This window comes from Calonectris borealis, chromosome 1 (assembly GCF_964195595.1).
Source record: "Calonectris borealis chromosome 1, bCalBor7.hap1.2, whole genome shotgun sequence".
NCBI lineage: Eukaryota > Metazoa > Chordata > Aves > Procellariiformes > Procellariidae > Calonectris > Calonectris borealis.
In genome coordinates, this window is record NC_134312.1 from 211,770,282 (window position 1) to 212,058,639 (window position 288,358).

Genomic DNA, 288,358 nt, shown 5'->3' on the forward strand with positions numbered 1-288,358 from the left:
CAGGTGACAACAATCTTCATGTTTATTTTTGAAGAGGTTTCTAGAGCTCAACCACTTGTGTCATAGGAGAAATAAATCTGTTGAGCACCAGTCAGTTTTTCCATTGTCTTAATTTCAATTCCATTTGGCAAAAATTAGTTTATAAGAAGATGAATTACTAAACTGAGAGCCTGGCTTTAAATCAGTAATTTTAGTTGTCTTCTGAATGGTTTGCTTTTTTGAATTTTCCTTAACAACTATGATGTTTATCAAGAGCTGGACATTAAAGTCTGTTCATTAATAGAACCTTCATCCTTAATTTGGCACTTTTTTGCTAACTAGGAAGAGTGTATTTAGACATGTTTGTATAAGCAATTATGTACCTAAACCTAGTTCAGAATCTTAATATTTACATTTTTAACCACGTTTTCTAAGGAAATGAAACCTAAACGGTCAGACTTCATATGTATATCCATCTTCCTCTTTGTGACTCTCACTAATAACTTCTCAACCCTCTAATTTCAATCAAATCTGACAGAGGTTCAAGCACATTATAGTCCTGCAGATTTCACCACGCCCACATGAGATAAAGCTCCTATCATTGCCCTCATTAAATGAAAGCTGGCAGCAAGAATTCAAACCTTTATAAAGACACTGGAATTCTGCACAGGATAAAAATATCACAAGTGCTCTGAGCACAGAGAAATGGTTCATTTACATTCATATCTTTTCAAAAACCACAGAATCTAATCAATTCTGCTGCTCATGGAACAACTTGTTATTGCATTAGAAAATAATTTTCTTCACATTAATATGGGACTATTCCTCTTTTTTGTTGGTGATATATGTTAACTTGAAAAAAACAGAATTAGAATTGAATTTTAAATGCATAAAAGCGGTATTTTCCATCTTGCTGTCTAAACTAGCCTTGTACCCCATTGTATTTGAGCACAGATCTGGGATTCTCCAGGGAAAAGAGCATCTGCTATCACAGAGGTATAGTATGTCTGTATTGTACCTCTGTGTATAAAGTAAACACTGCCTCGCTATGTGGAATTCATGTTCCATAAACAAAATAATTTACTTTATTAAAGACAAATTAAGGAGTGGGGAAGTTGCCAACTGACAGTATTTGATTTTGCATAAGCACAAAAATGATCACAATTTTTTTTTTAATTCCTTCTAAAATTGCGTAATTTATAATATTGGTTAATTAACAGAATTTCTGAAGTTGCGTAGGTCTATGTTCAGCATTCCAGTCAGAGGTTGGAATGGTAAAATAATGTCAGTTGAAGGGATCTGGAGAAATCTACTCTGTCCCCGACACTCAAGCATCAAGCAGGGTCATGTTGCTCCAGTCAAGTTTTGAAAATGTCTAAGAACATCCCCACAAGCTCACCGGGCCCTGTTGCAAAGCTTCACCACCCTTATGGTGAACAGTATTTTTTTCTTGTGTCCAGGTGGAATTTCCCCTGCTCTGATGTCTCCCTGTTGTTTGTTGTCCTTGAGCTGTGCGCTGCTGCATCCAACTACACCTTCTCCATCACCTCCCACTAGGCAGATGTAGACAGTAGTAAGGCCCCTGTCCCCTTCTCTTCTCCGGGATGAACAAGTCCCAATCCTGAAGCTTCTCTTCAGATGGCAAGTATGCCAGCCCTGATCATCTTGGGGGCCCTCTGCTTAACTTGCTCCAGTTTATTGATGCCTTTCTCAAACTGGGGGCCCAAAAGTGGATACAGTCCTCAAGATGTATCTCACAGGTGCTGGGTAGAGAGGAAGACCGATTCCCTGGACCTGCTGGCTCCATTCTTGCTGCTGCAGCCCCGTGCATGGTTAGCCTTCATTGCTGCTACCTCTCCTTCCAGAAGAATCGTCCAGTGAAGAATGATTAATGCTTATCCATCCAGACTATCACATCCTAAGGCATTATAATACAATAGCATTAAGATCCAACGGTTCACTATTAGAACAATCTTTTTTAGTCCACTATAGTCATATGAGTATTTGCTTTTTAAAGAGAAGAAAGAAATATGACAAACCACTGTTTGATTTATGCATTCATCCAAGCTAGCCATAATCACCTAGGAGACAAATAAATAAACAGAGCTTTCACACTTGGATGGTCTAGACTAGAAACCACAGACCTCACACCAAAGTGTGAGACAAGAGTCTCATAAATAACAGTAAAATGTGACTCTCTCTTCTTTTTAAACTGTGTTTTAATTGGCTTTCAACCAACAGCAAAACTTTCCAATATAAAATACAGAGTGTGTGGAATAAAACTTCGGCTCAACAAAAATTGGTGAATTCATTTGGATACAGAACTAGAAATCTGTAAGAATACTATAAGAACTAGAATATAGACTTTGAGATTAAAATTGATGAAATGTTTCCATTTCACCCTATTTTGCTATTCTTGGCCAGTATGGTTTGTGGGCATTGTAGTCAGAGAGAGTGGTTACCTGTAGCTGCAGAGCTGTGTTGAAGCACCTGGGCATCCACACTACATCTTTTCTTCTGTTAGCTTCTCCCCTCCACCTGACTATCTCTACCGAGGTCCCATCCATCTCCTCAGGCGATGTCCAATGGTCGCAGTCCTACAGACTCTGAAACTAATTGCATAAAGGCACGAAACAGTGCTGAATCAATCAAACACCAGCACGCTAATAGAGGCAAGATAGGCAGGTCAGCTGCCTTCAGGCGAAGTCTGGATCTAGGGAGCAGAATTAAGCTCCTGCTCCCTGAGGTCCTCGACGTCTGGGTCCTCTCACTGACATGATGTAGTGACATGGCCAGACACGCTGAGCTGCCTGCAGCTGACTTGGCTTAAGAGATTACAGACTCTCCTTCACACAAGCAATTCAGGTGCAGCAGCTGAGCCAGCACACGACCAAAGGCAGGGAGTGCCAAGTCCTCTAAATTCCCAGGTATGAAATGCCATGAGACAGAAGGAGCTCCTGGACCTGACACTCCCCAGGGCAAGCCCAGCCCAGCCCCAACAACTATGGGCTCCTCTGAGAAGGTACATCATCTCCCGTCTGTAACCTTCTTTGGGACCTGTCTCTCTCCTTTGTGCCCAGCCCTTGGAGGTACCCACTATGTGTCTTATGGTCTTGAACATAGGGAGGCTTTTGTTCTGTGGCTCACATTTCAGGTTAATCCATTCTTCCATATATCCTCATAACTCCCCAAACTATCGCCGTGAAGTAAGAAGCAGCTGACAGTTTCTCCCTCTGCTGCTGAGAAGAATGGGTGACAAGTTTTATAATCACAGGCAATGAGGAAGGAATTAGCACTTCACAGAGGTAGTAACCCCAAGGAAGAACTCCTGAATACAAACGTAATTGATTTGAAGCCATTTGTATTCAATGCCACTAGATTAGAATGACTGCAATAAAAGAGATGAATAATATTAATACTCCATTAAATAATTACACCATTAAAAGTGCACTTTTAGTTTCCAAATTAGTTTTGCCAGTCCCCAAATCAGGACAGATGGCTCCCTGTAGCAAACGGGGCTTCAGAAAACACAAATTTGATTCAGAAACCTACAAGAATCCCCTCAAAATGAACATTTCTAGTTATAGAGTTTTTAATGTCAGGACATAAAGAGTAACAATCTGGTAACATGGTTTCTAAGCATTTCACATGAATTTGCACTTACAACAGAGTTTCTATGAAAGACAAGCAACACAAACTCACTTGTCAACTCAGTTCAAAAACTGATTGTGATAGAATGAGTTTTTTCTTAGTAACGTGGTCTAATCTAATATAATCCCTTGTGCATAAATTGAAGGAGCAGAAAAGGGAAGAAGTGTGTTGTTAACCAGTCCCCAACTTTGCAATGGTCAGCTCTGGCACAAATCAGACTAGACCCTAAGTGAAGGTCAAGATTTCAAATACAGCTTATGTCCATGTTGCCAGATTTCATTTGAACAACTTGTCAGAGACATACGATTGGCACAAGAGCTAATTCTGCTGGGAATACAAGCTTTTTCTCTCCCCTTCTCTCCACAAGGGGAATTCTCCATTGTTTTTCTGGAACTAAAATTGTCCTTGACTATCTGAACCGCACAGAGGGACCAGACCATAACATTGAAGCAGACACAGCAGGTCCTAACTGCATCTTCTGTCCTGCACTTAACGTGTTTAAATTTACAGCATGTCAATGAGGCAGAGATGGGAGGTGGACAAAGGGAAGTGCAGGATCAGCTGGAGGGAACCTGGTGATGATCAGGGAAGGAGATGAGGAAGCCAACAGCATGGATCACTGTAAACAGGGATTACCAAACCAAGGGATCAGATTACAGCTCCTTCAGAGTTATGCTTTGCTAGAGGAGGCTGCCTGGAGGACATGGCTGAAGCAAGCATCTTTTGCTTTGCAGTACTCGGACTGGAAATACTCAGGTGTGGTGGCTCAAACAAAGAGGAGGTAAGTAAGCACTGAGAAGCAAGAGTGTCTTTTTTCACCATGTGAGTATGGCACTTTCTGACTGTCCCTTAAAATACCACAGCAAATGTTGAACATTACCAGCCCATCTAAGAAAAGACAAAAACATTTCATTTCATCCTGTTGTTTAGGTCTTGTTGTATGAAGTACCACTGCCACGTCGCACTAGTCCTGTCAAATGCAGGAGTCAAGATTCCAGTCTGAATATCCAGGTAACTTTCCAAGTTACCCAAACAGTTGTTGCTCCTAAGGACATACCCACAATTCAAAACTAAACAGACTTTGCACATAACGTAGTATGTAATATTTTGTTAATATTACCTATTGAGGCAGGTAGATTGAATGAGGACAGCCAAGAAGATGGGCTCTCACGTCAGACAAACCCTTTCAGTCACCCCAATCTATTCAGAGAAATCGTTTTGGCCTACAGCAGTACACCGAGCTTCTGAGTAGGACCAGAGCTAACACTGAACGGGATAAGACAGCTTGCTCCAAGGTGAATCGGGGTCAAATTCTTCGGGCTGAGCTTGGACAGGGCTTCTGGGGTTTGGCTGGGCTGGAGGCTGCGGCCATGCTTGCAAGTTTTGCCAGATCGAGTGAAAGTGCTCAAATCCTAGGAAGAGAAACATTTCCCACTCAGATTACACCTATTTGTGATATATGGCTTAGTCACACTGTCCATTAACCGACTGTCAAACTTCTGATGTCTGTCAAAGTCAAATCCTCTGCTCCCGTATTTTAGTACCACACCAAAAGTTATCTGAAATTCTTCAGGTTTCTACACAATTCCTCTTTATCTTTCACACCATTTGCCGCTCAAGCTTCAAAGTCTTTCAGAGATATCCCCAGAGATTTCATGAGTAACTTGAGACACCCTTACACAGTGCTCTTCACTATATCTGAGATTTTCTTTCAAATTACGTTACAGTGAAAATCATGCAGGAAAAGAGAGTGAAACTGAATTAGAGACTTTCTGCAGAAGATAAGAGCTGAACAGTGTTATATTTTGTTTCCTATCATTAGCTGCCTTGCTTTTTATTAGTTAAGTCTAAAGTTTTGTGGTCTCTAAAATTTAAAAAGGGATTTATTTGGTTTAACCTGGGTGTAAGAGATATAAGTCTGCATCTCAGGAGTAGGGACACCTTTTGTTTTCCCCGTCTATTTGACAGCCACAGAAACCTCAGCTGCAAACACTGCAGAGATGTTTCATATCATTCTCTCTCTAGCTCCACCTCGACAGCCTGCAGGTGAGTGCCCGGCAGTGCTGGGGTGCCGGGCAGGAGGGTGATGCCCCATCGTGGGCAGAGCTGCCCCGCACAGCCCCGCTCCAGGCCAGCCACGGGCTCGATTCCTGCTGCTGGCAGCACAGTGGGGTTTCAGCAGCAGCATTATTTATCCAAATCGGTGTCAGCCTGGGATCTTTTTGCTATTGAAACAACACTGCATGATCTTCATGAAATGGTTATGTGTAAGTCTATATGTGTTGCTATTCTGTCTATGAAGATTTTGAAGGAACAACAGAAATACAAAATTCAGTAGCCCTGCGCTTTTGCCTTCCCAAGCCAAAAAATGCTGTTTTCTTACTCATAATACTATTTGTGGCTCCTCTCCATCCTGTCATTTACCCCAGCAACAGATAAAAAAGTGACTGTACTGTCATGGTTTAACCCCAGCTGGCAACTCAGCCCCACCCAGCCACTCGCTCACTCCCCCACAGTGGGATGGGGGGGCAAATCGGAAGGGTAAAAGTGAGAAAACTCGTGGGTTGAGATAAAGACAGTTTAACAGGCAAAGCAAAAGCCACACACACAAGCAAAGCAAAACAAGGAATTCATTCCCTACTTCCCATCGGCAGGCAGGTGTTCAGCCATCTCCAGGAAAGCAGGGCTCCGTCACGCGTAACGGTGACTTGGGAAGACAAACGCCATCACTCCGAACGTCTCCCCCTTCCCTCTTCTTCCCCCAGCTCTATATGCTGAGCATGACGTCATATGGTATGGAATATCCCTTTGGTCAGATGGGGTCAGCTGTCCCGGCTGTGTCCCCTCCCAATTTTTTGTGCACCCCCAGCCTCCTCGCTGGTGGGGTGGGGTGAGGAGCAGAAAAGGCCTTGACTCTGTGTAAGCACTGCTCAGCAGGAACGGAAACATCCCTGGGTTATCAATGCTGCTTTCAGCACAAATCCAAACCATAGCCCCGTACTAGCTACTGTGAAGAAAATTAACTCTATCCCAGCCAAAACCAGCACACTGTACCCGTTCTGCAGGCTGTGAAGCTGAGGCAAAGCTTTGCCCGACTCAAGACAGCAGAGGCATGGTTGGCACCAGAGGCAGCCCTGCTCTGCTCACTCCCACCATCCCTGCTTTGCTCCGTGGTGTGCTACAGCTAAAACCTTACCCCTTTGGCTAAAATAGCACACAAGCTATTTGCCCCAGAGGCCAGTACTGAATTAGTTTAGGTTTTAATAAAGGAGTGTCCTGGTTTCGGCTGGGATAGGGTTAAATTTCTTCCTAGTGCTGTGTTTTGGATTTAGTACGAGGAGAATGTTGATAACACACTGATGTTTTCAGTTGTTGCTAAGTGCCCTCCTAGTCCAAGGACAGCTCCTGTGCCTACTGACTGAGCTAGGTACACAAGATGGGAGGGAACATAATCAGGACAGCCAGCCCAGCTGGCTAATGGGGTATTCCATACCATGTGACGTCATGCTCAGTATATGAATGGTAGGCATGATCCAGGAAGTACCGATCGCTACTTGATTATTGGTCAGCGCGGGTGGTGAGCAATTGCATTGTGCATCACTGATTTTGTATATTTTATCATTATTATTATTTTCCCTTTTTCTGTTCTATTAAACTGTCTTTATCTCAACCCACGAGTTTTTCTCACTCTTACCCTTCCGATTCTCTCCCCGTCCCGCTGAGGGGCGGGGGGGAAGTGAGTGAGCGGCTGCGTGGTGTTTGGCTGCCTGCCGGGTTAAACCACGACAAGGAGCTTGTGTGGTTTTCATTTTTTTTTAATTTTAATTTTTGCTCTAAATTTTTGAAACTTTAAAATACACTAACGATAATCGAGAGCAGAGAGGGCCATGTGATTATGTGAATCCGGGAGTGTGAAGCACCATAACTCTGCTGCTTCAAGTTTGTGAGAGGCTGAGGTAAACATCAGACAACGACAACACTAACCTCTGACATTAACAGGCAAACAATTAATTTGAGTGTGTGCAAGCTGTCCAAAAGATTTACGTGTTTACCTACATATAATTTGTTATATTTAAGGCCTCTAAAATGGATTTGGAAAGGATATTTTAAAAGCATTTCCCCACTACCACCACCATTTATAAAGTAAAGCATTGCAACAGTTTCCTATAGGTTACAAATCACTGCGCATGGGGAATTTCAGTATCTGGCATCTGTTAGGAATATGTTACATTGGGTAACAAAGCTGATCCCTGGATAGCTCATTTATTTAATAAGTAAAGATAAAGACTTTACTAAGTTCCTCCTGCCGTAGCACTGAGATGGCAACCTCACTACTCAGCTATCCCAGCAATGCTTTTAACCCTTAGCCCTAAGGCCGGCATGTAGACATTGAATTTTCTGCTCAGCTGGCTCTGTAATAGTTCAACCGCAGTGTGGAGTGTACTTCTCTGTGTTGTGCCAGGTTATCTCTGAACACCACGCTTATGTTCAGAGAACAATATCTCATTAATAGTAAGTTCTATTAATCAGAAGCCACCCTTATGCATCATGCTTTTCACTGTGAGTTTCAGCAATTAAAAATTAGCCCATTTGAAGATGCATTTGTTCTTGAAATGGAGGACAATGTGTAATTCTGTCATACCCCACCCCAGACGTGCAGAAGTAACTATTAAAGCTTGACTATTAAAAATAAAAGTATACTGTCCTGCTTTGGAAGTAATCCTGCTTGTCTGAATTGCTGCACTTAGCCACTCCAGCCCACTGCTGAGCAGCATGCCCTGGAAAATCAATTACCCAGTCCTTACCTGTTGTGTACACCCCTGGTAGAAGAAACGGGTTCTAAAATTAGAGCAAAATCTTCCCCAGAATTGACTTGGATCCAGCAACAAAATTATGTGCATATTCAACTTTAAAATTACAAACCGTAGTACAGCTACTGATTAACTGTACTTCTGCAGAGCTACCAGTGAGCCATGAATGTTTTGCGCTCTGGGTAATTTAGCTATGGAAGACCCATCCGTACTCTATTAAACAAATCAAGAAAGTATATTGGGAAAGCTGGTTTAGGGTATGAATAAACAGATGCCAGAGTCTGAATTGTTGCAACTTTACTGCTGAGCAACTTGGAGGCGATCGCTGTTAGGCAGCCACTTATATCTTCCTAGCATGTTGCAAATATAAAATGAAATTAGTTATTATATTTCAGGGAAGTTAAGTAACTCAGTTTCTCAGCAGTAAACCGTGGGGCCACATTAACTCATTTTCTTGCAGTCATATGTACATGCTTTTAAACTGCAAATCTTTGAGAGTTATAAGAATATAAAACTATCTATATCTCCAGCAAAAAAAAACCATGAAATATATTGAAAAAGAAAACCCCAAGATATGCCATCAGTAATAGATAATAAATAAAAGGACATTTGGGAATTAAAAAAATAATAATTTTAAAAAAACCCAACCAACACCAGCATGAATAAAACAAGGGCAAAATTTTGACTAACAAACAAATCACCAGGTAAGAAGGGAATGATTTTGTTTCAGTAGAAATTAGTGCATGATGGAAGAGCTACATGTTACTGAAGACTTGACTTTTGAAATAAAAAGTGTTTTCTGGCTTTTGTCATCCCAGGAACAGAAGACTGACACTCCTGTCACAAAGGGACGCTCCTTCCTGTGGAGGTGGCTGGAGAGGGGGTAAGGTAAACACTAAAAGGATGAAGTGTTGTCCCATAGCGCACAGCTGGACGTTGCAAACTCAAGCAGGCTGACAAGCACTGGATCAGATAAATTATATCCCAGAGATCTGCAGGAAGCCACAAGGGACAACAGAAAGCCTTAGGAGGAGTTTTTTTGACATAATGTTTTGCATGGAGGGGGAGGAACTAAGTAATGGAGCCAAGGACATAATTCATTTGTGTTATGTTAAATGCTCTCAGCAGAAGGCTGGAAAAGCAGCTACACATTGAGAGGGAGGAACAAGTGCCATGGTAAAGAGGTTCACCTTGAACTTACTTTTGTTTCTGAGCCCTTAAACTGAGCGAGGCATTCATACCATGAGTTTCCTGAGCAAAAACTGGCCCTGAAGTACAGGCTGCCTAGTTATAAATAAAACAGTTGCAATTACCAAAATGACTGTCCCTGCTAAAGATGTGCATTCCAGTTCTCTGGTCAGCCACACAGAGGTGGGCACCAAGCAGGCAGGAAAGCAGAAGCAGCACATTCGTTACAGCAACAGTGACAGTCAGTCGCAACATCAAACTTCAGGTGCCGCTCTGCCTGGAAAGCTCATAACCTACAAGCAGGTTTGCAGAAGATGCTGAAGTAGACCACCATGGCATGGTGAAATAGGCTGGAAGAAGAGACAGGCACCCACCCACTCTCTCGGCAGCCCCATGCATCACGTACAGATATTTTGGGTTGTAAGACACATTGGGTGAAGAACAGGGTTTTGACAAAGGAGGACCATTTTTGGCAAGCTGGAAAACATGTCAGGATTAAAAATGTCTGTAAGGACATCATCAGGGTCTGTAATGATGTTGAGAGGCAGCCAAGCACTCCCTGAGATGAGACTTAGATGCCTGGGGAATAACACACCGTTGATAACACCAATATTCATAAAGTCCGATACGGGAACTGGCTTTTGTGATCTACACAGGAAAAGCATGCTCAACACTTGGCATAAATCAAGCCCCTAGAGAATCTACTGCTCAGGTCTCTGTGTGTCCTCTGGCTGCCCCCAGGGTGACGCACAGCAAATCTGACGGAGAAACAAAGACAAATGTTGATGACTTTGAGGATAAACACCTTACGCCTTGTGTGGACACAGCAAGAGTTCCCGAACAACGCAATCCAGCTCAGACGGAGCTAATTTAAGAATTTATTGGGCATTCATTGTTCTGTCTGGAATCACTTGGTGAGCAAAAAAGGACATCAGCCTAAAACATCACAATTACATTTGTTTGGGAGGGGATTTTTTAATTTTCCATTTCTTCCCTATTTTTAGCTAGATGTGCATCTAGTTTTATCGGAGTGATGTCCAAATCACCTCTCATGAAACTTGCTAAGTGCAGGTCACAAGCCGGGTTTTAGCACTGTCTGTAATCAGAATTCAAGTTGCCTACATGCATACTGAGGGGCAGCCAGCATAAAAAATGCTCTTAATATCCTCAGTTTAAATTGAATTAAGAGCGCATAGACCTTACTTTATCAGAACAGCTACTAATTTCTCCAGAGAAAACCTATATACATTATTTTTGTAAGGTTAAAGCTCGTTCTGGCTCAGCTATAAGAAGGTAAGTGAAAACAGTTGGACTGAAACAAAAGAAAATATCTACAGGATCTTGGAGAACGCTGGTGTTTACGCCTCTGAGCTCCCATCTTCTAACACATACATGTGCCTTGTCAGTCATGCTTGCTGCATTGGATGCAAAATTTTACCAGATAAGGCCAGTTTTGCACAAGTAAATTTTAGGCTTAAATCCCTGAAGTTTTCACAAATGGCAGAACAAGAAACAAGCACTCTTAAGTGATCAGCTTAACAGACACACTGTCCGCCACTCTTAAAATTCAGCTGGTTTATACTAATTGTCCTTTCAAGACAGAAAAAGTGCTCAGCAGCCATCCATTCTGCTCAGGCCAGCAGCAGTGAAATCCCAGCTCCCTTCAAATATCATTTTTCATCTTGTTTATAAGGTCTGCCAAGTTCCCAAAGAATTAAGTTCTTACTCGGCTTTGCCCTGATTGCAAACAGATAGGGAAGAACATTAGCAGCCAGGAGCCCGTATCTGTTTGCATCAAATGTTTTTGTGTGGGCACAGAATATCAAAAGGCTCCTTCACTCGTCCGTGCAATCGCTTGGGTCTGAAAGACAAACCCTGCCTGTGCTGCAAGGGCAGAGAAGGGGAATTTTTCAGCAGTGACAGTGCCTGTTGACGCTTCCACTAATGTGATGCTGAAACATCTTCCTTCAGTGGGTGCATTAAATAAATCTAAGTAACTACCAGGGAGGCTAAAAAGGTATTCTACTTTCTACTTACTTATATAAGAAAATATATAAAAATATTTATATATATAACTTTACATACATACATATATATATAAAAAAAACATCATGTCATTTGGATTTTGACTTTTTGAGGAAATATTGTCAAGTAACCATCAACTGCCTGGAGCCACAGGAGAGTGAGTTACAGTAATACATTGGTCTCTGTCATGATAAAGCTCCTTTTAAACTATATCTTACCAGACACCATGGCAGATTACTAGGGGACTTTTTATCTGTGAAATCTCCCTTCACACACAGCAGCCTGACAGAAACAGAAAAATAGAGTTTGGTCGGTTCATCCAACTTCTTCTGTCATTTTAGAATGTATTTATTAAAAAGGAACAGTGTTTCTGCCAAAGGTAATATTAACATAAGTTAACATGCATTCCTGCAATTAAATCTCCCTGAGAAACATTGTGAAGAAACATCCTTCTTCAGTGGTTTTAACCCAAAAGCACATCCATCTGAAAGCAAATCTGACTGGAAAAAAAGGTGACAAACCGCTTGGTTTCCATTCTCTGAACAGGGACAAAAACACTAAAATAATTATGAAATTGGTCCAGCCCAAGGGAATGGAAATGAAAAAATGTTAAATAGTTACTCAGCGATGATAACTGAGGGGAGGGAGGGTTTTGTGTCTGCTGAAGGTAAGGGCAGGTCGCACGTGGATCTGCAGGTGGAGGCTAAGGCTCACCCACAGGCAGCCAACCTACGCCAGCTTCGCAGAACACGTATTTCTGATTTCGGGAGAAGGCAATTCAGACCCCCTCTCCCAGCCAAAAAGGTTGTTTTTACTTGTATGAAAATCAAATTAGAAAAGAAAGCCCCAGCCAAAACCACAAAACTCTCCTGGTTTTCTGTTACAACTGGATGAAGCCACCACTCAACTTCACGTGGTTTCCACACAAAAATATAAATTATACTCAGGTTTGGCAATAGGAAGAAGAACATATCCCCAGTTTACGGTTAAAAGCATATGAAGGCTGCGTGTTTATGGGCTTCCTCACAAAGCTTTTCTACAGCTGTATTTGTTTTATAAATAGAACTAGTCAAATTAGTTGTAGAGTAATATCCATTACAAAAGTGGCCCTTCTGTATTTTTCCACCAATTCATACTAAATATTTTTCATAAAAATCGACTCTTTGTTTGAAAGTTTTTTGCCAATATCTTGTTTAAGCACTTGTACAGTAAAAACCAGGACTCTTTCTAAATGGCCAATGTGATAATTCATTATTTTTTATGTGTCAGTAACTCCAAAATCATAAAGTATTATCTCTACTCTGAGAGTGGTAACTGAAACACCAGAAGCTAAAGAATGCTAAGCTATGAACAGTTTTCTGGGGTGACTTTTCCGATGAACTGTTCATGCAAAAATCCACAAAACTTTCAGGACTTGTAAATCTTTTCAAATATTAAAAGCAGTTTTCTCAGCATTCACAAATAACAAATAATTTTTTAAGCCAATCTTGGCATCATTATTTGGAAAATACTAAGCCATTCTTTCTACTGTCAAATTAATCCTATATGCAAGTGTGTTTATTCCTTAAGTCTTAAAAATATTGTATTATATCCTCTGACTGTTATGGTGTTATAAACAATGACAAACTTCTTTCAAAGTATTTATTACGCTCCTTCAAGCTGGAATTGTAAATAGAGAAAATGAGGCAACAGGGGGATAGGGCTTTTTAGCCAAAAATAGCAAAATAGCAAGAATAGCAAAATAGCAAGTTATTCAGCAAGCTGACCTAGAAACCAAGCAACAACACTCCTTTCAGTTGAATAACGCAACCATCTACTACACAGAGCTGAGGTTTGAGGTGGGGCCTTCAGCATTGCATTCGCCTTGCGCTCACCTGTCGTTGCCTTTGAAGGATAAGCAAGGTAGAGAAAATAGCTCCTACTCAGAGGGGACCGGCCAAAAGGCCAACTGGATGCCTCCAAATCTCACAAAGATCGCCAGAGCGAGGATCTTCCTGCTCACTTCAGATGGGATATCAGGCCCTGAGATCCCTTGATCCCGGGCTATCTGAGAAATGTACCGGTGTAAAGGAGAGAAACCAGCATTTACTGAATATATACAGACCTAAGTCACAGGAGACCTTCTTAGATCTGGTACAACCCAGTCTCACGTCCCGCACTTTTCTGTCTTTACAGCAAATAGCTGTAAATTAGCCTCCAGGTGCAAAGACCGAAGGAGCTGCCCAAATGTAATGACTGGTGAAGGATGTTCCAAGTGAGCCCAAAGCATCTCAGTCACTCGCAAGCAGTGAGGCAGGGAACAAATTACTGTTGCAAAAAAAGCAGAAGAGAGCCATGATTTGATTTGCTCTCCGTATAGCCACAGCCATTTAATAACCCAGATTGCCACACCGCAAATTCAACAGATGCAGAGTGGTGGAGTGTTCCCAGGCCTCTTTTCATAGGGTTGATTAAATGCTCAAGGAATTAATAATGACTGAGAGAATTGCTGCTTCCAGGGCAGCAATAGCTTTGCAAATAGCATTTGTGTATACGTGCGCCCCATAAAACTATTTGATGGGAAAGTTAAGACATTCCCGTATACATTTACCAAAAAGTTTCTCTGAGCTCTAAGCTCCTACACAGGAGTCAGATAACCTCAAAGGTTATCTGACTCAAAGGTCAGTGCAACAGGTCTGTGGTATCAACAGAAAGAGGAACTTTTCTTTTTTCTCTGGGTCCTGTTCTATCCGTATCGTTGTCTGTGAAGTCTCCTAGAGGAGAAAACCCCACCAGGGATCAGTGCTCACAAACACCAAGGAAAGTTGGCTCGTGGCAGGAACAATTCCCCATCAGTGAAGCATTGTGAGGATCCCTGTGGTGAGATGAAGGATCACCAAGTCGAAAGAGCAGAGATGGCTGTATGTGAGGCGAGTCATCCCAGAGGGCAAGAACTGGGTTAGAGCAGCAGGCAAGGGCCACGGCTGAGCCCTCCATGTAGTGACCAGGGAAAACCAAGGATGAAGGAGAAACTGGAGAAAGCACAGTGTGAGGCAAGGGTTTAGCTGCACAGGAAAACTAAAGCCTTTGTGGGTGGAAGGGAGAAGTTGGGGTCAACATAAGTCCAAGCCCCCAAGACTGAAGGAAGAAAAGGATGTTCCTGATATCAGAAGGGAGAGCAGACCCTGAAAACAGGCAATATGGGAGACTGAAGGGAAGCACCTCCCAGCATACGCAGTGGTTCCTCCTCAGTTTTTACACCATGCCATGGTGTGTTACCGCATGAGTTAAAGGATCAGACCATTTCCCCAGGATGGAAGATGTCTGTACACCAACTACATCAAGAGCACCAAATATGAGGAAAGGGCTTGGTGAGAGACCACCACCTCAAGTCAGACCCTGCTTGGGTGAAAAAGGACACCCACCGGTGGGTAGTACTTCTCACACACGTGTTGTTAAGTGCACACAGAGGGCACAGCAGAGCAGTTGTTCATAATGGGCTATGACTAATTATCTTCATTCACCAGCACATTTGGGGCCATATTTCTTAAATAGTAAGTTCTCGAATGGTAACGAGACCCGAGGGTATTTACCACACCACTTATCTGTTATTAGAGCACACTACTAATGTGTCTGTGGGAAGATGAATATTAACTGAGGGGCTGGAATAAAAGGTCATGCAAATGCCAAGAAAAAATGAAATTAATTGCATAAAGGCATGAAACAGTGCTGAATCAATCAAACACCAGCACGCTAATAGAGACAAGATAGGCAGGTCAGCTGCGGCGGGTGTCCGCCCTTCAAGCGAAGCCTGGATCTAGGGAGTAGAATTAAGCTCCTGCTCCCTGAGGTCCTTGACGCCCGGGTCCTCTCGCTCACATGAGGTAATGACATGGCCAGACACGCTGAGCTGCCTGCAGCTGACGTGGCTTAAGAGATTACAGCCCCCAGCCTGTCCCCAGCCGCTTGCCCCCACCTCTCCCTCCCACTACATCTGATGCCAGTTACTACGCCTCCAGAGCCACCAGCAACAGTGTGCTCGTATCCAGGTTTAGCTGTAACATTTTAGCACGTTTTACTTGTTCTGATCTTTAAAGAGGACATTTTGGCAGACTAAGGCTAGGAAAGACTACTCCAGCAGATCCTAGGAGGAAGACTGGTCACCAGGATGGTGGGCTAAGCCCTTTTACACCAGCTCAGCTATGGCCAGATCAGCTCATGGGAGTACTCACAGGATTAACTCCTCAGAGAGTGACCTTGCAGCATCACCAAAGGGAGGGGACACAAGCATCTTTTTTTCAAGCTTCGGGCCTAATTCTGTCTAACCAGGGACTCAGATGGTTCCACCACTACTGTATTTGACAGCCAGAATGTCAACGCTCTTCTGCTTCCATTTCTGCCACCAAAAGGAAGGCCCAGAGTTTTTGGTTTTTTGAGTGGACCTACAAGCAATGAGATATCTGCCTTAGAAATCCAGGTGAAGAGGCAGGTTAACATAGGATGTGGAATATTGTAGATTCATGGGTTGTACTTGTGACATGGAGATTGTGCAGTACAGAAGGGGATCTCCTCTACAGCCAAGAATGTCCTTCACTGATCAAAATCATCCACAAAAGATCCCAGCTGGGAAGCACCATGGCGAAGTCAGGACAGCGTGACAGTACTGTCAAAGCTGCTGCTATACAAGACGCGGCAGTCCTTGAGCCACAGCTGAATGGCATTCAGGCACTCTCTTGTATTCCACTTCACTCCAGCACATGAAAAACAAATCCAGAAACAGAATTAGCTGAGAGCAGAGTGCATACAACATCAGAAATGACTGTTTGAGATCTACCATGCTGATCCTGTGGGAGAGAAGACTGTTTCTGTGCCATTGCTGGGAGGTAGAATGTCACGCAGAAATTGGGACGAACAGGCTGGCAGAACCCAAGCAGAACCTGAACCTGCTGCAATGCACCACCTAGCATTGCAGGCACTGCTGCCACGCACAGATTTCTGTGAGCACTTGCATATCATACAGCCCACAGAGGATCCTGCAAAGTCTTTATTTTTCATGGTAGAAGTGTCAAACGTGCTCTCCATTCTATCTTACACTGCATGTGAAAGAGGGTTTGCTATTTGATTTAAATGGTACCTTTAATGACTAAAATTTTACTACTCTCTATTTAATCACACACAAATGCTGGCCCTGCTGACAATTGGTGATCTGGTCCAAAATCCAAAGTAGCAAAATTAAAATAGAGTCCAGATCATCAGCAGCTTTGGCTTTATCTGATGAACTAGAAACTTGATGCAGTAAAGATTGAAGATGTATCTATGGTTTTGCAGTGCTTCATGATACCCGGTTGAGCTGGTCAGACGTGACACCAGTGCTCTGCCATGGGCAACTCCCATTCCTCATCTTGCATCATCCTCTCTGAAAATTCATACGCTCCTGTTTTCTTAACTGATATTCACAGAAAGCAGATTTCAGTGCTGCGTGCATGAAGGCAAGCTGCAAAACCTGGATGTAGTTATACATGCGTTGCAGGACAGTACAGATACCGTGTGATTCCCTAGCCAGTCATGACAAATCCCAAGTAAGATTCATAGCATTTCTATAACAATCTCTTCAGAAAGTGGTTTGTGATCTGTTCGTGGGAGGTGTCATTGCCTGCATTTTAAAGCCAGGAAGAAACATGGCACTGAGAGATCTGGGATCACGAGGGCTACTCGAAAGCTCCAGATTCGCTCTTTAGAAATGGTGTGAAAAATTCCAACATCAATCTTGAAAACAAGGCTGCTAAATTGGCCTTCTATGTACCAAAGGCAATTCACCTGAAATAAACAGTTTAAAAACATAGTAGCGGCACTCTCTACTTCCCTTGCCAGGGTTTCTACCCCTTGGAGCAGCCACGGCTTTGGTATTCGGCTCAGCTCAAGGGGTGAAACATTTCCTGGGGAGCAGAGAGGGAATCAAGGCCTGGTGGCAGGAAGAAAGGGGAGAAGGCTGGGAGATCTGCAGTTTTGTGCCAGGCCCCTGTTCCTCAAGTAGCAACTGTGGTTTAAGAAGTTTTTGCCCTGCACCTTCCCTTCTCTGCTCTTCAGTAGTACCGAGGGCCAGGGAAGCTGTTTCTGTGGCCGTGCAGCAATGTGACGATTGCAGGAGAAAGAGCAACCTCTTAAAGTGTTAATGACAAGCTAAGTCAGCTATTATTTCTGAAAATAAAAAAATCACCAAGCTGGTTACCATTTAACAGCCCTATCTCAAAGCAAACTGAGGAAAAGGAAAATCTATCCATGGACATCCATGAATTATTATTTTGCCTGATGTGCAGGTGATGTGTAGATGTGAATCCCAAAGACATGGCCAGAGTAGAGCCCAGGACCCCTCATTTCTGCTCAAAGTACCCCAGGGGTTTCCTTGACCTTTTGTAAAAAGGAATCAGTTATTGCAGTTAAGGGCAGCAGCATAAGCCCCTCAAAAACATAAAGAAAATATCCCACAGGCAGAAAGGAATCCAAATTTGTCATATAAATGATTTACTGTGAATTTTTGGCTCAGCTCTGCAACTCAGATTGAAATTCACCCCAACAGGCACCTTCCATATGTCTGAAATCGTGTGACGCTCATTCTTGTCGGTACAATGCAATAATCGCTAACTGGCAGGTTGACCAAATACTTTCCATAATCGCAAAGAACAGATGTTGCCCCATCCCCTCTGGCTATTAAAGATAGAAATAATCGGTCTTTGTGCTAATATACTGACTTCTATTGCCCCATGATCTCAACACTCTTTCATATCCCTACCGTCTCCTATGAAATAGGAACAATAATCCATTAACACAGTAAAACAGGCTGTATTGGCTAAAAATACATTAGGAGAGGGCAGGCAAGCACAGGAAACTTTTCCTTGGCCAGTTCAATTACTAAGGTCTGTTAATCCTTGCAGCATTCAGTTCTCCTCCAGAGAGCTCAAGACTGAATTAGGCTTTTAAAATAAAACAATAAAAAAAAAAAAAAGTAGAGTGTGTTTTACAGAGTTCAGCTTGACTAGAATTTTACTTTTTGAAATATTTTGGTTGGTTTATTTTCATCTTGTGAAAAACATATTATAAATCACCATCTATCAAAGCCATTTTTCTGCAACAATTGAATTGCTTTAGAGAGTTTGCTTTGTTTTAAATTAAACTGAATAATCTCACACAACTATGAGTTACAACCCTGACACAGATCATAATTTCTTTTTTTAAATTAAAATTTGTTTGGAAATTTTGAAACATATATTTAAAAGATAATAGAATTGACTAAGAGAAAAATAATCCTTATTTTAAAAAAATAAATTTGATTAGTTCTATTCCCTAAAAATTTCCGGAATATCACTCTTTTTTTGCATTGCCCATGTAAACCTCCTCCCATCTGAGCAAAGCCATTGAGGTAGCTTGGTCTGCCTTTGTAGGTCCCTTAGGGTAAGCAAGGATATCTTTCCCCTAACACACATGTGTAAGCTTCTAGCTGCAATCCAAATGCCTGTTTGTTTAGGTTGCATGGATCTACAGTACATTAGGATGAGTCCCAGACAGCCTGCTGCTTCAAGTATCTAAAGACAAATAAATTTCCCATGTTTAACAGCAGTACTACTAACATGGCACGGCAGTTCAATTATCAGACATATTGTTTGGTTAGCCATCAAACCTTAAAATATTTCTTGTGTGAAATCACCCCAGCATGAGAAGTTTCAGTCCAAGTATCAGAAGCGTATTAAAGACCTAAAGCCAATTTCTCTTCTTACACACTCCAGCATGACCAAGTATTTATATGTTAGCCTACAGCCATAAACACAGCTCTGGTCATAACCAGCCTTTTCCCAAAAATAAGACTGCACATCTGCCACTTCTCTCCCTGAGGAACAGGACATCAGTTTGGAGGCAGTCCTGCAGGGCACGGATCACTCTGCCCTGCCTAAAATAGTTACAGATGCTTATGAAATTGGAGGCTTGAGCTACAGGCTGAACCCTAAGTGAGGCCAGCAGAGAAGCTGCTGTTCACAAAATCACAGAATATTTGAGGTGGGAAGGGATCTTTGGAGATCATCTAGTCCAAGACCCTGCTCAAAGCAGGGTAAGCAAGAGCAGGTTGCTAAGGGCCAGGTACAGCTGGATTTTTAGTATCTCCATGGACTTCATGCTGGTGATCACAACCCTTCTACCCCAGTAGTTAGGCCAGTTTTCAGTCCGCTTCCCTGTTTCTTTTCCTACCCTGTACTTCATCAGTTCGTCTATGAGAATGTTACAAGAGACAGGGTCAAAAACCATACTAACGTCAAGATAAACAACATCCACTGGTGTCCCCTCATCCACCGAGCTCGTTATTTCACTGTAGAAGGCTCTTAGGTTGGTGTGGCATGACTCCCCCTTCTTTAATCCATGCTGACTACTCCAAATCACCTTCCTGAACGTAGAATGTTTGGAAACGGTTTCCACAGCTATTGTCTTCACTGCCTTCCCAAGGTGAGGCTGACCAGCTTGTAGATCCCTAGATCCAACTTCTTGCCCGTCTGGAGACAGGAGTGACACTGGGTGAGAGAAATAGCAAAAATGAACCAAGAGAGCATAACTAGCCAAGGCATCCATCCTGTTTTCCTCATCACCGAGGTTTGCTGCTGAGCTGTCTCGTTACTGTAAAAATTGGAGCTGTCCCAGATAAGCAAGTTAAAGTGTATTCCTCCTTTTTGCCCTGCACTGGACACAGTTAGACACAGCTGTGCATTGATGTCTGTTTAGGAAACTCACAACTCCTTCTGTCTGCTGATTGTTCCTCCAGGAGACATTGGGATGGTTAAAGTCCCCCATGAAGATCAGGACCTGTGAATGTGAGACTTCTTCCAGTTGTCTGAGAAAGATTCAATGACTTTTTTCTGATCAGGTGGTCTGTAGCAGACATCTGCAACAACAGCACCTTCTAATCCTGACCCATAAGCTCTTAGTTTATGGCTTATCACCTATCCCAAGGCAGAGCTCCATGTACTCCCAATGCTCTCTCGCATAAAGGGCAACTCCCCATCCTCGCCTTCCCAGCCTGTCCTTCCTAAAGAGCCTGTATCCAATCTCTAGGGCACTCCAGCTGTGTGAGCTATCCCCCCGTGTCATTGTGATCCCGAAGAGATCTTAGCCCTGCAACTGCCTGCAGACCTCTAATTCCTCCTGTTTCTTCCCTGTGCCAGCACTTCAGAGAGGCGCCCAGTCATACTGATTTCCCAGAAAAGGCATGAGAGCTTTCCTACCTTAAAGCTCTCTTCACCAGGTCGGTGAAGACTCCAGTGTGTTGACTCCAGTGAGTTTTGCACTGGTTCATCAGCGCCCATTTCCCCATAGCAGTCAGGGTGATGACAGGGCGTGCACAGGAGGATGTTCCCCAAGACCTGCACCTGTCTAGAAGGGCTGAGCAATGAAGAGGATTTGCTCTCCTGCGTTGTCCCATTTATTAAGCCCTTGACCACCTCAATGTTCAGAACAGGTCTGTGAAATTTTGCCACTTCTAAGAAAAAGTTTCATCTGGTGCCTTTAAAACATCGCATCTTTCTGCACGCTCCTGTTTTGCCAATGTGGACATGATCCTACTGAGTAATTTCACACTTAAAAAACCTCCCACCACTGACAAAAAAACAGATTCATTTCCCCTTATGATGTGCATGAGCTATCAACATCCTCCTGTTTGTTTTTATCGGTATTTCAATCCCATTTACAAGAACTAGGACCATCACACAATCCTGATGTGATCCTTCAGGGGCACAACCTACCTGGCAAGTGTTCTTAAAAACAAGGAGGTGAAATTTATTTCAGAAGAGGGATGCTCAACGGGTTGTGGGCATTCACGGAAACTCATTGGCCACCTTGGGACTGAACCAGTCAGACTCTAAGCCACTCCCATGAGGCCTGAATCTATTCTCATTTATATTCTAGAAAATACTGTTGTTTGAGATTAAATATCATGCATAAATAAAAGAATGAATGCGAGATGTAGATTCTCAGCAGTAGATGAAACCATGAAATGTAGCTTATCACTGGATTGCTCCGTGCATTTCAGTGATGTTAAATCCCAGACTACAATGAACAGAGAACAAAAATCAGTGAACAAAACCCACACATTTCAATGAGATTTTCATACCTGATCATTCCTTTGAAATAGAAAGATAAAAGCACAAAGCTTTATATGTATTTATACAATGCCACCTAGTGTCATATTGATCAAGCTTTTTTAATCCAAAGATCACCCAATATTTTTAAAAAAATCAATGTCTGCTGGCATATTGTCACGAAAATGCTTTTCAGCTACTGAAAACCAGCAGCAAGATGATACGTTCAGAGTTCATTCATTATCTCCATTTTCCACACGTTGTTTGTTAGGGTGCACGTAGGAGTGTGCCTGTGAATGTATAAAAGGCATTTAATTCTTATTGTTCTTAATTTGCAGCTATTTTATAAGCCACTTTCTGATGTCACACACCAAGAAACATGATTTGTATGGCACCCCTGTATCTAGAACATCTTTGCAGTCATTGGAGAAAACCAGGCACTCCTAGGGACTATGTCATCTCACTATAAAACAGATATATAAGATAGGACAGAGGAATCACAGCCTCAGAGTGCCTCTTTCTGCTGACTCTCTCCACTATTCTGCAGTAGAGAAGCAGGCAGTGTCTACCCCTACTATCAAGGTAAGCAAAACCTCTGGAGAAGGGGAAGAGTGGAAGCTAGTGACGTCTGACATCTGACCCACCTAAGCGCTTACAGCTGCAAAATGGATTCACCACCATCAAAGCTGAAGGGGAGTCAGATGTGACTACAAGAAAAAGACCAGGTCCACTTAGCCAATCATGCAAGACTACCAGGAAGAAATGGCGAGTCAGGGGCACCTGCCTGTCAACCTGACCAAACATCTAGAGAAGCTTGCAGTGTGCCATAGGCCAGGATCCAGGATGTTGTGGAGGGACTGCCAAAGCTCGTCTGGCCCTCTGACTACTACCCTCTGCTGTTATTCTATGAACGATACTGCCAGGGGAAACCTGGACAATATCAAAAGTGACTACAGAGCCCTGGGGTTAGTAGTCAAGGGCATAGGGACCCAGGTGGTGTTCTCGTCAATCCTGCCAGTGAGGGGAAAGGGTGTGAGGAGAAGGGCACTGATAGGACAAGTCAGTAATTGGCTATAGAACTGGTGCTGGTGTCAGGGTTTTGGGTTCTATAACTATGGGACCCTGTCTGCAGAATAGCATCTGCTTGGAAGAGATGAGATCCACCTCACTAAGCAGGGTGAAGCTATTTTCACCAACAGGATGGTTGACCTCATAAGGAGGGCTTTAAACTAAGGATAACAGTGGAGGGAGAAAGTAACCAGCAGTCCTGTGAAGGAGTGATGGACAGAATCACTGAGCAAAGGGCATGGGGTGATGTGATGGAAGGGATCACAAGGTCAATAAAATGAGTGGGATCACCTCCAGCATGTAAGCCAGGAAGTGCCTACAAGGCACCATTATGGAGAAATCCCCCAAACCCTCTCCAGGAACTCAACATGCTGGGGAACCTCTCTAAAGTGCCTGTATACTAATGCCGCAGTATGGGGAATAAACATCCTGAGTTAGACTTGTGGGGCTACGATCTTCTTAGGATCGCAGCGATGTGGTGGGATGGGTCCTATGACTGGAGTGTTGCAACAGAGGGATACAGGATCTTTAGGAAGGACAGGATGGGAAGACAAGGAGGGGGAGTTGCCCTTTATGTGAAAGAGCAGCTGGATTACATGGAGCTCCACCTAGGGATGAATGAGTTGTTGATGGAGAATTTATGGGTTAGGATTAAAGATAGGACAGGTAAAGATGACATTATAGTGTGTGTCTGCTATAGGCCACCTGACCAGGAAGAACAAGTGGATGAGACCTTCCTCTAAGATAGGAGCAGCCTCACATTTGCAAGCCCTGATCCTCATGGGAGACTTCAACCATGCCAATACCTATTGGAGGGACAACACAGCAGGACATAAACAATCCAGGAGGTTCCTGGAGTGCATTGGTGATAACTTCCTCCTCCAAGTGACAGAGGAGCCAAGGAGGAAAGGTTCTCTGCTGCACCTTATACTCACCAACAAGGAGGGGCTCATTGGAGGTGTGAAGATCAGAGGCAGGCTTCGCTGCAGTGATCATGAGATGCTGCTGTTCAGGATCCTGAGGGCAAGGTGGAGGGTGAAAAACAAACTTACAACCCTAGACTTCAGGAAAGCATACTTTGGCCTCTTCAAAGATCTGCTTGGAAGAGTCCTGTGGGATAAGGCCCTGGAGGTAAAGAGTGCCTAAGAAAGCTGGCTAATATTCAAGGATCACATCCTCCAAGGTCAAGATTGTTCCATCCCAAGAAAATAGAAGTCAGGCAAAAATGCCTGGAGGCCTGCATGGTTGAAGGAGGAGCTCCTAGCCAAACTCAAACAAAAAAAGGAAGCATATAGACCGTGGAAGCAAGGACGATGTCCTGGTTTCGGCTGGGATAGAGTTAATTTTCTTCCTAGTAGCTGGTATAGTGCTGTGTTTTGGGTTTAGTATGAGAATAATGTTGATGTTTTAGTTGTTGCTAAGTAGTGCTTACACTAAGTCAAGGTCTTTTCAGCTTCTCATGCTCTACCGACTGAGAAGGCTGGAGATGCACAAGAAGCTGGGAGGGGGGCACAGCCAGGACAGCTGACTCAAACTGGCCAAAGGGATATTCCATACCATATGACGTCATGCTCAGCATATAAACCAGGGGAAAGCTGGCCAGGGGGCTGCTGCTCGGGGACTGGCTGGATATCGGTTGGCGGGTGGTGAGCAATTGCACTGTGCGTCACTTGTTTTGTATATTCTTTTATTATTATTATTATTATTATTATTATTATTATTATTATTATTATCCCTTCCTTTTCTGTCCTATTAAACTGTCTTTACCTCAACCCACGAATCTTACTGGGTGTTTTTTTTCCCAATTCTCTCTCCCATCCCACTGGGGAGGAGGGAGTGAGCAAACAACTGTGCAGTGTTTAGCTGCCTGCCAGGTTAAACCACGACAGACGGGTGACCGGGGAGGAATACAGACATATTGTCTGAGCATCCAGGGATGAAGTTAGGAAAGCCAAAGCCCAGCTGGAATTGAATCTGGCCAGGAATGTCAAAGACAACGAGAAGGGCTTCTCTGAGTACATAGGAAACAAAAGGAAGACTAGGGAAAATGCGGGCTCATTGTTCAACAAGATGGAGGACCTGGTTACACAGGACATGGAAAAGTCTGAAGTGCTGAATGCCACCTTTGCCTCAGTCTTTACTAGCAAGATCAGCCTTCAGGAAACACGGTCTCAGAGACCAAGAGGAAAGTCTGCAGCATGGAAGATGTACCCTTGGTGGAAGAGGATCAGGCCCTGATGGGATGCACCCACAAATGCTGAGGGAGCTGGCAGATGTCACTGTGAGGCCACTAGATAATCTTTGATCGATCATGGCGACTGGGAGAAAAGCCATCGTCACTCCTGTTTTCAGGAAGGGCAAGAGGGAGGAGCCAGGGAACTACAGGCCAGTCAGCCTCACCTCAATCCTTGGGAAGGTGGTGGAGCAGCCAATCCTGAAAACCATTTCCAAGGACAAGAAAATCTTCAGAAGTGGTCAGCATGGTGTCACCAAGGGAATATTCGATATAGTGCTTCACATCCTAAAGCAGGGTCTCCTGAAAGAGGAATTATCAGGATAACAAGAGGTCATTACTGCTGTTTCTCAATAATCAGTCTGGGCGCCAAGCCTATTTAATGCTTTCATTTTGCTGTTGCCCTGTATCCTGCTAAATTCAGCATTGCCATTGCTAATAAAAGGCCACAGGGTTCATCCTATGTCTGCAAGGCCTCACAACTTGCCAGGCTTTGTTCAGACGTGTCTTGGCTTGCCTAAAGTTTTGCTTTATCTTGTTCAGCTGTAACAGCATTTTTTCTAGTGACCATGGTAGCTATTGCCTGATTTGTTTCTTTGTAATAATAATGTGGTAAAGCCGTAATTTTTTGTACAGACAATACTTATTCTGTACTAAATTAAATATTTATGACCCCAGGATAGTGATGCATGTACATGAAAACAAGCCTGGTGTGATAACAGAGGCCTTGAGAATGGGGACATGGGATGTGGTGTCGACAGGCAGGGGGTGATTGGAGAAGGGACGCACCTTGGCACTGGAGACCCCCAAGGCTATAAACAACTCACCAGTGGTCTGTTAAAGAGATGCACACCTGGAGCTGGACAAAACAGGTTTAAGGGTAACAAGAAGACCAAAGAAGTAGTCTTTTGACTTAAGTCTCATTGATAGCTGAAATTGTCATCTGCTAACCTGGGCATTGATCTAGAAAAGCTCTTAAGCCTATGCCTAACTTGAAAGAGCACTAATGGAAATCAAAGCTTAAAGCAAGCAGGATTTAAGCAGAAGTTTAAGTAGCTTGCTGAACTGAATGGGTTGTTTATATAAAAATATTGCAGCTCTGTGAAGCTGAACAAAGTTTTCCAGTTCCCTCATGATGAAGTAATATTCCAAATACAAGAAGAATTATGTTCTCAAAATGTATGTATAGCTGTGAACACAAGATTATAAATACTTTCTTATTTACTAGGTTAATGATCTGTCTTCACAGTTACACTCTTTGCTATCTACCTACTTAAAATTTTATGGTCTCAGTCTAAATGTTTATGATTTAAAAATCACATGCTTAAAATAGTAGTGCCAAGGACAAGCTAGTGCCTTAGAGAAACTCAGTCTCAAACCAGCTTTTTTCCTGAGGATTCATTGATTTTTATAGATTGTGAGTTTTTTCTTTTGAAAATGAGCTGTTCTCTCCCCCAGCCTCTATAGTACAGATGTGTAGCTTCATGAGGCTGAATCACGCTCTTGAGCCAGGTACAGCCCCGGTGAAATGCTACTAAAGTTAGCATCTAGTGGGGTGAATTGCATTTAAACGAGATGAGAATTCAACTGATTTCAGTAGTTCTGATTTACTAAAAACAAGAGCAATCAGGCTGCAGTTTCTAAATCTTTTCCTCATGAAGATAAGCATCAATCTGTCTCTTGTGCTCAGACACAGAGAGTTCAGTACAAGTCCTCAGCTGGCACGAACTAGCACAACTATGTCAAAACTCCCAGGCAGACCCCTCCCAATCTGTACCTGCTGAGAGCCAGTTCCAGAGGCACTAATGTCCTGTGATGACAAATGAGACCTCAGGTCTATTGAGTTGTTTCATTGCTGGTTGTCCTAGCTGTAAATTCAGCTGTTATGGGATTGGAACGGCGGTGGGTGGGGAGGGAATTGGGCAATATGACATCCTTTGGGGCTTTTTCCTGGCTGATAAAGTACTGCCATTTCCCATGTGGGTGTAATTATGCAGTGCTAACCTTTGAGCTGTGTCTGGTAATCCTCTACCAACATTAGAAGAAATTCCCATGTTGGGCACATCTTGGTCTTCTGACATCCTGGATGACACACTTTCAGTGCACCAGTCACTAGTGGGTTGGCAACGAACAAAAAGCAGGAGAACTCATCTATTTCAGGCCAAGCAGTGAGAAGTGGATGAATTCTGTATAGCCCATATTAAAAACAGGTCACCTCTTATTAACTGTGTTTGACTCTGACTACACCTTTACTTGCACTACGATTCTTCTCCCACTCTCAGAAATATCTATTTCTGCCTGTAGTTATCAGCTGCATAAAGTAAAGAAGAATAAAGCACGGAAAAATCTAACCAGAAATTAAGAGGATCTTTTATTACCACTGGCAAAATCTCACAGCCATCAAATGACCGGATCTGGGCAGGGAGCTGGGCCAGATGACCTCCCATGGTCCCTTCCAAACTACATTACTCTGTGATTCCCTGACAGCAGAACCTCCTTCTGTTGTACAACTGCGTAATAAAAGATCATCTTTAATCCAAAAAAACCCTCATTATCTGATCCAAAACCCACGTGCTTACAGTTAAAATGAAGTAGCCTTTAGAATGAACAGGGCCAGACAAGACATGATGGACACCGAATGAAAGAGGAAGCAAAAGAAAGACATTGAACAGCTTTGCCTAATGTCGTAGAAGAGGCTGAAAGCAGAAATGGAAATGAAACACCATGCACAAGTCAGAATAAAGAAGGAAATGGGAGTTTTGAATCACTAAATCAAGGAAGATTGAGGAACATGATTGCTGAGGAGGGAAGGTTTCCAGAAATAGCACTCTGCATGCGACAATTATTCCCTAATGCTGCCTTCCAGACATGTGTCCAAAATCCCCTTAAAATCCCCATCTCCCCTGGAACAAGAGCTGTGTCATCATGACTAATGGTGGCTCAAGACCTGGCCACGTGCTGCAGAAATTCACAGACAGGCCTGACCGTGGGGAAAACCCACCCGACCGCTCGCCAAGCCATAAGGGGAGAAAGGGACCCACGTTTTGCTCATTTGAAGATCTCCACTCAGGAATTTGTCTTCTCTTTCTTTAAAGCAGGATACTCAGGATAGGTGGCCTGGGGACCACGTCCACGTTGGTAAACAGAGGAGGAGCCATGCCTGGTCCCTGGGGCTCCTCTTCCAGCAGCAGAGACATGCCCGGGAAGGCCACACAGCAGCAGGGTTATCACCATACAGCTACATTTCCATAATATCCAAGAGCCCCAGCAGCCCACTCAAAGATGCTCATCCCCCCCACTGCCTGGGGGGAAGCCCCACGCCTCCCAACACCGACCGCAGCACAAGGCAGGCTGGATTTTAGGACAACATGCAGTATGAACGTTTTGAAGCTACTCGAGGTGCTGGCAGGCCTGCATCCCTGGCTTGCCTCGTCTCCACGGGTGCTACACTGTGGGTGACCAGTGGCCATCATACAGGTTTCCAGAGCAGAAGGTGATGGGAGGTGGTGCGCCATGGATGGGCTCTCCCTTGGGGATGCCAGGACCCTGCCTGTGGGACAAGCCGCAGACTAGAGTGGGTAAAGCTTGGCAGGAGCATTGCCTAGGAGAAGTCTGCTGAACCATTTTTCTTGGTCCTGCAGCTCATCTGAGCTGACTTCACAGCCTCCTCAATACACTGGCCTCCTGCCTTCTCCTCTCCCCAACAGCCTCTCTCCTGGTTCCACCACCACCCAGGACAGAGCCCTCCAAGCTCCAAAATGCAGCAGGAGCCAAGGAGGACAGGGAGAAGGAAGACCAAAGATATCACATGGAGAGCCGTCGACTTGGGCCACTTCTCTTTCATGATGTGAACATGTTCAGTGTTGCTGCTTGCCAAGGTACCTATAGTAAATATCTCATTTAACCTGATTTTTTTTAAAAAGTCGTTGACCAAAATCTCTTCTATATCCAGTTTTCTGATGAAAAATTAGCATCTCCTGGGAAAAAAAAAGTGCAAAAATATGGCTTTTAAAAAAACTGTTTCAGCGGAAAAAATGAAAGGACAGCTGGAGCCCTTCCAAAGAGGAACGGGAAGCAGGGCAAGTCAGGGAGCCTTGTGCAGCCTCCCGAGGTCCAGAGACTCTGCAGGACGCTGCTGTCCCCATGAGCCAGGGGATGCTCTCCTCCACTGTCCTCTGTTACCCTCCCACCTGCTGCAGAGGAAGAGCATTTCTTCCCTAAACCTTTACACAGAGAAATACATCAAAAACTTCAAAACAAAGCCAATGCAATGAAAAAATCCATACCTCAATTCTGCAAGTTGGAAGTTGTTCTGCTTTCTGGCAGGGAGTAACTTAGGTTTCTCCTTGTTCACCTGCAGCCTAAGGAAGCGAGCGAGGATGCCTGTAACGGGCTAATTTGGACAAGTGGGCTCAGCTGCTCTCTGAGCCCACGCGCTCCCAGCCCGGGTTGCTGTAACCTGGTACTTGGGGTCTTCTCAGAATAGATGCTGCTGACAGCAACTGGCACAGAGTATCCCAGCTCACATTCCCACGGGAACTAGGAAATAATATCTTTCCAATTATTTCCAGACCATATTGGCTTTTAATCTGGTTATTCAGTGATTAAAAAAAAAAAATAAGTTCCTCTGCAGGCTTTGATTTGTCTCAGTGTCAGGGCTGCTGAACATTTGTCCAAACTGATTGGCACCTATAAAAATACAAATTACTCTCCTGTTTCTCCTCTCTCTGTCATCAGCAAGCTTGCTTACTTCTGGCCTGTCTGGTCTTGCCCTCCAAATACAGGGAGCAAAGGATTGCTCTATTTCTATTTCATTTCTGTCAGCTATTTCCACTTCTTTCTTCTTTTCCTTCCTCCTCCACAATGTTCTGACGGATCTTCTAAGCATTTCCAATTGTGTGTAATGGTTTTGAGATATTTCACTGGTCAGCTGCTTGGCTTGAGACCCCTTCAGGGAGTCTGATCTCTAAGATGCGAGGAATCAGCACTAACTACTCCATTGGTTTTATGAAAGGTCACCCTGGGATTTTGTAGGAATCCATAAAGGAAAACTTCCAGAGGTTTGGGGAGGCAGATCTTGCATTTTGCTTGTTGGTTTTTTCCCTAATATAAGTTCAGCTCCATGAAAGCCTTTTGCTCATCAGCTGCACAATTATAAAGGAGGTAGAGGCAGCACAGATTGTCACAGACTCCTTCCAATGACTTCTCCCACCTTAGCTCTCGATATGTTCTGACTTTGAGGGTGCAGATAATTCCCTAGGATGGGTATAATCTTTGATGCTTCTGGCAAAAATTGCAAAAGAGCCTCCACCCTCTAAATTAGCCTCCAAACGTTATCTAAATCTCGTTTGGTGCCTTAAAACCCAAAGGCACAACCTCTGTCTCAGGGATTTTGTAAGTTCTACTACAGAAGGAGACTGGGCACAAAGTGGCTCTGGGTTGGAAAGTCTGGGAGTAAGAATACTCAGCAAATGCAGTGTGGGACCAGGATGAAATTCTTGGTGGTACTCAAGTTTGCCTTGTCCCGTGCACCCAGCTGTGTCCCCGCTGGCTCTGTGACCCAGGGCCGTACCCCCGCAGCTGCTCAGCAGATCAGGTCACTTCAGCCAGCTGTGTCTGGTACCTGGAGGGACGGACCAGACCACAGCCATGTCCTGCAAAGGGCCCAGCTTACGCAGAGTGCGGGAGAGGCAGCGGTGGGAGCCTCAGGCTTCGCGCGTGAGCATCAGCGGGGCCATGGTGGTGGGTCTGAGCCCGCGCTTACACCGTGGGGAGCAGTCCCCACGGCAGGACATCGATGTGGCTTAGCACTCTGTTATGGTGAAGCAAGGGGAGGACTTGTTGTACCAAAACCTTTCAATGAAGTGCAGCGTAGCAGATCCAGACCTTGGAAATATTTCTTGGGTACTTTTGTTCTCGTGTGAACTCCAGCTGGGGTTCATCCTGCAAAAATAAGAGACAACTCCTCTCTCTCCTCCCATGATGACGCTATGCCCTTTGGCTCAGTGCATCCCTGCCATGGGCAACCCAGGGCTCGCAGACCCGGGTGGGGGTCTCACCTCCATCTAGGGGGTGCAGGGAGCCAAAATGTGGCACTCACTGCACTGAAAAGCACCCCAAAATCAAACCCGTGAGCACCCACTGGCACCCTGGTACCTGCCGTGTGGGGAAACCATGCCAGTGGGAGCCCCTGTCCTGCCCCCCGTTCATCAACAAACTGCAACCAGGCCAGTCATTTGAAAATGAATTAACACAGACATCAGATTAGATCTCTGGTTTTTGGAGTGTGTTATCAACAGTTGCAAATCACGAGGTTTTTATGGTCATCACAGAATGAGCGTGAAGGTTTCTGAAGAGATGGGTGGGCTTTGGGTCAGGCTTAAGCACTGGATGGGATCCAGGTCCCACTGGAGTGAAGTCTTTTGCAGCTGCAGCAGGGGAAGCTGCAGCCAGAGGAAAACCTAACTCATACTCCTTTGCTCACCTAGAGACAACCCAAAAATCAGAAGGTAAAATTTTGCCCCAGTGAATTAAAAAACTGCAGGACTTCATGCAAAAAATCCTTACTGAAGATGGACTGCCGAGGAGGGACAAGGAAGCATGCATCAGTGTAAGAAATGAGTCTTGACCACTATTTATTTGACAGAGACAATTTAGCTGTATGTTTTTATTTCCTATGGTTCGTTTTCAATAAAAATTTGTAACTTTACCGGAAGAAGATTGGTATCAACAATCAGCAGTACAGACTTTTATAAAGCATTGATGGGAGAGGAATACATACACACTTCACCTCTGTTAAAAATGCTCTTCCTTTGTATTCTCTTTTGGTTAAAAAAGAAAAGCCAATGTCCCTTCTCACTGTCACATCACATGGAATGACATGCAGCAAAACTAAGCAAAGTCAGCAAAGTCCCAAACCTTTTGTAACCCACGCTGTGGTCATCTGTATCTCTGTATGTGCCTGCGGGTGTATTTTTATATACTCCTAAGCCATCTCACGGCATCAGGGCAATTAGGGATGTGAAGGATTCCTGAGTGAGGAGTTTTGGAAACATGTTTATTGATAGGGAGGTATTTCTCACCTTGCGATCTGAGCACTGCGTGCAGTAAAGAGCCCTCGCCTTCCACGGGGGAAGGCCAAGCAGAAAGCAGGGCTGGACGATCACGTGTGTGTTCAAGACAATCACGTAGGCAAGGGGCTGTGTGACTGGAGAGTGTGAGCAACCAAGTCTGTAACAAGAAACTTTATTTTCTTCCGTTCTTTCAACTGGAGCAAACCTTTAAAAGGAGACAAGAGCAAAGGCCAAACCCCACGGCACGTTGCAGGCATCTTGCAGGTTTGAAGAGTGAGCTTCTCCCAGAATACCTGGATGAGAGATGGGTGATTTCCCCCAGAAAGGGGCAATCTCTCAGACACAGGGATGGCAGGAGAATAGGAGCAGCGATCCCCTGACTGGCTCAAAAGACGATGCCACGTTCATGTGCTGACGTCCCCATCTCTCCTGCAGGAGCAGAGCTGCTCAGGTCCACCCGTGCTGCCTACCCCTTAATGCTGATCCACTTTTTCATGCATGATCTCAGAGCCTGCTGCACACACTGAAATTAAACCTGTGGAGCAACATTTCCACTGCTTCGCGTGCCGCTGCAGAAGGAGGAACCCCAGCCAGTTCACAAGCGACATTAGAAGTGGCAAACGCCTATGAGCAACCTGCAGTCGGCGGCAGCCCTTCCTCTGCTCTCCAGTCTCTTCTCTGGCCAGGCTGTGCAACTTTTGCTGCCTCCTTAGCACAAAATGTACTATCTTCCCTGTGGAGTTGAACATGGGCCCACCCAGCCCATCATTAGCTTTTTGGAAACCTTATATATGTCGGGAGGGGCTGTTTTCCCTCACATGGTAGCGACTTGTTTTCCTCCTTCATTTCTTGAGCTTAAAAGCATAAAGGTGTTTTTGTTTGAAGGAGAAGCAGTGGAAGGATGCTGGCGAGAGCAGAGAGGGCTGCTTGGGAAGTCAAAACACCACCAGACCCAAGTGGTCAGCCATTGCAGTACGTCCTTTCGGCAGGATGAAGATACCCCTCTGGAAAATGAAAATGCTCCTTCTGTGCTGCAGGAGGCACCTCTGCCCTCGGCAGCACCTCTAGGAAGGGCTTCTCTGGCCGAGGAGGGAGGGCAGAGGTGCATCTCCTGCCCCAGGACACCCGCCGCAGCAGCCCCCGTGGTGGCCCTGCCCGGGACACGCTGGCTGCTGTTCCCTGCAGCCTGTGTGCAGCGGGGACCGCGGTTAAGCACGGCTCTGTTAGCAAAATAAACGTAAGCCTGTGAACTTCCCAGTGAATTCGCGGTGATTTCCAGAGAGCAGACCGAGGGGTGAGTGAGAGGAAACGGGCACATCCATCTTCGCTCCGCACTCATCCGGTTTCCTCCCCTGCTTTGTCCGCGTAGTAAATTATGGAGGTTAAAGCTATAAAATGCATATCACCCTGTCCAATCCTGGCCCTTGACAAAGCAGCGCTGCTCCCTCCTAGAATGATTGCCCACAAGGGAAACATGTTTATATCCATTTCTGGCTCGGGCAATTAATTTGCAGCCATGCTAATGAATCTGAGAGCTCTTTGCCCGATTTCTCCCTCGCTGCCAGGCGCTCGGCTGTCTGGGCAGAGTCCCTCGCAAGTAATTTCTCTGCATATCTCCCCAGGCCAATAGGAAACTCCATGACTCACTTTCCTCCCCTGCAACAGCAATAAGCGGTGGCTGGGAATCAGAAACTTCCTGTGAAAACAAAGGGACAAAGCCTTGCCTTGACAAGTCCCATCAGGACTTAAACTTCTAAATCACAACAAAATCTTTGCAGATCCGCCGGTTAAGGCTGCCGCGTCTCTCTGCTGAGCCCCTCTCGCTGCTTTCTGCTCTGCAGCGAGCACAGCCGCAGCCCCGGGGCAGTGCTGGGACGCGGGAAGCCCCGTCCCTCCCCTTGCATCGATGCTGCGTCCGTATCCATAAATTGAAGAGTGCCAGGGGACGTTGCTGGGCCAGGAACGGGCGGGCTCTCAGTGCTAATTCATTAGCAAGCTCCTTGGCATTTGTTGGCCAGGACCAATCAATAGATGGCCAGCAGGTCCTGGGACACGTCCAGGAGTTTGCATGGGCCAGACCTCGTTCCCTCTGGACAGTTTTCTGGGTGCCTTGGAGGTCTGGCCTCGGCAGAGGGACACCCGCATCCCCGTGGACATGTGGGCTGAGGACATCCGAGCAGGGGGAGCAGCAGCCCAGAAGGTCCTTAGAGATCTTCATATCTGAAAAAAGCACACAAATGGCAAGTTAAACTGCAGCTGGGGTGGAGATTGAGAATCATAATTTGAGGCTGAAGCACCAAAGATGAGAATGAGACTCCTAAGTCCTCTGGGAGTCTAGTCCATGCTCTCACCTACTGCAGGAGAGAGCAGACAGGAGCGGAGGGACATCTTTCTTCTACCTGATGGCATAAAGTGCTTAAATTGTCAAGTCTTGGGCAACATTTCCCAACACAGCAAGCAAAAGGTCACTCTTTCCTTACAGCACAGAAAACTCTTAAGGATCAAGAGCTCAAAGAAAGATTTGGTCTAAGGATCTGAGCTGAGTTAAGGACTGAAAATCTGGCCACAACTCCCCTAGGCTCCCAGGAAAATTACTTTGCATTGTTACGCTGTTTTATTTGGACTCATTCTCATCTCTGTGAGAGTATTCTCCTCCCACCCCAACTTATTAAAGCAAAATAATTTCAAAGTAATTCATGGAATCAAAAATTAATCCCATGCTGAGTGGTATTATGATTGCTGGAGCAAGCAGTAATTCCTGTCCAGCATCCCTGTCTACGTACAGATCAAAGCCAGCATTACGGTCAAACGCGTCCTCGGCTGAGAAAGGCAGCCCCACTGCTGCTGTTCCCAGCTGAGCAAAAATGTGGAGCTCGGCCCGTTGGATCATCTTTGGATTTTACATGCCCTGGAGCAGGGATGCAGATAATCTTCAGCGGCTGTAGGTTACTGTGGGGTTGAACGAGAACGGTGAGGGTGAAAGGGGACAGACAGGTGAGCAGAAACACCAGCTGGGGTGAGCAAGACTTCAGCATACGGCTTCCCACAGGAGCACTGCAAATGCCGTTTTTCAGGCTCTCTCTATTTCCCGGAGCTGCAAAGCAGCGAACGTGAAGCCCCAGGTTGGGCTCAGAAGGCAGCTGATCATCGGAGGCTGCACGGAGCCAAGCTTCCAGGCAGGCCAACATGTGAAGAGCACTATCAAAGGGGGAGGTTTTTCATCAGTGCAGCTTTGTTCCGCATGCTGCAAATTGCAAATTGCGGGAGGCCGTCGGGCACGTCTCTGACGGCAGCAGCGAGTCTGGCTCAGTCCAGTTCGTTAGGACTGATCTAATCAGCCCGGTCCGTCGTCAACTCCAGCAGCTCCTTGAGAAACAGACTCCCTAACGTCAGAGGAAGCCTTGGTGGTGAGTGGTCTTGGGCTTAATGATCCGGAGTTTGGTTTCCTGCCCTGGTTTCAGCAGGCTATGAGTGGGCAGATGAAGGTGTTCTGCTGCTGGTCCCATCCAGAAAACCATGTGTGAAAGTTGATGACTTTTCCTCCTTGTAAGCCTGCAAGCATGAAGTAGAGTTATCAAGCCACTTTTTCACTTCCCTGATATACCCTGCCTGAGCAACACTGCTTTGCTTTTGGGACCAAGAGCAGGGACAGAGCTTACGCTTCACTGAAGGTTGTGGCTATGGGACTGACCCACCTGACTAAAGAGGGCTGATCTCCAGGACACCTCCTTGCTGTCAATGTGACCCTGCAGAGGATTCAGCTGAACTGTTGTAAAATAAACCACCTGGATTTCTGCATCACTCCTGGTGTGTTGGCTGGGAAGTCAAGGTCACGTGCCTTCAAAGATGCAGTCAAGCCAAAATTTGATAACCCCTCACAGAAGAACTTTCGGGTTGGCAGACACAACAGCAGTTGTGACAGAGCTTCATAGTCTCCTTCCAAATGTGACCAAGCAAAGTTCCATTCCAAGCCACCCTGAAAATAGACCCAACTTGGCTGATAGTGGGAAAAATGCATTAATAATAAATTTGGGGCTACAGCTAAGAGGCCTAGATCAGCTCCATGCAGAGGACCAGTGCACTCCCGTAGGAGACCCCTGGCCAGGACGCCTGGAGTTTCCTTTACCCCTGGGGAAATAATATTCCCAGCATGACGCGGCTGACACAGAGCACTGGGTAACAGAAACATATGGAGGGAACAGGTAAAGGTGCAGGGACAGGACCACCTTTTTGGGAGGCACTACTGGAGATGGGGCTGGTGGAAATGTACCTGGTTTCCCTCCGTGACTCCACAAGCCGGGAGCACTGCAGGCATCAGCCAGGGCACCTTCTAGGAGTGGGGAACCATACCCAGCTGGTGGATACCTCACCAAGCTGGTGAGAAATAGTGAATTTTACTGCTTGCAGGCCATACCCTCCCAGGGACAAGCGCTGGTGCCCCCGGTGCCTGAGGAGTTGCTGTGGGCTGATGGTGTCCCACCAGTCCTGCTGAGCGGGGCCCGTGGCCAGGCTGTCCTGGGACGTGACTTCTGTCCAACTGCCCGTTCCTCATTACACAGTACCCAAAGCTCCTCTAGATGAATGTCATGCACTGGTAATAGTCTCAAACCCACGCGGCAGCGATGGCAATGGGATGAGAATTGCACCACGTGAGCCACTGCATTTTTAAGCCTTTGGGTGTAGTTAGAGTTGATCTTTTGGTCACTTTTTCAACCCCTGTAAATGAATCATAGAATCATAGAATCATTAAGGTTGGAAAAGACCTCTAAGATCATCGAGTCCAACCATCAACCCAACACCACCATGCCCACTAAACCATGTCCCTAAGCACCTCATCTACACGTCTTTTAAATACTTCCAGGGGTGGTGACTCAACCACTTCCCTGGGCAGCCTCTTCCAAGGCTTGGCCACTCTTTCAGTAAAGAAATTTTTCCTAATGTCCAATCTAAACCTCCCTTGGTGCAACTTGAGGCCATTTCCTCTCGTCCTATCACTTGTTACTTGGGAGAAGAGACCAACACCCACCTCGCTACAACCTCCTTTCAGGTAGTTGTAGAGCGCGATGAGGTCTCCCCTCAGCCTCCTCTTCTCCAGGCTAAACAGTCCCAGTTCCCTCAGCCGCTCCCCATCAGACTTGTGCTCCAGGCCCTTCACCAGCTTCGTTGCCCTTCTCTGGACACGCTCCAGCACCTCCATGTCCTTCTTGTAGTGAGGGGCCCAAAACTGAACACAGGATTCGAGGTGCGGCCTCACCAGTGCCGAGTACAGGGGCACGATCACCTCCCTGCTCCTGCTGGCCACACTATTTCTGATACAGGCCAGGATGCCTTTGGCCTTCTTGGCCACCTGGGCACACTGCCGGCTCATGTTCAGCCGGCTGTCAACCAGCACCCCCTTTTCCTCTGGGCAGCTATGGTCACAGGCAAGGAGTTCCCCACTTGAGTTACATGTCAAGGGAGGGGAAAAGTTTCTTTTTTTAATTTGTTTTAAGTTTGCTTAAACTTAAGCTTAAGCTTCGTTTGGTGCTGCCGGGTCTTACAGTGGAGGAGATGGTGAGCGCCTGCCCCACGTTGCTGTAGAAGAGGCCAGACCTCGCTTCTGTGGAGCCAGCGCAGTCAGCCGAGAGCTGTCCTCTCCCACCGGGCTACAGCACCACCCAGAAGATGTCACGGGTGAACCAGGGCGTCACTTTCTGCCTCGGTTTCAAACTGTTTACAGGATATTATTTTTTTTGTGTCCAAGGAGACGTAAGAGCATCTCAGTGCAAGATGGTTTGAGATGTTAAATCGCTTGTGAATATAATAACAAGTGACCTGGGCTGGAAATGCCTGATTTTTTTTTTTTTTTTACAGCCAATAGACAATGAGCAAAACAAGATTTCTGGGATGTTCAGGACTCTTTTTACGGTGAAGCAGCAGCATTTTAATGTGGGACTCTCTCACGCCAGGTCTGTTCACCCCAGCCCAATCTGCCCCTTCTTGCGAACTTGTACTGCCTGCAATGGCAAAGCGGGTCTTCACTCTTTAAAATAATAGGAAAACACAGAAAAAAGCCTTGTGATCAGGTCTTCTGTAACCTTCAAGCAGTCCTGGGAACAGTCCCGTCAGCCCCTGCTCCGACAGCCACGGCAGCGTTTTTTATGTCTCCGTCGCGGCAGCTGAGGGGAAAAAACATTGATTGGATTCCACCGGCGTGAGAAGATTAATCGTCCGTCTGGATTTCCAACCAGCCTCTTCCACCCTGGGTAAAGCCTTGGCATTAATATTTAAAATTCTTCTGACCTCTCTCTGTTTTAATTAGCAAGTGGAAAACTCCCTGGCCTGCGCCAGGAAAAAAAAAGTCCTTAAGATCAAAGTGGGCTCTAATTCACGTTTCTGCTTGCCACGTTCGAGGGAGCCTGTTGGTAAAATGAGTGTCGCGTTTGATGGAGATGGAAGGACATAATCCATCAGCTGCAAAAGGTGGGTGCTGTGTCCTGAGTGAAGCAATCCCAACTCAGTGTGGCCAAAGGCAAGGGGGAGCGTTGGGCGATTTTGCCAGTACATCCACAACGGTGATTTTAGGCTCCTTGTGGGGGAAAAAATATCCTTCCCTCAAATATTACTGTAAATGTATCTACAGGATAAATGAAACATTCAGGATCTTCTACTAAGTAATAAGAAAACCCATGAAACCGCGTAGCTCAAGGGAAAGCGTCAAATTCTTCCGTTGTATCCTCAAAGGCGAGGGAGAAAACTATTTGTGACTTGTGAAAGTGACACCCCCCCAAATTGAGTCACCTGCAAGTACCCCCCAGTGCTGGCTTCATCCGGGTGCAGAACAAGGGCTGAAGCGAGGGAAATGCCAGTGTCCTTGGTGAAGGACTCACTGCTCAGAAACACGAATCTGGAAATGGAAACCTCCAGACCAGTATTTAGGCACAAAGCTATGGCCACCAAAATGACTGGGCTGGCCCCAACTGCATTTTGCTATGTATCACCCTCTCCCTGGTCCTACGTTTCTTCTGCGTCATGGCAAGGATCATAACCCTGACGCTGATGTAGAAAGCCCGGGCCCTGCCTCTGCTCCGTGTTAAAAGTAGTTGTGGGAAAAAAAAAAAACCCGAACAAAGTAAAAGCTCAGTTTAAGCATCACTGGTTTTCTTACTCTGTCTTTTTGTGCCTTGACAGTGCACCCCCCTCCCAGGACCACTCGTCCAGAAATATTTTCCTCTGGCAGAGTTGGAAATTGAAGCATTTTCCCACAAGCTGTCCTGAATTTTTAACTTGCCAAGCACAGGGCTGAGCTCAGACCACAGCAGACCTCTCTGCCTGGGATGTCACCAAGCATCTGGAAGGAACCCCTTCCCGTGGCCTCGAACAAACGCAAAAGCACAGTGGCCTGGGCAAAAGGAAGGGAAACTCTCAAAGGAGAAGGGGAACAACCCAGCAAGTTTTCTGAAAATTATTTTTGAGCCTTACTGACAGTTCTCAAAATGTCCCATCTAAGACGGCTGGGGTAGAAGGGTCCCAGGTCTGCTGTGAGAGGTGTGGGAAGCTACTAGGAGAACAGGTTGTCCGTATTGTGGAAGGCATTTTGGTTCCCATTGTGGTTGAGAAACGATGAGGAACGTGGAGCTTCTTGACCACACAACAGAAACCCGTATTTTCTCAGAGGATCCTTGCCTGGAGAGATGTCACCTGCAGAAGGCAGAGCTTCCGAGATCGTCCTGGAGACCCAGGTGTGAGACAATACAAGGAAGCTCAAGCTTTTACCTTCAGCAGTGAAATCACTCCCTCTATGCTGAAGCAGTTCTGATGTTTTACTCATCTTCCCCATGAACTGAGACGGCGTTATCTATAAAAACTAAAAATGTGTCATTGTAGGCACTCTTTGCTTTTATTATTAGCTCTCTAAAAGATCAAAATTTCCATATGCCTTCATGCGCTCCCTGGTGGAAGTATCTACCACTCACGAACCCAGCAAATCTGCACTAATCTCAGCCTTGTGCTAGATTTAAAATGATTCTGTACAAAAAAAAAAAAAAAAAAAATCTCCTCTCCTTTAGTGGATCTCAGTGGCAGATGTCAAGACCTTCATCATCACCTCCAACAAGGACTGGGAATAAGTGATGAAGATCTGCAACGGGAGCAATCTCATGCGGCCTGAAAATCAGCTGAAAGATGGCAGGCAAAGGATATTAATGAGTATCCATCATAAAAGATAAAAGAACGACCGCAACCTTCACGTTGGGAGGTTGCACGTGTATCTTAGGCACAGCCAGAATGTCCTGGAGGGGGAAACTCTAGATCTGGATTCTGCTGCTCCTAAAGCAGCTCTGCCGACCAAACGCCAAGGGTGGTAGCAAAAGCTGGGGTGCACGGGGGGACATCCCCGCCCCAGCGCTCCCTCGGGTGGGAGCAGCACTCCCCGGGACGCCCAGTGCAGGAGCGGTTCTGGAGGAGAAGCAAAGGGAGGCACCCCAGGGCTGTAAACGGAGCTTGCAAGGCTGAAGGGAGGACAGGGGACAGCTGACGCTGGGCTGGGTAGAGGGGAGGGAGGGAGGAAGAACGAAGAGGAACTGGGGCCAAAGGCTGCGATCTGGCGCAGGGAGCATGGGGGTCTTGGTGCAAGACGGGGACTACATAGAATCATAGAATCATAGAATCATACAGGTTGGAAAAGACCTCTAAGATCATCGTGTCCAACCGTCAACCCAACACCACCATGCCCACTACACCATGTCCCTAAGGGCCTCATCTACACGTCTTTTAAATACCTCCAGGGATGGTGACTCCACCACTTCCCTGGGCAGCCTGTTCCAAGGCCTGACCACTCTTTCAGTAAAGAAATTTTTCCTAATGTCCAATCTAAACCTCCCTTGGCCACAGCCACCAAAACCTCCCTACAGCCACAGAGGGAGCGAGACGCGCAGTAAGGGCGGTGCGGTAAGAGCGGTAGGGATGGCGATGAACTCTCCAGGAGAGCCGTGCATGCAAACTACCTCAAGGAAGGGTGAAAAAATTGCCTCCCACAGGCATATTCGCTCCCGGCTCCTGGGAGCCGCAGATGAGGCAGCAGCTCTCGGCGCAGCCTCCCGAGATGCCTGCGGGGAGCCGAGCACCGTCTTCCTGCGCAGCCCCCCTAAGGACACCCAAACCTCTCTCGGGGAACTCTGGCATTTCAGGTTGACCCACCATCTCCTGAGCAAGTCTCCCCCTGTATCCCTCTTCGCAAAATCAACTTCTTCTGCAAGAAGTTCAACGTGACCAAACATACGACCAAAACAATAAACAGCCGTGCCACGTCAGGTGGTAGGAAACGCTGCCGTTTCGGTCACACGAGGCCCAACCGCCCGGCCACGCGGCGGGCAGAGCCGGAGGCGTGCAGCTTCTCACTGCCTGGCTATGCGGCTTTCTCTGTTTAAAAAAGAAACATTAAATAACGTCAACCCATACCGCATAATTACCTACGGAAGTGCAGAGCTGAAGCTGTCAGCTGAACTGCTTTGGCATTACCTCTTCACTCACGCTGCGTTAGGACTTTATCTTGTAACAAATACGTACAATTTAAATGCTCAGTCACAATCCTGGCGTTCCTTCACCACCGAGTATCACTTCACTGATGACTCCAGGTGGCTTATTAACAACAACATAGACAAAAAGTCACTTTTTCAAGCAGCAACTGTTTATTATTGGGAAAAACATTAGGACTTTATTTTTTTTCTCTTACATATACTTGATTTGAATAAAAATAATTTAAAATTTTTTAATTTCTTTTTATATTACACGAAAATAACTCGAAACAAGGACTGTGAATTTTGGAAGCAAGAAAACATAGACAAAACTGTTGTTTAGCTGCTGAGATGTAGTACTTGGATTTTTTTAAACTCAAATAGAGAAACAATCACAATTGTCATTCCAGTGAAGAAAATTAGTCCACCTAAAAAATATCTTGAAGTTTGAGAATGATATATAGTTACACTAGAAAGTATTCATAATATAGTGTGTGAGTTCTAACATATTACCTAAAATATATAACTTCTCAGACTTTACAAGGTCAAGTATTTTAGACCATATTCCAGTGGAAAAACACTACAAACCTATTACAATCCTTTTAAAGTTCTTGTTGAAATAACTTTTATTTCCTTTTGAGGAATTTTAATATAATATTTCAAGCAATAAAATATTGCATACAAACTAGCTTGCACAACTTTATTCACACTAACTTGGACAATCGCTGTTTTAAAGGATGAAGCACCTTTAGTAACAGTGACAAAGCATCACTGTTACAGTGGCTGATGAAGAAGCAGATTTTGTGCACAGATTGGTACAATTTTCATGACATTTCTGTAAATCTGATAAAAACTACTGTGTATTCAGTAATAAGAAATTAAACTAATGGGAATTAAAATATGCTTAAGGCTGGGGTAGGATTACAGTGTTGCAAGACAAAGATTCTATTAATTAATCTAATTCATATAATCTGACAAAGACTTCCAATAAAACACTGATTTATTCTTCTTTTTTCTTTTTAAAATACATGCAACCTACTGCAATTTCCGTTCCCTGGCTTACCTCGTCTTTTTTCAGTTGAATGTGAATATAGTTCATCTTTTCATTAAGTTCTAGGGTAACAAACACCATTCAGCATCACCTGAATGGATTCTAATAAGAAAAAGCCCCCAAAAGCAAAAAAAAGCAATTAGCATGTCAAGGTCTCGCTTTAGAACACAAACTATTACCTGGAGAAATACGCAGGGTAAAAATGAGATGGAATTTGCATAGGTAGTTATTTGCATTGAGTACTATATTAAATTTAATGTAACTGTCCCAGTCGTGGCTGTCTGATGGACCGACAGAAAACCACTCTTCACCGAGTACAAGGAAAAAATACTGTTAACACCGTCAAAACTGTTCTCTTGTAACAGTCCAACCTCAGGGGTCAGTTCTCTTTTAAAGAAATGCTTGAAATGCTGGCTGGTGTTGCAGCTTGACAAACAACCCGATGCCATCTAAAGCGACAATGTCAAGCCCTTTAAAAATAAACATTTAATTTCAGTATATTTTGGGGGATTTTTGTTTTGTTTTGTTTTCTTCTTGGCTTTTTTATTTTTGTAACTGTCTGCTGTTTCCAGCACCATCTCAGAGGCTGGAACGTTTCATTCCTTCCTCTGCCGGTTTTGTCATTTTCCACTTGGCAGATACTGACCACCACACCCCGCTGCTCCTCAGGGCGCAGCAGTCACCGGTACCGCCGCCTTATTTTCCTTGTCTGTTATCCATATTGTCAGTGGGATTTACAGTCCTGGAATGTGATTTCTGAATTAATACGCATTTTCTTTTCCTAAGGAATACCTTATTTTGCGACCAGAGCTGTGTAAAAACACTGTAATTTTAAATGATGAGTGGGCCGTGGCTGTTTTGAGATAAATCAGTGATGCAACTGAGAAAGCCAAGCAGGCATTTTCACCCGACTGCAATAGTTTTAAGATCAGGTAAAATTTTGGACCTAAACTATGCCATTTGTCTTCCTTTGTAAATTAAGAATTGCTTTTAGTTTTACCAAGAAATATTCTACTGGTATGAACTACAGAATTTCTGAAATTATTATGCATATTATGTTTTACATCTCTTCTCTAAATATATTACTCATTTGCTTAATTCATTCAGCAATCTACCATACTGTCAACCAACTACAGTAACCCAGAAATATTTTCTGTGTACGGAAGGGGGCTTAATCACTAAGCCACACCTTCCTGCAAAGCTTCAGTATTTTTGATTGGTAAAAAGCATTTCTCATTGAAATAATACTGAAGTGGAGCCCAAGCCCTCCTCCATACATACGACTGTTAAGTTAATTAACTTCTCAGGACAAAATGCTGATCACGTTCAATGACAAGATATACTATCGTTTTCAAGACAGCTCCAGCGGTGGCTCTGGTGGTACAAGCGTGTATCTTGGGTCAAGCTTAGGTGTGAAATCCTTGAAGTTCTTAGATGCTTCAGTACCAAATACATCTAAAACTTTCCTGTTCATGAGAGCAAACCTGAAAAAGAAGAGACATGAGAGAGTGAACAGATTTTTCATTTACTTTTGAAAAAATAAAATTATTAAAAATTGTTTTATCTTTTAAAGTTATTAATTGAATTTATTTATAGAATTATTAAAATTATTTAACTTCATGAAAGACTATCCAAATCTTTGAAATACAGGCTTCAGCCTGCACTGTTTAGAGACTACAAGTTTTTCATCTTGGGCAATAAAGATTTAAAAAAAAAAAAAAGATTTGACAAATCTGATCAGTAGTGCTTTGTGTAGATACACTTTATATAACACAACTTGTGGAAAAGGGGAAAGGAGAGAGTCCCCTTCTACTTTTAACGTTACAAAAAAAGTCAAACCAAAATATACTCCTCCTCTTTCTCACCCCAGCCTCGCAAACTCTGTCCATGCCTGCTCAAGAGCGGGTAACAATTTTATGGGTGTTACAATCTATTTCCATCCCTTTAGTCTTCAAAATTGTTGAGTGAAAGACCTATGAAACGTCAAAAGAATCTACCCCTATGGAGACAGTGTCAAAATTACTATTACAGAGATTTACTTCAGATAAAATAAACGAACAGAATAGAATTTCTTTTCCCTCCTCTCTTTCAACTACAGCAATCTTAGGATTAGCACAAGAGGGAAAAGTGCAGCCAAAATCGGACATCTGCACTGACATCATCCCCTGCATCGTGTTTGTACAGCCTCAGAGGTTGCCTGCAGACTGCCTGCAGGCATCTCAAGGAAAGCTTCCCACCACGTCTAGCAATGTATTCAGTCGCCTCATGTCCAGCTAAGAGCGTTCTGTGCCTTGGGGAGCGCAGGTTCAACATGCTCCAGGACTGGCCTCTGATTTCACTTCTAGTTTTAGAGTCTGGAGAGCTCAGGGTCACGACAAACGTTACCTTTTATAATCCCATTCATAAACTGATCCACATCATGATTTGGATGCCTTGTTTCTGCCACACAGTGCATCAGTATAGTAGTGTACATTTCACTAAGTTGTGTTTTTATAAATCAGATACAGCTAAATCTGTTTTAGAAGGTAAGCATTTTAGATCCCCGCAGCAAATAAAGAAAAAATATCCAATAAGATATTACAGTGTAAATTTATGGTTATAATCAGTGAAAATTTTTCATTAGTTTTCCAACTGAAATAGATGTCCTTTCCCAACTGAAATAGATGATGTCCTATAAAAAACTACTGAATCTTCAAAGTATTCTTAGGAAATACTCTGACATTTCTAGTAATGCTTTTAAACATGTAGTAATACCGTGTTGTCGATCAGCATACATACTCAGTGATTTCTTCAACCCGTACAGTTGTTTACCAGATTCTTCATATTCCACTGAAATCTGAAAGCATTCCACCCTCCAAGTGAACTAAAGATAAAAAAGCCTTCAAGTAAAACACTCCTCTGCTAAATAATCTTAGCTAGATTTAAGCCTTTGCTCCTGTCATTAGACTAAACCTAGCAGTGTCGCTTCAGCAGCAAAGAACTTCAAGTGGACTGGAAACCATTTGAAAAGCAAAGTAAATACTCAGGAAATTAGCCCATACGGACTCCCACGGCTCTGCTGTTGACAGCGAATGACATAGAAAGCTGAATGTGATCAACGGCGTGTTTAGACAAGCCATAACATACTCCCAATTACATACCTGCCCTTTGTTAGTCGTAAAAGAAACTTCCAGTACGAAGGTCTCAGGTTCTGAACTTCCATGACAGCCTGCAAGGAGAGTATTCTGTCAAAGCCAGCTGACAGCGTCAGGCAAAAGCTTCATCTGCTACATTACGTTGCCAAAACCAGTGAAAGGATAGTTATGGAATTTTTTTTTTTTTTTTAATTTTTTTAAAATCATCTCATGATTCATGGACTGAAAGCAGCTGTGATCACCTGCCAAGGTCCAGCGCAGTCAGCGCACTCACAGCTGAATTCGATGCTCTATATGACCACCACCAGCACAGACTGATATTCCCAGGAGACTATCTTTCAAAAGTGGTGGCAATTAACTTAGATCTCACCGCAAACAAAGCAACAATAACCCTTATTATTCCTACATGTGTGATTTTGCACTTGCGGATGCCAAATTTACCTGCTATTTTACCCCCCACTCACTCTGCATTTTGTGATCTACCATTTCCTGGAGTCAGTCATTTCACGTTACATATCTTAAATAATGTTATATAACCAAAATTCTGTCTTCTCTCTATTCCATTACTTTTCCAGGTCACTTATGAATCTAGTGAGTAACGAACATCTCAGCATAGATCCCTTTGCTAATTTCCCCCTCCTTCCTCCCTCCTAAACCTAGTAATTTACTTCCAGTCTTGGGCTCCTTTTCCAACTAGTTATTAAGTAATGGAAAAAGCCTTTCCTCTTTTCTCGTATTAACTTTATTTCTGTTAGCCTCATACGATGGTCCTTGCCAATAGTATTTTGGAGATTTCAATGCTGCAGACCTTTAGGCACATCCCAAGCAGTAAAATATCAGTTCACTTTGATACTAGAATGAGAAATATTCCCAAACGTATGGGAACAATGAGGAGGAGGAGTGGAACTGTCCGGTTAACCACAAGACAGCAGAAGCCTGCTTTAGGGACGTTTTGTATTCTCTTTATTGAGGGAGACAAAAAATACATATAGTTATGGAGGTCCAGAAAACATTCAGTGGGAAGCTTCAGCAGAAGGTCTAGAAATGGAGAGATGTAGTGGAACGGTAGAGTAATCTGGGTACCACTGAAAAGGAGCTTTTCTAGCTGATGCAGCCGATAAAAGGACTGGGGGTGAAGGCATGTAATTGACTTGGAAAGTGCAAAAGATGATAACTACAGCTTGTTTCAAACATAAAACTTCAGATTTTCTTACTAATTTTTGCAGATTCTTTCAAATAGGCAACTTTAATTCAAGTTAGCTGAAAGTGAAAACTTCTAGTTGATTAAAAAGTCATAAAATATTACAATATATTGTTTGAGAAACAGTCTATTCATATGCTTATGAAAGCCCATACATTTATATTCATCTTCTCGGGCAATGCATTTTGAGATCCTTTCCAAAGAATTCAGTGCTTTGTATAATGTAATCAGCTATAAGCATACGAGAAATTTGAGTCCTAGAAACGATCTTCCCACTGTGACACTCAAAAGCAGGATGCAGGAGTCCCAATTCACAGCATCTTGCTGGAATCGCTATATCACACTCTCTTTTCTATATCCCTGTATCCCTGTATTCCTCATTTCATTCAACATTTGACTTAAACTAGAAGAGCTTTGTGTTCTGTTAGAAGACAAGGTACTTACTGCCTGAAAGCATATCGATGTAGAAATGGCATAGATGATGCTGTCTGCATGAGGAAAATAGGGAACCTTCCCTGCTTCAATGCCTTTGAAGTACATAGTCTATGAAAATAAACAAGAAATGCTGAACGAAACAAAATAAACAAAGTAAAAGTAGCTTTTTACTTTTTATTTATTTTACCTTTTCAAAGTAACATGTCAACATTACTAACCTATGCTCATATATTTTTGTGTATGTCCACAAACGTGACATTGATTGAGAGAGCTTATAGAAGTTATCCAAAGTCAATAGAATAAGAGGCTATGAATGTATAGAACAGGACCTAGCAACAGCTTAGGTGTTAAAAGGGTAGTATAGATCTTAAAGATAAAAAAGGGAAAGTTTGCTGTGTTAAATGCTTCATTTTAAAAAAGCAAAAGAACAATGCAAGAACTATTCCAACAAAGTGAATATTCACTGTTCTTAAACAGCTTGAAATCACATACTTTTCTTTCTGAGAAAACATGTAAAGTTTATTTTCCTGAGCACAGCTTGACCTTCCAAAGCAGCACACGCCTCGTTGGTCAGTTACCCTTTGCTTGCGTAAGATGATAAAAGTAGTAAAAAAAAAAAAAAAGAAAGAAAGAAAGAAAGAACACACAGCACTTTTCTTATTTCACTCCAGCCACAATGTCTCAAAGTCCAGAGAAAACCATCAGCAATACAAGATAATATTGTTTTTTTACAACTGGTGTTCTAAAAGTCAGTATGGATAAATCAGATTTGCTTTTATATAACCAATACGTGAACTACCTTCAGAGCTTGATCTAGGATTACAAGGAGCAAGAATAAACAGAGTACATCTTCCCTTTTTATGTTTAATTTTATACTTAAAAAAAAAGTTCCTTTTTTTTATATTCTTTGAAATGAATTCTGCTCTGGTAATGGAGGTGGATAAATATCACTAGGGAACGAGGCCCTCAAGGTCTGCAGGAGAAAGTTTTGTGATTCGGGGATGATGCATAATAAGAGAACGCTCTCAACTTATTCCAGTGGTGCTACTGGGGAAATAACCATGACTAAGTCCTGATTTTATGGAAAAATCACAGTCAGAAATCAAAAGCTGGTTAGCAAAGTATAATCAACATACCCAAACTCTACAAACTTTTTTTTTTCCTGGGCTCCTAATTTTAACAAGTTCATAGAAATAATTCAAGCCTGAAAAATAGTAATTAGAACGAAGTTCATTGCAAAGCTGGGAATTTAATCAGTTGAAGTATACCGACAAACAACTCCAGCTATAGACTAAAACCTAAGCTATTTTGAGTTATCTTAGATTGTTGAATGCCAAAATTAGGGAACAAAGGCAGGAAGTTAAGCTGTAGCTTTTGGCAATAAATCTGCAATTAAGGACTAGGTCTGATTTATGTTTCTGGCAGAATAGACATTCTTGGAACTTTCAGATTCAAAAAATCTGCAAAAGCTACAAAGCAAAGGGCTATCAGGAGATTAAAAAAATTCATGGAGAGTATACATGGAGAACAGTGGATAAAGGACTTTTAAAATGAGTCACAGAAAAGAAAATAAGAAAGAAATGAGACCACAGAACGGCACTGCCTCTTGGCACACATGTACTGAAACACACCACCGCCACACAACTTTATATTACACTGAAATTGTCTGACAAAGCCTGTGAAGTTAATTTTCTGTTTCTGCCTTGAAAAAATAGATGAAATGAAGCACTCTGTTAGGAGGGTAATATCTTACCTCTACTAATTTGGACACCAGATACATAGAGATAGTAGTACTTTTGTAAAACATCATAGAAATTCCTGCTAGACACCCTGTAACAATTAGAAAACAAAAGCATTGTTAAGATTGTGATTTATTGTTGCTGTTGCAGTATGTCAGCTCAACAGACACTGCGTAAGATTATTCTTTCTGTTGCTACAACAAAGTTCAGTGATGTTCCTGTGTTGCCCATCAAAATATGGTTTATGTCATTAAAAAAAAGACAGTTTTGAAACCCTGAAATAAATCTGTAGTTCAGTGCTCAGGAGCACAGCATCAAATTTCCTCTCTCATCCCGCAAGGAGGAGAGACCTCTGAGATTCCAATACGTGATAGAGGCACAAACAGCAGGGAAGGGCTTGCACCACCACACAGAATTCATGGCAAAAGGGGATCCTTCTTCGGATCCAGTGGAGCCCATCCTTTCAAAGGTGTATTCTGTCACGTATGGAAGAGTCAGTATTTGAACCTCTCATCTCTACAGTTGGAAAATAAAGGACAAGTTCACATTTGTGCATACAATAATATATTGTCCCTGAAGCTGACTGTAAAAAACACCATTTGATTGAATTTGCCTTACAATTTTAATTGCAACTCTTTGTTTGAAGCTACTTGAAACAGCACTGTCGCTTTGACACAACCTTGATGTACACAGTCCTATTTTCATCACAGAAGCCTGAAAAGGGAATGGGAGGACAGACAAGAGAAGTGTTTGCAGAGTCCCAACAGAGGCAATATAAACTTCTTGTCACGGACTCACCAGCTACAAGTGCATGAAGCTCATCATCTAGGTTTCGTACCCAACGCAGGAAGCAACTAGTACCCTGTAGGTGAACAGAGAGCAGGATTAGCCCTAGTTATTTCTCTTTCATAACGCATAGACTGAATGTCCTGGTTTCGGCTGGGATAGGGTTAAATTTCTTCCTAGTGCTGTGTTTTGGATTTAGTACAAGGAGAATGTTGATAACACACTGATGTTTTCAGTTGTTGCTAAGTGCCCTCCTAGTCCAAGGACAGCTCCCGTGCCTACTGACTGAGCTAGGTACACGAGATGGGAGGGAACACAATCAGGACAGCAAGCCCAGCTGGCTAATGGGGTATTCCATACCATGTGACGTCATGCTCAGTATATGAACGGTAGGCGTGATCCAGGAAGTACCGATCGCTACTTGGTTATCGGTCAGCGCGGGTGGTGAGCAATTGCATTGTGCATCACTCATTTTGTATATTTTATCATTATCATTATTATTTTCCCTTTTTTTCCCTGTTCTATTAAACTGTCTTTATCTCAACCCACGAGTTTTTCTCACTCTTACCCTTCCGTTTCTCTCCCCGTCCCGCTGGGGGTGGGGGAGAGTGAGTGAGCGGCTGCGTGGTGTTTGGCTGCCTGCCGGGTTAAACCACGACAGTCCTTTTTGGGGTCACGATATTCCTTTATAAGATAGCAATATAGCACACAGTACAAATTAGGAGTCTAGTGTGATAATTCCCATAATCCACAGTACCTAAAACATTTCAGTGTTTTAATTAACAGTTTACTGCTACCATTTCTTTCAAAATCAGAGAGCAGATCAATCTAATTTGAATACCAATCTAATTCCAAAGCTAATCTTGAATTCACAACATCTTAATTTCTGGAGTTGTCTAGACTCTTTCCCATGATAAAGCCTCTTTTCAACTACACACCAAACACCTTGAGATTTTTCCATACATCCAATAAATTCTGGAACCAGGAAAACACATTAATCTAAAAAGTTAGAACTGCATATGATTAAAAGACACAGTGAAACAACCTGTTTGTTGACACAGACAACAATACACCGTGGTTCAGGCCAGAATGGATGTAAGTAATTGTGGCTCAGGCTGCATTAAAATATATTTCATTTGGATGACTGCAGGTTAACAAATGATCCAGATTGTTCCACATCTGCCATCTCCTCTGCATTGTTTTTTTAACTGTTTTGGAAATCCATACTTTTTCTCCAAATTTTATCCCTGGTAAATTTCTGTTTGCTTCTAAATGGTTCGTGATCTGCTTAGTAAGGCCCAATCCAGTACTGACGGCACAGAGAGAACATTATATAATTCAGTATGACAGTCCGCTGATGTCTGCTTTGAGATACGTGTGTCAGCCTCTTAATCCCTCTAATGTGTGCTTTTCATGGAATCAAAGAATGATTTATGTTGGAAGGGGCGTCTGGAGATCATCTGGTCCAGCTTGAAGCAGGTCTAATTTGAGCAGGTAGCTCAGGAATTTGTCCAGTTGAGTTCTGAGCATCTCCAAGGATGGAGACTACACAGTCTCACTGGGCAACCTGTTCCAGTATTTGGCCACCCTCACATGAAAACGTATTTCCTTATATTTCTTTGGAATCTCCTGCATTTCAGCTTGTATCCACTGCCTTTCAACCTATCACTGCACACCTTCAAGAGGTGTAGGTAGCAATAAAATCTCCCCTGAGCCTTTTTTCTCCAGCTTAAAATCCAGTTCTCCCAGCTTCTCCTTGCATATCATATGACCCAGTCCTCAAATCATCTTGGTGGCCCTCAGGTGAACCCACCCTTGAAAAAGACATTAAAATTAAAATGAGTATCTATAGAAATAAATTACACTTTGCAATTGGAGCTTTTAAAAGACATCAAAACAATTTCAGCTTTTGCAATTTAAATACTCTTTTCTCTCAAGGCTATTTTCTTAAAGGTTGAGCAAAAATTTGATTTTCAAATAAACTCTGAATGGCCCATTTGCACTTTGCCATCAGAAATTTTAAACTCTGTAACCTTACAAATTCTTGTCTCTCAATCTGACTGCAAGTCAAGTGAAATGCTGTTTTGTTTACAAATAACACTTGTTTTTTTTTAATTTTCAGTAAGTAATATTTACCCTGAATAATACAGAATTATCTTAACTTTGCAGAGCAAGTAAAGTAGCAGTTGAAAAATGACACGTGTGATTAAGCATATAAAAGTGCAAAAGCCCCTTCAGCACTGCACTATGCAATATATTCTCCCTTAGGGCGTGTGCTTCGTCACATTCTCTTGGCATAAATAAACATAATTCGATTAATTCCAACAATGCTGTATGAACGTGTCTCAGTTTGCAATCTGTCATCTTATAATGGTGTAGAAGGGTAGATTTCCCAGTGGTAAGTGCAATGTCTCCTCAGCTGCACATGATATATGTTCTGCAATCTCCTGCTATTTAGCATCAAGCAAGAATTCCAGATATTTGAGCCAAAAAAATCTGCAAATGGCTTCTCTCTGGCAACACTGCTGCTACTGCAGTCACTACTTGTGTCTACACTAAAATGTTTTTGTGTAACAGCAAGTCCCTTTGAAATCTGAATTCACTTTCTCCGAAGTGCCCTCTATCTCCTGATCTTGATACCGTGCTGCAAAATCCACCTGGTTTACTCAGAAATGATAGAAAAAACACATGGAATTGGAAGACTAGTTTTCTATTTACGATTTGATTACTGCAATACTATAGAATTTGTCGGTGACACGCTGTAGCAAACAGTATCAGTAATCTTAAGCAGCTAGACTTTTTAGCTCTTCGTGATATTCTGAAAAGTGAAATAAAAAACATGGCATTCGTCATTTCCATATGTTATAAACTTACTTTGTATATACTGACGAAAGATCCCAGAAAAGCTCCAAGCTGGAAATTTTCCTTGTTGTAGAAGAGGGAAAATAGTCGGGATGGTTCTGTAAACAGATGCCGGAAAGTGGATGGAATCCGAAGGCAACACTGGATCAGGTAGCCGATGCTAAACATCCTAATGAAGCCCTGGAGAAAAGAAAGAAAGATTTTGTGGTAAGAAACCACAAATTCAGAAAAAGGAAAAGCAAAAACATCTACAGAAGTACTTATTTTTGACATCGAGCAGTTTAAAACCCACTCTGCGGATACTATGTAAAATGAATCCTCATCTTCAAACTCAAGACCAGTTTTTTCTCCTGATTCCCCTGTAAAATAGCAGAGGCAATAAGATCATAGACAATTGACTCTCCTTTAATTTCTATGAATATCTGAAAAGCCTCAAGGGACAAACTCTATTTCTCTTCTGCTCCAAAATTCTGTCCTTTGAAATAATCCTGATGACTTCATTTCCAGGTTACTGACCAGCTTTTAACCACAAATGGGTATACGGAGGAAAGTAATGCCGTGGACAAAAAAAGCACTTCTACACTCAAATGTCTGGAGAAAGCACTAAAGGAGGAAAAAGTCCACAAAACATAAATTTCAGAAAGTGTGAGAATTAGAAATTGACCCTGATGGCTTGGCACATGCTCCCTCAACCAAACTGGAGGCTGAGTGACGCCTGCAACAAGAGAAAGGGCAAAACTGGAAGGAAGATTATGTGCAGAGCTACTGAGAAGGATAACATGGGTTCCAATGAATTTTTCTTACTACTCCACCTTGGATACAGATCTGCTTTTTCATACCATGTCACAAAATCACACTGACTTTTTCTTTCCAAATTCTTCTCCCCAGTTTCTTATAAATTCCTCCAAAGCTTCCTATCATTATTCTTACCCTATGGCTGAACTTCTCTAATCATTCTTAATAAAATCTATCAATTTTTTGGCTGGAAGATACCTTATCCGAAAACTGTCTATGCATTCACCATTGGCAAATAAGGCAGGCACCCAATGCTCATGATTTCTGTAGTTCATTTTTCAGAAGATACTCAGGGACACCGAGAAAATTCCAGTTATAGGGACAACTGGCAGAGGGCTTGATGGAGCAACCTTTCAAACTCAGAAACTCGAAACATTTTTGCCTCCTACAGACCTTTATAATGCATCATAAAGCTCACAAAATTTTATTGTGGTTAAAAATCCAGTAATAAACTCTTCCTGAAGCAATTACTCTCCCTGCTACTCAAGAAGTGGTTTATGAGAATCAAGTGGAAGAGAATATATTGTGTCATTCAATGATCCAGTAGCTATGAATGAAAAATTTCCCCTTCTTCATCTGCTACTCTTGTATGTAAATTGTACATACTGAACAGCTAACGACCCAGCGTTTTCTGATGGTGCAATGAAAATGCCTACTGAAAAGTATGCGAGGTAGGCAGAGATGTAAATACACTGTGAATTTTGTGTAGTTAAAATGTCAAAATTGAGATGAGCGTGTATTCGCCCCTAAAATGAAGAGGTACCCTAGTGTGAAGTACATAGCCCTCGTCTTCCAAAAAGATTAGATGATTATGATACCAGGTACAATTATATAAAAAGAAAGTCCTAAACCCAGCAGTTATGAACAAAGCCCAAAACAAGAGAACAAACAGTATGGTATGTTTGACATTTTCACCCAGCTGTAGGAAAGGCTACTCTGATGGGGCGAGGAAACACTTAAATAAATTCCAACTGGAAACACTCAAATATACCCGTGATTTTATTTTTATGAGTAGCCTACTTAGAAGTGCTGAACTGAAGGACTGAGGCTGTTTTGATGAGCACCAAACAGCAATAAGTAGTCCACAAAATCTTCCTATTTAGCTCATTAAATCAACCAGGTGAATCCATATCACACTTACAGGTGTTTTTCAGAGTCACAGAAAGTATTACAACTTATAGTCAATGCACAATTTTGTAACTTTTCTCTTCCATAAAAAGATCTCAAATGATAACGGAGGTAGAGAACAGTAGAGTATACGCAGGACACTATAATAAGCATAAGTGAGTGAAGAAAAATCTGCTAAGAGCCATTCCTCCACAGAGATTTTGAGCTGGGACTGAGATCAGCCAGAAGTAGCAGCACAGTGAAACTACATATCTGCAAAACTCATGGAATAAACCTTTTTTTTTTTTCTTTTTGAGAAACAGATTTCTTAAAAAGTTAATAATACAGTCAAGATATTGGCTATAACTCAAATTCAGAAAAGCACATGTACGTAAACAGAGTTCAGCAACATACCAAAACTCAGTCAACCTGTTGCAACATATTAGGAATTAGTTAAAATAAGTATTTAAAATAAATTAATTAAGATATTTAAGATTTGTTCTGGGTATACGGTTGCCCATGTTCCTTCAAGAGACAGAATGCAGTGATTACAATCACCAGAAAATCATCTCATATTCTTTTTGGTCATCCTAGTCATTAGGTAAGTTGTGAGGGTCATCTGGTGTCATCCACAGCATCAGCAGAAAAAATGGACAGTTGGATTACTACTGCTGGCTAATGTCTCCTCACTGTAACCAACTGGAATAACAAGAGAGGAAAAATACTGTTTGACTGCTTCTGGTAGCTCTTTTCAGACATTTACAAACCCAAAGCATTTTAAGTATTTAAAATTTGAAGGGAAGTCTATGAAATCAGGTGGTATGTCATTACTAAATGTTACATAAAAGCTATCATGGATTATGTCAAGTATCTAATGTGCATTTAAATATGAAGCAGGAGAAAAAGAGCATGCAATGACAATTAAAGCACAGATACAATAATGAGAAGACAAGATGTTCAAAGGTAAGGGAAAATATAGCACAGAGGGGAAATCTGGCAACAAGCAGCTCATCAGATCATTACCAGATTTGAAAGCTCCCTTACAGATATGGATTACAAAAACATGCTCAAATCATGTCAGCTGACAGTTATTACTGATCGACTCTAGGAACAGCCATGGAGAGAACTAAAAATGCCTTAAGAATTTTGGATCTTTAAAAATCCAAATACATCAAAATAAAATTCTTCACTCATGTTTTAATTTAAAAAGAAGTCACAGGAAAGACAGGAAATTCAAAGATCTGGCTGCCACTTCAGTGATATTTCCCTGATTATATTATTGTAGTCAAGAATAATTTATACTAAGATGCTATACGAGACTGGTACAAGAATGAAGTATTGTTCAAATGCACATGTAGAATGTCTTATAAAAATGTCTTTTTTTAAGTTATTATTTTTAGTCAGACTTAGTTCAGCTTCATTATCAGTTGGGTTTTCTTCTCCCCTCATCCCCTTTCAAGGGTATATGAAATGTGAACAAAATGATGCTGAATAAAGAACTGAATAGGACAGAGACTCCTAAATATTCCATTTTTGTTTTCCTGTTCTTTTCATCATTAACACATCTTCCTACTCACCTAAAAAAGGATTGAAAGAGTAGCATCAGGACGGTCTACTGTAATCTGAGGAACTCACAACCTGGAATCAGATTTGGGTCACTCCACTACAGCGACCGAACAAGACTAACTCTTATTTCTTGGTCACCTTTCTATTTTAAAGGCATTTCAAGCTCATTATATTCCATAACGGTCAGATCACCTCTCTCTTTACCCATGAAGTCACACACACAATCATTCTTCCAGCAGGTTATGACAGTTTTCCATGGAGAAGAGGCATCAGTTCCATTACAAGTACTCTAACAGAAATCCTTACTTGTTTGTTCTAACTGCGCTTGTAAAATAATACAGTGTTATGAGGGTACTTACAGATTTGACTGCTGAGCAGGCAGCACAGAATGCATACGGATTTTGTGCGAGATTAATAAATAAGCTCAGGAAGCAAGTCTGGACTAACAGTAGTTAAGAGCTAATTACTGTAAAATATACTTAAGTAATGAAAGACAGCACTTTACGTAAAAGTGCAGCAGACTGAAGTTATAACAACGCACCTGTGAAAAACGATGCACTCTAGGAGATACTACCATCAGCAGAGATCTGGAAATGCAGCATATCAACCCATAAAATCACTTCTGCTTGATTTTAATCTTTGTTTTGAATATAATATTCACTGCAGTCTCGGACATTGATTCTGAAGGCCAGACACTGATATCTATGGGGAAAACACGGCATACTCTGCAAATGAAGGACAGGGAATGTTTGCTCCCCAGACGATGCTGACCAAACATGAGCACTCAGAAGATGGGATTCAAAGTGGGCCAGGAGGCAGCAAACAGTAAAGTTACTGGGCAAGGCACTGAACAAGCACAAAGCAAATGGAAAGTCTGTGTCCCCAAAGACGTTATGCTTTGAAGAAAAGAGCCCATGAATGAAACATTAAATGGACTGAGATAGTGGTGAGAGGTTGTAAAATCTTAATTTTAATCTGGATTCTGTTAAATGTATGTCATACCTACAACAGAAAAGTGACATAACTACCCTGAACTATTTGTGAATGCTCTACTGCATATTCTCATCGTAATTCAGCAGAACGCTTAAGCACCATCCCAAATCCTACCAATTCCAGTGCAGCTTATATCCATGTTACACAGTGGTACGCTGACATACTGCAGTGTAAGAAGAGTGTTAATACAACACAAAATGATGTTGTTAATAAACATATATGAATAAATGTTGTGCTAGACCTCTTCTGATGCTAAATTTAAGCATAGCTCTTCTGAGATAACATTAACTGTATATAAAATTCTAATTTTAAAAAGTTATTTTTCAAAGTAATATATATGAAAAGCATCTGAAGATACTCAAATCCATTTTTGCTGCTCCATATATAAAAACGGGTAAATTAAGTGATTGAGATCTTCTGGAGTCTTACCAATGCCTAAAACAGGCACAGCAGGTGGTACCACCTGTGCCAACCCAATGCCAGCCAAAAAAATTCTCTACACAGTACTCCTCTGAAAAAAAATGCGCTGATCACATTAATAATGGAGGATGAATTATGCCACCGGACATAAACAGCTCTTCCCGGGTGCAGCAACTGTGACCAATCTCTCATTACCCTGAGCCCTTAAAATAAATGAACGGAGGAGCGAGCCCAGCGCCCGGCAGCAGCGTGCCAGACCCGCGCAGCTGCACGTGCGCCAGACCCGCGCTGCTGCCGAAGCAGCACATTCCAGGTGCTCTATTTAGGGTGGAGTCACAAGTGGGCTCAGCCGTGAAGTGCATCACATAGTTAAACAAGTTCCTTGCTCGCTAGTCCATTTTTTCCCACAGGTTTTATGTTATTCATTCTCTCCAGCTAATCTGAAAGACCGGAGAACTTTAACCCCACCACCACCCCGTCCTAAATTGAGAAAATCTGTTTTCAGGCTTGTCACATTTTCAATACAAGAAGAATGAGTAACAGGCTCCTTTCTCACTTCCTAAGTATATGCTTTTTCTGACTAAAGACTTTTACCCTGTCTTTGCCAGAGTTTGTCAATCTAATTTTTTGTGCACTTACTTTAATACAATATGAGATGCAATTATCTCCATAGTGTTTACAGCACCTATGCCTTGGGCCGTGTTTGCACCTGCAAAAAGCACAATGAAACACATATTAACTCGTAGCTGTTTTCAGCGTCATCAACAGGAGACTTCATAAATTTTTCTTGCCTAAAAATACATAAAGTGCTATTTTCCCACCACTCATTCTCCCCATTACCCATTGAAGGGCACTGTGAATTTTTATGATGCCATAAAAGGACAATAAAAACTAACAATACTTCAGTTGTACAGCAAGAAGTGTCTGCACGCTTATTTGGATCCAACCTCTTGCCATGCTACACATTAAATACAAAATTAAAGAACAAATTTTCTGCTCTGGTCAACAAGGAGAAGTGATGTGACCCTTCCCAGTCTGTCTCTGCTTTGTGGTTCTGGAAGGTTATTTGACCAAGCATCCGTTATCTGTGTCCTTACATCTTTGTAAGGTTCATTGGAGGGCAATGCAGAACGTACAAATGCACAGAGATACCCTGTGAGACTTCTCTCAATTACAATCCTTTCACTTCTGGGCTATTTCTTCTACTGTGTTGATTTTTATGTAGCTCTTACTTCGGACTGAGAATTTGACCTTAAGCATTTAAAAGAGACTGGCTTGGGATGGTGGGACGCGTGGATTGTACAGTTGTTAGCCCTGCATTATGTAGAATTAAAAGAAGTAATGTCATACCAAGTCTGAATATTATATTTTGCTATAGCCAAGTATTTAAGTTTTAATGCAAAATAAATTACACAATTTATATACTGTGCCAAATATCTTGGAAGTTTTGAATCGTGTACTATAAAGTCTAATGGCCATAAATCATCTGTGAGGTCAGTTTATGTAGCAAAAATTGTAATGAGAATGTGATCAGGTTACAGGCATTTAGACTCAATTATATTGAAAAGAACCATATGGAAGAGAAACCTGTGAGAGCATTAGGACTGAAAATTGAAAGTTTTCTGAATGTCCGAGTTGGGAGTTTCAAAACCTTAAAGAAAAAACGCTCTTCTCCACCCATAGTCCCTTGATCCTTGTATGTAATGAACAGTGGAAGAGCTATGAACTAGCAAACTGAATAAGGGGTGTTTAAGACAAAATAGGTATAAGCAACTCAGCTAAAAGAATCTGTATATGGCTGGAACTGCCTTCTCCTTGTAGGTCTTCTGTTGTCTAATACAGTTGTGCCTGAGAAGCCACTGCTGACTTCCCGTATATTTTTCAATTAAAAACCACAGCAAATCATAGGAAGTTGCCATGTGATGTAGGTCACTTCATTTTTGTTCATTATCTGAGCAAGTAAGATAAGCCACTACTTTGAGAACAAAATGCAGTTGGAAGACTTGTTTCTCTCCCGCATGTCAGCAGGTAAAGATCTGGTCATAAAACTGCTCCTGGAGAGGTCAATTTTTTATTCCATCTTCCCTGAAAATGAATGACTCCTTGTGGTACCCAATGTGCCTGAAGCAGACAAATCAAGCACAGCAGAAGTACATCATCTGAACATATGAGCCTGAAAAGCTATCTGATGTCATTTCTTTAAGCTCATACTAAAGGACAATAAATTGGATCCTGTAGACTGGGCGGGAACCTATCTTACCTAGCTTCAGATGTCTAGGTCTCACCTCGTGCAAAACAGCTTTAGACTCACTCTTTGCTTTGCAATTTCCTATTTCCTGACAGAGGAGGCAGGCCAGGTGCTACCCATCCTGTTCTTAGGCAGTTCTCCTTTATGAAATACAGGGATGTAGGTCACCAAAAAGATGATGTTACGGTCATTTAAGGTGACCTAAGTAAGGTCTGCTGCTGTGCAATTTCCCCTCCTTAACATCACTACTAGCACCAGCAGAATCATGCCGTAAGCTGGTTTTGCTGAAAACTGCAGAAAAAGCAACCACCACTCTGCCACTCAGAATTGGTTGAATTTACTCTCCCTTGTTAGACAACTGCACGTTGCACGTCCTTGCTATGACATACAGGTCTTAATGCTTTCATTAGAGTTCATCATTTGTCACTGCTAACTACCCAGTAAAAAGGAAATGCAAAACGCTTAAATGCAAAGCAAAAGTATTATAAAACATTATCAAATACAATGTAACAGAACATTAAAACGAGCTAAGTAAGAATGATTCATTTTGTTTTGTTTTTCTTTTGTTTTGACTCACACTTTGTCCATGAGCTTTTTTGTTAGAGCCAGTATGTTCATTGGCTGCGGTATTTTTTCACAATGCTTTATCTTTTTATCTATTTTTGAAAACACTGCTTCAGGTGAAAATGAGTGAGTGGGGATTTCTTCTTTCCCTACAATGAACCTGAAAGAAAAAACAAAACAGAGCAAAACAACAATTATATAAATAGCTCAAATAAATATATTAAGCCCAATATAAGTCTCCAAAGGATTTAAGACAAGCTTGAAGTTATTACCCACAGGTCTGCAAAAGAAAATGCATCCTATACAGCTGCCAAACCTTGTATCTCTTTGAAAAGATCAATTCACCAACATATATTTAAACTTCAGATAATGGTCACAATTGCTGGTAGGAATTTTTTTAAACTAGAAACAAAAACATTACTGGGGAAGTCCATCTCTCACACAAAGCAAGAACACCAAATGAGAAGACAAAAAGGCACATGAAATATGTCAATTATCTCCGGCAAAATGGGGTTACATAAAGGTTGATGATTACTATAATATTTTTATAAAATATCTATTTTGTAAAATCTTCAAAATGTTTTCACTCCCACCAAGAGCATCAACTTTGTTTTGCTTGGCTTCATCTTCAGCCCTCTTTCTTCACCCAGAAGTTGGTATTGTCAATATACCGGTTCATCTTAGGTGTAGAATTACTGTATATCAAGGGCAAAAGAGGTCATAACACCAAGATGTTTCTGAGCACTTTGCACTATAATCCAAATTACACTGCACTGTGGTAGTCTTGCCGAGGGCGATGAAGGTGTAAAAACTTTGTCATTCGGTATGTGACTGGTGATTTCAGAAAGCACTGTTTCTGCACGTTGCCAAAGTGCAGAGTGTTTCATGTCCTTATTTCTGGACTATAGACTGAATTATTTAACTATTGGCACGTTATATCAAATTCCACAGCTGTTTCATAGCTGAAAACTCTGTAAAATATTTTCCACTACCAGTAACAGCAAGTCTGTCTTGCTTGACTTCAGCTCTTTTCTTCACCTGTGAGTTGACACTGTCCATGCACTGGGCTGTCTGAGTGGTAGACAGGTAGCAGAGTATGTAAGGGACAGAAAAGAATAATGGGTCTTTACACTTTTGACACAAGAAACAAAGATGGGAGAACTTTGTATAACTACAACAAATAAGTGAGTAACACCAAAGAGTCCCATCGTGAAGTAAATTCTAGGAGAGCCTGGACCACTAGGGCAGACACAAGGTCTAGTGGCACGTTGAGGATATCTCGAATGAATTTCTTGTATCAGAAATAGTGTGGCGAGGAGGTGATCGTGCCCCTGTACTCGGCACTGGTGAGGCCGCACCTCAAATACTGTGTTCAGTTTTGGGCCCCTCACTACAAGAAGGACATGGAGGTGCTGGAGCGTGTCCAGAGGAGGGCAACGAAGCTGGTGAAGGGCCTGGAGCACAAGTCTGATGAGGAGCGGCTGAGGGAACTGGGGTTGTTTAGTCTGGAGAAGAGGGGGCTGAGGGGAGACCTCATCGCACTCTACAACTGCCTGAAAGGAGGTTGTAGCGAGGTGGTTGTTGGTCTCTTCTCCCAAGTAACAAGCGATAGGACAAGTGAAAGGAAACAGCTTCAAGTTGTGCCAGGGGGGGTTTAGATTGGATATTAGGAAAAATGTCTTCCTCGAAAGGGTTGTCAAGCCTTGGAACAGGCTGCCCAGGTTGAGTCGCCATCCCTGGAGATATTTAAAAGACGTGTAGATGTGGTGCTTAGGGACATGGTTTAGTGGCGGACTTGGCAGTGTTAGGTTTACGGTGAACTCAATGATCTTAAGGGTTATTTCCAACCTAAATGATTCTATGATTCTATGAATCACAAATGGCAAGTTTTAGAAAGATAAAAGATTAACGCTCCTTCAAAAACATGCAACCATGTGTCTGCATTTCCTTTCAATAATGGTCCCAAATACAAAAAGATCCCTCCTGTGCCAGCATATTATGCCTTCTTCAAAATACGCTGTATACCCCCAAAGTTGGAAGAGTTTTACAAGAGGATGATTTTTCTCCCGAAAACTCTTTTCATACAATGCAGCTGTCACTGTGCACAATTCCTCAAAATCTTCACTTTAAGCTACGTACTCACAGAAACTTTACTTACTTTAATGCAGAGTATGTAAATCCTTTCAAGCCATCTTTGCACCTGAAACATAAAAAACAAGTTATTGCTATAATGGGCTGCTTGCAATATAAAGTGTTATAGAGTAAATATTACGTAGAAGGGCTGCGGATGAACACCAGCTTCTCATTAACAGAAAACAGCACGTCTGTAACAACTCTGTGGCTATCCTCGACTTCACAGTTGTCACCACAGCCTTGCGACATCTCAGAAACAAAGGGTACAGCATACAAATGCCAGTGCTTCTCTCTTTTATCCAAACCAAGAGCAGAGAAATTTTTAAAGGATGGTGACAGAATCACTGGGGTGACAATGGAAGATTTCATGCGACAAAGAACTGTTACTTTATGGAAGGAGGTCATGATGAGTTTTACGAAACAGAAATGTTACTGTAAGGACAGAAAGGAGGGTTGGACCTCCATAAAAAACCCACCCTCTTGTGAAGAGCTGAAGGAAATAGTTATTCTGACTTTGAGATAAACTGTCCTACTTCACACATTGCTGATCTCTGCAGCTCGTTACTTTAAGAAAACTCTCAATCTGAAAGTCCCAGTTTTTTCATTATGTAGCAGTTGTTCTCTTTGCCCAGAGATCACAGCGAATCACTGGCAGAACTACAAACAAAGCCCAAATGCACAGGGTTTACACATACCTGCTCTGTCCACAGAACCACAGCCCGGTACCACGAGTTTGATTTTAAACCTCCAACTGACTGCAAGTTAAATGCCCTTTGAGTTAAGGGTGTTCAACACATTACATCTGCAAGCTGCCAGCTCAAGAATAGGGCCTTAATTTCTACTTTTCTTTTCCAGTAAATTAAAACTATACACAAACTGAAATGTAAACACGCGTATCAGTGTTTCTAGAATAATATCGAAACAGAAAAGTAATTACAGCATGAGCATAATGATGGTTTTGCCTTAATCGCTCCAATGCAACTGCACTTTGAGTTGCAAGTGTTCAATTATTCCTTTGTTGCGCCACCAGATGTCCCTACCCAACTAGTGCTGAGACTGACCCAACCTCACTGATGCCATCCTGCAACTCATTGGCTTTAAACTCTCCTCAAAGGAATTGTCAGTCAAATCCTTTCTTCACTAATATTGAAAATCAGAAGACGTCGAATCACTGAAGGAGAAAACAACACTCCAGCCCTCTCCTCATTACTCCAAGAAACATGAAAAAGATTTCTAATGCCTATTCTATTTACATGATTAAAGTCAATTCTATGCAGTAAGTATTTAGTGTATTGGAATTTTATTAGTTATTCTTATTTTTCTTATTTTATTAGTTATTCTATATAGTTATAGAGCAACAATTATGAATCCCCCTGCAAAATGCACCAAAGTTAAACAACATAGTTCAATACGGAAGTAATGCTAAAGATACAATTCCATTTTTTCCCATTAACTTCCTAATTTTTTAAATTATTACACAGTATAAAAGTGCAATTTAAGTTCTTAAATAGAACATAATTCATGCTGCTTGCTGTCTAAAATGTCTTGTGTAAAGTCATTACGCAGAACTCATGGGTATGTGGAAATATTGCGTATTAAGGGTTTCAAAAACAGGAGTCCTAGAGAAACAATACTTTTGATCAAGAGTAATTTGCACTGTAACTTCCCCTTCTCTGACACGGCAGCTTTGCTCTTACAAATGAAGCTGCAACCAACAACAAAACTGGAAATCTAATTTTTGGCTTTACATCATGAATTCAGTATATTAAAGGCTTCAGAACACTCGTCTAGAGATTGAAATTGTCTTTTTTATTTACTCATTAGGTACGCAACACTGGCAGCAACAAAAAAAACCCTCCACACTGACTCCAGACACGCTTCTTTTTGGGGACCACAAAAACCCATGCGGGGACAGCACGGAGACGTCACAAATTCAGCAACTGGTCTCGATGGTGACTCCTGAGGTCCAACGCTAGCTGCACGTGGCACGTTTCATGAACATCTGGCTGCTAATAACTGAACTAAGACTAATGATTTGCTTCATACAGCCACTAATTGGTAATAATAATGCCACCACTAATTGGTAATAATAACTTTTACTCAGTGCTTCATTGCTCAAGGGGTGAAAAAGTCTGCACTCTGCTGCTGACCCCCACGAGCCATTCAAGCTGCAAATGAGCACAGTAAAATGCATTACATGTGTCCAGCGTTGCAGATACCCCTGAGACGGGAAAAATCTCGATAGTGTATTATAAGCTTGGTTTTAAGGTTTTATTCAACCTGGAAGGTCTGAGATAACGGATGAGTCGTATGCCGCTAGAGGTACTTGGTGTACCTCACCTCTGCTACCATTCCCACCACCCTGAACGTCCCAGGGACCGAATCCCAAGCGGCAGGGGGGCTGCACCATTTTTTGCCCAGCCAGCAATAATTTAAAGGGCGCATAATCTGGTTACATTTCCCATCAGAGAGGAATTTGTCCCTGGTACAAAGTCAGCGGCACCAGCAACTCTGCTAGCTGTCCCTGTTGGGCACCGCACACCTGATCAGATGGCAGAAATGCTCTGCGCCGCTCCAGCTTGGGTTTGGCCAGAGCCGCGGTTGGAGCCGGAGGAGCAGAAGAATCAAGGAGCCATAGCAATAAATTGGGTTTTTCACATTCCCCTGCTGGGACAATTTTGGCACATGAGCAAATAGGGTCGATTTTAATCGTGCATATTTATAACATAAATTTAACTTATGGCCACACACATTTATTTTTTCATAAAGAAAACAGCAACAGTGGAATAGAGCCAAGGCTTGATACTAACTATACTTCCAACAAGACGCAAACGAACTCTAATTATTTATGTTTGTGTATGTAAAGAGGTGCTGTACATGAGTTTATACTCCTCTCCCTCCATCCTGTGGAAGGAGAAGTTCCCACACTGAACTGTAAGGCTGGATGCCAGCAATTACGTTTTGGGTTTTTTTGTTAGTATGTGTTGTCATAACTCTTCTAGAGATTTTCTCCATGACCAATTGATATACCCTGCACAAGAAGGCTCCTGAGGAAACAAGTCACTTTTCACCCAAGGAACTGGTAAGGAGACAGCAGCTCACTGCAACAACATATGCCATGTTTAACAACATCCCCATATTGCTTATGTTATCCTTCAGGGTAAGAGTAAATTAGAAACTCCTATATGCAGAGCTCTCATTATGGCCACGGGGGAAGGAAACACTGCAAGCAGAGGACATGTGTTGGCATATTGCTGCAGCACATCTGCCCGTAAAGATTGGCTGGGGGTGGGACCACGTTTTCGAGTTAAGGTGTCTTGTTTTATGGAGAAGGGAGGACCAGAGTGATGAAACATGACTGTGTCTGAACACACAAGCTACATCCCTTGCTATTAAATCCCTTGCTATTAGCAATTAAAGGCTATCTACGCTCCTTTGTGAGCTGTGCTGACTCTAGAGAATAATCCATTTTCTGTTTCAAGCTACTTAGAGAGGTTACTATACCTTCCTCCTGTTTTTCTATCCTTCATTCCTCATCTTCTCCCCAGTGCTAACAGTCAACAGCAATTCAACTCAATTTTTCTGAGATGTCTTCTGTATCCTTCTCTCTTCTTCCTTTTCCATCTCCTCTTTTGCTCTTTCTTCCTGCAAGTTGAACTCCTATTTTGTATTTCCCCCCAATCTGTCCTCTAAATGTTATTCTCAAAAGCTCATTTCTTTTTCTTAAAAAAAAAAAAAAAAAAAATCCATCAGTACCTTCTCCATACCTCCTCATGGTCTGACACTTTCCACCATGCTAATCAAGTGGGTTGTGACTACGAGATTGAAAGTGCAGAATAAGCACCACTGAAAAAAGGATTATAAAGAAAATTCAAGACTCAGGGACACACGCTTAATCATTCTGAAACAGAGAAATGGAAGAATTAGTTCAAGCTCAGTTCTAAATTGTTTTGAGACTAATTTGTTCATGTAACATAAAATCACATTTTGGAAATATTAGTTTTCCAAAAGGCTCTGGGAACAAGAACAATTCCAAACCAGTAAGATCTTCCTCGCTGATGTAACTAGGTAGAAAAAAGCTACTTTAATTTTAAGTATTTTATATCTCTGGATATTTTATACCTCTGGATATAAAATGAGAGCTAACCCAGTCAAGTCTGATAAGACAAAGGAAACTGAAACCAAAGGTTGTTCAGAAATGTGTACCACTAGTATTTTTCCCAGAGGAAGAACACACATTTTCATTTTTAAGTGGAAAATACGATTTCTAAAAATTACGATCGGACGTGCCACAGAATCTATTTTGACTTGTCATTACTTAGTTGTGCTGAACTTTCCAACTATCTAGATCCTTCTCAGTGACCAAAGAAGAACATGATTATTGTGCTAATCCCAATGCCCAAATCCATCGAGCTGTCAGTGGTTTATGATGAGGCTGCAGAAAGACATTTTGGTCCTCATTTAGATACATCTATGGGAAACTGGATCCTAAAGATTTTTGTAGATACGGTTATACAAGAGTCTTCTGACTTCAGGAACTACTCATGACTTTCACATCAGCTTAAAAAAAAAAGAATACTCTGCTTATATATTTTCCTATCAGAAATAAAGTGCATCAAATCTAAAATTGCACCCTACTTGGAAGCAGAGAAGCATTTAGATGCAATTCCTTTGGGTCAAAAACACTATTTGCAGTTGAGTAGCATCTAACCACTAAGAAGCTTCCTTTCTAGATCTACAGCTACACACGGCACAGGAGATCAGAACGCAGGAAGTTTCCCTCATAGATGGTTAGGTTGCTTTAACATGGAAGATTCAACACAATTTTTTTGCTTTTTCTTTTGTAATTATGGCCATTTCAACTATTCACCTTTATTTGTATCTTATTAAAGACACTAAAACTTGCATACCTCACAAAGATAGCTCAACCCAAACAGAATATCCATATTTCAAACTAAGTTAGGGTCCCCTGTATAGACGTGCAAACATTTTTGTCCATCCATCCAGACAGAAACATATCTCTTAGAGACACCAAACAATCATCATATCAAGGCACCTGGAAATGCAGAGAGCAAAAATAATCTGTTCCAGTACCAGCTGCTGTTAACTTTAACGTTTCCCCCAATATCAAACCTCAGTCCTTCCTTCGTGCTATGTCTCCATATCCCAACTTTTCCGAGATGATGCAGGAGCAGAAATAACCACCCGCTTTCCTCTCTTTCTCCACTTTGCCAGGACTGGGATGAAAAAACTGATGGAAAACCTTTTCTTCCCCTCCTCTCGTCAAGGGTCAGGAAAGAGGCCCCATCCTGTTGGTCCACATAACCCTAGGAGACAGCTACAGGCAGAGAACATGTCCCCACCGCACTCAGAGCTGCCTCCTCCAAGCCTCAATAGGATCACGAGGCACAACTTGTGACTTGTGCAGAGGAACCAGAGGCAAATTTAAGGGAAAAAAGGATTTCCACCCATATTCTCTCTCCTCTGAATTTCCCCTTTTCTGGCTTAAACATTTATTTTCTTTCTGTCTTTACTCACAGGTCTTACCTATTCAACCCACGACTATGAAAAAAGTTATAAGGAGGAATTATAAGCAAAAAATCTAATCTTGTACCCCATGGACAACACGTAGCTTTCAGAAGACATGTCAGAAATCAGACTAAGAATAACTGAAGTCAGAAGAGTTGTAGCAGAAGCTCTTATAAAAATTGTACTTCGAACTATTAAATGTGCAATGCAGCTGGGATCAAAATGCAATGAAAAGTCTCATTGCTTGTGTTTCCAAATCAGATTGATAGTTTAACTTTTGTGTGTTTAAATAAAAAGTGAAAGAATGTATTCATGACATTTCTTTTAGCTGTGCTTGAAGTATAAAATGATCTTTTGAAAAGGCTACGTTTTTGTAACTATTACATGCAGTGAATATAAAACCATATTTTAACAAAAAGTAAATGAACAAAAAAAGAGCAAGTAGGGACAACATTCAAGGAGAAGAGTGAAACAAGTACAGTAGAGGATGTACGTTATTTTTTTCTAGACCTATATTGAATGCATCACTTACAATACTTGGAAAGAAAGGGTGAATGGAGATGACAGTGTAGTCAACAGTGAACTATGGTCCCATTAAGCTTTCATGTAAATCCAGGGAATTACATTTTTCCAGGGAATTACAGAAGAAATTAGAGGAAATTTCCAGGGAATTACAGAAGAAAAATTCTGCAATTTGGCAAGAATGTGACACTGCAATTGAAAAGAAAGCTGTTTATACTGAAGTTAAATTACAATACTGGATTCAGGGTTTTAAACCAAAGCTGTTATCAATCAACACTTCACATCTGATTGCTAATCAAGTTTTGTGTGTTATTGCCAAATATGAAATCAGATTTCTAGTGATGTTAATTATTCTGCTACTTACAATGTTCTCATTTCTTCAGACCTTAGTGCTTCCTGAAATGTGCATTTTTGAGTAAATGGAATTTCTCTCAAAAGATCTTAAAAGCAAAGAAAACATTTTTTTATTATTATTTTAGCTGGATGCAGCCTTTCCTTGTCTTTGTGTAGCACCAACGCTGTGCTGCGGGCTCAGGAGCAGCAACTGAGTCACTCAGATGGCCACGTTCCCTTCTCAAAACCCTTCATCAAAGTCCCTGTCTCACACAGCTAATAGAAGAAGCCAACATCAATTAAAAGAGCTGACTAAACAATGAAGTTAAGGATTTATCTGCTTAGTTCAATTCGTTTGTTGGATTTTGGAATGTGATGTCATTTTTCCATTACCCAATTTTAACCTTTTTCTTACAAGTGTTTTATCAAAAAACAGTAACCTTCTGCTACAGCAAGACCCAAACGCTCTCTCCAAATGAGGCACAAAACAAAAATAGGAAATGGCAAAAAAACCCTGAAGGCATAAAAATGTCAGATTGCCTCTAGGGGCATAAGGACACAGAGAAATGTACCTTGACGCGCGCACAAAACCACGTCCACCCCCGTGGCCGAGGTTGCGCTGATGCCGTTTCATTGTTGTTAGAACAATAAGAACAGTCAGTCTGTTACCAAAGGGACACGCTGTTATGAGATTAAAAAGCAAATGATCTTAAATTTGGCTCAGGTTAAATAATGGTGGCATCTGCAGCAATTCTATCTGACACGGAGACCTGGGCTAAATTTATCTACTGTCAAATTCTCCTCTGGCTTTTTCTACTGGCTCCCTGCAACTGGGGGGGGGGGTCGGGGGGGGGGAGAGGAAAAAAAAGAGACTAAGCTTGTTGGAGCTGTCTTCTGTAAACATACTTTGTGCTATTTGCAGGTGATTCAAAATTTCAGTGAGCTAAACCTCTCTCATAGAGCTTGACTGATTAATTCAAGCATTCAGGAGAAATGGATACAACATGTGCTTTCCCCAAACGATCCCATAATTGCATTTGAGGGAAATGTTTGGCTGTTTGCTTTGTTTCAATTTGGGAAAAATGTGATTACGAGGAGATGATCCATTTATATTTTTATATTCTATTACCCCTATCTCTGACATTTAATAAAATTGACATATATAATCAGAATAAACTTATAATGAAATGAAAAGCTATAAAAAGATTTTAAAGAAATTAGCAATCATTCTGAATATACCCAGGCCATTGCCGAGTTAGGGTACAGAGTGAAGGCGATACATGGCTTTTAGATCAGTGAGATATTATTTGTAATGACTTGAAATGAGATTTTCACTCTATTACTCAAAAATATTCTTAAATGTCTATAACGTAGACCATTGCAGAAATCACCAAGACTGTTACAACTAGTTATTGAGCCATAAGCATTGGGACAGCATCAGTTTGTTGCTACACTCAAGCTAAATGACCACGTTGCAAAATTTGTTGAAACTTTTATTTCTGGCTATATAATATTTCTTTTATGACTGTCCCATGCAGATTTACCTGCTTACCTGGAGTTTACACACAGATCTCCAGCATGACGCTGTGGTGTGTAGACGTGCCTCTAAGGTTCATAAGTATCATAGGAAGTCTTGAAAACACATTAAAATCTCAAAACTGTGCTCGAAGAACCACAGACTGAACAAAGTATTTGTGCACAGCCTTGTGCACTATTTTGAGAACCAAATTTCAGTGCTACCACAGAAATTCACTCCTGAGTAACTCCCTTGCTGGCCTATACTGCAGCAAGGGACCAAATTAATATAGTTTTATTTTAAATTACTACAGTGCTGTTCAAATAGATGGTATTTTTAGTGCTGCACATCCAGGTGCAGTATTTGAAATAGAAAGTTGCATCACCATAAAAAAAAAAAAAAAAGAAGTTGAGAGACTGGTTATGAAACCTGGAGCGATATAACAAAAAGCCCAAGCATATAGGTCATAGTTGGAGGGAGAAGCGTCACCTCTGCGATGGACTTCTGGAACTTTCTTATTCTAATAATCACATAAATGTGGCTTCTGAACAAGACCGTAATGCTTCCAATTTTGATTTTTTACAACAAAAAACTTTGAAAAACACACCATGCCAAGAGTGCATGCAATCTCCCAGATAAAACACAAAATTTCCCCAAAACTATGAAGAAAAAAAAGTATTTTTTAATTATGTAACATGAAACACTTTCTGCAACTAACTAATTTAACTTAGTGAAAGAACATAGTATTTATTGAAATTAACCTTCCAAAAATTATTGCTGGGAAGTTAACCACTGTTGATATCATTGTTTACGACATCAATAAAACCTCCCACAATTATTTTGCTCTGCAAATTTACAAGTGGCATTTACAACTACTCTGCAGAGACGGTATTAAAGTGTTGCCAATTCCCATGACTATAGTGGGAGCGCCACTATGCCTGGTCTCTGTCAGAGTGCCCCGGTTCTTGGGTTGACTGGGTTTCACGAAATTATCAGCTTTCTTTATCAAATTTTCACAGGGTAATTTCTAGCCTCTCCAAGATGCAAAGTATGAACACATGAATTGAATACCATCAAGGAAATAAGAAACTATAGTCCAATCCTTATGTGTTGGACAATGTTTTTCTTAGAGAACTTCTGGGGGAGGCATTGCTGTGGGTTTTCTGAGGTTGGGGAGTTGTTTTTTCTAACTTTGAGATTGCAAACACTGCCAAAAATTTCCATTACTTTTCATCTATACAGAGCGCTCTGGACACTTGCTAACTCCTTTGCACTCACATATAGGAGAAAGAAAAAAACTCAGAATTAAATTAATCAAAGAAATATCAGCCCCACTTTCCAAGCTGGGCAAGTAAGGTATGTCACTGGGGGTTTATTATGAGCATTTATTGTACTTCTCTTGTGGAGCACAGAAATTAAAGCAAACAGCTGAGAGAACACATCCACCATCACAATATACTCTGACTATACCACTGAAAAATAACATCAGAAAACTTCTGCTACTTTTCTAACCCAGTCTGTATATACAAATTATGTTTTGTTATTCTTCAGTGCCATATGCTAAATATGTATGTTATTACTGGTTCCCCATTTCTACAATGCTTCATCAAAATATACATCTACATATGACTGATGTGCCTTTTCCTAAAACATATGATTAATCAAGTATTTAACGTCCACTGATGAGATTTCAGCACAGTGGCAGTGTTGCCAGTGATGCCTGATATTGGGAATGGGGCTTTGGACTTTAAACTATACCTTGTTTCACCTCCACCCAATTTCTTATAAAAGTCAAGAAAGTTTTAAATGCAAAATACTCCTCAACAATTCGCAAAAAAAACAGAAAACACAACAGGTAAAGACACTTAGGTAAGTTTTGGGCTGTGTGAACCTGGGTATAAGTAACTCCCGTAAAAATCAATATCCATTAAAATGATGCAGTTTTACTCCCTGTCCTTCCAGGAGTTATCCAGAAGTATAATGATATGCTATCCTGATGTAACTTTGGGAGCTGGAAGTAACCCCACTTTAGCAGGAATAAGATTATATAAGTGGAGAGAACAAATGGCATCGTGTTCAGGGCTTCTGTCTGCCTTTGAAAAAATTTACAGGGAATGATAAACATTTAAAATAGCTCACAAATTAGATGAAGATGAGCATTATTAACCCCAGTTTGGTTTGTGAGATTTTAAAGAACCATTAGCTCCTCTCACTATTTCTCACCTATTTTAAACTTCTATTACCGTCAACTAGCTGAGATAGAAAACATGTGACACTACACTAGGAAGCCAGAACTTACACGTTAAAAATGTAGACTTACTTAGCAAGGTAAATAAGTGACACTGACAAAACAGAAACGAGTCATCCAGAAATACTGGCTAACATTATCTAAATGAAGACATGCCAGAACCTCTAAGGTAGAGTGAAAGCTTGTTTTAGGTTTACAAGTCAAAGTCTGAATCCAAATCATTTGCATATGCAAACGTATCACCAAAGTCACAGAGAAATAATGTTAGAAAATCCTCGATGACTTGACTCATTTTTAGTCAGAAAACCTCTAATTTTCAACAGCTTCTACACTCTGTCAAGCGCAGCCATCACCAAACTCTGCATCTCTGTAGTTGCCACCGCTCCAGAAACATGGAACAAAAAATACATGCAAGTTCCCAAGTAATATATACAATAAAAAGCACGAATATGAGAATGTTTTCTTCTCCTTCCATACTTTTTCTTGTTTTCTTGCAACGTGTGAAGTATGGGTCAGTTTCTACAGGAAAATGTGCCATGCAGTGCTAGCCCCATTTCCAGTAATAAACTGGCAAAGACGGGGATATTCTCTTTACCGTTATCAAGGAAGGCTGTCAGGTGTCCTACAAGAGTATGGCACTGGGGTGTCTTGCTGCCGAACACATCCTCACTCCAATCCCCCTGAACCAGTCCTTCTGAAGGCAACTCTTTTGAGGGTACATTCACATGGTCAAAGCAGTGTCACATGGAGCTATCTACCACGTTAGTTCAGAACACAAGCTGAAGCACTCCTGTCCATGTCCATGTCCATGTCCATGTCACACCACGCCCAGGGGACTTGGCCCTACCAAGAAAAGCAATGATTAAACTGACCCTGGAAATGGGGCTAGCACTGCATGGCACAACTGGGCCACAAAAACGTAACAAGTCAATGGAAATGCACTTATGTGTCTCCATCCTCCTCAAGATCCACCTCATGCAAAATTAACATGCCATTGGAAAATCACAGAAAGTTGGTCTTTTATAATAGATAAGGCCTAACTATTGTTATTTTGGGAAAAAAATATCCTATTCAGCCTTAAATTCAGGATAAGCATGGGTAACCAGCATAACTAATAGAATACTTGTGATGTGTTCACATCTGCTTTTGTCAACTACTAAATATGTAGCACAACCTTCATCTTCCTGGAGCAAATCATCTCATTTCTAGAGAAGGACAGTTACAGACTGATTATGACTGCAGTAGTGAAAAAGCTAACATAACTTTGGGATGCTTTAGACAAGTTATTTTTAGCAAAGAAAAAGTTAAACAATAAATATCATACTGTCTGGGAAAGGAGGAATTAGACGAAACTGCAATTCAACTGGCTTCCTAAGGAGGAAGGTGCCTACTGTGAGAAACCACCATACATAAACAGATGTCGTAAGCACCTGGAAGACAATCATGAGGACACGTCTAACAATCAACACACACTTATCAAAAAAAATCCCCAACGAAACCCCAAACCCTTTTAACACCGGGTAACATTTTGTGACTGGAGATGAAAAGCAGTATGTGTTCTACACTATTGACTTGATTCAGGTGTTGGATCCTGAAGCACATGACGTTTTCTTTTAAAAACAATCAGGGAAGCATAATCTAATGGAAGATATCTAGAACAAATACAAAACTGGTTAGACAAGAGTAGTGAGAGAGCAGTTATCAACGGCTTCCTGACAAACCGTAAGGACGTACTAAGAGGTTCTCCACAAGGACCTCTCCTGGGTGTCCGCTACTCGGTAATTCAGCAGTGAGAGAGGTGACAGAGCAAAAAGTATACGCTTATTACATTTGCAGATAATACCAAGCAGAAAAGGGCTACAAGTAGAAGAGATAGGCTCAGAAAAAATAGGATAGACTCTGAGCATGAAGATGTGGGTTGTGCTTGTACCCATCCAGGTTAAGCAGGTCACCCTTTTTCTCCTTTTGCTGCGAGTTTTCTTTACAGAGTGCTTCAGGAGACATTTTATGTCCCAATCTTGCTTCTGAGAATGCAAGATCCCTTTATAAGGCTTTAGTAAAAATAAATACATAAAAAAAAAAAATCAGGAATTTCCAGTGACACATCCCTTTAAATCTATTATAGGCAACAAGATGTAGCAAACTAAAGAAAGAGTGTAATACACAAAGGCAAATTTTGGCACGCTGGACCTGCTAATACTACACATTTTAGCAGGAAAGGAAGAAAATCAGTGGACAAAGGATTTGCACCATGAACTATTCCTTCAGCTCTGACAGCGTTCCAGTGAAAAAGTTCAGTTTGCAGTAATACCCAGGACATTTGGATTGTTTTCTTCAGGGGATTACATTTCCCCATCTCTCTCTCCCCAAGCCAGAACATGTCTTTTTTCTAACTGCACCTGATACTGACTCACAGACTGCTCTGGATGCTGCAAAGCCATGAAAGCAGATTAGACAAGGCTGCTTAATTTTTAATTTGCAGTAATTAGTTGGAGTCGAATCTAAGTTCTAGTGGCATGTTCTTGGACGTTTTTTACCACTTTAATATACTCATCAATGTTATGTAAACAATTTTACAAACTTCACAGAGCAGATGGCAATTCTTGGACCTATACAATTTCGAGTGTTTATAATCAAGTTCTAAAATGTACTTCATGCAGAAGCCAACTGCGGAAAAAAATATTATGGTTTCAAAATTTCACTTGTAATCCAGCAAGTAACTACAGCAATAGCTTTACGTTAGTACGACAACCACAAGTCAACAAAATTATGCTTAAGTTGGGGAAGTTATTATTAAGTATGCAAACCAGGCAGTGTGTACCATTTGCACAGTCATTCAGCCTACCAATTACTTACTGAAGTTTAATTTTATTCATTATCTTCCACTGGCTACTGGCATACAACATTGTCTAAGAATAGTATTATACATGTTTCACCCAAGAGATGCTAATAGTTGAAGGTAAAAAGAACATAAATATTCGTAAAAGTGGAAGAAATTAAAAGTTTATGAAATCAGGTAATTGTATGAATGTGCAGATTCATGGTAAATTTTAAATATATACTCACAGAAGACAAGCTTTTAAATAACTAAAAATCAATTGCTCTTCAATGGGATTTAGGAAACCCATGGCTCTTGTGAAAAGAGACGATTAGAACTGTAATCAACAAAGAGCTGACGTTTTCCAAAAAAAATGTGAAGAAGCCATGTTTTGAAATGATGTGTTTCAGTCTACAATACTGAGAATAAGGAAAGGATTCATGGCAAGGATTAGGATGCTACAAATCATATGGAACATATGAATAGGAGTCTGTTTCCATGTATCAATAGGGGTTTAATTTCTGAATGAGAAGCTTAAGTAAGGGCACATTCTTTTGTAAAATATCCCACGGGTTTCCTAGAATACGCAGACTTGGTAACATCCTCAGTTCTAACTTTACTCAATAGGTTCTTATAAATCTGCTATCAACATTTCATTTAATGCTTAAAACAGTAAAAGATTGGAATTGATTTTTGAGGAAGATAATAAAAAAAGAAATAAAGCACATGATAGGTAGAAAAAAAAATTCTCTCGTTCTACAAAGAAAAGTTTATCAAGAAGAACTGGTTGTAACTTCTCAAACTCTGCCACTCTCACTGCTATCTGAAACCAAGATTTCCCAGGAAAAAAAAAATCCTCAAACAGCTGGAAACCATCCTAGAGATACAAAATAAATCACTTGCAAGTGAATTCCACACTCAAAAGCCCTAATCAGTACTCCCTACAAGCAACAAAACAAACAAAACCCAGAAGGAACATTAACATCCCTGGTAACTGGTGTCTACTAATTGCAGAGCATCAGGACAGCTTCAATAGAAAAGCAGAGACTGAATAGGATTGTCTGATAAATCTACTACTCTCAAACACTCCACACAGTATTCTTGACCCTGTAGGTCACAACCTTTTGCTCCCAAGTCACTCATGCAAAGGGGGATAAAGAGGTTTAGCCCATTGTATTAAATCCTTGTAATTATTTGTTACAGTTTTAAGTCACCTAGCATTATATACACAGTCATTTGGCGAATCATGCATGCCCTTTTCAAATGAAAATACAATAGACAAAATAGATGTAATTTAAAAACCTCTAAGGTAGGCCAAAACTCTGTAAGTTTAATTACTTTTATATTTAGCTGGTAAGAATTCTGTGTAGTAGACAAACTGTAGTAGACAAATTACATATAATAGCCTCCAATTATGCCTAAACCAAACAAATGTGAATTATTTCACAATGGAAGGACATTAGAAATTTATCTAAAGCTTAAATCTATAACAAAGATGGGAAAAACACACACTGACCACAACTGGGTATGAAAACCAGGGCACCATCAGAGAGCAGCATAGTCATAAATAAGTCTTTGGATAGTCAGTTTTCATTCTCAAATTTCACATCGCTAACAGTTTGCTGTCAAATACAATATTTCTTTTATGGTGTAATTTGGGTGAAATCTGCCAAATGCACTGTATAAAAATGATTACTTCACCTTATGAATCACTTTTCATCAACATACTTTTAAATACAGCTGTGAAACTTTTGTTCTAGAGGAAAACAACAATTTTACATTGTTGATTTATCTGTGATGGAGCGAAGGGTGGAGTCTGAGGATTTGGGATGTTTTCTTTTTTGTATTCGTTTACTTGTTCAGAATTTTAAACTATTATTTTTATAAATATATTTCAGAATACATAAAACTATGTGCATTTTTATCTTGCAAAACAACATTATATGGCAATCAGTGATGAATGTGTTTCACGATGTGCTTGCAAAATATTGACCCGTGGAATGCAGCGAAGTGAGTTTTGGGGGGAAAAGTCCCATCTCCGGTCCAGAATATCAGAGTTCTGGACTTCATTAGGGAGCATGTTTTAGCTGTATTTCTAATCCTACTACTATTGGTGAGGTCTAAACCTAAAGACGTGCTCTTCAAGGGCCATAACTTGCAGCCCAGGCAAAAGTATCTAAACTGACAGTTTGAAAGGACAAAATAACCAATGACTGCCTGACTCATGCCAAATACTACTAGAGTATTTCAGTAATTCTTTCCTCATTTTCAGATTCATGCTCCATCCCTATGGACCAGAAGAAAATATGTGCAAGAAAGTTTAGCATATAAGGAGCAGAGGAAAGTTCATTACAACCAATTTGCACCATGAATAGCTTCAGTGCTTTCTGAGCCGTTTCAGAAAAAGTTCCCATGTTTATAATGTGGACACAGTTACGCTACTTAAAAGATCTTCTCCGGAAGGCAATCCTCCAAAGTGTTGTGTATTCCTATTTCCAGTGCAGCTATTCCAGTGCAAATATTGCATGTTAAGGGGCTTCTTGACACAGGCGAGACTCATGAACCCTGGAGGTACAACCTTAACAAAGCAGCACATGCCTTGAAGCTTCACAATATTTGTGTGGTCAAGTCACAGAGGCTCCACAGAGCCCTCCTCTACATTTTGATTTGGTCATACACCTTTTAGCTTTCTCTTGATCAAACTGTATCATTTCCTTTTACCTAGAATACGCCTCAGACCTTCCTATGCCTTGCAACACGGGCTGCAGAAAGCCCTTTCTCATGTGGAAGGCACATCAAGACGCGAAAGGCTCTGTAGTGTCCGTGTCAGACGACTGAGTAACCCTGCACCTCTGCATTAAACCTACCGGCTGGCCAGGACAGGTTTCCACGTGTTAAGAAACCGTGAGGAGAAGCGCGTGTACGCGCTCCGGAGTTGCTGGTGTTTTGTATAATGAAGCTGTAGAGACAGACGATGGAGAAAAGGCATCTTTTATCTTCTCTCGGATTTATGTTGCACTCCTGGAGGATTCAGATTCTCTTATTGGACATTAATGTTGCCCAGCCTGTTTTTTGAGGTTTGTACACAAGGTTTTTCTGTTGTCCCATCAATATGGAATTTGCATGGTTGGAAACAGTAACTCAACTTGAAAATTAATATTGAAATTATGTTCCAAATTAATTTAAGAAGTAACAAAATTCATCAACTTTTTGCTCTGATACTTCGAAGTATGCCAAAAGTTTTGATACCAGACATTTCCATGTAAAATACCATTATTTATTCATTCAATGATGAAAATCTGAAATAAACATTTTGTGAGTTCAATAAATAATACCTCCCACCACTAAACATATCCACAGAAATTTTTTCTTACATTTAAATACAGCTGAATTATATTCTTTTAAAGAAGATCACACTTCATCACAGGAGACAGCAAACAGGACTGCTCCCTGTTTTCCCTCCCCTGGGCCAACACAGGGGAGATTGTATTCTGCTTCTGTAAACTCCTTCTTTCATAGCCCCCTGATTAGAAGCAGGGTTTAAGAGGTAAAAATGACCTTAAGCGTGCTTTCAGCATTGGGTTGAATTTCAATCAGAGAAAGAATTTTTTTATTCATCAATGAAATAAAAAATAGTATAGCATTTTCTATATGTTTTTAATTGAGTTGAATTATTTTTATAAGAAAGTGGGTCAATTCTTGAATTAATTTGGCAGCCTGAGTCAGCTATATGTTTTCATGTCCTGTACAACTTAGATTTCGAGTATCTGCATACAGATAGCATTTTATTGCTATTTACCTAACTTGCCAGCACATATAGCACATCATGGTGAACTTCTCCTCTCCCTTCACTTTTTTTTTAATAAAGGACTTTTTCTTCTTTTTCTACTAATAGTTAAAAAAAAAAAAATTGAGAAGGATGCACATAAACAGTGCACATAAAATACCAAGACTTTTAAATGCCATTTATTATGACCACACAAGTTTTAAGGCATTTTGATCATCCACATTCAACTTCTCTAGCTATGGATAAAAAACAGGAGAGCAGCAAAGCTGTTTAAAAGCAGTTAGGTTAAATAAGTTTTGTTTTTTTCATTAATAGTTAAACCAATAAGTTCTTCCAGGAGCCTGATTTCCTAGCAATTTGCACAGCAAGCATATTCCACGAGAGTAACCCCCTCGTGCGCTCTCTGGGGGCTGCAAAGGACCGGGTTCACCCAGCAGCCTGCAGTCATCGGCGTATCTGTCTTGTCTACACAGCTGCTTAGTTTCATGAAAAAAAGCAGAATTTTCTGTATCTTTGGGACCTTTATGCTTTTGCAAATATGACCCAAACCGGCTCTCGGGTTCAAAGCGTCCTAGGAAGGAGACTGGCAGAAACACAAGACAGTGCTGCTGCAAACACCCCTCCTCCTTTGGAAACCAGGCGAAACACGTCTGCGAGGTCAGGATTTCACTTGACAAATATACATGAGGTTTTGCAGCTATCTCCCCCGACAGAAATTATGTCTGTTAAAAGGCTAACGTGAGAAAGATACACTTAAGAAAAACAAGCTCTCCCTGAATCTTATCTTTTTCACATCTCGTCATCTGGTTTTGTGGGAAGTTTCTATTAACATATGTTCACAATATGATTTTCAGAAGTTGCATATTAAATTCAATCTATTACATTTTGAAATGGAGACTCTCATAAATCATTTTTTACCCCCTTTTTTCCTCAGACTGCCTCACTCTGTAGGCACAAAGCAGCTTAATTTTAAATCCACAGTGAATTTGAAAATCACACTATTTGTTGCTTAAAAACTCATTAAATGAGCATTTTAAAACTTACATGAGACATTTTTCTAAACAGATACACCACAACTACAGTGATCTGCCATAACAAGGTGCCTCCTCTTGCAAAACATTCAAGGAAACACTACAAACACTATAAAATGATACAAAGTGACACGAAACTGCCATGGTTTGCCACAAATTTCCTAAATTAATGCTTTAATGAGCATGATAATTTGAGCTGTAAGCACCTTACGAAAAAACCCACACTCCGTAACACATCCATGCAAAACACTAACTGTGGATGTGTATACGAACTACATTATAAACTAAATATAATCTACATTATAAATCACTCCTCAGTCCTTACCCTTCTCAGTTCTCAGTGTTACCTGAAAAATTAAAACATTACACCAACTTGCACATGGATGTCAATAGGTATAAATTCATATATATCTGTATGTAGACACAATTCTTCACTTTACTGGCAAAAATTTACTTATTTCCCAATGAAATTTCAGAAACTATGACAGAACAGAAAATTTGCTGTTTGATGCTTTCTTGTTTGTATTGTTTGGAAACGCTTTTTCTCAAGGTTAGATTAGCTGAGAAAGAGCACGTTAGTTATGTGACTGCAGCACAGACCACGCAGTCACAACATGAAAGCAAACGTTATAAACAACATCTTCCATTTGCACATAAGAGCAGAATAAAACGGGAATCTAGGTGAAACAGTAAAGCATTAAGATTTGGGATATCCACATTTTCCTCATCTTTAAATGAGGTTCCCAATATGAGAAAAAGACTACCTTTTTTTTTCTGTTAATTTTTTTTCAAATGAAGCTTTTTTAAAATGGAGAATATATGGTGGTCCACTCTACCACCTGACAAGACATGCCAAAAACGTGTGGGGTTTTACTGAACTTTGCCAAATTCCTTCATGAATCACAATCACTCATGATACATATATATAAAAATATATATACACACACACATATTTTTTGTCTTGTCCCCTCGTAGAGGTACCCATCCTCAGGGGTAAAATTTCTGTTAGATACTGTGGCAACACAAAGACATGGTCAGAAAGAGACTGTATTGCAGGATCATGCCCATTTTTCTTCTTGAGCAATTAAGTGTAATTATCCCAAAAGTAAGTAAATTTAATTCTCAGCAAGGAACGCCACATTTCTGATAAGCAAATCTTCTGCTGTGACCTTATTCCAGAAACCCATCAGGCTTCCTAGCTGTGAAGCCTTTTGCTAAGGAAGATAGGAAAAGAAAGGGAAATTAAAAGGTAGATATTCCTTTTCTAAGCGTGTGGCATTCAGTTGGACTCAGGCAGGCAGTTCAACGCTCGGTTGAATCTATTTAGATTTAAGAGACATAAAACATGACTTCAGATCTGGGTGGTCTGTGTAATGTCCAGGAATATATGAATTGGCTCACCTTCAAAATAATATTTTTCTGATTTCTTTTCTTCAACTAATAAATTATATCCACTTTTGCAATAAAATCACAGGGTAGTGTTTGACGATACTGTTCCTCTACATATAGTGCTGGGTGTATCACCAATATCCACGTGCCTCTTCAATACAAAATAGTGGGATCACTTCAGTAAAACTATTACTACAACTGGATGAGCGGGAAAAAAATTGGAAGGTGCTGTTTTTATATAATTTTATAAACAGATCGAAACCCTAATTTTAATCATGTCCTAACAAAAGAAAAAAAAAAAAGTCAGTTCTCCCTCTGTAAAATTAGCTATGTGTGAGGTGTAGATCACGCTTTTTAGCCAGAACTCTGCTGGAGCCAGGAGAAATCTGACAAGGCAGAAAAGAGCTGTAAAACTGAGCCCTGCCACAAATTGCTGAAGAAATCAATGTATCAAGCTACTACCTTCTGTAAGATGTTCTGTGACAAAATCAGATTTTCAATAATATGAACATCTGTACAGTGCTTCCAACATCTTCACAGCACATTAAGCTTAGTCAACACTTCATGAATTCTTAATTGTAATATAAAATTAACATTCAGTCGGATCCAATCTTGGTAAGTCATACTACACCTCTGATTATGTATCTCATAAATGTACTGATTAGTTTGAATTTTTATTTTATATTTCCCAGTTCCCAATTATATCTGATTTGTACACAGGAAACAATTGTTAAGTACTAGTAAGTATTAAGTAAGTATTTTATTTTCCTGTATTACCAATATGAATATGAGATATTTCAACAGTAAATGTGCTAAATACAGTATTTAATTTTCTGAGACCAAAATCCACAGTATGTCAGCTTTAACTTTGTAGTAAGCATCCATACTATACCATTAAAACACCATGCCACCCCACACACGCTGGCCAAACATTATATTTAAAGAAACACTGTCATAGTCACCTGGTTTGGAAAAAAAAAAAAATTGGCGGCGGAATGGGGAGGGAATTAATCTAAAACCTGGTTTCCTCTGCAAGTCTGGCATCAACATATACATTACTTGTGCGGCATCTTTCCACCACCAAAGAGTCATTAACAGGTTATCTCACCCAGAAGTTTTCAAGCAGCTTTGAAACCCAAACAACTTCAATTTAAATGAACCAGAACATCACTTGCTAATACATGAGACCTCTCACAACCTACATCCAGCAATAGTACCGCTAGATATCCACCAAAACATGCCATTGCCAGAGACCACAGCAGGAAACGTGCTGTCGCAAGCGGGACTCCAGTCGAGCCTAACAGATGGCATCTCTGGATGCCATGACCTAAACTCAGATTATCACCACTGACAACACTCATGTCTTCAATAGCGGAGAATTTCCCAACCCTGAAAGGGACAGGGTAGCCCAGCAGGAAGACTTCTACACGGCTTCCTCTGTATTTCCTCAACCTACAACAGCCAGGCTTTCGAGTATGTTATTAATGTTTTCTCCTAATTGCTAAATTCCTAATTGGAATTTCTCCTAATTCCAAGAGGGAAAAGGAAATTCCTTCTCTTCCATCTCCCAATATAGGATTCACAACCCACACACCATGGACTGCTCAGCAACCTGCTCCCTGTCACATTTTAATAGGCGCTACATCAAACTGAAGATCCCTTACAGTTTTTTCAAGAGGAGGGGGTCACTCACGCATCTCCTTCTACATTCATGACCAACCATACATCCAACCATATGTAGACTCGTTTACATATTATGGGGCCTCACTGCAGGCAGACTTGTTCCTGAAGACTGTTCCTATTTCTTGTAGCTACAGCAGATCTATGGGGTTTGGTTTGCACCTTCGCAAGACACGCTACCCCCTGCAAATGCAGTGCTCTGCCATTCTGAGGTCACCACTTCGGCATCTTCCTCCAAGGAACGGGGCAACTGCTTGTTAATTAGCAGAACTGAAACACATAAGGACCACACTTAACATGTTCTCCCCCTCCCCCCAACTATACGATCTACCATTTTTCCATCTTACGTCACATCCTTACTCTTCCAGAACTTCGCACAGGTATGAGAACGAGGAGCTATCTTCTCTGCTTCAGGGGAGGGCAGGACGGGTACAGAAGACACGCGGTGCAGACCTGGCTCTAATGGTCCCTCCTGGCTACACAATCCCATTTTGGAAGCATGGAGGAAGTGCCCACAGGCAGTGGCCTCCCTCTGCCAACCACAACCCAGAAGACCACCGCTCCGTTATGGATTTTTCTGAAAGTACCTCCTAGCACTGAGACTTTTTAAGTCAATGAAGGAACGAGACCTCCTGTGGGGGAGGAAGATGGAGTTGGGGGGAGCTTCGTCACCCATGATTTGTACTCAGTTGCCAGGTCTCCAGCTGGGTTAAGCATTGCGTGACAGACTTGATATCCTGATCAAGTCCTTGATTTACGTTTTGGCATGCTTCATCAGCGCTTCTCAGCAGGACTAGATGAATCATTGATCTGTTCCAGTACAATAATTTCTATGTATGTTCATAACCTTGGAAGAATCTATATAAAATTTGAACACGCATTTAGTTTGCACAGTGCCCAGCTGGATGATTTTCAGTCTTTAAATGCTGAATTTTATTCAAGTTGTGCAGTTACATTGGTGCTGCGTATGTTTGCATGTTTAAAACAAAATTAATTTGGGGGGGAAAAAAAAATAATCTCCTAGTTCCTAATGCAAACTTTTTGTGAGATAAATAGTTCATAGATTAGTTGTATCAGAGAATGTTACTCTTAAAAATCCTTGACCTCAGAAAAGTTTGATTTAATTGCTGAATAAAATAAACGCACCAAGAGAAATACTCATCCCCTGAGCATTTTTTCTGAATTTTGCCTCAGCCAAGCTCACGCGGGTCAGATGCAAACAGAAAGAGAACTCATATACAAATGGAAGTAACTACAGCTGCCAACACTCGGAGAGCTCTAATTACCCTCTACCATTGCACAGTCAGGCACTCACTGACATCACTTTTTAAAACAAAGGAAAATATTTTTAAAAAATTATAATGAGCTAAAGAAATTTCCTGTTATTCTGCACAAGAGAAACCCCCCATCCCACGTCCTTCACATATGGCAGACGCCGTCAGCATTTGCAGGCTCAGGACTAACTGACTATCTCCTTAACGAGCTTTACAGACAGTTTTCTGAAGCTGTAACTTGCAAAACCCTCAGAGCACCAGGAGCTCCAGGCTCCCGCCGGCCCTCGGTGGGTCCCCGACCTCGTCTTCGCGGGCGGGTGCTGCACGGCTGGGGGTCGGGGGAGCTCCGCTCCCCGCCTGCCACCTCGCGGGCTCTGGAAAGACTGAGTTTACAGCCCTGCCTTCCCTTTGCTTTTCCTCAAATGAAATTTTAGGCTCAATTTGCTCCTTACAGCTCCATTTCACGTCTAACGTACCACCTTAAGCAATTCTGGCCATTAGTATAAAAAAGGAGACATTTATCTGGTCATAGAAAATATTTTACACAATGCAAAGGCGGCTTTTTCCTGTATATATCTGAGAATGCCTGAGCTTTTATAGGACGTTATGTAAGAAACATTCATTACACAATTATGTAAAGGAAACACTGAATATTTTGCATTACTGAGTCTTCCTCAAGTTGGGGGACACCGGCACGTCTGGTATCAACACTCAACTATCAGCTCTTACTCGCTAGTGAAAGCTAAGCAATTTCTGTATGTTTGTTAGATATACAGGTCAGAAAACCTGAGAGTATATCAGATGAAAAACCTAATTACCCAGTGTTACTTTTAATACAGCAGGTAAAATAATTCAGGTAATATTCCACTTAAATAGTTTATAGAAACAATAAATCTAAAAAAGCATTTATCTATTATTCCCACAAATTACAGCAAAGACTACTTTAACTGAAAAGAAAATTAAAATAGTCCTTATGTTTCCTCTCTTGTCCTTTTTTTATTGTTACATAATCAATATCAGAAGTAAAAAGTCAGGAAACGTCATTGTAGAGCTACAACTCCCGGTATTCAAAATTTACTATTAATTCTTAAAAACCCTAGATGAACCTTAAGTGGCAATGCCTTCTGAAGTACCAACAACGTAATTTATTAAACTTTGTTTTCTTTTATCTGTCTCTATCTTTTTACGCTGCAATCCTTATGCAGTGTGAAATAAAACACGTGGAAATTGCTATTTTAAAAAGGACATTTGAGCGCACATTTTAAAATAACAGTACTTGACAACTCTTAAATGAAGAAGAGATTTCTGGAAAACCTTTGTCAATGTAAAAATGCAAATAAGCTCCATCTATCTTCTACCTGCTGTGATAAGAAGCAAAACAAGATATCTGCACCAAATTAAATTTGACATAAGATTAAAAAAGCGAAGCACAGGAGAAGGTATGCCGAGCGGAACAGGGAAGGCATTGGGTTCCTGAGATGAATGTCAAGTATGCCAGGTAATCTTTTCCAATTAAGTGGGGAGGGAAAAGGCATTATCAAGCAGATGCCTACCAAAAGAGTCATTCTCCAAAAACTCGCTCTCCACAGTGGCAGAGTAAGAGGTATGTCCAAATACCATGCTGAGGTTTACTAGCAGTCTAATGGTACGTAGTATGACAAGGAGTACTTGCACAAATGAAAAATTATCCTTCACTGTATACATCTTAAAGCACTTTAGACCTGAATCAACTTTATCCATATGTTATCAAGTAGCTCCTGAAATGCTAAAGAAGGCTGCTGTTTGTTTCTTTTTTTTTTTCCTTCTTCATTTCCTGCTTTTGCAAATAGAATAACACGACATAAAAAGCACAAGTCTAGCAGACCACGTCATTTGTGGAAAGGAAACCTCCAGGACTGATCTAATGAGAAGGTTAGGATAATTTGGGCAGAACTGAGGTTTAAGCTTTTCCAGTTTCCTGACAAGAAAAGCCCCTCTAAAGAGATGACTTCTTGAGGAGTAATGTGCAAAAGAGAGCAGAAAAGACCTGCAAAAAACAAGACCTCACACTTATATATTTGCAAATCTCATCTTGACACCATGACACTTTAAAGCACCATATCCTTTCTAAATAGAATCTTAAGTTATTTCAAGTAACAGAGAGCTTCTGTATATATACGCACAATACAGTATTTATATACAAAAATATTTTCGCTCAAAGAATAGTTTGAGCTAAAGTTGTTCTTCAAGAGGAGGAAAAGAGGTACCAATTAGAGGGCAAATAATAGAAATGCACATTTTTAATACAATTAAGGGGAAGATGGACAATCAAATTGTTCCTGGAACCCAAAACATACCATCATAGCTTTGGTTGTTTTCCAAAGCCTTGTTTACTTAATTTTAAATTAATACAGTATTATAAATTAAATCCTTAAAATGCATTTGTAGATCTAGTGACAGATGACTTTTTCAAAACTTGAATTGAAAGGATGTCGAAGATCAGACATTTTCACCTTCAAGTACATTACTTAATGAGACTGCATTTTAGAATGCTCAAAAAAGAATTAATTTTATATTCATTTTTTCCTTTCTGAGAAATGCTGCGTTTTTTGTAATGCCTTTCATTGAAACCTAGATAACTGCTTTTCAACGGGTGTACGTGCGTGCAAATGCTCTTATCAGTCCCAGTGTTATCTGTAATTCTAAGTACCATGTGGCATGTTCAGCATTCTTTTATTAATCACTGTTATGCTATTTGACTGCAAGTGCACTTTAAGAAGAGGGAAATCCATGGGATTATGCGTAATATACGATTTTAATGTGATTTTTCAAATTAGTATTTTATATTTTTAAATGAATATGAGCTGCCTATGAATCAAATGTGTCTGAAATAAGAACTTGCTGAGAGATTGGGAGTGAAAGTTCAGCAAAAAACCACGAGACTGCTTTGGCAAGTCACAATAATAACTTCTGGCTAACTCACTATATGCTTCCCAAAGACAACCGATAGCTTATATGCAGACAGTAAAACCACTGTAAATGGTCACATCTTCAACTTTAGCTTACCATACATGTAATGTAAGCAAGTGTTTCTGATACACTCAAAGAAAAACATGTATATTGGGTGAGAAACCTGAATAATTTATTCCTGCACTTTCTCTTTATATTCACCAGTTATTAAAAGAAACTCCAGTGTTTAGTAACACACGCTAACAAATTTGATAACGGTCTAGAGAAGTCAATGGATTTACAGTAGGATGTCAGCCTTTGGTTTTTATTATTTCTAATAATATTACTAATTCCATTAGTACTGCCTGGGGGGGTTGTGCTGATTTAACTCAAACTGACACTGCCTTGTCACCCAATCACAGCACATACAGTATAGTGAAAACTTTCACACTCTTATCAGGAGCCACAAATAATGCTCCACACATTTTAAGCTTTGAAAGTTCAGCTTTCAACATAAGGCTTACCCTTTGTCTGTACCCGTGGGAAGAGGTGTATCAGCAACTATCAGTAACCCGCCAGTTTGTATTACAGAGCCTCAACAGAGGATGAGTTAAATTCCAATTTCATTAAGTCAGCTTTGGAAGGTGACAAATGCAGAAAACATAATAGTGATTCTTTGCTGTTTCTTTTAGCTGGGTCTAAAATTTAACTTTTCAAAGGGACAGGAACAAATCAAATCACTTTTTTGCCTTGTTTTATCAACTGTTCTTAAAACTTTAAGAAAAAAATTGAGACAGAATTCAAGAAAGCTTTTCCAATTATTTCTACATTCTGGTTTCAAGCATTTTATTAATTTAGTTTTTCCTCAAGTGTTATAAGCAGTTATCTAGTTATATAGTTCTTCATGCAGCAACAGAGAGAGAAAAGAAAGTCTAAAGTGGGAAATGAATAAATTACACTACGCAGTTAGCCTCCACTTAGAAATGCTTGCCCACTTGAGTAGTCCTCCTGAGCTCCGAATCAACACGCAACCTCAGAGAGAGAATATTTACAATTCCAGTTATATCGCAAGTTATACAGAATAATCACATAAAATTAGAGAAGGTAGGAACAGAAGAAATGTCATATAGTCTATTCTCCATCAAAAACAAGGACTGCAGGTCTACGATTCGTGTCTAAGCCGGTCTTCCGTGACGGACGATGGAATGATGGAATCTCTGTACCCCTGGACAAACTGTCCCACTGCTTAGCGAGTCTTAATATTAGAAAGTTTCGCCAATATAATTATTTCCAATCTGCTTCAATTTTAGTCTATTATTTCTTTTATTTCTCCCCCCAAGAGAAAATTCATTATTCATTTCCTCATGAGAGAAGCATTGCATACGTCAGAAAACTATTATCAGTCTAGTCTTTTTCTAAACTAAAAAAAAAACATTTCAATTAATTTCAAGTTCCTCAAAGAATATGGTCTATAAATGTCTGACCATTCTCATTCTACTTTGGGCTCTGCATAATCTATCCACGTACAGACTGAGTTTTGTTACTTCAGCTGACACTACCAACACTAAGGAGAGGAGAAATATAACGTCACGTGCCTTGCATGCTGTACTCTTATTTATATACCAAATTACAATTGCTTTTTTCCACATCCCAAAACTTTGACTCATGTTCAGGTTGTGATCTAACTCCTAGGCCCTGCTATGAAGAGCTCTGAGCTCCAAATTCTTCATCTGCACAGTTAATTCCTTCTTCCAAAGTGCAGAACCTTTCATTTATCATTCGTCATTACCAAATTGCATCCTGTATTTTGGGAATATTTCTCCACTTTGCCAAACTGTTTTGAATGACATGCTTATTAAATCTGTGGATAAAACCAGACATCTTGGAAGATAAGACTGGTTGGGTCTAATTATTCAACAACTTTATTAATGATCAGGATGATGACTTACAGTTGACATTAAATCTGTGGATGAAACCAATTATCCCTGGACGATACTTTCGCTCTGATAGTAAACTCGGGTTTTTCAGCCAGCCTTAAGTAGGGTTTTTTTCTGCGGCGTACTTTAAGGCCTTGCTTATGAGAATGTCACATGAGAGTCTGTCTAAAGACTTACTGAAGTCTGAAGATATGATAACCACTATTACTTCTGAGTCAACAAAGCCTCTTATCTTCACAGAAGGAAGCCAGATTGACTTGACACAATTCATTCTTGACCAATAACTATGCACGCTGTTATTCAACTCCTTGTTCCTTCTAAGTGACTTCAAAGAATGTATTTGAGGAACCATCCCAGAATTTTTGGCATTTGCATGATCCTGGGCCAAACGCTAATGTTTCATTGAAAAAAATTAAATATGCTTTCATTCAAATTTATATAGAAAAAAAAAATCTCTCACAGTATCCTGACATAGCAGAGAATTACTGTTACAAAAACCTAAAGTATACTTCCTACTTCAAAAAAAAATTTTAAATTTTAACTTGAAGTGCATTAATTCTCACCCTTTAGAGCAAAATCTCAACTATGAATATGACTGTTTAAACTTAATGTTTCTTCAGGTTTTTCCTTACTTACTATTTATTTATACAAATCTCTTATTCACACCATAAGTGAAATTCAAGTTTCTTAAAAATACATTGAAAATTTGCCATTGAATTTTTGAACCACAGTTTCACCTCATGATTAGACCCACGGTTTGATATTAATGTTAGTGAGAGCAGAGTCAGATTCTGAATTTCAGTTTGCTATTACATTAATTACTTTGGGGCAAGGATTATTTAGGCTAAAAATATATGACTAGAAACCTTTCGCAGTACGGCTTCTAGTCAATATATCAAGCATGTGAAAGAGAATAAAGAATGTCTCATTCTTCAGAATATTTGAAATGGCCCATAAAGTCTCAGTTTCACAGAAGAAGCTGGTTTTACACAGCAGTTTTTTTTCTGTGAAATTGAGACTTTATGAACTGAAGCATGTCTGTGAAAATCATCTATGACATAATTTATATTCTTTTAACCAAATAATGTATAAGCAGAAGGTAGAATGAAGAAGAATGATGTAATCCAATGTTTATAAAGTAGCAGACATTTGACAGGCTTCAAATTATGTCCAGGATACACTGATTGATACCATTATCCGTTAGTGTGTTTTCCCTGACATTTTATCTTAGGGCCAAAAGCCAAAAGAAAGACCACAAGCATCTAACCACAAAGTAGCTCTTATTTTCCTATTCTAGTCAGCAATTAGCTCACAGGAACAGAATTCCAAGTATTTCCAATGCCTGTAGTTAAAAATATGCCTGTTTCTAAAATGAAATATAAATATCATATGTTTGGGACTGTAGCCCTTAGACTACAAATATATATTCAAGTTGCATAGTAGTTACATGTAAAATACTTAATTGTGTGCAACCCTCACATAAACAGAAAGACTATTTATTTTAAAAATACATACCAAAACATGTAGATTCTAATGTAATGTAATTGCCTTCTGCTTTTCATGAAATGGAGATTTTCTGCCCTGCCTGCTATCAAATCAGAAACATGTGATGAGTGTGAGTTACCAGTGTAGGACTTGTATTTCATGACTGTGATGGTGTATGCAAGAACTGCAAGCTCAGTTTCTCCACAAAGGATTGTAGCAATCAAATAAACACAGGTAACATTCAAATGACAAGCAGAGATTTCTGAAATCTAATCCATCCTCTACAAATTAGGATTTATTTCTTGGTGTGACTCTCCTTTCCTAGATGCATTTTGTAAATAAACAGATTGTTCTTAAAAGTTTCATAACTGCTGCTCAAAGGGATTTCTTCTTTCTTTCTTTAATGTCAGGAGGATTTTGTTTTTCTAAATTAAATAAGCAACGACACAGACATATCCCTCAGCTCAGCAAAACTAGATAACTATTTTTAATAGAGCAGCAGCAAAACCAGGAAGAAGTGACAGGAAACAGCTGGGAAAAAGAAATTAAGCCAAGGAGCTGGGAGAGTAAAGAAAACAAGAGAAATAAGAGTACAAAAGCATTAAATCAACTTCACTTTCACCATTTTACAAAAGTGCGTTTCTCAAGTCCTAATTGACATGTAAAGATCCCCAGGGAAACACTGCATAAGGTAACAACAAAAAGTAAAAAAAGAAACTTTTACAGTTGCACGGTCTGTTTGTTGTTCCACTCCTTTTCTTTTCCTTCTCCCCTTCTCTTTTGAAATTGGTTAAATAGAAAAGAGAATATTAGGAAACTGAAATTCATGTTTCCCGCTCTCTCAGAAAGCCAAAATAAAAGTATTGGATTCTGCTGAAAAAGGAAATGAATATATCTACTGAGTTAGTATTTATTTGACTTAAAATTTTATCTTGTTATACAGCTGCTTATATACTGCTTCCTACCTTAATTCTCTGACAGCAGGTCTGTACCATGCCCCACTTTTTAAAGTTAAATTATGTCCTGTAACAGCAATGCAGGAGAGAGAGCCTTGTGATTTAAGAACTGGACTGGAACTCTATGGCGCAAAGGCATCGCTACCACCAATTTTGTATCTGACCTTCTGCACCTACTTACATCTTTTCCCTTAGTACTCCATCTTTAAAATGTAAAGTCCCTCAATTGTATGTGAAAGAGTAAGTCAATTAGCTGCCAATTCTTTACTATATAGTATACACACAAGAAAAAATCTTACAGAAAAATAATTTTAAATAAGGAAGGAAAAAACTAACTTTCTATAATGTTTGGCGATAAACATAGGCAAAATATATCTAACAGTTTTGAAATCCTGCACAAATAAAATCCAATCCCTACACCCTGTGAATGGATCTTTTTAGCACCAGGATTACAGCAGCCGGAAATCTTGTCTGCACTATGCTTCCACTCACAGACCTTGACACTTCAATGCCAGGATCAAAGAGAGAAATCGAATCTGGGAAGCTCAATTGCTTTCTCATCATCTGACTTGTAATCATCAGCCTTGTTCTGACCACTGCCTCGGGAGCTGGGAGCCACACGGGTGATGTGCGGCATTGCCAGCGATGGCATCCCCGGGCAGCTGGGACACCGAGGTCCCCGGCAGCCACAAGCAGTTTATCCTCAAAGCCTGAGAACCAGAAGCTATTTCCCTTCTTTTATTTTGCATTTAAGGATGACAGGAAGATGATAAACAGCCAAAGCCCGGACACATCGATACGCCAGGAGGACAAAAGCCCTTTGTGATTGACAGACAAAACCTAAAGAAGGGGAGGAGACCCTCCTTTGCTTCCTTTGGGGATGGCTCTGGACAGAGACGCCTGAAAGTTTAGCCCTCAAAAGCTTCTCCCGTTACCACCAGATCACCTTGCAGGTAAACACCTTCCTGGTTCACTGAGTCACTGTTACGTATTTGAAAAAGAATCTCCACTGAAAAGTGATAATGGTGGAAAAATACTCCCTATTGTACAGCCGTAATTCTTGTACCGCTTGTCTGTAGGCAATGCATTTCCTCTCTTGAGGAGGCTGTGCAACTGGATCCAACTACATGTAAAGCAATCTGTTAAAACGAGGACAAGATTTACTGTTGGAAAGAACAGGTTCAAATAAATTCCAGGAGCCTACGTACCATATGTCTAAAAGTGACCGAACATGGAAAATTAAATTTAATCTCTTCATATTATATTCAAATGTTAGTATTTTCTGTAAGAGTACACATTGATTTAGCAAATACAATGGACTATTTGCAATAACTGGTGTTCCATTTTAACTCCTAAAGAAACTAACCATTTCTATAGACTATTTAGTTACATTTTTAATAGTGTATACGTAGTACTAAAATCCCCATTTCAGTTGTTTTATAGCATGCAAATTGGCACGTGTACCATGCAAAGTGGCAATGGAAAACGTACAATACTTTTATCGCAATGTATTCCTTTCTTCCCATAGAGTCGTAAAATCATTTGCACTACTTAATCCACAGCAAACAACAAAGCGAGACACCTGAGTTTAGTGTAAAAATGGTTTTGTTTCTGTTTAAAAGCAGTGAAGCCCAACAAAAGAGAAGTCACCCACTTTAAGAGCAGCTTCTTGACTTTTGACATGTGTATTACTAAGGAACAGATGTATCAGTACATCTCCGTATGAAAAGTTGCAACCACAAAAAAAGTTAGGAGAGAAGAGAATTAGACAGAACAGCATTTTCTTCACTCACTGACAGCTGAGAAAGCCTACTTTGCAGCCTTTCTGCATATTGGAGGATCAGCAGCAGTGTGATATAACCACGGGAAAATAAAAAACCAGCCTGACTTCAGCCCACATAGTTAGTATTCCTCATTTGGATCTAATCTAACCATAGCTTATACCTTCAAGAACAGAGCTAGTTTGAAGACAAGAGTATAATACAGCAATAAAATACACGCCTACTTCTTTCAACCCACTATCACCTTTTCAACTTGAAAGACAAAAGTGAAAAATAGTATGAACTGGGACTGGAAAACCGCCTTTAGCAAGAAAGATGGTTCAAGGTATTTGAGGCAGTATCCATCTTTTTAAAAAAAAGCCAAAAGGACAATGATTACCTTTATTCTGGGGTATCATCTGAGCATAATAAAGGTTTAGGTAATACTTGGGTATATAAAAACAGAGTCAAAGACACAGAGTGCTGCAAGAGCGTATAATGTTTCTCTATTAGATCAAGGGGAAGAAAAAAAAAGGGGAAAAATTACCTGGTGACTTGTAAATTAGGTACTTGGATGATCCAATATACTTTCAAGTAAGTATCCTCTCTAAAGAGCTTTAGTAAAACCGAAAACACAAAGCTCCACTACAGCTCTAACAACGCAACCACCCATGTTCTCCCACTCCTTTAGCTACAGCTGGTTCATGGCTGGTGGAAACCCCGTCCTGCCTGGCCTCTCACTCCTTCACTGCGGATACCATCCTGTCTCCCCTCCTCACGTTTCTCTTTTCTTCTCTGGTGAAGCAGCGTATCTGGTAACGAGAGCAGGTAAAGGGGAAGCAGCCAGTTTTGGCACTCGGCGTAGCCCATCAGTCATCCCCAAGTGTATACAGAGTCAAAGGAGTGAGAAGGATTCAAAGAAGAAAACATTTTGAAAGGCACTCGAGAGGAGCATCTCTTTCCCCACCGCACGCAGCGCCCAGCCAGAGCCTCCTCCCAGCCCCGTCCCTCCCCACCACCCCTGCCAACAGCTGACCGCGACGTGGGGAAAGCGACACAAATCAACCGCCTCCGCTGATAATAACACCACTGCTGTTGCAGACTCTATCTCACCTTTCCTATCCTCTCGCCCGCTTTTCAGGAGAGACTGTGGAGCTGCCGGCTGGGACGGGGGGAGGCAGAGACTGGCACCGGCACCGGCGCGGCTCTGCACCGGGATGGCACCAGGTAACAGTTGCTCTGGTTTTTAAGAGATGCTTCTCTCCTCCTAAAACTTACTGTCAAAAGGAGTGTTTGAGATATTGTAAAGATATTTATGCTTGTCCCTTTGAACACCTAAATCTTACAATACAGATGCTGAGGTTTATTTGTGTTCTCTTCGATGCATACAGATGTGCGCTCTGTAACCTCTCACTGGAGATACAGGTGGACTTCTCGACGTTGCTTGGCTTGGTGTGACAGCCGTACCATGGCTGACAAATAACGAGTGCAAGGAATGAAGACTGATGTGGCACGCATTTCCTCAGACGAAACGTAAATACAACAGGCACTGAGCGATTAATAACCATCATCATATGTTGAAAGTTTTCTCTCAGGATATTTTCAGGAAAATAGTCCAATAACTCCTGATATCTTAAGGCTAAAATAAGTAACGTTTAGCTCTAGTAACATTTCAGTATCACAAACATATATATTCAGAAGGTAAAAATGAATATTAATCGTTACATTCTAACTCATAAACTTACTATATTGTTATCACATGCTTTCTCAAGAAAATTTATACGGCACCAGGAAAAAAACTTATTAAACTGAACATTATTTGACAGATGGCTAATTCAAAGGAATACTTTAAATGCTATTCCCAAATTGGCAAAAAATATGACAGACATCAGGTGAATATTACCAAAAATATATGTGGAATTCAGTAACAAGTCAATGATAACATGGTCGTGTATTTTTTGAAAGATAAAGATAAAACAACAGCAAATTTAAATTGCCTTTCCAATTCATGAGATGCATCTCTAGGATGCATCAAAAGTACAAATGGTTTCTCTTTTTACTCTTGACAAGGATCTAAAAAGATTACGAAGTTCACTGTAGTTTTGTACTTTATATTACTGTACAAATTAAAATAATTTTGTTCAGAATTCAGAAGGAGGCTTTCAAATATTTGACATAATTTTTCCACGTAGGAAAGAACTAATTCTATGATGTCTTCTTTCTTTCATTCCCATCCAAAGACTTTGGTGATAACCCAGAAAAATCAATAATTAAATATATACATATATATATATATATATATAGATGCCCTCGTCCTTTTTTGCTCTTATTAGCAGAACACAAGGTATTTTTTTTCATATTAAAGCTAAAAAACGGGTTTATGAAATAGAAGGATAATACAAGCCATGTCAGAATAAGTTAGAAAAACCATCTTCTATGACCTCTCAGCATTTCATAAATTCTTAACACTTACCACCTCTCAGAATTATTTTAGTACGGTTTCTAGGTAACTTTAAGGAAAGACATTAGCCTAGATTTATTCCGCCTAGATTCATGCAAGTAAGTTTGGTGCACAATCACCTGTATCATCAGCTAGAGGGAGGCAGCTCTGCAACAGAAATTAAGCCCACACAAGACGGGAATTGGCCTCCTGATTTGCCCATCTTTTTCCTCATATTTCCTAACCTAAATATATCAGACAGGTGCCTAAAATTGAAGATGAATCTTGAAAACCTATTTACAACAGGCACCGTAGGCACGCTAAAGATCTAATTGTTGTAAGGTTCTCTTTAACACTAGACCGGAAATCAGAACTGATTTATTTTAATTTTATGAATGCCATTATTGTCCTATTCCTCCCGCGCTACCCAAATGAACAGGTGAGAAATAGTGATTTGTACTTGCAAATATAAGAACACAGAAATAGAAAATGTGGGATTTGCTCACAGATTTCCTACAGCAGTCCCAGCAGATGATTAAAGGAAGGTGCAAGAACATCGTCAGGACAGGCTCCCAAACCTACTAAAGATGCCCACTGTGTCCCGCTGGGCACCGCAATTTTGCGCCCTAATATATATTTTCTTTGTAATAACTTTAAGTCTAGAAATTCTTCTCATCTGTACAAAAATCTAATAACGTCAAATTCTTGCACTTAAAATATATGCTTAAGACATGTCTTTAACTCTACTACATCCTTTTTGAGATACAGGTGGATACACAACATGAGCTTGGGGAGACCACTCTCCCCCTCTCTGAACGCAGCAGAGAGCTAGGACCCCAGCTCTGCAAAACTCAGCAGCAACTTCCCTTCAAACCAAAACCAAAACAATACTACATGGCATTGCAAGTTTTAAGAGAAAAAAAAGAAAAGTGAAATGCAGTGGAAGTCTGGTAAAAGAGTATGAGAGAGAAAAAAAAACGTGCTCCATTAAAATAAAAAAGTAAAAATACTTTTTCACCTTTTATTCTATTGGTATATAAACAGAAGATAGATTATCTCACCTTTCTAGCCATATTTGCATCTGAACTAAGCCTATGCAAGTCTAAACCCGGTGCTCTGCCAGGGAAGTGTCAGAGTTAACCTATACAGTTATCTTCTCATCCACAACCCCCTCCTGCGATACCGTGTTTTACTTTTGCTCACACTAAATAAAACAAATTGAATGTTTTCATCTACTCACCAGATCATCCAAAATACTTAAGAAATCAAGTTGCATGACAGTTACCAAAACAACATTTTGAACCACTAACTTTGAGATGTTTATATAAGAACAGTAAAAAACATATATAAACAGAAAAAAAATCTCATCTGCTTTTTTCTTGTGATTTATTACCTAATAATTCAATAGCAGAGGACTTTTAATGTACTCCTGTAATTCTACAGCAAATGTAAAAGACTTAAAAATAATCTTTGTAAGAAAGGGGAAGATTATTTGATACTAAATCCCTATAATAGCAACTCCAACTATTAAGCTTACTTATCCTACACTAAAAAAGAGAGTAGAATTAAAAGGCAAAAATATCTTTCAAGTAGTTGCTTCTGTACAAAAGGAAGCTTAGGTGATTAAATGAGAGACTGATATGGCACTGTACCGCACATTTTTAAAAGAAAATAAAGACACTTTGAAATATCATGTCGAAAATACTGCATAAATTGCAGGATATGTGTTTCACGGGGAAAAAGTAAATAGCTGTAATTTGGGAGGCTAGAATTTCATTAATGAGATAGAATAAAGGGCTCTACAAACAAAAGGACCTTTCTTAAAGGCCTTCAGTGACTTTACACAAGTTTCAATACTCCATCTTAATGCAGTATATGCCACTGTATCTGCATTTCTTAGATGTTCTTTCCATTGTATTTTTCATGATCCATTTTCAATCAATAGATAATATATAAATGACATTAAGAAATGTAGATGCAGTGCAGAAAGTGCAGGAGCTTTCTGCGGTGAGCTATGCAAAGCCCGAGTTATGAAAAACATCATGTTCTGCTTTGTGAAATCACAGCAATAACTTCTGATTGTCTGAAATTATTGTTTCAGAAAATAACATTTTAACATTTATCTCTATAGAAGGCAGACTTTATCCTCAACTTACGATCAATCAATCATCAGAAACATCCAACTTCCCATAATAGCTAGTTTCAGCTCATATATGGAGCTTTCCTTTCCAGGCTTCAGAGCGGATGAATTAACATATGCCTGTTATAAACTGGTAGTATATAGTCTAAGGATTAACTACTATAGCAACCAGTGCTGTAGTCTGCCAACACATGTTCACCCAAATTGCTGGATTTTCTAAGTTTATGTGGATAGGATTTATATGTAGGTGTTCACTTATTGTACAGGGATTGCAAGTTTTGTATTATGTGGATTTCTTCAAATATGTATAAAAACACAGCCATTGCATCAACCTTCCAAAAAGTGTAATATTCAACATAAAACTGCTACTAAAATAACATTAATTCAATTGTATTTTACAAATATGTATTTTGAACATTATAGGATTCCTCCTGCTTGTTCGTTTTATTCTATTCAATGATTCTAGAACAGTATTCTGGACAGCCAGTACCACGAACTATTTGAACTGAAATAAGATGACATAAAATCATGGTATAATCAAAACCTTTCCACCATAACCTTAATTCCATACAAACTGTAATTTTTTTTAAAAAATAGAAGCATTAAAGAGAAGTGTGCTTTTGTTCCGAGACACTTTAAAAAATGGTGCATTTTTAAACAAATCATACATGACATTGTATGACATCACAAATTACTTTTTTTTGACTAAGCGATGAGTATTAAGTTCCCATGTAGCTCAATGTCACCTGAAAATGAATTCCTAAAGATATGGGAATGTTCCTCTCCCCAGACACACTTCTGTATGTAAGTTTTTGAGAAAAAAAAAGGTGGAAGTGGAAAGAATCCTGTTTCAACTGTGGTTAACTAAATGTGTGCATTAAATACACCTATGACAGATTGCACTACACAAGTTACTGTATACTACAATTATCCACAAATGAGTGATGCATAATTTCATCACTTCCAGTGGAGTTGAGCAGAAGCATTTTGAGAAAAAATGGAGGTATAAGTTAGGAGAAAAGTACCAGAAAAGGAGGATGGAAGAGAAGACGGAAAAAAATACTATACCAAAATATGCTTCCTCTGTCTGTAAATATAACTTTGTTGCTTGTAAACCTATCATCTGCATTTCAGCTGCTTTTTTCCTAGCATATTCTTCTATTTTTTGTCCTGTCTGCTGACATGATCTTATTTTTTCCCTCTTCAGTCACTCTCTCCTTCCCTCTTCCTACTGTCCTCCTTTCTATGTTGCTCTCCTGAATTTACCTTTCATTCTGACTCCCTTCTCACTTTATCTGCTCTGGAGTAATTATTCCTAGTTTTTCTTCTACCATTTCAGTTCTCTAACCTCGCTTCTTAACTCTTGAGATTTAGCACCTCCTTTTTCTTGTTGTCCTGCAGTAGATACAACAACGTTTGAACAGTCCAACAAAATTTTGGGGAAACTCCAGTGATAAATATCAAGGCTGTTTGGTGAAGTTTTCAATTAGTGTGAAACATCTCCCATAGGGATGGGCTAGGAGGATCAGGGGTACCAGGTCAACACGATGCGAGGACAAAGCCTTCCAACAGAGAGTAAAGGGCATTCATTTTACAATTGAAGAAACCTTTTCTATACCAAATAACAGGAAGATTATCTGAATACTTCAGTTTTTTTAATAATAAACTCCCCAGCTCCATTACACAGGCTTTTGAGCCTTTCTGCTGCTTTGGAGGCAGAAATCAGATGTGTAAGGGTTGGCAGAGAAGCATCATCAAATTATAACTGCCTGGCCAAAGAACCATTACAGAATTTGTTTTGAAAATAATTCAAGATAGACATTATAATGAGACACTGAGAAAATTCATTACACTAGAAAAGGGAGTATTCAAATAAATGGAGAAGACCTTGCCTATACTTCCATTGACCAAGCTTCATACATCTGTTATAGCAGTATTTCCTAACGGTGTGGGTAGGAAAATACCCACGACAAGGGAGAGGTATGATCATGTTGCAATTATGTGCCATATTGATTTTGTTCTCTTTTAGTGGATAACTATCAACCAGAGCACTTGCCTTCCTGAAGCAACACTAAGCAAGCTCAACTTAACGGGCTGTTATTAACACAGCAACCTGAAAGAAATCCTGAAAGTTGTGTGATGTATAGAATAATCCTAATTCCTCCACGAAGAAAACCGTTCTAAACTTTCCAACTCAAATAACTTTTCATCTCCTAGGTTCAGCAAAGATCACCTTAAGCCATGCTGGTATGCAGTCACTTTAAAATGACGAAGTCCATGTGAATGCTGAAGAGCATCTCTACCTTCCACGTTATTCCCAATCACTTACCAACGCTGGCTCATAGCACCGATGCCAGCTACCGTGCATTGCGGTATGAGCTGTGCAAGCAAAATGATCCAGCTCAAAACTACACAGAGCAAAAATAGTGGCTAAATTCGGCTAATCCTGGAGCTGCCAGGAATGCTAGTGACGACCAGAGAGACTGACTGGGGACATCAATCACTTCTGAGTTCAGAAAACTTAACCACCGCCTCAGATAAGGCAATTTATATGAACTCAGAAAATAAAAGCTACCTTGCTTTTATTCCTTGTGTCATTTGACTCTCAAGCATCAGTCGTATTTTGGTAGCATAGAGGTATACTGACATTAAGTCTCTTTTTAGAAAGGTTTTAAGCTTCAGATTACACCACTTAGATATTAGAGTTTTGTCTTTAATGACGAAAGGCGTGACATATGATCTTGGTGACCAAAAGTGCTACTGCTCTCAACACCTTTTAGGACATTTTGGTGGGGCAGGGAGGACAAAAAGCCACCTCTGAAAGAGAGTGTCAATAAACGTTTGTTAGCAGTCAACAGCATTTTATAGTCAATGGGAAAATATTCTGCAAGCCAAGTAGATCTGACTTTGAATAAGGTGTTTTTCTGACACTTTTCTGAAAGTACTGTAATTCTAACACGATTTTGTCAGGTTGATCCGCTTATGATTAGGAAAAGGCTGAAGTGATTTTGAGTCATTAAACAGAGGAAATGCAGTTTAACGACTCTCCCAATTCTTTTCTATTTTAGAACAATGGAGACGGGAAGACTGCCTCCCCCCACGGCTCTGGATAGATCCGTAGAGGATTCCTCCCATGGTTGTCCAAAATATTACCGAAGGGAATCAATGATGAATTCACATATGGGATAAGACAACAACCAACTCACAATCCCAGTCCAGACAAACTGGACAAAAATTTTGAGGACTGATCGAGTGACCTCTCTGTCGTCTGTCTTCTCCCTGAGTAGTTGTTCCTCTCTTACCATGTTTCTATGACTAGAAATTGTGGAAGAACACTTTAATTCAGTGTGGTAGAAGAGTCACGTTTCTCCCTCTACTAATTTTCAGATATACCCCTGCCCACCGGAACCGCTGACGTGTTCCCTGTCTTCGCCGGCCCTCCCGTCTCCACTCCATACGTTCTACAAGACATGGTGATTTCTACAGCACAGAGACGTAATTTGGATTTTTTTTCCAGGTATACCTTTCAAGTTGCATTCAACAAAGCACTGCAAGGTTAGCTTCCTCCAAAGCCTTTACTGGCCACTGTCTTTGACAGCTTATTACATCAAATATTTCACAATATGACAGCCATTGATGTGCATCAAAAAGTGGAAGAGTCTGAGGAAGTCAAATATGCCTTTCCCTAAGTGGTAATACCTATATTATCCAAAACCTATTCCTACAGATCTGAAAGGACAGACAATCAGACAATCTGTAGCCTCGCCAGAGAATCTTTTCACCGCTTCTTTCTTAAGATTTCTTTCCTCACTATCTAAGTGAATTCATCCATGCTGCAATTTATTATTGTAAAAAGAAATGCCTTGCTCTGCTATCTTTCTATCACAGCCAGCAAGAACAGACTATTTATTCTCTTCCTCTTTTCAGCAGTCTTGTATGGACATGAAGACAATTATTCCATCCCTTACTTATTTTTTTTAAATTAAACAACCACAATGCATCCTTTTAAATAAACCATGTTTTCCAAACTCCAAATCACTGGAGGAGAAACTCTAAGGTTTCTCTGCCTTTTCCGAATTCTTCTTGGTGTGTAATAATCAAAAGGGACACAAAAATGCACTGAAAATTTCTTAAACTATTTTGATTTTTTTTCTGAGAATTAAACTAATGGACCTATAACCTCCTGATCCTGTATTTTAATTCCTCTGTTACAAAACCAGAGACAAAGGAATTAAATATTGCTGATGATTGCTCAACAGGATATCCATCAACCCTGGCATGGAGGGACTAATTTTAGAAGAGAAAGTGTTTTCGAGCCCATTCAACTGTCAGCGTTGCTGTATCAGGTCAAGGAGGAATTCACCAAATACCTCTGGGCTCTGGTCAGTTCTCATTTAACTTCCAGGTTGTCTCTAAAACACTGGTTCATTACCAAAGACAGACAGGAGACAACTAGTTTCCTCCAAAATCATCCAACATTTGTAGCTTTGACCATTTTAGTATTATGAGCTGGTTTAATCAGCATTCATACAGACAGGTGTCTACTTCAACCTTCCAAGTCAAATTCTCTGAGGCTGTTTTGCCGTGACTCTGGGAAGCAGAAGAAAATAAAGCAAGGAGAAGACTGCCGATGCAGGGGTCTTAATGGGTGGTAGATGAAAGGATGAATGCTTCTTCGAATCCTTTAAATTAACAGCTCTCTCCTATCCACACATTGTTCTTGGCCAATATCCGTAAGTAATTCGTAAGTAATGGAATTACGAAAAAACAAGCCGCAGCTTCCAGAGTTTTGCAATTACCAGGGGATCATACAGCTTGAAGAACCACAGATGGCTACATGCCACAGAAAGCTCTAAGTCAAAGGGTTGTAGTCAAAGGTTACTTTAGCAAGCAACTTTCCAGTCTGAGATATAATAAAGAAAATTTGAGAAGTCTGGTGTTTAAAAGGGAAACAATGACAAGGTAAATTACTTGTTACATATATCTTGCAAACCGAGAGAGAAAAAAGTTATTAAAATTAGTGTCTCATCCGACCCCATTACTGTATGTTTTAAAAAAGGAATACAACTGATAACTTGTGAAAACGTATGTGAAACTAGTTTACTCGAAAATTAAAAGAAGGTAGTTGCACCTGCACGCATGGCAAATATTTGATATAAGACTGTAAAATCTCATTTTCCTGTTCTCCTCTATTTTCACCAGAACAAAAAAAATGTTATTTTCCCTGCGGTAAGCTATTTAAGAACATATATGAAAAGCAGTATTTCAGCCGTTTTCATACTATGTAATGTTAGATCTCCAGGGTCTTAATTATGAGATGAGAGGAGGCTCCTTAAGTAATCAGTATAATCTCCAGACGATTTAAAGCATTTAACTCAGCATTTCCCTTTTTAGCCCAATTATGTTCACAGCACTGGGTTTTTAATGCCATGGAAGCATTAAAGAGCAACACACTCAATTCAGAAAGCTTGAGTCAAGAATATACTTGAAAGCTTGAGTCACATTTTCGGATGAAAACCAAAAATCAAGTAAGCCCTTAGAAATGCTGTTTAAAATAATCTTTATAAACATAAATAGATATACTAGCAACATACCTGAAAAAGAACATGAACAGAGCAGCTGTGATGCAGAACAAAAGGACCTACAAGAAAGAGAAAGAGTGTTATTACATAAAACATCACATTACTACTGCATGTTCTGGATCATGAAGATTTTACAACTGTTACTATAAAATTTACACTTTATTTATACGCTTGATGGGCCAGAATGAAAGCTTGTCTGAATCCATCAAAAAGGATTCTCTTGTTTCTAGTGGACTTTGAGACGTTCCTGTAGAAGTTAAAAAAAAAAATGAAATCCAAACCAGGGATGGGGGGGGACAACAGACACAGGAAACAATGTCACTTAAAATGGTCTGGAATAAAATAATAAATAATAAAATAATAATAAAACAACAGAACGGAAAAAAAAATAATAAAACAATGGAATGAAAACAGTAAAGCAATAGAATGGAAATTTAAACATTATCTTTTGACTGTCTTTGCTTTTGTGATTTATTCAAATATCATATTGCTAGTTTCAGTTTAAAAGGCAGGACATTTAAGATGTCTGTACAGACAGCTGCTTCTGCTTAACCACTTTTGAGCAAGTTTGAGAGTAGATAATTCTATTCCCAAATGAGAGTATCCTTTCTAGTAGTTTACCTTCGTGTTGAACTCCCTTGGAATAATCCAGTCTTGCTCTAGATTATAAGAGACAGTGAACAAACTTAGCAGCTCTCCAGCACTGAGAGGGGAACGCCCTTCTTCCTCCCATGCCCTCTGCTCCCAGCTCAGTGCTCTTACCTCCCCCTTACCACCTGCACACTGACTCAAAAATGCTGAAGAAAACGAACATAAGGAGGAAAAAAAAGTAAACAAAAACTTTGCAGAGTTTTCTGCCAATTTGGTGAGATAAGGAGATCACTGGAAGGGTGTAAAAGCACCAGAGCAGGCACAGGCAAAAGGGATGGAGGGGGACCTCCGCACCAGGAGCAGAGAAGGGGAGAAAGGATGAAGCCATGTGTTCAGTTTTGGGCCCCTCACTACAAGAAGGACATTGAGGTGCTGGAGCGTGTCCAGAGGAGGGCAACGAAGCTGGTGAAGGGCCTGGAGCACAAGTCTGATGAGGAGCGGCTGAGGGAACTGGGGTTGTTTAGTCTGGAGAAGAGGAGGCTGAGGGGAGACCTCATCGCGCTCTACAACTACCTGAAAGGAGGTTGTAGCGAGGTGGGTGTTGGTCTCTTCTCCCAAGTAACAGCGATAGGACGAGAGGAAATGGCCTCAAGTTGCGCCAAGGGAGGTTTAGATTGGATATTAGGAGAAATTTCTTTACTGAAAGAGTGATCAGGCCTTGGAACAGGCTGCCCAGGGAAGTGGTGGAGTCACCATCCCTGGAAGTATTTAAAAGACGTGTAGATGAGGCGCTTAGGGACATGGTTTAGTGGACATGGTGTGTTGGGTTGACGGTTGGACACGATGATCTTAGAGGTCTTTTCCAACCTTAATGATTCTATGATTCTATGATTCTATCCTCCTTGAGATACCAACAAGCCATTGTACCTTGATTGTAGAACTGCTTCTACATACAGCTGTTTCAGGAACAACTACACCATGCTTTAAATTCATAACCTGCCTTAATCCATGCCATCTTTGCCAGGTAGAGCTGTAGAGAAAGCAAATACTGGTTTGTTCTAGATACACTGTCCCATATTCATACCATCATCAGGAGGCAAAAACCTTACAGAAAAATTGCAAGTGTTTTAGAAAACACTTGCACTTATTTTCAAGAGTTCAAGAAGTTTGATCATGATAGGATACAGATAGCTTAAGTGAAAAGAAATGGAAATGCTGGCAGCAGTGCATATTTGAAGGTTATAAACACATAGAACAGTGGGCTGCTGCGTGTTGATATAGATCAGAAAGTGTGATAAAAATCTGAATAGGAAAAGTTTACAATGATTTTCAGAGAAAAAAAATCTTACAATGAGACTATTTCCCTTTTCTAAGTCCTCTGGCATGTGACTTAAAATTAGGTCACACAAGACATTATAATGTTTACTGTGTAAACTACCCATTTTTTTTCCTTTTCCTTCACCAGTACTATTGTATTTTATTATTCTGCATTAAAAATGTGAACATCTGAAATAATTTTATATGAAATCATTCGGGTAAAGTGAGGACAATGATGTATTTCAGTTCAAACTCGCAGCAAAAGCAGACTTACATTTAAACCCAAGTTCTATTTAAAAAGAACTGCCCTAACCCTCCGAAGTTCAAACCGTATTTAATCATTCAAACAACAATCATCAATTCTTTGGATGCCATTTCTGGGAGACAGAAGGTACAAGAAGCCTTGACAGCCCAAGTAATGATACTGAGAAATGAGTGAGAAATGGCAAAAAAAAAGTTTTCTGGGGAAAAAATAAAAGTAAGCCTTTGCATATTAAAAACACTCACTTCATTAAATACTTTTTCTTCCCCTTTTTTCTTTTCTTAAATAATTTTTATAAGAACCTAACAAGTATACATGTGTACATCACTAAGATCCCCTCCAAGCTCTCTCTTCTCCAGGCTAAACCACCGCAGCGCTCTCAGCCTCTCCTCGTATGAGAGATGCTCCAAGCCCTTAATCATCTTTGTGGCCCTTCACTCCAGAACGTTTATGACTCTCTTGTACTGGGAAGCCCAGCACTGGACACAGCACTCCAGATTTGTCTCACCAGGGCTGAGTAGAGGGGAAGAATCACCTCCCTCGACCTGCTGCCAATGCTCTTTCTAATGCAGCCCGAAAGGCTGGTGGCCTTGTTTGCTGGAAGGGCTTCTTGCTGGCTCACGTTCAGCTTAGTGTCCAACAGGACTCCCAGGTTCTTTCCTGCAAAGCTGCCTTCCAGCTGCCCCCAGCATATACTGGTGCCTGGGGTTATTCCTCCCCAGGGGCAGGACTGGGCACTTCCCTTTGTTGAACCTCATGAGGTTCCTGTCAGCCCATTTCTCCAGCCTGTTGAGGTTCCTCAGGATGGCAGCACAACTACCTGGTGCAGCAACAGCTCCTCCCAATTTTGTATCATCTGCAAGCCTGCTGAGGGTGCAGCCTCCTGTCCACTCGTCCAGGTCATTAATGAAGATGCTACTGACCCCAGTATGGACCCCTGGGGTACACCACCAGTGACTGGCCTCCCACTGCACTTTGTGCTGCCGATCACAACCCTTCAAGCCTCTCAGTTCAGCCTAGCCCGTTTTCAGTTCACCTCACCATCCACCTATCATCAATTTGTCTATAATCTGTATTCTATTTGGCAAAATCTGGGCAACTTAAAGTACTTAAATAACTTGCTTTATCAACCTCTACAATTATCAGATGTCGTCCAGAACTTAAAACTACTCCTTGAAAAAAATAAGATGTGGAAGACCTTGGTCAGATGGAAAAGAGGAAACTGGTACTATTTTTTGCAAGTGAGAAGTTCAGTGAATATTAGACAGTCAACCAGGCCACTTCCAGTAACCACAACTATACTAGCATAAATTATTTGAAACAGCCAGTTTGTAAACATCTAGATAACAAGACGATAAGAAACAACCAACACAATAAGCAAGTAAATTAAAACTATTGTAATTTTCTTCTTTGACAGATGTTTTAAGGAAAGGAGCAGGTGTAATTTATCTGAACTTTAATGCACCTTTGTGGCAGTTGCATATGTTAATTAAGTAAGTGGGCACACGGCTGCTCAAGAACACTACAGGAGAAAACTCTAGTAGTTAGTAGTTCATTATCAAACTAAAAGGCATTTTAACTGAGGTCACCAAAGGGGTTTTGCTTCCCTCTTCAGTAATGATTTGAATGATGGAACAGAGATTATGTCACAAATTCACAAAATCCTTTAGAGGCCAGGTCTTCACGCAAAGTGATTGAATTGCCCAAAGTCAACAAGATGAAATTCAATAAAAACAAGTATGAAGTACTTGGCAGGAGAAGTCACATACACAAAAAAACACGAGAAGAAATCACTGCATAGGCAGTACAAGAGTATAACGATTTCCGCAGATCACAAATAAACAGGCACCAGCAATGCGAGGCTGCGGAAAGCGCCATAAAATAGCATTATGGACTCTTTTGGAGGCAGAGGAGGTAAGACATCACGGCGTATTACACTAATGACCTGGTGCTAGCAACACCCTGAAATATGGTGTTGGGAACTACTGTTAAAAGAAAAGCACAGACAAAACAAGACAGCCCAGAAGAGCATGAAGAAAGTAAGAGGTGTGCAATCCATGACTGTTGGGAAACTGCTTAAAGTAAAAAAGAAGTAGCCAGTGACAAACATGAAAACTATTTTCATATAATTATCATGTACTGATAAATCTGTCTTATCGAGTACAGAAGGAGGAAGACAGAGCTAAATCTACAGCGAAGAGAACGTAGGTTAAATATTAGGAAGAGGTCTCTCTACAGGGTAGTGATAAACTAGAACAAGTTGCTTGTGAGACTGTGGAATCTCCTTTATCAGAGGCGTTTAAGATCAGTAGAGGCAAACATCTGCTAGCAATGCTCCGGGCACATTTGACATTGTTTCTCCCAACATTTAAACAACCGAAGGACAGCAAGATGTGCAGCTAAACCAGACTGTTCTACGTGAAAGGCACAGCCCAACGTGGAAAGCCCAGTCATTGTCTTCTTATCATAGCACCAAGAAACAGAAGGCAAATGGTCACCACGCTCCAAAATTAAGCTACTTTCAGAATAAGCCTTTTTTTCAGCTTTTCCCCATTCTATAGAATTTTTTTGTACCATCCTCAGTACAATATGCAATACCTATTTTAGATTTAAAAATAACTATACTAAAAAAGAGAAAAAATACTAAGGCCTACAGAAATAATTCTAAATATTGAGTGAATTTAAGCCTTAAAATCTAGTGAGCAGGAAGTCTCATTTGGGATTTTTCTTGCAGAGTCCATCACTTTCTGATTTACGATACAAGGTCAACAAATAATTGCGCTTGGCAACACACAGACCTTGAAACTTTCCAGCTGCAACAGACACAACAAGCAGACAACCTAATGAGAATGATACGCCCTAAATATTTGAACATTTTGAGAGAGATGTGCACAGGTTACAAGGAAAAATCCCTATGCTCCAGGACAGATTAGCATATTTGGTGTGTAAGGTGAGCACTGCAATTTAATTGATTACATTACGCTTCACTGTACTGTACTAAACCTTAATAAATAAAGAGGAAAGTTGCTGACAAAACTTAAGAGGTACTTTTTCTAGATCTTTTTTTTTTCAAGAAAGCTTAGCCCTCATATAAACAGTATCACGAAGCAACATTCAGCAGTTCCCAGTTCTCAGCGCAAAACAAAAAGCTCTGGCTGAAAGCAGTTACCAGCCGCCCCAGTAACACCAGCCGCCCCAGTAACACCAGCCGCCGCAGCAGCTCACAGACAACTTGCCCTCACAGCCAGAGAGAAATCTTGGACCAGAGACAGGAAAAATAACATTGACAAAACTATTAAAAACTGCTCTCGAGTCTCATGTATTCTGAATTTTCGTGCATATTACCTAATCCCAAGGCTACGTGTATCTTCCTTAAGCATTTTCATTATAGTCAGATTTCCTGGGGTAAAAGAAGTCTCTGATCGGAGGCTGCTGGTTCTCCCATACAGCCGGAATAAAGAGTAGGACTGAAGTCTGTGATAAAGTAACATAGACCTTGTAATTAAAAAGAAAAAGCACCGACGTTACACATAATCCATGTAAATGAAGACAGGAGGACGGAAAAGAGACAGATCAGTGATATCAGCTGCTAGAAGCATTTGGAGTGTTGGAGCTACCGTTCAACGCTGCATAGTGTTAAATCCAGCTCACAGAAGACCTGAGGCTGTTTCAACCACTGGCACATCAACACTTGACTTCAAGCGTATTCATGAAGCCTGAAAACCATCACCTCCTTGATCAACCACTTCGCAATGCATGTGAGAGCTATATCTACACTCAATGATAAAAAGAAGTTACTACTCCTAGTTCTTGAAGGCAGTATGCTACAGAAAAAAGAACTGTCAGCTAAGGTCTGTCCGAGGAAAATTTTATTGATAAAAATCATGGAAAATTAAAAACCCTGATGACATTTGACTAGCAGGTCAGTTAAAAGAAGTTCTTCCAATAATTATGACTTGAGCCAATTTCTTCCAAAAGTTGCAAAGGAAGGAAGGTGGACTTACTGTCATTTTTCCATACATATTATTTGGTCTACTGAGAAAAACCTAGCTCTACCTGTAAATCCACAGAGCTACAAAAACAGCACTATAATTATATTTTGGTGTAAATCATAGGAATTTTTCAACTGATGGTTGTGGTTCCTGAATTTTATTTCAAGACATGTTATTGCTCCAATAAAAATGCTTTCCACAACTCTTACCACAAAGATTATCTCTTAAGCAAGCTCCCTTCTAATAAAATAAAAAAATTAAAATAATGGAACTAGACATGCAGATTAATGTAATGGCCTTGTACTCCAAGATCAAGGAAATAAATGTGCATGGAATACCTCTTTTCTACTTGCACATTACATAATGTAAACCATAGTGTCCTAATCAATGAATTGTCTTTATGAAATTGATATGCTATTCTTTTCCAATAATAAAGTATCTGGTTAAAAAGCACAAAACTTGCTTTAATTTTATAGTAGTTAAGGGGGATCGAAATCACAGAATCCTTCTGCTTAATTAGACAAAGATACCAGAAGTGATATAAAAAGAAGATAGGTGAAAATAGGTGTCATGTCTCATGAAGTTCAGCCACCTGAAATCTGATCTGATGATCACTCTTACTAACGTAAGTAGTTACTATTTAGTACTATTTAATGCTCTAGGCAAAAAATTATCATAGTAAATAATTACCTGATGGAATTAGTCACTATTGCTGACAAGGCACTTCTTACATACGACAGTAACATCTTCACCTATATGGGACTAAAGGGCGGGACTGCGGCCCTAAACCCATGAGCTGCTGATCCCACCAGCTGTGCCGCGGAGCTCACTGCTGTAAACAGCACTTACACCCCGACACGGCGCAGACGGCGGCTGCAGCAGCTGCTTACTATTAGATTGTATCAGCAATGGGTTTGGCAAGCGGCGTTCCTGGGCACCGAACTAGTTTCTATATGTTCTCCCATTCTCCGCCTTAGTTCTCTATTTACTATCCCACGTGAGTAAAAATCACTTGGGGGGGGGGGGGGGTATTGTGCCCCCCCATTCACTTTTTCCCACCTCTTAGACTGCTGGTCTTTTTGGGCTAGCACAGGGGATTCTCCTGAGAGCAACGCTAGCATAACTTTATTCTCACCAGCTAGAGAGAGGAAAAAAAAAAACCAGCAGAGGCAGCTACAAAGAGCAATTCAATGCCCAGAATACATGACTTTCAATAAAACTAAAGATGCCAGCATCTCAACGTTTTTGGCTTATTCAGAGAAGGCGCAGAGGTGGCTGGAGTATCACTGCAAGCGACTATTCTTTAGCTTGACAGAAAAAAACATACGATGGTGAGAACCTGAAGTCTGCCAAATTCAGACTAGTAAGATGGCAACTTTTTCTCCGGTTAATAAGATTAATTGACCAAATATGATTGGACTGTTTTGTGTACCACGAGTTGTACACTCGATGCACAATGTGGTGAGATTCACCAGCCAGTCTTAACCAGTATATGACTGGATGATTATAATGGTCTCCTGCAGTGTCAGCATTCATGAAAACAGTATTAGTCACGAGTGTATTTTAAATGCACGCACTACGTATACTAAAAGATGCATTTGTACACACCTCAGCAAAAGCTTCTGAATCCTTAGCTCTTTATTTAAATTTCAGTATTGAATACAACGCATACTTTGGATCTGTCAAATAGCTTATTAAGGCTATAGTGAAAATATAGCGAAGGCTGAAGGGAAAAATATACTCCCAAATCCTGCAGCAGCTCCGGCACTATTGCAACGATCCAGCTTTCCGTGTCTCAGAGTCCCTCGTTCCTCTCTCTGTCTCACAGACAGCACCTCAGAGGACCAAACAGTCCCTTAGACAGGGTTTTGAACAACTAATCTCTCTATTTAGCCACAAAATCCTTATATTTCAATCCCCCATGGAGACAGAAGGAGTCAACGGGGAATGCAAAGTGCTCTGAGTTTCCTCAAGCACGTACAGGTCTGGAACGACCCGTACTCCGAGTCCAAGATCTGACACAGATCTAACAAAGCACATGCACCGTAATCAAGTATTACTGGCAGTACCTGCTGGGTACGACTATCTACAGACAAAGTTTGATGCACTCTGATTACTCTGAAGTCATATACCACCTCTTCTCTTTTACACACTAATTAAAAAACTGTGATCTTTACAATATCCCTTATTTTTCTATTAATAGCACCCTTCAATTCCTAAGAACTGCAGCGAGTAGCAAAAATGAGCTATTCAATTCTCAGTGTTGCCATTGCTTATTAAAGAAGTCACACAGTTCCTGCACAGAAACGTCATTGTTAAAGTTCTTAAAACAAAGATATAAAGGTATTTCATGTTGAAAACAGGTAATTTGGTTTTGTACAAAAGCATAACAACTTATGGAAAACGGTGGTTGTCTCTTACCAAGCTCAAATTTCTAGTGATGCCAAAAGACATATGCCAATTGATAATCCTCAAATGGAACCATCTCTTTCTGGACATTTCAAGTTATGCAATGTTTTACCTTACTTCTATAGCAAATCGTGTTAAATCAAAACCTTTATAACACCTGGTCCTTCTCTATTTGAAATCCACTGTATTTGGGGAGAATTCATTGAGCTATCAAAAGTATTAGCAAAAACTCTTGTCATAACCTTGATCATCCACATAATGATTATTTTTCTAGTCGAAATTAAGTACCTTCTGAAGCAACACAACATTGCTACTGCTTTAAAATTGACAGGCTTTATGAAAACATAGAAAAGAATTTGTCAGATCCTTATTGGGCACTGGGCCAATTTAGCTACACCTACACCACTTCAGCTGTTAGAGGCTCCTAAATTTTTTTCTGCCAGCAAGCCTCAAGCAATCTCTAGATTGATAAGATCAAAAGAAACACTAGTATGTGTTATTAAACAAGAGATTATATAGATTCATGTTAAAGCACCGTTGTTTGATCATGATTAAATGATTACAACTGACAAATGTAGAAGGTAACTGAACCAAGACGGGGAGCACCCGCCAGTCTCAGAAGAGTATGGAAGAACGAAAATTAAACCCTTGATTTTCTAGTTCACAAATTCCATATATGTACATATAGTTAAGCACTTCAACACCCTACATTTGTTTTCTCAAAAAACACTTGTCAAGTCTCTCCCTCCATTTTTCATGTTATCTTAACCACAGCAAACAAAGCTACAACATGCTGTAACGGAGCCAGGGAACAGCCTTTCTTAAAGCTCTTGACGAGAGTCCGCTGCTTTCAAGGATGCACAACGCTTGAGAGACTGAAGTATAAAAAAGTAACTGACAAATGAAACAGCAGTACCTTACTATTGCACCTTCCTAAAAGAGTGAAGAAGAGCTATTATATCATATTGGAAGAGCTGAACCGGGCCCATTTCTCAAACTGATCAACCCCTTGCAACACAACTGGCAGGCGGCTCCGACACCGAGCAATGGGGACACACCTCCACTCCTATTCTGTATCTTCTGGTACTCCCAGGTCTCCAAGTCACATCCCAGGCTATAAAACATAAACCCTCAATTATCAGCTGTAAAAACATCATTCTGTTAGGCTGCCACACAGCCACCTTCTCGTTTCAAATAGTATCTAACTAGAAGAAAAGCACATACACGAAAATATATATACATAGAAAGTAAGTACAATATCTTAGGGCTACAGAGACATAAATTATTTGGGAGGGTTGCTCTTTCCTCAATTAAAAAAAAATACTTGTGTGGTTTAGTAATAATTACAAGAGGAAGAAAAGAGCAGGAGGAAACTCCAGCTCATACAAACAAGAAACTACCTTCCTGAAACAAAATACTCGGAATGAATCACAACAAATATTCTAAAAGTTTAAGAGTTTTAAAAAATCGTCTTTTTTTTTTCCATATTGTAAGGTGCATTTAAATTAAGCAAATTTATTTTTTTCCCCGCGCATCTGGTTGGATAACACTACGGGCTCAATTGCTCAGTACAGAGACACATAGAGTATGACATGCACAACCTACACTTAAAGGGGATAAATAGAATTGAAAGACGTGATGCTTCCTTAAAGACAGCTCATTTTTAAGTTATTATTACTCAGTAGTAGGATTAAAATGAAATGCCCCCAAATTATCTGAAGTCAATGACACATCTCCACTGACCACCAAGACACTGCATCAGAATCAAGGAGGAGAGGGGTGTAAGCATCGTCTTTATATTCTGAAAATAACATTTAGATGTATCTTCTTCAACATGAGCCTTTTATAGCAGCTTTTTTTCCTTATTTTGTATTTACCAGCGTGGGGGGAAAAATGTAAAAGCTAGAGGCTTGGTCTGGTTGATTAGGAGGATCGTGCTCGGTGCTTCCGCCGCGTGTTCCCGCCTGAGGTCTGTGCCTGCTCACAGCGGCACACGCGCGCACCCCTCCCACAATCAAGCGCCCTTCTCCCAAAACTGTACCTTGATACGTGGCATCAGTACATTCACACATTAACAGAAAAACCGTCAAATGGATTGCTGTTGAAAGGTTACACTTGGATTCTGACCAATAAGAAATGAAGAGCTTCAGTGATTAGTCCCTACAAGAGACAATTTTTGCCACGAGACATGGCAAGTCCTCGGTTTACTCACCACAAGAAATGTATTAAAAGTGACACTGCCGTATTTTCAGTTCATTTCCCATTTCCTGACATAGCTCAGCTCTAAGCCCCCCAACCATGACTTTAATACTCAGACAGTTGGAGGTTTGGGGGCTTTTTTGTTCTCCAGATTTGCTTTGTTTTTGGAGGCCTCTTGAGAAAAATCAGCATGCCCTCAGCGGGGCAAGTCTTGCTGAATTAGGCCTGCCTGGCTGGACGAGCACTTCGATGACTTTTGAAACCTTGATTTTCATTATTGTGTTTTAAGAGAATAACTAACAGCCACTCGGCAGATTTTGTAGTTCATTTCTAATTACCAAGGAGTATTTGCAGTTACGTTGACCGTATTTTTGCAACAGTCACAGTTTTCACAAAGAAAATTTCTCTACAAGTTTTTGAAAGTCAAGAATTGGACTAATGAAAAACTTCCATATGAAAAAACAAGCACAAATCAAAAAGAAATCCTCTATCTTAAAAGGCTTGTGAACTAGAAAGCCTTCTGAGATGGAGCTTTTCAAAGCAGGGAATATAGAAAATTCTCCATGAAACAAATCCAAAACATCTATCAGTCCGTAAAAGCGTACGTCCAGCTCTGTTTAAGCACCCAGGTTGTCTCCGTCGGAGAACCAGGAGTTAAGACAGACACACACTAAGGCAGGACACAAGAACAACTCAATACCTTCCCGCTGTGAGAGTGATTAGACACAAAGTGGAGTCACATCGTCACTTGTAATCCTTCCCGTGCTCAGGCACTCGGAAACTGAAAGGGTTCAAGTTTCTCTGCCTTTCAGATATAAACCATCTCTAGCTCGTACGAGGCTAACTGTGGTAAAGACTGGTATGGTATTTGATCAAATTCTTCAGAGATCTATTAACAAAACAAAACAAAACCCCTTCCCAGCAAAGGCTGTTCCGAAACTGTGGAGCGAAGCAAAAATTAGGGGAGTATGTTCTTGACCAATACCTCACCAAAAATACTGTGTACAAAGAGAATTAATATAGTTAATGTTTTAATAGGCAATATCCTTGAGAAGAACAAGCTTCATGAGAGTGAAAATTAATATATAAAAATATATGTATATGTGTATATATGGGTATACCAGAAGGAGTCCAGCGAAGGACCACAAAGATGACCAAGGACTTAGAGGAGAGGCTGAGATAACTGGGGTTGTTCAGTCTGGAGAAGAGAAGATCCGGGGCGGGGGGGATCCTAGCAATATGTATAAATAAATTCCTAGTGGGGGGAACTAAGAAGACTGAGTTGGACTCTTCTCAGTGGCACCCAGTGACAGGAAAGGAGGCAATGGGCACAAGCGGAAGTACATTAAATTCTGTTTAAATCTAAGAAATAACATTTTTCTTGTGAGAGTGGTCAAGCCCAGTGAAGTTTCCATCCTTGCAGGTACTCAAAACTCAACTGGACAAAGCCCTGAGCAACCTGCTCCAGTGGACCATGCTTCGAGGAGGGAGGTTGGACTACCTGATCTCCAGAGGTGACTTCCAACCTCAACTCTTCTGTGCGTTGGTGAAGTACTAGATCCTACAATAGCCTAGCAAACTGCATTTCCGTACAGACTCTAACTAGAACTACATGGAGCAAGCTTTTCCACGTTTCTTTAAATTCACTATGTTAAGTCAGAGTAAAATACTTCTGAAATAGCTAAAATGAACCCGTTTGATTGAATTTGGGCCCCCAAGATGCTACAATGTTACACAGAGCTTTGTTCTTGCTGTCTGAAATACTCATTCACTCCACAACTACAAAGAACCTGCAAAATTGCCATCATTTTAAATCTGCAGATATTTATATACTTATATATGTATATAATTATATTTATTGCTAATACACGCTACGGAGTCCAGGATATTCATTGGCAATACATGCAAGAGTTTTATATTATACCACTGGACCATACTGAACCAAATTTAAAAATCTACACTTCAAATCCGTATTTAAAGTCTAAGATTATCTACAATTGGGTCACTGCGATACTACTACAAGCTGATGAGTTCTTTATGACAGCTACACATTTTGCTGTGCAGGTTTGCTCGTCACTCGGTTGTGTCTCAGTTCAGGCTGAAGCTTCACAAATTACTTTCAGACAACATCAACTTACATAGTCACCGCTCCTCCTCTCTGGAGGTCACCTTTCTTTTGCTGATTACTGCCATGTGTCTTCTGCTGGCACAGAGATGCACAGAAAAACAAATCATAGACCTGATCCATCTGAAAGTAACCGTTTTCCCCTCCCAAGGACTGAACCGGGGCAGGAGCTGGCAGGTGGGGTTCACGCCTGCCTAAATCAGCTTAAGCCACACCGAGATCAAATCGTAACCTGTTATACACTGCAAACTCCTACCAACGCCGTAAATTCAACCAGCATGATTTGAACCTCCCATCTCTATAACTTTGATGAATAAATGTGAAGTAGTTGTGAACTGTTCAAATTAGAATACATTGAAAATGCAGAATTAGAAATATCCTTGAAATATAACATTGCAAATGAAAACTATAAACAGTAACATCTCTAAATATTAATTCCATATGTAAGCTGAAGTTTAAATCTGGTTACTTATCCTACAAGAGCATTACAAATGTAGTAAATACTAAAATAACAATAAATTTTCTTAGTACTCTGTGCGGATGTCTCATATTAGACTTCTGAACGTAACTCCTTAGTTCATGTTACGGATATCATCCAAGATTTCATCTCCACCATGAGGATTTCTGCTTGCCTCTTTTTCTTCCAGAGCTCATAATCACTGAAGAATTACAAGGTTTGATATATACCTTAGTATCCAAAAAGGAACTGCAAGAGATATTTGTCTTTAAAAGTTTACAGGTGTTGAAATAATTGCCTTGCTGCAAAGCATATGTATTAAAATATTGCAAGCATAATATTCTGTGCAAGGCAGCATCATGAAAGCCTCTGTATCCAGTAATCATTCATATTGGTGAAAATTATAAACAGTATCAGAACACGATGAAATTCTGATAAGCACCACAAACTAGTAAAGGGACAGGTTTAAAGTAACAGAAATAAATAATGTATTTTCATAACTCAGAAATAAGCAGCATGGTTTTCCCACTATTGTGACCGCCTAAGTATTAATTTTAGCGGTGTATTTGACAGAGTAAGTTAGATGGACAAATTTAAAAATTACTGGGAATACTCAGACTTACTGTAATTTAGTTACAACAGACAAATAGTTGTTTTCCAGCCTCAAAAATTTCCTGATCCACATGGCCGAGCCCGCAGCTGCCCCCTCTGTTCTGCTGGTGAAACTGCAGGCAGGGGCAGGAAGGAGCTGAGGAAGCCAATACAGCAGCCAGGAGAAATACGCGTTAAAGAATGCACTCGGGAACTGTGGATTTCTTTTCTTAAAAATGATGGACGACTAGCAGACACCTATGAAATTTTTTTTTTATATATACATACATGATGGTATTTTGATACTTACTAATTGAAGAAAAAGTATTTAAAATTGATTATAATTATTTATGTTTACGCATATAATATCATTTAACATCAGTATTTTTGTATCTTTCCACTACTTTGGTAGAGTTTTCAGTAACACTGTGAACTACATGCATTTCTTTGCAAGTAAGAGCCCCCTTGAGAACGCGAGGAGGGGGAAATAGCACGGTAAGCTAAAACGCCTCTCACATTTCCCAAGACGGGAGCCTCCACAATGTACAGCTGACACTAGTTGTCATCGTAAGATACAGTTAACTCCTCAGGGTAACGAGGGCTCTCAGCAGTTAACATTTTATGTGAGCATGCTAGGAAAGACAAGTAATCAGAATTGTTTGGAAGGAGGTGAAAGCAGAGATTATGTTATCTGTTGAATGAAGGAGTTCATGCTGCCATGGAATTACTTTGCAGTGAAGCTTCCTGAGAAGGTGTAGATACTTCTGTGTCACGGGAAAGGACAGACTTAGCAACTTAAAGAAGTTCTCACCACAGATGTCTACTCCATCCCGCTGCTGGAGGTTACCTTTTCTTCGGCTTTGCCTTGCAGCAGCGAAGCAGCTGGTGCGAGTGCTCGGCCCCCGCTTCACCGCAGTGAGCCAGGTAAGGGAGTCACGCTGTCGGTGATACTGGGCAACGTAAAGCAACTCATTTTGCTTCAAAGACCCCCTCATTTGGTCCTTTTAACCATCTCCTACGTGGAGACTGAGTGGAAAGGGGATGCTAAGCAGAAGCTAAGAGAAGCACTACTTTAAACCGCTCTAGCTAGATTCACAGTGCCTTTCCCTAAGTTTTTACTAAGCTTTAAGATTCTTAGAATTAATAAAAAGAAACTCAAAACTAATACAGAAATCAGTGGAAAAATAATGGTATTTACTGAAATACTTATTAATGTGCTTCTTTTTAAAAGATTACACAGCAAAGGCTCACACACCAGGATACATGCATTTTTTTCTTCTATTACAGAACTTCAACGTCAAATTTCTTCTAACACCGCCTCACAGACAGTTCCCAAACTCTTCCAAAAAATAATATTATTCTTTTCTATTATTATTTCTGTGTAGGAATCTGCATTTTACCATTTAAGTCCACCAGAGCTGAACAAAATGTAGCCATACACACAAAATCTTAGCAAAATCAATGTTTTTGTCAGAAAGTAGTAAGTGATGTTACTCCTTTTCCCCTAATGATCTCTTTTACATTTTAAGCAATGTATTTTTCATGAAGTGGACAAGCGTCCTATGCAAGCAATTTTTTTTTTTGTGAGCTACAGCTACCTCTCAAAGAAAGGAAAATTTCAGAAAACAGAAACATTTTTCTATTCTTTACAATAAAATGTACAGATCCACTGGAACTGAATTTTTAAGGTAATACGTACCATGGTAAGCGAGGTCATGTTTTGCAGAAGCACTAAGAATGAAGTGTATTGTATTTCCACATCTATTTTCTGATCAGTAAAGTACTAGCAAGATTTCCAAGAAGTCAGAACTCGAAAAAGTAGATAATGCACATACATATTGATGGTATTGTGGATGCCTAACAGATTTCCTTATAGGACATCTGACATCCTCTCCTGAACTTGTCATTGCTATCGACTAGAATTTGATTCTTAACACACCAGTATTTCTTGAGTTTATATGAGACAGTTCAGGTTGTCTAACTAAAAAGTAAAGCCTTTCACCAGAATAAAATTAAATATTTAAAAAATTCAATGAATTGGAGAAAGCAGGCCTTTTGACAGCGCCTTTAATGGACAGGATGTACAAACTCAGGAAACATCATCAATAATGTCCATTGTGCCGTAACGAACAGATGAGATTCGAGGGTCGCGCTCCATGTGCGGTAAGGGTTGTTCCCTGAAGGAGGCAATCCTTTCACGAGCTGGCGAAAATCACCCCTCCTTCACCAGGCTGAGATTATACCCCTTCATCTCTTTGCCCGCACACTTAACACATCTATGCTGAAGCCGTTCAACTTGTTTGGGATGCCAGCCTCTGAACTCTGGACACAACTACCGAATTCACACTACTTCTGACCTTTTTCACCGGGTCCAAAATGGTGGTAGGTTCATCCAGATAATAATTTTTAACCTGGTAAGGTGCTGGATAAACCACGGGATTTTACTATAAGGGATCAGAAAGCTGAGTCCCTGACAGGTCACTGAGTGGCTTACCTGGTGAGCCACAACACAAGTACTCACATCAGAAAGACCTGTTTAGTTGACAGCAAAGGATGAACAACCTCTAGTCAAGTGCAATAACTCTACAAAGAATTCTCGTGATAAGGAGAAAAACTGAAGGAAAGCACATCATGAAATCACTTAATACACTGAACTGTATAAAATGACTTAACACGAACATCTTCAAATACAACACCAAAGAGCTCAACCGATTCTTTATGCTTTCCAGAACACATCTGCTGTCCTTTTGAACCATCTCATTAAGTATTGCTCTGAAGCACAAAGACACCGAGCTTTATCTAGCAAAGATTACAGGGCTCCACACATCGCTCTTTCAGGAAACATAATTTGATTCTGTATCTTCTGCATCTACAGCTCACAAACGGTGCAGAAGACCAAATGATTTGGTTATGTCCTAGCAGTTAAAGGCCTTTTTGATTACAGGATAGGCACTTTGAAAGCAGTACAGCAAAAGGTGAAATGCACCCGTATTTGCTCCATTAAACTGACTTAAGTTTTCCAAGTCGCCACTAAGAAATTCTGAATTTCCCAAAGTGAGGTGTGTGAACAGATGAACTGCCAACTAATGAAGTAAAATGGCATTCAAGATGGGATTATACTACGAAAATACTATTTAAACTTCAAAGACAACAGATGATTATAATATAAATGAAACCAACCAAATGTCCTTGGGTACAGGGATGACCAGCTGACAACACAGTTTCATCTCTCAGCTACTCCTAGACAGTCTCTGCAAAAACAGTACTAGGAACAAACTGTGGGGCCAGTCCCCTACTCCACCAAAATATGTTATCTTGATGTTAGTTGTACTGAACATACTTAGTTGTACTCAGCATAAACGAGCTATGAGAACATCTAACTGCAAGGCAACAACGCTAGGATCCTTTCTTTCCAACCATAAATTTAGCACTTTTATATCATTAACACTGAAATATCAATGGGTTAACAAGTTCAAGTCCAGAAAAATTCAAACTCAAGCTACAATTTCTTTCCTGCAAATTATAGCAATGTAACTGAAATTAAACTGCCTTTAGTTTAAATTCTGTTATCACTGGAAACTCTTTTTAAAAACTCAGCAGTTTTGGCATAATTGTATTTCCGGCCTGTTTCCTCAACAGTCTCAAAAGACTTTCCTGTAAAACAGCTTAAGTGCACATCCTACTCTCTAAAATGCCAGCATGCGTATCAGAGTATCCATCACATACAGATGATGTGATTTTTTTCTTTCCCAATAGGGTACGTAAGAATAAATCACTCAACCAAAAAAAGATCCCAACAAATCTTAGTGAAAGTACCCTGAAACAAAAACTTCTTTCTGCTAACTTAATAACAGACACCTGAGATAAAGAAGACATTATAGATTATCTCATCAAATTTCATTATTCCATATTTAAGGCAATGCTTTCACAAATACTCCTGAAATCTTTGAGTAATCTGTTATATCACAATTTCCAGGTATCTCAGGGATTTCAGATATTTCTCTGAAATCCAAGGAAGTAACAAAAGCATTTCATCTTTGTTTCCTTAATAGCAACCACAACCACCCAACACCACCCAACACCACAACCACCTGCCCTTACATTTGCACAGGCAAAGGGCTATCACAGTGAGTCCAAGAGCTCCTTATTTTCCATCAGTCAACAAGAGCTGATCATCAGAGTATGAGCTGAAGTCTATAATCTTACAATTCAGAATAGGCTTTTTAAAAAGCTGAAGAAAAAGAGAGAGGTTTGTTGTTGCTGTTGTTTTCATTTTCTTTTCAGAATATCTTGCCTGTCTTACTACCTCTAGCACTGTTATAAGTATTATTAAATAACTTCTTAGCATCAGTTGGTGGAGACAGAAAACCTTTGAGCTTACAATCACCCATATCTACACATCACTTCCTACTTTGCAAAAGGTATTTCCAGCCAAGAGTCACCTCTTTTTTTTGGAACCCAGAAAAAATATTTGGTATTTCCTCCATGGGCTCTTCACAGTCATTAATGACTAAAATTATTCCTTAGCTGGACCAATTTCCTTCTCACACTATCCAAGTTCAGGTGGTGGATAAACAGAAACAGCTTTGTTAACCCACACCCATTAAAAGGAGTGAAATAAAACACGTGCAAAACATGAAAAAGAAAAAATCTGAGAGAGAAGATCCCCAAACACGCTCCTTTTCCAGGAAGTATTTAAACAACGGAAAACAAAAGGAGGTCGGGAGCAGGAGAAAATTCAGGGATTCAAATCTGAACTAAAGATAAACCAAACTATGTGCAGCATCCTTGCAGGCTGCTCACAAATCACCGGCCTCTAAATTAAATACAGGAAACAGGAAACACCGTGTGACCCCCCCATATTTGTCATTACTTGCACTATTGTCACTGTCTGCAAGGTATGGTTGACCTCACATGGACCTTAATGTTCATGGACCGCAGGGAATCATTACAAAAGGGAAAACAACGGAGACAAAAGCAGAACCGAGCAGAGCAGGCAGCACATGCCCCAGTATAGCTGAAATTCAGACGAACGGATCAGGTTACACAGAGTCAAGCAAGTATACACCAGTGTAAAACACAGACTGATAGTTTCAGCTATCAAATTACAGAAAAAAAACTTGTAGAAATACAATGGCATTATACACAAAGTTTTAATCTGGACAATACTTTAATAGATTAGTCATGTTACAGATATTTGGCTGAAAGTTTGAAAATAAATATAATAGTTTTGGTGAACAAAAATGAACCATTGTACTCACGTAAGTCTCTTTTTAATAAACATCTTGCAAATAATACTTTAAGATACTTTATTCATACATTCAAAATGATCCTATCACATAATAACAGATAAAAATAATTTGCATTAGCGGCATTAATGGTTTTAACACTTTAGATTACTCACTTGGCATCAATTACAGCCCCCTTTGAGAACAAAAGAAATATTGAAAGAAATTCAACATATTGTTAAGAGGAGCACACAAGACTTGGATATATTCTCTTTGGTGAAAAGATGCTGTCAGTGGGTACACAAAGGGATTCATGCTGAGAGGAGGCATCAAGTAAAGTAAAAGCACCAGCCATAAACCTTCAGTGGGGGTTTAGAAAACTACTTCCTTCCCAGCAGTGGGAAGTACTCAACTTTACTGACGAGCGCATCCAATTTCTGCAGTGACTAGGGCCTGAATATTTAAAAGAAAAATGTCTAGTCTTTACTGTTACAAAGACACTTTAATGTAAACCAAGGGGAAAATAACATGGTATTATTTCAGTTCGTAAGCTTGTGTCTTTGAGGTGTTTTCTCCTGTCATACTTGATGTGCACCCACATGCTATATTAGGTTGCTGGGTTTTTTTTCTGAACATCAGAACACCGCTTCTTTGAGCAAACTGATATCTTCAGACCAACCACTGTAATTTTCCATTTCAACTGTAGTAATGACAAAGCTTTCAAGTAGGAGACAGCCTGTTTCAGAGTCTGGAACACCAGGTGAGTTCAGAATACACTTGAGGTCGCCCCTTTGCACAACTTACTGCATTTGCTGCACTCACTGATGCTGTTTTGTTCCTGCTTAATTCAGTTGCTTCTGTTACAGGGACAACACCACTTGGACATAAGTCTGTTCACCATGAGACAAGTTCATAAAGACTCAGTAAAAAATATCAACTATTCTGATTGATAGAGTAATCCATTTTGTTCTCCCATTATATAAGGTTTTTTCCCCACATCTACTCACCTAGGACTTTTTTTTAGACAGGAAAATCACCTCCTCACTTTTCTATGCCCTCCCACCTTATCACTTGCCATAAATCAAATGCTATTGCAGAATTATGCTATTCAACCCCTGGAAAAAGTGAAACTGATAATCAGCATCTTTCCGCATTCCTTCAGAAATAACTGAGCAGAGCAGTGCACAACCAGAAGCTATTCATCAGATGAGACGGATCACACAGAAGTAGGCTAATAACAGCATAGCCCTTATAATATAAAAAACACTGAAGGAGACAACAGCAAAAGGTTGACAGGGAGGCAGAAAAGGAGTTCAATTCTCCTGGAAATTATAAAACAGGGTGGTTTTGGTAGGGTTTGGTCTTTGTATAAATTGGTTACTCCCTAGCCTGAGAGTGACATGAAAGATGTATTTCCTGAAGCAAAAGGGAAAAAGGAAATAACGATGAAGACATTGATGGAGACAATATGGAAAAGTTCAACATGTTGGGTTTTTTTAAGTTAAGAAAAAAATGCCAGGAATCCAGGAAAGAAAAAATATTACAAAAGAGAGGCAATTTTAGTTTAAATTTTTAAAATGTGTAGAAAGTAAGTTTAAGAGGAAATATTGCACCCAGTAAAACTGATTTAAACACTCTAAATTGCAGCCAGGGTGATCACAGAGGAATTGAAAAAAGACCCGTTAGATCCAAAGAAAATGGCTAATTTACAATCAAGTAAAACACAGGTTACCTGAGGAAGAATAATTCACTAGTACAACTTACAAAAAATGAAAGAAAATGGCAAGAACAGTTTTACCACTGTCCCCTCATCAGTGGAGCTGGTCAATTCTGGGCTAGTCATCAGTCTACTCACTAATATTTAGGAATAATTAAGCCTGTCAGGACAAGGAAGAGGAATAAATTAGTACACCGTTAAAAGTCCTTTTCAACCCTAATTACAAGCTGCCTTGCTTTTGTAAAAGAAAAAATAACATGTGTTAGGGGTTTTCTGTTGCTTCCTTTGTGTTAAAGAACTTTAGTTTAAATTGCAAAAATAAGAAACTGAAGTGAGCCCTGTACAAGGTCCTTAACTTGGTATCCATGTACAAATACCGTAACATCAAAGCGATTCTCAGATTGCTTCCAGAACTTCTGGCTGTGTTTCATACTATTTGAAGAACACCTACTTCACTACTGAGGCAATGAAATGCTTCTTCAAACACTGACCAATATTGTGGCACATTACCAAGGGAGAAGCACATATAAAGATATTGTTTTGGGGGAAAATCACAGACCGTTATTACCATTTGGCTTCTTAAAACAAAAACCAAACTCACAACACAGACATACCACAATAAAACGGAATGAGGGCTTAATACCAGCAGGTTTAATATAAGAAGCCTGTATGAATCTGACCTGAGGTCCCTATGCTTTTAAGCAGAAATAAATCCAAGACACAAAATAGCCAAGATTAAGCAACTAAAAATTAAAAAAGAAATACTTCAGAATTTAATCCTCTTATCTTCTGGTTTGTTTTGAAAATGTGTCTTTTATTGGAAAGCTTTGATATAAAAATTAGGAGCCTTCTCAGGTCTTACCTATAATAAGTACTGAATCTCTAGCAAAGATTTTTTCCTTCCAATTAAAAAAATGTTTGCACTAGAAAGGTTTTGATCAATAAAAAGACACCTTACACAATTGGATATAATTCTTGGATATTCTGAAAGGCTGTAACTTTGCCAATTCTATAGGAAAAAAGGATAAATGGATACATAAAATAAAATCCTTAAATTTATTTTCTCTCCCTCAAATATAGCACCATTTTTATCTGCTTGTTAGGTCACCTGAGCAGAAACTACTTTAGAATCGTGGAAAACATGACAAATCAGGTCTTATCTTCAAAGGTAGTGGTGGGAAAACCCAAAGGAATTTCAAACCCCTGAGATAACAACAAAGAATTTAATTATGAAGTGATTTACTAGAGTATTTTGATACTATAATCTGCCTATAATACAGGAATAGGTCAAAGAAAAATTCAAGCAACCTTGGTTCATTAGTATATCTTCAAAAGTTTAATACGTGTATTTTCAAATGTTTAATATAATGCCAGATAAGAACATCAGAAATAGAAACACAATTATTTTTTAAGAGATCTTGAATAAAATTCCTTAAGGTACCCTGAGGGAATTAATATAGACAAATTTGAACTCTCATCTATACTGGGAAAATGACTGAATTAGGTATTCCAGCAGTAACAGCAGCTTTGTCTAATTTTAGCTCTCCTAAAATCCCTGTTTAGGGAAACTTTCACATTCAGCGCTTTAGGACTGGAGACATCTTAATAGCAGAAGCACAGAAATTATGTTGTAACTTACAGACAATCTTCTCCTGATCAGGTGGTTGGATTAGTCCAAAGAGTCCCCCTTCAACAGGCTGTCCCAGTCTTCCCAGTACCACTCCAGCAAGGCTTGCACTCTCTAACCACATCTCTCTGCACATAGCTCTCGCTTTGGGGACAAAGCTATAGAAGCACAAATCTGGTGGGCTGTTTCTACTCATTATAAGAAAAGACTTTGTCTTGACAGCACCTTAAAAAAAAACAACTGTTGAAATACTGGGGAAAACAAAAATGGGGAGGGGAGAAGATGCAAAGACACCCAGGTCCCGGGGGCAATGCGCACTGAGCTGCTGCGAGCCGGGGACAGGGATTGCATGGCTGCAAGTCTCTGCCTGGCCGCTTAACAGAGACACAGCAGGACTTCTTCACACTAAGGGCTACAAGCACATGTCTTTGCACCACTTAGAAGAACAAAAAACATCCCAAGGCAAAACTTAGAGATGTCTTGGTTATGGCCCTGATATGGCCCATAATGAAAGGAAGGGCAGTAACATGGCATCTCTGAAGTGACCAGCGCCGCTATGGCGTGAGCAGAGTGAGACTTGTTAAAACCAACCTACCAAAGCAGGGCTTACGCCAGGAGTTAGGTAGCACGCACGGGGCTAGCTGCAGGATCCTCCCTGCCCTAGCAGGGTGGATGAATACCCACCCCAAACCCAGCCCTTGATCAGCCTCTGGGCAGGACAGCGAAGAGGAGAGCACCAGCCACCGCGCTGCCTGCTGTACGGTCACACCTCGTCATGACACCTTACGTCTTATGGGCACGTCCGGCAAATTGAGAAGGAATCAAGTGGGAGTTGATCAATTCTGAACCCTTTTATCCAGCTTCTCTAAAATTCTCCATAATTTTCAAATGCACAAACTGTTCTTTCTGCTTGAGACATAAGCACAGCATTTGAAACGTTAAACAGCTGTCACGTTTCATTCCGGTATCAGTAACGTAATCTCAAATTATAATTTTGTTTGCATAAAAATGCCTTGGGGTAAGTGACTGAGGGAGGAACCTTTTTTTAGCCAGTTATTTGTCACTATGGCCATTGTTGAGCAGGACTTTAATAGTTGTTGTAGTAAAATCTTGTACTGATATTTTAATATATGCTAGGGCAAAACTTATCCCAAAGCATTTATTAGAGTCAATAAAAATAAATCTCTCTACAGTGTATTTTAGGATAAATTACCTTTTTTTCCCCTGTCAAACTGATCAATTGCCATATAAACCTGTGCAATGTTAGCAAAGTACTAATGAGTGATTTTTTACAGTCTCATGTAGTTAATCTCAAATGAGACTGCATTTAATACAGTTCCACCAAGCTGATGAATACAATTTAACATAAAGGTGTATTTCTGTCTTTTGTGTACACAGTTCCATTACTTATAACAGTATTTCCCATATTACTGTCGCGTTAAAATAATCAAAATATTTTGTGAACCTCAATGCTAAATGCTATTTCTAGAAATTGCATATACTTGAACTGAAATAATTTATATTGGGCTCTTTTCTCTTCAAGATGAAACAAGAGAATGAACTTTAAGATCTTCAGTGGCTACCAAGAACATGGAAACAGCTATCAATCAATCAATTTTCCCTTTACACATCATCACTACCATTCAAATAAAAAGTAAGTGAAGGACACTTTCTTTAAGTCTGAGAAACAGTTCCAGGGTCAGATTTGATTACATAAAAGTTCTGAGTTTCAGCAACTTAAAAGAGTTTTTTCTTTAAAAATAAAAGTTTTACTAAACATATGTGCACTCTTCCAAATGTCTGGAATTCCAAGCACTTTTCTCATGACTGGAAAATTATACCCACTCATGGTCTCTTGCACACAGTCCTTGCAAAGTAAAACTGAGTTCAAGGGCATGCAGATGACACACGGAAACTTTATTTGTCTAGGTTCTTCTCCTGAATCTGCACAAAGTCCAATGACCTGCAATGAATGCCACAGGAGAGCATTACATGGTATACAAAACAGAGTTACTGAAAAGAAGTATTTCCACAGCTGCCTCTGTTCAGTTCCATTCTGCACAGACCGTAAAATGACACAGCTTAGAGCGAAGAAAATTCAGAGAAGTAAATTAAAAATCACTGTTGAACTCTTCTTACAAACAAGTTAACAGAGATTTAAAAACCAACACATGCATGGGAGTCAAAGTACCTGTCTTAGAAAATTATAAAACCTGAGGGGAACTTTGTAAAGAACACAGTTCATCGCTACCTGTATTACAAACACTTCAGTAATAGACAGAAGGAGGCAGCAGTGCTGTCAATGTTATCCCAATAAAACACCAGCCTTTTCTTCTAAGGAGTGAAGCTTCGCTTCCAAACTGCTGACAGTGACATCCAAGAAGTAGGCAAAGTGGTATGATTCATCTCACATCCCAACAATATTGTTAGTCACTAAATCTGTAGCATGAAGTTTACAGGGGGGCCTGAGCATTACCTTATCACTGGATGGTTGCAAAGGACAGAGATTGCTAAGCCACTGGGACCCAACTCCACTGGAACCTAAAACAGCAGGAGACCACTTGGGTTATCAAGACCAGTGCTCTTCACTGCAGGTAACCCCATTAGTTAGTTTATGACAGGAATTAAATACAGCTATTGCATGACCTATTGCAAAATAACCCGTGGCATTTAGCCCTTATGGTTGAAGAGATAAAAAGTTTACTTTTCACTTTTACTTGTATGAGTCCAAGTTAGTCGCTTACCTACCCAGGCCTCATGTGGAGATGTTAATAATACACTTTTTTCCAGCCTTTTCCCCAGTTTATTTAGGTAGTTAACTGTTTGGAGCAGGAATCATCCCTTATTAAGTTCATGTGGTTTTGACACATGTTGCTGGTGCAACTGTAATTCAGGTCTCTGAGTGCATGTGTCTTTCATTACTTCGTCACGTAGTGGTTTTGCAAAAGACCTCAGCCCCCTTCATGAAAGGAGGTGAATCAAGATTGCAGAGGGAAGAACACTTATATGAGGGGCACCATCCTCATCTGCTGTAGAAAATTTCAGCCTGAGCAGTTCGAAGTAAAAATATACGCAATTGAAAATAGGCATAGAAAGGGACAGACTGGTAAGTTCTACTGACTGATGGTGCTACAAGCCCATCTACAAAATAGATTATTGAAAGCTATACTTACACATTTAAGGAAAAATATCAGCATCATTTTTAAAATGGCTGTTTACTACCCAAAAAAACCTACTCCTCTTCATTATAATGAGAAATACCCCAGATACAGCAAGGATGGTAAATATAGGCCAGGGCTGGTAAATATTCCAGGGATTGTAAATATAAGGCTAAGACAGTGCTCATTCCAATGAGTCTTTCAATACTCTGATTTAAATAAAAAAAAAATTAAATTCAAGTACATGCTTAAATTATTATTTCCTGTCTAGCAAAAAGTTTAAGTCACTTATTTGGTTAAATACTGTTGAAATCAAGGGGACATATACACACACTTAAATTCACTCCCTACTGAGTAAAGCACTAGAGCATGTGCTAAACGTGCCTTTGGGAATTACCGTCTCATGCTGCACACTCTTGCAAATATTTAGGCACATGTTTAGTTTAGTTACTGTGAATATTTCCATTGATAAACATGTCCATAGCTGTTAGCAGGAACAAGACTTTGAGCACTACTGAGAAGGCAATTATATTGAACAAATTACAACTGCAGTATTACTTCTTTTTGTAAATGAAAATCCCATAGAGCTGAATGAGAAATTTATCTATATGAAGAGATAAGAGTAAGGAAGTCAAAACCTTTAAGGGGAAAAATATACTACAAAAGTAAAGCAAATTATTGTCACAGCTGACAAACAGAAAAGTCAATTTTCTTTGCTCAACTTCCACATTTTTTCCAGAACTCACTGTACTTCAACAGGGTATATAAATCGACAACACCACAGTATTTGTATTTTTAATTCTGCATAATTAATGAACAGTTTTCCCTTTTACTGCAATCAGAACCCCCATATAAGAAAATATAAGCCAATTGATGCCATATGTCCCTCTGAATTGTTATTCCAGATGTATTCCTTGGAGTCACAGAATTGAAGTTCCTGTTTCCTTTAAATAACACATTCCTAAAAACTTAAATGAAGCAATTTTGAGTATGAAGTAGTTTGTTAATATGATTAATTTTGGGGGGTAATATTCATATCCTTCACCATTTTTTCCTATAACCTGAGTACAAATTAAAGAAACAATTTACCTATGATATATTAAATTGTCAAGAAGCACATGTGCATTTAGCTTTAGCTTTTAGCCTGAAATTTCTATGGCCAGAATCATGACCTTACACTTACACAGGCATTTGAGAACCAATTTTTAAGTTTTAATTTCCATTAGCACAGAAGAACTTCACCCATACAGTGAAGCAGCTGGGTTTGATCAGAACACTTGTTTTTAAGAAGCTGCAAAGTTTCATTATCTTTCTGTTTAGCCTGTAACAAAGGAAGAAATAAGAATGCACAATTTTTGTGGGAATATTTGCTTAATTAAAGGTTAACAGTGCTAAGCACTGCTAACAGAAAATCAGAAATGGGGAAGGGAGTTTCAGCAACAGCTTTCCCACATTGCCCTGCCAACAACCTCAACCTTGTTGGGCTATTTTCTCTAAGGGCTAGAAGTAATTAAGTTTCATTGCTAAATCAGTCTTGAGCCTGTCTTGAGCAGAAAAATCACTTATGCTTAATTGCATGTGGTGATGTGGTGAGCAGTCCATTAGGCAGACTGCAGATACCAGTTTATCTTTTGCAGCTCTGCAGGATACTTAAAAATGAAAGGTCATTATTTTATCCAAGCAGTCACTTGTATAATACATATTTCCTAAATAAAACAGCGCTATTTCAAAAAAGGCTCATTATTTGAGGTTATGTTACATAGTTCTACTAAATATTAATTTGAGGGTTGTTGAATTTAAAAACACGAGTTTCTGAAACTTAGAAACAACGAAACTGAATATTTATTGTACTATAATAAACATATACATACTTAATAACATTACAATTTTATCAATTATAGTACAAGTATTTAGAACCAAGTCTATATAAAAAGAAAAAACTAAACAGCCCATCATTTTTAATATAGGAAGATGCATATATAATATATATATGTGTAGTCATACACACACATCTGAACACATGCACATGTCCCGAGGAATGTTCTCCATGACCTTAAGAAACTCTGCATACTGTTTGTTAATCAGAACCACATATTTTTCACCTGATTCCATCAAAAAAGAATTAGTTTCCATAAAATTGTAACCGACAGGAACAGATTGGTTTCATGGTTCTGAGTGGGAGAATTGTTCCAACAGTTCATTCATGCTAACGTTCCTGCTGCTTCACCTATCGTAATCATCTCACACTAAGATACAGTCAAGAAAAACAATATAATTCTTTCTGAGAAGATAGCGATTTAATATTGTAAAAATATTACAATAAATTATTACAATAAACCAATGCAGGCAGTTACTACAGAACTTTAACAATATAAAGTTCAATTAACGCCCACTATTACTGATTCTCAAAGTATCCACAATGCTCACATTTGCGCACTGAGCAATGGCATTTGACCTTTTCCATAACAAAGACTTGCTTTACATTTGTAGAGGTACTTAAATGTCTGAGGCTAGACTGTTCTCCTAAACATGCTGTTATCTAGGTATAGGGTTGGCCTCCCAGAGAAAACTCACAGAAGTTCTTCAAAAGAAGGAAGAAGATTAAAGATTTTTAAGTATGAACTGATTTCATCACTGGAGTGTGGTACCAGACTTATGGTATCCATAAAAGCCGGCTGTTCTCACCCAACGAGGATCATGACCTGTCATATGATGGAGATGCTCCAGAGTCTCTTCCCTCCCACCACCAATTAATATTACAGCAGAGATACTACACCCTGTTCTGGGTATCAGCTCCCAATTCTAATAATCAACCTTCCTATAAATTTGTGAAAACAAACAGTATTTTCTCACATCTTCACTTTTTGGAAGGCATACTAAAACCCTTCGCCTTTATAAACTGGAATTGCTTGCCTTAGGTACTGTCTTTTGATTTTTTCACAGCTTAAAATAAGTTTATATAAGGATTATTTAAATTTTAAATTTTCTATAATATTAATCAAATATATGCCCAATAAAAGTGTCATTATCGTAGTTTTACACCTATAGAAAAATACACAGCAAAGTTTGAAAATTTAGCTCTTTAAACACAAACAGAAGCCCACAGAATCACGGAACGGTTGGGGTTGGAAGGGACCTTTGGAGATCATCTTGTCCAACACGCTCTTGCTCAAGCAGGGCCACCTAGAGCCAGTTGGCCAGGTCCATGCCCAGACAGCTTTTGAATATCTCCAAGATGGAGACTACACAACCTCTCTCTAGGCAACCTGGGCCATTGCTTGGTCACCCTCACAGGAAAACGGTGTTTCCTGATGTTCAGAGGGAACCTCCTGTGTTTCAGTCTGTGCCCATTGCCTCTGGTCCTGGCACTGGGCACCACTGAAGAGAGTCTGGCTCCATCTCCTTTGCACCCTCCCTTCAGGTATTTATATACATTTATAAGACCCTCTCCTGGGCCTTCTCCAGGCTGAACAATCCCAGCTATCTCAGCCTTTCCTTACAGGAGAGATGCTCCAGTCCCTTTATCATCTTTTGTGGTCCTTCACTGGATCCCTCCAGGATGTCCATGTCTCTCTTGTACCGAGGAGCCCAGAACTAGACACAGCACTCCAGGTGTGGCCTCACCAGTGCCGAGTAGAGGGGAAGTATCACCCTCCTCGCCCTGCTGGCAATACTTTGTCTAATGCAGCCCAGGATACCATTAGTCTTCTTTGCATTAAGTGCTCATGCAGCTGGCTCGTGTTCAACTTGGTGTCCACCAGGACCCCTGGGGCCCATTCTGCCAAGCTGCTTTCTAGCTGCACGGCCCCAGCATATGTTGGTGCCTGGGGTTGTTCTACACCAGGTGCAGGACTCTGCACTTTTGAACTTCATGAGCTTCCTGTCAACCCATGTCTCCACCCTATCAAGGTCCCTCTGGATGACAGCACAACTCTCTGGTGTATCAGCCACTCCTCCCAGTTTGGTGTCATCAGCAAACTTTCAGAGGGTACACTCTGCCCCACCATCCAGATCATTAATGAAGATGTTGAACAGGATCGACCCAGTACTGACCCCTGGGCTACACTGCTAGTTACTGGTTTCCAGCTGAACTTTGTGCCACTGATCACTACCTTTTGGTAGTGGCTGTTCAGCCAGTTTTCAACCCACTCCACTGTCTGCTCATCCAGCCCATACTTCAAGTGCTTGACTATGAGGATCTCATGGGAAAAATATTAGTTATTACTACTTATTTCATTCATTCTGTTCATATCTCTCCCTTTCTTTCTTTCATTTTTTTCACCTCTTATCAGTTGACCAGCTACAATTTAATGAATAAGGAAATACAAACTACTATTTGTCTAATTTTCACCAAACTTTGAACATCGAAAAGGAAACAGAGAGAGCTTTCTCACTGCCTGTAGCACATTCATTCTCTACTTAGAAACCCCAAATAATGCATTTCAAATTGCATTTAGGTTTATGCAATCTGTTTATTACAATTACAAGTTATTAAAGATGACTACTTTTTGTTTGTTTGTGCATTTTTTTGTTTGTGCAAGATCAAAGATATTTTAACAAGTCTAACATATGGATAAGGAGCATAAAACAACTTGAATTGGAACAGCAAAACGAATGAGAACATTGAAAATGACTGGACAAGAAGAAATACAGTGATTTCCTTTTATCCCCAGTCACTTGACCTGAGGAAAAAGCCTATGATACAAAGTCCAAAATTGATCTCAACTCCTCAGTGATTGAAATCTATCTTGGTATTTGTTTCTTGTCAAACTGATTTGTCCCATCAACTGGGCTTTCAAGAATGGTCACGAGCCACTCCTACATCTGCCATAGAAATGAAAGGACGTTATTTAAATAATTGAATACAATGACAATTCTAAAGAGCAAGCAGGAAACACCGACAATCCCTTTAAGATGATTTTTACATTTACATTGTTTTCCTAAAGGAATATGAAATTTCATTCGTTGGAAATCACTGAATGTAAATAATGTTTACACTAAAGCTAAACTATCCCCTCTTCAAAGAGACTCTACATACAGTATAAGCAATGAGTTAGTTGACATGCATATATTTCTATCGTAAAGTGTTAGAGAAAATGACAACACATTCATACATTGCCAAGACTGTTATTCCAACAACTTGAGTCAAACAACTTGCACTGAAGATCAGTTGAGTGTATGCTTTAATTACATCTTTAGCATGTGTTTAGCATTCTTAAATGCATACAGGACTCTGAAGAAATTCTTAGCTTTATCAGTTTAAATAGCTTTTTACAGTTGCCTATATTTCTTCAACTATATGACTACATTAACATAAATTAGCATCAACAAAGTGAGAAAGAAGCATTATTCAAGTGCCAACCTCCTGTAATACCTACTCTGCCTTTCCTCATGTATAGAAGTAAAATTCTCCCTAAGGATTATCTTTGCTCTGGCAGAACAATGGAGTTGCCAGACCCTGTCTCTGAGTTTTAAGTATAAAGCAAGATGACAGTTTCATTCCAAGGCCATGACATATAAGACCACAATTTGAATAGTTATTAAACAAATGCTGTCAGAAAAGAAATGTCTATATTTGAAATTACAATCACCAACTACATTTTTAATGAGAAAGACATTAAGACAATTATCTTAAGAAAACAATCTCATATACTTCCCAGTACCATATTTCTTGACCACCCAAAGTCACATTAAACCAAAAACTAGATTGAGAAATAAATGTATTTTCTCACATTTAGTTTTGCTGTCATAATTTTGTATCGTCTGCATTTGCCATGCACTCACTGTTTTGCTGATGAAAAAGAATAAGAAATCTGGAATATACAGGCAAGGTATTACAAAGAAAAGAAGTCTTTAAAATAGGTAATTCCCTCCTGACTTTACTCCTTGTCAAAAACTTCTTGGTGGAAGATACCTGGCAAATACTCCTGAGCATGATTCAATTTACTTTTTAGCCCTGTGTTTCACTTCACAACAGGGAAGTTATGATTATCCTAAAATAAATACATACCATCAGCCTGCATTAAAAAAATTACTGTATAATAAAAATAATGAATAGCATGATATGTCAAACGCTTAAGTACTAAATCCCATTGTTACATTGTATGCAAAATAGACTATACTTTCCGTACATTTAAAAGAAAAATACAAAACACGGATCACCTAAATATGATTTCAATTCTGTTTTGAAACTTAAGTTCTCTACCTTGTGTGTTTCCAAACTTGTGTGTTATCTTTCTTCAGTGGTTACTCTCCATATTCTGGAACATGTATCCTATTTTCATATATTTCTACCTTAAATTTGCACCATACACGATTCCTACAGTGTATTCATTTTCCACGTTCCCTAACCTACGAATCCCACTACTCCACTTTAAAATTATTTGGAGTAGGTCAATATCTTTTTCAAGGCTTATGATGATTTTTAGTGAGAAACCAAATATCCTCAACCTGCATATTAGAAGAGCAGAAAAGTTCTTCATATTCAACCCGGGCTTTGAGACAAATTTACTTTCCTCTTCAAAAATTAATTAAAAACCTATTAACCACATAAAATGGATAATCCAGGGCAAGCTAGACAAAGAACACCCTCACACAACTGAATTCATGGCAAAAACATCACTCAAACACTGTACACTGGAACACCTCAAAGGTAATCTGGTGGTTTTCCTCCCCAGGGATCAATGGCATTCTCTCTCTCTCTCCCTCTCTCTTCCTCCCTCCCTCCCTCTCTCTCCAATCAAGCTTTAGTTTTCACTGCATTTAATGAAAATTATTTACTTTTGACTTACTTCCAGATAATATAGATAAGGTATGCCAGTCTTCAGCAATTAAATTACCTTTGAACTGTTACCCATTGTGACCTGCCAGAAGGATTTTCCAGATACCAGTACTATTTTAAAATACTTCTGACACATATCCCAAACCAAAACCTTAAGTAGGTAGACTATAAAACAGTTCTATTCTTATGGATACATTTTATCCATTTGCTGCTCCTTTACAAGAATTTATAAAAGACAGGCTCAATACTACTCCCGAAAAAGATTTCACTAAACAGAAAGCTGTAACTATGTATGCCAATAATTTAAAGGGGTTTTTAATTGATGTTTCAGAACACTGATCTAGGATACTTCTTTCTTTTTTAAAAAATACATTTCTTTTGAAAAAGCTAAAGATCAAAGTACAGATTATTCTCTTGAGGACTGAGAGAGAAGAGACCTCCCTTTAGAGGAAAAGAGATTCAGACCTGCCTGCAAGCAACTCCTTCCTTTTAGTTTTGCAAATGCCTTTCAAAAATAAGAGGGTAATGGTAAGAGAAATTAATACTGAAACCTACTGGCACTTTGGATCTTACATCACATATTCAGAAAATATGGCTTGGTTAAATTAAATTGACGCTGTTTTGCAACATACTAAATTTTAAAAATTCCCATTTTTCTGTGTACTAGCAACCGTTAACCAGTAGGGAAAAAAAACACAGGGTAAGATCCAAAAGACTGACAATCCTACTTCAAACGCAGAAAAAGCCCATGAATGTTATGACATGGCCTTACAAAAATTTAAGTTTCATTGTACCAAACCAGATTTATTCTGTAATGTCAAACACTTTTGCTAGGAAGCATTATCATTTCAGTGAGAACAAACGAGGCTCATTTTGACCAACAGCACTGCTTTTTAGACGTGTCTTTGGCTGAAGACAAAAGGCTTAAAAAATAGAGCGCCTTCAGGACCATAACTACAGTGTCTCTACTGCTGTAAGATTTACGTAAATCTGAGAAAACATCTTTCCTCACATATTAACGTGACAGTAACAAAGTATTCAGGACAAAAGCGTGGAAACCAGAGATGTTGGGGTAGTCTGTGAGAGCAGAACTTTTGAACCCCGGATAATAAAGACATCTTTGTGATAGGAAGGCTCGAGGGCGAGGGGATCAGATGTCCGCTATCCCATTGCCATTCGGTTTCTGAAGTGCCTGTAAGCGATTAGGCCTGGTATGCCCCCGAGCTGAAATCACAGGAAACAGTGTGCCCACAGCAATTTTGTTTCAATGAAAATTAATCTCAAGTGATTCGCGGTACTTCTTCAAAACCTAAAATGTTGTCGTTTATGAAGTCTTCCTGCGTTTCATGTATTACAAATGAAGCTGGCCAAAAATACAAGCAGAAACATCATTGTGACAAACCCCAAAATTTAAAAATCAAATGTAGAATTCGGTAATTTCTAGAATAAACCCCTTTCTATAGAAAAGAGATCATCATTTAAATGAGCACTCTGTTCCACGTCACCTTTACAGCACACAACTGAATACGACTGAGGTGTCCTCAGATGTCTTTCTAGTTGCTCCAAGTAAAATTAGAAAGTCCCTTCTCATGAAAAAAAAATATTATTACAGTTATTGCTATTAATAAAAAAGGTTCTTGTCTACATGACTTAATTCCACAGCTGACTTTCCAGGACTCTACACTGCACTCTGCTATGACAAGGTGGACAGGGAAGAAGAAAGAGAGCAAGGAACCTTCAGCTAGCAGTAATGTCACTTTAACATTGTCCCCTCCTTTCCTAGGTTGAATTTTTTTCTTAAAATCAACACAAGATAAAATTTCACAGTTAAGAAGAATCTACAGATAAAGATATGCATGCATACGTACAGTTTAAAGAGACAAAATTATTTTTAGAAATGTAACTTCAGTGACTACTGAATTTTGTGATCTACTCTTTACCATTTAGTGCAACCCACAAATGCAAGACATGATTGCTTGCTCAATTTCTTAGCTTTCTATAATATTTTAAAATTTATTATTTACTTTAATAGCATTATTCTAAAATATATATACATCCCCTCATATAACAAAGTAGCCCACGGCTTTGGTTTCTAAAGAAAGAATACCTTGTTGAACAAGAATTGTCAAAACAAGCATTTTATCACAAAAATGTAAGAATGGCTCATTTGGAAATAATTGCATTGCTATTACTAAGCTCCTTCCTATTCAGATCAAAACAAACTGGTGTTATCTTGAGAGTTGTTCCAGTGCTTGTTTTAAAGCTTGAAGCCAAGTCAGCCAGGTGGCACTTGGACCATGTCATCTTACATCTGTCACAACTGCAAACAATAAAGTAGAGGATAAAGTCTGTGGAATTAATAGAAGAACTGTTGCACGAAGAAGGGCAACGGAACTGGTGAAGGGTCTGGAGCATGAGTCTTATGAGGAGCGGCTGAGGGAACTGGGGTTGTTTAGTCTGGAGAAGAGGAGGCTGAGGGGAAACCTCATTGCGCTCTACAACTACCTGAAAGGAGGTTGTAGCCAGGTGGGCGTTGGTCTCTTCTGCCAAGTAACAGCGATAGGACGAGAGGAAATGGCCTCAAGTTGCACCAGGGGAGGTTTAGATTGGACATTAGGAGAAATTTCTTCCCTGAAAGGGTTGTCAAGCCTTGGAACAGGCTGCCCAGGGAAGTGGTTGAGTCACCATCCCTGGAGGTATTTGAAAGACGTGCAGACGTGGCGCTTACAGACATGGTTTAGGGGTGGACTTGGCAGTGTTAGGTTGGACTCGATAATCTTAAAGGTCTTTTCCAACCTAAATGATTCTATGATTGATTCTATGAAGAAATATTTCATATTGCCGTTGCCACTTTTATGTGTTTACTTGTAAAAATGTAAAATAAATAGCATTTTAAAGATCCTTACTAGTTCCCTTGTTTAACTTTTAACTAAAAAATTAATCACAAGTGTATCATCAGTATTTTCTAAGAATACAAAATCCACAGAAATTACTTTTTACAGGTATCTGGGCTAAATTCATAAAGCTTTGTACTTCACATTATCTACCTTACAGAAAATGCACAGAATGAAAATTTAATTCTGAAATCTATTAAACGTAGCTTTAAACAAAAGCAAAATCATTTCTTCTTCTAACAAAGTACACTTTCGAGCATGGGTATCTATGCCATAGCAATGCATATCATTACATGTATTACACCGTAAGGCCATAAGCCATTTTAGGCTGGAAAGTACAATAATTACTTATATTTTTATATCTATTTATACTGCAAATTTGGTTGACAACAGTATTTTTAGAGCTAAGAATGCTCCAGCCTCATTATCTATGAGGGCACTGGTTTGACAACTCCCTTTAAGCTGCACTGCTGCTGTATCTCCAAGACAGAAGACACACGCATATGGGTGGGCATTTGTTGAACTTCGCCCATTCTTCCACATGGACAACGTAACTGGTAATTCTCAAAGGAACCAGGAGTCAACACCAGCAAATCAACATAAACTCCAGTTGAAGGTTGGTCATTAACTCACCTGGAAATTAACTAAATAGGCTGAGAAGGAGAGACAGGATGCACCACTCAGCCTCCGCCTGTTTTTTATCGTGTAATATTCATCAGAGCCTTAGACAGCTTTGGATAGGTCTCTCTTCAGGCACCCCAGCTAAATTCAACTGCTACTGTGAACTGAACCTCTCAGAAACTTAAAAGATACAGGCTGGAAATCCCTTTGTATACTTTGTTTCCCACGGCATTTCATGAACAAAGGCTTTTGTATAACTGGGGGGAAAAAAGGAAAAAAACCACCAAATATCCTAAATTAATGGGATTCTATTGTAATGATACAGACTGAAGACTTCGTTCCTTTCTTTGAAACCTCTTCAAAATATCTCAGCTGTTGCAGGCATTATAAAATGGAGCCTATCATATAAACCAAGCTCTTTTTTTGTTCTGACCCTCCTCTGCAAGTCTTTTTCTTCTGCAAAATTATTTTTTTCCTGTCTTTGCCATCACAAGACACTACATGAAGATTTTGAAAGTTCCACCATACTGAAGGTTCCCCATATGCCTTAACACTTCAGATAGAAAAGCACAACCCATGGGGCATGGCCCTTCTCTTCAGTTCTGAGGCAGCAATGGGTTTTTTCCTGATAGATTTAATGAACTCTAAAGATATGTCTGAATTCTTCCACTCAGAAGTCCCAGCATTTTTCAGATGAAAAGAGATTAAGACAGTTTACAAATTCATAAAAATGTTATAAGAAACGAGTTAAGATCCACAGAGTTCATGCATGGCTGATATCAGTTCCAGCTCTCTGGGAATCATGCCTCTACCGTTGTATCTCTGTTGTCCATGTCAGCCAACGTATTTCACAGTATCTTCCCCATTAAGGGTTTCACCCTCTCTGTTTATCCTCCTGCTCCTTCTCTGGATGGGCTGTGTGCATTTGTTTCCCTCCTCTACAAGGGTTGAGAACATCAGTCTTGCAAGCTAATTGTCCTAATAAGATCCCTCCTTCTTGTTCAGTACCTCCACGTGATATACAAATCTTACGTGACACACTGGTTTTGGTATATCACTTGCTCAATGTGAATAAAATTGATCACTTCCAATTAAAATTAGGGAAATTTTCTCTCTCTGTGTGTAGTCATCGAACTTAATTTCAGCCTTTGTCAAATGTATTCCATCCTCCTACCATGCATCCAGTGACTTCTCACAGCCACTGCTCCCAACCCTTACTCCTCCTCCTGGCTCTCCCCTGGGGGTTGAGCGCACAACAGCAGAAGCTCCAGGGGATGCAGAACTGGGAAGCAGGAATAGTCAGCTCTGAAGCACTAGCCGCCTCCTACTCCTCACCCTCTTCAGCAGGCAGGCTGTGGTTGCTCCTGTTTCCTCAACTCCATCCCCGCCGCCACATCAGCCAGCACCCACAAAGAGAGCAGCTCTGTCTGGAAGAGGCTGGAGGGCGTGAGGAACAGATGGCAGCAGATCTTAGCCTGCTGCATGAGGACCAGAAGCAGAAGAAACAGCTGGAGAAGCTCTCTAGGTGGTGTCAGGTCCAGGCACCCTGAATGCACAGCTCTAAACTTTGTGACATTAATGAAATGCACCCCAAGAATTCTGTACACAAGCACAGCCATAGATTTAGCATGATCACATCTGTTCATACAATTTTTGGATCTTTGGGAACAAGCTAGAAGTGCTAGCAGAAAGGAATAAACTCTACAAGGCTCTGCCTCACACTCCACCCCCAAAACAAAGCTACTGACAAAAATAACTAATTAACATGAAAAACAACACATTGAATCCTGAAAATGAATTATGTTTCTGGGTTTGATTCCCTCCCATGGATGCTACTACACTTCAACCAGGAGCAAGGGAACTGCTGAGAAGATTCTTCAGGAACCTTTATGATCTATATCCCACAGTTAAATAATTTTTAGCACTATGTATTCAAATTTGATAACTACTTTTGGCAGCACGCTTTTCTAAACTCTCAACAGTAATTTTACGAACCACATGCAAAAGTCAAAAAAACAGTACAACCTCATTTTTCAATTTCTTCAAGAATAATAAAGGAAAAAATTAAAAATTCTATATGCATAAAGGCTTGATGAGTCCCAGTGAATGGGGAAAGGTTGGAGAGAGAAAAAGAGGGATTTCCCATAGACATTCAATCTTAAAAATTATAACTCCACCTGGCGATAACAGCTGAATTATAGTGCATAGTTTTTCATGCAACCTGTTTTGCCTGTATAGAATAAAAGTTTGCGCATTAGTCTGTTCAGCAGTGCAGACAGAATATTATCCTTTTTTTTAATTTGTGAATTTAAAACAAGTAAGTCTTTACACAATTTTTGCTTTCTAGTATTGAACAGTTTTACCTCCTCTTAAATGTTAAACGGGGTTACATTTTTAAGTACTACTATGAAAGCTGAACAGCAATTTTGCACATTTGGACTGCTGCCTTCGTAGTTTGGAATTTCCAATAAACAAGTTGCTCTGCTTTGATTTTCACTGCCAAGTTTGCACTTCTCAAACAGAATACAGTCAACTTTAGCTCATATTCAACTTATTTTCTGGCTCCTTTTCTACTTACGCACTGTGCAAACATTTAGCAATTTCTTGGAAGAGCTAAAAAAAATTTTAATATGACTCTTGATAATTATATGTTTCTTCTGGAAAAATTAATTTAATTTGATTAATGTCATTCCTCATTTTTAGACTAAATAGATTATAATTCCACAATGGAATTTAACGGAAAGATCTTCCTTGAGTCAAAATATTTTTTCCGCCTCCATATAGCCTGATAAAAATTTAAGAGAGAAAAAAGGCCTTTTTATTTCTCCCACTGCCTTCTTACACAAAAAGCCAACTCTGGACAATTCTTACATATTTTATCTACAAGTTATCTAGCTTAGCATTAACTGCATTTCCACTGAAGCCCAAGGAATAGCTCGGAAATAGTGTCACAGGACACAGTATGCCAACGTAAAGTTCACCATCATCAAATAGATGCACTTTCACCCAGTTCCTTTCTTGCTAATCATGGCTACATCCTCTCACCACTTATCTTGTTGCTTCTCATCTGGTTCTCTCTAGCCCCTGAGGCGGTTTAATTGATAAAAGATCAGAGGGAATATGGGAAGAAAAAAGTGGAACTTTTTTTACCACATCAGTGAGCTGAACTGGCTCGACATAAGATGTACCAGACACAGAAACTATGAGTATCGTTCACAACAGAGATCATTACGCCTGTAATCATCCCGGTTTTTTTGCATTGCATGATACAGTTAGCTACACTTTAAAAAAATATATCATTTGATTTTTCCATAAGTCACACCAGTAACTACAAGGAAGGAGATTCCACAAACTCTCTGGGCAACCTGATCATTAAAACACAGAAAATTAAGTACCCTTCACTGAACAAAACTGAGCAGAAAGAATTTGGAAGGGTTGCACATATTCCATAACTAACACTTCTGGAAACTGCATTACACTCTTCTGTAGAAAAGAATGAAGAGCAGTACGTAAAAAGTATAAAGGATCCATATTCAGAAAAACTAAAACTACGGACAACAGCAGGACAGGAAATCTCAGGTACATCTTCAGACACAAAGATATATTGCTTTATTTCAAAAGGGAAATTAAAGCAACTTCATCAGCATAAAAAGCATTTTACAGCACAGCTGGGATTCCAGGGTAAGTCTAGATCTAGATTCCAGAGCGAATGCTGTGTCTATTATACGAACTTTTCACAGTGTTACCTAAGAATTTGATCAAAATCAAATTGCCATGAAAAAACACTAAGGTTTCTACGTTTAAAACCATATATACTGTAGCATCCAGCTGTGGCAATGCCCAGATCAGTTCTCATTTCCAGTGTCATGACTGACTATAGTTGTTTTTTTTTTTTTTTAAATGAAATTCAACCTAAGCATAAATTCCACCACCTAATATTGGAGACATTTAATCGGCAACGTTCAGAACGATGTTTACCTGATATAAAACCACACAAAGAGGGAAACAAATATTCACCATCAACAGAAGCATGTATGAGCAACATAATATTCAAATATATTTATCCTTTTTAGAATAATTCATGTATTAATACTTCATATACTACCTGAAGTTACTGATTTCTTGAAAGGAACAGACAAAGGATGAAGTAACCTCTCCGCAGCTACCCGATAACAAAGATCAACCTCATATGAATTTCTTTAAATTCTGCAATTTTTGATAGAGAAAATCCAGTGAAAAATTGCCTGGCTAAAAGGACATTCTTGTGAGTCACTTCTATTATAAGGCTAAATTATAATTCAGGCAAACCGAAAAACAGAGTGGTCTTTGAAGAATACTTGATCTCCCACTGGGCAGGATTTAAATTCTTGTTCTCCTTTAAAAAAAAAACTATTACGTAGGTATGCAAGTTATATATAGTCCAGCCCTCTTCACTTACCTGAACACAATATGTCTCCCAAGAATTTATAAAGCATTACATTAATAAAACATTATACCACATGGCGGGGGTGGGGAAAGGATATATTTAGCCTTACTTCTCCGTGTCTTAAAGGTGTAATAGCTCCTCTTGCTACTGCCATTCGGAACAACGTTTCTGTGGCCTGCATCAACAAACACACACACACACACATTAGTTATTTAAAAAACAGACAACACAGCTCATTAAGATGTCTTTCAACTTTTATAACATTTTTTAAAGCGTCAGCTACCTTTGGCACCCATTCTACAACTGAATCACTTCAGTAAGTTATTTAGAACAGTCTGCACAGGTTAAGCAAAGGGTTATTGCAAGGCGAGAGGTCTATCGAGGATTTTGGTCTCAGCTTAAGTAGCCACCTAAACAGTCCTGCGACACTGCAGCAGATACACAAGACTCTTCATTCAGGTTAGAGAGGCGCAGCCCCACATAATGGTCTTCCACAGGTTGTCAGGTAAAAGTGGGATACTAAGGGAAAAAATAGCTATATGGTATTTTACAACTCATGAAACTAATTAATTTTTAGAATTGCTATTTAATATTATACACTGAAATTAACAAACAAGTATCAAAAAACAAGGGTATGATGCAACTCTTTTCCTAAAAACACCTGAGCTCCTCTTAACTCTTAATAACGGTGGCATTACAAAACACAACATTGTCATGTGCAAATGACAGGGAACACAATTTTGGGGAAATCTTTAATTAGGTTAATCTTTAGTTAGGTTGCATACCTTTCTGTGCTAGTTGTCCCATCCTTTCTTTAAATCAGTGGGACAATTAGCACATACTTCTGACACAAACATAGATTACTGACACTTAATTCAGACTATGATACAAAAAAAGCATAGGTTCTGTATCACATTTCTTTCTACAAGCTGGTTGCAAAAAGGCATGAAAAAATTCGCTGGTTATATAAAAACATGGATTGGCACATCAGTGTACACGAGAACAGATTTGTTTTAAAGACTTGTTTCCATAGCAAGTAGTGAAGCCGGTTTCAATTTCAACTGCAATGAAACACGTTTTTAATATCTGGTTCTAATAAAAAAAATATTCTAACATTTAAGGATCTATGTTAAAAAGTAATTAGCAGACTGTTTGAAAAAATGCTTAGAAAATTTATAAATAAAAGTAGTTTGCAGTAGCTGGTTATCTTTCTAAATAGTGATTTAAAAAATAAGCAGCTTGATGCTTACATGACTGCTGGGTTCGTGCTACACTACCTTAAGATAGCTGTATCTCAACAAATTTAATATCAAAGACATCTCTTGAGATTAATTCCTCAGTCTTCCTAGAGACAGATTAAGTAGGGCTTACCCCTTTCTGCCTGCAGAAAAGAATTTCATAAAAGAGCTTTTAATTACCTTATGTTTCCCCCCTCCCATCTGTAAATGAATGTCTGAGCTCCAGAATACTGGACTGCAAAATGTATTACTTCATTTACACCCGTGACAATGCCCAAGTGTGATTCTTCTTCTCAAACCTTTCTTCTTTGAGAGAAGTGAACCTCATACAACCTTTTGTACTTCCCAAAATTGGTTTCTTTCACCAACATTTTTAAGGATATTTCAACCGAATTGAGCATTCTGTCAATACAACTAAGCTGCTTTTGTTTCTTTTGAAAACCACTGGTGTGTGTGACTTTCTTTTCACATCTACTAGTAAAAGATCCTTAATACACTTGTACTCATTAATGCTAGATGTCAAAACCATTCAGAAACAAGGAAAAATCACAGCAACAGCAAATCTAGTACCATAGATGTCCTCCTATGGGCGCCACTGTCCATGTGCCGAGTATCACTAAGAAGATTAGCACTACAGTCACAGCTTCCTACCCAAACAGCGTGGGGGGGATGAGGCCACCTATAGCCATTCATGCACTGACAATGACAAGGCTGGAGAAAAAGTTACTGGGCTTTTAGTTATGCAAAATCCAAGAGGATGTTTAAAGAAGTTCATCTTTCAAAAGCGTAATCAGACCCAAGCTTACTGTTGGTGCAATGTTTAAGGTGAAGGAGGTGGGCGTTAGCAGAAAACGTTTCAAGTTTGTATCCTTTCTACAAAGAAAACTAAGTGTGAACAACGTGTTGAGATTCTAATACGGCGATGTCTTACGTGGAAGAACAAGATGAAACCATTCAGAAATTTCTTTAATGCTTCACAAAACTATAATATCACACCGACTAACGATAAAAGTAATCAGGCTAGGAAAATTTGGCCAGTCTTAAAATCTATCTGTAACACTTCTGTTTTGGACAAACTCCCACACTGTCTTTGACTTCCATATTCTTCCTTTCTGTCCCGCAAATGCAAGCACAAATAGAATCGTTTGGCAGAGACCACCTGGGTCATCTGGTCCTACCCAGGGCCCCTTGGAGCAGGTTGCCCAGGGCTTGTTCAGGCACATTTTCAGCACGTCTAAGGATGGAGGTCCCACAACCTCTCTGATCAACCTGTTCCAGTATTTCACAACAACGTTTGCAGTGACAAGTCCATAAAAAATGCAATTTACAGATGACCTGTAAATTCCCTGTGCTCCCCAAAGAAGCACAGCCCAATTCCCCAAATTCTCCGTAAGTGGTGGAAATGCTTTGTGCCAGCCAAGTGGAAAGCCACCCTTTCTTCTGCGGTTTCTAGCTGTGACAAGCCAAGCCACACTGAAATCCCAAAACACAGAGCATCCTGTTGCCATTCAAGCTGCACAGGTTGAATATGGAGGAATAAGCATGGGGGTGGAGACATTTAAAATATAAATTTGCCAAAAAACTCTATTTTTTGAAATGTTAAAGACAAACTCCATCATACTTAATGCTCCATAAAGAATACAGGAAAAAAAGCTGGATGAATGAAGAATCCCACAACAGTAATGAAAAAAGAACAATATGCTCACATACCTCGTATACTTTCTGAAATTCTGTATGTGATAATATCTTGCTGATAGTGAAAGGATCCCTACAAGACATCAAATCTACTTTGACTAAAAATCGAGTTTATTGAACACATCTTGCCTGGTATATTCCTGGGTTTTAATTGCAAATCTACCAAAGTTATTAGTACAATAATAGCCAATATTCATAATGCATAATATTCTCATACAACTTGTTTCAACATTGATAAAGTTTAAATCCATTGAACAGAAACGTCACAACTTTAAATAATTTTTTTTAAAAAGTATTAAGTATATTGAAATAGGAAGTTTGATTACTTAATTGGATTAAATCTGATAAAAACATGCAGAGTACTGCTCTGTCACAAACTAATCTATCTTTCAACACAGGCTACCTAATAAAATAATTTCTTGGACTTCTTCAGCAATAGATTTCTATTGGAAAAGTTTATCATACTCTTAGGCATCAGGTCAAAACTTCTCTTCTGCCCCACAGAACAGTTTTCACGGCTCTTTTGATTCACAACCCACAGTATCCTTGAGCAGAGACACCCAGTTACATGCCATTTACAGTAAGTTTAATTACCTGGTTGCAATGTCAGCCCTTTTCAATCCTTAAAATATCTTCTAAAATTCTTGCCTATATTAGACATTTGTCCACTGAATGCCAAGTTTTTACATACAATTACATTTATTGCTTCCTAATTTAGAAATTCAGCATAAATTACATCAATTTTTAAATGCTGAAAATATTAAAAAAACCTTGTATTTTATGTTAGAATGTGTAACTGTGACTATGAAATACAACTGATTGGAAATATTTATCATTGTGTCCGGATAACCGATTAAAAAGGCAAAACTGTCCATTTAAGAAATAATAATAGTGTTCCCAAAGAAACCGTCGAGTAGGAATTTAGATCATTTTTAACTGCTTCTGCCTCTGTTAGCATTAAATATTTCATAATAATCAGTTTTTTTATGAAGCTGTAAAAATTTAAGATTTATTTGCATTCAATTCACTGTGAATAAGCCTTAAATAAGAATCATTACAGGCTTAGGCAATGACTTTAGACACTTCTATTCAGAGATGCAAGTCAGAGGTCCGAAAGAAAGCAAATTATCAACAGATGGTTTTAGTGATCTCAGTGTGAAATAAATGTGTTGCCAAGCTGATAGTTACTGAATCCTAAAATTGTCCTTCATTGTAAGGAATGTATACTGTGTCACATTATATGTGAGGTGAAACAGCAGCCTCATGTATCTTACCACTCCGTAACGCCGTGCAAGCTCTAATATCATCTCCAGACAAAGATGACCAACTGTTCCCCCTCCAAGAAAGCAGTCGCTTCTGTTCAAATTCTTTGCAAGTGGGTTTAGGGGGGGGGGAAAAAAAAAAAGAAAAAAAAAACCAGGAGAAACCACTTGTATGAACCAGAACTAAAGTGGAAAATAATTGCGCATTATTGATGGAAATTGTAGGAAAAACAGCAAGAAAAACAGTACTTTAGATTCCAGATGTTTTGAATTTTCTAGGTATTCACAAAAATAAAATGGTCTTATAATACTTCATAAAAATAGTTACTGTTTTACCAAAGTTAAAACTCCAAATGCAAGCAGTGGAGGGGATTGCTAATGCAAATTAATTAATTTAGAAATGCGTGCTTTTTAATCACCTGACAAATTTTGACATCTACTTCTAAACGTGTACTTAAAAAAAAAAATTCTATTTAAAGATATGTCCTGAAAGGCACAGATCTTTGGAAGTCATTCACAGCAATTTACAGCTTTAATTAAAATTAAAATGGTGCAATTTGTTATAAGAATAAAAATGGATGGAATACCACAAAAGACTTTTTTTCGCTCCTATTAAGTTTGCTGATCTTGGCTACAATAGCTGGCTGACAGCTCTGGCCTGTAAAATTTGTGTTTCTTCATGAAAAGCAAATTACATTAAAAAAAGGTTCTTGACAGTCTAACCGAAATCATCAATAATTTTTTTCAACTTGATTACATATTGCAAATGAGCTATTGTTATAGCCCTTATTAGCTAACCATCACACAGCTTTTGAAAACAAGCATAAGTACTATAAAAAAAGAGATTTGGTGAGATTCAGAAGCAATAATGAATAGGAAAAGGTACAAGAAGATTCTGAAATCAAATTTTTTTCCCAATTTCTGTCCACAAAATTTCAAGTGTAAGGCACTCTCTCCATCTAAACCTTACTCCAGATGACAGATTTAACTTAACTGATGAGCTTATTTATTGTTACAGCTTTTGATGAAATCACTACAATACCAATATAGAATTTACTGCCATTCTATATATTTAAAATATATTAAAGTACAACACTGAAGCGAAACCGATGCTTTTAGAGAGACATATATTTAAATTTTTATTTTCTGGAAAACCATAAAAAATTTAATTCCTTCCATTTTACAAGTGTGAATTCCATGTACCTCTGTCTTTTACTTTTTTAAAGGAGTCTGAATGTCTCTGCCTTCATTACTGAACTATTTGACCGTTATTTGTACAATGAGTACATCAGTATATACTTGACATGTGAGACACAAGCTCTTTCCATTCAGTCATTAGCAGATCAAATAATTTCTTACCTTTACCTTCTGTAAAAGCAACTTAACTATGAAGTCTATAAAGACTAAACAATTTAAATCCCAACATAAAGCATATTTTACAGAGCTCATGAGAGCCTTGCACCCATTTTCTGAAACTTCCCTGATTTTTTTCCATTTTCAGCTTTCAGAATGTGAACACCCAGAGAAAATATTGCATTGAAGACCCACCTTTGCATTCCATAATATTTGATCTCTCTTTCCTCTGGTTACTTATACAACATCTGTGCACCTTTATTAGAAGAATAATACAATTCTACTACACAGTCACGTTTTACTGCCTGTCCCAAATGAAAATAAAGATGCACATAAGGAATGGAAGGACACATAGCCGCAGTATTCACAAGCCCCAGCATCGGAGCACCGACAATCAATTGTTAATCGCCACCTTCCGTCCGGTTTTCGGACTGGCCAAATCTTGTGGAAGCTCTGGATGCACATCAGAAGGGCCAAATCTGCTCTAATTTATGGGGGAGGAGGGAAGACCAGCTTGAAGATTAGAGGGTAGGAAGTAAATGAAGCACATACATGGCCATGTGTCTTACACAACAAAAGTACTAACTGAAAACGGTTCTCCTTTCTTAAATAATAAATGTAGATGTTTGGGGTTTTGTAAAACTCATCACTAATATAGCATAAATAATCCAGTATTAAAAGTAACAAGATTAAGAGCACAGTTAGTTATTTTTGAGTTAGGTCTTGCTCCTTACTTGGAATATTTGCAGACTTGTCGTGTAAACATAGGTTCAAATTTATACACAAATATTTGATCAGCTCAGTGCAATTTCTATTCCACTAACAGATTTCATTTGTTCATTGAACTAAATCTGCACTCAGGGTTAATGAACTCTCTTATGAATTCATTTACCTCTACCCTACCACCTAACTAAATTACCCTGATCTTTATAATTTGCAAAAGATTATACACATTGTGGTGACGGACTTTGCATTTAGCCTTCGCTATGTCTCCACTGCAAGAACACCCCCTTGCTGCAGACCGGCTCACGAACCTCAGCCTCTCCTTAAAAGAGTTTTAAAACTTACAGCTGCAGAACACACACTCAACAAATGAACCAAGCACAAAAATAATCAAGCATTGTGCGCTGCCAAGAGGATGAAATAAAAGCATTAGTATTTATTTATCTTAATCTGAACCCAGTGGTCTGCAGTTACGGTATTTGTAACTTTTTCCAAGATGATAATTTTTTTTCTTCTCCTCACTTCTCTACCTGTTCTTCTCCCTTTCCTTCCTTCCACCCGCCTCCCAAAAAATGCTTGGTATTTAATTGGGATTCCTGGTCCCAGCCTGTGACTGACTTTCACCTTTTTCTAGTTTTCTCTGCACAAAGGAGTGAACAGCTCAACGCTGCAATTAACTAAATATCAGGAAGCCAGGAAAAAAAAAAAAAATCCGGCAGTATAATGCTCATGAACTGAATTACCCACAAACCAGGCCAGCAGCCAGCATGGGAAACTGGAGAAATAGGCCATTTAATCTCCTCTGTCTTGACAGAAATGCCAGAGAAAGGAGGTCCAAGCGAGGCTGCCTCGCCACCAGCACCCAGCAGAGGTTTCTGCATCTGAGAAGCAAACCACCGAAGCCAGCTAAAACCTTCCTCCTTTCCGATCGCACAGCAGAAGGACAGAAAACAGCTGCAAGCCAGCCTGCAGAAAGCACATGACAACTGTCAAAAATGGTTTTAATTAGTAATGCTGCCAGATAGAATAAAAGATAAGAGCTGAAAGACCACTCTGGCCAGCCCAGGAATATACGAGCACACTTGCACGTAGTCAGTGCTCCCCCAGGACTCGGGGGCAGCGAACTCTTTAGATTTCCAGCTCCAAAATGGTGAGAAGGAGCACATGCACCCATCCATCCATCCACCCCACACCATCCCTGCAGCAGGAAGACTTCCCACCTCCCTCCATTCCCTTTGGAACTGATCCATGGGGGACGTTTCTGCTGCCTGGCCAAGGGCCACTGGAACAACAACACCCAGAAACAAAAGGTCTGCCTGGGCCTGATGCAGCCACCAAGTGTCAGGATAACGGGGCAACATTGCCCTGAGCCCACAGCTATACCGAACTCCAACACTCTATAGAATCATAGAATGGTTTGGGTTGGAAAAGTCCTTTAAAGATCACCTAGTCCAACCCCCTTGCCATGGGCAGGGACATCTTCCACTAGATCAGGTTGCTCAGAGCCCCGTCCAACCTCACCTTGAATGTTCCCAGGGATGGGGCATCTACCACCTCTCTGGGCAATCTGTGCCAGTGTCTCACCACGCTCATTGTAAAGAATTTCTTCCTTACGTCCAATCTAAATCTACCCTCTTCCAGTTTAAAACCATCACCCTTTGTCCTGTCACTACAGACCCTGGTAAAAAGTTTGTCCCCATCTTTCTCATAAGCCCCCTTTAAGTACCGAAAGGCCGCAATAAGGTGTCCCCAAACCTTTCTCTTCTCCAGGCTGTACAACCCCAACTCTCTCAGCCTTTCCTCATAGCAGAGGCGTTCCACCCCGCTGATCATTTTTGTGGCCTCCTCTGGACCCGCTCCAACAGGTCCATGTCTGTCCTGTGCTGAGGACCCCAGAGCTGGACGCAGCACTGCAGGTGGGGTCTCACCAGAGCAGAGCAGAGGGGCAGAATCACCTCCCTCGACCTGCTGGCCACGCTGCTTTGGATGCAGCCCAGGATACGGCTGGCCTTCTGGGCTGCGAGCGCACATTGCTGGCTCCTGTCCAGCTTTTCATCCACCAGTACCCCCAAGTCCTTCTCGGCAGGGCTGCTCTCAATCCCTTCATCCCCAGCCTGTATTGATACCGGGGGTTGCCCTGACCCAGGTGCAGGACCCTTCACCTGGCCTTGTTGAACTACTTAACAAGGTCTCTGCCCGCCCGCCCACTCTGGTTCCTAGCTGTGATTTTCTAGCGCCTGAAACTGCTGGTCTGAAGAGCACTGGTGAAGATCACCATGAAAGAAAGCCAATAGATGAGAAGGAAGGGTGTGTGATGTGGCAACGAGCACCAGGATGTTCCTGCAGAATTCGTTCCCAAGCTATCATATATAAGTGAAGCCAAACTCTTCTGTGATACAAGTAAAAGCATACTGAGGTGAGCTTTCACAGTCCACCCACAGTTCCTCAGTGAGTTATTGGGACAACTGAGAGCAAAATCCAAAGACCCCTGATCCCTATTCTCCGCTCTAACCCCTGGAAAATGGCAGAGATCTAAACACTCAATGACACCAGCAAGCTATTCCAGCAGCCTTGAGGCTTGTAACACAGACATTTTTAAGTTTCACTATGACCACTAAATTAATGAGAGCTGCATATTTAGACAGCTTTATTTCATATTATCCAAGCATGTGTTCTGGAATTCCAGACTAATTTAAATACAGTCATTTACAATTCATTTATCTGCCTTCATTGACCAGAATTTCTTGTTAGCTTGAACTCTGAGCGGGTTCAATTCAGTGCATTCCCTACAAGCTTTACAAGATTTATGTTTAATGTGTTTCACAACCATGGTCCTTTTTCTTTAGGGGATTACCTCATCTTTTATGTTTCCCATTGGTAGCAATTTTAAGTAGTAGCTCTCAGTATTTGCAAATGGAACAAAAATTTCTTTGTCTCAATTGTTTTGTTTCCATGTATTGTAATTTACCCATGGAGTTATGAGTTAAACCTAATCTAAAAAACATTTTCAAACTAGTGATTTATCATCACCATGCTGTAAACAATAAGTATTATAGACTACATCTACTTTGGATGAGACACTCAACTCCCTTACCAACCTTATTGTTTAAACATGTGTATGTCGCACAGTCTTTTCAAACTAATTAGAAACAGAAGACACAGGTTAATGCTATTTCATTTTTGGTGCAGCTTATAAAAATGCCTCCCCCATCTGTCTAGAAAAGTTTCCCTGATGTTGGACAACAGCTAAATTGTTTGCGATGAAGCGTATGTGTATTCTGAAGATGACCTAACAAAAAATGAATTGCTCTGATTTTTTTATCACATGCTGTTGTCCATAAAAAAAAAAAAAATCAAATGCTGATTGTAACTGATTAAAACCACTTAAAACAAAATAATCAGCAAGAAATTCCAGAAAGTCAATTTTGGTACGGATTATATGGGGCATAGTAACTAACTACTAACATAATGCAGTATTCTGCATTATTTTAAAAAAAATTAACTTGTTTTTCATTTAAGGAGAGCTAAAAATTTCAGGGCTTAGAACAATATTTTGAGAGCTGGCAGAAGCGCGGGTCAACCTCTTTCTGTTCTTGAGAAAACTGTTCTTATTATGCCCAAGAGTAACTAACAGAAATCTTCACTTACAGGCTGCATAATACCCCAACAGAGTTTGCAAGTGAAGCCATTTCAGATAAACCTCACGAGCAAGATTTCTTCTTCCCAAGCATCTTTCTTCAAAACTGGCACAAGAGCAGCACCTCCAGGGTCTGAGAAGAGCCTTCTCTGCCAAGTGGTGCGGGGCCCATAGCAAAGCACACTTGCATACTGTTTTCTCTTTTCAAGAAAGGCAGGAAGCTTTTATCACAAGACCAATCTCGAAGGAAGCCACACTTCTCCTTTACATACACTATCAGAAAGGCCAGTCTATTCTGAACACTAAGACTGTTGACAGAAGCCGCACTCCAGAAGCCCTGCTTTTTAATAATCAAGGTTTTGACGTAACACCTACCCACAATCATGAAAACGTTATGCAAACATTCAACAGCAAGAAGTAGTAAAGTTTGTCAAATCTGCTCAAACAAAGATTATGAGAACTCGCCACCTCTAATTTTGTGTCTAAAGAATTCTGTATTTCCAAAAATGCAGAATTCACCCATGCAGAGTAACTAAGTTTAAAACACTTCACTTCTGTCTCTCCGTCATGCCAGGGGCTGGGTACTCCTCCTTCCCGCTCTTGAACGTTTTCCACGAAGGGAAGCTAACTGGACTGACCCTCCCAACTGATCAACTCCCGTAGCCAGCCCAGCAGCAGCACTGGAGGACAAATACCAAGTGTCAAAGCAGAAGAAAGTACCTCTAGCAAGCTAAATTAGTATAATGCCCTTAAAAATCAAGGCATCAGCCAGACTCAGACTCAAACCCCCTGAGATGAAGTTGGCTACAATCTCCATGTCCTGAAACACATCAGATCCAAAGAGACTTTCAGGCAGGCCCGCTCGACAATATTGCAATCACCAAAATCACTGTCGCGAATTGACTTCAGCACTATGAAAAATCCTTGCCTGGTGTATAATGACTTGGTCATTACTGCCAACTAGCTCTGTAATCCTAACAATAACTGGGCATGTTTTCATATAGGGAAAAATGTTTAGCCCACTCTTAACGCAAAAAATATGACTTGATTTCTACTATCACATATCAGTGGTCTCGCGGGATAGCAGCCCTTCATCAAAATGTGGATGGCTGCTACAGACAATGGTAAAAGAAAGAAATAAAGCTACATGGCAATCAGCTGCAGGTCTGTAAAACCCTTGCTTCACTTTCTCTAAAATTTGGAAGGCAAATCACAAGCAAAGAAGGAAGAACCACTATGAGATATTGGTAAAACAAGCAAAGTTCATGCAAAAGAGCTGGATTCTAGCTTTTGTTCTTCTTATCCAATATCAGGCAAGACAACTGAAATACAGAGGATTTTTCTGTAAATAAGCACACTGTGGTCTTCTTTCCCAAGGGTGGGAAATCAAGAGGTCCTAAAAATCTATTCCTGATGGTACTACCACAGCAATTCCTCCTCCAAAAGAGGAATAATACTTTTCACTTACCTCCCAAAGCCATAAAGAACACTGAATTAGTTATTGCCATCCATTGCCTTGAGAACATACAGACCAACTAAAATTCCAATATGCTAAAAACATATAAGCCGACAAATTTAGAAAGCGCAAGGGGCAAATGTCTCAGCTTTCTAACACTGAATTACACTAAGTTATCAAACACTTTTCGAACACCATCAGAATAAATAATTCTAGGCAACTACTACTCATGCCTAAAATGGTTATCATATTTGCCACTTTACAGTTGATTGGCGAGGATAAATTTTAACAATCTGTGAAGTATTTACAGACTACAGCTGATGAGCATCAGAGAAAAGCCCGTGGAGGAACTGATAACCTGTATTTTAAGGAACTTTTGAACACACACCAATGGTTACGGTTAAAACAAAATGTTGGGCAGCTGCTAATCCAGAAGACATCTTCAATCACTTGTTGGGAATGAGCAAGGTTCCCAAGGAAAAGACATTATGTGATGGCCCAGTTAAAGACTATTTTTATGCACTTGTTGAGATTGAAGTTAAACAAGCACCTCGTTAGTGCAACAACGGATCTCCACAGGATATGATATTCTGTAAGTAGAGTTTAAACTTTAATATAATTTAGTAAAAAATGTGATGCTCACTTTGGAGTGAAAACAATCTCTCTCTTTGGCCTGTTTTTAAAAATAACCTTCCCACACACATAAATGAACCATATGACTGTAACATTGATATTCTGCACTCCATATTTAATTCCTCTCATAATGACATGGAGAACTTTATTATACAGTATTGTTACTCAGAAGTGTATTATTCTCAATTCTTATTATACTGAAAGATAAGTAACCTTAAGGCTGATGCATCGTGTTAGTAACAAAAACATGAAACCTGTAAGAATAACTATCCCTGAAGCTAGCTTTAGAAATCTAGAGAAAATAAAAAACTACAATAAAACTTAGAAGAAATACAAGCTAATTAAAATACAGAAAAACTGTGTTAAGCACAGGTGTGCACCAGTGCCACCTTTTAAATAAGAACTTACATTTAACTACAAATGTGGTCATGAGAGTAACATTTAATCTTAAATTTCCCCCTTATTTTTCAGTGACAATGGTATCAAAGGTTCAGTACCCTCCAGTAAAAGACAATAAATCCATCAAAGAGCAAAACGCACCAACGTTACAAAAAAAAAACCCACCAACCCCCAAAAAACCCCAAAACAAACACCCAAGGCCTGTTTAAGAAAAAAGCTTTTTGCACATTAAAGTTAACAGAAATTTTACAACATAGCTAAATAGAAGAAATGTTAGCCCAAAATATGGCACTTTAAAATATCTCATACATACCACACTAACAAAATTAATCTAGAACAAAATGCTTCTCTGGAATTAGTGTTTTATTCATGATGAATTTACACTATTAATCTAAATTTTTGTTATACTGTCCAATACACTATAAAAAAATTCCTGTACACAAGGACATCACCATTAAATTCTCATTTAAAGAAGCCCTGACAAACACTTATTTGGAAAATCTTGCATTCACATTTCATTTTTGCAGCACAAGACCAGAACTAATTTAATTATTACAAGAATTAGCAGATGGATGTCTGGTGGTACATTAAATGTAGGTTTGTATACTCTGTCATAACAGTTTACCCTGTTCATTGTATTATTTATGAAAGTAGGAAATTTGCATGTCCCAATGCACAACAATGACATTCACACAGAGCAAAGACAAAGCAAGAGTTTTTTAAGCCTGCAGTTGAGTTTGCACATTTCTTAGGATAGCAGGAAGCATCACCAGTAAATCACCTGCTAGATTTACCAAATCCAGAAACCACAGCATGGTCCTAAGCTACTCCAAGTGATGTAGAGCTCTATCACAATATTGGGAAACCAGGGAAAGCAATGAGAAGACAGCTTACACTTCAATTTAAATTTAAGCTGAAATTCTTGCTCCTCACCTTAGGGGCAGACAAACCACAGAATCCCTTCACGAGACCACTTTATTCACCCTACATTTACCCATTCTCTGTATGTTAAACGTGTAAGGAAGCTAAAAAAACTACACGGATTTTAAGATTCACAACAAACAAACACTTTAACCAAGTACAAAATAACAAGAGGATTTTTGACCAGGAACAAAACGTACAGTTATTCCTGGCAAGGTTTAAAGGTAACAAATACATGTAGTAGGTCTGTTATATAAACTGCACTGGACTGCATGGATAAGCATGTTCGTTTGAATATCCTGCACGTTAGCACAGCCAAATAATAGCTCATACCTCTTGGGGAAAAAGTACATAAATCACACTTACAGAAGAAGGAACTGTATAAGGAATGCAGCAATACTAAAAACAATTTAGAGACTGTGGCAGACAATCAACCGGGCCTAAAACATGCTGTGTTGCCCATCAAATGAGCAAATTAACCCTGATAAGTGAAGAAACATCAAATGGGCTCGTAAATCATACTGTTATAATGTCTCATCTGGGCTCACACTTTAGAAAGCTTTCATAACACGGCTGAACAAATGGTGCTGAAGCTGCTAAAACTGATGGTTTCGTTAGCATTTAAAGGAGTTGCATAATCAAAACATCAAAAAAATTGTTAGCGTGAATTGTCAACAGTAAGATGCTCCCCAGATGTAGCTGTGTTACAGGCTTTACATTAACACAAGTATCTATATGGGAGAACTGTCCGATAGAAGTCATCTTCACCCAGTAAAAAGAGGGAAGGATGAATTAATGTTTTACAAAAGCCTCCAGGTAGAACAGCTTCAACTACAGTAGTGAGGTGTGTTTTCGTTGTTTCAGACACAGATCTTACCAAAGGAAGCAGCAGATGCTCATCTGTGTTAAATCTTGGTTTAAAGGCCGAGTAGCTGTTTGAAAAATAAGTTTCGTTATCAACCAGAAGTCTCCAGTAAAGGCTACTGGGAAAGGTTTGTCGTCAAGCTGGGAGAGGTCAGTCATCAAACCAGCCATCAAATTCGTTTGAATATCCTGCACGTTAGCACACACAAATAATAGCTCATTATTATTTGAGCCTGAAAAAGACCGTTCAGCCCTTCTTCCCTCCCAGAAAAAGGAGGTGATATTTTATGTTTTATTTTTAATTATTCTGACTCCTACCACAGAGGGTCTTTCTCAATTTCTTCCTATGCATCAAGCTTTCACTTCCACAATATACTACAGATGGGAGGCACAGCAACACATGATCGTAAACAGCCAGACCACATTACAGCTTCCAAAATGCAAGTGCCACAGAAACGTGGAGACGTGAATCGGGATTAGGCTTCAGAAGTTGCTGGAGTCTCTGTGGCTGGCACCCATGGAGCCAGAAACACAGAATGAATGGATCTCTCAGTGTTTTACAGTAATTAGGTACATTTCTGAAACTGGTGCTTCGATTGCTTCGTCTGCACTAATTGAGCACAATGCAAAACACTGCTCTGAAATGCCAAACGGCAAATTTAACAACCTTATAAAGGAGCCAGGAATACAGATTCCTTTTTTTTTCTTATTACAGAAAAAAAGCATTGGCCTAACTTGTCGCTACAGAAAACAGAGAGCTGGAAAGTGTCCAAAATTGCTCTGTAAGTGTTGTTTTATTAGCCTGAGACTGTTAATAAATATATTGTAAACGAACTTATACTTGCTTGGGTAGATATAAAGAAACAATTGTATCACTGTTCTTAGAATGTTTACAATTTACTCTAGTTCTTCGCTTTTTTATCCTAGTTACACTGTTTCCTACACTAGTTTACCTAGCAACTGACATTTATTTGGTCCATAAATTACCCTAATGCAGTTTAGTGCTCTTTCATAAATTTTACAAACACAACACTTACAGAACATAGACTTGTATTAATTAAAGCCATGCCTACACAAATCTAACATTTCCTTTAACGTTTTTACTTACTTCTAATTCTGGAAAACATATAGACGGACAAAGGCTTTCTCTTCCCTTTCACCAGGTGTGTTTCTAGAGTTTATATATACACACATATAAATGTGTATTTTTTGTGTGTATCTTATTACCAGTGTGCCACAGCTGATAATACACAATCTTGGACAGGAAAAAGACTGTCCTCCAAGGACTTGGCATACCAAGCTCCAAATTAGATCCCTTCATTAAGAGAAACTCAATTAATTCTTAGCAATTTCCACTTTTGACTTTACCACTGCAAGACTTTCATCACTTAATTTACTTGTTAGAAACACCTTTAGCTATTTCTAACTCTAGATGTTAAAAGTCTTTAAAGAGTAAAACTTGACATCCATAATAAAAGCTCAGGAAATTTGAAAAAGGGCTTGTTTCTTACAGGAACAAAAGAGGTCTGAGGCACATATTGATTGATAGGTAAGGTAAATACTAAGGTAACTTTGGTTTGGTAACTTTTTCGTGCCTGAGTTTAGTTTTGAAAGGGAAAAATAAAGCTATTGTTATACAATAGTGGCATAGGAATCTTCAATGAATATACTGAACAAATATTCAATAAATATAGCAATAGCAATAGACTACGCAATACAGGAAGATATATATGACATATACGTGACAATGCTATTTAGCCATACTTACCTCTTACTGGCAAATATTTTAAGATCTGCTATACTTTCTACAGAAAATACATCGTACCAATTCATAAGAAGAAGAACGTGAGGTGCTGTGCACCCTGCCCTGGACTCACCTGCCTCCCTCACACAAAGCCCCTGGGCCCCCAGCCCACATAACCTACGGTGAGCAACAGAGATAACCCCACCACTAACCCATATCCAAGATCTCGCTGAACGCCTGCAACCAGAGAACACCTCAGGCAGACTGTCCTGTGTAGGGCAGCTGTCCGCTGCGTTGGAAATGGAGGATGAAGCTCCGGGTTTTGTGTTTTAGCCGGCTCTGGTCACCCCCTCGCCATGACAGCAGGGACAGGTCTGCACGTCCACAGCCTCGCACACACACGTTCCCCGCACATACAGCGGGAAATGTTGCTCACGGGCATATATAAACTCTACACAGGCATTTAATCCAACATGACATCTTTGTGAACAATTTAAGCTAACGCAGCAGCACTTAAGCCACAGTAAAACCTTAGAGATATGATAAATAATTTACAAGAGCAGTGCAGTCATTACCAGTGTTTGTTTTCTCAGTGGTCTTTATTAAACCAAATCACTAGGATTAAAGCTACTACAACAAAAACTGGAGACAGACATGAGTGGGTTGACAACTTTTCTGTTTGTTTAAGCCAGCCTTACTGAGGAGACTCAAGTTAAATATGACCAGAAATAAATTTGTCATAATACAATTTCAATTCTCAAATATCTGGAACCAATTAACTTTGGGAAAGTTTCAAAAGGGCCACCCAGTAATAAACACAAAATAATTTGTGTCTGCTGTCTTGTTTGTGATAATTTTTTTTATTGCTACCTCAGTTTCAGATGTCAGAGTAATGACTTCCACATTCCGATTAAAATGTGAATTGAATCCATATGGCAAAGATGCTCAAACCCATCAAAATCAAAAGAACTCCCTTATTTCTAACTTCTTATACAGTGAAGTTTATAAAGCCTAACATTTTGACCATTCTCAATTTAAATTAGGGAAATTTTTAAAACTATTACCAAAATAATTAGTTATGTAATGGGAGGACATATCTATTACTTCACGGAAATGTTAATGTAACCTATTTTAATTAAAAGTCTCTAGCAAAAATACCACTTAACCCTTTGAATTATGTTAACAGTCATAATTGCCCAAATTATTTCATTTCCTGTTATAATTATTTAGGAAATACATGCTATTATGATCAAATAATGTTCTATGCTTTCAGATATTTACATCAAAAGATTCCATATACAGCGTATTTATCTTCCCACTTAAAAGTACGCTGAGGAAATTGCCGAGACTCAAAAGCACTTTAAAAAGAAGCTATCTCCTCCTTTCTGCAGTCATGAAGCCATCGTCCTTTCCCTTCCTACAGCCTGAAAAAAGAAATACCTTTCCAGAAGACTTGTTTTTAACTAGATATAGAGAATAAACAGAAGGACTTACAGGCAGAACTGCTAATGGCATTTACGATTGTTTAAAACCTTCCAGTATTTCTTCATATTTCTCTTAAAAAATTCATTATTTCTGCCTATTTTTTTCTATGACAATTAACCAGGCCAAGTGCTTTTAAACTAGTGAGGAGGGAAGGGGAAGAGACCTGCTTTGCCTGACAATAAGGTAAAGCAAAACTACACTACCAGTGTTATGAAGGTCTTACTGATCACATTGCTAAAAAGCTCCCCCATCTCCATCCACTGGAACAGAGACTTCCAAATCTGTCCGAGACAAATAACCTCAGCTGAAGAGAGCTCTTTCCACTATCTATATACAAATCCCCATGTTGACATCTGTATACACTAATAAAGGATTTAGTAAGGTAAGCTACATCCCTCCTAGGCACGCACCCGTGCTAACAACAAACAAGCACTGTGTGTCCAGAGAAGCCGCCAAACATGCTCCAAAGTACCAAATGCCGTGTGGCTTCCCTGCGTGTTCTCTTACTGCTTGCCACAAGATGCCTGGTTGTTTTACATAGGGGAAGAAGAATGAAGCATAGAGAAAATCCTGCTTATATATGTTCAATTAATTATTGCATGGATGGCTAGAATAACGAAAAACAAATACACAGGTAACAGGCTACACACCAAGACACAGTGGGAAGCGGAGCGATGTGCTTCAGCAAGCTCTCCACCAGACTGCCTGCGGTCCGGCGGGTCAACCAGCTAACTGCTGGAATCGTTCCTCAACTTACGCACACCGCAAAATGCCTTCCTGCTGCTGGAGTTGAACTGGCCCAAGGTACAAGACTCACCTCTCCAGATGTAGATGTATAAAGTCTTTGAACTCACGCTCCAAAAGCAGAAGGAGGAATACCTGTATTAAACCCAAGAGCACAAAAAAGGCCATACAAGAAGAGGTCCACAGCCCATCTAGCTCAATTCTTTGTCTCTAACAACCCAGCAGTGACAAATGCCTGAAAAACACCTTCCCTGCTATATGCTTCAGCAAACTACAGGGCAGAACTGCCAGAACAAGATACACGATCTTCGCATTTGATTGCCCTAATGAATTATTTTTCCCATGATTTCTCTTGTTGCCCACAAGAAAGCTTTCGGCATCCACAACGTCCTGCATCAATGAGCTCCTCAGTGTAGCTCTGCATGTGTGTGCATCAGTTTGTTTTGAACAGTTAACAATTTTCTTTGGCATCCCTTCGTTCTTGTAGTACACGTAAATAGTTCATCGCTATTCCCCCTCTCCACACAAACACGATTTTACATACTTGTCTCCTATTCTTCCGTAGTCATCGTCCCCCAGGCTAAGTTTACTTAGTTTAGCTCCTCCACTTAAACGTGTTCTTCAACACCTTTGCATCTTTATTTTTCCACGAGGTACTTTCTCTACTTCTATTACACTTTAAAGAGGACCAGAACTGCAGACAGTAGTAAACCTGTCAGCACACCCATGATTTATATAGTGGCATGATAATGATTTTTCTGTTTTATCTTCTAGTCCTTTCCTAATCATCCTTAATATTAAATTGAGGGAGGTGGAGGGAGTGGGGGGTGTTTAATAGCTACAGAGTGTTGAACTGACATTTTCCTCATAATTCCAACTTCCTATCCCTCTGAGTAACAATTCATATTCCTACACTGTGTATAGAAAAAAGGATTTTTCTCCCCACATGCATTGCATTACTGCCACTTCGGCAACAGAACCATATTACAAGTCTTCTGCAGGTCTCCAGAACCAGTTCTCATTTTCACAATCCTAGATAAATTATAAACAGCAAAACTTTTTCTTTTCAGTTTCATCTTTTACAGAGCATTTATGACAATGACAATCGGTGCCAACCTGAAATTCTGTGGCTGAATTCAAAGAACCAAAAACGGAGCTAGTGAACATGGTTCCATGAAAACTAGCAATATGAAGAGAAAAAAAAAAAAATCAGATTTTGTGTTTCTAAGTTCAGCATAAAGATGTGTATACAATTTCTCTGTATTTGTTTTCTACCTGCAGAACAGGAATGTTTTACCAATTCTTCAATCAACCAATCTTGGTATTCTCTTTGTGAACAATTATTCCCCTTTTTCTGACCAATCTATTTTTCCAGTTTTCTTCCAAAGACACATCTTACACATCTTTAAGCTTTTCAGATTACTATATAAAAGGAAAATCTGTCCATATTTAAAATTCCTAAATGCTATTTTTTAAATAAAAACCCCAAGTTTTTGCAAAAAAACCCAAGTTTCTGAGATAAGCACACAAAGTACAATATGCTTCCCCCGTTTTCCTTATTCTCACCTTCCGTTTTCTTCCTCAGCCATCACATAATACATCAGAAAATTCATAACCTTCCCCTTCTGCTCATTTTTGCTTCTCTATCACCTACTCCATTGCTTATCAATCCAATGACAAAAGGGGGGCAACCACCAGCTTTGCTCAGTGACAATTTGTACAGAACAGGGGTGCACCTTCACTACTTACAGTCTTACCACTTCCAGCAGTGTCCACAATCTCAGACGTTTGCACCAAGCTGCATCTTTCTGGGAGTCACGGGTGGTTTTACCCAATAAAGCTGCTATTTAAGACTTGAACGTGGTCCTTGAGGATCATCATATGTGCCTACCCAAACATTCATCAATATAATCTCAATTGCCAGCCTAAAAATAGTTCAGAAGACAAACCAAAATGGTAGAGATGCTGCCAAAGTTCTTATGTTTTAATGAGATAAGCTTCCTCTCATTATTCATTTTATCAGTCTAGTAGTTATCAAGTGATTATTAGAAAAAGATTCCAACAGCTCCCAATGGTTTTTTTTGTCCTCAAAATTCATTATTAGCACTATTACCAAACCTGTAAAGTACTCCAAACCACCTGTTCCAGTTACCCGCAAACTCTTGCTCCATTTGTTCCCACCCATTTTGCTTAATAAGCAAGCAATATAAACAAACACCTGTCTCGTTCATCATGATGTTAACCCATTAAAGTTTAACATAAATACAGTTTGCAGACTTGCTTTTATTAACAAAAGAGATCTCTAATCAGGGAGACTTCTTGTTTTAAAGGATTTTGGAGACAAGAAGAAAGTTATTCCAGTTCCTCTACAGATTAAAAAAAGAAAATCTCTTATTTTTCTAATCAACAGGTAAATATCAGTGAAGTAATAGATTAATGAATTCTCTGCATTTAAAAATTACAAGTCAAAACTTAATGTTTTGAACACTGCTGGAAGATAATTAGTATGCAACTGAGTACAAAACAATAGTAACCACAGATCAATGCAGAATTATTACATTTGCAAACATTTATTGCGGTGTACTGAGGCCAGTCAAGTAGACTGGGCAGGTTGAAGGGAGTGAAAACAGCCATGCCTATACTAGAGCCCAAAAAAGATACATGGTCCTATGGTTGAATTTAGATATGCCCATAGTATGGGACTCATATGTACAGACTGTTGATGATTTTGCATACAAGATGACCTGCAAACTGAAAAAAGTACGTTAAAAATGCAAAAATGAACACAAACTACAGTTTTCGTTTCTTAGGGTATGGCAAAACACTGACTGACTCATTTTCTTCATTTTAGTGCCTAAAAGCTCCTTTGATCTAATGATTTCAGTAAATCTCAAGTAACTCACCATCTACTTTTGCTAAAGGTCATGACGCTCACCGACAGACTGCTATGCTGGCCTTTCTTCTTAACCCAGTGGCAAAATTCCTGCTATAGTTTCCTAATACTGCCTATAATACCCTTCTGTTTTCAGTTCATAGCTATTTTTGAAAACTTTCACTGCATAGGTTGAAGGTTTTCCACTCCCCGGACCTGCGTTTGAGGTTTCTTTCCAACCCTGCTTCTGCATGAGAGGATACTGGTTAATACAAATGACTCTGTCTTAAATTGCTGCTCGAACTACAGATTGCAGTAACTCCATTCAGTAAAGTTCCAAGAATAATCTTTCTAGTCTGACACACGTTCTTTGAGTCTCCACATGCACAACGTACAACCTACATTCCACACAGGCTAGAATTCTGAGAGAAATGTTACAGATTTTTTGCCTGTTATTAAGACTTTCTTAACAAATCAGCGAGAGGCCTTACTCCAAAAATTATCAAAATAGAAATATCTTCAACCTCTGGTATATTCAGATTCACAAATGGAGTATAAGCAGGCAGTCATGCAATTCAGTAAAAATCCTATATAGATTTTCTTTTGGGGAGGGGGGGGAGGTGTCTGAGAGCTTTGTTATTTATGACCATGGCGAAGTTCTCCAACAAGGTTATTTACATCACTAAATTCCCATTACCTCTTGCTTTGCCTAAGGCCACTAACTTACTATGATTTGCAAGCATTAGCAAACAATGCCCATATTCAAGTTCAGTGTATCCATTTCAACACAAAATGGTTGATATTGTATGCCAGAGTCATGGCTCAGGACTCAAGGGGCCAGTTTGCACAGCTTAACGTGCTCAGGAACCTGGTTCAGTTCCCAGCAGTCTTAATGAGGCTAAGAAGAGACATGGTGAACATCAGGGTTTAAACGTAAAGCAAAAGGGTTATTTGAGAAGTCATTTCTGGAACAGCAGAGAATTTCAGTATGTTAAAAGAACTGTTGTCACCAAAGATAACTGCGTGTTTTTATATGGGAGAATGACCATAATTCGTAAAGATCCTGCTGGTTAATAAAAACATCCCTAAAGACAGAAAGAGAGAGAAAAATAGAGACAAAGACGGTATGTGTGTTCATGTGCACGGGGCGGGGGGCATGTAAGGATGCAGGGAAGGGCGTTTGTTTTTCTAAAAAGAAAAATAAAAAAAATCCTACACAAACATCTAAAGTATTTTAAATTTTCAAATATTCAAAGTAAATAAAATTGTTTACAAAGTATTTGTAAGCAGCTGATGGAACATGAGCTTACACATACACAGAGTGTGTATTTCCAATCCAACTATACAAGTGTTCTTTGAAAACTTTTGCAATGTGACTGATACTTAAAAACCTTTTCATCAACATACTGATCTGCAAAACAATACATAAAATTACATAAATTAAACGCTGCAAACAGAATTTTGCCTCAGGAATTGTACCAGCAAACTTGAATGAAAGAGACTGAAGCCACCAGTTACTTTACCCAAGGTTACTGATTTTATACAAATGAAAGCATAAAATTTAAGGATGAAAAGATTTGCAACTGAAAAAGAGTATAATCATTAACATTTTAAAAATATTCAAAGGTGACAATTTATTAAGTTTGATTTTGGAGGACGGTTAAACAAATTCAGGACGTTTTTAATGAAGTTATTTAAAATTCATGGAAAGTCAATCTAACACATCTTACTGAAATCAATGCTCATATTTTTTGTAACCCAAGCTATGGTGGATATCCTTAACAAAATTCAGAAACATTGCATATGTGCCAATTTATTGACAAAACATGTTCTGTCAACATAAACCAGGTATTAAAGTCAAGAAACGTATGTTTTTAAATACAGAGCATTCCCCTCTTCCCGATGCCCACTACAGATCATTCTTCTCCCTAGAAATATTGAACGTGGAATTTCCATTTCCAGACTTATTTTAACAAAGTCCACAAAAATCTCCTGCAATCCTCAAGCCGTGAGAAGAGCAGCAGCTATTGAAGCACTCCGTTGCTTCTGAGCAGACGGAGAAAGATCACTGCACCATAAAGAAACTCCTCAAAGAATCACACCACTTGTGTTACACAAACATGAAAGATTCACATGGAAGTGACCATATGAGAGCAACCTCAAACAATGTAGCTCCTCTGAAATAACCCTATTTAACAGAATATTGTAGTAAGATACGATAACTGATGCACTATTGAAATTTCCATCGTGACTAATGGTCTGATTTGCTGATCATAGCTCTATAGCGTGGAAAGGGTAGAAAAGATAGAGGAGGAGATTCAGAAAAGATCCTACTCCCACATTTATCCCTGGATTTTCCTGTAAAAATGCTATTAAAAGTCAGTTTGTCTTCTAAAGACAGAATAGTCTTACAGAGAGGACATTAATTGCAAAGTTTCACACATGGATATGGCTCAAACCAACATAAAAAACTGCCTTAGGAAAACCAGTCAGCTTTAGATGTAGCTAAAATAAATCTTATTATGTCTTCAACTTTCCCCACATTTACTAGATGTAGTTTGATACTTCAGAATTACTTCCTGTTGCTTTACCAGAAACAATCATAATTCTACATTTTCTAAAACAATTTTTCCTCGTAAGAGCTCAGCTTCAAGAAAGGATTTTTTTTCCTTTCACTTTTCCAACACCAATATTGTTTTCAAGCCGACCTGTCTTCCATCCAGACTGACATTTACAAGCTGTGCTAGAAGTTGTCCTCCTCCGCTTTTCTAACCTTATTAGAGGCATAAGGAGCATATCACAGAGACAAGATTTCAAATGAACCACCTCCCCCTGAATGCCAAACCAGTGACTGTTTACACAATTAAAAAACTTAGTCTCAGCACTGTTTAAAAATCTATGTATCCTGTAACAGCATCACGTAAAGAACTTAAACAGCCACGTGTTAACGTTTGCCAGTTTACAGAAGGTTATAGCTATACACCAGCATATCCATTATATCTGATTATAAACGTAAGTAAAAATATTTATTTACAATAAGACTTCTGAAATCATTTTTATACGTAGCCATGAGACACACTTTTTAACACAGAAAATATTTCTTCAAAATGTAGAAGTGAAAATATAAAAACAATTATTTCAGACCATATGTGCAAAGGTATAGTTTTTGTTTTGCATCACAGAAACTGTGAAAAAGGAGATGCTAACTGTAATATTTTCCAAAACAACTCACTTTTGTACAGAAAAAGCTGTTTATAATTTTTAGACCAAACTTTTTTTGCTCCAAAACTTTCTGTGGAGCTAGTTTTTAAGCATTGCAAATGCACAATTGACTTTTATTTTGACAGCTTAGAGTTTTAAAAGGAGCAAAATGATTTCTGGGCTGAAACTGCTGCTCTGTTTAATTACCATTATCCTATAAATGACGTCAGGAACAATATCAGACTAGAACTGGCACTAATATACTAGGAGTGGATATAGCTAATTAAAAGCATGAAGGATTTAATTTCAACTGAAACATTTGGAGCACAGGAAATAATAATTAAATGTAATATATAATTAATCAGAAACAATGCACGCTCATTCCACCAGCCAGTTCTGTGGTAAGATTAACACTGTGTTTTTACAAAGAAAAAAAAAAAATCAAATCACAAACCAGCAGGATGAACTTACACTTTGTAAACTGTATTCTTCTTAGAAATGCTTTCATTCTGCATATTTTGAACACAGAATTGAAGCTTTCTTCTTCTATAAAATGAAATGAGTACTACAACACTAGTTTTCATAGTACTTTATTGATCCCAGAAACTGCAAAGAAACAGCTTGACAACAACTATCATCAACACGACAGGAAGATTTTAAGTATGACTGCCAAAACCTCAAAAAATAAAGATTCCAAAATTCTATACATTAAAATTTCCCAGTTTTGTTAAAAGGCAGTAGAGAGACACAGTTAAAGTGGGTATTTACAGATTTTAGCCAATGCACTCAGTAGCAGTTCTGCTGCTCCACCAACCTCTATACCTTTGACTCCACACAAACGCCTTTGCCCATTTCCTTTGTGCTCCAACAAGAGCAAGCTGATTAAATTGTGTGTGTTCCTGGTAAATCTGGTATCTGACAATAGGTCATTACAACTGTTCCCCAAAACATGAAGAGTTTGCAAAGAACCCAGCTCAAGAACACCTTTCCTTCATTCTTTATGCCTCAGCTCGTCATTTGATAAAGTAGATACGTTAATAGCCCATTGTCTTGTTGTACACCACTCCCACGGACAGCAGGACATCCACTCTGATTTTCAAGCTCCAGCAGAGGATTTCAGGGTTTGGGGCTAGGGATGGAGTGACAAGCCTGCAGCAGCATTTTACCTGCTTCACTGAACACCCGGGGCATTCTCCTCCTGCCAGCAGCATGTGGACCCTGAGTGTTGTTCTGAAGCAGACGTGAAGATGCAAATGGCAAATATTGCTGGAAATGGAAAAAAATCCCTCCCTTCCAAACAAGTTTCCATTTCTACACCTACATTATCACATAAAGAGAAAGGATTACTTTTATTTAAGGTCCCACCTCAACTTCTTCAGCCCTCGGATTGCATTTTCCCCCAACTCCTCCCAGAGCAGACCCATCTCCCCTTCTTCCCAAATCTCACAACCTCAGAAGCTCAAGAGCGCAGCAGAAACTGCCAGGTAACAGGGATTGCTGCTGAGAGAGGAGGATAATACCTGTGTTTCTTGAAGGTTTGAGGAGAAAAATGTGACTGCCTGACAACATAAAGATCTGCGAGAAGGGGACTGCTGAGATTGTTGTGAAGTAGGAAGAGCAGGAGACTCTTGCTCTCACAAGCCTCCCCCAGAAGACCTCCAAAACCCTTTCCTTACACCAGGAAAACCCTCAATTTTCTTGAAACACTACTGGGATTTCACCTGCTGGGAAGTCTGGAATTCACTCTTGACCCATCTTTTTTTACCTATGAAATCACTGCCCATAGCAATTCTGGCCATCAGAAGTGCTATATGCACTGGAGCTGGGTGTCTGAGAGCTCTTCAGAACCTGAAGCATTACTTTAATCTCAATTACTAACTAGCAAAGAGTTCAGTATAAAAGTCAACTAGCTTTCTTTAGCACTTAGTATATTTCTGATATTAAATTCTCCATAAGCTATAAGCTTTATCCGAGAGGTAAATTTCAAAATTGATTTGCAATATTGACATTTTTGCTAATTCTAGAAAGTCAAACAAGTAGTTATTCATTGTAAAAGATCACGTTAAAGTAAGTATTACATCGAGCTTCTAACGAGATACGCTGGAAAGTTCAAAAATGCAAAGCAGCTTTGCAGAGAAAGCAAGAGACAAAGTATTAAATGTTTTCTCTGACTCTTGCCAAATGTCCTGCTCTGTAGTGATGGATGAGGTTTCCTGAGGCTAAGATGCCAAAGCCAATTAGCCGTGTCAATCCACAAGAACGCCAGCTGCCAGGATCTAACTATATTACTGTATTACTTAAAAGTGAAGACATCAGCAATGTTTAAGTTCACATGACTCCTAATTTTAAAACCTGCCTTTTAAAGATTTAGGGTGGGGGTAGTGACAATGACCTTAAGTTTCAACCTTTTAAAATCATCATAGAGTGCCATGAATTATCCATAATTTGATTATGTAAAGTATTCTGTTAATCAAATTAGTCTACATTATGCTCTATTCAAAAGAAAGTAAGACTTCAGCTTATTTTCCTTCTCATATGAGTTTTATGTAATGTTTATATTTAAAAGTAGCAATTTCTTTCAATATTGCCTGTTTCAGTTGCCAAACTGCCTATCCCACAGAACATGATATGTGTAAAGTATATAGCTTACCCATTTATGGCATCTAATTCTGAATTCCAAAATAAAATTTTTGGAAAGTGTCTTGAGCATTTATCGACTAGAATAAAACATGCCCAAGTCTTTGATTATTTGAAAACATCTGCATTTAATTTCTAAGCAAGGAGTTTGGAAATGTTGATCATACAATACACTTCCCTGCACAGTCACCACAATAAACTCAGTGATTCCGTGAAAGGGTAAAATTTTTCTTCTGCTTAGGTGCCTTTGGAATAGATCTGAACATTACTGTCAGGCATTAAAAAGCACCCATTTCTTTTGAATAACTTCCATATTCTTCCAAACTACTCAGAAAAATTTGCTCCTTTTCAAGTAATCTACGTTAACTTTATTAACATCTTAATAGAAACCTTTTTGGCTTTTTGCTACTTCTACATTTAACTTCCTTTACTTTACCACTCCAGTATACAACTGGCACTTGGTATTAACAGCATCTCTTCTTGAACTGTTCCGTGCCCTGGGAATGCTGACCGAATGAGGCAAAAACAGAAGTACAACAAGGTTAAGAACAGTTACAAGTCTTCTGAGAAGAGAAAACGAGCTTTCTTTTCCACATTCTTATTCAAAATTGGGTTTAGTTAGTTTTAACTATTTCTAAGCTGGAGTTCTTTAATTATTTCTGCAAACACATGCATATACATACCTAGGTATTACAGCAAATAAGAAGCATTAGGAGAGCTTAAAATTAATAAAAGCTGGTTCTCCATTACTGATTCTACCTGTCAGAGAGCAAACCAAAGGAAAAAGAGACCAGAATGAGTAACAAGTATATTCTAGTTATGCAGATCTTTGAATCTGTAAGCCTTCTTGTTTCATTATGATTTTTTCCTTCCTTTGAGATGTTTCTGAAAGACAACTTCATATTTTGAGGTTTTATTTTGCAAAATAATCTAAGTGCCATTAGAGCCTGAGAATGCTGTATTTCATTACCATTTAATTATAGAGTATTAAAGATTGCATATTGAAATTATATAAACCCACACACACACACTTCTCACTCAAGCACATTGTATTCAAGTCTAAACTAATGTGTGATTAGCTTTCTTCTTTGAGATTTGCTCTTTAAAATCTAAAGGTTAAAAATCCATCAGTTTTGGTTCTTTTTCCTGAGTTTGGTAAACCAGATTACATTCAAGTCTTCCGTCACTGTCAAAAAGTGCATTTGTGATGCCTAACTGTCCATGCTGTGACCAGCCATACCCCAAGTGTCATTCTGAGAACAAGGGGCTGACTCTGCCTGGCTTTAAACCCATGAGACAGAGTAAACGATGTGAAGGCCACAGAACAAATGTTGGATGAGCTCCATCTGAGTATGCCTTCTATGAAATGGAAAAAATGCGAGTTCTTTGTTTTCTACCTCAGTTTTCCCCTAAGATCCAGGCAGTAAAGAAGCAGAAGCTACGGAAGAGGCTCTCCTCCTAAATCCATATGACAACAGCAGAAAAACACCATTCTGCAACAAAAGGCAGGACTCATCAGGGTCCTGATGTTCCATAGGGAATATCACATGACCTAATAGAAGCAGAAGCAAACAACTTTTCACAAAATCCCAGGTTACAGTGTGGGCTAAAATAGTAGCAAAAATGCCACTATTAGAAGTGGGGATTCAGGACTCAGCTGAGCTTCAGACTCAAGATATGTTAACGAGGAAGCATATATTAAAACTGTAGTCTCAGGAAAAACACTAGTGAATTGATATCGATGTCTAAATTGATAACAGAGAAGACTTGTTTCTTGTTAGCACTAAAACTAAAGGCTTAACTGGTGACAAAAGTTCAAAAATTACCAACTACAGCCAGCAGCAAGTCATCACCTGAGGCAGCAACAGCAGAAATTTTGCCATAAGTGAGTTCCTGAGTCTTCTTTCTAGGCAGTACTAAATTCTGCCCTTTTTGCTCTTCCCTTACCCAGGCAGCAATGACAGATGCTTCCCTAGGGAGATCTGTACATCACTTCCGACCTCTGTCCCAACACTGGGCTTTGACCTCAACAAGGCAGGAATTACTTTACGATCCCGAGTCCTAGCTCGGCGTGGTTTTCAATGACGAAAACCTGAGAGCTTTCCTAGGAGCTTTCAGACAGGAATATTTTCCTCTAAGTTAACCAGGAGGTCAGAAGCAGAGTATCCTAGAATCATAGAATCATTTAGGTTGGAAAAGACCCTTAAGATCATCGAGTCCAACTGTAAAAACGTAACACTGCCAAGTCCACCACTAAACCATGTCCCTAAGCGCCACATCTACACGTCTTTTAAATACCTCCAGGGATGGTGACTCAACCACTTCCCTGGGCAGCCTGGTCCAAGGCTTGATAATCCTTTTGGTGAAGAAATTTTTCCTAATATCCAGTCTAAACCAATACCAAAGTACTTGTACTGTTCTAATAACAACAACTTATAAAACAGAGAAAATAAGACTTACTATTTAAGAACAAAACTAGCCTGCAAGAAGAAACTAAGCAATGGTTTTACGTCAACTAACACACTATAGAGTCAAAAGGTGACAATGCAAGGAATGAAAGAGGTATTTACCCTAGACACCATTAGAGAATAAATATACATGGTCCCTGCCAGCTGTTGCTGTAACCAAAGCCACTGCCACCCCAGAAGAGGGGTGCAGATAACAGTGACAAAGCAAGGAAGAGATGGTGGCAGAAGGACAGCTAGCATCCTGGGAGACAAGTGTCTCAAGCCTTTACTTGATGCATTTTCAGTTATAGAGATTACTTCTGAAATGTTAGAAAAATAAAAAAGTTCCAGGTATTCCTATCTCAGTTAATATGATGAAAGAACAGGTAAGCTCCCCTGTCTCGGCAATCCTTGTATAATGTTAATACTAAGAATCACAGAAAGCACACAACAAAATTTTAGTTATCTAGAAAGAAAAGGGAAGAGTGGTCAAATCCATTTTACTAGAACCCAGCGCTTCTAAAAATTTTAAAATATGTATTGGGTAAAAGCAAATCCATCCGCCCTTCTTCATTCTGGATTGCCTCCATCTTTTGACTAAAACTGAATTGTTCCCAATGGAGAAGAAAAGGAGCCTTGTTTATAAAATGTCAGTTAAGTAAGTTTAAACAGAAAACATTTTCTTGTGTTACAATAAATAAACTGTGTAACTAAATATAATGGTTTGACAAAACAAATGGGACATGTGAAATACCTATTATTTCATGGAATTATCAATGAAGAAGTGACAATCATGAACTTTTTTTTATTTTAAAGGATACTCCTGAAATGGCACACAATGTTTTATAGCATACAACAGTACTAGGTGATAATTTCTCAGAGTTGCAAGTAATGCAAAACAGAAACAGGATTTTATTGTCAAACAGCACATTACTCAAAAAAAAAAAAAAAAAGAAAAACCTTCAACCTGTATTATTCATAGTATCCTCCCGCATTTAACTGCAACTGGCACAAAGTATTTCTTGAAATAGCCGTAACAACTCGGACACAGTGGCAATTTTGTACAGAGAGCACTCGATAAGCTGGTGAGAAAAATCACCCAGGAATGCCCAGTGCAAGTACCATCCTTTACAATATTACCAGCTTGCCTTTAGCAAAAACTTACAACTACAGGATCAGCAAAAGCACAGCTTAGAAGTGGATTTCTGTTGTTGCTTCTTCTCTTGCCATAGCAAGTCTCACTCCTCTTTCTTTCATCCCTCTATGTATCACCGCCACAAAGCATGAAACAATAACAAAAAATTTAGCATATATGGAAAGTGACATGGGAGGGCCCTTGGCCTCAAACATTATATTGTACCATATCTCTGTCAAACGTGGTACCTACTTTGCTGCCTGCCTGTGCCATATATCTTAAAGCAGGCTAATGGCTTTGATTTTTTTTAAATATTGCAAAGCATGGAGATTTAGTGATATTTTGAATCACTATGACTCCCATCCTGTAAAAAAACACACAAATATCTGGAGTTAAAGCTGACTGAAGAGCACTGGATAATTTCTCCATTAGATCCTGAGGGATTTCTTTTTAAGTCTGTGCTTCAGCGTTTTTGCATACTTCTAGACCAAATATTTCAAGCTTTAAGAGCACAACTTACATGCAGCCTTCACATTGACTGGTTGGAATAAACAAAGATACAGCCAAAATGAACCCAGATTTAGTCTATTTATGTAACCGAAAAACAATTCAACTGTGAAACCGCTTGGACTACTTTAAAACTGCAACAAACTTTGTGCTTAGCTGTATTACTTGTTCTCTATCACATACAGAAGCAGAGCATCACTCATTGGAATGCCTTTGATCAACTTGTTTGGTTCAGCATTTGTTTAATGTGAACAGTATTTCTTAGTAGCTTTAACTATTTCTTAATTGGACTTGAAATACAAATTTAAAAAAGTATTTCTGAAACAGCAGACATAGGGAAGGGAAGGAGCTGGTACGTCTGAAAGGAACAGCAACGAGGTCAGCAGGCTCTCAGCTTCATTAGCAGGCTGTTAAAGTGAACATGGTCATAGCAGCTCTCAGAGGTTTTCTAAAAAACGTCACAAGTTTGGATGTACAAAATTATTGCACTCTTCTTACACTCTTGACTGTCCTCTGAGCATTTCTATTCATTATCACTGGTCTTTAATGTATGATCACTGCACTGCACTGCATCTGGGAAGACAGATGTACCCTTCCTCCCATACTTTGCTTTCATACTACTGATCACAAGCATGGCTGTATATTTCTTATTTTAAAACATTATCTCTTCCTTGGTATATGAGGACCTATGTACAATATTTCATAAATGGCAGATGCACTGAGGACCTAACATCAGCATAGCAAGAAATAAAACACGGAATCTTCATATTTCTGTGTAAACTTTATCCAGATGCAATGGCCGAGAACAGTTTCTCCAACTCCCATACCCAGGACTTCAATAATACCCTCTCTGTGTCTCTTTCTGGGCTCTTGCTAAATTTCTCTTCATATTAATTGCAACAAAATTCATCCTGTCCTTTCCCCGCAAACCCATCATTTTGTTTATCATCTGCTCATTGCTTTAGCTAGAATAGACTCTATGTTTTCTCATCTTTCTTCCACTTGTTGTATCTGTAACATTCCCACAAACCAATTCCCATTACGTCAGCCCAGCTCCAGTCCCTTCATCTCTTTTGCCACAATATTCTCATTTCTCATCTTTAGATTGTACTTCTCTGCCTCCTTTTCATCCTATCTTTCTTGTCTTATTTTTCAAATTTATACCTTTCCACTCCCTAATGCTCTCTCTATAGCTGGGCCAGATTGCTACACCTCTTCCTTCCATCACACTCAAGAACCAGTCCTCAACAGCATCACTCTGCCTTTTGCATCCAGCTGCCTTACCTTATGCTTGAGCTTTACATCATTTAACCCGTGTCCCTCAAGAGCAACTTGTTAATATTAACATTTCCAATTTTGTAAGTACAACACCATACATTAGAAGCCATAGTACAAAACGAGGAAAGCCTTTGATATAGTGATGCACAGTTTGAATTTCAAACATATCATGTAAAGAAACTTCCATTTTTTATCTGATAAAGGCATAAAAAATGCATTTTGTAGTTCAGCATAGGCTAGGATAACTGCCTCTTTGGTGTAGCATTCCAATGACAACATATCAATTTTCCTAAATTTTTGTTTCCCAGAAGTTTTGTATCAAATTGGCCCTAGTCCAGATTAGTGTCTTCCTATCTTGCATATTGAAGGCAGCCTTTGTTTGTTTTGTTTGCAACACAAAAATAATCTAAAGACACGGTGTCTTCAACTTAAAAGCATCTACTCAACTGTTGAGCTCTTCACAACGAAGTATGCCATAAGTGTTTTGAAACATAAGAGCTATACATCTTACTCATGGGCAGTCAATTAATATCATCTACTTTTCCAGATAAAAATAACTGAAGAGATTACATTTCACTTTCCACCTTTTGTTGGAATCTTGGAGTTCCTCTTGATCTCAAATTATCCATGAAGAATCATCTTATACGTTCATTACCAATGCATCTCTTACAATCCTAGAAATTTCTTGACTTTAACATGTGCAATCCAAAATAGAACTTGAAAGGCTCCGTGTTTCTGTGTGGTCCACAGCACTGACTACTGCTACTCTGCTCCAGGGTATTAAAGAAACGTCAGGTCTCAGACTGCAACTAGTTAAAAATTTCCAAACCCACATGTTCAACAATGTTAGGGCTCAGGCATATTAATTTACTTCTAAAAACTTTGACTGACTTCCAGCAAGAAGCTCAGAAGTTGATTTTAGACTTTGCATATCAAAACTGAAACTACAGATCCTTTATTCCTATGCTTATTTCTAGTTCTTATCTAAAAAAAAAAAAATCCAAGCCCTTAAGTGCATTGTTGTATAGCTTCAATTTAGCAGAAAGCTAGTCTAAGAAAGCATTTTTATTTGATTTTTCCATAGAGCATACATAACCTAAACAGCTTATTTTTAGTCTGTCATTTTATTGTGTAAGCAGCAAGGAAATGCAACCGGGGAGTTCAAGTTCACATAAATCTATAATCACTGACTTATTTAAAATTAGCCAGGACACTTATTCATGCGTGTCTAGTAGCTCCAGATTAGAAATCAATAAAAATGTCACCTTTAGAACAAGAGTCCTTAGACTCACTGCATTTCACTCACTGAACTGAGAAACAGCAGCTATGCATAAAGACTTTAACACACCTTTCCCCCTTTCACTAAGTAAATTCATCTCCGAGGACAAATTGTCACGCATTGCCAACAGAACAATAGACGTAAAATTTTCTGATTTAAAAGCCCTAATATGGCTATAAAAATTCACTGCAGCAACAGTCATGATAATTACTTATAATAACCAATAAACCTAATTACAATTACATCCTGTCTGTCTAACCAGGCAAAGGCACACATGAAGAATCAAACAAAAAGCCTCAATTATTATTGCTCAGGCTGCAAAACATAGCGTAGCAAAACATGAAACAAAACAAAGGAATACATTTAGTTCAATGAATATCTTAATAGGTCCTGACACTAGTTTTACAGAAGGCAAGAAATGCAGTGTAATTTCACAATCTAGCTGCCATCACTAGTGATTAAAATTTGCCAGCTTTCAGAATGGGGCATGCTGCAATCTAACGATGACAGAAAAAAAAAATGTTTTAAAGGCTTAGTAAATTTCTAAGTGAATCTTACCAAAGCATATAAAGTTCTAAACCAAAGACAAGCAACACAAATAGGGAAACACAGTGATTACATGGCTTGCTAACAAGGTAAGTATGTCATGATCAAGGGCAGTTTACAAAGCAAACTCTGGTAGCCCTGAGTTCACTAAAGATTTGTGACTAAAATAAACCATTATGCTGAAGAGAATATCCGTTGCACTGAACGGCGTCAATAAAATGTAACCGCATCAGTTGGCTTTTCCCTTACAACACCATCCAACATCATGTGAACTGTGTGGCATCACAGCTTCAGAGCCGTGAATGTGATGATAGCTTTCTCAGAATTGGGATACTCAGAGGTGCTGCTATTTAAGCACATCTATTTCACCCTTCTCTTGAAAAGTCCATCCCAAATGAATGATGACAGGCCCAACTAATTATCACCATTTTTATAACCTATGTTTCTTGAACGAGGAGTTTCTACACAGTTGCTCTTTTGAATTCAAGGAAAACTTCAAACCTTTCAAGGTTAACGTATCCTTGTAGGAATCCAACTTTGTTCCCACGTGTTATTGAGGGTCTGAACATCTAATTAATTAAATTTCAAGAATGGGATTTTTCATCTTTCCAAATTAGAAAAAAAACTTCACAAAGAAAAGGAATCCTAAAGGCTACTGTATGAGCCATCCAAGTCAAGTAGGTATAAAAGTTAAAATGGTATTTGACAATAATAAAATTAATGGCAAGAATCAATTTCTTCTCTTCTGAAGACTGTAAGCTCCACTCATGAGTCTGTCTGTAATGACAGGCAGTTATGAATACAGAATAACCCAAGAAACAATTTCTGCCTAAAAGAAATTGTTAAGTGCCAGAATTTGAGAGAGAAGGCTGTAATGGGTTTGGCAAACGCATATAAGGAGTTTCCAGGACATTTACCTGCTAGCAAACATATGATGTCACCTCCTTCCAAAAGCCCCCACCTCCCAAAATCTTCAGAATTATAAGAGTCACCATCAATGACTTTACAAGGATGGAAGAGAAGGTATCAATTTTATCACCCTAGTCTGTACTGCAATACATTGCCTTTGTCTCATCACTTTTACTCACGAATCTTTTCATCATCATCAGAGGGTTCTACACTTGCACGACTCTTTTGAGGCCCCAGCAAATTGTTACAGTAGTCTGGAACACAACTCTTAGGTCGTTTCCTTTTTTTGTAGTTTCCATGACAACTCAAACCTTATAAAAACCTCAGATAATTCTTTTGGCATTATAAAATCAGTTCTAAAGGAGTATGATCTTCTAACAGAAGTATTACATATTTAGAAAAAGTTCATGCACAAAGCGTCATTTAGATAATTTCACTACTGTTATGTATTTGAATGAGATTATAAGGAATATGACTGTCGTGGTTTAACCTGGCAGGCAGCCAAACACCACGCAGCCGCTCACTCACTCCCCCCACCCCCAGCGGGACGGGGAGAGAATCGGAAGGGTAAGAGTGAGAAAAACTCGTGGGTTGAGATAAAGACAGTTTAATAGAACAGAAAAGGGAAAATAATAATAATGATAAAATATACAAAATGAGTGATGTACAATGCAATTGCTCACCACCCACGCTGACCGATAACCAAGTAGCGATCGGTACTTCCTGGATCACGCCTACCCTTCATATACTGAGCATGACGTCACATGGTATGGAATACCCCATTGGCCAGCTGGGCTGGCTGTCCTGATTGTGTTCCCTCCCATCTCGTGTACCTAGCTCAGTCAGTAGGCACGGGAGCTGTCCTTGGACTAGGAGGGCACTTAGCAACAACTGAAAACATCAGTGTGTTATCAACATTCTCCTCATACTAAAACCAAAACACAGCACTAGGAAGAAATTTAACCCTATCCCAGCCGAAACCAGGACAATGACACAAAAAATTTAAATCTGTACAACCACATGGTAAAAATGTTTCCATGTGCAATATTTGATATCAGTTTGAGAAACAATTAATTATAAAACTAAAGTATATGGTGTTGGATTACTCATCTGTAAAATAATGAACGTTAAAAGTACCAGATGCCATTTTACTATGAAGGGGATATACAAAATTACCCATTTTTCTGGGGCTAAGATACATGAAATTTTGAGCATAGCACAATGAAATACATTTCAGCCTCTGCTTTACAGCTATTTCGAAAAGACCTATAGTCACAATTTGCTCTTAAGATATTTTATTTACCTAATAACATATCATTCTTGAAGAAAAACAAAAATCCTGGAAGCGTTAAAAAGGCAATGAATCTCAGCATCAATTTTAAACAAGCTACATTTCCAATGGATCTTACATATTTTTATTCTTGAAATAAAGGATTACTTACTTGATTGGCCATGTAAATTGTGAGGAGACCCCTCCTATGAACAGAAACGATAAAATTAGTGAATGAATTAAACATTTTTTGCAAACTGAAGAAAAACACTTTAAGCGTTAAGAATATTTTATTAAAGAAGAGAGTTTAAAAAACAGATTATTGATGGAGGATGAATCATTACCACCCTATAGAAAAATAAGCATGAAGCCAAAAATAGCACCTTGATAGCACGGTATCCAAAGCGGTGAGGAATTACATGAACCAAGTTATATATAGCAACTTGCTATTGCACGAGTCCTGAAGCCTTCATGAAGGGGCAAGGCACCTTGAATTACACAGCACTTAACACAAAATAAAAGCCTACACACAAGCTGGTAACGTAAGCATACAAATCATGGCCAAAGCCCAAGTTAAATTGTGAATTTACAGAAAAATGCATGTGTGTAAGCTTCTGTTTTGTGATCAGTGCTATGTGAACTCAAGACACCTTAGCCCTTCTGCTTACATTATCATGAAGTGTTTTCTACTGAGGCCAATGATGCAGAAATCTTGGCTCAAACCAGTATGCCCTGCCTTTTCTAGCTGAGAGTCATAACGCCAACAGTGCCCTGGCACAGCCACCACTATTTTCTCTTCTAACCTTCATCTAATTTTTTTTTTCTTTTTTTCCCCTTTCTATTTTTGGATCTGTCCTTATATCTCAGCCCATAGCTCACACTGCTATTTAGATAGGAAAAGTATAAACTTGAGCTCACGCTCTCACACTTTTGCTGATGCTACTGCAGTACAAGACCAAAACTGAACTCTTGACTACGCAGATGTGACCTGCTCCAGTAACAGACTGTGTGAGACATCACTGTAGGGTCCAGATGAAAAAAAATACAGTTATTTTCTGTGCATCATTCATAAGTCACCATTGGCCTTGAGAAAGGGGAAAACCTTACCACTGCGGATTTGCTTTGCCCTCATTGCTTCCTCCTCTTCCGCAAAGATTAGCTTAGACACTATGGCCAAAGGTTGGAAAACTCAGTTTCAGTATTTCTTTCTGGAATGCTGTTCTTAACTTCTTGATTTTACTGTCCCCCTTGTAGTATTTGGGATTTTTCTTATTGTCCCCTCTTCTGTTACACACAAAACTTGAAAATAACACAGAAGGCACCACATGTTTAACCGTTACAGTTTCTCAATGGGGAACTGAGTTTATAACCTGATCTCATCTTTGCCTTCACATCATTCAGGATTTTTTTATATTGCTACTACATTCATAACAGAAGGTCCAACTCAGGCTTGTATGTTCCATTTTGACATGAGACTAAGTTTTCAAGCATTCATAGAGTGCTTAAGAGAATGGTAGGTTAACTGAACATATCTTGCTAGGACATCAGTGGAAGAAGCAAGCAAAACAAAATCACAGGTAGCAGGAAACAGAGAAATTCCTATTGCATAGTTCCCAGGCTTCAACCATCTGAAAAAAAGTTTATTCAGTATTTTCCGATGCCATGTTTAGGTGTTTATAACTTTACCAAGTTACACATCCAGATCAAGGTTCTTCACAGCAGATATCTAAGGTACAGGGATATAATCCACTCAAAAGTTTTAGTGCTTTCACATCACGTTGAATTTGTGGGAAGCAACAATGCACCGTACTGAGTTCCACAAGTTGCTCTCTATTGACAGGTAAGATTCAAATTTGGCTTAAGTTCAAAACTTTAACTAGCAAAATCAGTTTGGGTTTTGTTTTGTTTTGTTTTTTAAAGCAGAGTTACGAATCTGCTCTCTGTAAAGCTAAGGAAAAAAAAAAGCTAAGGAAAAAAAAAAGCTAAGGAAAAAAAAGCCTGAATCTAAAGATTTGGTGAGGGTGAGGCACACAAGAAACAAAAAGACAACAGATAAGGAATAGGGTCTGTAAAGGTTAAAGCAAACAGACCTCTACAACTTGTAATAAAGCATCAAAATACTGCATGATGTTTCTGACCAGGAAGGGGTGAAAATTCATCTCATGTAATAGATGAATTCAACTCTCAAGCTGGTCTGTAAACAATCTCCTAGTCTTTCAGCCGATTAGCTCAGACGATAAAATAATATTGGTGTCCTGATCCTCCTGATTACCAAATTGGCAGCCAATACAGTTCTGTGTACTGTAAATTTTATTTTAATTTGTTCTTGTGGGGAAAAATACTGGATTTCATGTTTCTTGGATTATTTTTGTTTTATCCGTGCAATAGCATTAAAAGTTTAGAATAAATATCCAAACACTCAGCTGTTTGGAAACACAGAATTAAATTTACCCATGAGAGCTAACCTGGTAACTCAATACACTTTGAATATTCTGGAAAACACGAGAACTTCAATAACATCCTGCAGTAACACACTTACCTGCGAGAAGTTACCATAAGCTACTGAGTGACAGACGCAGCTTTAAGAGTATAGTGTGTGCATTCACAATTGTATTATATACAGCGTGCACAAAACAGCATCACTATTTTATGGGTGCATAATTTACTTGGTGGATTCTCTCCTTCAGTTTCCATGTCACACAGGCCTGGCCTTTTAGCCTCCCACTTTTAAAAAAAAAAAAAAAGGTACTAAAAAACTAAGAATTTGATCTAACAAAGTTTTAGCTTCTATTGTGGTCCCTTTTGGCTAAGTGTAAAATGCAACTCACCAACTGCAAAGACAAAGAAAGGAAAAGGGGCTAGGGAAGAGGAAGGAAAGAAATCAGAAGCTGCAGTGCTGCTGCAGCGAGACCGATGCGAGAAGTAGGTGGTCGGGAGGAGGGAAAACGTGCAGACAACAAATGTGCACAAGGAAGTAACTTCTGGAGCTGAAAATACAGCAAGTTGCTAGATGACATCATCTGAAACTGCCTGTGGCAAGTCCGAAGTCCGTCTCTATCTGCTGCTGTACAAGGCCCTGGCTAACTCCAAGCAGAAAGTTTTCTTTCTCCAAATTAATTCTGTGACTGTTTTAAAAATAAATACCCCCATGTTTCTGAGGGAGGGGGGAGAGAGGGTGGGGAAAGGGACTCTTCCTGGCCCTGTGCAAATGTAATCCCACAAGCCTAACCCAACCCCGAACCCAACTGTTAAAGTGGGTGGAAGTTCAGAAAATGATGCACTATTTTGTAGCAATGACAGCTGATGGAAAACAGGACAGAAAGATGGAGGTCGGCCAAGCAAAAGGGTCACTGGTGCAACCCCAGGACTGTATTAAAACTGCAGCTGGTAAATAAGAGAAGAATATAATTGGGAAATGGTATTACAAGAGCGGGAAATAATTAAACAACAAAAATAATTAGTCAGCCATGTCTAACCACCTGCTTTGGGGAGGTTTAAAGATACTAATAAACAGCTACCATTTCCCGCCACAAAGTCCATGAACCAGCGTTGAACGTTAATCTCAGGAGCACCAACATCAGCAGGTAGTTACACCAGCGATGGTCCGGCCAGGTCACTACAGGAAAGCCCAAGCAGATGCACACAAATCCTTACTGCCCCTTCCTCCTCCATCGTCTCTGTCTCACGCCATTTTCTTCCAGAGGCCGCTCTCATCAAGAGATCTTCATCTCATCTCATCTTCCCACTGCCTCCCTCTCACCTCTTCAACTGATAATACCTCCCACACCCTTTCTAATGACATATGTGTTCTTTAATTCGGGAGGGAAAAACACAAGCTAGCGGCAAAATTCATGAGCAACAGACCAAGGCTGAACTAGGACAAGGACATAAGTCAGCATCCAAGAGAGCTGCATCTGTGGGACAAGAGATGGGATGGCACGTCCTGGTCCATCCGGCCAGTCTGTTGTGTTAAATTAAAGAACCGAAGAAAAATTGTTCTGAAAAAGTCTTAACAAGACTTAACAAGGAGGATTGCACGAAAGCAATCACATTTTTTAATTATCCTTTAATTCAAGTACCAAAGAACAGTAGTGTTTAGCATACGTTTCGTTTTGTTTCTCCTTTTTTTTTTTCCCTAGTTCACACTTGCATATGAATTTTCTTGTATGCTTGTTAGAGAACTGCGCAGACAATGTCTCAGAGTTTAGTTATTCAGCACAGGTCATGCCATCTGTGGCTGAACAATTCCAATCTCGTGGATTCCACTTTTAATGTTTAAATTACAACAGATCACAGGCTTCCAGAAGATAATTCTCTTGTTCATTTATAACTTCCTCAAAGAAAAGTTTCACTTGATAAAATTTGTTTTTCGGACAACGTGGTAATGTTCAGACCAAATTCTAACAGCAATAGCTCTTAAACTATGGCCTATAAACCTCAACAGAGAACCACATATTTTTGTGATTGCACTGCCCAGAGGAAAGAGTCTAAAATAACTGTTAAAAAAACCAAAAAGCTATAGGATAAAAATAGCAAGGAAGCCTAGCAGTGTACTGGGCTGTATTACCAGAAGTGTAGGTAGGAGGTCAAGGGAAATGATTAATCCCCTTTACTTGGCACTCACAGACTACTGCGCCTGGTTTTGGTCCCCAATACAAAACAGGCATTGATCAGCCGGCGGGGAGGACCGCGAGCATGGCCGGGGAGATTTTGACTTGACTTGAGGAAACAGCATTTTCTCCATGAAGACAGCCAAGCATCGGAACAGGGACCCAGAGGGGTTGTTGGACCTCTGTCCTCAGAGGTTTGCAAGGCTGACCGGACAAATCCCTAAGCAAACTGGTCTGAACCCAGTGCTGGTCCTGCTCCGAGCAGAAGGCTGCACTAGCTGACTTCCTAAGGCTCATCTGAACAATTCTATCACTCTACCAAAAAAAAAAAAAGGTAGAAAGCAACTTCAAAATATAATAATTTTTTCCACAGATTATAAAATCAGTGATAAATAATCTGGCTTCCTAACTAATATAAAACTCAAACTTTAATGAATTAGCCACTTCTTTAAAAAGATCAAATTTGTCTAAGTATTTCCAATGAAGTCACCACAACCACTGATAAGTTATTCTGATGCTACTTACCTTTACAATTTGCACCCTATTTTAGACAAGAATCTGTCCGGTCACTGAAACTGGTTACATCTTTACCTCCACTGTAACTCTACAGTCCAACCAAGCCACGCACATACCATTTCTTAAACAAAAACTGAGCTACTTCAGTTTTTCCACAATGTATGATTTAATCATACTCATGGTTCTTTACCGAAACTATCCCAATTTTTCAGAACTCACCTTCAAGGACTTAAAATGAAAATACAGGAAATAAAAACCAGATTAAAGATTCCCTATTCTTCGTTTAATCAACAGTATTTTAAAGTCAAAGAAATCACTAAGTGCCACTCTCAGACTTTTAATGCATCTGCCTGTGAGCAAGGTATTTATATTTTCATGTTAAGTACCGTAAATTCTGCAAAACTTATTTGATTGAGGCCAAAGTCCAATTCCCCTTACACATGAGTTAAAAATCCCATTCATGCCAATGGAAGCAGTGTCAACTGTCCAAATCGGTATGCCAACATATTGTTTGTGGAACAGTTTCCTAAAGAATGTTTTCTTGCTTAGCTTGACACATTATAAAATTCAAAGAATAACTTTACTTTCACAAGTAGCACGAGCTTTTACTTCATATAATAGCAAATCATACAAAATACCGATTTTTAAAATACAATCAAGATGTTTTTTCCTATGAAACTCACTGCCAGTTCTCTCTCCTTATTTATGGTTTTCCTTCAATATATTTATGGTTTTCCTTAAATATAGAGTTGTTGCTAAGCTAAAAAAAAAGCAACAAAAAAGGAAAAAAAAAAAAAACACAACCTTGCCTGAAGGTGGGATGAATCCTTAGAACACGCTTATGTTCATGGCAATTTTACCAGAAATTAACTATTGCAACCACAGCAGCACTCAAAAAAAATTTCCAACAGAAAGCAAACACCTTCTCTTTCTCTAAACAAGCAAAGAAGAGAGGTAGGCACCTGTCATTTTTAAGCTATTTCTCTCCTAATATTCATTCCTCCTTATGAATATTTATTTCTTTCGTATATTTTGCCTTGCCCTGTCCACCTTATATGTCTAATACACAGCACTCCAGTCCTTGCAGTTTTCTCATCAAGAACTTTTTTTGGCAATACGAAGTTTAAAGCATTGTTGTCTCTATTGCCTTGTTTTACTTAAACCACAAAGCCTTCTGAGTAGACATCCTGAAATCTAAACATTCACTGCAATTAATTAAACATAATTGAACTGCTATAATTGCATTTTTTTACCAGTCTTGTGGTTTTTATGATCTCATTTTTTTTCTTGCTCAAAACTAAAGGGGAAATAAGTGACCAAGTCAGAAATAACAGGAAATAACTACAGCAAGATGAATACCACTATGTACAAAATTCACATAAATTGACTAAACAGGCACCTCTTTCAGTGAGAATAGCTCTAGGTGTGAGCTGTAACAGTGAGCCACTAAATTCATACCACAGGGCGAGGTACACACTGGGGCAAGCTCACCCAGGCCCATACCCTGCTACAGCTCTTGTAACCCAGCGTACAGCAGCAGTTAGGAGTAGAGATGGCTACAAGGAGCCTGAAGATGCATAAAGCAGCATGTAAAAAATCTTTATGCATGCAATTAAGAGAACACGTTCTGTTATTAAACAGCCTCACTGTTTCTCCATGTATATAGTAAATTTAAACGGGGGGGGAGGAAGGGGGCGAAAACCCACAAAATAAAAATATCCAACTCGCTGCTAAGACAAGAATAATTTTAGCTTTGCTATAAAGCTTTTTAACTTCGTCCACTGTCCAAAATGTCATGTTCCTGCTATTTGCTTTTCCAAAAACTCTTAGCATTATCAAACCAACAAACATGACCTGAGAATAAATAGGTACTAGAATGAAACAAGTGAAACTTATTCTTGTGACCTACACAACAAGATCTGAACTATGCGTGGCTTTAACATAAGAAAATATACGTTTTTTATAAGTTTCCTACAAATTCAAGTTTGAATTTTATACAAATACTACTGTTCGTTGAGTCTGCTGCATATTCTGACAGTTATCACCTTATTTTAACCGATAACGCTTTTTTTGATTTTCTACAAGTCTAAGAAATCACAAATAAAAATACTTTCAAAGGAATCGGTGGATTCAAAGGGATATATGGGGTGGAATGTAAAAAAAAAAAGGTAAAGAGCACATAACTTATGCTGTACTTACTTGTTATAATAAAATTTGAGAACATTTGTCTTTTTTTAAAAAAAAAAAAAGAAAGAAAGAAATAGTTAACTCTGGCTTTAATTTCTGAACATAAACTAAGAAGCTAACATAATAGTTTGTAATGGCTCCCCAGACAGGATTTGTGGTCTGCAAAAACAGGAAGAATTCCTCCCCCCAGCTTCCCTCCCCCCCAGACACTGTAAAACACACCACTTTATAACCTGCAGAATTAAATCAAACACACAAATCACAGGTTTCCCCTGAAAAGAAAAAGGTCAAAATGAAGAAGGGGGTTTTTTTCTGCTCTACAGCAGCTTGACACCACAAGCTAACCAACTATAGATCTGGAGTTGCGATTGCATCCCTGTAATAACACAAGTACTACAGATTATGTTTAGGGTATCGTTAATCTCTCACACCCACCAATTTCCTACTGACAGCTGGAGGCCAGCAGTGAAATCCTGGTGCAAAAGTTCACTTAAAATCAGCAGGAACAGATAAGCTTTCAAAATAATGCTGAAAATTATGAAAACAGACCTAAGCAATAAGTTTTCAAAAAAGAATATGATTACTTTTTGAGCTTGGTAAATACCAGTAGCAAGTCTTTCACACGAAGATAATGTTCAGACACATAACTTCGTATCAAAAAATACATTTTAAGGACCCACAGGCCACTGGGTCTTTTAAGGAATTTTCTATTTCAAAATTTGGGGTTGTTTAAAGTAGGAAATGGACACTTTACAGGTTGGGAAATTGAAGTGGCTCAAAACTGCAAATCAGTACTACTTGCTTCGGGCACATTACACGTTAAGTAAAACGGTTATTTTTTCTTGCAAATACTCAGAATTTGTTGTTCTTAAAAGGAAAGAAAAGAAACTCAACATGTTCTATGATTTGAACACATGCCAAAGAAAGGGTATGAGAAAACTGGAAAGGGAGAGAAGCCAAAGAGAAAATATATCTACAGTAATACATTCCAGTTAAATTAGTACCAATAATTCTTACTGAGTTTTCAGCTAGTGCAACACAAGATAACATCTATAGTTTAATTTTTTAACTGTTTTATACTCTATTTTATACAGATTTTTTTTCAACATTCCCTCCCTCTTCCTCCTCCCCCCGTTTCTCTATGGTGTCTACAGAGCCAACAGAGTCAAAACAAAGGCTGACCTACAGAGGGGAAAAAACCTCTTAATTAAAGTGTGATTTAATCTCACAAGATTCCATGAAGAGATAAAAATCAGATTCCAAAAAGCTTATTAGTTTCATAAAAGGATTGACTAGTAGATAACAGAAGAACAACAAATTAATCAAACCTCAGGAAAAGAAATGAAGGATTTCCAGCAATTTTTTAAATTATTAACATTCTTGATATAGAAGGTCTATCTAGTGTTAAATGAGGCCTCAAAAACAATTTCTTTGGACTGTTGATAGTAACACAGAATTGTTTTTAATCGGCTCTGTCAATCAAAAAGAAAACAGTTCTTTTTTGGGCACCTTCTCAGTTGGGATACAACATGTGCTGCTTGGCCGCTCTGTGTGGAAGGTATGCACGCAGGGCACAAAAGCAAATACTCTCTTTTTGAGTAAAACTGCTCTGGGGATCCTTAGCAGCAGCAGGTCATTGCTTCTACACATTCTGCTGGCAATCACTACTGTTTCATAGCAAAAAGAGAACATAATGAACAGAACTGTTAATAAAAATTAGGAAGAAGAGCAAGACAGGGGACAGACATTTCAGAGTTGCAAGATAGGCAATACTCACTGGCCTTGGACATATACCCAGTATATTTTGGGAGTGAGGACAGGAAGAAGGAGAAAAAAGTTCTCATATAAAGCTACTACTCTAGCAGACAGCTTGGGGTTATCCCAACACCAGTGGAAATTCATCCAGTATTTGACCTGCTCTTCTCCATCTCTACCCCCCAGCCCCTCTCAGGTTAAGAGCCATTCACCCGCACCCATCTCCACATCCCAAACCCAGCAGCTCGGTGAAAAGCGGCTCCAGAGGCTTCCCAAGAAGCCCCTTAAAATACCTGCCTTTCCCTCCCCAAGTTGTATTCTGTGCCCAGTTTGAGATGGTCCATTCATCCCCTGAGCTGGAAGACAGAGACGGCGAGCAGGATAAACCCCCCCATAATCCAAGAGGAAGAAGTTAACGACCTGCTATGGCACCTGGACGTTCACAAGTCTATAGGGCCGGATGGGATCCACCCGAGGGTACTGAGGGAGCTGGCGGAGGAGCTTGCCGAGCCGCTCTCCATCATTTACCAGCAGTCCTGGTTAACTGGGGAGGTCCCGGATGACTGGAGGCTCACCAATGTGACTCCCATCTACAAGAAGGGCCGGAAGGAGGATCCGGGGAGCTACAGACCGGTCAGCCTGACCTCGGTGCCGGGGAAGATTATGGAGCGGTTGGTTTTGAGGGCACTCACGAGCCTTGTACGGAACAACCAGGGGATCAGGCCCAGCCAGCACGGGTTCATGGAAGGCAGGTCCTGCTTGACCAACCTGATCTCCTTCTATGAGCAGGTGACCCGCCTCGTGGATGAGGGAAAGGCTGTGGATGTGGTCTACTTGGACTTCAGTAAAGCCTTTGACACTGTCTCCCACAGCATTCTCCTAGAGAAGCTGGCGGCTCACGGCCTAGACAGGCGTACTCTTCGCTGGGTAAAAAACTGGCTGGACGGCCGAGCCCAGAGAGTTGTGGTCAACGGAGTTAAATCCAGTTGGCGGCCGGTCACGAGCGGTGTTCCCCAGGGCTCAGTGCTGGGGCCGGTCCTGTTCAATATCTTTACCAACGATCTGGATGAGGGGATCGAGTGCTCCCTCAGTAAGTTTGCAGACGACACCAAGCTGGGCGGGAGTGTTGATCTGCTGGAGGGTAGGAAGGCTCTGCAGAGGGACCTGGACAGGCTGGATCGATGGGCCGAGGCCAACTGTATGAGGTTCAACAAGGCCAAGTGCCGGGTCCTGCACTTTGGCCACAACAACCCCATGCAACGCCACAGGCTTGGGGAAGAGTGGCTGGAAAGCTGCCCAGAGGAAAAAGGCCTGGGGGTGCTGGTTGACAGCCGGCTGAACATGAGCCGGCAGTGTGCCCAGGTGGCCAAGATGGCCAACGGTATCCTGGCCTGTATCAGAAATAGTGTGGCCAGCAGGAGCAGGGAGGTGATCGTGCCCCTGTACTCGGCACTGGTGAGGCCGCACCTCGAATCCTGTGTTCAGTTTTGGGCCCCTTACTACAAGAAGGACATGGAAGTGCTGGAGCGTGTCCAGGGGAGGGCAACGAAGCTGGTGAAGGGCCTGGAGCACAAGTCTTCTGAGGAGCGGCTGAGGGAACTGGGGTTGTTTAGTCTGGAGAAGAGGAGGCTGAGGGGAGACCTCATCGCGCTCTACAACTACCTGAAGGGAGGTTGTAGCGAGGTGGGTGTTGGTCTCTTCTCCCAAGTAACAGCGATAGGACGAGAGGAAATGGCCTCAAGTTGTGCCAAGGGAGGTTTAGATTGGACATTAGGAGAAATTTCTTTACTGAAAGAGTGGTCAGGCCTTGGAACAGGCTGCCCAGGGAAGTGGTGGAGTCCCCATCCCTGGAAGTATTTAAAAGACGTGTAGATGAGGTGCTTAGGGACATGGTTTAGTGGGCATGGTGGTGTTGGGTTGACAGTTGGACTTGATGATCTTAGAGGTCTTTTCCAACCTTAATGATTCTATGATTCTATGATTCCACAATACAAGTTTTTTGATAAGCTACTCAAATCATCATTTTTTTCATCTATTTCAAAAGACTTACGCAGCCTAATGCTCTTTTTCTAGTCAGTCAAACTAGTAGCTATTGTTTTGTTTGCATGTTTAGAGCTAATTTTCTCTTTAGACTCGTAATGTTTTAATGATTACATTTGTGATCGGATGACACTGTTTACAAAATACCTGAAGCAATATGCAAAAAAAGCTTAACGTGACAAATCAATCCAACTCAAACAGAAGACTACTGCAGTTTTTCACACAGTGCGACTATCTTCCAAATGCCCTTATTTTCAGAAGCAGCAGACCAGCTATTCCAACAGAAGTAGGGTATGGAGTTCGACTTGCCAACATAATGGTGCCATTTGCATTTTTTTCCCCTTTAGAACCCCAATGACAGCATATTAAGTCATATTAAAAACAGGTTTCAAATCCAGTTAGGAACTATGAATTAGTCATGCAGAAGACAGATTAAGGCTGTTAAGAGTGTGCCTACATCTGTAAGGGCCTGGAACACAAAGGGTCTCAAGGAACAGCAGTGTCAGAAGCCAATGTAAACCTTCTTTAGAAGGGTAGGTAAACCATACTAAAAATTTGACTGAGAGTCATTTCAACACATCCCTATTGACTGAGAAGTCAATTTCTGCCAGGACAGAATGAACTGTGATGAACTGTGCCAGATACTACAGACAGACATTAACGTGACATTTCACCTACCAAACACAGAAAGAAGCTATTGCCAAGTCCAGTTTGAACCTATTATTTTCTAACTTTAAGCTCAAGGATCCAAAATGCCAACAGTTGATATTACAACATTTTTGCTAGTTCCTCAGTCCATTGCTCATGAGGAATGAATAACAGACACTGAAGAAGAGCTTAAAAGGAAAAACTCATCATTGATGAAGTGAGATGGAGCACATACAAATTCCTTCAAGCAAACAAAATGATGTTGTACTACCATATTGTTTCAGTCTTTCACTAAAGTTGTAGCAGTCTGGATTGCGATGACAGGTACTGGCCAAAATTCATGAGACCTGTTTTACGCTTGCCTTTAATGCAATAGACTCTGTTGTTCCTGCTCTTCAGACAGACCACCTTTAGGAGAAGGTTTTAATGGCATACGCTTACTTTATCAAAAAGTTTCAATCTGTGGAGGTCAGTGGAGGTCATCTGATTACAAGAAACACTATGGAATCCATAGCACTTACTAAAGGAAATAAAAATGTGTCATTTTCTGTCCTGGGATGTGGAGGGGAGAGGGCAGGAAGGGGAAGCAAGATGTTTAACCACAGTATACTGCTGTAATCTTTACCACAGAAAACCCTTGCATGGTTAAATATAGCAAATCATTACCACTCTAGGCTTCTACCTCCACACTTTTCCTACTGCAGGAGCCAACAACAACGTTAATTCCTTGGGAGCAATGAGGCTACAGGAAAGAGTCACTTCATTCACAGAGGGTTTATAGGTGCGGCTCATATGGAAACAAAGATTTAAGCTCCTCTCATCTGTACTATCTAAAAACAATATCCTACGAGCAGACCTGAGGAACATATCACAGAAAAGTTCCCTCAAAGACTTTCAGCCATTGTACCAGAGGCATGGTAGGCACGGATGTTATCTCGCCAGGTAAATGTCAAGCTTTTCATTGCCACATCAGCCAGCACTACCACCAGCTCACCTAGGCAGCATCTGAAGTTTATTCTATACTAGCAGAATATTTATTATCCCCCCTCTGGGAGCTGCATGTTACACACAAGCATTCAAACACAGAAGATGTATTAAGTGTTTGCTTAAGCCAAGGAAATTCAAATGAGTGTCTCCTGGATGCTAGTGCTGAGCAGACAAAACAGAGTAATTAATCCACTGTTTGTGCCATTTGAATCCAAGTCAGATAGTCTTGCAGAATAGTCCAATGTTCAGCAGCAGTCTGAATTTTAACATTTTATCTGTAGGCATTTCAACAGGACTGTAAGTTTTCTGGGTTTTTTTGTGGGGTTTTGGGGGTTAATAGTGAAAACAAAATACAAAATTATACTAATACTCAGATGACTAAATCACTTTTACTAGTTTCCAGCCTACAAAGTGAACATTTCAAAAACAGATTTGCCAAAAGTGGTCCTTAGAATAATAAAAAAACCTAAACTTTAATTATAATCAAGTCTCAATTACTCATGGAGCAGCGCAGGAAGAGCTAGCTACACAGAGTCACCTGGGATCTACCAGAGCTTGCGCTTGACCTTAGCACTGCCCTTTGTCCATCCAGGCTGGCATCACGTGAACTGACAGAGGTAGTCCAGACCTTGATGGGTGCTGCCTGTGGTGTCTTTACATTATTACTCATGAAGTAACCTCACGGCTGGTGCTGTGCCTAAATCCTCCCGACACTCGGGGAACTAGAGACCATTGAGCAAATGCAACCAAATAGTCCTGCATGATCCAGCTCAGCCCTAACTGTAACAACACAAAGAGAAAACAAACCCAGTCTGTACACACTCACCCAGATACCTGCAACACATTCTCCAGTATCTCCAGAATCACAGGTATATATTTTACATGGGATCTTCCAGTATTCTTACTCTGTCTGCATGTGTTATCCCAGAAAATGGATTGTTGACTATAAAGCTGTAGCTGCTCTCCTGCTCTTCCATCTTGTGCAAGACTAACAAGGACTACACAAGCAAGCTGGACCAAATTTTTCCAACATTTGAACGCTGCAGGCTGAAAATTCCTGAAACTTGGTTGCTGAACACTTCTACAGACATGGTTACAGTTTTCCAGAAGCCTGATTAGTTTATAACCTGGGCTGATTGACTATAAATGCATGGGACTGGAATCCCTTTGCTCTGTTCACAACTATAGGATTCATCTTGCCAAACGTTTGCCATCTGAAGTGGATGAAATCTAGCTTAAGACAGTTATCTAGACTACCTTTGTAACTGAGAAATATAACAATGATTCACTCAACTGACTGGGAAGAGATGAATGGTATGAAATAGAAATACACATTTCAGGTGGTAGAAAAGTCGAAGTGTTGACTGTAACCACTTCTTTTTAAAAGGCATGCAGAAGTATAAGGATTATACCTACATCTTATGTGCATACACAGAATCACGAGGAGTAAAGGGCAGGGGTGAAGGATAGACTGATTGTAGGAATAATTAAGAGCACAGTATGGGAGAGAGGATCTTTCTTGCATAGAGAACAAAATGGTTTCCACAGTTCATTTAAATGCAGCAAATTTAACTCTGCAGCTACTTTTACAAATGGAGCACATAGTTTACATCTTGCTAGTGACACACCATCTTTTTATGACCCACAGAGGAAATCCATCTCCTTCACACAGGACTGCTTCACAATCCAGCTACAACTTAAGTGACAGCCTTGCCTTCATCCACTAGGCGGGTGACCTTATCATGGAAGGGTATCAAATTAGTTAAACAGGACTTTCCCTTTGCAAATCCACGTTGACTGTGTCTGATGATTGCACTGTTCTTTAAATGCCTTTCAGTAGTATCCAGTATAATCTTCTCCATAATTTTTCCAGGAACTGAGGTTAGACTAACAGGTCTGTAGTTTCCTGGGCCTTCCTTCACGCCCTTTTTGCAGATTGGAATAACGCTGGCTAGCTTCCAGTCAGCAGGGACCTCCCTGGACTCCAAAGACCTTTGGTAGATGATCGAGAGGGATCCTGCCATAACATCCACTAGCTCCTTCAGTACTCTGGGATGAATCCCATCAGGCCCCATGGACTTGTGAACACTCAGCTGATACAGCTGGCCCCTTACAATTTCAGTGTCCACAAAAGGAAAGTCACTGTTCCCACACTCATGGTCTTCTGACTCAGGGGACTGGGCAGCCCAAGGTCTACCAGTATTATTAAAGACTGAGGCAAAAAAAGCATGGAATGCCTCTGCTTTTTCTTCATCCCTATTAGTCAGGCGACCATCTTCAACATCAGTCCGATGTTTTCTTTAGACCTCCTTTTGCTATTAACGTACTTAAAAAAAAGCCTTTCTTGTTGTCAGATACAACACTGGCCGGTTTCAACTCTAATTAAGCTTTTGGCCTTTCGTGTCTTCTCCCTGCATATGCGAACCATATCTCTCTAATCTTCCTGCAAAGCCTGACCTCGCCTCCAGAGATCATACAACTTCTTTTTCCTCTTGAGTTCCACAAGGAGTTCCCTGTTCAGCCACGCTGGTCTTCTGCCCCGCTTGCTTGACTTATGACACAGTGGAATTGCCTGCTCCTGTGCTTATAGAAGGTGGATCTTAAAAACGGACTTCATTAACATTGATTTAACTGAACACAGTTAAATCAGCTTCAGGAACTTTTTCCAGAATTAACATGTAATGCTATAACAATAACTGAAAAATAGAAATCTCTTTGCAAATATCAACAAAGTTATGATTGCCAGGGATATACCTTACAGAGGTCATCAACCTTTCTAGTGTAAAATACCAGGCTATTGGGTTGGTTTTTTCCAAACTGGAGACTGAGTGTGTCAGGACAAACATAGCATAAGCCAGGTGATTGTATTTCTCAGAAAGACAAATTACCGAAAATCGTTGATTAGAAATACTTTAGCCCTGTGTTGGGCAAGAGCTCCCAGCTCTTAGAGCTCCCACTAAGACCCAAAGCCAGCAAGAGACTTTCCATGAAAAACACTCCCAAGAGCTGCCAGTCCTCAGCTACCTGCCATTCACAATGTTCCCACAATCACATCATCTTCCAGATCGACTCCTGCACTCCCAGGCAACCTTGAACGATCAGTGTTTTCCCTCCCTCTGCTAACTATAGCAGTAGCAGCCCTCAAAACGTGCAGCAAAATATGTTCAAATGTTTACATGCTGTTATTATAAAAACAGAGATATCTCAGACATTGGCTCTCACCAAGGCAGTTGCTGAAGCACAATGGATTTTAACACATTTTGGTTTGGAAACAAAAAGCGTTCCCGTTAACTTCTACAGCTTGGCTCTGTATTTCACAGTAATGATCACTCTAAAGGAGTAAAACTCCAAAATAATTTGTTTCCCTGCTAGCTCTCCTTACCAGATTACAACACAAAATACCCATGTATGATCCAAACTTGAGGGTTTTTTCACTACCACACAAAAGTATGCAAAAAATCATCCCTCAATGTAGTTTGCTCTCTTAATTTCTTACCTGTAGCAAGTAAGACTAAAGCTTGCAAAAACACTTGCTGTGTTAAAAGTTTACTTGTTTTGATCACCCACTCCCCCCATACTGGTGATTTATAGGTTTCCCTAAAAGACAACATCAAACTGAATTACCATAAAATATTTTGAGAAAGGAAATTGTCAACTCAAGTCTAAATATACTACACTACTATACAGAAATATATACCAACAAATTTGTATTTGAATGGACAAACTTAAAAAACGCTGTATTTATTTACAGCATATACTTTTTACCATTACTATGCTGCCATATTCTTCCTTTATAATGTATTTAGACTAATGACATTTATAGCAAGCAAATAACCCTAACAGCAACTGAATGTTTCATCAGGAGAACAAACATACAGTCTAAAAATTCTACATTGTTCTTACACAAATGTTTCTGTCACTTTTCTAAGCAATACATCATAATACTTTTGTTTCCAAGAAGACTAAATATATGTATATATGGAGATATTCTCTATAGCATACATTGTTGTACTATATCACTTTTTAAATGCACATGCTTTAAATATTTTTCTGAGAGTCCAGTATACTGATTTTTTTTGATGAAAAACTTTTCAACTAAAAACATGTTGCAAATAGTTGCCCAGAGCAAGATTTTACAACCAAATTATAAAAGCCCTAAATCTCAAGTTTTATAATACCATCAGTGACACAGTCTTAACTGTAGCGACGAGACAGGCGCCGCTATAATGTTAACAGCCAGTATGTAAACATTAATGCAGCCTAAGGGGGGGAGCAGGGGGCAATCCCAGAAGCGTCCCTTCAGAACTGCCATAGAACTTTTAGGTGGCTGTAGTTAAACTTTCTTTGGCTTAATTACTTAAAAAGGGCCGGGGTGGGGGGGGAGTTTGCCAGGCAGCAAGACAATTACATTCATTAAAACTGCAATTGTATTCCTTCTTACAGCTTTAGTTGTAGTTCTTGAAACTCACTAATACGTTATTTTTTGAACAAGAGTCCAACAAACTGAAGTTTGCCATTTACCTATTAGCAAAACACAAATGTTTTTAAAACATCAGCACATTTACAAAACACTTAAGAGAACATCATTCTTTTCCTTGAGAGTAATCACAGAGGTCTTACATACAGGCTCCTCACTGAGTTATCAGACAACTTTGTCTTAGAAATCAGTAAGGTACAACCGATCTAATCAGATTTCCAGTAATAGGCTGGCTTCAGCCAAGCCTCAAATCACATTTCAACAGCTTCATGCACAGCAATTTTAACAAGTATATTCAGTTACTTCCTTGCCTTCTAACAGTCTCGGTGCTTCTAGAACAAGGTAGTGTCTTTCAGTCTAAGCCACCTCCTCCTCTACTATATGCTCAATTCTTGTTGATAACATTTAATAGATGTTGAAAAAAATGACAGGAGACTGTAACTTTGAATTACAAACAGAAGCCACGATGTAAGCAAAATATTCATTTTTCAAAATCACAAACAAATAAAATTGCTTCCTATCAACAATTTGAAACAACACCTATAGGAGTAAACAAGGAGTACACTGGTAAAATAATTCCATACAAAGGTTAATAAAATGCACGTAATGATTTCCTAAGCAAGCTTAACGAAATTAATGTAACTGAGTTATCTCGATTTTTGAGGAGACATTAACACAACTTTCAACATCTAACACTACAAAACTAAATTCTGTGACAGAAGAGTTGCACGTTTCTTTAATAGAAGATGTAAAAAAGGTGAAACTGTAAAGAAAATTACATTCTTTTAAATATACTTGTGCAAGTGCACCTGTTAGAAGCTTACTTATTAAAATACAGTCAGTTATTATGACAATATATACATAAAGAGTAATTAAAATGTTGAAGTCATGGCCAAATAATCAAAAGGAATTAGAAAAATGTACATTCTAATGAATTGTGTATAGTTCTCCAGGAAAAGGGACTACTTTTCTTATTTGCAAGAACATTTTCTTTGCATGTGAAAACACGTAACATACCAGTAACATCTACAATATTTTTTGTTTCATTTCTCATTTTTCAACACCTCTGCCAGAGCCATAAATACAGCAAAAAGAAATAACATGGCAGGACTAACACTAAAAACGGTTAAAAAGATCTGTACTGTATGAGATAATGTAAAGTCAAAATCAGCTGAAATCTAATTCTGTGCCCTCTTAGCACTTCTCAGAGCATCAAACATACACGAGCTATGCAGCTAGCAGATGTCAGACTGTCATTTATAAAGTCTGCATTGGCCAGTAAGGGTGCTTCCTCCTAATCCTAAAAGGCAACCCACACTGCTTGAGAGTACCAGGAAAAGGCAAAAATTCTGAGTTACCGGAGTAAGGGACTAAAGGCATAGAATATGAATCTGCACATTACAAACACGTAATCTCCATGTTTATGTATCTACATCCAATTATTATCTAAGAAATAATTCTTATCAAAACGTTACTTAATCATTGACTAGTTCTCTTCCAGTAATCTCACAGAACATTCATAGATACATATACAAAAAAGTTTACAAGTGTTTTTATTCCTTGGCCCTTTCCACAGATCCTAATAAACTAGTTTTCATAGACATCAGGATAACCATATTTTATAATCACCAAATAGAATACACATGGACATACTAAGGTGCAATTTGTATCTTTATAGAACTGTAACGGCATAATATAATGCAAATCATTTCCTGAGTCTGTTTGAAGTTTCTATGCAATGTCACCTCCCCTTCTCATTGCCAGTGCCACGCAAATTTGCAATTATATATTACACAGATACAAACTATAATCAAACTAGTTCTGTAACACATGAGAAAACACGCTCCTCCTCAGGATTATAATGCGCCTAGACAAGCTATCCATCTCTTTTTCCCATTCTTCCGTAAGAATTATAAAATATACAAGGCTGGCACACATGAACAGCAACACTCAGCAGAAAATTTGATTTACAAGCCTGCTATTCTCAAATTCAGGACTGACAGGGATGCTGTGCAAGCAAATGCCAGTGAGGTACTTAAAATAGGGTATCCACCTGGGAAGAGATTAAGTGATTAAGTTTGATGTTCCTGCCAGCTGCTAGTAGCAATTTAAAGGGCTAGAGATATGTTTATGAACTCAAATCAAGGCTGTTTCCCACTTCCCTGATTTTTCAATACAATTTGTTGTAAGCTACTCAGGATACGAGTAGCTTAACAGACTGCAAGTCTATTAAAATTTAACAGAAGCTAACAAGGAAATTAGATGTGAAATCAGAAAGTCAGATTTCACTAAGTTTGTCAGCAGCAGCATTTCACACATTATACATAGCATCTGATAACATACCAAACAATTTTGTATTTCAACTACCTTTTGATACCATTTAACAATTTTTTTTCATTAATAACAATGACACCACATTTTCAGCTGCATGTGTTATATTACAATACCAACGTTGCCTTTTTACATTTTATCTGATGCAATATAATGTGAACTTTTGAGGCAAAATACCTTAGGTCACACATTTTGGATCCTGACAGAAAGGAGAATAAACTTCCAGGAAGTAAGTATTTCGCCATTATTCATTACATACATGCTGTACCAACCTACTTTTGTCATTTTCACACACCTTGATTTCAACTTTTATTTCTTTCAAATTTCAGATGCTAAATAAGAGCCTGTTAACATGTCAAAGCTTTCAAACATTGCCACTGAGACTTTTAGAAACACCCATTTGACATAAAATTTGATTGCCTAACTCTTTTTGCTACACTTAACAAGCTTAGGTTTGCAAGTTTTTCAAAGTTGTTCCACTGTTACACAAAAACCTTCCAGTCAGTTTTTTCCACAACATCCTATTACTCCTCTATCTTAACTAATGTCACGTTGTTAACTCTAGTCACCAGCAACTTTCATTCGCATGCTCCTTCTCTGCGACTAATTGCAAACATTATTTAGATTATATTTAAAAAAACCCCACAGCTTCAGTAGGAAATCCTAAGCAGCCGAGCTTCATCGGGCAATCCTAAGCAACCCAATTAACATTAAACAAGAAAAATAAACCACAAAAAAGAAACTGAATGTTTGAAAAGTGGTTTTTCACTGTAGCTTCCTAGATTTAAATCCAAAGTTGCAAAAGACACTATTTCAAATGAACTAAATTTCCAGCATTCTGAAACAAAACCACTGAATTGTCAAATGTCAACTGTCAAAAAAACAAGAAATGTTATTATATAAAACTGAAATCCGTAAACACAAACCATACCTGCTTTTCCTTTCGATGAGAATAGCCATATAAGAAGCAGGTAAAGCAGCACCAAAGCCAGGAGACCAAAAGTAGAATTTTCCAAGTAGCTTCCTGAAAATGTAATTTGTACACATATTACGTGCAAAGCAACCAAAAACATTGATGTACAACACCATATTTTACCTTTATCATAAAATCATGCATGCTTTATTAAGATTAATTTTGTCCCTTTAAATTAGTCAATAGTTATGAAAAAATAATCATCATATTTTTACAGTTGGATAGTTCTCAGAGTGCTTCCCACAGTGCTTCATAAACATTAAACACCTGAAATAGTTCATTAATTTATCCATTTCATTTAAAGGATTACTTTGCTTCAAAGAAAGCAGTGCTTTCAAGAGATATTTCTGAAAAGTTGCAGATATTAATTACAGGAAAATCTTCTAATAGAACTTATAGCTGCTCCTCTCTCTGCTACTTGTCCAAATACATCTTCAGGAAGATGTGCCTTGTGGAATGTAGGGATGTAATCACGTGAGCCAGAAATCAAATCAAATTATTATAATATACGTCACCAAAGACAGATAGTCAACTGATGCTAAAAACAGTAAACCACTCATTTACAGTAAGCCAAGGAATCAATCTGTACATTTCAACTGGAAGCAACAGTGACATCCCAGTTCTATTAAGGTGGGAAAGCTCTGATTTTTTGCAACAAGATCTGCGTTTCACTCAGAGAGTCCACAGAATTTCAACTATCAAAATTCCTCCAACATTAAGAGTTGAAAAAAATAGTTACACAAATGACAACATCTAAGAAAATATTTCTATAAATCGGTAACTGTTAAAGGAGGAAAACCAAAACGCATGTCAGACATAATGGTACCAACCACACCTGGTCTGTTCAGGACACCCGCACCTTCAAACTAATTCAGTAGTCAGGCAGTCATGAAATTTGGTAGCATGATAATAAAGGTACTTCAATTACACCAATGCTGCTCAGCTGATAAGCACTATCAGTTCAGGAAAACAGTGTGTCACAATGGAGTCTACCCTTCTAAAAACACAGTGAACAAAATACAACAAACAAAATGGCAAACACATACGGGGTAGAAAAAGAAATTTTCTTAGATAAAATTTCATGTTGACAACACAGAAGAGAGAACAAAGATAATTAATCAATACCATCTGATCAGCCCACTTTCATTCTTGCTGTAAAAGGCGTGATCAGCCTCATTCCATACTTCTCCTGCAAAAATAACATTACCAGTGAGCAATGCCAGCTTATGTTCATAAGTGAAAAGAGAGCCAGTGTATCAGCAGCAAGTGATGTAATGGCAATTACACACACTGTTCATTCCCATGGCTGCAAAAGGATAATTTCTCAGGATGACAATGCCAAATGCTGCAGGAGTTAAAGTTCATTATTAGGACTCTCTTGGAAAGCAATTACTGTATGAAGTTTCAGAGAAGCCATTTTAAACATCTTAATAAGTATGAACACATCTTACCAGACACACCTGTTAAGTAACAGAACAAATGTCTTTTCTGTGGGAAAGAAACAGGAATTTGTTCTTTTGGCATGATTTAGAATCCCTCTACGAATGCTTGCATGTTCAGCTTGATAAGATTTTGGAAACAACAGTAACATATTTTACATAATAAAACCTAGTGGAAATTAAAATGTCCAATCAGTAAGTGAAACATATAAACTTCTGCTAAAGTAAATGAAAACAAGTTTTTGTTATTATGGTCTATGGTTAGAAATTGGAATGAGAAATATGAGTTCTTTCAGGTTATGCATCTAATTCCTCAATGTACAACTGTATCCAAAACTCAAAGGCTGCTTGATACATAAGGTTGAATCAAATTAAGCAAGCTAATGTAAAGCTGTACATGGACAAACTTAATTACTCTAGTTGCTAGACTAAGAGAACCGTGTCTTCATGAGGTTTTGCATTTAATAAAACCGAAAACCTAAAAATCACACCTTTCATTTAACAGTCAACACTGGAGCCTAGCACTTCCGTCTGAAGCTCAGACAGATGTAGTCTTCTGGATCCCACCAGCGGAAGAGATTACAACTCCCAGCTGGCCTGTCACACATCCGTAACAGAGATCATCACCCCCACTGCTCTGCCAACAGAGCAGTCTGCACATATTCCCTAATTCACTTCAAGAAAAAAAGGAGAAAGGGAAAAAAAAAAAAAAGTCAGCCAAGTTAGCTCGGTAATCCCTTCTAGAATGAGAACATCTATCCACAGCCTAAGCCATTGCTGATACTGGATTTAGATGGTTTTGAAATTTTGCTCACCTATGAAATGGTGAGAATATTAAACAATGCCTGTAATCATTTTAATTGCACTTTCTTGCCTTAAGTTTTACATCCTTGAAAATATTTGCAGCGGTTTCAATTTTGGTTGTTTTCCCTAGCTGAAAGGAAAAAAATACTACAAGAGCATCAAAAAGACATTATTAGCACAAGCCAGACTTCTCACTGACAATTACATTTCATATTTAGGTCTTTTAATTGTTACTGGATGACTAAGATGTATTTTCAGTATACACAGTGACTGAAGATTCAGTGGGACTTTGGTAAAGGTATGAACAGATGAAAAGGTCACTTTATCCAGGACACCCTATATGCCTGCCAACACATCTCCTCCTTGGTGCCTCAAAAGAAGGAAACAGGCAACTCTTCTCAAATCAGGAATTGTGCAGGTAAATATGAGGTTAACATGTCCAGCTACAAACCCTTTAATCCGTTGCTTTGGTCTAAAACTCCAGGAGGGTAAGATCAGTCAGCTGCACAGGGCTTGCTGGGCAATTTTGCTTCTGAGTTACTGCTGCTCCCGCTATAATATACCTTCCAACCAAAGAAGGTATAAAAACTGCAGCATGCACCCTATTATACAAATCTATCACATCCAATCTCTCATCACTATCTAGAATCAGATCTAGAGCATCTAGGTATCCAAAGTCTCAGACAATCTCTTTGCATAGTTGCAAATCAAGTTCAGAAATACTCAGGCCGCAGTTATGTAGAACACCATAGAGGTACTGATATTTCTTTGATGGATTAAAACATACAATACCAAATCACATTCTGGGCTTGAAAATTACATACAATCACTTTTGCTCTCAGGGGCTACTGAAGGAAGTACACTGTATCACACAGCAATAAATTCAAGGAATCATACAAGTTCAATCAAGACATTAAAAAAAAAAAAAATGAAAAAACCCACACAAATTGGTTAAAAAAAAAAAAAAGGAGTGTAGTCTCACATTTCCATCCTCCCTCACCCACCCAACAGCAGATGAGAGAAGGAAGCTTATATGGCTCAAGCTGAAAGACAATGTTGATATTAAGTACACTCCAAGTGAAGGACTTGTCAACATTACGATCTTAGGAGAAGCTCTTAAAAAAAAAAATTTTAAAAAAAGGCATTATTTATACAGCTTTCTGGCTTGTTCTCATTTTCTCTCCAAATAACACTTAACTCGGCTGCTCCTTGACCACATTCAGGTGCTGAACTGACTTGCTCAAAGAACCTGTCCATGACAACTCTCAAACATCTTCGTGATCAATAGTAGCTAGTTTAAAGCCCATGCCTGTGTAAGGATAGGACTGCTTTTTTGCCTCCCCATTTCATCTTTGTCAAATTTCATAAGCTATTTTAATCAACAGATCTTTCTGAAATGGGTAAGAGTCAGTTTTAGATTTCTGTATCCTAAATAATTTCATATAATCTTTCACACTATTCTTCATCCCTTTTTCCAGATTCTTTAGGTATATCCAGAACAAAGACACAGCAGGAACTTACTGGCAACGTCTTCCTATTTTGAAAACTGATTATTCCTTGTTTGGTTTCACATATTTTAATTACTTGCTAATCATTTACTAATTCCTAGAAGACAGAGGATCTTTCTTCTTGAAAAGTCCTAGCAAGCAATCTCATCAAAATCATTTGGGAATTCGTGTATAATGCACCAATTGGATCATCATCAGATATATATTTATCCTTCAAAGAATACCAGTAAATTTGGAAGATATGACTTTTCTGATAATCATGTTATCCACTGTTTGTTTGAAATATCATTTAATAGCTCTTGCATATCCTATTCATATCCTATTCACTTAATTGCTGAGGCACTGAATTTTATTCCTGTTGGAAAAGCTGCCAAATACTCTTTATAATTGGACTTCCATATACTCCAACAGGTGTAATGCATAAGGCTTCCTAAATACTTTCTTCTTTTGCCTCCATTTGTGATTTCAGTTCACCAGCTCCAGTTGGCACCCCAGCCAACAGGCTGACATTTTTTATTTGCAAGTCCTGCAATCGCAGATGGTCGGCAGTCCACAGAGACCCTACCAGCAGAGATTCTGCTGGAGGCGACAACTCTTCATGGGCATCTCTTTGCAACAGAAAATGCATGTACATCTCTCAAGATGTCGGTTGGTTACTCTGCTGCACAGCTATAAGAACAGTAGGGTAAGCATTTACATGTATCCCTTGTCACATTAAATTGTTAGAATTGTCCTTTGCATGATGTTGGCCTGGGTCAACCCAAAGAACGCTTCAGGGGGACTTGGAAGGTGCATGGACTAGGTACCGGTCCCATTACCCAGTCTGCATCTGGCCATGCTGTTTGTTTTGGAGGTGTGGTGGTGCATTCTTTCCTCCACCTTCTCCTGGGCCGCTCGTTGATCTCAGAAATTCCTGTGAAACCTTGGCCTTGGTGTAGTGAGTCTGGCAGCTGAGCGCTCCTGGACTGTATCAGAAACTCTGCAGAGCTGAGGCTGGGAACATACTCCTACTGCCTGGCCCAGGTGCCATCTTATCTGAGTCATAGCTCAAGGGAAACAACACTGAAACCTTAAGAATTTTTAGTAGTTACCACCTGGGACTGTGGCCAGGATGGAAAGTTATGGATTACTAAAGCCAATCATCTTGCGAATCTATAAACAGTGGTCCTAAGTGAAACCCTTTGAGCTCTCCTGGACTGCAGCGGGCTGCGCCCAGCATCTCCCTCTCAGTGGAATGCCTCTCAGAGCTCGCAACCTCTCGAGTCCATGATATTTGGAGGACCGTCGCCAAAAGCTGACGACGGGACCTGGGCTGAAACCCTTCACTCCGCGAAGCTCAACCCTCGCCGATTGAGAAATGCCAAGACATTTGACGTGAATATTTTTTCACTAACTTCGAGGGGAATTTTTAATAGGTATACCTTTTGTACATTAATATATGTACTTCTGTCTGTGTGTGTAAACTAATAGTAAGCATAATCTGTAATTAAGTCACTGTTGTGATTGTGGTAGACTCTACTAACTTGGTAAATGTTAAATTAGTTAATGATTAAGTGTTGCTAAAATCTTATGACCTATACTTCATCCGTGTAGTAAGTAATAGAGTGAACCTTGCCATCAAACTCTGTTAAGTCGTGCTTTTATAAATTTCTATTAAAATCAGTTTCTGCTAATACCTTTGATGGTGATTCTTTAAGCGGCCTCTAAACCACTCATTCGCGACAGGTCAAAACAGCTTTAGACAGCTATGCTCCATGTAGGTGAAAGCGATGCCATACCAATTGGATTCAGAGTCAGACGCTAATCTCTTACCTGCTTCATTTACTAGCACAGGCATAGTCATAGCTCTGCTAGAAGGCTAGTAACCCGTTAGAGGAACAGCTGAAAACAATAAAATTTAAAACCACAGCAGCTTAATTTAGAGAGTAACATCTAACTACAGCACTGAAGTAAGGCACTGCAGCCAAGTACATGGCAGCATAAGGAAGACCGCTGTACAGCTCAGAGGAGTAAAGATAAATCAATATTAATACAACTGAGATTGCTAGAAAAATTCATACACCTTAGAGCTTGTTACTTAAAGATTCACTTTGAACTTTGCAAATTATTTACTTAAAAAGCATTCCATGGCTCCTCAGCCAGCTCCTCCTCTTCTTAGCCTTCTCCCTCAGCTTTGAAGCAAAGTTTAGAGGCCTCTAAACAGATCTAGAAGTAGGGCATAATGGGTTTGATTAACTTTCAGAGGGGCTGAGTGCACTGTCAGGTAACTTTCAAAAATTCATAGCTAGTGTAGGCTTTACATGTCTATGTATAACATCTCTTACAATAAATGCATTTCGATCTAGGACATCATCATGTTCATAAAGAGGAAAGTTTACTTTTGAACTATCCTGATAGTTACTTGAAATATACACTGGAAACAGCTCAGAATACAGAAGTGGCATTTATATTCATTTTTCAGAGCAAGTCTGTATCTTACAGAACCCCAGAAGCTGTGCTGGGATTTCCTTCATTTATGACCACAAATAAAGAAAGTACAAAGTTGGATAGCTGGATAAAGTTTAGGATAATTAAAAGTCATCACAGCCCCTGCATCAGGAAAACAGAAACCAACATCAAATTACATCAATTATTTCTAGGAGAGAAAGATTAGGCCTTCTCAGTTCCCCTCTAGAATGTATTTGAATTTCCCGCAACAATGTATTTTGAATCAGTAAAACAGAGAAAAGGAAACAAAGTGAATACATTGACTTCTTTACTGATTTAAAAGATTACAAAAAGGAGAAGGAAAACAAACAAAAAAATAAAAGAAAGGTTCATATTCAAGTGGTAAGACCAGACATCAAGATGATGGCACAGCTGTTGCTTTTCTTACTCCTACCCATTACAAACAAGCCTATTATAAGAAAAGACAAATTATTATACAAATGAAAAGTTGCATAAAAATAGCTTTCCTATTACATTTCATTTTTAGGACAGTATACCAACCTTAGAATGCAAAAGCAAGCAACATACAAGGACCCATTTGCTGTCAGAAAGGAACTTGATCGCAAGATCTCAGGTAGCAGTTTGTGCAAATAATAGTCAAGTTTTCGTTTCCTGAGAATAGCTGCAATCTGAGGGAGGAGGGAAAAAAAAAAGGGTGGGGGACAAACTTTAATTCAGTTAGGCTCTTTTTTGCACATTGTAAAGAAAAATAAAGAAGGAAAAGGAGACTGCCCATTTAAGTAGTAAATCAAAGCCTCTTAAACTTGCTGGTTTTATGAACAATACCACAAAGATTTCCTTTGAACTTGTTCCAGCTGTTACAATATTTATACCAGGAAATACATCAAGCAATCCTAAATGGGAAGTATAGGAGGAATTTTATTACCTTGTTACCATTGGCTATAATAGTCAGAAACGTTGTCTGCCAGATATCAGAACTTTTAAGATGTGATAAATTTACAGAGTTTTGTCTTCGAGATAATTGGACTATCACATAATTAAGGTCAGAATATCACTAAAGTAATCCAAATACACAGTGCCTATGAAGTGATGACATATTTCTAAAGGTTTTTGACTCCAATTAACCAACTGCAAGTCCTCCAAAAAATTCTCACGATCTGCTGGAAGAACAACACATTCCTGACAAATTTTATAGAAATGGTATGTTATCTCTAAAAAACTGCCTAAAGCAGAAAACAAGCTGGATCTAAAAAATAAATGTTCTTTTTGGTCAGTTTAATTTATGTCCCATGTTTTATAAAGAACAGTTACTTAATGACTCAAACACTGAAGGTCCTCAGAGTTTTTTGTCCACAGAAATTCTGCAACTATCTAATGGGAAGGTGTAGAGAACCAGGCTCTTCTCAGAGGTGCACAGGAGTAAGACAAGAGGCAACAGACAAGTCCAAATATGAGAAAGTCAGATTAGACCTAAGGAAGAAAGATTTTCACTTGAGGGTGGCTGAATATTGGAGCAGGTTGCCCAAAGCGACTGGGGACTCTCCAACGCTGAAGATCCTCAAAACTCAACTGCAAAAGGCCCCAAGCAACCCCACCCAACTGGCCCTGATTTGAGCAGGAGGCTGGGACTACATGGCCTCCCAAAGTCCCTCCAACCTGCGTGCTCTATGAAATTATACTTTGGGCACACCACGAGACAGATCTTACTGTTTTTTTCTTTTTAATAGCATTGTCATCTTTATCTGTACTGATCTCTCAGGGATTCTCAAAACAGCCAGGAGTTTTCGGTCAATGCTTAGAATTACAGAAGTTGCAAACAGAGCGAGCTTCATACTGCTGGTGCTGATGAGAACAAAAGACATCCTGTCGAATGAGTATTGGCAACACCTCTCAAAGCCTCAGTTCCTCAATTTAAAAACATGGGGAAGGGAGCTGTTCTTCTGAAACACTGTCCACTCGTAGCAAGTAGATGTTTTAGATATAGAGATGGCCTGAGGATTCTGCTAAAACTAACCACAGGAAAGTTCTGCCAAAATCTGTTTCCAAAATGAAGCTTGAACTGAGGATTAAGGAGAAATATATTCATGAACAGACTTCTGAAAACAGATTTACACATTACTTAATCAAGTGTTAAGACTGCTTAAACCATAATGGATTAGACAATAATGTAATCCAGATAATCTTTCTGTTGAAGGAAAGTCTTAACGTAGTCGAAACGCCAGATCACTAGTTGCTACCTCCTCAGCTATTTCTAGCCCACTGTATGAAGGTCATGAACATTTGGAATAAAATAACAATTTTTTAAGTTTATTTTATAACAATTTATTTTTACCTTACACCTGAAGTGTGAAGCTTTGCTTCCTCAGACCAAAGTGTCAGAAGTATAACAGTAAAAGATTGGTATCTTATAAATTAAAGTCAAATCAAAGTCAAAAATTTATTTCTGTAGCTTCTCCAACAAGTTTTAGACTAATATAAATTTCTGCTTTCCCTTCTCTTTACTGTTCTATCCCCAAGTGAAAAATAGAAAAGAACCAGGAACAACAACACACAAACCAGTCCAAAGAAACAATGCTCACGATAACTGAATGAGCTGTATGTTTAAGGGCAATGGAGCTTGATGCATGCCCACCAAAAAAAAAACAAAACACAAACCACCAAAACCAAATAACGCTCATCATTTTCAAAGTGGTTTATAAACATCAACTAAGCTAAATATTGTGTACAGCTGAAAACAGGCAAGAGCAGACTATGGAGCAGGCTCTCCTCCTCTCCTCCACCACCAATGGTGTGATTACATGGAAAAAATACCAGAGATACTTCTGGACGCCACCTTGCTCTCCCATTCAGTTCCACACACTTCAGAAAAGTACTATTAAAGTTGAGGTTGGCAAGGCAGAAACATTATAAAATCTGTCAGACTGCAGCGGTTCATGGTTCCCACAGGGATACACTTCACACAAGTGAGCTGGGAGGACACTGTGATAAAGGCCAAATTCTTACAATAAATGCACTGCTCAAGGCTTAGCAGTGGACATTGGTAGCAGATAGCAGCATGGAAGGAGAGGGCATCAGGACATCCAGTAGATGCTTCCTGGCAAACTGTTAATCTCCATGAAGATGCCAAGAGATGTAGCAGAAGATCTGTGAGTTACCTCAGACTCTCTGTAGAGTCAGACAGAAATGAACATCTCATTGACATTATGGTCTCACCTCTCTAGCTATAAAAGGAGAGTACAAATCCTAGGACACCTTTATTTAGGCACCTCAGGGTGGTCTGTATCAGGACCTTAGTGTTGATAGTTGTAAAAGTTAGTCTGGAGTGTTATTCACTACAGGAATGAAGGACTGCAATTCTGATTCAGCTCACTGATCCAAACAGTTGACTATTGTGTATCCAGGAATGGCCAAAACCAGTTCCATACCTCCCATCACTCTTCTCACCCTTCTCCATCATTTCTTAGTTTCACTCTTCTCTTTTTGAGATGGAGTGACAAGAATTTTACAAAATAAAATTCTTCAGTGCTTACAAATTATTGTGTATTTTCAGCTTTAGTAAGATAGCACAGCATGTCAGCAACACAAGTGGAGCACTGCTGTGTGAGATAATGCCACAAGTGTTTGCTGCTATATGAAACCCAGACACAATGCGGCCTCCCCTCAACCTCATGCTGCCCATGCTGTCTCACCTCACCTCCTAACCCAGAGGTTTAGCCGTAATCCAGGGAACAGAAGCAACACACTCTTCACACCACTGCAGGGCCATGATTTCACAGGAGAGAAAAGCACAATCCACTTCCAGTGCCACCTCTCCCTCTACTTTATTTCTGAAGCCATGGGTTTTCTCCTGCCTATTACCCTTTATGAGAAGACGACTGCCCAAAAAATGTCTGGAACCAGGGAGAGGAGACTCCACCAAATGCCAGTGGATTAAGACACAGGTTTCACTTATTCATGATTTCTCCTGGCAGACCACAGCAATGCAGCCTTACCTACCTCAGGGTGAAGAACACTCCAGCATCTGCATTGACTAACAGCAGCTTAGGAACACACCAGATCTGCTGCAGCTTCCTATCCTGGTTTTCCATAAAACACTGAGTCACTCTTAAAATCTCTTATTTTCAAGGCACCCAACGACCTGGCCTTAGGATATTTAGAACAACTACACAACTCTCTGGGATAAAGACTGTCATTAACAACTCCACCCTTCAATGGAACTTACATTTAACGAAGATAACCCTTCCCTGTACAACACCACCTCTGCTTTTTTAAAAAAAAAAAAAAATCATTAAGACCGTGGAATAAAATTTCACAGATACTAAGAACTATCACTGACTGCACCGTTTTCCATTCCAGAGAGAAGGCACATTGCTTTCACTTCTCATTTACATATATACTGTATATCATCCATTTCAAAAAAAAACTGTAAAATCAAAACATCACCCTGTACACACACTTCTCTAGGGAAGAAACTACAAAGGGAATAAAAGACCTAATGTAACCAATGTCCACCATATATCCAATATACCATAAAAACTCTTATCATGTAAACCAATATGCTTGTCACTGACATTTAAAGTACCAATTAGACAATGGCACTTTCTCAAGCAGATTTGCTCCCTGCAGGTAAAGAATATCCAGGTTTGAAATACTTACCTAACGTTAAAGATTTATTTATTCATGAAGAAAAACTCCAACCCTATCAAGAATTAAGCATTTGAGTCTACAGAGTAGAGTATAACTACTCCTTGTAAGTTAATTTGCAAGAATTCCAAGATACCTAGAAAGTAACAAAGAAAACCCACATTTCAAAAACTAAAACTGATGTTTTCCTCTCACCACAATTTAAGTGCTCTTACACTATGACATTTTATGCACTAAAACGAAACTTTAAGCAGTAGTACAGTCTGCAGATGCAGTCTTTATTTGGCCTATTGTGCTGGTTTTGACTGGGTTAATTTTCTTCACAGTAGCTAGCATGGGGCTATGTTTTGGATTTGTGCTGGAAACAGTGTTGATAACACCGGGATGTTTTCGTTACTGCTGAGCAGGGCTTACACAGAGTCAAGGCTTTTTCTGCTCCTCACCCCACCCCACCAGCGAGCAGGCTGGGGGTGCGCAAGAAGTTGGGAGGGGACACAGCTGGGACAGCTGACCCCAACTGACCAAAGGGATATTCCATACCATATGATGTCATGCTCAGCACATAAAGCTGGGGGAAGAAGAAGGAAGGAGGGGACATTTGGAGTGATGGCGTTTGTCTTCCCAAGTCACCGTTACGCATGATGGAGCCCTGCTTTCCTGGAGATGGCTGAACACCTGCCTGCCGATGGGAAGGAGTGAATTAATTCCTTGTTTTGCTTTGCTTATGCACGCGGATTTTGCTTTACCTGTTAAACTGTCTTTATCTCAACCCACGAGTTCCCTCACTTTTACCCTTCCGATTCTCTCCCCCATCCCACGGTGGGGGAGTGAGCGAGCGGCTGGGTGGGGCTGAGTTGCCGGCCAGGGTTAAACCATGACACCTATGTAAGCATTAAACAGAGACTTCAGTACTCATTATCCACAGTCCATACCAACAGCTGAGCTGTTTGCCTGTAACAGCCTTTGCAGCTCTTCCTGCAATTTAACTCCACTTTCTTCTCAAAACCAGCAGAGCTCAAGCCACCAGAATTCTAAAAATAGGATAGAGTCCAGCTTTGCTAACATTCTCATCTTCTAATACAGTCAACTAATAAATCCCATCTTTCCCAATCTCCCATAAGAAATACTTTTCTAGAGGCCCAAACATTCAACAAGAGCAAAAGGGAATTTAAAACAAATCATGCACTGCCACAGGGCAGATAGCCTAAGAATGTCCAAAGTTTTTAGCACTTCCTAATTTCCTTCTATTTGCATCCACAACTTCTAGCTCTCCCTTCAGTCCAACACAGTCTGCAGAAAATACAGATATACTGCAGAAGAAAAAACAAATGAATCGCAGTTAGAGGAAAGAAAAGTATCAATGAGGGAAAAAAGGATGAAGCAGAAAAACTGCTAGATATTTCATCACTAAAACCATAAACAGCAGAGCTAGGAAAAAAGATAATAGAGAGAACGTTTCAGGAAAAAAGCTGAAAATAACAGATTTAATTCTAAAAAGATTCGGATATGTTAAAATTTAAGAAATAAGTAATTTTTTCTCACTTTTTCAAGTGTTCAAATACCATAATAGAGGCATTAAATGATGTTTTAATATCTTAAATGCCTATTGCTACTTTTCCAGTGATTTGCAAACCCGCAAGACAAAATTCCAAGCCTCTCCTACAGACAACAGTAGATTTTTTTTATTTAAATGACAGCCGAGTAACACCAATGTAACCATACACTGAAATTTTAAGGAAGTAAAACAACTCATAGCAACAAGTCTAAAGAATTAGTAGCACAAGTGCAGATAGCTTAAGAAAATAATCATCATATTTATTGCTCTATTTGCTTTATCTGTGCACAAGTTGTACTTCACAACTAAAACCCAGAAGAGACTACTAAACTACATAGTCTGTGTATCACTGGATATTACAATTATGAGGGTGAAATTTAGAGAGATAACAACACTTCAGTCCTCAGACAACCAAACTTTTGCATGCTATAGTCAGAGAACACAAATACATTACTCTCTAATAACACCTCCAAGTGAGACATTGATTTGATGAAATATACCCCGATTGTCCTTGTGTGACATCTGTGCCCTACACACACACAGGAGGGGCTGGAATTAAACACCTGCCAGCCTGACTTCCAGAGAAAATATTTCTGGCCCCAAACACGATTAGTTTGGTATTACGAATGCAGTCAGGTAAAGCCTCTTGAATAAGGTAAGTCAAGCATGGGGGAAAGAAAATTTCCTTTCCACACCTGAAGACTGATTCAGCACTGCCCAGTGTCCCATTACCACCTCTGGGAACACTGAAAACAGAAAGCCTCTGACTTATTTTTTAAGAAAAGTAACTCCCTTCCTCACTTCTGCACACAACTGTTTAAAACTTGAAACCCAAAACTCAGTTATGCTTTAATGCAGGCCTGGCAGTATTAGAAGGCTTTTGAAGGCAACACCACACGCTCACAGAGTCATAGAATCATTAAGGTTGGAAAAGACCTCTAAGATCATCGAGTCCAACCGTCAACCCAACACCACCATGCCCACTAAACCATGTCCCTAAGCACCTCATCTTTTAAATACTTCCAGGGATGGGGACTCAACCACTTCCCTGGGCAGCTTCTTCCAATCCTTGACCACTCTTTCAGTAAAGAAATTTTTCCTAATGTCCAATCTAAACCTCCCTTGGCGCAACTTGAGGCCATTTCCTCTCGTCCTATCGCTTGTTACTTGGGAGAAGAGACCAACACCCACCTCGCTACAACCTCCTTTCAGGTAGTTGTAGAGCGCGATGAGGTCTCCCCTCAGCCTCCTCTTCTCCCGGCTAAACAACCCCAGTTCCCTCAGCCGCTCCTCATAAGACTTGTGCTCCAGACCCTTCACCAGCTTCGTTGCCCTTCTCTGGACATGCTCCAGCACCTCAATGTCCTTCTTGTAGTGAGGGGCCCAGAACTGAACACAGGATTCGAGGTGCGGCCTCACCAGTGCCGAGGACAGGGGCACGATCACCTCCCTGCTCCTGCTGGCCACACTATTTCTGATACAGGCCAGGATGCCGTTTGGCCATCTTGGCCACCTGAGCACACTGCCAGCTCATGTTCAGCCAGCTGTCAACCAGCACCCCCAGGTCCTTTTCCTCTGGGCAGCTTTCCAGCCACTCTTCCCCAAGCCTGTAGCGTTGCCTGGGGTTGTTGTGACCCAAGTGCAGGACCCGGCACTTGGCCTTGTTGAACCTCATACAGTTGGCCTCAGCCCATCGATCCAGCCTGTCCAGGTCCCTCTGCAGAGCCTTCCTACCCTCCAGCAGATCAACACTCCCGCCCAACTTGGTGTCGTCTGCAAACTTACTGAGGGAGCACTCGATCCCCTCATCCAGATCATTGATAAAGATATTGAACAAGACCGGCCCCAGTACTGAGCCCTGGGGAACACCGCTCGTGACCCGCCGCCAACTGGATTTAACTCCGTTCACCACAACTCTCTGGGCTCGGCCGTCCAGCCAGTTCTTTACCCAGAGAAGAGTACGCCTGTCCAAGCCATGAGCCGCCAGCTTCTCTAGGAGAATGCCGTGGGAGACAGTGTCAAAGGCTTTACTCAAGTCCAGGTAGACCACATCCACAGCCTTTCCCTCATCCACGAGGCAGGTCACCTGCTCATAGAAGGAGATCAGGTTGGTCAAGCAGGACCTGCCTTCCATGAACCCGTGCTGGCTGGGCCTGATCCCCTGGTTGTCCCGCACATGGCTCGTGAGCGCCCTCAAAACGAACCGCTCCATAATCTTCCCCGGCACCGAGGTCAAGCTGACCGGCCTGTAGCTCCCCGGATCCTCCTTCCGGCCCTTCTTGTAGATGGGCGTCACACTGGCGAGCCTCCAGTCATCCGGGACCTCCCCTGTTAACCAGGACTGTTGGTAAATGATGAGAGCGGCTCGGCAAGCTCCTCCGCCAGTTCCCTCAGTACCCTCGGGTGGATCCCATCCGGCCCCATAGACTTGTGAGCGTCCAGGTGGCATAGCAGGTCGTTAACTTCTTCCTCTTGGATTATGGGGGGTTTATCCTGCTCGCCGTCCATGTCTTCCGGCTCAGGGGGCTGAGTACCCTGAGGATAACTGCTCTAACTATTAAAGACTGAGGCAAAGAAGGCGTTAAGTACCTCAGCCTTTTCCTCATCCTTGGTGGCATCCAATAAGGATGGAGATTCTCCTCGGCTCTCTTTTTGTCATTAATATACTTGTAAAAACATTTTTTGTTGTCTCTCACGACAGTGGCCAGGTTGAGTTCTAGCCGGGCTTTTGCCTTTCTAATTTTCTCTCTGCATGACCTAACGAGATCCCTGTACTCTTCTTGAGTTGTCTGCCCCTTCTTCCAAAGGTGATAAACTCTCCTTCTTTTCCTGAGTCCCAGTCAGAGCTCCCCGTTCAGCCAGGCCGGTCGTCTTCGCCACCCGTTCTTCTTACAGCACATGGGGACAGCCCGCTCCTGCGCCTTTAAGACTTCCTTCTTGAAGGACATCCAGCTTCCCTGGACCCCTTTGCCCTTCAGGACTGTCTCCCAAGGGACCCTCTCGACCAGTGTCCTGAGCAGGCCAAAGTCTGCCCTCTGGAAGTCCATGGTAGCGGTTTTGCTGGCTCCCCTTCTTACTTCACCAAGTATCGAGAATTCTATCATTTCCTGGTCGCTAAGCCCAAGCCGGCCTCCAACCACCACATCTCCCACCAGCCCTTCTCTGATTGTGAACAGCAGGTCAAGCGAGGCACCTGCCCTGGAAGGCTCGCTTACCAGCTGCGTCAGGAAGTTATCCTCCACACACTCCAGAAACCTCCTCGACTGTTTCCTCTCTGCCGTGTTCTATTTCCAGCAGACGTCCGGAAAGTTGAAGTCCCCCACAAAAACAAGGGCTAGCGATTGTGAGACTTCTGCAAGCCTCTGGTAGAATATTTCGTCTACCTCCTCGTCCTGGCTAGGTGGTCTATAACAGACTCCCAGCAGGATATCTGCCTTGTTGGCCTTCCCCCTCATCCTTACCCACAAGCACTCGACCTCATCATCACTACCATTGAGCTCTAGACAGTCAAAGCACTCCCTAACATACAGGGCTACCCCACCGCCTCTCCTTCCTCGCCTGTCCCTTCTGAAGAGCTTATAGCCATCCATTGCAGCACTCCAATTGTGAGACTCATCCCACCATGCTTCTGTGATGGCGACTAAGTCATGGCTACCCCGTTGCACAACGGCTTCCAGCTCCTCCTGTTTGCCGCCCATGCTGCGTGCACTTGTGTAGATGCACTTGAGCTGGGCTGCCGATTTCTCCCCCACCATTGGCGTGCGGTCCCTAGGCTCTTCTCTCGTCAGCCTGGTTTTATCCCCTTCTGCCTTCGAATCTAGTTTAAAGCCCTCTCGACGAGCCCCGCCAACTCATACGCAAGAATCGTTTTCCCCCTGTGAGACAGCTGAACTCCGTCTGTCGCCAGCAGGCCCGGTGCCGCATAAACCTCCCCATGACCAAAAAGGCCAAAATTCCACCGATGACACCAGCCCCCAAGCCACATGTTGATCCAATGTGTTTTCCTGTTCCCTTCAGTATTCTTCCCTGCCACTGAAGGAATTGAGGAAAACACTACCTCTGCTCCTGATCCTTCAACTAATCGTCCCAATGCCCTGAAGTCCCTTTTGATCGCTTCTGGACTTCTCTCTGCATTGCTTACTATCTCTCTCCCTCATTACTTACTATCAAAGGGAATGAACAGCAGGATTAATGCATGACAGATACCACAGCAAAAGACATGAACACAAACCTGTCCTCCAAAATCCTTGAATGTACAACACCATAACGATTCCCTAAAGAGCTGATTATCTTCTATGCACCTAGCCCAAACCTTCTCCTTCTCCTGCTCATCAAGCCAATGTAAACTGACCACAGTTTACCCCGTTTCCCCTACAGTTTATAACAAGCTCTGATTTAACTCTCACTAAAACACTTTGGCCATTGCCATTTTGAAATAGATGGATAGAAAATGTTCATATATATGAAAAACTCTATTTAATTCATTCAAAAAAAAATTACTATGAAATTATATTTAGCATAGGTGGAAAAAACATGAGAGACAAGCTACTACATCTCTAAGACTGTTTTCATGTGAATAGAAATGAGGGTAGAAGGAAGAAACGTGTTTTTTAGACCTTTATGTACAGTGGGAGTTGGAGAGGAGTTGGAAGGAGGAGATCACCCCTCAAATCAAATGCAAACACTCTTCAAGTAATACATGAAAAAAAAAATGCATCAAAAAAAAAAGTAATGCATCAAAAGAAGCATGGCCAGCAGGTCGAGGGAGGTGATTCTGCCCCTCTACTCTGCTCTGGTGAGACCCCACGTGCAGTGCTGCGTCCAGCTCTGGAGCCCTCAGCACAAGACAGACATGGACCTGTTGGAGCGGGTCCAGAGGAGGGCCACAAAAATGATCAGGGCGATGGAACACCTCTCCTGTGAAGAAAGGCTGAGAGAGTTGGGGTTGCTCAGCCTGGAGAAGAGAAGGCTTCGGGGAGACCTTATTGCAGCCTTTCAGTACTTAAAGGGGGCTTAGAAGAAAGATGGGGACAGACTTTTTAGCAGGGCCTGTTGCCACAGGACAAGGGGGAATGGTTTTAAACTAAAAGAGGGGAGATTTAGACTGGATATAAGGAAGAAATTTTTTATGATGAGGGTGGTGAAACACTGGCACAGGTTGCCCAGAGAGGTGGTAGATGCCCCATCCCTGGAAACATTCAAGGTGAGGTTGGACGGGGCTCTGAGCAACCTGATCTAGTTGAAGATGTCCCTGCCCATGGCAGGGGGGTTGGACTAGGTGATCTTTAAAAGGTCCCTTCCAACCACAACCATTCTATGATTTTATAATACACTAGTCACTCTAAGAACAAACATTGCTAATTGTTTGAACTCTAAGAACTATTGTACTTTATGTCTAAAGTATTAAAAAAAAGCCTACTCAGTAAAAATAAAGAAATAGGCAGAAAAAATGTTTTCTAGCATTGACTACAGATTTCACACAACTGCATTTTGACTCTCCAACATGAAAACATAATTATGAAAAGTCAGTCCACCAGATTCAGGATACCATTAGTTTGCGGAAGAGTATTACTGAAGCCCTTTCTTTTTTTAATTTAGTCTTCATATACAAATTTTAAGCCCTATAGAACGAATAAATCAGAATTGATTTATTCTGTCTTAACCAAGGAAAGAATATATGCATTTCCAACACCATCCTTAAAACACAGCTACATAGTCTAGTGCAAGACTTTGATGTAGGCTATCAATGAGTTCCAGTGGAAAAGGAACACGAGACTCAAAACCAAGCCTTCCCATGATCAGAGGCACCAGTCAGGCCTGATTATTTTAACAATGTGTCATGTAACACCTACAAGTAATCATCATCTAACCGCAATAACCTGAGCTTCACCTCCAGTATCCTCAGTCTTCACCTCCATCCCTGAACTACAGATTCTACAGGATGCACTGCATTTGACTTAATGAATGTGCTAATTGGCTGAGCAATGTACACAGTCTGACAGGTTACATGGCAGGCTAAAAAACCACAGACCCTGCACCAACTCTGCCATTGTGTGTACAACATCATTTTTTCTCTCCCTCCTCCATCAAACCACCATTTCCTATGTTTCTACAAAATGTATATCTTTAAGAACGTTACCTCTCCATCAAATTTTAATGAAATTAGCCAACACATACAGCACTGATTGATGAAAACTGAAAAAAAGCACTATCATCTCTCTCCCTCTTTTCTTCACAAAATCCAACTAAAATCAAGCACATCATAAGAAACTTTTATTTAAAAGAAGAAACACAAAAAAAAAGAAAAAAAAAGCTACAGAAATATTCAGACACCTAGCCAGATCTCCAGGAAGGCAGAGTTCAATGACATTTATAAAAGTGACTATCTGGCACGTTTAGGCACCTTTAAAATACAAATTTAGAGACGATCAATAATGCTGTGTAGAAGGTTTATATAATACATACACTGCAAGTCATTAAAAAGCCAAGGAATATTTTACAACTTAAGTCACCTGTGCATGCTAAAAGTGAAGCAAGCCCCAGTATTTAAACCAGTTAAGAAAATACCTCAGATTACTCCGCAGGCAGAGCTACAGACTGATGTCAGATTTCCTTCATAATTATATTCAATTATTTATATTAATTCAATTATTTGCAATTTTGTATGAATTTTACAAGAACATTATTCCTTTGCTTTATAAAAATTATTTTTAAGCACTTTGTGGAGTAACTTAATCTCAAAATGCCCTCAGGTAACACTTGGGTTTTGAAAGACACTGTTGTTCAAATCAGCAATTCGTTTCTCATGCCTCCTCTTAAACATCCAGATTTGTTGTTCCTCAATTAGCTGGTCCCTCCCTGATTTCATGGATTACAAAACCTGGCTTCCAGATTTTTTCATTTCATAAGTCAGTTCCTGCAATACTCTGAGGAAAAGCGTGCGCCTCCTGCTCTCTGACTTCCTCTGTCCCTTGTGAGATGTTATATGAGGATAACCGTCAAGGGGGGTTGGGTTGTTTTGGTTTGGCTTTTTTAAATTTTTCCGTATCATCCACCCAACTAAAAAAAGAAATGAACAGTACTCATGTACTCTTTGAATGACATCTAAATTACCTTCAATCCTGGCATCACTCTCATTCCATGACATCTTATCTTCGCCACTTGTTTCCTTTGTACTTAAATGAGCAGAGGGCTGTTTTTCATTCCCCGTGAAATGTCTAACTCAGTATAATTTTAAATTATTTTCCTCCTACCCTGAAATTCTTGCACTCTACTATACAGCTGTACCAACTTAAGAGAACAGACTTACATCTCCCTGATAAACACTCCCTTTAACGATTTTTGCTGATTCCCAGTGCTTGCAGTGTCTTTACCAAAATCTTTGCTCAGTCAAGTCAAGGCTGGGGCTTTCCCTGGCTTCCACCATGACTGCGATGCAGGCTCCAGGTTACTCCTTGCATCTTTGAGCATAAATTCTTCAGTCCACCTGCATTCATTAACTGATTCTTTTAAAATTCTCAGAATCTCAGCAAAAGACTATTTTTGTTTCTTTTCAATTTATGAAAGAACTTTACTGCTCTGGCCCGAAAGCCACCTGAACAGAACAGAATGATCACAGCCTGGAATGAAGACATTGCAGCCACGTTCTTAGTTTAGTAACATTTAAGCTAATTTTAGTCATATTTAACCCAGCTTCCAGAAGAATCTAAAGGCAAGAACACACTGACCTACATGTCATTCATAACACAGCACGGAGATACGGGATACTACACAGTACTAAGATGATCAGATATTCCAACACAACGCAATCACACACCACCATCACAGCAACTCCAGGTACCGGGTCCTGACAGACAGGAGTTTCCTGATGGCCTACCCTAGAGATCCAAGCCGGCATACAGAAGCATTTTCAAGGGTAACACTAACATCCTTCTTAGTCTCCCCACCCTACTTCCAAATACACAATGGTTCGCAGCACAAACAAACAAAAAACACATTTTAATATACCCAGCAATTCTGGACTATTTTAGAATACAATCTGGCCAGCACAGCCTTCTCGCACACTCAGAAAGATGACACATGATGACTATGTCTATACTGGCAGATAAGACAGGATCTGTTTTAGTGTTAGCTGGCTCCCTGGCTTTGCTCAGGACCAGTCCAAACAGCTCTCCCTAAGAGAAAGCGCATGTGACATGAGCCTGAAGCAGCAGCGGCATGGCCGGTGTGCACCATCCATCCTTGCGGTCCACCTCTGGCCCTATCCTACAGCAATGTACATATAGCCAGGAAAGTGATGCGACACGCACATTTCATTCTGCCTCACCTCGATCTTTGGCTGGTGATTCTGTCTTCCATCCAACAGTTTTCACAACAACTCATTAGCACAATAATTAGGTTTGTTCTTGTTATTACCTCCACTCAATTGGTGATTTATCTGTGAAGAGACCTGCCAGCTGCAACGCACATGACTACCTGGCCCATGCTGTACTAGTACCAATGTCCCTCTCACATTTATACAGGAAGAAAAAACACCTTCTACTCGTACAACTGCTGATAGCATTTCTGTCTTTAACAATATTATATACAATGCTGTCCTAGGGAGCTTAAAAATAAATAATGCAGATTAAGAGAAAGAATACAGATACTCAGGGTCAAAGAGGGCCTGGTGGATGAAAAGCTGGACATGAACCGGCAATGTGTGCTCGCAGCCCAGAAGGCCAACCGTATCCTGGGCTGCCTCATAAGCAGCGTGGCCAGCAGGTCGAGGGGGGTGATTCTGGCCCTCTACTCCGCTCTGGTGAGACCCCACGTGCAGTGCTGCGTCCAGCTCTGGGGTCCTCAGCATAAGAAAGACATGGACCTGCTTGAGCAGGTCCAGAGGAGGGCCACAAAAATGATTGGGGGGGTGGAACACCTCTCCTGTGAAGAAAGGCTGAGAGAGTTGGGGTTGCTCAGCCTGGAGAAGAGAAGGCTTCGGGGAGACCTTATTGCAGCCTTTCAGTACTTAAAGGGGGCTTAGAAGAAAGATGGGGACAGACTTTTTAGCAGGGCCTGTTGCCACAGGACAAGGGGGAATGGTTTTAAACTAAAAGAGGGGAGATTTAGACTAGCTATAAGGAAGAAATTTTTTATGATGAGGGTGGTGAAACACTGGCACAGGTTGCCCAGAGAGGTGGTAGATGCCCCATCCCTGGAAACATTCGAGGTCAGGTTGGACGGGGCTCTGAGCAACCTGATCTAGTTGAAGATGTCCCTGCCCACAGGACTAGATGACCTTTAAAGGATCTTTCCAACCCAAACGATTCTATGATTCTAAGACAACAGCACTGGAATCATAAGTAGGAAAAAAAACTTCTGATGCAGAAAGAGTAAGAAGCAATTGGCGTCTAAGAACCTGAAGGCTATTACAAGCACAGGAGGAAGCAGATATGGCACAAGTATGAAAAATATTACAAATGAGACCAAAATGAGTATGAAAAGAGCATCAAAAGTGAGACCAAAATGAGTATGAAAAGGATATAAGAAGAAATTAAGTACAAGAAATCAATAAAATATAGCAAGCCCCGAGGATCATTAAAAAAATGCACTGGAATAACAGACTCAGGTTACACCTGTTCTGCTAAATAATTGGCTGAACCATCCCCCAGTCCAGAGGACACGTCGAACAGACCCGCTGGCATCCACACTGCTTTAGGCCTGGTGCTACCCTCCCCTATGCCAGCAGATCTGTCTTGGAAAGAGGCGTTTGGAGTCAGAGCCAGGAGTAAACTAACAGTCAGTGTGAACCATGAAGGGGCCAGTGCTCAAGCTGTTCCCTGGCTGTGTCACTTAGCAGCAGAGGCTCACCGCGTGAAGGGCGGGCAGCAGATGTAGGGTGGGAAGGGGCCGGTGCTGGGGAGGAAGGGCAGGAGAGGGGAAGGCCTGTGTTTGAGAGGGGAAGGGCAGGACAGAAATTGGGTTGGAGAGGCAGGGAGGCCTGGCTTAAATAAGTGAAGAAAACAGATGATCAGACTAGGAGAAAGAAAAGGTGAATGACACGAATTAATCTTGTCATCCCACAGGCAAAAAATTAGAAGAATTCGTTTAACTGCAAAGCAACAAACAGATGATTTTTACCTTATTTAGATTAAGAGGAAATGTTACCACCAGATCCGATTACCTCCAATACACTACAAAGACTTTATACTAATAACTAAGCATATTCATCTACTGCAAAACGTGCACCACTATCAAACAAGTGCCTAAAACCTACAAACACTCAGGAAACTTTGCTCTAACGCGTGTGATGAATGGCAGATTTCCCATGTGAAATCAACAGAAATCCCAGGAAAGAGAAGCTGAGACAATTCGAATAAAATATTCCAGCCCCTCATTTCCTTTTCCCCAGCTTTTTGCAATTTCCCTGTGAAATGATTCTCTTCTCCCCACCTCTGTGAATTTCTAGAAGTCTGAATTCTTCAACTTTGAAAACACGAGATTACACCTTCACATTTTCTTTAGCCTTGAGTAATCTAAAACAGAAGTATAGATAGAACAAAACAAAACAAACTCTGATGAAGGATTTTTTCAGTAAAATTTTCTTAAGATATCAAGGCAAGCAGTTTTTAAAAAGTGTAATTATAAGGTTTATGGGAGATCGTTTGGGGTTTCTTCTGGGGGTATAGCAATTTTTAACTTTTTTCTTTCTTTTTTTTTTTTTCCCCTGTAAAAGTGGGTCTCAGAAGACTTGCGCATTGGGACATTTGGTTGGTGAAGTACAAGCAGTCTTAATTATGAAATAGGTGTGCCTGTCAGCCACTTCGTATGGGGGGGACAATTCAATTTAGATATAAAACCTACTTTTGCTAAAGCAATCAATTTGTACTGGAGCAAAAAGAAAGCAAGAGTACAATATCTGAAGATTATATTTTTTCCAACTAAACAAAATACTCAAGCACAATTATTTAAAAAAAAAAAAACAACAGTACACCACTACTTAAAAGCAAAGACTCTCTGCAGACATTTACCGAAAACCAGTTATTTTACTCATCAAATACTAGCACCACTTAATTTGGCTCCATCAGTCTCCCATTGACTGAAGAGCAGCAAAACATTTAAGAGATGTGGGGTGTAGATGTTACGAGTTTGGGCTCTGGATTATAACTGTCCCTAACCACATTCTCTCCCAGAACGACGTCTGGAAATTTATTCTCATCTATTCATTCTCATTCATTTCCACACAAGCTTTTGTGAGAGGAAACTCTTTCATCTACTTTCCTTAGTTATTAGCTTGTAGCAACAGGATGAACAAACAAGCAGAAGCCATTTTACAGGCTTGACATAGAAAAATGAAGCACAATTTTTTGTTGCTGAGCTGTACAAAGGACTGGGACCAGAAACATTCTGAACATACACTGATATAACTGTAAAGATAAAATAACTTAAGTTCATCCCCTTAGGTGAATCTCAGAATACAGAAAAGTACTGAACGTTTGTACTGTCCAACTGTGATATTTCATTTACAAATACAAGGTTTTCAAGCACGGCTTTGAGTCCAGCAAAGAATGACGTTAGTGATGACTCTCTTAATTCAGGAGTATTCTTCCCCTGCCAACCTACCTAATGTGAAAGTTTTCTGCTTCCTTCTCTGCAGTCCCCACCGCACCCTTTCACTCTTTACCTTACGCTGGCTCTGGTGCTCATCAAACCCTGCTTAATAAATCAATTCAATTCATTAATGCAGCTGAAAATTACCCCAGCTAAAAGCAGGGTAGTAACCTCTTCAGGGTTATTGAATGAATCGAATCTGCTCAAGGAGAGATAAGGTCCAAGACCACGCAAAGAAAGGAGTATAGTTATATGTCTGGGAGCAAAGGAAGGCAGTGCTTCCTCCCTCTTTAGGTAGCAGCAACATTTTAGAGCAGCTCAGCTTTAGATTACTCCAATAAGTCAAGTTAAACACTGTCAACAAAAACCTAAGAAAATTAAAAACTGTAAAGAAGGCAACGTAAAAAATGATGCAGGTGTTTTGCAGTACAGCATGACATTGGTTGAGAAGGTTCCCACCCCACCCTGGATTTGTGACAAGACATAAGTGTTCATGGGGCCACAATATAAAACAGATCAGGAAAACATTTTGGATTTTTGGGTTTGTTTTTCTTTTCAAAGAAATAAAAAGAGGGAGCTTTCCCCCTAACCCATGACTGCACAACTGAGTGAACCATAACATAGCTATGAGCAGGAATCTCTTTACCAGGCTTGGCTGCTGGAGAACTTTGATTTAACTACAGAGCTGTTTAAGCTGCTTTATTTTTAGCCAGATCTGACAGATCACCACTACACCTCTCATGGCTCATTTCAGGCCCATTCTCTGCTGGTATAAGTATTCATGCTCCCACACAGCAAACTGGATCAGAAAGCAGATACAAATAAAAAATTACTGGGGAGGGGAGGAGCAGGAGAGAGAATGTTCTTCTCTGTATTAGTTTCCTGATCCAGCTTACCGTATGCTTACACAAACAGCTCCACTTCTGTTTGTGTCAGTTCAGAGTGAAAATGTTCACTGTCAGACAACTCCTTAGGTCCACACTCTACCAGTTATTAACTTTTTTTATCACGTAATTGGATGTTGTCATAATTTTCACTCAAGGAACACTTCAATGGGACCTTAAACGAATTATGCCAGGACTGCTGCAGTCCCACTCCTTCCCTTCTCTTTATTACATATCTTGGTAATTTTGTTGTATCAGCACCAGTACAGAGTTGAAAGTACAGACCCAAGGACTTGTTTTTCTTTCTTTAAGACTTAGCTTGGGGCCAGCTCACTACTCAGTCCTCCAAGCACTACTACAGGAGAAACACAGAGGTGGGGACAGAAGGAAGCGCTCACCTGCAGCGATTCCAGCTTAGATCAGCTTTCAGGATATGTTTACACAGATGCATGCAAACAGATCCCGACTCCTCTACCTACACCCTAATTTGCTGGAAGCAAGCCAGCCACAACTGAGGTGATATAACCAAGTCTAACTGCATGCACAACCTAAGATACCTCACCTGCAGGATACTCTCTGAATACTTAGACTCCTTTAATGTATTTTTTTAGCCTTGCTTCATTATACAATGGAACGTCCTTGATCCTAAGGCACTGATTACCAAGGTGTCACCAACAGTAATACACACGTGTCGTGCTACTGCCAAAGATACAATGCTAGCCCTTCAGGCAAATACTAAGTCTTTTTATTCAGGTATCAAACGCACTGGAAAATGATGAAAATACGATGTTCAGACTGTGCCATGCCCTCCTACCCCACCAGCTTCACCCCTCTCACAGCACTGTTATGCCACCAGACCCCACCATGCCCTTCTCCTTCCCTCCTAGGGCCAGATTCAACACACTCCCCCTCTTCTGCCCCTCCCCCCTCAAGCATCAGGCTCTCCCCCCATACAACCCTTGCTTCCCTCCTGCCCTCTAGCCAAGTCCCCACCACACCATCTCTCTCTCTCAGCATCAGACTCCCCCAAAACATGCTTCTTGCTCTTCTCCCCCCCTCACCCCAGGGTCAGGCTGCCCCTTGACATCTCTCCTGCCCTTCCTCTCCCAACACACCCCTCTCCCCCCACCCCAGAGCAGCCTCCCTCCCTCCCTCCCTCGATATGCCTCATGCCCTTTCCCCCCCACCCCAGAGCAGCCAGACTCCCTCCCTCGATATGCCTCATGCCCTTCCCCCCCACCCCAGGCCAGTCTCCCACCCTCAATATGCCTCATGCCCTTCCCCCCCACCCCAGGCCAGTCTCCCACCCTCGATATGCCTCATGCCCTTCCCCCCCACCCCAGAGCAGCCAGACTCCCCCCTCGATATGCCTCATGCCCTTCCCCCCCACCCCAGGCCAGTCTCCCACCCTCGATATGCTTCATGCCCTTCCCCCCCACCCCAGGCCAGCCTCCCCCTGCTCTGATATCCCTTGTACCCTCCCCAAACACCCCTCATGCCCTTTCCCCTCACCTCAGGCCAGACTTCTCCTCCATATGCTTGTACCCTTCCCCCCCCCCCACCCCAGGCCAGCCTCCCCCCGCTCTGATATGCCTCATGCCCTTTCCCCTCACCTCAGGCCAGGCTTTCCCCCCCCCATATCCCTTGTACCCTTTCCACCCTAGGTCAGGCTCCCCCCGCCCTGATATCCCTCATGGCCTTCCACCCAAAACCAAGGCCAGGCCTCCGCCTCTTTAATACCCCTTGTGCCCTTCCCCAGCCCCCCCCCCATACCCCTCATGCTCTTGCCCCCCCCGACCAGACCCTCCCCTCATGCCCCCCCCCCCGGCCAGGCTCCCCCCACAGGCCCCTCACGCCCCCCCCGGCTCCCCCTCGCAGACCCACCAGGTAGAGGGTGCCGTAGATGCGGAGGGACTCGGCCAGGGCCCCCTGCGTGACGTGCAGGACGGCCCAGGAGCACCGCGGGTGCCAGGTGTGCCCGATCTCGTAGCAGCTGTGGGGGATGGACTTGCTCAGCGCCGCCATCTTTGCCGCGCGCGGGGAGGGGGCGCGCGCGGCCGCCGCGTCACCGCCGATGCAGGAGAAAGGTCGCGCGGGGCGCTGGCGGCGGCGGGGTTACTCGCGGGCAGCCGCTCTCCCTCTCTCCCGCCCCCCCCGCTCCGCGCGGCTCGCGTGAGGCCCGCAGCCAATCCGCGGCCGCCGAGGGGCGGGGAGCGGCGGGGGCGGGGTGGCGCGAGCGGCGCCGCGGGGCGCGCGCCGCACGGGGGTTGGGGGGCGCGCGGCGCTGCCCGCGTCCCGCGTGTCCCCGTCCCGCCCCGCCCCCCCCCCCCCGCGGCTCGGGCAGCACCGCGACCCGGCCGGGGCTCCCGGCCCGCCGGAGCCTGCCCCGGCCGCGGCCCTCCTCCCGCCGCGGAGCCCGGGCAGCGCCGGGCCGGGCCGGGCCGGTACCCTGCCCGGCGGGGGGCGGCAGGTCGGGAGGAACGGCCCGGAACACCCCCTAGGACCCCGAACGGCTGCCGGGCGCGGAGCTGGCGGGTTGCCGCTCCTAGCGCTGCAGCAGCAGGCGGGAAAGCCGGCCGAGGGCTGCACATCAGCAGGGAGACTCGGCGAGCCGCGGCGCTGTGCTGGTGCCGGAGCCCCGGTGCACGCACGGGCGGAATGCAGCCCGCAGTTTGGGCTCCGCGTCTCCCGGTGCAGCTGAGCGGGAGAAAGGCAACATCGAGGGAGGGAGAGCGACTGCATTGTGAGGAGAAGCTTAAAAGAAGTTGATTCTCTCTGGTTTGGAAAGAGGGCGGGTGATGTGATGGAGCTTTACAAAACCATGAAGGCAGTGACTGATAACACGGTTATAGTTCAGTTGCAAAAGTGGCATCTGGTTCCAGCTTGAAATTTTGATTATTTTGGGACTAAATGGCCTGGGTGTGTCAGGCCCGAGGGATTTTAGGTTAGGTTAAGTAACAGTTTGCGAACACTCGGTCCTGCCGGAGCAGGTACACTCTGTACCGTCCGTGCAGTGGTCAAGTCAGGAGAGGTTATTTCAAGACCTAATGGGAGATACATCCTGAGGCAAATAGGAAGATCAGCAAACTAACCTGCAGTCAAATACGGACTTGGAACAGATCCACAGCAAGAAAATTCCTCCCCCTTACAGCCTGCCTCAAGGTTCTCCTCCTGCACAGCCTGCAGAGTTCCCCTCGTTGATCAGACTGGAGAGCAGTCTGTACCACTCCCAACAAGATAGAGCAAATTTGTCGTTAATTTTGCAAAAACCTTTACCGTTCCTTCGAAGAAGCCTGTTATGGGTGCAAGAGCATATTTGCATTTCAAATTCAGCAGCCCATAGACGGGTAAGCTGGATGGTTCACAGAATTCGGAGACACTGCGAGACCATTTGCAGGCTCCCAGCAAACCTGCAGCAGGAGATTTTTGGCCTAAACAGTTCAATTATGCTATTTCAGTCAAGCATGCTTGACCGACCAACGCTCTGTTAGGTAGAACTCTGTCTATGACTGTCTGTATTTAAAATCTAGTAGAAGACCCTAGAGAGAACTTTAAATTCAGCTTTAGTGCTGAGGTGCAGCTCCCCTGCAGCTGCGGTTGCGTGGCTGACTACGGGAGTGAATATTGCTGTGTGCTGACCCTCGTAGGGAAGCAGCATTGGCAAGATAACCTGCTGCAACGTTGTCTGGACTTTGGCTTGGACCCAGTGCCTTGCTTGGTGTTTTTGTATTACTCTGTTAAAGAACTGCTTGTGGGCAGAAAAGGCAATTATTGCCTAAGATAGGGATTCTGGCTCTCTTGCATGCATGTTTTGGCTTCACTACTACTCTGGACTTAAGGGTTGCTTGCTGCCTTGTAGTTGTGGGCAGGGAACTATGGCACGTACGATATTCATAATTTCACGAGCTAATAATTTCACTTCTGAGACACGTTTCTGCAAACAGTCCAAATTTTGTAGGATTTGTCCTGCTCAAGTTAAGGAAAACTGGTGAAGAAGGACCCAGCAAGATCCTCTGTTCGTTTGTACAGCAGCCCTGATCTGACTGGCTAGCTGCCTGCTCAGAACTGGAGGCTTTTGCATCTCTCCTGTTGGGCCAGCTGAGGAAGACTCTGACGATGCACTAATAAGGAAGGCGGCACAGCCCTGACCTTGCTCCAGGCCCTTTTCCATGGGGTTGCAATACTCTATTCTGGGAAGAAGCCCTAGGGGTAAAGCAGCATGGGAATATCACTGATAGCCCAATTGGCGTTGGATGCCAGCCCAGGCTACTCTGTCCTGGGAGAAACTTACCCTTGATTGGAACTGGAACAAAATAGTTTTGGAAAAGGAAGGAGTCACATGAATTAAAAAAACATTGAGGACCTGTACTTTTGCCCCCGTAAGTACCTGGAGTTTTGGGGAGCTCTCCTTGTCGCGTGAACAAGGCTGTATACTGGGAACAGCAGGCTCTGTCTGTAATGTTACTTAAACAAACGCCAGTGATGAATCCCGTGGCGTGAGGCCAGGTGATGTGGCAGATGCTGTTCAGGACTTGCCTTGTAATATCCAGGTGCCTTGGAGAGCGTTACTCAGAGCAGTCCCAAAAACAAAGCCAGGGAGTGAGCTAATTGCGAAGCAGCGCGAATGGTGGGGGAGTTGAGAGTGCTCAGCTTACTCCCTGGTCCTCATTAATGTAGCAGTATCAGATATACCAATGTGTCTGAATAAAAATTTAGGCTGCCAAAAATGTCAGACACACATACGAGCCTGGTTAGAGCAGGACAGCTACGGTCTCCCAGTCTCCGTGCCTTGTGCCACAGAAGGGAGCGATGCGGCAGCATCTCGCTGCGTTTAGACTCTGCTCCAGTTGCCCACGCTTGCAGCTGACTTAACAAAACACAGTTTTCGGCACAAGTCCAGGGCCAGACTCAGTCTTTAGCAATCTTAACTGGTAGACAGCACTGCAATCCTCCAGTTTACCTGTACTGATGATAACTGATTATATTAGGGAATCAGATGGCTTGGGTGGCAATTGCAGAATGAAGAACAGCAGTGCCTGCCTTTCCAGGTTTCAGTGGGTATCACAGTCTAAGAACATTCTCTGCTAATACCTTCAGATTCTGACAAATCTGGTGTCTGCAAGTAAATTACGTATCTCGTCTCAGCCCATGAGAGTGGCTGGAGGTGCGAAGAATTCCGCCTGCCTTCGCAGCAAGCGGGTATCGGTGTTACGAGGTGGTCTAGCTGGGAATCCAAGGTGCAGCATTTAACTAATTGGAACAAAATCAGACAGGAAAAAAAAAGAAACCGAGGAAAGAAGCCAAATGGGGAACTTCACATTGCAGGAGGCTTTGCCTTCCAAATGCATTGGGATCTGGGAAATCTTCCTTCTAAACATTTTTAAATATCAGAACAATCTGGAAACATTTTAACTTGGAAGAAATGTAATGCTTTGCCCTCTCCTCATGCTGCTTTCCAACTTGTGTGCTTTTTTTTGCTATGTATTTGTTTTCTCTCTTGGGACAGGTGATCCAGCTTTTCCCTGCTACTCGGGCAGTTTTCGGTGCCTGAACTTTGCTGCTGGAAGTGGCTTCTCTTGTCCGATAAGAACTGCTGTTTCCAGCAGAAGGGGTTTTTTGCACTCACTTATTTTCCTTCTTTTCCCATTCTTCCACTCTCATTGTTTTTGTCCTTCAGTTTGTTCTCCTGCCATCTGCGTGATTGTCTCATGCCTCCATCATAAAGTTTATGAAATCCAGACCGAAAAATATTCTGCTGCTAAAAAAGCTAGGGATTAAATTCATCCTTCTGCTCAGGTCAGGGGAGGCAGTGTGTACACGCAGACATCTGCTTCCTTCAGTAAACTGCATAGGAACTCGGAGATGTTGCTCCAATCTCCATTTCTTCTCAAAATCCAGGACAAATGGTAGGTACAGGATATAATTAGTTTTGTAGAAATAAACCACAAGCTTGTAACATAGATCACTAATACATGAAATGCCTGTATTGAGTGGGAGAGAATGGCCATTAATTGAGCTGGGTTTACTTTCCTCCAGGGAAAGAAGGACCCTTTAACAACTACTTTTCACCTTTGTCTCTGAAACTACTTACACTTCAAACTTAACCCATTTTACATTATTTGAAGAGAGATTCTCTTCTGGCTTACAGTCATGAATGCCACTTGTTCATTTTTTAGCAGGGAATAATCTCAAAATACCCTTGTGTTTGCGGATATTTCAAGGTAAATGAATTAACTGGAAGTTTTCCCATTTTCTAGATGTAATCATTTCCAAAATAAATATGGGATGGGCTGTGGGATAATACCCTGTGAACATTTTAATACACACAATAATATCCTCCAGTTTATATAAATCTGGATTTTTTCCAGACATAAATGTTGGTACCAAGGATTACATCAAGAAAACAAAATCTTAGTGCTCACCACGCTGATTCTGCAGGCCAAACCAAGAGACGACAAACTGAGCCGTATTCATGCTACTGGCGTCAGTAGGATTGTACTTCAGCTGTATTTAGCCTATGGTGCTGCTGTTCCTGGAGACAGTGATTTCTTCTTTCTAAATTAGGTGACAGAATTGGTTGTTAAAGGCTAAGTTAAGCCACTGGGTTCTCTAGAAAAGGAGTAAGAGGCAGTGCATGTGGACACCATCCCAAGAGCAGCCCAGAACAGCAACTGTGACCCTGCTGCTTCTCTGCTGCTTTCCTGCTTTCCAGGAAGGTGCTTTCTCTAGTTCTGGAAAGAATGTAAAATCACGTCTTGCATCATCCAGGGACCTCAGCCTACTCCTGTGCTTGGAACTCCCTCGCCCAGATAATAAAGGCTAATCCCTACCTTCATTTGACTGAAACTGTTACAACCCACCTTTATACCACCCAGATGGAACAAAACCTTTTCTGGTGGAAAAGTGGTGTGCTCTGAAAAGGCGTGTCTGCCCATGCTCTGCAGTCACAGTGCTGCGTCTGGAACTCGTGTCCTTCCTCATCCATCCTCCTGTCTCGATGTTTATCAAATTCAGCAGTCAGGAAAGACCTGTCTCGCATAGCTTCCACGTCCTTCATTTCTGCATACCAAGTGGGATAGCTTCCACGTCCTTCATTTCTGCGTACCAGGTGGGGGCAGCAGCCTTCAGACGTGCAGATGATATTCACCTTTCCATGACTATGAGTGGGAAGGAGGAGAGCAGGCTGGGCTTGCACACTGCTGCACACACGGGGCTCTGAGGCAGCATTGGATGGGTCTCCACTCCAAAAGAGGTCCTAGGCATGGACTAGAGCTCTGGAGCTCAATTGCCTGTGCCACCTGATTGCTAATTCAGTCTTTGGCTCTTTTTTGGGCCTTTTAATGAAATCTGAGATAAATATGCTATAGAGAGGTCTGGCCCTAAGTAGGGTAGATACAAGCCAGTCGTTACCATTTGCCCATGGGAGCACCAGTCAGTGGTTGGCCATTCTTCAGCAGTGTCAATGCAAAGGATTTTTCACAAAGTAGGAGAGAAAAAGGAGGCAGGACTGAATGATGAAATCCTCAAGTAAAAAAAATTTTTGTTTCCCCCTCCTCTTCACCCATTTCCATCTTATTTGAGGTCATTGCTGCAACATTATTTATGCTTCAAACAGGAATTTTTTCAAAGTCACAAATAGCTTCATGAACTTAATTAAAGACTGAGAAGGAGCCATTTTTTCTCTGTTTGAAGTTCCTAGCGCACTTAAAGTTTCTGTAATAAAACTGTCAGTCCGTAAAGTTGAGTTGCTAAGACCACAGATAGAAATGTAGTTATTCTAAAGCAACTGAGCACCCAACAGCTCCTTTGAAAAGTAATGATAGTTTCTAGGAACTCAGCACTTTTGAAAAGGCTTTCAATTTAAGCCTGAATTTTTCCAGAGGAATAATGAACAGTACATTTCAGCGACTTAATTTTCAAATGCTCATGTTGAAATAGCCTCAGGACTCTGATCACTCCTGCTGCCAGCACTTGGACGTCACAGCAGTAGAGTTCAGCAGCCTAAGTAGCAGCTGCTGAATCACTGCATTTTGCAGGTTTGTGTTTTCAAGCAGATTGGCAGTGATTTTAGGTTATCCTGCAATGTTGGGTTGATAAACTACATCGTCCTTCAGCAGGACTCTGGATGTCCAAAGCTGTGAGCAGGGTGAACGGCTTGGAGGAGGCTCTTTGAGGCAAGCTGCCCCTTTTGCCTTCATTTCCAGCAGGGTGGCTGAGCAGTCACCCTTCGCTGCAAGGTGTCTTAAAAGCGCTTCAAATTGCAAATGAAAGAAACAACGCACCCATGATTAATATTAGCTTTTGAAATACTGGGTTTAGGCGGGCAGATGTGGCTTTAGACATCCACGTTTGGACCTCCTGTCAAAAATCAAGGCAGGATAAAAACCAGTTGTGGATTTGATGGGACTGCGAAGATACTGATGGCAACAACAGACTCTGCTTTTGGTTTCTCTCTGCTGGACCGAGCTTTGAATGTACATGAAAAAGAATCGAGGAAAGAAGTTGAAGCAAACTCGTTAAAACTCTCAAAAGAGCCGTTTTTAAACATAGAAGCATTCAGAGAACAAAACCTCCTTTTCAGCACCCCTGGCTCATTCCTAGGGGCCATTTCTTACATTTCTGCTAAATCAGTTGAAAAAGTCACTAAAGCATAGCAACATTGCAGTGTCCCTCGGAAAAAGAAAGCACCAAAGAGCCTTGAGAAAACTCTGAATAGCGCAGAAAGCAAGAACAAATGTTTTATATATGTGGTATTGTTAAAACTCCCAAGTGGCATAAGTATAATAAACAATAGTGAAGAATGGGATATTTCTGTTTGTTTCCCCACACTTGAGATGACCTAACCTACCTCAGGCATGGTTCCACTCTGGGACTTGTGAGTTATTTGATCGGTCCAAACTTGTGAAAATAAACACTATTATTCTACTGTTCTACATTGTGCATTCTTTTGTTCTCTGTAAATAGACTGAGAACTAGCAAATGAAAGTAAATTATAATAAAATACAAATCAAAATAAAAACTGCCGATAAACCAAAACCAACACATGGGAAAAAATGTAATAAACACAAAAATAATGAAATGGTATACTCATCACTGAGCACAGTTCTGTGCGCTCCAGATGACTTTGTCAGCGTTTTATGGTTGAGTTCTGATCTCATTTACAGACGTCTCCTGCAGAGACTTCCCTCATACTAACTCTGGCGTGGTTGAGAAAAAAATCTAACATTTTAAGGTCAGTATTTTCAGAGAACCCTGTGGGAGTTAGATGCTCAGATCCCATTGGATTTCAGTGCAGGTTGGACACCTAACTTTGTGTCTGTAAAAAATCCCCTCCTTAAAGTAAGAGGTTATTTCTCTGGCTCTCCCAATATCGTCTTCCAGGGAATAGTTTCCAGTGTTTTGTCTAGCTGTAAGTAAATACCGTGGGGTTATCTTGGTATCTGAGTACCCAGCTAGAAGAGATGAACTTAGTGTAACTTCTTTATTAGGAATACATTTGCTCTTTGGGCCCTAAGCCCAAAACCCCATCCATGCCTCTGTGTAGCAGTAACATTTCAAAGGCATGTTTTGCAGATCATTTAATATTTGTCCAGCTCTGTGCACATCATGTGTTAAGAATTACTATTGTTTATAACATAAATGATAGGGCTTTCACCACTCCCTAGGAGAGGTCGTTTTGCAGCCTGATGTATGTCACTGTCAGAAAGCTTCTCTTGATATTTTTATAGTGTTTTTTAGCATTGGAAGATTGTGAAGATAGGGAGCAGAAAACTTACTGCGTTGGCTAGAGTTCGGTATGCATGTGAATATGCATGTGCATAGAGATGAGGTAACTGGTCAGACATGCTATCATTTTACATTCCCCTCCCACACCAGGAAAGCACCTTCCTTCTGCATCCTATTTATAGAAAATAAAAGAATTTTGCTTGATTTTTTTTTTTGGAGGAGAGGTGTAATGGTAATGTTTTATACAGATCTCTTTGGTCAATAACCCAAGGGGAAACTGGTACAGGCTGGTTGGGATGGTATTCTGCCCCGAAAAACAAGGCACTAAGGATGGTTAATGACCTGATGTCCATGGATATGCAATTTATATCTCGGCACCACGAGGCAGCATTAACCCATATGATATATTTCAAATAAGTTCCCTCATACCAGAACTTTAGTAAACTTTACATGGGGAATTGTATGCATTGTATGCAAGAAATTATACCCCCTCCCGGCACTCCCACCCCCACTGAACTGCATCCATCTCTGTTTTGGGAGAAAGATTTTACGTAAAAATAGTGCAAAAAAGCGTATTTTCAGAGGAAATTTTAAGTAAACTAAATAGCCGAAGCTGAAAGAGTATACCATTTTTATCACTGTACAGAAGAGCTATAATTATTGACGATCCAAAAAAAGAGATATACAGGTTTACAGTACAGCTCCCCAGAAGCTCACTGTCTCAAAACATCATTTAACATCCAGCATCTCTGTTTTAGCTGAAGAAAAATAAGCCCCAGGGCCGTCTCTTACTAGTACCACTTTCTAGAAGGACTTTTGAAAGTTCTCTTTTCCCATGTGTCCGCTTAACAAATGATCTCTTGAAATGCTGGCTTTTTCCTTATTGAAATCATGGTTTTGGGATCCAGTTCATCCTTTCATAATCCAGAGCCTGGAGTGGCATGGCATTACACTTCATGTGCAAGTCTTACAATAAAGATGTTAAAATGATCCTCTAGTCAGGCTGAAACCAAGAATTTTTTATCCTACGGTTATGCATTGTTGCCCAAGGGTTCTTACATGAATTCTCCCTTAGTCCCCACTTTCTTATTGCACTTGAGCCGATGTTAATTCCTCTTAACTTTACCCAACTACCTGGAGCAGCTAAGGAATGAGATAGACATCCTAAGCTTCTTTGATAGTCAAGGGAGAGTGGAGCATCTCCAGTGCTGCCACATTAGAGCTGAACTGGACTCTCGAGTACCTTCTCTGTCTGCCTTGACCACACGGGATTCCCTGGCAGACTAACCTAGCAATGGCAAAACCTATCAAAAAACTCACCCTTGGCTGCACAACCCCTACATCAGATGTGTAGGAAGGAGAGGCAAGGTTTGGGAGAACATCTCTGGCCTTTCCAGTGGTTGTCCTCCACGGCAGTGGTCTTTGTGTGGTGACGAAGTGCACCCTTGAGAGCCTTTCCTGCAAGATTAAAATAAAGTGGGATCAATCTAGATCTTAGCCTCAGGAACGGGCTGCACTGGAAGAGCAAATACAGTGGCTTTTGTCTAAATTGGGAGCCTGACTCTTCACTGCCCTGCACACTGCATTCACAGCAAAGGGGTTTGTACGCTCGTCGTCTTTCCAGCTGATTCCTCCATACCTGGAGTGATTGTATGTCATAAGCTGAGTAATAACCTTACCTCTCCGTACAGCACTATGTCCAGCTGTGGCCTGAAATTTTCGTTTTTGGGAAATAATTGGCTTTAGTTTTGCTTGGGGGATATTTGGGTTAAATGGCAGATTTCTTATGGGTTTTTATGCACATTTTTAGGAGTTTGCTTTTTATATTTTTCATAGTTCCCCAAGGACGTGTGTATAGTGTCAACAGTAATGAATGACATGAACTTTTACTGTAAGGAACTGAAATATCATGGTAATCTAGTTTTCATGGTAATTTGGCCGCATGGAAGTCTCTCCGAGGAATAAAAATGCCTGAGAAAAACGGAATTCACATAAACTCTCATTATTTTCTAAGTTCATCTATATGTCTATGGGGAACTAGATGAATTGTCAGCCTCCAAATATAAATTACACTGCTCAGGAATGAAAGATCAGTACATACTCAAATGCTTGATCCAGCAATAATAAAAATAATATTCTGCATTTCTTCCATTGATAACAAAACCTTGGTACAGTGCTAAAATACCATCGTGATCAGCACGGTAGAAAAGAATCAGGGTGCGGTTCCTTGACAGTTGAAGCCAATCTAAGCTGATCTGTTTTTCTTTCATGGTCACACCAGCCCTCCTTGTCATCACAGGACTATTTATTTTATTTTGTTTGTTTTCTGACAATTAGTTCCTGGACCTACCCTGCCAGGGAGGCAGAGGAAGAGCATATATGCACATGGGATAAGGTGGGTTGCATGTAATCACCTGTACGCATGCAAGGAACACCACGTAAATGTAAAATGGCAGCAAAGCCTTCCGGACAAGAGTGAATGACATTATTTATGCTCAGACTAATTTTGAAAGTCCTTTAGTCTGTGTAACATTAATCCATATGATTAATTTGCCAATTTGGATAGAAATTAAGAAACTTGTTTGCCGAAGACTTGCCAAACCAGTCCTTCTCACAGTCTGGAATGAAGTTGTGCTGGTTTTGGCTGGGATAGAGTTAATTTTCTTCACAGTAGCTAGTACGGGGCTATGGTTTGGATTTGTGCTAAAAACAGTGTTGATAACACCGGGATGTTTTCGTTACTGCTGAGCAGTGCTTACACAGAGTCAAGGCCTTTTCTGCTCCTCACCCCACCCCACCAGCGAGGAGGCTGGGGGTGCACAAGGAGTTGGGAAGGGGACACAGCTGGGACAGCTGACCCCATCTGACCAAAGGGATATTCCATACCATATGACGTCATGCTCAGCACATAAAGCTGGGGGAAGAAGGAGGAAGGAGAGGACATTTGGAGTGATGGTGTTTGTCTTCCCAAGTCACCATTACATGTGATGGAGCCCTGCTTTCCTGGAGATGGCTGAACACCTGCCTGCCGATGGGAAGTAGGGAATGAATTCCTGGTTTTGCTTTGCTTTTGTGTGCAGCTTTTGCTTTACCTGTTAAACTGTCTTTATCTCAACCCTCAAGTTTTCTCACTTTTACCCTTCCGATTCTCTCCCCCACCCCACCGGGGGGGAGTGAGCGAGCGGCTGGGTGGGGCTGAGTTGCTGGCCGGGGTTAAACCACGACAGCAGAAGTTTATGTGTTTGTCTTCACATGAAAGTAGCACTGCTTTAACTATATAGGAATAGGTAAAGAAAAGGGAAAACTATGAATGTCATATACAAATGGTTTATGGAAGAGCAGCTCGCTCTGTGTGAGAAAGGGGGATAAACTATACTGAAAGAGGGAGTATAATAAAGCGGATGTCTTTTGCAATTACATCCATGCTGTATGTTTAAATATATTAGCAAAAACTCATCTCCTTAAATGAAATAATTATACCAGCTCCCAAACTGAGTGCATACTGTGATCATTTACAGAGAAAACAACCATTAATAAATCAAAAAAATTAGAAGAATTGCAGAGGAGACTGGAATTTGGAAATAATGAGCACTCAGTGACTATATTTTAAATGGCCCACAAAGTGAAGAATAGCATCACTGTGAACTGGGCAGTCCAACTAGAACTGGAAGAGTCAAGTATTGCTGCCTGTTTAAACTTCTCTGTGATTCTATAAGGACCTGAAGGCAGTTGTATATATAACTTAAATCCACTTTACTGGCGCATGAAGCGGCCGCTCATGAGAGTTGTGCCAACAGTCCCTATCAGCAAGGGGACAGGTTTCACTGCTGTATCCAGTCCCCCTCTGTGTATTCACAGACGCTACAAAAGCGGTGTGAATGCAGCAAACCTCACCTCCTGGCAGATGTCGAATGTCTTTCCCAGGAGAATGACCCGCTGCCTGCCTCACGCAATACAAAGGAAGGTTTTTTTCCAGCCGTGCCCTGCAAGTCAATACTTGCTGTTATGTAATTAAACACAGCATATCAGCTCACACGGGCTTTTTAATGGGGAAAAATAGTACATTTTAAGATTTGTGGCCAGATTCATCAGCACACTTGACAGCTCTGTGCTGCTCCAATGACACAGAACAACCTTAAGCCTGCAATAACCGATTGATTAAACCAGCTCGTCGCGGTATCGCTGGAGCAGTGCAAACCAGTCGAAGCGTATCGGCAAATCCACCTTCTCAGCTCCTATTTTAAGGGATTTATATTTCAGCCTAACTTAATTTCCAAAGTTTAAAAATGTAATTTATTTTAATTAATGAATTAATTAATTTCCATGTTTAAAAGCTTGGTATTTACTTCTTGGGTAATAAATTAATTAATTTAAATGTTTAAAAGCTTAGTATTTACTTCTTAGGTAATATATTTGAGAAGAAAGCACCATAGGATGCTTTAAAAAAAAAAAATCTGTCCCCTATGTCCATAAGCAGGTTTGCGTGATGTGGGTGACAACTGGATGTGAGGACCAGGACCGGGTGCAATCTGGGTGAGTGAGGAGCAGTAATTTAACTCAGCGTGCCACGCCAGGCAGAAAGAGTCCTTCTTAAATCACGTCCAGTGGAATCTGCTTTACAGGACGTGCAAAATGCCACCGAGCGCCAAGTACAACGTTGCTTATGGAGAGCAAATATGCGGGAAATAACCTCCGATGCTGCAGAGTTAAAGCAAAATAGGACGCAGAAAGATTTAGTGGGAAAGATGACTCTGCAAAAGGGAAACTAAGCTGTATTTATAAAGCAAGACTCATGACCTCTCAGAGAAAGAGAACTCAGCCTGTCATTTTCTACCACGGTTAAATCACGCCTTGTGAACGATCGGTCTATTATTTCCAAAACTTTCAGGCTAATTTGCTATTGCGAAATGAAATTTCTTCAAACGAGACAAAAAGTGCATTCCTCCTTCAGGATTGCACTCTGCACATGCCAAATCCGAAGTTATAAAACCAAGCTGTTTTGGAGTTATCTGAGCATAAAAAAAAGAGGCCTCTGAACAATTCAATTTTCTGAGAAGAAAACTGTTCATCATTTTCCAGAAAAAAAAAACAAACCTTGGACTAAGGTCAAGTGTGGGAAATTTCAAGCCAAAATGCGAATCTCTGAGCATTATAGAAGCAAAGATGAGTAGCAGTTCAAACCAAAAGTCATTTTGGGAGGCAGTAGCACTGACTCCAAAATTCAGGCTGAATTTTGCCTCCACTGTGAGTCTGATTTTCAAACCACAGTCTGCTAATTTTCCCAAAAGGAACAGTTTTTCTTGAAATTGGGCATGCTGGATATCTGGAGGAGAGCTTTCCTGAGAAGTTTGGTAAAATCAGGCAAGGGAGGAGGGCTGGTTGTTTTGGATGGGTTTGTATTTTTAGTACAACATTTTATAAATGTAGCTACGTTCTGAAAAAAAATCATTGTGCAAATGTTTTTGTCTCACTGGATCCTGCCAGTGATTTTGCCTTGCAGCTTGTTGTCCGTTCTGCTAATCTGGCTGGAGAGATACATCAATCTCTGAATTATTTGAGGAAAGGGGCTTTGGGAAAACTGTTTTAAAAAAAAAGAATTAATGTTATTCTTAAGCATAGAGAGAAAAATAGCTGTGTGAAAAAATACTCACACATAGATAAAGTGACCTTCATATGGGCATCTTTCATCTCATGAAAGTTACGGCCAGCTTTGCTCTCAGTGCCCCATTGGACGTTGTGCGTGATACATCTGTGCCTTCTGGATTTCTAACCACACACATAATCTGAAAAATCCTCTTGCATTGTCAAATGTTTTGATGCTATCTAAATGCAAAGGATTTCTCAAAATGATGCATATTAAGTAGCACTGAATTTTCCTGTTTACAGTGCTATAAAACCAAATTCCGAGGTCTCTGTGCAGACCAAAATATTTACTTTCAGGGGTCATGGAGCAACTATTGACCCATGTTGGCATGCGAGGAATTACACACGTGAATCCAGATATGGGATCTATGTGTCGCGGCTTAGCTGCACCAAAGTACATTACAGTAAGTTACAGTCATGCCTGCGTGAAAACAGAGATTAACAGCATGTCAGGAGACCTGCCCTCTAAACTGCGTTGCTGGTACGCTCTGGGTCTCCCTTTGCAGAGCGAGCTGGCTCACACGGAGACACCAAAGGTATCCTGACAGCATCAGGAGCCAAATCCCACCCTGCTGCATCAGGCCTGGAAAGGTGCTGCAATGCACCGTGGCAGGTGAATTTGCACATACTGTACACTTTATGGGACACATTCTGCCCCGTTGAGATCAATGTTGATTGATTCAACGTCATTGAATCAGAGTGCCACTCTGTGCACTACCCTGTGCACTGGTATTATACATGAAGATTTTATATATTAAAAAAACCAGATATATGTGTGTATGTATTTGCATATGTATATATACACATAAATACATATGCAGCTCACTGCACCGGGTTTTTTCCTGAGGTCGAGTAGAGCCATGTTCACTTGAAGTGTCGTGACAAAACAAATTCTTTTCTGATTGTTACTGGACAACTGAAATGCTGATTATAATGGATTAATACAGCAGAATAAATGCAAATCGGGGAATAGCCATGTTTCCTGCTTTAAAAGGGACAGCCTCACAAAGTACAGCAGTGAGTAGGGGAGAAAATGCGTATTAAGCATGTGAATAGTAATTAGGAATCAATTGTAAATATATTACTAGATGCCTGAAAAGCCATCACTGAATAAAGAAAGTGGTCTGTCTTGATTTAAAAAGTCAGCTATAGATGGAAAAATTAAAGAAAAAATCTTTAATAAAATTTTAAAAATTATAAAGTTAATAAAGTTTAAGAAAAGCATAAATGTCAAACAGTAGAAAGGAGACATTGATTTGAATGAATATAAATCCAAAAAGAATTACAAGAATGTGATAAAATAGGCAAAACCAAAAAATTAATGGACAGACGGTCAAAGACAAAAATGTTTTATGTAAACTCGGACAAAGAGAAAGTCACTAATGGTACTGGTACATTACTCGATGGAAGTTGTGGAATTGTCAGTAAACAAGGCAGGTGACAGAAGTGTCCAACAGATATTTTTGTTGTATATTGGAAAATATAGATGACATGAGTTGCACGATAGAGGTAACTAATAGTAATTACAATTTCAATGTCCTAAAACAGCTGTAGAAGTTACACGTTTTAAAAATCCCGCATGTTTAGATAACTTATATCCAAGAACTTTAAGAGGATTCTCTGGGATGGCAGTATCAATCTCCTCTGCCACTGAGTCCCAGGAGACCAGCGGGAAGGCAGGGACTGCTCTCATCCACCTCTTGGTGAGTTTTCACCTCCAGGCTAGTCATCCTCGGTTCCCTCTACAGTCAATTGAGAGGAAGAGACATTTTTAGAATGAAATTTTAGAATGAAATTAATCTGACCAAAAGTTGACATCTATATTTGGTTAAAAAAATCAACAGGGTGCCCGAGGTTTCTTAGGTCTGCCCACAAGGCATCAGTCCTGGCTCTGTGTGATGCCGTGGGGTGGATGGTGTCCTTGAAGGTCTAAGCAGGGTGATTCTGTGTAGGAATGAAGGTGATTTGACCTGCACATTTGACATCAGTGTCACTCCGGGAAAGCTGAGCCATGTTCTGATACTACAGTTCAGGCAATCGTTGATGCATTGAAAATGTTCAGAGAAGCGTTATGAACCTTCTCAGGTTCCTCTGAGAGATGCTGGTAAGCATTATTTATTTTTCCAATGTAAAAATATGTTCACAACTTTAATAAATATGCAACAGTACACATACAAACTTAAGGGGGAAATATTAATAACAAGACAATAATAAATTATAAACAGGATTTTATATTCATGTAATTCCTATTATGTGAGTTGCCTTCTGCAGGTGTCTGCCTATCCTAGTTGACTCTAAAGGGACCGAGGGTGCTACTAATTCAGACACATCCATTAAGACTGTAAGGGATGGTTTGGGCTGAAAGTGCTTTTCAAACAGCAGGGCCAAATCTTGCTCCTTTAAAATCAAAAGAATGATTAAAGAATTGGAAAAGATGCCTTACAGTAAGAAACTCAGGAAGTTCCATCTATTTTCCTTACTACTACAAGGTCAAAGGGTGACTTAATCACAGCCTGACATTACCTACAGGGATAATGTCGGTAATGACTTCTCAACCTGGCTGGTGAAGATAGAACAAAAGTCAGTGACTGGAAGCTGAAGATAATTCCAGCTAGATACCAAATATAATTATTGGCGGCCACAATAAATAATAATTATCAGGGTGGCTGCTGACCCTTTAACAAAGGCAACCTCAAAATCAAAATCAGATTTATCAAAAAAAAAAAATAAGCTGTAAGTCAGGCAATAATCGAGGAAGGAACATGGCTTGTGCTGTGCCGGATTCAGGCCACCGGCTCACACTGCCCAGTAATCTAAGAATCTATAAACCCACTATCCCGGAGGTTTCTTATTTTAATCTGTTTAAAGAAACTATTATGTACATGCTTATCATGGTGACATTTAATCACTGTTAATATATGCATAAGGTTCAAAGCAGGGTAATTACCACTTTTTCCAACTCTGACCTCTGGTATGATTTGCCACCGCCTCTCCCAGCGCTCTTGTTTTGAAAACTAATTCCTGTTATCGAAAAGACTTTCCAAAGCAAACACAGCAGTGTAGCACTTTCTAATATTTATTTTGTGTTCTCAAAGAAAAGGCAATAGCAGTAGGGGTTTTTTTTGGGGGGGAGGGTTCTTCTTCTAAAAAGATACTTGTGTCCACTGTACCTTTAAAATGTCCCCCTGGCCCTTTACTAAGTCCAAGGACCAGGTCCATGGCAGAAGGTTTTGCTGCGTAACTGCTGAATATGCAGAAGGTGATTTTTTTCATGGGAATTAGGCAAAGGTCCTGCTCTGATAGCAGCAAACTCTGCTTCGGTGCCTAACTGCAGCAGAAGACTGCAAATGAAAAGGGTTTTCATATACTAAGACAAAGATTCATAGTTTTTAAGGTCACCACAATCCTCCCTCTAGTCTTCTTTCCTACATAATTTGGACAAAAAAAAAAAAAACACCAAAACCTTCTCTGCCTCCTGCTTTCGAGTGATTGACTGTATGGAGGGCACCCATCACCCATTCCCCGCGCTTGTCTGATGTAGGTGGTAAACTCGGTGGGGCTGGGAACAGCTCGGCGGCCATGTGTAGCACCCTGTGTGCGCTCACAGCGTTATCGTCCGCCCAGATTAGCGGCTGAGCGCTGCTGGTTACGGACGGCAACGCTTGGGAGTAAATATGGGCCTTGCAAGATATGGTTGAGTTGCTGACTCCATCGTAGGCTCCTTGCCTGACCTTGGGACTGTAGCACTGTCTGCCTCTGTGTTTAAAAAGTTAAGATAATATTACTTCTCTGCCTCACAGGGATTTTGTGAGGTTAGAGGCACTGTTTATTGGAGCTAGCTGTAAAGTATTAACGGTGATGAGAGCTATGTAAATATCTACGCTCATGAAACCTTAGTTAAAACACTATCCGTCTCGCTGGAGGAAAGCACACTTAAAGCCCTACAACATCACGGTACAGCTCACACGGGTTTCCTGTATCTCAGAGGTGAAAAAAACCCGATGGCGATGGAGCGGCAGAGGGGAAACCTGCAGTGACTGAGCACAGGGCACTTCACAGCATGGGGTTTGCTGTGATTTACAATCTCATGCCCGGAAAGAAGCCATTGTTAAGCACTGCCTTAGTCTCTTAGTCTTAGTCTTAGTCTTAGTCTTAGTCTTAGTCTTAGTCTTAGTCTTAGTCCAGCGATGCATCCGGGATACGTTGGGGAGAAGCGAAGGCCCCGAGGTGCGTACGGAGGCATAGCTGCTCACGCCGGACATGCTCAGGAGCACATGCACATGCCACAGGCCCTACGCACACAGTAAGAGGTCACTTAACCGGGGCTTTACAAACATTTTCAAAGTGCTTTACAAACAATTCATTAATAGATGACATATTTTTGCTAAAGGCACAACCAGCTCAACCAGATTTTATTACAGGTGTAAATAATACTGAGAGAATTTAAGCGTGAGCCTCATTTGTCTGCTCTTAATCCCTCCTCCCGCTGACACGTTAAAGGTCTGCTTAATTTGGAGCCCTTTCCCCTCCAAATTCACGAATGCTTCATCCACACTTATTTATTTTACAGAGATTTATACAAATGCCAGAAGGTACCTAGCAGTGCCCTCCAGGTTTCTTGGCCCCAATGAAAAAACAAACAACGCTAAACCCCAGATGTAACCCAGAGGCCAGCGGTGCAATTTAACTCGTTAGGAAGAAAAGGTGGCAGCTTAGAAAGCCACCCCGGACATTTTTAACCTGGCCATGAAGAAGCTGAGCACCCATGGCTGTAAAAAGACAGGCCAGAAGTGAGGGAAGGGCTGGGGTGCAATGAGCATGAGCCCCAACGTGTGTGCTGGGGTTTCAGCCCACCCTGTCCCTGGGGAGCTGGACTTGGGTGCCATGGGGAGCCCCTGGGACCAGCACCTGCTGGGGAGGCATGGTGGGGACACGAGGACGGTGGGGATGTCTCCCGGTGGTGCCAGGCACGCTGGAGGGATGGAAGGAGGTACCCGTGGTGGGGAGAGGGGGCACGGGCAGGGCTCCCCGGGTTGTTTCTGAGGGACAAGGACGGGGGGTGCAGGCAGGGGGTCCCCAGCGGGAAGAGGGCGGGGGGGACTTGCGCGGAGTGGCGGGATGCAGCCAGGATGAAGGGTGCTTCTCGGGGAGTGGGGGTGCGGGCCGGCGCTCCCCAGGGAGCGGGGGGTGCCGAGTCGGGGGGGTGCAGGTAGGACTCCCCGCGCCCGCGGCGCGGCGGGGCGGGGCGGGGCGGGGCGGGGCGGGGCGGGGCGGGGCGCTGCGGCGGGCCGGGCTCCCCGGGGCGGGAGCGGGGGCGGCGGCGCTGGGAGGGCGCGGGGAGGCGCCGTCCCTCCCCTGGGCAGTTTCTCGGCGAGGCTGTTTAATAGCGGAGCCGCCCCCGGCCCCTCCCCGTTGGAGCCGGCCCGTGCGGCACGGCGCGGCCGGGGCCGGGGCCGGGGCCGGAGCCGGGCCGGGGCCGGGGCAGGTGGGGCGCTGCTCGGGCCATGGCGGGGGGCGGCGGGGGGGCGGCCGGCCGCGCCCGGCTGCTGGCCGTGCTGCTGGCGGGGCTGCTCGGCGGGGCGCGGGGTTTCGGCGACGAGGAGGAGCGGCGCTGCGACGCCATCCGCATCGCCATGTGCCAGAACCTGGGCTACAATGTCACCAAGATGCCCAACCTGGTGGGACACGAGCTGCAGGCGGACGCGGAGCTGCAGCTCACCACCTTCACCCCTCTCATCCAGTACGGCTGCTCCAGCCAGCTCCAGGTGGGTTCGGGGCCCCGCTGGGTCCCCTTTGTGCGTGGCCGGGGCGGGGGCTGCGCAGTGCCGGGACCGGCTGCCACCCCCCGTCCCCGTCCCCATCATCCTCGTCCCCATCCCATCCCCTCGGCTCAGCCCAAAAAAAAAAAACCCCGAAGGTCCCGCCGCCTTGCAGTGCCGTTCCTCGCTGGCTGGGGAGAGGACGGTTCATGCCGGTGGAGGAGCGGGGGGCGCCAGGGGCAGGGCGCAGCCCCGGGGGGGCGGCGGGTGCCCCGGCGCGTTGTCCCGGCTGCGGGCGGCGGGGAGCGGCGCGGTCCTACCCTCCCGCCCGGGAAAGCTGGGGCTCCCGCGGCTCTACCTGCTCGTTCCCCTCCGCTTCTTCGTACCCGAGGTGCTGCGACCCTCGTACGTGAGAAGCCGAGGGAGCTGGCTCCGGGGAGCGCTGGCTGCTCGGGACCTCCTCCGAGAACTTCACCGCAGGAGACTCTTTCCCAGGCGAATGGCAAGATCCTTGTCCTCCCCACGGGCATGGATTTCATCAAACAAAAACCAGCTTGTTTCTTGGGGCAGAGTTCCCGAACTAGCACGCAATCCTTCTTACGTTGTCGCGTAGCAGAATTGCAATTATTCAAAAGCCGAGAAAACTACAATATTTTATTACCGTTGCAAATACGTACGTGACCTTATGGTAAAAGAACAAGACATTCTTCTAGGAGGATCGTGAACCGAAGTAATTCAATAAATGCCTTTTCTTCCGTTTGTTTGCTAGCTGTAATATCCAGGCAGTGCCTAGAACAAATATATGTATTTGTTTAAACCGCTTCAATTTGTTTTTTTGCTTTCCTAAATTGCACCCTTGAGGTTTAGATCTGGCTAAATCCCACTCGCTTTATTGAAACTGATGGGCTAAATTTACACGGAGCTAATCTAGGGAGTAAAATGTTCAGGCTTTGGCTTCGGACCACATTTGAACTGAAAGAAGACAACATTTTTAGGGTTTTTTTTTTCTCCTTTGTTTTTATTGTTCTTGGTTTATTTGTTTTATGCTGCTTCCTGTTTTTTAAGGCAAAGGACCAAATTTTACTGCTAAAAAGGCAAAAAAAGAAAACTTATTATATTTTGACCTGTTTAATTTTCCCCTAACGCACTTGTGATTTCTGTTTCTTCCAGTTCTTCCTTTGTTCGGTCTATGTCCCGATGTGCACAGAGAAGATCAACATCCCCATAGGTCCCTGCGGTGGCATGTGCCTCTCTGTCAAAAGAAGGTGCGAACCCGTTTTAAAAGAATTTGGATTTGCCTGGCCGGACAGCCTAAACTGCAGCAAATTCCCACCCCAGAATGATCACAACCACATGTGCATGGAGGGCCCAGGAGACGAAGAGGTTCCCCTTCATAGCAAGACCTCCTTGCAGCCTGGAGAGGAGTGCCACAGCATGGGATCTAACTCGGATCAGTACATCTGGGTGAAGAGAAGCTTGAACTGCGTCCTGAAGTGCGGCTACGACGCTGGTCTCTACAGCAGGTCAGCTAAGGAATTCACAGATATCTGGATGGCCGTGTGGGCCAGCCTTTGCTTCATCTCAACTGCCTTCACAGTCCTGACCTTCCTGATTGATTCATCCAGATTTTCCTACCCGGAGCGCCCAATCATATTTTTGAGCATGTGCTACAATATTTATAGCATTGCTTATATTGTGAGGCTAACTGTGGGCCGGGAAAGGATATCCTGTGATTTTGAAGAGGCAGCAGAACCTGTTCTTATCCAAGAAGGTCTTAAGAACACAGGATGTGCTATAATTTTCTTGCTGATGTATTTTTTCGGGATGGCTAGCTCCATCTGGTGGGTTATTCTGACATTGACGTGGTTTCTGGCTGCAGGACTCAAGTGGGGCCATGAAGCTATAGAAATGCACAGCTCTTATTTCCATATTGCAGCCTGGGCTATCCCCGCGGTGAAGACCATCGTCATTTTGATTATGAGACTAGTAGACGCAGACGAACTCACCGGTCTGTGCTACGTTGGGAACCAGAACCTAGATGCGCTGACGGGCTTTGTCGTCGCTCCGCTTTTTACCTACCTGGTCATTGGGACTTTATTCATTGCAGCGGGACTCGTGGCCTTATTTAAAATCAGGTCTAATCTCCAGAAAGATGGAACTAAAACCGACAAACTGGAAAGACTGATGGTCAAAATCGGTGTCTTTTCAGTGCTGTACACCGTCCCAGCAACGTGTGTCATCGCCTGTTATTTCTACGAAATCTCCAACTGGGCTGTTTTCCGCTATTCGGCAGATGATTCCAATATGGCAGTGGAGATGCTCAAAATCTTCATGTCCCTCCTGGTGGGTATTACATCAGGTATGTGGATCTGGTCAGCCAAAACTCTGCACACGTGGCAGAAGTGCTCGAACAGACTGGTGAACTCAGGGAAGGTGAAACGGGAGAAGAGAGCAGATGGTTGGGTGAAACCTGGGAAGGGGAACGAGACCGTGGTATGAGACAAGGACGACACCCTGATGGTCTGACTGCTCTCCCGTGAAGGACTGATCGCGTGTACGCATTGCCGTGTAAATGTTGGGAGTAGAGTAGGGAGATGGTTACGCGACCTGTCTCTGAGGGATGGAAAAAAAAGCCTTAAAGAATAAACAGCAAAAAGATCATGCTGCAGATACAATAGCCATAAACCGTGCTGCCCAAAATAGGAAAGCCCAGGGAGGCTTTAAAAGCTGTGAAATATCCAAACATGTTATCTCCCTTTTCTTTTTAAAGCAGGAGGCAATATACTGAAGTCTTTGGAAGCTGAGGGACTGTAGCCCACAGCTGTGGGATGTTGTTTTCTCTTCATCACCTTATAGCTGATGGAGGAAAGGCGGTCCGGGGCCCAGTTCTGGGCTGATTTAGGGTCCAGTTATCAGAAGATGGAGCACCCAGGACCTCAGTTAGATGTCTTCTTTCCAAGTTCAGCATCGTGAAGGAAGCGCCTGCTGAGGGTTGTTTCTTTATGCCCTGGGGAATTCTGTTGCTCCCTTATACTGCACAAGTCAGCCAAGGATCAGGTCCTCCAGCAAATACCAAGTGGACTTTCCAGGTCTGAGAGTTACCCATGATGAGTAGGATTTAGTGAGGTATTAGTAAGGATGATTCTTTAAGTCATCTGATGGTCTAATAATAATTTTGACTCATTTATGGTCTGTAACCTGGACTGAACTGAGAGTTGACTCTGCCTTGAGCAGGAATTTGGACCTCCCTAGGTCCCTTCCCACTGAATTATTCTGTGGTTCTATCAATATTTGTAATTTTTTAAAAGCTTTACTCAAGGCCATTGTCAGAAGTAGAGGAGTCAGTGGGAGCTGGGAAACTCTGTATGGTTTTCTGCAATGATTATCGTTATCCGCCTGCCTCCGTTCCTGTCCCTTCAGGTGCTCCTGCTATTTCCAGCTGACTACTTTATTCTGCTGCATTTAACAGCTTTAAATAAAGTCTTACGTTATAGTGTTCCTTCCTTCGGGAAGGAGAAAAATGAGTTGAGGGTATCTTCAAACAATGCCAGTTTTCTCCGAGTAGACTTATCTGGCTCTCTCTGGAGACCCATTGCATGAAGCAATTAAGTCTTAATATATTTCATTCAGTGCGATGGTATCTCTGCAGACGCCAGTCTGGGGAGAAGCAAAATGTTAAGTTCCTTGGCAACCTCATGTTCACACAGATCAGTTGTATAATTATGTGTGTCAGTTACAATTAAAAGAACATTCTCAGCCCATGACATCGCGGTACAGCTGACTGCCTCACGACGATGCTCCAATTGCTCACTGACAGCTATGGAGATTTTTTTTAACGTATATTTACATGCAGAATGTGAGCAGGCATTCAGTCCTCAGGAACGGCAAGAGACGTTCCCAATTTTTGTAAAGGGATCCCAAGAGAAGAGATCCAACTTCTTGGTGAATAATGTTGTTTCATAACAACTGTTGAGTTTTCTTATCCTTTTATTTGAGGAGGCATCGGCTTGTGCTCGTGGGAAGCTCGAACCTTGTGTCAGGGGCTTGTTTGGCTAATAAGAAAGGTGATGCAAATAGAAATAGCCCAGAAGTACTTAAGAGAACACTGTTCTGATACTCTATCTCTTTGAAGACCTTCAGTTTTATCTGTGTGCCCTAAACTTTTGCTCAGTTTGTTTGTGTGGAACCTGGTCAGCTGCGGAGCATCCCCCCCAGTGCCCCAACTCGCACGACCTTCGAGGGCAGCTGAGAACAGGCACTGCTTTATTACAGTCCTCGCTTTTCATACAGGTGCCCCATGTGCTTCCCAAACCACAATTCATTCCAGCCCTGGCCATGAGCACTAATCTGTCCCAGAAGCGTGTATTGTTTCAATGTCAATGTTGAAACATGTGCTAGAGCACATTTTTTAAAAAAAAAAAAAAAAAAAAACGCCAAACCCCAAACAAACCCTAATTGCAGTCTTTGCGGTTGGGCTCCCTCTCCAGCAGAACAAGTGACAACTTGACACATTCTGCTCAAGACGCACAAGCATTATCTTGGCCAACGCCGCATACCAGCCGAGCCTTTTCATCCTCTCCATAAAGTCTGTCACTATTAGTGTTGTGTTTGGATCTGGTTATTCCTCTGTGGACAAGGAGTTCTGCAAGTAGGAAAGCTTCAGATGGCCGAGTTTCTCCGTCGTGCGATCTTTCTCCTGGCGCAGCGAGGGATGTAAAGTCAGCAGCTATATGTTGACTTTCAAGGGGTAAGGACGCAGTAGGAGCCTTGTCTTTTAACCTAGTATTGGTCTGTGTCAAGGTGTCACGTTCACTCAAATGTCCTTCACTCTGAAATGGTTTGGATGCTCTCCTGCCCGATACGATCCATGTTTGAGCTGACTAATTCAATAAACGGCATTTTTAACCATGTTATGTACCCAGAAGTGAATGTTAAGTAGTCCCTTGTTATCAGATCTCTGCCTCGCTGCCTGTGACCCCGTGGACTGTGACAGACAGGTGTCCCCAGTGATTTGAGACGTTGGAAGTGAGTTGGATGAGGATAGCACTGCGTAGCCCTACAAGGGACCCAGGGGAATGTTCCATTAAAGAGCGTGAGGGACTCAAATACTATGGGGAGGAGGTGGGCTGGGGCGGGGCACCAGCTGCTGTTCCTGAAGGAACATCTTTTCCGAGAATTTTGGGGGACATTGTACCAACCCAACGCAAAATTAGCTGTTACAGTGATGAAACCATTCCATAAATGTATTCATCCACGTGCATTGACCTTGCTCCGCTTCGCAGCTGTATGAGTGGGAAGTCACAGCAGATAGCCTGAAACCCGGCAGTTGTGAAGAGTGGGTATCTGTAGCTCATACGTTCTCTCGTTTCAACGTTGTTATGAATTTAAAGCCAAAAAATGTGTGACTAATCCTGTCTCGGAAGTGCAGTTGCTGCGGTTATACAGCTAGAAACTTCGCAGCGGTTCCCTTCCTTGTGCAGTCCCTGCTCCCTTCTCCCCTCCCCGGTGTGTGCTCTTCTCGCCGCAGGTTTTGGAAGCATCTGCTGGAGAGGTACAAGCTTAGCTCTTACATTAAACAGACAAGTTAGCTCCTTTTTCTGAATTTTAAGGAAATAGACACTGATTATTTTGGGGTGTACAGAAAATATATCTACTTCGATGTATGTACTGTAAATTTCTAATTTATCACTGTAAAAAAAACCAAAAAACTTCGCTATTTAATTTTTATATCAAAATAAAATTTTAACCTCTGTGGATAACTAAGGTATTCCTGGCAGCCCTCACGTTTTTGGTGAGTTTATTTCTTAAATTGGCTTCATCACTGTTGCAAGTACTTTTTTCCTCTGAAGGAAGAAGGACTGAAATGCTCACGCTGTGGTGAATGGATGCTCCGAATGGGTTAATCCAGCACGGTTTGGTTCTAAATGTGGGTTGCGAGAAATAACTCGTTGGGCAACAGTGAAAGTACGTGCATGCTTCAGGGCTTGCACACGCGGTGGACAGAAACCCTTTCAAAGACGGTGCACAGGTCCCGGGCGCTGGCTGGGGAAGCAGCTGGAGCTTTGGGCTTGTCTGAGCATGTCCCCAAAACCCAACGGGAGTGCAAGGATGGAAACAAAACCATCCGCTGCCGTAACACTGCTGTGATGTGGCTGCTGGGGAGAGCAGAGCCTCCTGTAAGGCTCCTTTTTATTTCCCGTCTTATGGAATACGTGCATCCAAAGATGCACTGAGCATTCAGATCCGGGGTGGATGGCGGAGGAGGGCGGTGTAACCACCTGCCTGTTGAGTATATGGGAACTATTAGTGGCTTTTGGAAGGGGCAAATTCTGCTGTTTACAACATACTTGAAATGAGTTCACTCCTAGGGGTAATTTCAGCCCGTCAGAGAACAGATTCAATTGATTGTCTACATTTTCTTGCAAAGTTGTTTTAAAAAAATTAAGCTTATTAATGCTCTGCTTGTTTTTCATTCCTTTTTATAATTTCTGTTCACAGTTAGGATGTACGGTGGCAGCGAGGAGTTCCTTCTTTTTGTGTATCTCCCTCACCAGTTTCTCTGACACTGATAGTACAGTTTGTGATATTAGTCATCATCTAAATCCACTTAATCATCTCCATCGTGGAGCATTCTGTGTGCAGGATTACTTAATTAGCATAATATTATTCTAATAAGAACCTAAATCAGACTAGAGTGGATAATAGTGAGGATGCGCTGTAAAGAAGACAGTAGGAATTATCACCTGTGTATCTGTAGCTAATCAAGTTTTGAAGAGCAGCATCTAAACCTGGTAATTAGAGTGATTTGCTCATGCCTTTGGCAGCTCATCACTGTAATGTTCTCAGGTTGGTGATTAATGAGATCTCTGACTTGAAACTTGTAATTAGGAGTCTTTAATAGAGCTACAGTTAAACATAACAAACATAAAAGAACTTCTGGGGAAGGGTGAAGGATCTCCTCTTGTTGTTGGGGCTGTTCATGCCACCAGAGAACCTCAGGCAGAGCGTTTGAGATGGTCTTGGCTGCGCCAGGTCTCCCTGATGGCCACTTGCCCATATGCACGTCACCCACATCAGGCACCTCAGAGCATCACCTGTGAAGCGACAGTGGGTTGCTGGGGGGACCTCCCGAGCCACTGGGACGACAAATCGGGCCAGGTTTGCCTACGGAGGGGAGTATGTGGCTGTATACAAAACTCACAAAAAGTAGCCTCTATCAGGACTTTTTATTTGTGTGATTGGTTTTGTCTTCTTTACTTAAACCTGTCTTTAAAGAGAGCAAATGTTAAGGACTTCACAGCGAAGGAGACCAGAGTTCTGCTGCCAGAAGTCAGGAGCATCCTAAGCTCCAGTAATGCAAAAATGTGGTATCGTGAGACCCCGGCTTCGGTGGTGGAGTTTCCACCACACCCCCTCCGTCCTCAGCCACTCATTCCCATAACTGCGCCGCATTTCACCTCCTCCTTCGTTTTGCCAGTGCAACTATTTGCAGCGCTGCGCTGCAAAGCAGATCAGCAAAAAGATACGGGTTAAAAATAACTGACGGAGTTTTCGCTTTGTTTTATGCTGGAGGTTTATTTTTAACTTGGATCACGTCAGTGATCTGGTTTATGCGGCAGCCCCACCAAGGGCTGTACTGGCAGAGCGAGGCAGCTGGGGGGTCTGGCTTGCATTGCCTTGGCTCCCGAAGGCAGCACCCTGTGGAGCTGCTCCCCGAGCCCTCTTGCACCACGCCCCCCGTGAGGCCAGAGCTGCATCTGCCTGCAGGGATGCAGGAATGGGTGAGAGACAAGTGGCAACTACCCAACCACTTCCAGCTTCCCCAGCTTCTGCTAAAATCGCAAAACCGTTGGTGTTGGTGACTCCTTAAAGCCAACAAAGCTGTTGGTGACTCCTTAAGTGAGGTGCTTCGCCGGGGATGATCGAGTCCAGCTTTGAACTGCTCGCCCGTAGGTGAAAGCCCCGTTGCACAGCCCCGTAGCAGCTGTGTCACTGGTGCTCCATAGTGCTCTTTCTGGCACGCTTGGGCTAACTGGCTCATAATATAAGCCGGGAGTTTGCAGCCTCTGCCTCAACCTAGGACAGTTCAACCAGTCCGACAAATATTAATGTAGTTTGAGTGCGAAGTGGAGCATCTCTTTATGCTTGCAAAGCCAACGCTGGCTGCGACAGTGCCGAGGCAGAGCACGGTCCAGGCTGGAACCACATTGTGCCATGTGCTCGCTGCACCTCGCGGAGAAGAACGGACGAGAGGCTGGGTGCGGATCAGGCAGCTCCCAGCTGATGCTGGGCTGGTACAGTAGGTCCCGTATCACTAGTATTTCCTGCAGCTGGGAAACGATTTCTGGCCAGAAGTCCTGTGCATCCTGGCAGACTCCAGCTGTTGTAACAGCTTTATGTTGTTAACAACCAGATGTTTTGTTTTATGCTCTGGGAACAGCCTACCAAACAGTCACCACGGGGCTGGAAGAGCATAAAGGTGGCTTAGAGGGCAGCGGCAGCAAGCGAGGGCTCGTGCTAAGGTATCACTGAGAAACTGTTCTGTTTTCCTATTTTTTTGGGAGAGCGGGGACCTCCCGTGTGCCAGATGTTAGGTACAACACCAGAGGAAACGGGTTAAATTCCAAACTCAAATATTATTGCACCGCAAAGTTTACTGTAATTTGTAACTTTTGATTTTGTTGCTGTGTTTGCTTGCCAGAAGCCAAAGTGCTGATTAATTAGATCCACTTCAGAGGGCTCGGGGAAGGAAGACTTGACTTTAATTTTGTCCATTTTTAAATCAATGGTTTAAAACATTAAAAAAAAAAACAGTTACCCATGGCTTGTCGATACACTGGCGAGATAAATATCTTCATTTTATATTTCCATCAGCGTTTAGCTAGTTTCCTGCTTGGTTCTCTCATTTCCTGAGCTCACCCTGAGGAAGGGAAAAACATCCTTCCTGCAAAATAGATGCAAATCATTTGACAATCTACTTCTACAATATTAATGCTTAAAACATTTTTATGCAGAAAAACAGCCTGACATTAAATGTTTTAATGGATGAAGTGAAGTATTTTCTTCCAAAACAACTCAGAGATGCTCTCACTCAAGTACTTGGTAAGGGATGATAAACAGAATGCCGTGGAAAAGCAGGAATTGAGTCTTTTCAGGGATTTTTCTTGCATTTTTGGGTCTTTTGCTTTGCAGCAAGGAGTGGCTGACATCTAGCGGCAGCTGCACCCTGGCCCCAGCCCCTCGCCGCCGCTCCCCAGCCCCGCACCCCACTGGCGTCCAGGCCATTCCCGGGGGGTTCCTCGGGACGGATTTGCTTTTGCTGGCACTGCGGGGCTGGGATGCAAAGCGGGGAGCTGCTGCCGGACTGGGGCTCCTCACCTCCTCCTGCTCCCCAGCCCTGCCAGGCTGCGCCCCGACCCATGTCGCATCGCTCCCCGGAGGGTTGGTACCTCTTCGGTAAGACCAACGCCACCGTAGGCTTTCATAGAATGGTTTGGGTTGGAAGGGACCTTTAAAGGTCATCTAGTCCAACCCCCCTGCCATGGGCAGGGACATCTTCAACTAGATCAGGTTGCTCAGAGCCCCATCCAATCTGACCTTGAATGTTTCCAGGGATGGGGCATCTACCACCTCTCTGGGCAACCTGTGCCAGTGTTTCTCCACCCTGGCTTTCTTCCAGGCTTCTAACGTTGAACCCTTAAATGGGTGTTCAGAAGCAATGGGGTGCAGCAACAAGAGGACCGTCCATCTCCTCCTTCCATCAAGGCTCTAAACCAGCATCTGGAAAGTGAGGGCGAAGCGGGGCACGTACCTCAGCTGCTGGTGTGAAGACTTCGCCCAGCAGCACATCTGCTGGCCCTGGGCCATAAGTGCTGGTTTGTACCAAGTGCATCAGCCAAGGAAATCAGAAGCTCACGCTCCATTATCATTAATCTCTCCTTGCTCAGCTGGGCTCGGGGCTGGCATGGCTACAGCAGGTTGCTAACATTGCTCACGGGCAAAAGGGCCAAAGGGACATCTGTCCCCTGCTGTGGCAAGGAAAGCTGCCGGTAGCAGAAGCCAGCAGCACGTGTACTCTGAAAACGTCGTTCGAAAGACTTAACACGATCTCTTCCTTGCCCTCACGCTAGTTATGTTTAAAAGAAAAAGGAGCAGGAGAGCACAGCAGAAAGGAAAGCCTCCAGCCTGAGATGATAGCCTTTCTTCTTTCTGCTGCCATTTGGCAGCGGTGGGAAAAAGCTGGCAGGCCCCAGGCGGAAAGCAAAAAGCATTTGTAGAGTCACGCGCAAGAGAACCACAATAAAACCGTAGAATCTTTTTGAAAGGTAGGGGGTGGGGGAGAGGCCTGGAAATGGGGAAGAGGGCTTTTCAGAGGAGAAGGGAATATATATATAATGCTGAAAAAAATCAGCTAGAGACCCCAGCCTATGAAAGTTATGACAAACTATAATACCATTGCACTCCCAAAACAATCATGTTTCTACAGCTGTGGCCTGAGTGGGGCCAAAAGGAGTGAGGAGCCATCCCTGCTTCCCTGGAGAACGGTTTTATAACCAAAGCAGGGAAAGGGGCAGGTCTCATCCTGAAACACCAGTAATTCATCCTGTCAGCATCGGCAAAGCCGGCCCTCAGTTTGCCGTGGGATGAGCTGGGTTTCGCTTCTGCGAGCTCACGAGGTCCCTCCCTCTCCAAAATGCCCGAGAGCCGCGTCTGCGCCTGCCAGAGCCCTGCCAGCTTCGGGATGCACCAGGAGACTGCACAGGGCCGCATCCCTCCCTCCCCCTCTCCTCGCGATATCAGGCGCTTTTTCTTTTTTTGGCTGTGAAAAGCCAAATCTGAGAGACGTGGCCTCCAGCCCAGTCCTCCTCGCTTGTGTGGCCTTTCCAGTAGCTCTGCTCTGCAGCCCCACGACTCCCTCCCGCAGCCTGGGCTCCCGTCAGGAGTCTGCCGTCCCGTTCCCAAATCTGCTACGGAGCTGCTGTCTCGTGTCGTGGAGGGGATGGCCTCCTAAGAGAGAGAGCGGGATCCAAGGGCTGCCATGGCTGTTGGGACATGAGTGATGATAGGACGAGAGGAAACGGCCTCAAGCTGCACCGGGCGGGTTAGATTGGATATTAGGAAAAATGTCTTCCCCGAAAGGGTTGTCAAGCCTTGGAACAGGCTGCCCAGGGAAGTGGTTAAATCCCTGGAGGTATTTAAAAGACGTGTAAATGTGGTGCTTAGGGACATGGTTTAGGGGTGGACTTGGCAGTGTTAGGTTTACGGTTGGAATCAATGTTTTTAAGGGTCTTTTCCAACCTAAATGATTCTATGATTCTATGATACTACCTCGGTACCAGGCCATGCAGAGGAAGGCAGCGTGTGGGTAGCAAGGAGTGCCCGGGACCTCCACACATCCCCAACTCTGCTAAAGCAACTGAAGCAGAAGAAGCAAAAGTTTTTAAATGCTCAGCTTTGAAAGCGTTTCCCTACAACCCCAGAAGAACTCAACTCTTAGTGACACAAGAAAGACCAAGAGGTTTGAGTTTCTGTTGGCCCAAAGAGGCACACAGAGTGGGGTGAGCAGGAGAAAAATCTCCGTGTGAATAGAGTCACAGCAAAAATAAAACCTGGCACTTCACATCCCATTCCCTACGGCCCCTGTTGGCTCATCACAGCTCATTTAAGGAAGGAAAGAGATTTCTTCCACAAGGAGAGGGAATCTGCCTTATTAAAAAAAAAGACTGCAAAGTCCTTTCTCCATCTAACTTCTATAGCTCTTCTACAAATCTACACACAAATTTGACTAAAAGTGGTTTTTTAACTAATGCAGACATGCACACAGACAGTCTTTAGAAATTCCTATCTCAGAATCATGTTCTTAATGAAGACAAAGCTCAGGTTAAATAATTTACCTCCCGTTACAGAGGAAGTGATTGCTGAGCCTGGGACTAGAAGGCCAGTGTTTATGGACCTCAGGCTTCATCTCCTTCTGAAAACCACCCCCGTGTTCGTAATTTCTAGGAAGCACCAGAGCAGGCAGACGCAGGGCTGCCGCATGCCGGCTGCCGAAGGAGATGGAGCTGCCGTGCCGCGCGGTGGTACCAATGGCGAGGAGCGGCTGGGATCCGAGGCTGCCTTTCCTGGCTAGCCAGGGCCCGTGGGGCAGGCTTTGGAGAAAGAGTACAGATGTGACCATCAAACCCAGGGTCTCCTGACCTGCACCATGTTCTTGTTGATTCCCCTGGCTGCAGAAGAAAAAAGAAAAATCTCTCTAATAACACAGAGGTTGGAAAACAAACTGGACTTGAGCCCTGTAGAGCAGAGGAAGGAGGAAGGAAGACGCCAGAAAGATGCAAACTTGAACAGCATGGAAGGAAAGCTGCAAGGTGCCCCAGAGCGTGGGCAGACGTCTGTCCCCGGGCCAGCCGTGGCTGCTCAGCCCTCCCACGGGGCTGCCGGCAAAGGGACAGCACGCGACTCCTCGAAGGCGCGGGGCGTTTGAACTAGGCTGGGCACCGCGGCCCAAAGCAGATGAGGCAGCGCCCAGCTCTTGGCAGAGCTGAAGGGTCAGTAGCTGCCAGCAGAGGCAAAAACTGAGAGGGAAAGATTTTCAATAAAAGCAGCCATTTGCAAAGCCCGTGTCTGTTCACAGCTGATGATAGAATCAAAGAACCATTTAGGTTGGAAAAGACCCCTAAGATCATCGAGTCCAACCGTAAACCTAACACCCTTTAGCCCTTTTTTATTTATGGCTTAATGTGCTCTAACCATGTCCTCACATTAACAGGAACACTTTAAGCTGGCATTTGAACAGGACAAAACTAACATTTCAGCTCAATGTGATACCGGCTGGGAGGTACTTGCCAGCTTCAAGCCAATATCTCAGGTTCCTCTTTGATACTTCAAACCACCTAACATCTGCTGGAGGTGAGGGAAAGTGGTTTTGGCTGTGACTAGAACATAACATGTTATATCCGTGAAGGTAATAGCCATTTATCTGGTAAATAAACAGAAGAAAAGTAATTACTATCCTTCTTGGCTGGGTTCAGTAACCACTGACTTGGCCATAAGTAACCGTAAGAATGGTTACGATCTGGTCGCCGTATAAATTAAATTCCCTGCGGGCTGGGCTTGGTTCTGGGAGCTCTACCTGCAATTCAGCAGGGCCCTATGAATCCAGATTTCTATAGTTATCAGTCATGATGGAAAAGGAAGAATTCACTTCAGTGTGCATTTCATAAAGAAAATAGAGATTAGAAAGAAAGACCCTTTAAAGAAGTACCAAACTCTCAGGAACAAGGCGTAAGGGAGAAAGGGGCATGTCCATGGCACGAGCGTGTGGCAACACCATGCAAATACTATTTCTTCTTGAAATGGGAACACGTGAGGACAGACATGCTCATTTCTGTCATTTCACTAAAAAGCTGCGGTTTTTTAAATTATGCTACATAACGTGAGTATAACTTTCGTTGGATCAACTATCTCACCAACTTTGCTGAACAACTTCAATGCATCAACAGGAAAAAATATATTTATCTCCAAAACCATTAATTTTTACTCTTGATTCAAAGTATTTCAACCTAAATTTTGTGGGAATAAATACCACTTGATTGATTACTCCCAAAATATTGACTCTGATCTGGAGTGTTTGCTCAGTGACCAGCCTCAGAGCACTCTGAAATCATGGGGGTGTTGTTTACTCGCTTGATGGATGCCAGACTGGTGAGCAGGAGGAAGGCTTCAATAAATCATTTCTGACATTAACCTTGCAGAAACAAATTCCCATGAGTATTTGTGTTAGTTCTGCCGCCAGTGCTTGTGCAAACACTGCAGGACAGAATTCACACCGCTCTCTTTCTGTGACTGGTTTTGCAAACAAAATTTCCTTATCGGCATTTCCAGGCAAAGTCAATGGGACAGGCAGGGATGAAGGAAAATGCACTTTGTTTATTCAAACAACTGTTAGTGTGTCATTAGCAAATATGCATGAAACTTTCATAACAGATTTTGAGGTTGATAAAAAAAGAAAAAGCATGCACTGGATTAAGCAATGAAATGTAATTTTTATTTGTGTAAATAAGCAGAATGTTCCAAATGTCCAGCATCTTGCATCTGTACTTTTTGTATGTGCTATTTTTAGTGTAAGCTCCATCCATGCCACAAAATTTTCCCTAGAATTTGTTGTTTAGCATAGTGATTATGTGATTAAGATGGTATAGGTCAGACCTTCTTTATTGAGAAATAGTTGGATATGGGAACCTCTGTTTCTGAGGACAGACACAGTAAGTTGGTAAGTAGCAAGTACAGGGTAGACGTGTATACAAATATATATTTGTATTTTTAATTTAAAAGTTCTCCTAATGATAACCTTGTGTAGAATTGCCATAATCTCTTCAAAAACAGCTTCAGCAAAACCTCTAACTGCAAAAGCTCTAGAGGAACATTGCTCTGCAAGGACACAGACCTGCTTGCTATGTACTATGGGGAACTGTGGCTGCTTGGCTGAGCAACACTGCCTGAGGTCTGCCAGCACGTGGGGATGTCGTATCACCACCACGAGGGACTGGCTCAGACCTGAAACCCTACTGATGTCCTACCAATTTCAGATCCGGGCTCTTAATTGCTGTCTGTTTCTAAACAGAAAGTCTTTTCTAACAGTGAGCCCTGAAAACTCATTTTTAGATCTTGAGGGCCAGCCGAGTGCTTCCCAGACTCAGGATGAGACTTTGGATGTTCTAGAGACCCTACATGGAGCTCAGCCACTTTCCTATTCTCGATTACTTCTGTTGAGAACAAGCAGGACAGTCTTGCTTCTGCCACTAAATTAAGTAGGAGGCTCTGACCTCCTTTGGGGAGCAGGACTTTGGTCCTGTTCACCGCTTAGAGAAGGCTGTGGGTTAGACTCTCCTGGTGTGGGATGTGAGTGGGCTGCTCAGTCCCACGTGGTGCTGAGGGATGTCCGGGGGACCGAGGATATTGCTCCTGCAGCAGCGTTGCTCTCTACCCACGCTCCCACATGGTCCTGCTGGGCACAGCCCACACACGGGTGCATCACCCAGGGCTTCTGCCTGCTGGGCCACCTACCCATGGATGGAGAAGGGAGTCCCAAGGAAGCAAAAGCCAAAAGAAAAGCTTTCCAGCCCGGGTTGTCCAGCTGCTGTACCCTACAAGACTAAATAACACCAGTCTGCCCAATCTGGGATGGACCTTTCCACCACACATATCTCAGAGCCAGGGAAAGCTTTATTCCTCCATAACCCACAATGTCGCTCCCTTCGAGTAAAAGGCGAAAACCATCTCCGACCTCAGCAGAGCCCTCAGTGGACTGTCGCAAACACTCATTTTAATGACTCATTAATAAAACACCGCACTTCCCTGCCTGCCCCTGTAACTTTTGCCATGTGTTAAGCCCCTCGGCAAGGGGTTGGTTCAATGATGTCAGGGGTCCTTTTTCCTCACAGATAAATTAAAGTCCTGCCTTTGACAAATTCATAGGAAAACTTCCCTGGTGTTTCTTTAGCAGGTGGTTCTTCCCACATCACAAGACTCAAAGTCCCTTGGAAACATGTTATTTTTACTTCATAGAAAGGTGAAAACAACCGACTGAAACGTGAGAGCCCAGCATGTGGGCTTGACAGACCACACTGCCCACTAACCCGTCATCGCTCATTCATCCAGGCAGTTGCAGTGAGACGAAAGGGAGTGGGTTTTTCCCTTCTGGGACCACCAATCTGGAGAAAACAACCCCGCCGAGTCCATGCTCACCATTCAGCAGTGGAGCCAGAACAGCCCCATGCCTCTAGCCACCACCGGACTCTCTCCCACCTGGAGTGGGAAAGTCCAGCGAAGGGCCATGAAGATGATGCAAGGAACTGGAGCATCTCTCCTATGAGGAAAGGTTGAGAGAGCTGGGACTGTTCAGCCTGGAGGAAAGAAAGCTCAGGGGGGATCTCATCAATGTTTATAAATATCTGAAGGGAGGGTCAAAGAGGATGGAGCCAGGCTCTTCTTAGTGGTGCCCAGTAGCAGGACCAGAGGCAACGGGCACAAACTGAAACACAGGAGGTTACCTCTGAACATCAGGAAACGCTTTTTTCCTGTGAGGGTGACCAAGCACTGGCACACGTTGCCAAGGGAGGTTATGCAGTCTCCATCCTTGGAGATACTAAAAACCCAGATGGACATGGTCCTGGGCAAGGTGGCCCTGCTTGAGCAAGTGGGTGTTGGACAAGACGACCTCCAGAGGTCCCTTCCAACCTGAACCCTTCTGTGATTTTGTTATTCTGTGACCCCTGCTGAAGACAAGCCTGCGGCTCTGACAATGGGAGAAAAATCCCAGTTATATCCTGGAAACTGAATTTCCCGGTCACGAACACAGGACTTTCCCCCTATCCCCAAGTCAATCTTCTTTCCACCCTGTTGATAGGGAGCATGCTCACCAAATCAAAGTGCAATAGCTGCAAATTCAAGCGGAGCTTCTCATTTCTGAGCAGCCCCTTTCCTTCGGTGGCCACAAGCTGGTGTGTTCCCGTGTGTAACCTCCACCGTGCCTGCGAGAGCAAGCCTAGGAAAACAAGCCTGTTGTCAGCAGCAGCCTTCATCAAGTCTTGAAAATTTGTGGGGACCTGCAAACTGAAAAAAGGTTAAAGCCTGTGTTCCACTTATCATCCTTCATGGTCCTTTTGTCCTTACATTAATCCAGGAGTGAGGAATAATGAACAAATTCTGCTGTCAGTTTAGCTATGCATAAGCGGTGTCCTATAGGCACGCACACAGCTACCTTATCCCGTCGCCTCTACAGAGGGAACCAAGAGGTTCATTTCTCTGAGTCCTAGGGTGCTCAGACTTTTATTAAATGCTGTAAATGTTCCGTTTGATGGATTGTGTAGCAAGCTTTTCTGTTGAAACAACTGAAAAGGTTGCCCCTCAGGAGTGAAAGGACAGCCGTATCCCAAGGCACAGGCCTGGCTGTTTGGAAGGAGGAAAGAATTTGTCAAAATAAGGTATGAATGCCTGGAATTTCACCTGGTTTCAGCTCATGCTCATGGTTTCAGGGTATGCAAGTGAAGTCTGCAAGCAGAGAGTGGCTGCTCAGAGATGCCTCTCTGCTTTCTGTATTCCTGGCTCGATGGTGTTAGCTCCAGCCACCCTTTGGGAGCTTGTTCTCTTGACACTTTTGAAATGACAAATGCAATTGAGACTGATTAGAAATAAAAATATTTTGATTTTCTGGTAGGGAAGGGCACTTTTAACTCTTAAAAATGATCACAAAGATTTTCAAGAGAAGTTTTTATTCCTCCTGACACAGCTAAAAGAAAATGCTGTTTGAAGAATAAGAATCTCTGGCATCTCTTGATTCAGGGTAGATTTGGAACTATTTCACCTGGTTTAAGTCTAAGGGCTGAACCTTTTGTAGATTTGTGCTGCTAATACCCTGCCCAAGGCACACAAAAGCTCGGCTGGTTACTGGTCAGTCAAAGGGAAAAGAGTGCTCGACTCTAAAACCCGCGTCCACTCCATTGACCTAACTGAGACCAACTGGTTGGTGAGCTGACATGTATTTGTCTACCTGTTCTGTTCCAGCAGCACAAATGCACTTGCTGCCTTGGCTCCGGGCAGATAAAGCAGCTTTGATAAGGGGTCTGTCCTGTCAACTGCACATGGCGTGTTCCGGCAAGCTGCCACGCCACAACCTCATTTCATTTGCATTTTGCTCTCGGTGGTGTGAATTATACCTCAGCCAGTTCTCTCATTTGCTGGCATTTTCATAATGCCCCTATGAAAGTTTGTACCCAAGCAAGCTGTTCTTCCTTCCTATTGCCCTCATGCTTTTTAACTATGTTACTTTACACAATTTCTAGATCTTTCAGGAGAAGGTTCTGATGCACCTCCTTAGCAGGGCCATCCTACAGAGAGAGCCAGAAGGAGATGCTTTAAAGGTTATTCAAGTCTGTGACAATCTGTGACATGAAGACTCCCATAGACCATCCCAACTGGGGCTTCCAAAGGCATCAGTCCCTTCTGAAACGGGAGGCTTAAGTCTTGCTTTTTGCTACTGAGGATCTGCCAGGCTTGCTCATCTCCTGACAATACATGACTGTCAACTTTTATATTGGTCCAAAATTTGCTGCCACCCCCAGCCTTCTTCCTACACCTGCTCAAGCCTTGTGAATCTTTCACCACATTAACTCAGTCTCTACCATATATTTACAAAGGTTTCTGACCTTTAACTGTAGTCAATCATTCCCCATGGTCTCATTTGTCTCTTTCCCCCCGCAGCGCCTTCATCACACTGCCGTTGCCTGGAAATGATTTACCCAGCGCTTGCAGAGCACCGACTGTATCCCTTGAGGCATGCACAGCTCACTCGCAGTCCCGCTCTGGTTTAGACTTCCCAGATTTTCCCAGCGTCTCACTCAGATCTCCTTGCCCTCCGATACATCAGCACTTGCTCCTCATCTTCAGTACAGCAGGTTATTGGCCACGTTAGAAAGGCTCTGGACATGAACCGCGAAACATGTAAGTGCAAAGCGGGTAGTAGCTCATGTGGATGGAGGAGCGTAGATCACCAGTGTGGAGTTCTGGGAGTGTGCCCTGTTTAAACACACCCTCACACTTATATATGTTTATATATTGGTATACGGTCACAATGTTTGCATGCATTATTAGTAGCTGGGTGCATTTTGCAGACAAAGTTCAGCATCAGTAATTTGGGGACAGCTTTATCTCCCATCCTCTTAAACAATCTTTACAGTGAATTTTATAAATATCAAATTAAATCAAAAACTAAAGTTAAATATTGAATTTTAAATCTAAATCTTAAATGTATTTAAGTAAAGTGAATTTAAATTAAAAAATGTTTGAAATTGCCCTATGGTAAGAAACACAGCCCTGGAGAGAACGTCCTGTCTCTATACATGGCTTACGTGCAGCTGTTCATACAGCCGTCATCACTGGGGCACGGGCAGGATCTCCACAGCATCTGCACCTAAAGCAGGGGTTTAGATCCCAATTTGGAGGCCTGTGAACTGGAAGTTAAATGTTACACTTCTTAGCACTGCTGCATCTAAGTCCCTTCTTTACTTAGTATGTATTTTCCCTGGTTTTTGAATGCTTGGATAAGGTTGACGATAGGAATGCCTACTTACTGCCCTGTCCAGTGGAGTTTGGAATATTAAAATTTATATTTTAGGAAGCTAATCAAGACCAGCAGCTCATCTCATTGCTGGAAAAATTAGTACAAAATTAGGGATAAGCCTCTGGAAAGTAAACCCTCCACTGTGATAAACAGTTTGCCTGGTCAAAAAAGCAAACCTACCAGTAAAAGCTGATACATTTATTGACCACATCTACTGGGCCTTGGATTAAGTTACAGGTCAGAAGTGCCATCACAGCAACCATTGCCCAGCAAAGCTGCAGGTGGACTGCAGAGACTTGAGGGCACACGGACACAGGAGCCAGGAACCAGGCAGAACAGCCCCAAACAAGCCTACTTGCTTAGACCGAGTGTGAGCACAAGTTTTTTGACCCCCTTCTAAGTGAGACGAAGGCCACAGGTCATTGCACAGAGGCAAGTGTGGATTTTGGAACCAAACCCATCAATCATCATAATCTAAACTGTTTTCAAAGTGGGTGGTTGAGTTTCCGCAGGGTTGCCACATGCCCACTGCAGCGGGACTGGCTCATTACGGCTGTCAGAGAGGAGCAAAACCCACCGGTGTGGATCAGGAGGGTGACACCAGGAAAGGGGATTCCTCAAAAGGCATGCAGGGACTCTGAGCAGAGCAAAATCTTCCTTAAATACGTGGAGATCCTTTAAAAATGTGTTCTGATGCTCCTACCAGTGCTCTTACAGAAGCCTTGTGCCCTTTTCCTATCCCTGGTGGGGTCTGAAGACCTGTGAGGTGGTCTCCAAGGGCCATGGGAGCAGCTCCCGGCTGCCCGGGACCTCGCGTGGGTGACCACTAGGTGTCACGTCTGTCCCACAGAAGCCACGTTGTCCCAGCGCACTGGAAGCAGCGAGACCGTGCCTTTCTCTTGTCGCCTGCCAGAAACACATAATCCTCATAAAAGCCTGCGGAGGAGGCAGAGCCTATGCCTGGCTCTACCCTGCCTCCGTGGAGGGGGAGCAGAGGTGGGGGGCTTCCCAGGGTGTCACCAGAGCCACCGTCTGTCTCCAGCGCAGCGTGCCGAGGGCAGGGAATTGGAGGTGCAGGACTGATTTTTTGGCTTCCACAAGTGTATTCGTAAGACAAAATGTCTCATAAAACAAGGGCCGTATTCCCCAGGTGTCTCAGTTTGCAGTCTGTGCACACAGTTCAGGACAATTTAATATTTCTTTAACGTGGCTAACGGGCGGTGCACTCAGTACTTCAGGTTAAGTTTCACATGTGTCTTCTACAACGGTGTTATTAAGAGTCTCAAACCCTTTCCCTTTCTGTGGTGTATTTTCCCAGAATGAGTTTCCCCGGTTCATTTTTAAGCTCTGCTTCTCCACAAAAGGAAAAGTGGCAAATACTTTACATACTATAATTTGCACCCGAATCATAAATCCGGTATTTCAGAGAAAACAGCCTGCTTTCTTCCTCGTCCTTAAAAACATCACTATGTGAGGTTTACCTAATCCTTTTTTCTACTATGTTTATCACCAAGCCAGGCTTATGCTGGAGCTTTTACACAGCTAGACTGTGTCTGTGAGAAAGGAGGCAGCTCAGACCTTTACTTTTTCTCTGAAGCATCCTCTCCCTTGCTATCAAGCACCCCGCAGGTCTCCTGCTCCTTTAGCACCGTCCCCGTGCACCCAGCCAGCCCCTCTCTTTATTTTTCCGCCGCTGGATGACCCTCATGGGGAGGCTGCGTGGATCAGTCGCTTCCCGTTGTGATCTGCTTCATTATTAAAGCTTTTTTGGGTCTGTTTTCAAGATGGCATGTGGGAAATGCACACCGCCTCCCAGTCATGTAAATTAATATTAATTGAGCTCTGTGACAGATTCCCTGTGAGTAGCTTTGCAAAGACGCTCCTGCAGCATATGTCAAGAGTCGTTAACACATCAGCTGGGCACATCCAACACTCCGAAAAAGATTTAGGAGGGACTAATCTCTCCCGTGACGGAGCTGTGTTGGCCTTTGACAGAGTTACGTCATGGGTGAATTGAGCCTCCTTTGTCTAAGATCAGAGTCGGCACCAGAGGAGTAATGATGGCAATAGCAGATGAGCATTATATGGGCAGAGCTTGACATGCCTGAGTATCACTCGTGCCCATCCTCCCGTCCTTTCAGAAGGAGTTCCTGAGCCCATCAGGTTATCAGACGTGTTCAGAAAATTGAAGTCAGCACCCCCAGCATATGCCTTCGAGCATCCTAATAGCTTTTCTCTCTTCTAATTACTATCATCATTTCTGATGAAAACTTCATGAAACGAAACATAATTTTTATTTTCACTCCAAGAGTCTCTAAATGGACTCGCTGCTATGGTTCACAGTGATTTGGCATACAAAAACAGGAACCGTGGAACAAAACAGGAGCTGTCATTTCATGATACAAGCGCAGACTGCAGTCAGCGTCAATAATTTGTGCTTTCATTGATGACATTTTGTCAGGAGTTTTGGTAGACAGTGAGAGGAGGTCTGGTGCCATTATCACAGAACTGAACACAGGTTTGGGAGTGATTCACGCTCCTGTTGAGGGGTGACCACTGGCCAGTCATTTAATCTCTCTGCACCTCTGAGCATCACTCCTTCTTTCCACCACGTTTTTATCTGACAGTCTGTCTTTTCCTTCCTGCTTGTACAGTGCCTGATACCGTAGGACAGTCTCAGCCGAGGCCACCAAGTGCATCAGCAATTTGATAGAAAGTATAGCAAGCTCCTCTGATTCAGAAGGACTGGTGGGTGTTTGTCTCATGTAAGTGCCAGGATCCCAAAATCCCCAGGATTTTTGTGTGAAATCGAGAGAGTTTGCAAATCTCTTTGGATGACTTCACATGGGAAATGCACAGAAGTCAGCATTAAAGGGATATGAGAAATGAACAGAACTTGCCGTACTCCACTTAGGGAATAAATTACCAGAAGTCTGCAATTAAATCTTGCAGACAGGAAGCCTTCTGGAATAGAGTTACTTTCTATAGGGAGTGCTTGACAGTTAAAATTGAAGTCTGTTGAACTTTGCTACATAAATACACTTGTGTTTCTTTCTTTTCGTTTATGAGTCATAGTAGTCTATTTTACTTATTTATGTGAGATGAAGCTTTAAGAAAAGATTTAAAAAACAGAAGTGTGGCCACTGATGATGCTAAACGTACCTGTCTACAAGAAAACTCAGTAAGATGTTTCGGAAGGAATGATTTTTGCATGTGGGTTGTGTTTATTCATTTTATGACAATGTAACTTAAACAGCATAGCCTTACATCTTCAGAAATTAAGTACGAAATTTAGAAGGCAGATGGTCCTAACACTAATGGAAAATACAACGTGCAAATAATGCTCTAGCTCTCCGCAGAGCGTTGTACTCCTGAGTGGGCAGCCAGTCCTCTCATGAATTTTTATCGTTACTGGTCTCGAGTCCCTGTGCCATTTGCAGCCTGCAAAAACCGATCTGTCAAGATTCAGTGCCAAATATCACTAAGAACAAGCAAAGCCACTTGTTTAATGACCCAGGAACCCTCCGATTCAGCACTGAGAATACAATTAGATAATAGCCTGTGCTCTTCCTGGAAATCAGCTGTATGTTTCTGTTGCTAACGTTTAGCTGCTTTAACAGATGGTTTAGAAAATTGGATTTCATTTCCCAAGCTGCGGACATGAAGTGAGCAAAACAAAGATTTTTTTTAGGCAGCTTCCAGGGACAGGGCTCAAACAAGTCAAGAATTACCCAGTGGCTTTTAATCTGAGGACTGGAAAAAGCTGCTTGCATTAACTTTTTTTTGCACATTTGGGATCAAATCCAGAAAACCTCTAAAAATTTTTGATAAACTTCTTCTCAACTTCAGCATGGGGTCGCTGGTCAAAACTGAGTGACTTTTGACCCAGAGCAACAGATTGATGATACCATTAATCTGAGACGTGAAGAGTATCTTGAAAGCTCCAACTCTGCCAAAGTCAGATCAAGAACCTGAATTTAGGTCACTCCTTCCACTCTGAGGGAAGTGCCCCAGTCCCAAGGTTATTGATTATTCTCATGATCTGTCTCATGTTTTTCATTGCAAACTCCAGAAGATGTTCATTTTATCCGTGGTGAACAACAAAACATTTTAATTCATCAGAGTTCATAGGGTAGGAATATAGTTGAGATGCTGACTCTGAATTTTTACTACCAAGTTTGAATGTTGAAATGTTTGCTACAAAATATATTTGCTGGAAATATATCCGGCAAAACACAAGCTTCCATAGCTCCCACTCACTTCAGCAAGCCAACCAGAATACTGTTTCATGGCCATAGCAGACATCTGCCAATCCTTGTCAGTGTTTCATCAACACACTTCGATCTCTGCAGATGGAAGGACCATACCATTGGAATTAGACAGGTAACATGAAGTTGCTTTTGAGAAGAAAATCTTCAAAGATAACTCTGAACGACCAACCCAATCCATCACAGATAGGTATTAATTATGATTTTAATGACCGCAGTCTGGCAGGGATCCTGAAGCATACATTTCCAGTCCATGGCACTGTTGTGCAATGTGGCAATTTAAGCACGAGAGACTAGCATAGCTTTTCCCTCAATCCTATTTATACCCCACAATTTTACAACAAATAGCTCTGTAAAATGCAACTAGTTCCCATCCACGTACCATAAAAGCAAACATACCAGAGAACCAAAATACCAGACACAAATTGTCATAACTGACATCCACCCACAATCTTAAAAGCAGAAAAATGCAGCCCAAATAAATCATCCCCAGAATGTATGAAGAGCAAAATTGCCTACAAAGTGAGGTCTAAGAGCATTTTTCAAAGCTGAAACCATATAGTGTTTGGCTAAGGCCTCTTGACACAAGGGTGCAAACATCTGGGAGGCTGCCTCACAGCCTCACGTAACATGGATTGACCTCACCCCCTGTAAGTACAAGAGTTAGAATTAATATTTGAACACCTACTGCTTGTGAGAGAAAAGCAACCTGGCAGATCATGTTCAAGATGCTTCGGTAGGACTGCTGGGATGGGACAAACCTTGCCAAGGGAATAACATCTCAAGGCTTGAGGTAGATGTAGTTCTTGGGAGCTTCTCAAGAGAGAAGACCCATTTAATGAGGTATTTGAAGTCAGAACTGAAGGGTAGAGTCGGGTGAGAAAGAAGGCAGGCAGCAGCAGAGATTTTACTCCAGATCCCAACACTTATGGGTAATCTTTTAATTACTCAATGATCTCAGTTGCCCTGTGACAACCATGACCATAGAGAGGCTGGACAGAAACCTCCTTTGCAGGCAGTTCAGGCAGTGGTGCTAGACAACTGGCTGTAGCAGAAATGTAAAATCGGAGCCTTTGACAGGGTTTGCAGCTTTCTTCCATTATAACTATGTTTTTAATTTAGTTGTATTACCAGCTTATCTGCGCGATTTTCCACAATGCTTCTGAGAAAGTCACACAATAGACACAAGGACCATCAAACCCAGTTCAAGATGTGTTGTCCTCAGAGCAAACCACTCTAATGCCAGCCTTTGTAAAATCATTGTGGTATAGAGGCACAAGTAGCACTCAGTATAACAGGTTTTTCTGTCTTTCAGCCGTTAGAAGAAGCCGACACTATTGGAAGAAAGCTGTTAACAAGGAAGAACATGGGACAAGATTTAATCTCTGATGTAATTGCAGGGGAGTTTCACCAGAGATTTATCTGTCTACACACTTATTCCGGAAAAAAGTTCAGAGAGAACATTTGTATCCCGAGATGACATTGTCTGCCAAAACAGCCTAGGTTTAGGTATCAGCATCCCTGCAACGTTAACTCCAGCTGTGTTCAGAAGACAACTTATGTTTATATACACAAATGTATACACATAAAGACATATTTTCCCCATGTATTTTTGAAATAAAGAAGAAAGATTTGCCACATACACGGTAAAAGACCCAGGGAATTCAAGGCTTTCCATGGCAGCTACTTTTATTTATCTCTACTATACCTTTGAAGTTGTTGCTTCATCCTGAGCAGTGGTGAAACTCTGAACTTTTTTGTAAGTTGGAGAAAACTCTTTTACCACCCAACTTTAGATATAGCTCATGACCCATACACCTGGTCATGCTTTCCATGGCAATGTGAAGGATATTTGTATGGGAATGTGCTGAAGCGAGGTTCAAATTCTGACTGTCACAGGAGTATCCATGCTACACCTCGTGGGCAGGTATGAGGCCAGCTTGTAAACACAATGCACCCAGCAGTTTCCCCATCTGCTGCCCATATGGGATAAGTGACTGACATGCATCTACTGATACATAACCCACCTGTAGGCTGGAGCGTGCCCTAGCTGTACTATATGTGAATTGGGGGGGGCCTTCAAAAGTCCCTGGCAACCTATGAACTGCTGCATAGACTGGTCATCTCAGAGAAGTTCTTCAAAATCTGCACCTGTCTGTCACCTATAAAACTGGGACAAAAGAGTTTGTTTTCTCCATTCTTGATGTTTGCAGACTAGAGGATTTTTGAGTCAGAGTTCACCTCTAACCGTGGGGTATATTTAAGGCTGGCCAGGAAGTGTTTTTCCTGCCGTGTGAAAGTACTCATGGTTCACAAATGTTTCCAATCTCTCATCCAGGCAAAACAAACACCTTTGGAAGCAGAAGGGAACCTTGACTGCAAAAACAGCCTCAAGGCTCTGCACTGCAGATGACAAAAACACAGCTGAGAACTCCTTCCTCATGGGAAGATCACTTCTGTGAAGAACGTCAGTCAAGGGAGACTCCTTAAAAACCCTGGCTCAGTTCTTGGAGAATTCACTGAGGTGTGCTCGTTACCATCGCTTCCTGCTCCTCTGCAGCAGAAAAGAATGAAGGAGCTTTACATTATAAGCACTCAGAGCTTTCACCATTCATATGCCACTTCCCTTCAAACCCTGGAGAAAATTCATTTCATAGGAAGGCTCGGGGCTTTTGCTCTATCATGTCTCAGGTACCGTGAGGGAGGGAGAGAACCAGCAGAAGCGAGATGCAGAAGCCACAAGTATAAGAAGCTTCATGGTGCAGCTCTCTCCCTTCTGATTATCTCACAAGTACTTGAGTATAGGATGCTCCTTGCTTCTCTTGCCCAGGAGAAAAATCCACATATGAAAAATCAATAAAGAAACAAGCTTCTTACAGGGCTAAACTCAAGCTAGTCAACAGAAGAGAGATTGCTGGCTGTAGTGGTCAGGCTGTCTTTGTGTGTCGGATATTTTTCGTTAAATCTCATCTGTACTATGCTATAGCATCTATACTATTCCCAGCTTCAGTGTAGTAATGATGAGGCCTTAGCAGAAAGTATTAGGGGAACAGTGACGGAGTGTGATACACTTAACTTTTTTAATACATTTATCCATGCAGGATTTGTTGGCCTCTCCAGGACCTATAATTGACCTGAAATGAAAAATCACATGCAGGCACTCCTGATGTTTAGTGAACTCAGATCTTACTCTAATTTTCAAGATTTTATGAAATTTTGACTACTCAGAAAAAATCGAATAATATTGTTTCTACTTTATCTTTTCTTGGTCCTTCTCCCAGTCTGTAGCAACAGCATTCATGATTGATAGAGGTATGAAATAATCCTTTTTTTTCTGGAAGAAAAAAGGTTATCTGCAGCCCAAGTTATCCATCTGTATTTTATTTGAGCAAAGAGACAAAACCAGGATAATCCATTTTCAGCCAAAATCAGCAACCTTGAAAAATAAAGTCCTGAACACCAGCTTAGTCATCCTGCGTGTTGCCCATTTGATCGGGTTTAGAGCAAAACAAAGAACTAAAAAGAATAGTGTGTGTTGCGTTAGGATCCGTACCAAAGTCCGTAAGGGCAGCCAGAGAAAAAATGACTCACACACTGGGAAGAATTCCACCTGCTCCCATCCAAATTGTGTTTCCCCGTCAGGCTGGAAGCAGCTGATGCACTGGTTCCCATGGGAATATTTTCATCTTGAACAATATACACATTTAAAACCACTTCCTGAGTTTGCCCTGTTTACGATTACGTTTGCATTAAATGCTGTCCTCTAACCAGCGCAGAGCCTGGTGCTGAGTGGGCACTTCTCCCCCCCCCAGACTTCAGCTCTGCTCTGATTTTTTAAGGAAATTAAGGGTAACTAATGTAAGAAAGGCATTACTATCACCAGGACTGGGAAAGCCATTGAAAAGCCCCCCCTGTGAAAAGGGTTTTAGCGGGAAGCAGGAACAAGGGGAAAGAAATGAATTTGCTTGAAGAGAGATGCTAAAGGCTGTGAAATGCAAAAGAAAGCCATGCCACATAAAGGAAGGCTCACGGGATGGCTACAGTAATGGCCTAAAATGCACTACCTAGAGATATTTAATGAATATTTCTTCCAGTAATTGAGAATTCATTATTAAAAAGCTCGTCGATTATGCATAAAAGAATGCATCAGTAGTTACACAACACACAGCCCCTGGGTCCCAGTGCCCTGTAGAGCTGTCTCTTCCTATGCTGCATGGCCACAAAAAGAAACAGAGATAGGGACTGACCATAAGCAGGCGGATTTTACAGGCACTTTCTCAAGTTGTTCCTCCAACTCAGAATCACAATTCTGTAGATGCGAATCAGCCTTGAACATAGGGAGCAAACCAAAATTGCTCCATTGCATTCCTTTGCTTGGTGTCTGAGTGATGGTGAGGAACGATAGCAGCAACTTGCTTCTGCGTCACCCTTGATGAAGCAGTCTGAGTGAGACAATTAGGCATGAGGCTGGAATTTATGGATGTGTTTACGCAGACACGTACAGGCAGATGTGAGCTTGTCTTGCTATGTTCTCAGCTAGCCAAATATCAACAAGATGGATGTGGTTTTACTGCACCAGATCTGTATCCATCTGTATGGACTTCCGTGATTATCTTCTGAGGCCTAGTTCTGATGTTGCCACTAATTTGTCTGTGACTGCATGATCATTCTGCATTTCAGACTATCTTCTACTTAAAAGATTTTTCAAGAGTGACAGTGTGTTGAGGGATCAGTCCTCAGTTTGTGAATCTATTCTTATACAGATGTTGGACTGGCTCTGAAGAGAATTGGGTCCATTCCCTGGCATAGCTAATATTGCTTCTGTTTTCAGGCATGCCATTTATTCTTCTATCTGCAAAACAAGGATAAATATTTCATCACTTGAAGCGGGGTTTATAAAAAACATCTGTCATGTGAAATGTGTTTGTGAACTAGGTTGTTATTACAGTGATTGTGAGTAAGGTAAGCACATACCATGCAAGTGGTAAGACCTCCCACTAGCTTCAGCTTCTATACAGTTGTTGTTGTTACTATTACGTTGTCATTACTTATTCAAAACTTCAAGAAAATGAAGAAAATGAGCCCTAATGCAATGGAATAACAAAGACTATTTTTCTATTTTTGAATAATGAAGAATAGTGCTATATTCTATTATTCCTCCATTTGCTGTTGATCAAAAGAAGGCATTTCACTGCTTCAGTCCTAACAACTAGAATACTGCAGAATGTTCCTACATGGTTGTGCCTCAAATAAAACTCATCGTCTTTAAAAGTGAATCCGATGAGCCTTTAGGTTAAGGTCATGAATCTCCCCGTAGCAGGTTCATAGCATAGATTTGAGACAGATGTTTTACATTTTTCATGCCTGAGTCATGAGCTGAATGTCTGACTATTGACCCATGTTTGGGAGTGAAAACGTCAAGAAATCCTTTGCGGTAACTGTAGTTTCCTGTCAGCTGGAAAAATGTTGGAAACTCTTTCTCATGAACTTCTGTCCCTCACTGGCTGTATTTCCTGTCCAAGACCTTTCTAAGCGGGTTGGCATGGTGACAAACTTTATCTAATATGCAATCGCTGATTAGAGAAAAAGGGAATGTGAGTGGCAACTTAGACAAACTATGAGGAAACTTTTTTCCTAACTCAGTTTTTTAAGGCAAGAAGGCCTTAAAGAATATAAGACTATAAGGCAAAAGAATACAATAATTGCAATTTGTGTATCATTCAGACTCAGAGCAGTTACCAGCTAACATTCATGATTCCATCTGTACTTGGCAACATTCACATTTCAGATGTACTTGAGCAGATTAGGTTTTGTAGTGGTAAACAAGAAAAAAACCTAACATCATGAGAGCTTGAAACAGCCTGGAAGGTTGAATATTTATATTGTCAGGACCTGATATGACCTTCATTAAAATCTACGGAAAGAATTCAATATGAGATTGATCAGGACTACAAATGCTTTCTATACCCCTGTGGTTTTAACTACGAGGTAATAAAGGTCAGAGAGAGAAATTCTGAAGCCAGCGGTTGTGCCAGACTGGCAGTGTTTGCCTGAAATCTCCTGCCCCATCAGCATTTGTGACCAGGCTTGGTAAAGAGGTAAATGAGCCAATGTGACTTGCTGAGGTGGATCGCCTCTCAACTCACCTGAAGATGCTGAGCTCTTTGAGAAAAGGAGATCTAGTCTGAGGAGTTAGCCTTCTTTAGATGGATAACCAAGAAGCAACTAAGTCAGAGATCCGGTGGCAAGTTGATTACACTGTTTAATGGCTGATTTTTTGAGAGGGGAAAGATAGGGTTAAAAAAATCTGTACAAGGTCTGCAGTTCTGTGTAATGTGTTTGCACAGAAAGCTGCGTGAACCTATTTCATTTATGATCCCAGATTTAATGACAAGTGGAGGCTCCTCGGGCTCCTCACTGATGACTTTTATGATAAGAATTTAGATCACTAGTTTTTGCAGTTTTTTCTCGGGAAGAATCTTGCATTTAGCTTCCTGCATAAGGCACACTGGATCAGGTTCTATGAGACTAATGTGCAATGGTCATGATTTGAATTGGTCTTTTAGAAGCCTTGAAAAGAAACCCCTGAAACGAGAGGTGCTGCCAGGACACATTTTGCTTTCTTATGAGGCATTTAATCAAAGTTCTGCGACATAGTAGATATTATAATGGTGATGTAGCTGACTGCAAATCTACACAAGTCCCTGAAGAACCCCTCAGTGCTTCCTTTCCTCTTAAAACATTCAGCCACAATCAATAAGAAATTATCTTTGTGATTTCTTATCATTAGATCGATATTTCTTAAGTCAGATATTTACAGAACGAGACTTAGCCTATATGATCAGGAACATTAAGAAAGAAACCCTCCACCATGGTCTCCATATGGCAGCCACTCAGAGCACACACTTCTCAAGAGGCTCAAAGTGTCATGGCAAACTTTTTCATCCTGAGATGTTTAAGAAGACAAACCAGAGACCAGTGTTCCAGGGGACTTTTCTCTTACGTATCTAGTCTCAATGTTGCTGTAGACACCTTTTTTCTTTCTGTCTCCCCTTGAGCTATAGAAAATCAATCAGCTGGTACTGTTGATTTTATTAGTTGCTGATGGACATGCAAGCTTCCAAACTGGACTGTCTGAAAGGTTAAGCAGCTTCATGGAGGAAAGTACTAAATGTGAGGTGGCTGAGACAAGGTCCCAAAACCAAATGCATAACTAGCCACTGCAGTTTGTTTGTACATCCATTCTGTGTCTGGAAGAACGTGCACATAACGAGCCAGACTCTTCTGCTCCTGCTTTAGCTGGAGGCCACAAAGATTAAAGTAGTATAAATAAAAGGGGATGCAACATCACTGACTTCAGTGAGATTATATGAATTCTTGAAAAAGAAGATGAAAAAGCTGACTTGAAAAAGCTAGATGTAGAGTGAGACTCCACAATTAGATATAAAGTGAGGCGTCAGGAAAAATAGAGGAGTCATTGCCAATATCAGAACTACATGGTCAATGTTGGAATTAGAGGACAAACAGCACAATATCACGGGAATCTACCAGCCCAAGGTATTAGGTGGAAAGGAGGATCAAGAAATTCCAGTCTTTATTCCACAGTTCTGTGCTCATTTACACCTTCTGCAAAGGCAAATAACAATAAAATGCCATTGTGATAATTCAGATTGATCCCTTAGCCCATAACTGCTGCGTGGTTAACTCAAACTCCCCAGTCTGTTTGCTTTAATTACCTGCTGTCTCTCATCCGTAGCTGTGTACATGCAGCACTGAAGCTTAAGGCATAAACCTGGTGTGTATCATGCAACGGTAGCTAAGGAGGCACTTAAAGAGTTACGACAAAGCGTGAGAAAATGGCCCCTCAATTGTCAGGTAGTAAATTTGCCATGTTGGGGCAAAGTTGCTTTTGTTTTGGTTCGTAGAAGACATTTTAAGGCATCTTGAATTGGGACAAGTTAACTGTCATCCCCTGAATTCATGGCTAGGAGGCGTGTTATTCAGGCCAGAAACAGTACCTTTTGATTAGGTATTTTGCAATGTCTAGCACAATAGATTATTTAGGCACAAGCACAGTACAAATAATAAGTATAATGTAAAGAATAAATAAACACCCAAGACATAAAACAGTATAAAATAAGACCTCCTATTTTCAAATCCTTTCACTAAGATAATAAAAATATGTGGGCAGGAAAAAGATTTTATATAATAAGCCATCATTTGCTTCATCAAGCAAAATTAGGCTATTCTTTTCAAACTGAAAGCACAAGTGATTCATAATTAATTCTGTATTATAAACTCTTCCCTTAAATAAATGAAATTTCTTTTACCAGTTCATGTAAAAATAATTCAATGCCTGAATGATCTAGCAAGAGATGTTTCCCTTCGCTTTTCCTTTCTCTCACCTGAAATAACAGCATGTTTACAAGTGATAATACAGCGAAACTCTTCCTTAATGGTGCTCTGAGCCCAGTGTACTAGCAATTAAAACAATCATGAAATGCAAACTCCATTCTTCAGTAAAAGCCTCAATCAATGCCCCAGCAAGCGGTATAAGACACCAGTTGTCCCCAAACTGACACCCACAGTGTGCATTCCTAGAAAAAGGAAGACAATTTTGTACGTAATAAACCTGCTTGTCACTTGGGATAAATCTTTTTACTTCCATTCATGATACGTTATTCTGTATAAACACAAACACTCTGACTGTACAACTTTCCAGTCCTCTCTGCTGGGAGGTACGTAGAACCTTTTTTGCACTATGTGTCTATGCCCTCCCCATCCCCATACAGCAGGTTGTTTTTATAAATCGCCATTTCATTATCATACAGACGGTGAGTTCATATAACAAGGCTGTTTTAATCCCATTAGCAGGCTTGGTTCAGCTCTGATCCAAGTTTCAGCTTGCAAAAAAGACCAAACAATTTTGCAGGTATAAAGACAAGACATGACAATCAGCGTGGAAGGATCATGTTCAGGAAGAAAGAGCTCTCCAGTGACCAGAGCTTGGCCAGTCCTTTGCTGGTGTAGAGCCAAATCTCAGACCTCTCATCTACTAATTTCTCATGTCCCCAAAAAGGGGATGGTGGCAGAGTGAGTAGAAAGGTGAAGTCCAAGAATAGAAAGAAAGTTGAAAACCTCCAATTCCTCCATACAGGTGTTCAGGACATACTGCGATCACACCTTTTCTAATACCTGTCATATAACATTTGTCAATAAAGCAAAAATAATCATAGAATCGTAGAATGGTTTGGGTTGGTAGGGACCTTTAAAGGCCATCTAGTCCAACCCCCCTGCCATGGGCAGGGACACCTTCAACTAGATCAGGTTGCCCAAAGCCCCGTCCAACCTGGCCTTGAATGTTCCCAGGGGTGGGGCATCTACCACCTCTCTGGGCAACCTGTGCCAGTGTTTCACCACCCTCATTGTAAAAAATGTCTTCCTTATAGCTAGTCTGAATCTCCCCCCTTTTAGTTTAAAATCATTCCCCCAGACAGACCCTGCTAAAAAGTCTGTCCCCATCTTTATTATAAGCCCCCTTATTGAAAGGTCACAAAAAGGTCTCCCTGGAGCCTTCTCTTCTCCAGGCAGCTATAATCTGGCAGTAGTAATGTGCTTTTCAATGCAGGGGGTATAGCTGTAAAGAGAAGCTATGGTAACGACATTTTAGCTGTATATGTAAGAGCAGGGTTGACAGCGGAGGACATCTAGTGGTGTTTAGCTGTAAATTATAAGAATAAACGGGAACCTTTGTGCATTATTGTGCTGGCAATGCTGGCTCCCAGGGTAGGGTTGCTGTGTTCAAGTGCTGCAGGAGCACTAGTGTGCCTTCAGGAAGCATTTGTATTCCTGCTTTTTGCAACTCAACAATATATAGCTGCATTGCACTAAAATGAGGTATTTCTGTACACAGGCTAGAAGCATAGTTATAATTTATATACTTAGAGATATATATATGGAGGAAGAAATGTACTACAAGCTTGTTTTTTAATGAAGCTATGAACTAAGCTTATTCAGGTGTGTAAAAAAGATCAATTATAGTTTTTACTTACAAAAATATGATGCTAGGGTGTATCAGAAAAACCTGAACTAAAACTAAATAGCTGCTAGCATCACATAAAATGATGTTACCCCTTGGGATGAGACACTGCTGCAAAAATTCAATGAATAGTCACATTCCCCACAACATCACTATCGCATGCCTGTGCACCCCTTTATCAGCCACTCCGTGTGGTATTGCACGCTTACTCTAAGTCCACACAGAGAAAGCTTCTCATAATGCCTTTGCCATATAGCTGGAGAAGGATGGCTAATTTTATTTATTTACTTACTTATTTAAAGGACCTGGGGGTACTGGTTGACAGCCGGCTGAACATGAGCCGGCAGTGTGCTCAGGTGGCCAAGAAGGCCAACGGCATCCTGGCCTGTATCAGAAATAGTGTGGCCAGCAGGAGCAGGGAGGTGATCGTGCCCCTGTACTCGGCACTGGTGAGGCCGCACCTCGAATCCTGTGTTCAGTTTTGGGCCCCTCACGACAAGAAGGACATTGAGGTGCTGGAGCATGTCCAGAGGAGGGCAACGAAGCTGGTGAAGGGCCTGGAGAACAAGTCTTATGAGGAGCGGCTGAGGGAACTGGGGTTGTTTAGCCTGGAGAAGAGGAGGCTGAGGGGAGACCTCATCGCGCTCTACAACTACCTGAAAGGAGGTTGTAGTGAGGTGGGTGTTGGTCTCTTCTCCCAAGTAACAAGCGATAGGACGAGAGGAAATGGCCTCAAGTTGCGCCAAGGGAGGTTTAGATTGGATATTAGGAAAAATTTCTTTACTGAAGGAGTGGTCAGGCCTTGGAACAGGCTGCCCAGGGAAGTGGTGGAGTCACCATCCCTGGAAGTATTTAAAAGACGTGTAGATGAGGCGCTTAGGGACATGGTGTAGTGGGCATGGTGGTGTTGGGTTGACGGTTGGACTCGATGATCTTAGAGGTCTTTTCCAACCTGTATGATTCTATGATTCTATGATTCTATGATTCTAAAAATGCAGTTGAAAAGGAAGGCGAGGAGAGCCACTGAAAAGGCTGTCTTTTTTGTTTAGCTACACAACAAGCATACCTTTGGGATGGATTTTCAGCACAGTACCCTCTCTGGCCCTAATCCAGCAAAGCACTGAAGTCTAAGGCTGAAGTTAAACACGTACTTACATGCTTTGCTGAACTAGGGCCAGAATGCTGAGTACTTTGCACAGTCAAATCGCCGGTGCATTTATACAATAAACAAAATAACACCAAAAAGTCACCAGAAATTCTAACCGTGTTCTGAGAATTTATTTCTATACTCCTAGAAAATTAACTTGAGTGCTGAGCAGAAACCAATCGATAGGTTGGAATCCAATGCATGCGACAGACTATTTGGTGAAGTTAATATTGTGAGTGTGTCTGAAGTTTTGCACAGAATGTTCAGCCTGGTAAACTAGAACTTTTTAAAATTATCCTGTTCCAGAAGACAAAGGCAATTTGACACTTATGTGATTGCCCAAATTGTCAAAACTCATATAAAAACATTTTTCTTGGAGTCGTTGATTTTTCTTTTATTTGTTACTTTTGAAAAAAGAAAGAAAGAAGAAAAAGCGTCCAATCCAAGTTGCATGTTCCAGTGGTACCTCTTGAATGTTATGAGCAACACTTTGTTTGGGCTGAAATATTGACTTACAATACTAAGAGAATCTCATATCAAGATAAAAGGACGTGCCAGACATCAGGATACCCTAACCTGAAAATTTATGTTACGGGAATAATATTCTACCAGATCAGTCTTTAGAGACCATCCCTCTCTTGTTTCATCTGATGTTTCTTGCCCTGCCACCATGAATCATTGTGAAGAGCCTGGCTCTGTCCTCCTCGTAGATACGGGAAGGCTGCTATTAGGTATCCCCCAAACCTTCTCTTCTCTAGGCTGATCAAGCCTGTTTCCCTCTGCCTCCCCGCCCCCCCACAGGGCATGTGCTCCATGCCCCTGACTATTTTGGTGGCTCTCCACTAGACTTGCTAAAGTTTATCAATATTTTTCTTTTACTGGGGGCCCAAAAACTGGTCACATCACAATATTCCCTGAGTGGTTTAAACTGTTCAATTTCATATGGTTCTTGTTGACCCATTCCTCCAGCCTGTCCAGGTCTTTTTGAATGGCAGCCCTGCCCTCAAGTGTACCAACTGCTCTTCCCCTGATCCTCCTACAGTTTAGTGTAACCTGCAAAGTTGATGAGGTGCATTCTGTCTTCTCCTCCAGCTCATTGATAAAGATATTAAAAAAGATACATGCCAGGATAAACATCTGACTAACTCCACTTGTAAGCAGCTTCCAGGAAGAGTACAAACCCTTAACCAAAACCCTTTGAACCTGATAGCCCAGCTAGTTTTTCAGCCTCACGTAGTAGCCCACCTAGTGAAACCTTAATAACCCAACTTGAAAAGAAGGATGCTGTGGCTGACTGTGTCATAATGCTTGCTAATGTCAAGGTAGACAACATCCATCATTCTTTCTTTATCTTCAGACCTAGGTGTGCATCTTAGAAGTTAAAAATGGTTTATGTTAAGCAAATCCATGTTGGCTATAAAATATATATGACCTTTCTCTACTATCTTATTCCAAGTAAACACTGAGTCACTTAGATGAACAAAGTACTATTACAACATGCTGAGTTCATCTTTTTCCTGGTATGGACTTGGTACACAAGGGAAGAACTGACACGATGTCAGACCTTGGAGGTAGTGAGGCCATTTATTTCACTTAGAAGACCACCCTGGAGACTCTGAAGCATGGCTACCGTCTCTTCAGCTGACCATTTTTATCTCTGGAGCTCATCAGTACTGCTTTTTAATAGACCTGATATTGTGTCATGTGAAATATTAATCCATAATTTCCTTTCCTTTTTAGCTCTTGAAAAAAAAAAGGAGATAAATGGAAGCTCAGTGGGGGAAAATAGGAATAAATTTTTACAAGATGAGGCAAAGTGATGATCATTCCTTTATGTTTCTTGAGAGAAAGAGAACACCACATTTTGTTTGCTTTCTAACATAACTTCTGCATAGTAAGATTGAATGTAGGCATTGAGAACCTCGCTTTGTCTGAAATATCTTCCTGCCACTCATACACTCTCTCATGAGAAGAACTCACCATTATACAAATAAGAGTAGTTAATTTTACCTCACAAGCACCAGTGTCCAACTTGGGAAAAAACCCCAAAACTCTTACCATTTCTGCCTTTCTGTCCTATACATGAAACCTTTACCATGTCTGTCTTCCTGTCCTCTACACCATAGGAAGATTTTGCTGCTTCAGTTGAAGCACAGCTATACCCTCAGCACAAGAAAGACATGGACCTATTGGAGCGGGTCCAGAGGAGGGCCACGAAAATGATCAGGGAGATGGAACGCCTCTCCTATGAAGAAAGGCTGAGACAGTTGGGTTTGCTCAGCCTAGAGGAGAGAAGGCTTCAGGGAGACCTTATTACGGCCTTTCAGTACTTAAAGGGGGCTTACAAGAAAGATGGGGACAGACCTTTTAGCAGGGCCTGTTGCCACAGGACAAGGGGGAATGGTTTTAAACTAAAAGAGAGGAGATTTAGACTAGCTATAAGGAAGAAATTTTTTATGATGAGGGTGGTGAAACACTGGCACAGGTTGCCCAGAGAGGTGGTAGATGTCCCATCCCTGGAAACATTCAAGGTCAGGTTGAACGGGGCTCTGAGCAACCTGCTCTAGTTGAAGACGTCCCTGCCCATGGCAGGGGGGTTGGACTAGATGACCTTTAAAGGTCCCTTCCAACCCAAACTATTCTATGATTCTATGAATCTATAACTCTGCTATAAATGAGTTGAAACTTCTGTTCATTTGTTCAGGAGTGAACAACAGGGCACTGGGACAGGACTCTCTTAATGTGGATATGCTGCTGACTGGAAAAGTTTCTATTTCCTCAAGACATGCGCTACACTCAGATTTGCCTTCAGCCCACCTTTTTGTTCTGGCCTCCTCACAGCAATTATGCCCTTATTAACGGAGCGGAGGGCTGAATGACCTGGCCATGCTCTGTGTTGACAGAAAATGGGAGAGGTATGGATTTGATGGGTGGACTGTCTGGTGGGTGAGGAATTGGTTGGATGGTCACATCCAGAGGGTAGTGGTCAATGGCTCAATGTCCAGATGGAGATCAGTGACAAGTGGTGTCCCTCAGGGGTCCATATTGGGACCAGTACTGTCTAATATCTTCATCAATGTCATAGACAGTGGGATCGAGTGCACCCTCAGCAAGTTTGCAGACAACCCCAAGCTGAGTGGTGTGGTTGACACGCCTGAGGGACAGGATGCCATCCAGAGGGACCTGGACAAGCTCGAGAAGTGGGCCCGTGTGAACCTCATGAGGTTCAACAAGGCCAAGTGCAGGGTCCTGCACCTGGGTCAGGGCAACCCCCACTGTCAATACAGGCTGGGGGATGAAGGGTTTGAGAGCAGCCCTGCCGAGAAGGGCTTGGGGGTTGACAGAAAATCACAAAATAGAAAACATAGGAAAAGAGAGGGGAGAAAAAAATCTGGAAAGTGCTAGGAAAGATGAACTAATTCTTGTTTGTGAATAAGCAGTAACTTGGCGGCAGGGCAGGAGCACCCCTCGGGCTCCCCAGCCCAGCCCGGTGGAGCGGCGGTTCAGCACCCTGGCCAGCGCCCGCCGCGTCCCGCGTGGGCGCGTCCCGGGCACCGCGCTGCCGTGGGGCTGCTGCCGGGCAGGGTGCTTCCAGGGGCTGGAGACACGGCTGGGCTGCAGGGGTCTCGGAAGGGAGCACCCCTCCACATGAGGCAAACGCTTCTTCAGTCTCTTCCACAAAATCCACAGAGCCCTGGACTTCAAGTAATGGGTGGAAGGGATTTAGAGGTGTCTGTGGGCCTGGGCTACGCTTTTCCTGCTGGGGTGGAAGTGTTAGTCAGCTTTTTAAGCATTAATGCTTGACCCAGCTGAGAAGAGAGTTGTTTATGTGTCTCTAGCCCCAGTGGTTTCTTGGCTTGTATTGAAAGTGCCTGCAAAACTCTTAGGAAATGTCAGGTTACTTTCCTCTGACATTTCAGGCTTCTTTTCTTACTGCTTGCAATGTTTTCTCAAAAGAAAAACACATCCCTGAGCAAAACAGTGGTGCTTAGTTGCTGGCTGGGGTTAGACCACGACAACCTCTTAGGATGTGATCATAAATTGATGTCGGGAATTCATGACCTCCCAGCGCATTACATGCTATTAAATGGGAGAGGAGGAAAGGAGAAGAGAAAGGTCTGCAACACAGGAGAGATTAAGATCCCTGAAGGTTTACTTTGTTAAACTCACTTGTGTACAGTCCTCTCTGGTTGTTTTCCACTTGGTGGTGGCCATCAGGTCTCAGATCCAGTTGCCCACTGGCTCCTTCCATCCCTACAAGAGATGCTTTCTTTTCTTTAATTTCCCAAGGAGGTAAGCTCATTGTATTTACACACTCAGTACTGCCCCTGCCACCTGCACCAAGGTGGGTGTCCTGCTGTCCCCCCGACACTCTCTGAAAACCAACAGTACCGGTGCCACGGGCTGACACAGGGTCTTCATTCCCCATCCCCTTCAACAGACCTCCTCGCAGAGACACTCCTCTCTCTTGCAAAGACTTACTCATCCATCAGCTTTTGGGGTCCCCCAGGAATTCAGCACACTCGGGTCCCTCCTGTGTTACTGCAGCCTGCCTCACTTTTCCTGGACACCGTGTCTTTGCAAAGGGCCCTCACCTTCCTCCATCAGCGCAGCTGCTCTCCAGCTCTAGAGCTCTAAGAGACCCCACAGCACCGGGGAGCCTGGGGCAGGAGGAGAAGAGGGATGTGACTGTCCGTACGTGGGGCGGGGAGTTTTCAGCGGGGCAATTAGAAGAGGCTAAAAAATAATAATGGACAGAATAATTAATGTGGGGTTTTTTCTTTCTTTTCTATTTTGTAAAAATCGAGGTCTTTTCTGCTGGAGTAGCCTGAAGGAGGAATTTGGATGGGAGCAAATGGGTTGTGATTTGTATGTTTTGTTTGGAAATGCTCGTGTGTCCTTTGGCGAGGGCTAGGTGCCTCGCACTGATTTTCCCTTTTTACTTATTGGTCTTGACATACTCAAACGAGGCACTTAAATGCTGCATTAATGCATGAGTGTAAGAGCAGGACTCTCAGGCAGCCCCCGCTGCCCTCACTGCCCGCTGATTCCCCAGGGTGAGTATGGGCAACTGCTGGGGAAAAGCTGATGAGGAAATGAGGTGAACCTGCCCTGACCCCCTGAACCTGCCCCGACCCCCTGAACCTGCCCCAACCCCCCAAGCCAGCAGCCAGGGATGCCCTGGGCTCAGCCCCGCACCCAGGCTGTGCCACAGCAGGTGTGAGACCATTGCCATCCTCATCCTCAGCTGTTTACAGTGCTGTAGTCATAGCCTTATCTAAAGATTTGTATTCAGCAGGAGAGCTGGGGGCTCTTGCGTCTCTCCCTCCCCAGCACTCCCGGGGTGGTATGCTCACCTCTACCTGTGCCCACATGCTACGGCTGCTGCACCCTCCTATCCTCACCCTCAGGTACCTTGGACACACAGATACTGCCTTGCCTGGAGGACAGACCTCTTCTGGTGGCGTTCTCCACATGTCCTGCCTTGGCAGAGGAGTTAGTGCTTTGACAGACAGCCATGGAGATGCAGGACACCTCTGGGGAGCTCTTGGGTCTTGGTTACCATTCCTTCTCTGTCTTCTGTTGTCGCTGTTTGAGTCTTTGTAGATGGAGAAGGAAATTCTAAGTAGGGCAAGAAAATACAGATAAGTTGGTGCCAACAGGTTCAGCATGAACTTCTCCATTCTCATCCCCTCTTCTGTCCCTATAGGCCATTTGCATAAGATGGGAGCATTGCTAAAACCACGCATTTCTCCCCAACCCCGTATGTGCTGCTATGAGGGTAAGGGAACAATGTCATGGATCTCCACAGAAGGATTCTCCTTCTGATGCCCCACCACCACATGCACATACCTCAAACTGTCGAGATCTTCCAAACAGGTTTCTGTGCTACTTGAGAGTCAGATACCTCTCTCCTATCAGTTTGCGTTTCTTCATCTATGGAAACAGGATATGTTATGTGATTTTTGGTGAGAAAAGCACAGCTGAAATGTCTTTACGTTCCTTATATATATTGCCTAGAAAAAGGCAGGGAAAAAAAAAGCATGATTATTGTGAAATACAGCTGTAGGGGTTGGAGACATTCTTACTTCTAATTTAGGAAGCATATAGAAAGATAAGAGCCATATACTTATTTCCAGGGCTAAGATTTCTGTGGCCTGAAAGTGAAACTTCTCCCTAGAACATTGAATTGTGGACTCTTAGTGAAGACATTACACCTACCATTCCAGCTGGAAAAGAACATAAAAATATATACAATACATCTCTTGCAAGAAATGCTCAGTAACCTACCAAAAGGGTTAATGCTGGTGGAAAGAAGAGAACAAAAAGAAAAAAAAAACAACCCACTTGGTCCCTTGTTAAGCCATGGCTGAGCATCAGAAGTATTTCTACTGAATGAAATAGCTGGGGTTACACCATGAGAAATGAGAAGACGACCGTCATCAGTGACATACTAGAATATAGCAGAAACAGAGTAGTAAAAACAGCAAAAAGAAGAAATAAATTCCCATGAAACACATTGCCATGGAGATCTCTCACACTTTAAAGTAACAAACCTATCTTGTGTATGCTTGTGGACTTATTTTCTCAGTTGATCATATTCTAAATTCCTCTGCCGAGAGCTT

General features: G+C 41.2%; 2 protein-coding genes across 3 annotated transcripts; one reads left to right on the forward strand and one right to left on the reverse strand.

The window, feature by feature from the left end:
- Positions 1 to 42,637: 42,637 nt before the first annotated feature.
- TMEM135 (transmembrane protein 135) lies at positions 42,638 to 228,186 on the reverse strand. 2 transcript variants are annotated; one of them, XM_075140179.1, is made up of 15 exons: positions 227,915 to 228,186; positions 207,899 to 208,026; positions 201,118 to 201,210; positions 180,808 to 180,841; positions 144,510 to 144,575; positions 104,018 to 104,064; positions 62,676 to 62,717; positions 60,531 to 60,677; positions 58,345 to 58,414; positions 52,837 to 53,004; positions 49,975 to 50,038; positions 49,191 to 49,267; positions 47,447 to 47,545; positions 45,808 to 45,875; positions 42,638 to 44,151 (listed from the first exon to the last, which is right to left on the reverse strand). In XM_075140179.1, exons 1-15 carry the CDS (start codon positions 228,053 to 228,055, stop codon positions 44,019 to 44,021), a joined length of 1,377 nt encoding a protein of 458 aa, XP_074996280.1. In that variant the 5' UTR covers positions 228,056 to 228,186; the 3' UTR covers positions 42,638 to 44,018. The 2 variants fall into 2 exon arrangements, with proteins under 2 accessions (XP_074996280.1, XP_074996281.1); XM_075140180.1 differs by lacking the exon at positions 144,510 to 144,575 and having other exon boundaries at positions 227,915 to 228,073.
- An 18,717-nt stretch (positions 228,187 to 246,903) lies between these two features.
- Positions 246,904 to 252,921, forward strand: FZD4 (frizzled class receptor 4). The gene is made up of 2 exons (XM_075140181.1): positions 246,904 to 247,164; positions 248,329 to 252,921. The coding sequence occupies exons 1-2, from the start codon at positions 246,904 to 246,906 to the stop codon at positions 249,655 to 249,657; spliced, it is 1,590 nt and encodes a 529-aa protein (XP_074996282.1). The 3' UTR covers positions 249,658 to 252,921.
- The last annotated feature ends 35,437 nt before the right edge of the window (positions 252,922 to 288,358 follow it).

What these genes read in the sequence shown, in the direction of transcription:
- FZD4 (XM_075140181.1), top strand. Translation starts at nt 246,904, where the DNA reads ATGGCGGGGGGCGGCGGGGGGGCGGCCGGCCGCGCCCGGCTGCTGGCC. An exon ending in GCTGCTCCAGCCAGCTCCAG is followed by an intron (nt 247,165 to 248,328) that starts GTGGGTTCGGGG and finishes TGTTTCTTCCAG; the next exon opens with TTCTTCCTTTGTTCGGTCTA.
- TMEM135 (XM_075140179.1), bottom strand. Translation starts at nt 228,055, where the DNA reads ATGGCGGCGCTGAGCAAGTCCATCCCCCACAGCTGCTACGAGATCGGG. An exon ending in GCTTGCTTTTGCATTCTAAG is followed by an intron (nt 201,211 to 207,898) that starts GTTGGTATACTG and finishes TTACATTTTCAG; the next exon opens with GAAGCTACTTGGAAAATTCT. An exon ending in CACCTTTAAGACACGGAGAA is followed by an intron (nt 104,065 to 144,509) that starts GTAAGGCTAAAT and finishes TCTTTCTTGTAG; the next exon opens with GTCCTTTTGTTCTGCATCAC.